The 238,468-nt window shown below is 58.6% G+C and overlaps 16 protein-coding genes and 4 long non-coding RNA genes across 93 annotated transcripts; 9 read left to right on the plus strand and 11 right to left on the minus strand.

Annotated features, from left to right (window-relative positions):
• The first annotated feature begins 5,083 nt into the window (after nucleotides 1-5,083).
• LOC105079841 (ribonuclease inhibitor) lies at nucleotides 5,084-16,186 on the plus strand. 5 transcript variants are annotated; one of them, XM_074371257.1, is made up of 12 exons: nucleotides 5,084-5,239; nucleotides 6,102-6,205; nucleotides 8,118-8,221; nucleotides 11,098-11,203; nucleotides 12,722-12,892; nucleotides 13,118-13,288; nucleotides 13,674-13,844; nucleotides 13,915-14,085; nucleotides 14,240-14,410; nucleotides 14,593-14,763; nucleotides 15,724-15,894; nucleotides 15,970-16,186. In XM_074371257.1, exons 2-12 carry the CDS (start codon nucleotides 6,117-6,119, stop codon nucleotides 16,055-16,057), a joined length of 1,584 nt encoding a protein of 527 aa, XP_074227358.1. In that variant the 5' UTR covers nucleotides 5,084-5,239; nucleotides 6,102-6,116; the 3' UTR covers nucleotides 16,058-16,186. The 5 variants fall into 5 exon arrangements, with proteins under 5 accessions (XP_074227358.1, XP_074227360.1, XP_074227362.1 ...); XM_074371259.1 differs by lacking the exon at nucleotides 6,102-6,205 and having other exon boundaries at nucleotides 5,087-5,239; XM_074371260.1 differs by lacking the exon at nucleotides 5,084-5,239 and having other exon boundaries at nucleotides 6,102-6,200.
• LOC141578788 (uncharacterized) lies at nucleotides 7,518-8,605 on the minus strand. The gene is made up of 2 exons (XR_012509431.1): nucleotides 8,467-8,605; nucleotides 7,518-8,261 (listed from the first exon to the last, which is right to left on the minus strand). It is a non-coding gene; the product is annotated as an uncharacterized LOC141578788 (long non-coding RNA).
• Nucleotides 16,187-17,337: 1,151 nt separating the features above from the next.
• On the minus strand, nucleotides 17,338-21,570 carry LOC105062431 (phosphatidylserine synthase 2-like). The gene is made up of 8 exons (XM_074372977.1): nucleotides 21,548-21,570; nucleotides 21,409-21,473; nucleotides 20,940-20,992; nucleotides 19,081-19,199; nucleotides 18,784-18,898; nucleotides 18,569-18,714; nucleotides 18,287-18,472; nucleotides 17,338-18,104 (listed from the first exon to the last, which is right to left on the minus strand). Exons 1-8 carry the CDS (start codon nucleotides 21,568-21,570, stop codon nucleotides 17,942-17,944), a joined length of 870 nt encoding a protein of 289 aa, XP_074229078.1. The 3' UTR covers nucleotides 17,338-17,941.
• A 707-nt stretch (nucleotides 21,571-22,277) lies between these two features.
• On the plus strand, nucleotides 22,278-31,423 carry PKP3 (plakophilin 3). Of its 2 annotated transcripts, XM_074371247.1 has the most exons (15): nucleotides 22,278-22,433; nucleotides 23,995-24,193; nucleotides 26,410-26,489; nucleotides 26,641-26,768; nucleotides 26,961-27,272; nucleotides 27,361-27,484; nucleotides 27,935-28,139; nucleotides 28,473-28,647; nucleotides 29,140-29,257; nucleotides 29,328-29,498; nucleotides 29,574-29,759; nucleotides 30,154-30,307; nucleotides 30,489-30,681; nucleotides 30,778-30,865; nucleotides 31,048-31,423. In XM_074371247.1, the coding sequence occupies exons 1-15, from the start codon at nucleotides 22,347-22,349 to the stop codon at nucleotides 31,081-31,083; spliced, it is 2,256 nt and encodes a 751-aa protein (XP_074227348.1). In that variant the 5' UTR covers nucleotides 22,278-22,346; the 3' UTR covers nucleotides 31,084-31,423. The 2 variants fall into 2 exon arrangements, with proteins under 2 accessions (XP_074227348.1, XP_074227347.1); XM_074371246.1 differs by having other exon boundaries at nucleotides 26,641-27,272.
• Nucleotides 31,424-32,269: 846 nt separating this feature from the next.
• Nucleotides 32,270-40,947, minus strand: SIGIRR (single Ig and TIR domain containing). 13 transcript variants are annotated; one of them, XM_074371263.1, is made up of 9 exons: nucleotides 40,742-40,933; nucleotides 36,196-36,358; nucleotides 35,092-35,529; nucleotides 34,503-34,636; nucleotides 34,256-34,396; nucleotides 33,696-33,839; nucleotides 33,290-33,606; nucleotides 32,873-33,062; nucleotides 32,270-32,599 (listed from the first exon to the last, which is right to left on the minus strand). In XM_074371263.1, the coding sequence occupies exons 3-9, from the start codon at nucleotides 35,319-35,321 to the stop codon at nucleotides 32,436-32,438; spliced, it is 1,320 nt and encodes a 439-aa protein (XP_074227364.1). In that variant the 5' UTR covers nucleotides 35,322-35,529; nucleotides 36,196-36,358; nucleotides 40,742-40,933; the 3' UTR covers nucleotides 32,270-32,435. The 13 variants fall into 13 exon arrangements, with proteins under 13 accessions (XP_074227364.1, XP_074227369.1, XP_074227368.1 ...); XM_074371268.1 differs by lacking the exon at nucleotides 34,503-34,636 and having other exon boundaries at nucleotides 35,092-35,290; nucleotides 35,465-35,529; nucleotides 40,742-40,922; XM_074371267.1 differs by having other exon boundaries at nucleotides 33,290-33,440; nucleotides 33,504-33,606; nucleotides 35,092-36,358; nucleotides 40,742-40,920.
• A 370-nt stretch (nucleotides 40,948-41,317) lies between these two features.
• On the minus strand, nucleotides 41,318-60,774 carry ANO9 (anoctamin 9). Of its 3 annotated transcripts, none has more exons than XM_074371249.1 (24): nucleotides 60,652-60,768; nucleotides 54,619-54,693; nucleotides 54,386-54,511; nucleotides 54,060-54,205; nucleotides 52,853-52,899; nucleotides 52,683-52,741; nucleotides 52,528-52,601; nucleotides 52,188-52,322; nucleotides 51,900-51,996; nucleotides 51,664-51,724; nucleotides 51,472-51,554; nucleotides 51,227-51,331; nucleotides 50,982-51,137; nucleotides 50,865-50,901; nucleotides 50,561-50,672; nucleotides 44,542-44,599; nucleotides 44,350-44,408; nucleotides 44,059-44,198; nucleotides 43,823-43,975; nucleotides 42,885-43,032; nucleotides 42,217-42,318; nucleotides 42,052-42,145; nucleotides 41,823-41,935; nucleotides 41,318-41,733 (listed from the first exon to the last, which is right to left on the minus strand). In XM_074371249.1, exons 1-24 carry the CDS (start codon nucleotides 60,655-60,657, stop codon nucleotides 41,712-41,714), a joined length of 2,208 nt encoding a protein of 735 aa, XP_074227350.1. In that variant the 5' UTR covers nucleotides 60,658-60,768; the 3' UTR covers nucleotides 41,318-41,711. The 3 variants fall into 3 exon arrangements, with proteins under 3 accessions (XP_074227350.1, XP_074227349.1, XP_074227351.1); XM_074371248.1 differs by having other exon boundaries at nucleotides 44,350-44,447; nucleotides 60,652-60,766; XM_074371250.1 differs by lacking the exons at nucleotides 41,318-41,733; nucleotides 41,823-41,935; nucleotides 42,052-42,145; nucleotides 42,217-42,318 and having other exon boundaries at nucleotides 42,953-43,088; nucleotides 44,350-44,447; nucleotides 60,652-60,774.
• A 12,353-nt stretch (nucleotides 60,775-73,127) lies between these two features.
• Nucleotides 73,128-98,138, plus strand: PTDSS2 (phosphatidylserine synthase 2). 3 transcript variants are annotated; one of them, XM_074371282.1, is made up of 12 exons: nucleotides 73,128-73,531; nucleotides 80,245-80,346; nucleotides 86,261-86,343; nucleotides 90,072-90,139; nucleotides 95,103-95,237; nucleotides 95,550-95,600; nucleotides 96,016-96,129; nucleotides 96,286-96,404; nucleotides 96,582-96,696; nucleotides 96,766-96,911; nucleotides 97,008-97,193; nucleotides 97,376-98,138. In XM_074371282.1, exons 1-12 carry the CDS (start codon nucleotides 73,143-73,145, stop codon nucleotides 97,536-97,538), a joined length of 1,671 nt encoding a protein of 556 aa, XP_074227383.1. In that variant the 5' UTR covers nucleotides 73,128-73,142; the 3' UTR covers nucleotides 97,539-98,138. The 3 variants fall into 3 exon arrangements, with proteins under 3 accessions (XP_074227383.1, XP_074227382.1, XP_074227384.1); XM_074371281.1 differs by having other exon boundaries at nucleotides 96,582-96,911; XM_074371283.1 differs by lacking the exon at nucleotides 95,103-95,237 and having other exon boundaries at nucleotides 96,582-96,911.
• A 1,147-nt stretch (nucleotides 98,139-99,285) lies between these two features.
• On the minus strand, nucleotides 99,286-110,392 carry RNH1 (ribonuclease/angiogenin inhibitor 1). Of its 3 annotated transcripts, XM_074371303.1 has the most exons (12): nucleotides 110,230-110,392; nucleotides 109,264-109,367; nucleotides 107,248-107,351; nucleotides 104,262-104,367; nucleotides 102,573-102,743; nucleotides 102,184-102,354; nucleotides 101,628-101,798; nucleotides 101,387-101,557; nucleotides 101,062-101,232; nucleotides 100,709-100,879; nucleotides 99,578-99,748; nucleotides 99,286-99,502 (listed from the first exon to the last, which is right to left on the minus strand). In XM_074371303.1, the coding sequence occupies exons 2-12, from the start codon at nucleotides 109,350-109,352 to the stop codon at nucleotides 99,415-99,417; spliced, it is 1,584 nt and encodes a 527-aa protein (XP_074227404.1). In that variant the 5' UTR covers nucleotides 109,353-109,367; nucleotides 110,230-110,392; the 3' UTR covers nucleotides 99,286-99,414. The 3 variants fall into 3 exon arrangements, with proteins under 3 accessions (XP_074227404.1, XP_074227403.1, XP_074227402.1); XM_074371302.1 differs by lacking the exons at nucleotides 107,248-107,351; nucleotides 109,264-109,367 and having other exon boundaries at nucleotides 110,230-110,390; XM_074371301.1 differs by lacking the exons at nucleotides 107,248-107,351; nucleotides 109,264-109,367; nucleotides 110,230-110,392 and adding an exon at nucleotides 106,739-106,872.
• On the plus strand, nucleotides 106,864-107,951 carry LOC123612414 (uncharacterized). The gene is made up of 3 exons (XR_006719639.2): nucleotides 106,864-107,002; nucleotides 107,208-107,331; nucleotides 107,761-107,951. It is a non-coding gene; the product is annotated as an uncharacterized LOC123612414 (long non-coding RNA).
• A 121-nt stretch (nucleotides 110,393-110,513) lies between the features above and the next one.
• LOC105069972 (uncharacterized) lies at nucleotides 110,514-136,029 on the plus strand. Of its 17 annotated transcripts, XR_012509446.1 has the most exons (9): nucleotides 110,556-123,870; nucleotides 125,357-125,768; nucleotides 125,874-127,925; nucleotides 128,930-129,054; nucleotides 129,771-129,843; nucleotides 130,097-132,056; nucleotides 133,038-133,092; nucleotides 133,298-133,767; nucleotides 133,883-134,949. It is a non-coding gene; the product is annotated as an uncharacterized LOC105069972 (long non-coding RNA). The 17 variants fall into 17 exon arrangements; XR_012509442.1 differs by having other exon boundaries at nucleotides 110,514-110,648; nucleotides 111,642-123,870; nucleotides 130,097-133,767; XR_012509441.1 differs by having other exon boundaries at nucleotides 110,555-110,935; nucleotides 111,642-123,870; nucleotides 130,097-133,767.
• A 3,525-nt stretch (nucleotides 136,030-139,554) lies between these two features.
• On the minus strand, nucleotides 139,555-144,281 carry HRAS (HRas proto-oncogene, GTPase). Of its 6 annotated transcripts, none has more exons than XM_074371307.1 (6): nucleotides 143,954-144,281; nucleotides 141,073-141,234; nucleotides 140,712-140,890; nucleotides 140,460-140,619; nucleotides 140,286-140,365; nucleotides 139,555-139,969 (listed from the first exon to the last, which is right to left on the minus strand). In XM_074371307.1, exons 2-6 carry the CDS (start codon nucleotides 141,181-141,183, stop codon nucleotides 139,906-139,908), a joined length of 594 nt encoding a protein of 197 aa, XP_074227408.1. In that variant the 5' UTR covers nucleotides 141,184-141,234; nucleotides 143,954-144,281; the 3' UTR covers nucleotides 139,555-139,905. The 6 variants fall into 6 exon arrangements, with proteins under 6 accessions (XP_074227408.1, XP_074227409.1, XP_074227405.1 ...); XM_074371308.1 differs by having other exon boundaries at nucleotides 141,073-141,237; XM_074371304.1 differs by lacking the exon at nucleotides 143,954-144,281 and adding an exon at nucleotides 142,389-142,549.
• Nucleotides 142,659-161,629, plus strand: LRRC56 (leucine rich repeat containing 56). Of its 13 annotated transcripts, none has more exons than XM_074371284.1 (16): nucleotides 142,660-142,858; nucleotides 143,341-143,508; nucleotides 143,971-144,060; nucleotides 144,370-144,514; nucleotides 146,232-146,304; nucleotides 146,760-146,950; nucleotides 149,013-149,100; nucleotides 149,612-149,672; nucleotides 156,616-156,712; nucleotides 156,797-156,997; nucleotides 157,748-157,958; nucleotides 158,381-158,557; nucleotides 158,638-158,702; nucleotides 158,855-158,991; nucleotides 159,220-159,353; nucleotides 160,666-161,629. In XM_074371284.1, the coding sequence occupies exons 6-16, from the start codon at nucleotides 146,774-146,776 to the stop codon at nucleotides 160,974-160,976; spliced, it is 1,659 nt and encodes a 552-aa protein (XP_074227385.1). In that variant the 5' UTR covers nucleotides 142,660-142,858; nucleotides 143,341-143,508; nucleotides 143,971-144,060; nucleotides 144,370-144,514; nucleotides 146,232-146,304; nucleotides 146,760-146,773; the 3' UTR covers nucleotides 160,977-161,629. The 13 variants fall into 13 exon arrangements, with proteins under 13 accessions (XP_074227397.1, XP_074227385.1, XP_074227396.1 ...); XM_074371295.1 differs by having other exon boundaries at nucleotides 157,799-157,958; XM_074371291.1 differs by having other exon boundaries at nucleotides 146,268-146,304.
• LMNTD2 (lamin tail domain containing 2) lies at nucleotides 161,567-166,074 on the minus strand. The gene is made up of 10 exons (XM_074372978.1): nucleotides 165,896-166,074; nucleotides 165,655-165,807; nucleotides 165,162-165,249; nucleotides 164,872-165,027; nucleotides 164,528-164,599; nucleotides 164,351-164,439; nucleotides 162,969-163,209; nucleotides 162,405-162,817; nucleotides 162,129-162,241; nucleotides 161,567-162,036 (listed from the first exon to the last, which is right to left on the minus strand). The coding sequence occupies exons 1-10, from the start codon at nucleotides 166,072-166,074 to the stop codon at nucleotides 161,729-161,731; spliced, it is 1,812 nt and encodes a 603-aa protein (XP_074229079.1). The 3' UTR covers nucleotides 161,567-161,728.
• On the plus strand, nucleotides 162,669-170,770 carry RASSF7 (Ras association domain family member 7). Of its 5 annotated transcripts, XM_074371297.1 has the most exons (8): nucleotides 162,669-162,791; nucleotides 162,924-163,167; nucleotides 165,901-165,965; nucleotides 168,757-168,887; nucleotides 169,073-169,785; nucleotides 169,924-170,052; nucleotides 170,129-170,210; nucleotides 170,293-170,770. In XM_074371297.1, exons 2-8 carry the CDS (start codon nucleotides 162,946-162,948, stop codon nucleotides 170,322-170,324), a joined length of 1,374 nt encoding a protein of 457 aa, XP_074227398.1. In that variant the 5' UTR covers nucleotides 162,669-162,791; nucleotides 162,924-162,945; the 3' UTR covers nucleotides 170,325-170,770. The 5 variants fall into 5 exon arrangements, with proteins under 5 accessions (XP_074227398.1, XP_045373429.1, XP_074227399.1 ...); XM_045517473.2 differs by lacking the exon at nucleotides 162,669-162,791 and having other exon boundaries at nucleotides 162,838-163,167; XM_074371298.1 differs by lacking the exons at nucleotides 162,669-162,791; nucleotides 162,924-163,167; nucleotides 165,901-165,965 and adding an exon at nucleotides 168,044-168,191.
• Nucleotides 170,771-172,463: 1,693 nt separating this feature from the next.
• On the minus strand, nucleotides 172,464-174,008 carry LOC141578791 (uncharacterized). The gene is made up of 2 exons (XR_012509450.1): nucleotides 173,893-174,008; nucleotides 172,464-173,418 (listed from the first exon to the last, which is right to left on the minus strand). It is a non-coding gene; the product is annotated as an uncharacterized LOC141578791 (long non-coding RNA).
• A 4,334-nt stretch (nucleotides 174,009-178,342) lies between these two features.
• Nucleotides 178,343-205,931, plus strand: PHRF1 (PHD and ring finger domains 1). Of its 8 annotated transcripts, none has more exons than XM_074371312.1 (19): nucleotides 178,360-178,498; nucleotides 181,434-181,559; nucleotides 182,048-182,163; nucleotides 182,499-182,594; nucleotides 184,592-184,806; nucleotides 186,537-186,620; nucleotides 187,976-188,094; nucleotides 194,228-194,325; nucleotides 194,528-194,745; nucleotides 195,320-195,449; nucleotides 198,530-198,657; nucleotides 199,683-199,864; nucleotides 200,234-200,353; nucleotides 200,859-201,013; nucleotides 201,555-204,149; nucleotides 204,354-204,511; nucleotides 204,690-204,965; nucleotides 205,078-205,206; nucleotides 205,585-205,931. In XM_074371312.1, exons 3-19 carry the CDS (start codon nucleotides 182,070-182,072, stop codon nucleotides 205,726-205,728), a joined length of 4,941 nt encoding a protein of 1,646 aa, XP_074227413.1. In that variant the 5' UTR covers nucleotides 178,360-178,498; nucleotides 181,434-181,559; nucleotides 182,048-182,069; the 3' UTR covers nucleotides 205,729-205,931. The 8 variants fall into 8 exon arrangements, with proteins under 8 accessions (XP_074227418.1, XP_074227413.1, XP_074227414.1 ...); XM_074371313.1 differs by having other exon boundaries at nucleotides 200,237-200,353; XM_074371314.1 differs by having other exon boundaries at nucleotides 178,361-178,498; nucleotides 194,570-194,745.
• IRF7 (interferon regulatory factor 7) lies at nucleotides 205,846-210,506 on the minus strand. The gene is made up of 9 exons (XM_074371327.1): nucleotides 209,587-210,506; nucleotides 208,999-209,313; nucleotides 208,750-208,912; nucleotides 208,448-208,652; nucleotides 208,075-208,133; nucleotides 207,767-207,971; nucleotides 206,930-207,460; nucleotides 206,725-206,843; nucleotides 205,846-206,654 (listed from the first exon to the last, which is right to left on the minus strand). Exons 2-9 carry the CDS (start codon nucleotides 209,016-209,018, stop codon nucleotides 206,457-206,459), a joined length of 1,500 nt encoding a protein of 499 aa, XP_074227428.1. The 5' UTR covers nucleotides 209,019-209,313; nucleotides 209,587-210,506; the 3' UTR covers nucleotides 205,846-206,456.
• A 258-nt stretch (nucleotides 210,507-210,764) lies between these two features.
• CDHR5 (cadherin related family member 5) lies at nucleotides 210,765-217,091 on the minus strand. Of its 6 annotated transcripts, none has more exons than XM_010956111.3 (15): nucleotides 216,923-217,091; nucleotides 216,671-216,846; nucleotides 216,310-216,360; nucleotides 215,007-215,099; nucleotides 214,761-214,862; nucleotides 214,547-214,657; nucleotides 214,273-214,443; nucleotides 213,620-213,710; nucleotides 213,392-213,489; nucleotides 213,085-213,285; nucleotides 212,867-212,980; nucleotides 212,708-212,792; nucleotides 212,304-212,594; nucleotides 211,590-211,780; nucleotides 210,765-211,290 (listed from the first exon to the last, which is right to left on the minus strand). In XM_010956111.3, exons 1-15 carry the CDS (start codon nucleotides 216,975-216,977, stop codon nucleotides 210,859-210,861), a joined length of 2,262 nt encoding a protein of 753 aa, XP_010954413.2. In that variant the 5' UTR covers nucleotides 216,978-217,091; the 3' UTR covers nucleotides 210,765-210,858. The 6 variants fall into 6 exon arrangements, with proteins under 6 accessions (XP_010954413.2, XP_010954403.2, XP_010954393.2 ...); XM_010956101.3 differs by having other exon boundaries at nucleotides 211,590-211,777; nucleotides 212,304-212,621; XM_010956091.3 differs by having other exon boundaries at nucleotides 212,304-212,621.
• Nucleotides 217,092-218,394: 1,303 nt separating this feature from the next.
• On the minus strand, nucleotides 218,395-228,410 carry SCT (secretin). Of its 2 annotated transcripts, XM_074371328.1 has the most exons (4): nucleotides 219,227-228,392; nucleotides 219,034-219,135; nucleotides 218,830-218,922; nucleotides 218,395-218,626 (listed from the first exon to the last, which is right to left on the minus strand). In XM_074371328.1, the coding sequence occupies exons 1-4, from the start codon at nucleotides 219,760-219,762 to the stop codon at nucleotides 218,512-218,514; spliced, it is 846 nt and encodes a 281-aa protein (XP_074227429.1). In that variant the 5' UTR covers nucleotides 219,763-228,392; the 3' UTR covers nucleotides 218,395-218,511. The 2 variants fall into 2 exon arrangements, with proteins under 2 accessions (XP_074227429.1, XP_074227430.1); XM_074371329.1 differs by lacking the exon at nucleotides 219,034-219,135 and having other exon boundaries at nucleotides 219,227-228,410.
• A 2,311-nt stretch (nucleotides 228,411-230,721) lies between these two features.
• DRD4 (dopamine receptor D4) lies at nucleotides 230,722-236,056 on the plus strand. Its single transcript, XM_074371332.1, has 4 exons — nucleotides 230,722-233,219; nucleotides 234,748-234,860; nucleotides 234,928-235,610; nucleotides 235,711-236,056. Exons 1-4 carry the CDS (start codon nucleotides 232,950-232,952, stop codon nucleotides 235,911-235,913), a joined length of 1,269 nt encoding a protein of 422 aa, XP_074227433.1. The 5' UTR covers nucleotides 230,722-232,949; the 3' UTR covers nucleotides 235,914-236,056.
• The last annotated feature ends 2,412 nt before the right edge of the window (nucleotides 236,057-238,468 follow it).

Here is a 238,468-nt window from a genome sequence, read left to right on the forward strand (position 1 = left end):
AATTCCAGCAGCCCCACGGGAGTGGGGAAACAGAGACTTTATTCTCTTGGAAAGTATGCACAGAACCACGCATGTGCCAGGTCCAAGGGCAGAGGCAGTGATTTCATGGGAACCTGGGCCAGGCCTGCCTGCTGGTTTTGGAAGGTCTCCTGGGGACGTAGGGGATGGCTGCAGCTCACCCAGGGGACATAAAAGCTGGTGGCAGACATTCTGGGAGTGTTCCTCTACATGAGCTTTCCTAAAGGCTGGTATCTTCACTGGATGATTAGCACCAAGACCTAGCCCCATCCAATAACCCATAGGGAAGCCTCAGGCCAAACAACATACTAAGTGGGAACACAGCCCCACCCATCAGCAGATTTCCTGAGCCACAAACACCTCTAGACAAGGCCCTACCCACCAGAGGTTCAGGACTAAGCTCCACCCGGCAGTGGGCAGGCACTGGTTCCTCCTGCCAGGAACCCTGCATAAGCCTCTAATCCAGCCCCATCCACCAGGCGCAGGTACTAGAAATAAGAAAATGACAATCCCAAAGCCTATGGAAGGAATCCACAAACACAGGCCAAACTCTACACTGGGACCAGCTGGACCCTGGCCCTTGGGTGACAAGAGAGGAGTGTACTGCTGGGACGCACAGGACGTCTCCCACAGAGGGCCACCTCTCCAAGGTCAAGAAACGTAACTAACCTACCTAAAAATACAAATAGAAAGATAAACAATATGAGGCGGCAGAGAAATATCTCCCAGGCTAAGGCAGAAGATAAAATCCCAGAAGAAGAAATAAGTGATGAGGAAACAGGCAATTTATCTGAGAAAGAGTTTAGAGTAATGATGGCAAAGAGGTTCAGAGAACTCAAGAGGAGTACAGATGCACAGAGCGAAGTTTTTGGCAAAGAGTTGAAAAATATAAAGAACACTCAAACAGAGTTGAAGAGTAAAATCACTGAAATGAATAACACACTAGAAGGAACCAAGAATAGACTGGATCAATGAAGTAGAAGACAGATTCGTGGAAATCACTACTGCAGAACAGAAAAAAAGAAAAAAGAATGAAAAGAAATGAGGATAGTTTAAGAGAACTCTGAGACAACATGAGGCACACTAATATTCGCATTATAGGGGTCCCAGAAAGAGAAGAGAGAGAGGACCTGAGAAAATTTTTGAAGAAATACTAACCAAAAATTTCCCCAACTTGGGAAAGTAAACAGTCACCCAAGTCCAGGAAGTGCAGAGTTCCACACAGGATCAACCAAAGAGGAACACACCAAGGCACATAGTAATAAAATTGACAAAAATTAAGAATAAGGAGAAAATACTAAAATTAGCAAAAGAAAAGCAACAAAAACGTACAAGGGAACTCCCATAAGATTATCAGTTGATTTTTCAGCAGAAACTCTACAAGCCAGAAGGGAGTGGCACGATGTATTTAAAATGATGAAAGGGGAAAACTTACAACAAAGAACACTCTATCCAGTAAGGCTCTCATTCAGATTTGATGGAGAAATCAAAAGATTTACAGATAAAAAAAAAAAAAGCTAAAAGAATTCAGCATCACCAAACCAGCTTTACAACAAATGTTAAAGGACCTTTTCTAGTCATCAAACCATAAGAAAAGAAAGAAAGAAGAAAGGAAAAAAAAAAGAAGACCTACAAAAGATTGCTTTGGTAATTTGGGGTCTTTTATGATTCCGTGTAACTTTTGGAATTGTTTGTTCTAGTTCTGAAAAAAATGTCATGAGTACTTTGACAGGGTTTGCATTGGCTCTGCAGATTGCTTTGGGTAGTACAGTCATTTTGATAATGTTAGTTCTTCCAATCCAAGAGCACAAGATATGTTTCCATTTCTTTGTATCATCTTCAGTTTCCTTCAATAATGTTTCACAGTTTTCAGAGTACAGGTAACCTCCTTGGTTAAGTTTATTTCTAGGTATTTTGTTGTTTTTGATGCAATGGAAATATTTATGCCAGTTAGAAAATTCTAGGTTTTGAAGTGAAAATAAAAAGTGACTGAAGGTCTGCAAATGGCAAAATAGCCTTCTTTCTTGTGGGTGAGTTATATTCCATCACATATATGTGCTGCATCTTCTTTATCCATTCATCTATTGATGTGAACTTGGGTGCTTCCATATCTTGGCAATTATAAATAATGTTGCTGTTAATAGGGGAGTGTAGTATCTTTTTGAATTAATTCTTATTTTGTAGTTGGCTTTATTCCTTTGATAACTATGTAAGTTTAAAAAGATAAAGCTCTAAATGTTCTTAGAAATAATAGTACAATATGTAATTTTTAAAAAAATATGTGCAGTATATTGTGTGTATGTATTTACATGCAATATGTTGTATACGTACAGTCAAATTGTAACAATTCTACCTAATGAAACTGAAAAATGAAAAAATTAAACAAATCAAAGGCCTAAATCAATAATAATCCATGTTCATGGGTAGGAAGATTCAATATTGTCACGATGTCAGTTCTTCCCAACTTGATCTATAGGTTCAGTGCAATCCTAAACAAAATCCCCACAAGTTTTGTGGATATTAGCTAACTGAATGTTTTCGGGAGAGGAAAAACACCCAGAATAGCCAACATAATATTCAAGGAAAAGGATAAACTTGGAGGACCAATAGTATCCAACTTCAAGGCTTATATAAAGCTACAGCAATCAAGATAGTGTGGTATAAACAAAAGAGTCGACAAAATAGATCAATGGGACAGAACAGAGAGCTCAGAAATTGACCCCCATAAATATGGTCAGCTGATTTTCAACAGAGGAGCAAAGGCAGTACAATGGAACAAACATGGTCTTTTCAACCAATGATGCTGAAACACTGGACATCCACGTAAACAAAATGTATCTAGGCACAGAACTTACACCTTTCAGAAAAATTAACTCAAAATGAATCATAGACCTAAATGTAAAACACAAAACTATAAAACTCCTAGAAGATAGCATAGGAGAAAACCTAGATGACCTTGGGCATGGTGATGACTTACTAGATACAATACCAAAGGCATGATCCATGGAAGAATTAGTTGATGAGCAGAATTTCACTAAAATGAAAAACTTCTGCTCTGTGAAAGACAACGTCAAAAGAATGAGAAGATAAGTCACAGATGGGGAGAAAATATTTGCAAATGGCACAGCTGACCAAGGACTGTTATCCAAAATATAGAAAGAATTCTTAAAACTCAATAGTAAGAAAATGAGTAACCCAACTGAAAAATGGGCAAATGACCTTAATAGACCCCTCCCTCCCCAGAGAAGAGAGACAGAAAGCAAATGAGCACATGAAAAGATGCTCCACATCACACATCATCAGGGAAACGCATGTTATAAAACAGCAAGGTACCACTACACAGCTATCAGAAGAGCCAAAATCCAGAATACTGACAGCACCAAATTCAGCAAGGATCAGGAGCAACAGACTCTCTCCCCCATCTCTGGTGGGAATGCAGACGGTGCAGCGGCTGCAAAACTAAATGCAAGCTCACCATGTCATCAGCAATCACGCTCCTAGGTATTTACCTAAAGGAGTTGAAAACTTATGTCCACACTAAAGCCTGCACACAGATGTTTTTAGCACTTTATTCATGATTGCCAGAACTTGGAAACAACCAAGATGTCCTTCAATAGGTGAATGGATACATAAACTGTGGTACCTCACTACAAAGAAATGAGCTATCAGGCCACAAAGAGACATAGAGGAACCCTAAGTGAAAGAAGCCAATGAGAAAAAGATACAGATTGGATGATTCCCACTGTGTGACATCATGGACGAGGTAAAACTATGGAGGCAGTAAAAAGATCAGTTGTTGCGAGGCGGCGGAGGAGCAGCAAGAGAGGGGCAACAGGCACAGCACACAGGATGCCCTGGGCAGTGAAACTGCTCTGCGCCCCACCATCATGATGAGTACGTGTCCGTGAACATCGTCTAAACCCACAGACGGTACGACACCCAGCGAACCCCTTCGTGAAGCATGGATTCTGGGTGCCGACGACGCACCATCTCACCGTCAGTTGTAACGAATGTCCCATCTGGTGCGGTAATGGGAGGAGGCTGCGTAGGTGGGGGCAGGGGTTCTATGGGAAAAATCTGTACCTTCCTCTCAGCTTTGCTGTTAACCTCAAACTGTTCAAAGAAAAACGGCTTTTTTAAAGAATTAATGACATTAAGAAAGAAAGTTGAATTATCTGACAATACTTCGAGGGAAAGTGGACGAAAAAAATAGAACGTTTACAGAAATAAAAGCCACTGTACGTATTTCAAAAATACGAATAAATGCTGTTCAAACCCCAGTGGGGGTCGGGGGAGTCTGTAGCTCAGCGGTACAGCTTGCTTGGCACGCAAGCTCAGAACCTCCATTACAAAGCAAACGAAAACCAGTCAGAAATACAGAACATGTTATAAAAATGCATACAGAAAAGAGGGAGAAGTGACGTTGAGGGGACAATGGATCGTGGAGCACAGATGAGAGAAGAAAACAAAGAGAAAAAAATATGTAAGTGGCAGGAGAAAACAACATTTTCGAAGGTGCTCCTAACTCCTCCAGACCACAACTCAGGCCCCGCCCCGCCCGCGAGACCCGCCCTGCACGGGAGGCCCCCCAGCCCCGCCCGCTACGTAGCGCCGCGCCCCGCCCCGCCCACGAGGCCCCGCCCAGTCCCGCCCGCGAGACCCGCCCTGCCAGCGAGACCCCCCCCAGCCCCGCCCGCGAAGCCGCGCCCCGCCCGCGAGGCCCTCAGCCCCGGTCTGAAGTCGGCCGCCTCCCTCCCAGTCTACGGGCAGGGACAGGCTGTCGTCGTGTCTACGTCGGTCACCTGCGGTCCGTCAGCGGGTGGCCCAAATAAACGACTGCCTGGCCGTGGTCAGTCCTCACCGGCGCCGGCCTTGGCCGGGCCGCGAGTGGACGTGCGCCCGGCGTTACCGAGGCCACACAGCCCGGGGAGACGCGCGCTCTCCGGGGGCGGGGCGGTGAGGCGGGGCCGCGAGGGCCGAGGCCGCGGCACCGCCCAGCGAACGTTGGCGCGCTCCGAAGACGTCAGCGCCCGAGCCCTCCCCGCGCACGCGCGCACGCCGTCCCGGCCCGGGCTCGCTGGGAGTCCGGCGGGGCGCCGCGTCTGCGCCTGCGCGGTCCCGGACCGTCCGCCAGACTTTCCTCCTCGAATTGAGTAACGGTCGACCTTCCGCCGCTCTGAGGAGCCGACTCCCGGGAAGGGCAGGCGGCCCCGGCAGACAGGTCTGCCCGCGTGGCGCCGCAGGGTGTTGGGCCTTGGGCCGGGCTATCTGCCCGCCGGCAGCTCCGCCCCGTTAGGTCGTCCGAGACCCTGGGGAGCTGGGTGGGCAGCTCCTGTGGGCGGGAGCGGAACGCAAGCGGGACAGAACCTCGCGGGGCCGCGGGGTCAGGGTTGCCCCGGCGGGGGGAGGGGGCTGGAAGGTCCGGAGGGGGTCCGCGTCCCAGCCCTTGCGCCGTTGGGCTGCCACCAGCCCCGGCGCCCACGCAGCTGCGCGGGCGCGCGGTGCCGGCCAAGTTAGTGGCATCTGCCGCCTTGCAGGCTGGCCTTGGGCCGGGACCTTAGAACCAGGCGGGCCCCCCAGAGGATGGCGTACGAGGAAGGTAACCACGTAGGAGAACATGCTGTAAAGCCGGAAAAGGTGAAAACAGCCTACATGTCCGCCCGTAGAGGTGGGCTGAGTGAAGACATTTGGAGAGTGGCTCACAGTGTGGCCAGAAGTTAGCTTGTGCCCGCGCCCGTTGACGTGACACGTATACGCTGTATTCGTGCGTACGTTGTACGCGTAGCTGGTCTTAACTGAGATACAGAGCTCCGTAACGCATGTTTCCTCCTGCTGCTGCAGGGAATTACCACGGACGTATTATTTTACACTTCTGGAGGCGGGAAGTCCAAAATGGGCCTCAGGGGGTTGAAGCCACGCTCTCCACAGGGCCGGCTCGTTCCGCTCCGGCCGGCTCCGGGCGAGAATCTGTCTGGGCCTCTAGACGTTGCCTTCCCCCACCTCCGGAGGGCAACCCCTCCAACCTCTGCGTGCCCTGTGGCGCTTCCTCTCTGACTTCCCCCTTTGCCTCTCTCTCTTATAAGGACCCTCGTGACTACATGGGGCCTATCCGAGTGATCCGGGGCGTTCTCCCCATCTCAAGATCCCTAACGTGGTCATATCTGCAAAGACCCCTTTGCCACGTAAGGTGACTACTGACACCTTTGGGGATTGACACGCGATGGAGCTGGGGGGCCATTGTTCCAGCTACCATTCCCAATATCTCATTTTTATTTTAAAACGAGTGTATTGTGTGTACAGGAGGAATAGGAGCACATACAAGACACAGCCTTTGTCTCTGGAAGATGGGCATTCTAGGGCCTTTCACTTTTTATGTCTTAGGATTTTTCTGCAGAAAGCACATTCTGCTCATTTTATGCAAGCCACGTTAAAGTCGGTTTGGGTTCCAGCGCACCCAGAGTCCCCTCTCTGCCCACCTCCCTTCTGCCTTCCTCCATCCTCGCCAAGTCCAGGCTGCAGTAGCCTCTGCCAGCAGCCCAGCACCACTCTCATCCTCCTGCGTCAAGGTGGGAGAGAGCTGCTCACTGTCTTCCCTTGACGACTTGTCGACTTGCGCTTGCTCTGCAGGAGCTCGTGGCGTGGGGTGGGGTGGTTGTCTGTGCTTAAGGGGCTCACCTCTGGGAGGCCCCTGGGCTCTCGGGATCCCGTGGCCCCACGTTGGTAGCCCTGGTCTCCTTGCCAGCTCCTCGAGCCAAGGACTGGCCCCGCCAAATAGTCTCCCCAGGTTGAGTAGCCCTTCCTTTATTCCCCCCGTGACTGGACTCCCAGGCAACCAGTCAGTTCCCTGAGCCTCCTTTGGTACCGTTAGAGATTGGTTGGTTTCAGTAGCTGACCATTTGGGCCACATGCTCTTTCTTCTCCTCCAGCTTTAAATTCTTGCTCTTTTGTTTCTAACTTACCAGTAGTGAGCCCGTGAAACCTTAGGCCCCCATCCTCAACCCCAGTAAAAGCAGAGCGCTGGGCGCCTGCCCTCACCCCATTCCCACCTCGCTTTGCAGCCCCAGGTGTGCCCTGTGCATTCCTACAAGTGTGAGTAATAAACATTTTTTCCAAGTTTCCTAATGGTCTTTGCTGAAGGGTGTCTTGCAATCATAGTAAGAACCACGAGGGCCAGTCCGGCCTCAGGATTGGTTATGGTTTAGCCAGAAGGGGCACGAAACAGCTATGTTACAGATGATTTAACCACTTCCCTACTGATAGACATTTAGAGCGTCTGGAGGTTTGGACGGTTACACAGTTGCTGCAAAAAAGGCATTTTGAGCGTGTATCCTAAGCTCAGGCATGAATATGTCTTTTGATTGATACACAGAAATGGAGGGGTGTGTCAGTTCTACATAAGCCAAACTGTGCTCCAGAAGCGGAACTCCATGCTTGCTACCTGAAAAGCTGGGTTGGCCTCTTGGTGGGTGTCGAGCCCAAGTACACAACTGAGCCAAAGATCGGGAGAAGGAAGGATTTATTATTACTTGCAGCAAGTAAGGAGAACACGGGGGTTCTTTCCCAAAGCAGTGTCTTCCCACAGAGCCCCAGCTTTATTCGATCGGAGTCAGGAGGGTCGGACGAGGTCAGCGCCATCGTCCCTTAGGGCCCAGGAGGCTTGCTGGTTGAGGCTTCAGGCTGGTCTTTGCCGCTGAAACAGAACTGGGAGTCTTTCTTCTTCTTCTTTTTTTTAATTTACCATCTTAACCATTTTTATTTATTTGTTGTTTTTGTTTGTTTTGCGGGTGGTAATTCGGTTGATTCAGTTCTTGTAATGGAGGTGTACTGGTGACTGAACCCAGGACCTCGTGCGTGCTTAGCACGCACTCTACACGGAGCTGTACCCTCCCCCTCCAGCACTGGGAATCTTTACAGCTGGTATCTTTGCTGTTGTTACTTGGGTTGCCAGGCACTGTTTCCGTAGTCCTGTGTTCACTTAAGATCGTTATACTGAGACCAGTTCAAGGGCAAGCACTGTGGCCAGGCTTAGACCACAAAATTGCTTAGGCCAAAAATGGCCTCTCGTGTCCAGAAAGCCACCCCAGGTTCTCTTTCTCCAGGGACTCCCTGCCCTACCTACCTGCTTACTGGCTCGTCCAGTTCATCACAGCCACTGCAGATAACCGATGGTCACTTCCACCCTCTCCTGTCTGGCGTATCTCAGGTATTTTTATTTCTGTGCTCTGGGAAACTCCCTGACTGGCCTGTTGGCGGGAGGAGGCAGAGGAAGGGAAGACCCGGCGAGTCTTCGTGGGGGCGGCCGGGCCTCCCAGCGCCGGCAGCCCCACCTCCGGTTGGTGCCCCCTCCCCGCGAGCTCGCCTGCCATCTGTTCTGGGCGACACAGTGGTAAATCAAACAGGGACTTGGAATGTTACCCCTGGGCCAAGCGGAAAGCGGCGAAGGCTTACCTGGGAGCTTTGGTTCGGCGCACGGCTCAGAAAAAGGCGCTGCGCCAGGCCGAGGAGGGACGAAGGGCAGGCCGGTCCCTGGGGCTGGTGTCCCGCCGTGGGGGTCGGGTGGGCGAGGGCTACCAGACCTGGGCCTCCGGGCCGCGCCGGGCTCCGCCGCCTAAGCCCCGCCCCCGAGTCCCGCCCCCGCCCCTGGACCCGCCTCGCCCCGCGGCCCCGGCGGAAGCAGCGGCTCGGCCCTCGGGTCTGCGGTGGCGACGCGAGGTGAGGTCCGGGGTCCCGGGCGGAGCGGCAGCGGGCGCGGGCCGGGAAGCGGGGCGCGGCGGCCTCACTTCACTGGCCAGGCGCGCGAACTCGGGTGACCCTGCGGCGTTTCGGGGGCTCCCCGGCCCCTGACCGCCTGGCGGACGGCCCCGGGGCCCAGGAAGGGCGTGGGGGCCGGGGGCGCCGGGAGTCCTCTCGGCGCCGCGTCTGAGCGGCCCGCTTCCCCCGCGAGCGGCCCCGGCCCAACCCCGCGTTGACCCCGGGTCGCCGGACACACGCGGAGCCTCGGGCCGGCGCGGAGGGCGCGGAGGGCGGCTCCGGCCCCGGGCTGCCCCCGGCGCGCCCGCGCTCCCCGCCGCCCCGGGGAAGGCCCAGGCCAGACCGAAGGCGGAACAGACGCGGCTCCGGTCGTGCGGCGCGGCCTCGCGCGGGCGGCCGGTTACCCCGCGTTACTTACGGGCCGTTGTGGAGATGCTGGACGCATGCCATGGGGCCTGGGGAGCAGCCCAGCTGCTGGTCCCGGTTCCCAGTGAGCGCGTGGGCCCGACGTGTGCTTGCTCCCATCCCGACCAGGTGCCCTAGCTGAGGGTGGTGAGGACGGTTGTACACGGCATCTCTGGGGGGATGTGACTCTTTTTCACGGATTCTGAAAGGGATCAGTGACCCCTGGAGGTGAAGAGGCGGCCTCCTGGTCCCAAGGGCCAACCAAAGGGATGCCGTGGGGTCCAGCCAAGCTGGGAGGTCGGGCCAGCTGCTGCGTATCAGTTCCCAGCCTAGAACTGAGTCCCCTAGCGTCACACGGGATTCAGGGAGAGGCAGCAGAGTTGGGACTGGCGCCCCTCAGGGGTCCCTCCGTGCCACCTCCTTCCCCCCTCCCCTCGGGAGGGGTCAGAATCACCAGCTGTGAGCTCCCTGTTCCTGACGCCTCTCAGGCCTGGATGGAGGATTCTGAGTCAGGGTTTGGGTGAGCACACTTTGGGCTGGGTGGGGCAGGTCTGGCTTTGCTCACATGCGCTGGGTTTGTCCCTGTGAGGGTTGCGTCAGGTGGCCAGTTACCGATGCCCTCGCCCCAGTTTCTTAGCAGGCCCACGTGCTGGGACGTGCAGTCGTGAGTCTTGCCTGCCGGTTGACAGGTTGGCACGGGGGGGGGGGGCCTCTGCTCAGCAGGAATGCAACTAGAGCCTTGGCCTGGGCTGGCTCTTCTCCCCACTGTGGGCTCCGAACCAGCCTCGGGGTGGGAGGGGGAGCCCCCCTTCAGCAAGGCCAGGGCCGAGCCAGGCACGGGCACAAACATGAGAGGAGCGTTGTTCTCAGAAAGCTGGGGTTTCGGGGAACCGAGAACCCTCGTGGGCCTGAGTCATCCTGTTTCCAGAGACCTGGAATGACACTGTTCCCAGGTGTGACTCTTCACTGAGCGTTCTGTCACCCCCACCCCCAGTCTCCACTCATGGCACCCCGTGGCTCCCTCTCCTGCTGGCCCCCACCTTCCGGGCCACAGTGAGCCCCGGCCTGGGGCTCCGGTTCCTCTTTTATTCAGGCTCTGTGCTTGTCCCAGGTGAGGTTTCAGGGTCTGTGTGATCTCCCATCCCATACCTGCTGGGCAAAGGCCTCCTGCTTTTCTCAGCCTGCTTGGTGAGCTGGCCTGTCTGGGCTGGTCGCTCACTGACCCAAGGTGGGGCAGAGGACATGCCCTGTCCAGAGTCCCAGCTCCCAGAAGGGGATCATGGAATCGGGCACCCCGGGGAATGCACCGCCCAGAGTGCAGGCCACTGGACCTGGGGCCCCCACCCCACCTGCTCTGTCCTGTCCAGGGCACCTGCAGCTGGTGCCCCTCGGGAACTGTCACCTGACCACAGGCACCTGTGCCACCCACCCAGCTGCCTCAGGGCAGTGAGGCCCCAGGTACTCAAGTGCTGGGGGGACTGCGGCTTTGTGGATGGTCTGCCTGGCCGGCACAGCCCCCCATTTCCAGTGAACAGGCAGGGAGAGTTCCATAGCACTTGACAGATGTGGCCCCTGTGCTCCCTTGACTGGGGTCTCCACGCTGTGGCCAGGCCTGCAGCCAGCCCAGGCAAGTCAGAGGCAGGGCTGCGGGTGGCCAGTGCCAGGGGCTGGGGGAGCAGGGAGCCCAGTGGGCGAAGCTTCCCTCCACCCACCCCGGCTTTTCTGCTGGAGGCCGAGGTGGATAAAGGATCAAGGAGCTGAGGAAGGGGAAGGAAGCAGGCGAGGGAGAGACTGGCTCCTCCACAAAGCTTGGCCGCTTGGGGTCCTGTTTGGACTCCCCTCGCTGTCCCGCCCCCCCCCCCATCTGCTGGGTCTCTGGCCTCTCGAACCTTGAGAGAATTTCTCCCTCTGCATCTTGTCTAGGAGAGACTTCACCTCCCGCCATGAACCTGGACATCCAGTGTGAGGAGCTGAGCGACAGCCGGTGGACGGAGCTCCTGCCGCTGATCCAGCAGTACGAGGTGGTCAGGTAGCAGCCCCCACGTCACTTCACTTACGGAAGCGTGCTGTGACTTCTGTGTGGTTCTTGTGTGGCATAAAATTTACTTTTTAAATTTTTCCTCCAACTATTTTTTGTTGTTTTTGAGGGGGGTAATTAGGTTTACTTATTTATTTTTAGAGGAGGATACAGGGACTGAACCCAGGACCTCGTGAATGCTAAGCGTACGCTCTACCACTTGGGCTGTATCTTACCCTGCCTTTCTCCAACCACTTGAATGCAAACCCATTGCCGGCCCAAGCCCGGTGGGCAGAGCGGCCCAGACCAGGGTCTGCAGCTCGCCCTCTTGCTCCGGGGGTGCGATCGCGTCTGTCGGCTCCCCTCCCGGGGGCACTGCCTGTGCCCTGTCCCCTGCGGGGCCGCAGGCTGGGAAACAGCACAGACCTAGGGGTCCTGAGCGTTCACCGGTGAGAGATGGATGCCTGCCTGCTTGTCGTTTTCCTTTTGAACTTCCTTGAAAGCATTTTAGGTTATGGAAGAGTTGTGAAGACGGTGCGGGTTTCCCTTTGCCCTGCGCCCCCTCCCCCTGACGTCAGGCGCCCTGTCGCCTGGGGTCGGGTCACAGCAAAGAGCCCAACAGGGCGCCTCGCCTCTCATCACCGGCTCTCCCACCTGTGTCCTCTCCTGTTCCCGGGGCGCACGGGAGCCCTCGGGGCACTCATCCTCACGTCTCCCTGGCCCCTCTGTCCGCCCTTGACCTTGGCCACCTGACCCTCGACGTCTTCTCAGAGCTGAGTCACACATTCTGGGGAAGATAACACAGAAGTGATGTTGTGTCCTGCCTGGCATGTCATATCTGGGGTTTATGGTCACAGTGGCACCGAACGGTGACCCCTCGTGGTCACCATGACCACCTGATGGGTGGTGCCTGCCGGTTCTCCACTGCAGTCACTGGTTTTCCTGTTATCGGCAAACACCCTGGGTGAGACACCTGAGACTCTGCTCTCACCCTTTTGTGCTAAAACGGTCGTCCACTGAGCTCCACACCCGTTGGTGGCTCTTGCCAGAATGGCTATTACCCGGCCTTTGCCTAACTGGGATTTTAATGTCCCCGTTCCTTCCACGACTACCAGCCGTCATTCCGTGAGTAAGGGCTGGCTTTCCTCCCACCTGTGTTCACTCGGGTTTTCACTCACGGGGACGGACGGGTCCTGGGTTGTGCTCTGGTACGTTCCCCGCTGGGCCTGCTGAGGCCCTTCAGGTGGGCACTGCCCTCTGAGGTGCCGCGTCCTCTCCCACACGTGCTCGGAGCTGCTGCCTTGTCCAGGTTTGATTTCTCTCCTGGAGGTGGACACCTGCTGACGGGCCCCTCGGTAAGATGTGGAGATCCGCATCCGTACACGTGCCGGTGTCTGAAGTTTTCCAAGATGATCATATGCTTTTCCTGTTTCGTTTTAAGCTGTGTTGGTTGTCACCCACCTTGCCCAGTTCTTGGCCCACTGTCGGGTCACGGCCTGCTGTGTGAAATGACCAGGTGTCCGTCCACAGGCTGGACGACTGTGGCCTCACGGAGGTGCGGTGCAAGGACATCAGTTCCGCCCTCCGGGTCAACTCCTCCCTGACCGAGCTCAGTCTCGGCACCAATGAGCTGGGTGATGGCGGCGTGCACTTGGTGCTCCAGGGGCTGCAGAGCCCCACCTGCAAGATCCAGAAGCTCAGGTGAGGCTGCAGGGTCTGAGCCTGCTCGGCGGTCCGGGGAGGCTCCACTCACACCGCAGCCCTGCCTGTCATCCCTGGGCCCTGGGCCCTGGGCCCTGGGCCCTGAGGCACACCTGAGCCCGGCCCGGCCGCCCTGTGGGCGCCCACACACGCGCCTTGCCCAGGCTCCTAGAGACGGGGGTGGCTTGTATCGCGTGGGGCCCCGCTGACGGCCACGTACTCCAGCCTCCAGAACTGCTCCCTGACGGAGGCCGGCTGCGGGGCCCTGCCCGGCCTGCTGCGCTCCCTGCCCACCCTGCAGGAGCTGCACCTCAGCAACAACCCGCTGGGGGACGCCGGCCTGCAGCTGCTCTGCGAGGGGCTCCTGGACCCCAAGTGCCAACTGGAGAAGCTGCAGTGAGTGTGTGCCCGCTCCCCCTAGGCCCACCCCCAGCCCTGCACCCACCTGTCCCCTGGGAAGCCCCCTCCCCAGCTCATCAGCTTCAGGGAGCTTTGAGGGGGATCTCGGGGACCTGCAGACCTCCTGCTCCCTAACTCCCAGCTGAGGCCGGAGGAGCTGGCAGCTGGCCTATGACCCCGCGCTCAAGCAGGAGTGGCCGTGAGCACACGGGTGGGGTCAGCGGCCGAGGAAGGAAGCTGGGCCAGAAAGGCCTGGCTCAGGACAGGTGTTCTCTCTCCTGGGTCTCCGCCGCCCACTGTCCCGGGTGGGAAGGGAGGCCCTCGGCCTGCCGGCCCGGACGCATTCCTGCGAGTGAGGGGCTGGCCGGCCACCTGTCCCCAGGCTGGAGTACTGCAACCTGACTGCCGCCAGCTGCGAGCCCCTGGCTGCCGTGCTCAGGGCCACGCAGAAGCTGAAGGAGCTGGTGCTGAGCAACAATGACATCGGCGAGGCGGGCATCCGGACGCTGTGCCGGGGCCTGGCGGACTCTGCCTGCCAGCTGGAGACGCTCAAGTAAGGTCTGGGCCGGGGTGGGGGGTTGCGGGCGGGGCTCCCCCGCTCCCGGCACCTCTTGTGTCCCCAGGCTGGAGAACTGTGGCCTCACGGCGGCCAACTGTAAGGACCTGTGTGGCATCCTGGCTGCCCAGGCCTCGCTGAGAGAGCTGGACTTAGGCAGCAACGCGCTGAGTGACGCGGGCGTCACGGACCTGTGTCCCGGGCTGCTGAGCCCCGGCTCCCAGCTCAGGACCCTGTGGTGAGTCGGCCCCCGGGCTGGGCGGGCAGGGCCTGCAGAGCGGCCGGGCGCGGCGGGGGACGTCCGAGAGTGCCGCTGTGCTGACACGGGGCCGGCATCGCCCCGCTGGCCCTGCAGTGACAGCCCAAGCACTTCCCCTCCCCCTCCCCCGCAGGCTCTGGGAATGTGAGGTCACCACCAGCGGCTGCAGAGACCTGTGCCGCGTCCTCAGGGCCAAGGAGACCCTGAAGGAGCTCAGTCTGGCGGGCAACCACCTGGGTGACGAGGGCGCCCAACTGCTGTGTGAGAGCCTGCTGCAGCCCAGCTGCCAGCTGGAGATGCTGTGGTGAGCGTGCGCCCCGCGAGGAGGCTTGTGGCCTGGGGGCCGGAGCTTCCTCGGAGGGAGGGCAGGGACGAGGTGCTGAGGTTGAGCTGCCCAGAAGCCAGGAGGAGCGGGAGGGGGCCCTGGGAGGGGCGCCCCTCGGGCTCAGGTCTGCAGCGACCTCAGTCCCTGTCTGCCTCCCGCAGGGTGAAGTCCTGCAGCCTCACGGCCGCCTGCTGCCCCCACTTCGGCACCGTGCTGGCCCGGAACAAGCGTCTCCTGGAGCTGCAGCTGAGCAGCAACAAGCTGGGTGACGCGGGCGTCCAGGAGCTCTGCCGGGGCCTGCGCCAGCCCGGCTGCGTGCTGCGCGCGCTCTGGTGAGCCAGCGGGCGGAGCGCGAGTGTGCCTGCGCGGGGCGGCAGGGCCCCCTCCCGTGTGGGAGCCCTGTCCCCACGCAGCCTTCTGGGTGTCCTCTTCTCGGCCCCCACCCAGAGCAGCTTCCGCCCCGGCCTGTGCTCGCCTGCCTGCCAGGCCCTCGTCGGCGGGGCCCTGCTCCGTGCTGCCTGGCCTGAGCCGGCTCGTGCTCCCGGCACCGTGCGTGCTGGGTGCTGGCTGCACTGAAGGAGCGTGTCGTGCTCCAGGGTCCACTGCTGGCCTGGCGGGCCGGCCTCCAGGCTCCCTGTTCTGTCTTCCAGCCCAGCTGCTCAGCCTCTCACTTCTGCCGTCACTGTTTTTCCTCTGTTCTGTGTCCTTGCCTGTCTTCCACTGGTGGCTCCCCTGGGACGGTGGTCATCCCGGGCAGCAGGCAAAGGTGGGGCCGAAGAGCCCTAGACAGCCGGCCCTGCAGCTGAGCCCCAGGCGGGACCCTCCTGCATCCTGCCAGGGGACGCTGTCCTGCTTCCAGGGTCTTGGGGACACTCTGAAGTCAGGCGGGGAGAGGAGCTGTGGTCCCTGACACCTGGGTCTGCCCCAGCGAACCCGGCACGGCCCCTCGGCATGGTGGTCTTGTGGCGCTGGGGGCCCCTGGGCCTCGCGCTGCCGCCCCCCCCGCGGGAGCCGGCACCTCTAACCTTCCTTTGGCCCTCGTGCCTCCTGTCCCCAGCCATCCCCTTGGCCTCTGTAGAGCCTCCGCCCCACGCAGCCGGGCTCGGGGGTGAGGAAGCAAGGAGTTGGGGTGCTGAGTCCAGCCTGTGGCCGCTGTGCCCGCAGAGGGGAGCTCTGCGCCTCCAGGCTGAGGTGGGGGGAGAGCTGTGACGCCGGGGCCACGAGCATGGCCCAGGTCACTAGGCCGGTCACTGGTGCCCTCTGCCCCAACCTCTGCCCTGCTCTCCACCCAGGCTGGGGGACTGCGACGTGTCTAACAGCGGCTGTGGCGGGCTCGCGGCGCTCCTGCTGGCTAACCAGAGCCTGCGCGAGCTGGACCTGAGCAACAACTGCATGGGCGACCCTGGCGTCCTGCAGCTGCTGGGCAGCCTGGAGCAGCCCGGCTGTGCCCTGGAGCAGCTGGTGTAAGTGGGCGGCGGGGGCGGGCGGGCACGCGGGTACGCGGGCGGGCACGGCCCACCCTGCCTCTCCTTTCACAGCCTCTACGACATCTACTGGACGGAAGAGGTGGAGGACCGCCTGAGGGCCCTGGAGAGGAGCAAGCCCAGCCTGAGGGTCATCTCCTGAGGCGCCGCCGTGCACGGCCCGCCTCCCCTCTCGGGGTGTCCCAGCTTTAACTGAGAGAAACGCTCAAATCAACTTATCTCTGCGAGAGAATTTTAGGCACTTTATAATCATTAAACACTTTTGTGGCAAGAGGGGTCCTTGTCCGTCCTTGTGGTTCCTGCGAGGTGCTGGTGTCGAGGGAGCAACGTTTTCGCGAGGCTCTTGCTGCCCGATAACCACAAACTGAGCAGCCTTAAGTGAGTTCTGGGCCAGGCCTGGCCGTGGATGTGCCCGAGCTACCTGGGTGCTGGCAGGGTCCTGCTCCCTGCGGTCCTGGAGGCCACCTCCCCCCACAGGCGTTCACGTCCTCAGGGTCTGCGAGGACGGTGTCCTGCCCACACTGAGGGGCACCAGAACGTCCCCCTGCCCTCAGAGGGACAGCAGCCTCTGGTCGTCAGCAGCTCACCTGGGCGCCTGGCATGTGGGCCTGAAACCCGGCTGGGAGCTGCTCCCGGCTCCCGGCTCCCGGCTGCACCTGTAAATGGCCAGCTTCGGAACGCGTTCCTGGTGGAGGCCAGAGCCCCGTGGATGGGAGGGTAGGGTCCTCCTCCGTCTAGCTGGCCTCACCGTGCCACAGGTGGGTAGCAAAGGGGTGACCTGCCCTGACCAGCACAGTCGAGCAGACACTGGGCAGCTTTCAAAGGGTCTGGTCCTTGGGCAATAACTTCTGTTGCTGCAAAAGCCCTTCGAGTTGCCCAGGACCCTGGCTTCTAAACACCCCCACTGGAAGGAAGCAGCTGCCCTCGGGTCTGGGCAGGAGACGCACAAGGTGGGCCTGTGTGCATTTCGCGCCAGAAACCAGCGGGGGTCTCCACCCCATAGGGAGGGAGGGAGGCAGGCTGTGACCCAGAGTGACCACAAACCCAGTGACTTGAACCTCGGGCGGAGCTAGCTGGGCGGACAGGACACCTGGTGTCCCTGCAGTGGGTCTGCCCAGAGCAAAGCTGACGCAGGGACAGCAGCAGGCGGGCCTCTGGGTGGGGCACACTGAGACCCCCGTCACACACCCCCAAAGCGAGGTCAGCTCACGGAAGCCAGAGGCTGAGAAGCCAAGAGACATCGGGGCACCTGGGGTGGGGACGGTGTCCGTGGTGGCACAGGCTACGGCAGAGGTGAGGGCAGCGGGTTAGCAAGAGGCCACCTGCTTCCTTCCAGTGGGGGTGTGTGGAAGCCAGGGTCCTGGGCACCTTGCAGGGCTTGGCGGCGACAGGAAGAGGGCAGCGAGGAGACGCAGAGCGACAGACCTTCACCGTGGCTTTTATTTGTTCTGTTTGCTCGTGGGGATGAGGTCAACTCTGGGGGCACGGAGACCCCACGACCCACCAGGATGCCAGGCCTTGGAGTATCTGACCCCACCCCCAGCCCCGGCCACACACCCTCCAGGTCTGAAGGTCAGGTGAAAGCCCCCAAGTGAAGGATCTGCCCTTTCTCAGCGGCCGCAGGGCGCTCCCGGGTGATCATCCTTTGCACGGGCTGCCAGGGGAGTCGTGGGGCCCGCAGGGGCACCGCGAAGCTGCCGCTCGGGCCGAGCCGCTCAGTGGGTGCCAAGGCCTAGTGCGGACGAGGCTGGCGGGCTGACTGCGCAGAAAGGGGAGGCCGTGGCCCAGGGCGAGCCCCAGAGCCTCAGGAGCCAGGAGCACTCACGCTGCCACGCACGCACGCACGCACGCACGCCCACACGACCGCACGCACAACCCCCCCAACACACACACACACGTGCCTGGCCCCACTGTGCATGTGGGAGAAAAGGAAAAGAAAACCTTGAGGGCTGAGGCCCAGCGGGAATCCCAGCAGATGGAGGGCGGCGGGCCCGGGCTCCACGCGGCTGAGGCGCAGCGTCCGTTCTCAATTTGGAGCCGGCACCCCCTCCCTCGCGGCCTCCTCGGGCCCCAAGGAGTCGTCCGGCCCAGGCGGGTGCCCATGCCCGTCCACACCGCCGTCCACACTGCCGTCGGCCCTGCTCCGCTGCTTCTGCCGCCGGGTCTCCTTGTACCTCAGGGTGATGTCCCTGGTGGCAGCGGGGGCCGCGTCACCACCAGCTGGGCCCTGGAGGTCCCTGCCACTGCCCCGCGGACGCGCCCCCCACGGGTGCCAGCGCGGGCAGGGCAGAGCCGAGCAGCGCAGGGCCTGGCGCCTCGGACCCGACCGGGGAGAGGCCCGGAGGCGCAGGGCCGTGGCGTGCGGGCTCACCGCAGGAAGAAGCGCCAGACGGTCCAGGTGAGGGCGAGCACGGAGCCGAGCGTCCAGCACTGCGAGATGTAGAAGGGCAGGGACAGCGTGAGCGTCTGCGGGTCATACTTGACCACGATGAGCAGCTCCGTGACCGTGATGGCCGCCACCAGCCAGGCCTGCTGGCCCAGCTTCTTGTGGGGCTTCCTGCAGGGGAGGCGTCGGCTGAGGGCGTGCAGGCCAGCTCGGCCCGAGGGGCAGCCCCGGCTCCCCCCGTGCCTCCCCGGCCCCCGCGGCCCTCACGGGTCGTCCATGAAGTCGTAGATCTCCCGCATGGCCACGCCGCCCACGTTGACGAAGAAGACCAGCCGCAGGAGGACCAGGCAGTGCTCGGGGGGCAGCCACAGCACGAACTTCAGGTAGAACGTGTTCAGTTCTGCCAACAAAAACTGGGGGCAGAGGAGGGTGGGGGTGAGCCCGGTGCCCGGGGGCCGCGCGCGGGAGGCCGCCAGCCTTACCACCAGGACGATGCCGCACACGGCCAGCCAGCGGCGCAGACTGGACGCGGGCTTCCACTCGAAGCGCACCCAGCTGTAGGGCGTGAACTGGAAGGCGATCCTCTTCATCTTGCCCCTAGAACCAGGGCTGTCACCTGGGGCGGCACCGCCCCCGCCCCGCCCCGCCCCGCCCCGCCCCGCCCCCAGGCCTCTTCCTGGGCCACTTCCCCCAGGGAGGGCGGCCAGGGCGGGGTGGTCCGGAGAAGGGCCGGCAGGGACGCCGAGGCCCCGTGGGGCAGGGTGGCTCCTGGGACGTACTTGTAGGTTGGGATGTTCCAGAGGCCCTGCCACTTGTATGTCTTCAGGGACAGCCACTCGAGGGTCTTCATGCCGCAGTAGATGCCCAGCCCGTTGCAGACGAGCACGTCCATGATCCACTGGGGGCGGGAGCCGGGGGAGGTGGGTGCCACAGACCCCACTCCATCCTGTCCGGGGCCACCACTCCGCCTCCCGGGCCCATGGGAGAGCCAGTCCCCGCCCTACATGCGAGGCCTCAAATAGAAAGTTTAAAACACTGACATCAAAAAAAGCAGCCATATGCATGCCCAAGATGTCACCGTGCCTCGTGGGTAGAGACTTCTGTGGGCATCAGGCCACCCTCCTCCCAGGTCTCGGTCAGCCAGCCAGCCCTTTGGGCCACAGCATGGGAGTCCTCAGGGAAAGATGTTGGAAAGCTAGGGACACCCAGCCCTGGTGTTGTTCCAGCAAAAGTGATGGCAAGTCCAGGGGTGACCAAGATGGTGAGGGCAGAGGGCTGCTCGGGTGCCACTGGGAGAGGACTGCAGGGAGCGCGAATCCCTCTCAGAAGACTGAAGGTGAACTACTGGGAACAGATCCCCTCTTCGTACCTGGGCAGGAAGTGGCCCAGGCCAAGCCAGGGGACCCTCAGGGGCTCTACCAAATCCCCCATGCCACCACCAGCACTCAGGGCACATTTCTCTACACACACAAACTTCTGGAAACTTCGTTAGCCTGCAGAACCTGTTTCCCCATCCGTAAAATGGGGACAATCGCAGCTCAGCTATGGGAACCCTGGTAGGATTAAGGCCAGAACCTAAGCAAAGCCTTGAGCACCCTGCCTGCACCACGAAGCCCGTGAGTGGTGACTGGTGCGTCCCTGGGGCCCCAGCACAGTCCTCCTGGGGGAGGAAGCATTAGCTTTCACATCTCGAGTGACAAGGAACTCAGCACTTCTCCCCGCCTTCCCTGCATCTGGGGGCCACCATGGGGGACCAGCCGCTGCCTCCTAGCCAGTCCGCTCTCAATCACTTCATTCTCCTCACAGAGGCTGACGTCCTTTGAAACACAAATCTGGCATGTCACTCCCCTACTGAAGCACCCCACACTCGTCCCCCACCCTCTTCCACGTCCCCATCCACTCATGCGCTCCAGCTGCCCTGCTCCCTTTTGGGTCCTCTCTGGGGCCTCTGCAAGGCTCCTCTCTCTGCCCCAGAGGAGTAAGAGGTCCTGGAGTCTCCTGGCAGCCCGGCCAGCCCAACAGCACCACTGCATGTCGGCTGCTGTGTCTGAGTCCCACCCGACCCTAGAAGAGCTCCCGCGAGAAGCTGCGTCTGTCTCGGTCACACAGCTGGCCCAGAGCAGCACGAGCGCCTGGGAAGAGCTCAGAACCACAAGCGGTGGACGGATGGGCTGAGGTGCAGGCAGCGGATTGGGCGAGGGGGAGCTGTATCCCTCCATGACCTTCCCTACTGAAGGTGCACGACGCGGGGTGGGCGGCGCGTGGGGGATGCCTGGCCCCAGGCGTCCGCCCCGGGAGCCGGGGGATCAGGGGCGGTGCCGTGGTGCAAGTCCAGGAAGGCTCAGTGGAGGAGGTTGGCCCTGGGCTGCACTTGGCGGGAGACAAGCCCTCAGGACTTTGGAAGGTTCGCCAGCGTGGGCGCAAGTTTGCCAACAGGAAGCGCCAGGATGCGCAGGGCTGGAGTAGCAAGACCGGCGCCTCCTGGGTCTCCGCGAGCGAGCGCGCTGCACCCCTACACCTAGCACGTCAACTCGTTCTGATCTGCCCCCACCCCTGCAGGCTGGGTGGCCCCGGGCAATCTACTTAGGTTCTCTGTACTCCAGCGCGCTCCTGAATTTTGTTTTATTTTCCTGCTTACATTTTCAAGCTTTTCTCCAGGTCCTCTGGTGCCTAATAGCCGTCCTCCAGCCTCTGAAAGGAAGTGGGGTGGGGTGCCCTCTTGCTACCCCTCAGGCTCCGCCTGCAGATGCCTGGCAGCCCCTCACACCTGCTGAGTGCCCCTTGGCAGTGAGTGGCCCCCAGGTTACCAAAGTCAGCATCAGGGGTCCTCCTTCCATCCTGCCTCCTGCTCTGGCCCTCAGCCCTGAGAGCCATCCCGTCCACCACCTGCTGCTTACCCCCAGCTCCTCCTTCAGAAACTTCTGTAACAACTGCCCGGGGTCCCCACCTCCGGTAGATGCCTCAGCCCAGTCTCTAAGCCTGGTCACTTGGAGGGGTGTAAATGCTAACCTCCCCTCTTGGGCCCCCATAGCCTTTCCTTCTGCCTTCCCAGGGCAGAGTCCAGGCTCCCCCCTTCCACCCACCTCCCAAGGAGGAGCATCACTCACCTTTCCAGGCCCTCAGGTTCCAGGTTCTCAAAACTTGACAGCGCACCAAAGCAGATCCCCAGGCCCTGCGCACACAGACGGACCTACCGCTTGTTTTCTAAGCTCCCTGGGTGAGTCTTCCTCCATCTGCCAGGGATACCCCTCCTCCAGAAAGTCCACCATCAAGCCGGGTACTGAATCCCCCTTGTGCTGTCTCCCCATGCACGGGCTCAAGGGAGAAGAGGACTCTCGTGGAGGAAGGAGCAGGAGGCTGGTCGCAGGGGTCGGACTGGGCTCTGAGCTTAAGGTGGGGACCTGTCCGAGCCATAGCAGGCCCCTCAGGCCCTGCAGCAGTTAGAGAAAGCTCCTGAGCTCTAGAGCACACTGAGCCACCAAGGCCGGAGATCGGAGGTGGGAGGGTCTACGTGTCCTCAGGGAGGCTTCTCACAGCCGGGGGCACCCGTAGCCTCTCCTGCCAAGAGTCCTCAGAACCAGCCCTGGGGACCCTGCAGGCTGTTGAAAACCAGGCCACGGGGTACCTGCCTGGTGCTTCCTCTCCCTCCCGTGGCTCCAACCCCACCAAAGCCCATTCCATCCCTCTGCGGCTCCGTCCTTCCACCCGGGGCCTCTGCACAAGTCCCCTCCAGTCCCCACCTGCAGTCTGCCCTTCAAGGCTGGCTTCCTGGTCATGCAGCCCAGCCTGGCCTCCGCAGGCCCCAGGAGGCCCCGGGTGGACTCCGTGTGAAGGGCGGGTCCTGGCCCATGCCAGGCGTGCACCTTCAGGCACACTCAGCACCGCACAAACTTGTCTCCCGGGATTTTTCCACACAAAACATGTCTCCCTGGGAAGCAACCGGTCTGATGAGCTGGCGGGGTGTGCGGGCGTTCCCACTCCTCCCTCCCAGGGCCCCCACAGTCCCATCCCACACCGAGGCCCCAGCAGCTGTGCTGGGCCCGGGATGGAGCCCAGGACTCCTGGACCTCGACCGGCGGCAGTGGCCTCTGGGATGAGCCCCAGGGCCGGCGGTATCCGGACCACCAGCGGGGTAGGTCTACCACTGGGCACCCCTCCAAGAGGTGACTCCAACTCAGGCTTCCTCCCCAGGCTTCACCCTGACATTTCTGGGGCCCCTCCCCTCCCCCTCCAATCCCCCCTCCCTGACCTCTGATTCCCACCCCTCAGTCTCCTCCCCAGCACTGACCTTACCACTAGGGTTGCCTCCCGACACCCCCTCCCGCCTGCCTCACCCCTAGGCCACTGTCCTCCAGCCATCATCTCTACCCGGGACCATGTCCCCTGCCTTCAGGGGTCCGGGGCCCGGGGCAAGGGCTTCCCATGGGCGAGAGGGCCACTCAGGGTGGGCTCCATGACTTTCGAGGGGGAACCCAGGAGGTACAAGAGGCCACTTGATCCCCACCCCTCCAGCCCTCCTGAGCTCACCCCTTGCCCCACCCAGTCTGCCAGGGGCTTGTCCTGGATCCATGCCAGGCCTACCCCGGAGGCCTTGCAGTAGGCTGGTCCAGCTGAGGGGGCAAGCCCCACCATGCCTGGGCCTCCCCCCATCTCTGACCCTACGCCCCCCACTCCCCACACTGCTCCAACCCCTCCTCGTCCTGCTCTCTCAGACTCCCAGGCTCTTCCCTGCACATACCAGGTCCTGCGCCCCGAGCCAGTGCGGGAGGGCCCTCTGAGTCAGCCCCCGGGGGCAGTCCTGCCTGCCCCTGCTGAGCTGAGCCCTGACTCAGTGTTGGGAACGGTTTCCCACCCCCACACCCTGGGGGGCAGGAGCACAGGAGGGGCTCCAGAGAGGGCCAAGCCAGTCCTTTGGAGGCCTCTGCAGAGGGGGGCGGTGGGGGGTGGTTTCTGGGGTCTACAGGAGGAGATCTGGAAGGTCACGAGCCTGGGGGTGAGCCTCACACTTCCGGGGTCTCTCGGGCACCAAGGACCTGGACAAGGGCCCCCAGAGCCCCCTTCCACCCTAAAGCTCCACTCAATTCCTTTACCTTCAAGCCTGTCCACTACCACTGACTTGAAGCCGCACCACCCCTGCCCCCACCTGCCCCCGTCTAGGCCTCATTCCAGCCTCACGGTTGGGCCGCCTGGTCCGTGGAGTTACCTGGAGCCCCCAGCTCCTCAGGGAGGGGGAGGCCCACCCTCAGATTTCCAGAGGGGGCAGCCATAGGCTCCCCAGGGGCCTCTCTAGGCCCTTCCCTAACACTCAGGACAGCGGGCTCAGAGGACTTGCTATGGCCTTTGCTTGCTGTGAACAAAGGGCCTGGACCCCTCTGCCCGTCTCCTGGGTCGGGCGAAAGGAGGGGAACATGCAGGGCCTGTTCTTCCGCCCAAATTCCAGCAGGCAGCGGCCCCTCCCTCCCACCTGGCCCAGGTGTCCCCGCCCCTAGCTGAGCTCAGGGCTGGGCGGGTGTCTGTCTCTAGGCCAGCCCTGGGCGAGGCCAGCGGGGAGGGGACTTCAGGGACAGGGCCGCACAGAAGAGACGGCGGAGACAGCCCGGGCTGGAGGCGGCTGCCGGGCCCAGGCCAGGTGGACCCAGCCCCGCGCGCCAGCCGCCATGCAGGACGGTAACTTCCTGCTGTCGGCCCTGCAGCCCGAGGCCGGCGTGTGCTCCCTGGCACTGCCCTCCGACCTGCAGCTGGACCGCCGGGGCGCAGACGGGCCAGAGGCTGAGCGGTTGCGGGTGGCCCGGGTCCAGGAGCAGGTCCGCGCTCGCCTCCTGCAGCTGGGCCAGCAGCCACGGCCCAATGGGGCCGCCGAGCCTGAGGGGGCCGCCGAGGCAGCCAGAGGAGGTAGGCGGATACGGGCAGGGTGGGCAGCGGGCGGTGGCGGCCAGAGTGGCCCCAGCGGGTGTGGTGGTGCGAGGGCCAGAGGCCGTGGTGCAGCCGACTCTGGGCTCAGCTCCCTGACTCACCGAGGCCATGCCTTGAGTCACCGCCCCGCCCCAGCGGGCGTGGGAGAAGCCATAGGTGGGGCCTCCCACCTCCCAGCGGGGTCCCCTGGGTCCTCCCTGCAAGCCTGGTCCGGCCTCACCTGCCCCTTGGCCCTGAGTCCCGGCCCCCAGTTGGGGGACAACCGGCGGCGCAGCACATGGCGCGCCAGCCAGGCCCATCTCTGCCGATAAACACGGAACACACACACGTCCAGGCCCCCATGACACGGGCTCACACACGGCCTCAGAGACACGCAGACACACATCAGTCCCACAGAGACACAAACACACTGAGACACGGACACCCAGGCTATAGTGTTCCTCCACCCTCACCCTGCCCCCAGCCCCCATGGGAATGAGCAGACAGAAAGATGAGGGGTGGGGTCTGGGGCTCCTGGCCCAGAGCCACCCGCCTGTCTGGGCCAGGGTCTCCCCAGGGAATTGCAGTGGAGGGACCTGTTGGAGTGACCCACATAATCTCTGTGAGAGCAGCGGCTGGGGGACTGCCCCTCGTGCCAGGCAGCCCCCCGTGTAGGAATCCCAATCCTCCGGTGCATGCATGCGTGTGCGTGCATGTGTGTGATGAATGTGTGAGTACGTGTGAGTGTGTGTGCGTGCATGAGTGTTGAAGGATCCCACGGATGCAGCGAGTTCTGGGCACTGGCTCTAGAAGGGCCATTTCCTCCCTTCCAGGCTGCAGCAACAGGGATCAATGTTAGGTGGTAAGATGAACCTTCCAGGAAGTCACAGGCCAAGACCTCGGGTCTAAGTTGTTCACAAGATGATTGGAGGGCCCCCACAGTCCTGGCCTCCAGCCTCTGGTCAGAGGAAGGAGGGTCAGCCAGGGTCGTCAGGGCAGCCTGGATTCCTGGGTACCCCCCTCCCTAGGCTTCAGCCTTGCTTATGGCCAAGTTGGGTGCCCAGGGGTCATGAGGTAGAGGAGGGAGCAGGGAGGGGTTAATTACCACCCTGGCTACCCTGCCAATTAGGGAAAAGAGGATTATAATTTGGGGGTGGGGGTAAGGTCCCCAGGCACGGGGCGTGCCCCCCCAGGCTCAGCCTCGCTAGCGTCAAAGGGTTAATAGCCCCTGCCCAGAAGCCTCATTAACCAGGGCGGGTCTGGGGAGCATGCTGGGTTGGGGAGTCCCCCTAGACCGATGTGGGGCAGAGGTTGGGGGAGGGGCCAAGGCCCCTCTTCCCTTCACCCCCACCCTGAGTCCCATCAGCCAGGTCACTGTCCCCTGGCCTTTGGGGAGAGGGGACTCTTCCTCCTCCAGGTGTGGCCCCAGCAGGACTCTGGCAGAGGCTAACCACCCCCAGGAACTCCCTCCAGGTTTAAAGACCCAACCCCGGGCATCGCCCAGGCGATGCCACCCCAGCCTGTTGCCACTGCTCTACCTTGGTTTGACCCTTGCCCAGCTCTTCCAGTGCGCCTGACCAAGCACAGCCCACCCACCTGTCCATTCTGCATCTGACACATACTCGTTCAGTTGTCCCTTCACCAGCTCGCCATCCTCCCAGCTTAGTTATCCCTTCACCTAGCAGTCTGTTCATCCACCCACCCATCCTTCCAATGGTCCAACTCGCCCTCCCCCCATCTCTCCACCCTCCACCCACCCACTCGTCCGTCCACTCACCAGGTAGTCAGGCTGGCGCCAGAGCCCTCAGTCTGTGTGTGGCTGGGGGCGGGTGTGGCTCTGCCAGGTGGGTCAAGGGACTGCCCCTCAGGGCACCAGTCCAGGGAGACTTGTGTCCTCGGTGAGTGTGGCATCACTCTGGGGTGACCACAGCACTGGACGGGCTCACAGGAGGTCAGGGTGGCTTCCTGGGGGAGGCAGCCAGGCACTGTACCCTGGCAGGGCTGAGAGCTAATGTAGGAGTCCCTGGCACACTCCCCAGGCAGCCTCAGGGAGGGAGCAAACACGGCTGGCAGGGTACAATGAGGCAATGGCAGAGACACTGGCACCTGGCCCTGGAGTCCACCCAACCTCCCTGCCAGGCCTCAGGGTCAGAGAGGAGTCAGGAGGCCAGCACTTGGCCATCAGCCCAGCCAGGCTCCGCTGTCCCTGTCCACAGGTGGGTCCCGGGCCGGGTACCACACCCTGCAGGCTGGCTTCAGCTCCCGCTCCCAGGGCCTGAGTGGGGACACCACCTCGGTGAGTGACACCCTTTCCAGCCCAAAGGGTCACATGAGGGGGGTTCTGGGGTAGGCTGAGGGCTTCAGGGTCAGGAGGAGGGGACTGGCGCCAGGAGAGCCGCCGCACCCCTCACTGTCCATCCCTCCCCCCCCCCCCCGCCTACCCGCAGACCTTCCGGCCCATCGCCAAACCTACCTACAGCCCTGCTTCCTGGTCCTCCCGTTCAGCCGTGGACCTGAGCTCCAGTCGGAGGCTGAGCTCTGCCCACAATGGGGGCAGTGCCTTTGGGGCTGCCGGGTACGGGGCTGCCCAGCCTGCTGCACCAATGCCCACCCGGCCCGTGTCCTTCCACGAGCGTGGCAGGGTGGGGAGCCGGGTGGATTATGACACCTTGTCCCTGCGCTCCCTGAGGCTGGGGGCCGGGGGCCCGGATGACCGCTACAGTGTGGTGTCCGAGCAGCTGGAGCCGTCCGCTGCCTCCGCGTACAGGTCCTTTGCCTATGAACGCCATGCCAGCTCCAGCTCTGGCCAGGCTGGGGGTCTGGATTGGCCGGAGCCCACCGAGGGACCACCCAGCCGGACCATCCGTGCCCCCGCCATGCGAACCCTGCAGCGATTCCAGAGCAGCCACCGCAGCCGTGCGGGGCCTGGGGGGCCGCCGGGGGCCGTCCTGGAGCCTGTGACCCGGGCGCCATCCGTGCGCAGCCTCAGCCTCAGCCTGGCTGACTCGGGCCACCTGCCGGACATGCGTGCGCTGGACAGCTACGGTAGCCACCGCACACTGCAGAGGCTCAGCAGCGGGTGAGCTGGGCCTGGCTCTGGGAGGGGCTTCTGCCGTGACCCTAGTCCATCCCTGGGTCAGCCTGACACCTGCCGCCTGTCTCTGCAGCTTTGATGACATTGACCTGCCCTCAGCAGTCAAGTACCTCATGGCTTCAGACCCCAACCTGCAGGTGCTGGGAGCGGCCTACATCCAACACAAGTGCTACAGTGACGCGACGGCCAAGAAGCAGGTGACCACCCTGCTGCCCGTGGCCCCCGGCCTGGGGACACCCTGCATTGGCCCCCCTTCGCTCACTGCCCTCCAGTCCCTGACCACCCCTTGCAGATCCCCAAGCTGACTGGGCAGACCTGGTCCTGCTCAGAGCCTCCTCAGCAGAGGACGGGCAGGAGGGAGTGACTTGTGTATGTCTGCACACACCTGCATGTATCCCCACACACCTGCTTACATCCGCACGTCTGCACGTGCCTGTGTGCACTGGGGTAACGTCCACACATCAGTGTACAAGCGCTATACAAGTGCACATGTTCACAGCATCCGTACACGCCTACATACACTGGCACACGTCTACACACCTGCATCATTTACATAAGCCTGCATGCACGTACACACATCCACCTGCATACACCCGTGCGCGTCCACCCTTGCACGCGTGCTGACACCTGCATGCCTGTGCCTGCAGGCCCGCAGCCTTCAGGCCGTGCCCAGGCTGGTGAAGCTCTTCAACCACGCCAACCAGGAGGTGCAGCGCCATGCCACGGGCGCCATGCGCAACCTCGTGTATGACAGCGCGGACAACAAGCTGGCCCTGGTGGAAGAGAACGGCATCTTCGAGCTGCTGCGCACGCTGCGCGAGCAGGACGACGAGCTGCGCAAGAACGTCACAGGTGGCCCTGGGCCCCACCGCCCGGCCACCCCGCGCCGCCCCGCCTGCCTCTTCCCTGGGTCCCCACCGCTGTTTCTGGGGCTTGTCTCTTTGGAGCTGACCTTGCACCCCAGACCCCAGGCCCCGTGTCCCCAAGTGTCCTCTCTGCTCTGTTGCAGCCCCGTGACCCTGCAGGTCACACTCAGGCTCTCCCCATCGAGGCTCTTGGGTGAGGCTGGAAGTGCCAGGCGGGGCCCAGGGAGAGAGAGGTCAGGAGCCTCCTCCCCACCATCCCTGGAAGAGCCAGAGGGGCTGGTGGGCTGCCCCTGACCACGGACTTGGCCCCCTGCCGCAGGGATCCTGTGGAACTTGTCCTCCAGTGACCACCTGAAGGACCGCCTGGCCCGAGACACGTTGGAACAGCTCACAGACCTGGTGCTGAGCCCCCTCTCGGGGGCTGGGGGACCCCCCCTCATCCAGCAGAACGCCTCAGAGGCCGAGATCTTCTACAACGCCACGGGCTTCCTCAGGTGCGCTGGGCGGGGTGGGGGAGGCCCGAGAAGGGGCCTTTGGGTCTGAGGTCTGAATGACATGGCGGAGGTGGCCGCGGGCTGGGAGATGTGGACAGACAAGCGAGGCAGAGTGCTGATGCAGGAGGGGATCAGGCCATCAGGTGTGTCCCCCAGTCAGATGTCGACAGACTCTGGGTTCACAGGCTGAGGTTTCCTTACATCAGGGACTTGGTCTGACATTTATAACCTCTCTCCGCCCCCGGGCACTTTGAGGAGAGGGTTGGGGATGGGCAGGCAGAGGGGTCAGGGCCGCCGTGTCCCCCCCATCCCAGGACTAGGAGCAGGAGGTGCCTGGGGCAGGGCCCAGCTCAGGGGAAGGAGAGGGTTGGTGCTCAGGATCTCAGCCCTTGGTTTTGGGCCCCTGTGGCTGTTTGGGGGGGGGGGGTCCCTGTGGGAGGTGAGCTCTGCCTGGGGTCCCTGTGGCGGTCTCTGATCTGCCTCCACCCACAGGAACCTCAGCTCAGCCTCCCAGGCCACTCGTCAAAAGATGCGTGAGTGCCACGGGCTGGTGGATGCCCTGGTCACCTATATCAACCACGCCCTGGACGTGGGCAAGTGTGAGGACAAGGTGAGGGTCGGCCAGTGCCTGGGGGCCTGAGGGGCTCCAGCCTGCTCTAACTGCTGCCCGCCCTCTGCAGAGCGTGGAGAATGCTGTGTGCGTGCTGAGGAACCTGTCCTACCGCCTGTATGACGAGATGCCGCCATCTGCCCTGCAGCGGCTGGAGGGCCGGGGCCGCCGGGACGTGGTGGGGGCGCCGCCCGGCGAGGTGGTGGGCTGCTTCACTCCGCAGAGCCGGCGGCTCCGAGAGGTGGGAGTGGGCCTGGGTTGGTGGGAGCAGAGGTGCTGGCCTGCCCGCAGCTGACCCTCTGCCCTCTTCTCCCAGCTGCCCCTCATGGCTGATGCGCTCACCTTTGCCGAGGTGTCTAAGGACCCCAAGGGCCTTGAGTGGCTGTGGAGCCCCCAGATCGTGGGGCTGTACAACCGGCTGCTGCAGCGTTGCGAGCTCAACCGGCACACCACCGAGGCGGCCGCTGGGGCACTGCAGAACATCACTGCGGGCGACCGCAGGGTGAGGGCCCCTGCGGACACCCGGCAGGTGTCCTGGGCACCACAGGGCTGTGCCTGGCCTGACCCACACCTGCCCACGGGTCGGGGATACGAGGGGTGAACAGGAGACAGGAGCCCACTCTCCGGGAGTTTACAGTCTGTAAGGGGAGCCAGAACTTCAGAGCGAGGGAGGAAAGGAGGCAGGAGGCAGTGGAGGGTGCCGACCTCCGGGCAGAGCAGGCGGGACGAGAAGGCAGGGGACTCTGAGGGGCAGCAAGAAGCATGAGGTCAGCATCCCAGACAGGCCCAGGGGCCTGTGAGGATTCAAGGTCTGCGCTGGGCTTAAGGGAGGTGCCAGGGAGGTTGGGGCCTTGAGGGCCGGCACCTGTGCTCACCAGCCCCTTTCTCACCTGCAGTGGGCAGGCGTGCTGAGCCGGCTGGCTCTGGAGCAGGAGCGCATCCTGAACCCGCTGCTGGACCGAGTTCGGACCGCTGACCACCACCAGCTGCGCTCACTGACTGGCCTCATCCGAAACCTGTCTCGGAACGCCAGGAACAAGGATGAGATGTGTGAGTCTGGCTGTCCCGGAGCCAGGGTTTTGCCTCACCCTGCCTGGCTGGGCTCACCCCTGGACTTTGCTGCTGCCCATTGGGCAGCTTCTGGGAAGCCAGAGCCGGTGGACAGACAGGCATGGAAGGTGCCGAGGTGGCTGGGGGGGCGGTAGAGCCTGACCTTCCCACCTCCTGGCAGCCACCAAGGTGGTGAGTCACCTGATCGAGAAGCTGCCTGGCAGCGTGGGTGAGAAGTGCCCTCCGGCTGACGTGCTCGTGAACATCATAGCCGTGCTCAACAACCTGGTGGTGGCCAGTCCAGTCGCCGCCCGGGACCTGCTTTACTTCGATGGACTCCGCAAGCTGGTCTTCCTCAAGAAGATGCGGGACAGGTCAGGGCCCAACCTCACACCCGGCCCAGGGTGCCCCAGCCCACCCCATCTCTGGCCATGCCCGTTGCCCTGCTGACCCCTGCCCCCTGCCCCCAGCCCCGACAGTGAGAAGTCCTCGAGGGCGGCCTCCAGCCTCCTGGCCAACCTGTGGCAGTACAGCAAGCTCCACCGAGACTTCCGGGCGGTATGTCCGCAGTCCAGGATGGGCAGGCCCCAAGCGCAGGGTGGGGGCCGGGGACGGCGGGGAGGGACGCGGAAGCCCGTGTGGCACCGGAGACCGGGGAGACCAGGGTTCTGCTTCCAGCACACTGGGGCGGACGGGTGCAGGGCAGCACATCCTGACCCTGGGTTCCCTCTCCACTGCAGAAGGGCTACCGAAAGGAGGACTTCCTGGGCCCGTAGGCAAGGCCTTCCTTGGAGAAGGAGGACGGAACGTGACCCGGCCTCCGAGGGACGGGCTCAGCTCAGGGCTGCTCGCCAGCCAGCTTGAGAAGGTTGATGATGGCCCAGGGGCCTCTCAACGGAGCCCCATCCATGTGCGACTTGAAGGCATGGGCCATGGGGGAGGGGACAGGGGCTTGTGGCTAGGGACTTGGCTTCTGCAGGGCAGGGAGTGGGGCAGGGCTTGAGGCTGATCTGATGCGTGGGGTCGTGGCCAGGTGACTGGCAGAGGTGGGGCTGGCTGTGGCCCAGGAGGGCCTTGGGACAACCAGCGCTGGGAATAAAAGTGGCCGTGAACACAGCAGCCACAGCCCTGCGTGCTTCTTGGGCTGGCCAGACCTGGGGGTTGGATCCAAGGATTCAGCAGTGTCCTCCAGCACAACCATGCCCACCCCTGAGGACACCCGCCCTGAGCCCACACACAGGCGTCTCCGTGTCAGGAGACCCAGGACAGGGAGGAGGGCGTGTCCAGCAGTGGGAGGCCAAAGAGTGGAGGAGACGGGGCAGCAGCAGTGGCAGCCTCAGCCCAAGTGAAGCACTGGTGCAGCAGAGCTGGGGACCTCGCGAGCAGAGCAATGACCGCTCCTGGGACAACTGGAACTGCTGCTGGCTTTGGTGCTGCCCTGCTGGGCTGGGCTCATGTGGCACATGCACCCAACACCTCTCTGCCCTGCCTCACTGGGCCTGGGGGTGCCCCGACAGGACTCATGCTGTCTGTCTGAGGCTTGGGGTCCAGTAGGTGCTGGGCCCCCTCCCCATCTCACCAAGTTAGGCCATTTGGTTGTGAACCTCCCACTGATATTTTTACAACCAAAGGCTTCTTCTGCAAAGTTTAGAATCTGAAGTCTCTAGGGGCCTGCCCCCCCAGGGTCTGTCTGGAGGGGAGTGAGACTGGAGATATCACTCCCCCAAGCAGGGAAACCTGAGGAAGCCACTGCAAAAGATGTGTCTGGCTGGGTCAGGGTAGAGGAGGACGGGGAGAGAGTGGGTTTGTGTGGTTGGCCAGATTTGGTGACCGAGTGGCCATGTGGTGAGAAAAGGGAGGGGTCCAGGGCCCTGGAGGGCCTGAGACAGAAGTGAGGGGTGCTCTGCCCAAGACACTGGACGCCTGCTTCCTGCCCCAGGAGAGGAGAGACCAAGACCCGGGTAAGATTCAAAAGGACTTTATTTGTGGCACAAGACTGGAGTCACTCCCTTTCCCCGAGGTCCCAGGGCCACAGGTAGATGGGGCTCGTGGTCCTGCTAAACTAGGGGAAAAAGCCACCCTGCCCTGCCCCTAGCTGTCCCTGGTGGTCCTGCTGCTCCAGCCCGGACTACACGTCTTCCTCTGACACCAGACAGTAGAAGTCCGTGCGGGCACTGTAGTTTCTGGAGCCGAGATCCGAGATATCCACCTCACTGCCGCGGCCTTCTCCAAGTGAGACCCCACTTGCGTGCGGTGGAGCTGATGGCTCCCCAAAGACAGGTCCTCGTACACCTGGGGAGGGGGTACCGCCAGGCCTGAGGCTGGGCTGCTCACAGCCTGCCTCCTGCCAGTCACTCCCTGCTGCCCCTCCTGCATGGTAGCATTTGAGGTCCCAGAAGTTCCCAGGCAGGCCCTGGGCTCAACCTCCTCCATGGAAAGAGGCAGCCAGAGGTGCTCGGCTGCAGGGGGCAGTCCCCACCTCATGGACACCTTTCCCAGCTCCTCCACCTTATGCAGTCCTCCTCCAACCAAGGCTGAGCTTCCCAGGGTCAGGGGTGGGCATACCCAGGTCCCCCTCGGGGTCAGGGTCCAGCTCTGGGTCCAGGCTCCGACCTTCCGGGACCCGGCTTCCCACAATCAGCATGGGGTCTTTGTCATCCTGCAGCCGGGTCTGGGGGTCTCCCTCCATCGCTCTGTACTGCACCTTCCGCGGCAGTGCCAGCTGTAGCTCTTTCCAAAAATCGGAGGAAGGCATCTGGCGGCCAGGGTGGGGCAATCAGCGTGTGTAAACACAGCGTGTATAAACACATGGGGGTTCCCAACGCTGGAAGCCCCTGGCCTCCTTAGCCCCAGAGTACACCTCGCAGCGCGCATTCACCTGGCTCCAGGGACCTTCAAGCAGGGTCCCTCCTCTGGGCACCTGGCCACAGAACCCCCGCCCATGGGGTTCCATCCACAACCCCCCTCCCCGCCTCTCCGCACCACGGAGCCGGGCCTCCAGAGCAGCAGGGTCACCAGATGGCGGTGCTGGCGCAGCAGGCGAAGCGCGGGGTGCGCCGGGTCTCGCCGCTGGCCCTCGAAGGTGATGAAGATGGGTTTACGCGTGAGCTCCAGCAGTCGGCACAGGCCCTCCCTGCGGGGGAGGGACGTCAGGGGGGGCGCGGCTGGGGCCCACCCAACCCCGCGCGGGACCCACCGGAAGCTGTGGCTGCACCAGGCCCGGCCCAGGAAGGCGTCCGACAGCACCACGACGAGGCGCCGGCAGCGGCTCAGGTTCACCAGGAGGTCGGCGGACGGCTCTGCGGGAACAGGAGCGTAGGCAGGCGCTGGGCGGGGCCCTAGACGGGGCGAGGCCCGGGCCTGGGGTGGGGGCGGGGCGCCTCGGTACCCGCGCGCGGCAGGAGGTCGCGATCATCCAGGAAGAGCTTGTAACCCCGACGCCGCTCCAGCTGCGGCTTCAGGATGAAGTTCACGAACTTCCGGTCCTCGGGGCTGTCGCTGTAGGAGATGTAGGCGTCGTAGAGCTTCCCATCTGCGGGCGGCGGCGGGTCAGCGCGGCCGCTTTCCAGGCCTGGGCCCGCCACCCTCGGGGTCCCCTAATCCTCTCCCAGTGTGCAGCAAGGGCCAGGTCTGCGCCCCAGACGCAGATCCAGCAGATTCCCCGGCCCCAGTCGTGCCTAGACCCCTCCCTCACACGGGATTCCAAGTGGAGCCCAGGAACCGGGATACCGTGTCCCCCTTCCGCCAGCCCTGTGCCTTCCTGGGCTGCATGGAGACACCCGTTTCCTGGACTCCGTGCTCGCCAGAGCCCTCCAGGGATGGATGCCCCCTTGACCCCACCTCCAGAGCTGCTCACGTTTGTTGGGGGCAACCCCCCCCAACCCAGACCTGAGCCCAGGGAGGCCCCGTGGCTGACTCCTCATCCCCGTCCATCTGGGACCCACGCACCGTTCATCTCCACCTCCCCGTACGTGTCTTGGTACCAGAGCAATACATTGAGTCGACACTTCACATACAGCAGAGCTGTCAGGAGCAGGACCAGCAGGACTAGGAGTGAAGCCAGCACCGCAGCCACATGTCCAGCTGGGCCTGGGGACAGAGCTACAGCCTGAGCCTCTGACCACCCCAGCACCCTCCAGGCCTAAAGGCTTCCCAGGCCTCCCTCCTACCCTCTACCCCAGTGAACCCCCCTCACCAGCTCTCCAAAGAGTAAAGGAGGAGGAGCTGACGTTCTGGATGGAGCAGGTGAAGGTCCCAAAGTCCTCCGCACTGGTCAGGTTGACCCCCAGGACACTGGACACAAGCACCTCTGACAAGTTGGCCTTGACCCTGGGGAAACCAGGCCCCACCCCCTCACCTGGGGCCCGAGAGCATCACTGGATGCCCCTTAGCCCCATCTGTCTGGGACTCATCCAAAGAGGCTGCAAATTTGGGCCTCCTAGGCAGTCCTTGGGCCATAAGCTAAGAGAAATGGCCAGAATCAAGGGGGTGTGGATCTGTTTGGAGATAGTTACCCTAATCCTGCATATGGGTCCTGGGGGTCCTCTGACCCCTGCTGGCACTCATGGCCCTGAGTGGACCACAAGGTGTCTAAGGGGCCATCTATTCCTGCAGTCACTGATGGTTAGTCTGCATCCAGAGTGGCAGTCTGCTCGTGTCACATCTGGGCAGTCACTCCCCAGCCCGTGTCCAGGTAGTTGTAGACCAGGGTGTAGGTCAGAGAGGCCACAGGCCATGGGTGTATCCAGCGTGGTTACCTGACCCTGGACACCCTCCTCTCTTACCAGGAGTCCTCATGGAGGGCATGGTGTCTTCCACTGCCCAGCAGCAGCCCATCTTTCAGCCACTGGACTGAGGGCAGGGGGCAGTGGGGCCCAGAGACCACCGAGGCGGTGCAGTTCAGAGTGACCGCACTGCCTAGGGCAGACCCCAGCGCCTGGTGTCCAGATGGGGAGAGGAAGTCAGGGGCCCTGTTGCAGACTCCTGCAGAGAGAGGAACCTGTGCATTAGCCATGCTTGCAGTGCCAGGCTCCCATGGTCCACAGATGGTCTGTGGTCCGGGAAAAAACCAAGCTGGCTAGTGGCACGTGTTGCATGGTGGCCACACCATGTCCATCCACGAGTCCTGTGGGGGACAGGGCCTGGCATTTGGCATACCTTCTTCCCCCAGCAGCAGCTGGTTCTTGTGTGTTCTGCCTGCCCTGGCTCCGAGGGGATGTTAGCTGGAGGGCATTTCCGGAGTCAGAGCTGAGCTGACCCAACCCCACCCCAGCCCAGCAGGGCCCACCTAACTGCTCATCCACCCAGGGCATAAGCCTGGCCCCCACATTTCCCATGTGCACCTGTTGCCCATTGCTGTGAGGCCCAGGCCCTGGCCTTTCTGCTGGGGGAGCTACAGTGAGTGTGGACACTGGTGGTTTAGGGGATTCAGGGGTTGGGCATGCCAGCACGTGTCACCTGGTGTGGGAGTCTGGGGTTCCAGGACCCTCTACTCCAGGCCACAAGCAAGCCTTCTCACCTCCTGGAGATCCAAACTTTCTCATCTTTAGAATGGGGGGATGAGCCCCAGGGGGAGGTCAGAGAAGACTGTCATCGTCTTGGTAGTGTGGTCTCCCACCCATCCCACCCCCAACAGCCCCTACCAGTGCCCGCTCCCAGTATCCCTGGGCTTTACCCCACTAGCCTGGTCTAGAGGCCTTGGGCAGGAGAGGGTTCAAGGCCCATCCTAACGGTGGGGTCAGGACCCTGGGCCATGAGGGTGGGGTGAACAGAGGCCTTTGTACCCCTGGCTTGAGGCCAAGCAGAGAGCCGGGCAACATTGCAGGAGTCAGCCTGAGGGGCAGGAGGTAGGAGTGGAGCCCGAGCCGATCCCTCTCTGACCCATCTACCTGCCATGGTCTGGCCGGGGCCTCCTCGGGGCAGGCTGGGTACTGGGGCCACCCACGGCTCCACGGGGCTCCTTGGCCGAGCAGACTGGTCCCCCAAGGGCTGGGCAAAACTCACTCTCTGTCCTTGTATCAGGTCAGTCAGGGCTCCAGGACGGGTCGGAGGCTGCCGCCATCCCCAGGGAGCAAGTTAAATGAGAACAGGGTCAGTTAACGTGTAACTTTGGCTGCAGAAACACTGCCTCTGCACCAGCTGCCTAATGGAAGCCGGCAGAGCGTCAGGCACCCGCACAGCACCCGGTCCCTTACACGTGGCGGGAGTGGCGCCACCTTGCACAGCCCAGGGGGTTGGTCGGGGCCCTCGGGCTGAACTTCTGCTCCAGGGCCACCATGACGGCCCAGGGTGGGGCAGTGTCCCCAGCACCCCTCATGAGCCTGGGAGTTGGCCTCTTCCCACGTCCCCTGGGACGGGGCCGCCGCACTTAGCTGCCCTGAGGCTGCCAGACTGAGCCACGCTCCCAGCTGGGGCTTTGTTCTGGGCTCAGTCCTGGGTGCGACATGCCCTCGGGAACGCGGCACCTGAGGCTGAGGCTGAGCTGGGCCGAGGCGTCAAGGCAGGAGAGTCAAGTGGGGCCAGGCTGGGCCTGACAGGGCATCCCTCTTTCTGGGTCCTGTGCCGGCGCCCCCACCTGTTTGTCATCTTCAAACCCAGAGACCTTTGTCCACACTGTCTAGTTCTCCAAGGGAAGTCCCCACCCACTCATAGGTGACCCTTCTCCCCTCCGTGGGCTCTGGGGCCACTTCCAGCCAGTCAGCAGCCTCTTGGCACAAAAATCTCTACAGTGAGCTGGGCTGAAAGGCCGGGGCATGAAGCCCCAGCGCAGGGGCCTTCGCGACAGCCTCCTTGGCAGCTGGGCCCCGGCTACCTCTTCCTTGTCACCGAGGTCCACCCTGTTAATCCAGTGGGTATCCATCCACTCCACTCCCTCCCTCCCTGCCAAGTGGACACACTGGGGCCCAGCTCCTTCAACACTCCCTCCCTCCCCACCAGTAGGACCCCTGAGACTTTGCAGGGATGAGTCTCAGCCTGCCTCCCACTCCTGCACGGATGACCCCCTGTGGACCTGGCCCAGCTTCTGCCCCTGGTTTGGAGGGGCTGGAATTTCCTCACTAATTAGTGGAGTGTCAGGCTTGATCCCTTGGGGGCTAGTGCAGAAAGTCCTTCCAGAAGCCCTTTGGAGTGAAGGGCAGGCCTGGGAAGGTCCTTGAAGCAGGAGAACCAGCCACTGAGGGACTGTGGAAGACTGGGCAGCTCACACCCCCTCTCCCAAAAGGAACTTCCTGCAACCCAGCAGGTCCTAGGGCAACTCCTGCAGTGCCTCCTTGGCCTCCCCAAGCTCAGAAGACCTCCCACCCCTGGAAATGCAATCTCAGATCCTCCTGGAAGTTAAGACCAAACTGCATGGCCAGGAGACAGGTGTTCCCCTGCATACCCCTCCCTGTACAGTCTGCCCTGTATACCTCTCCCCTCCACACCTTCCCCTGCAGTCTCCCTTGCACACCCCACACACACCCTGACCTGCACAACCCCCTGCAGCTTCTGTGCTGCACACTCTCCCTGCCATTTCCCCTGCAACAGCCCCTCTGTACAGTCGGCGCCATACACCCACCCCCTGCACCCCACACAGGCCTACAGTAAGCTCCTGGCCCCTGTGTACACGTGCACACGCCCCACACTCACACACACTGGTGGTCTACACACCTGGCACACACAGCACACACTTGCCACAGCTCCCACAGGGCACACAGCCACGAGCATCTGTACACACCTCACACCACACTCACTGCACCTCACACACCCCTCAGCCTCCCATCACCCCTCACTCTCACTGGTGCACGCACATGATGCACACATGTGCCACATGCTTTGCGGGCCTCTCCTTAGCCAGGCCTGATTTTGAGGACAGGCCTCAGGCCAGGAAAGGCACCCAAGGACAAGGACACTGGCTCACGCCGAGAAGCAAGGCCACTGTGGGAGGGCACGAAGTCACCTGGTTCCAGCTCTTTCCTCCTGAGTCGGGGAGGTCGGTCACTGAGGGCACTGACTTGTGCTTTGGAGCAAACTCTTTGCTCAGCTGGGCCCCCGGCCCAGTCCAAAGCACCACGGCTGCCCCGGACGCATTGCCAAGCACGGTGAGGACCTGGCTTTTGTTTGTGTGTTTTATTCAGAACTTTCCCCGTAGCTTCCTGGCTTCGCAGTCACATCCTCTCCTAAACCCAAACCCCACCCAAGCACCCACCCTCCTCTGAGGCGGGCTGGCGGGCAGTTGGTGGTTCTCCCCGTTGGCCCCGCCTGCCCCGCTCTTCCTGTAACTCTGAGTCAAGCGGCTCCTTCCTCTGGGGCCCACCCCAGTCCATCCAGGCACCGTCCTTCCGCAGGCCAGACCTGGAAGGTGGGCAGAGGCTGCACCAGTACTCGGGCCCAGGGTGATATGTCAGGGTCCTGGCAGGCAAACCCTCCCCCCATCAGGGCCGTCCTGCACACACACAAGGAGCTGGGCAGTATGGCCTGCTTTCTGGACACCCCTACGATTCCAACACCCAGGAGAGGGCGGAGTCTCCACGTAGCTCCTGGGCCCAAGTGAGCAACCCTAAGTACCCCTGACCTCTGACCTGTGGGGGTGATGGGGCTTCTGTGGAAACTCTCACCAGCAATGGGGCCTTGGGCTGGGTTCTTTGGCTCCCTCCCTGTCCACCTCCCAGGTGTAGCCCCCAAACAGTGAGCAGCTACAAGGGGGCTGGGGTATCACATGGACCTTAGTTTCAGGCGGGGAAGGGAGAGAAGTGCCGCCTTCCCTAGACAAGGAAGCAAACAGGAGGCCTCAGCAGAGGCGCCCAGCTCTGAGCCCAGTGTGGGGGGATGGGCAGCCAGCATCCCCTGTTGCCACCACCGATTCCCGCGCCCCGACACCAGACTGATGAAGGACTCAGGGCCCAGCGACAGGTAGCTGGTATCGCTGCCCGCAGAAATCAGGCAAGAGTCCCCTCCAGCCCCTGTCCCTGCCCCCACCCACACAGGGCAGGGCCTTCCAGGGGCGCATCCTCAGGGCAGCACCTGCTTCCCCACATCCTTAATCTGACCCCGCCCAAGCCCCCCTGCTCAAAGCCCTGGTGGCCTTCAAGACTCTTAGGTGACAGCGCATCTTGGGCTCAGGGTCTCGCAGAACTGGAGGAAGGCCTGACTGCACCTCTTCCCCACTGATCCTCAGCTTCCTGGACGCCTGTTGGAGCTGGTAGGAGCCCGTCCTGCAAGCTGCCCTGGGGGCGCTGAGGCCGAGTAGGCAGCACAAGCACCTGACGGACAGGTTACTGGCCGCCAGCAGTCAGTGACCTGCCCAGGAGCACCCAGGCAGGAAGCAAAGAGCTCTCGTGTCCCCAACCAGTCTTGCTGCCCCTCAGAGGTCCTGGCAGACGGCCTGCTGCTCTGGATGCCCGTCTGTACCGGCATCTCACAGCCATAGCTGCACGCCCCGCTAGCCGGTAACCGCCACGCGTACCCTCCCTCGTCCCCCAGGCCCACTCCCCAAAGAGAGCATAACCTCCACGTTGCCTCAGGCGCTCTCCAGAACAGCCCTTCCGCGTCCGAGCCCGCCCCCTGCACCGCCCACCACACTCTGTCCCGCGCCGTGCGGTTCCTAGAAAGCCCCGACCCTTCCCACCCTCCGGCCTCGCGCTGGAGCTCCAGTGCCTCCGCCAGCCCCCGCCCAGCGCCGCTCCCTTTCCCCGCCCTGCCGTATGGTCTGCTGCTCCGCACCCCACAGTCTCTGAGAGACTCCCCCTCTTTGGGGGCGGGCAGCCCCTCTGCGCCTTGTGCGTGCCGCATCTCCTGAAGGGAAGAACGTGCACAAACGCCTGGGCCCCACAAGCCGAGAGGCGCCCACGACACCCGGGTCTCCCTCGCCGCACAGCCCGCACCTGCCCTCCGCCTTCCCGGAGGGGTGGACAGGCCTTAGCATCGCCCACCCTCCAGGTGCGGTGAGCGGGCGGGGCGGGCCGCGCGCGGTTGGGGGGCGCGGACGGCCCGCAGGTCGGGGGCGCGCGCAGGCGGCGAGGGCGCGCACGGAAGGCAGAGAGGCGCGCGGACGGCGGTAGCTCCGCCCGGAGGCCGGCGCGCAGCGGCTCCAGCCGGCTTCACTGTCAGCCCCCGGCGCCCTGGGAGGCCTCAGACCTGGGCGCCGACCTTGGGGCGGAGGTGGGCGTCCCCTCGCGCCTCGGCGCTCTCTTCCCTCTCATGGGCGAGGGCCGCGAGGAAGCCACGGCTCACGTCAGGCGGAGCGGGAAAGAGCGGCGCTTGCCCCCACGAGGCTCAAGGGACCGGGACGCGGGCGAGCTCGGGCTTCCGGGCGACGTGGGCAACGAGCCCGGCTCCGGCGCACTTCCTGCGGAACCGCATCCACCGCGGCCCAGAGGCTCCCCGGGGCGAGAGGCACCCTGGCCCCCAGGCTTCAGGCCCGGTCCTGGCTCCCGGAAGCCGGAGACCTCCACTCACCTCCGTGGGTAGGAGCCACGATTGCCACACCTGCTGCCAAGACCCGTGGCCCGCGCGGCCGCGGGGGTGGAGCGGCTCACCTGGGCCAGGCGGCGGCGACAGGCCCAGCGGCAGCTGCAGGTGCGGCCCCGCCCAGCAGCCAGGGCCGAGGGCGGGCCGAATGTCCCGCTTTGCGCCCAAGGCTGGTGCTTTGGACTGTCCCGCGCTCAGTCCTCAGCAGCCGCCGCCGCCGCGCCGGGGGAGGGGGGGGGGGCAGAGGCCAAACCGGCCCAACTAGCCCGGAGGGTCTCGGTGCCCCGGAGACTTCTCGGAAATCCCACCGTCCCCAGGATCACTTTGTGTGGTTCTGCCCCTCCCCCCAAGCTCTACCTCTTCCTCTAGGAAGCCTGCCTTGACTCTTGCCCCTAAACTCCAGGTGCAGTGAGGCTAGGACCTCAGTAAGGCGCCCCTCACCTGGAAGTCCATGGAAACCCAGAGGAGGGCCAGGAGGCCACCACATTCCAGGCCTTTCCCCATCAGGGCCTCAGTTTCCCATCTAGCCCTGAGGGCAGACATAATCCACCAGAGGTCCAGAAATCAACACAAAGATGTTTTATTTTATTATAGAAAGTTCTGATGCTTGAGGGGATCCAGAGGGGTGGGGCAGGATCTGGGGCCCAGAAGTCAGAGGGAGGCTGGGGAAGCTGCGCCAGTTTTCCTGCGCTGTGACTGCATGAGAAGCTCCCCCCAGTTCTGTGGGTGGTGGGGTCGCTCAGAGTTCAAGTCAGGCAGTACCAAGCCTGAGCCTTAACAGGTGGAACAGGCCTCACAGACACTCCAGACATACGTGGGCTCCCAGGACCCCACAAATGCCTGGGCCTTCTTAAAGCACCGCCCCCAGCACACAGCCAGGGGTGGGATGGGGTGGGGTGGCGGCAGCTCCGAGCCTGGGCCCCTGGGCACCACCGCCTCTTGCCCAGCTCTGGGTCCCCTACACGTCCGTACTCCTGGAGCTGCAGGTGGGAGTGGGACAGAACGGGACTTGGGCCAGCCCTACCCCAGGCCTGGGGCCCAGCCCCCCCGGGGCCAGCCTCCACCTTACCGCATCTTCTCTCGGAGTCTCTGGTCCTTCTTCTCCAGGACCTTGTTCTTCACCGACTGAGGGATGTCAGGCACGAACCAGGCAGCAATGAGCTTGATGCATAAGGCCACGTGCTGGGGGCAGGGGCAGGGGCTGAGTGAGGAGGTCTGAACAGGCCGAGCAGGGACTTTAGGGGTTGGGAGCCAAGGAAGGCTGGAGAGAGCTGCTCCCTCGGGCAGTTCTGGCTCACCTCAAAAAGGATCAGGAAGGCCAGGCGGATGGCCAGGAGCACCCAGGACTGCTCAGGGAAGTTGTGGTCTTGAGCATTGCCATAGTCCCGGTACCTGGGGTGGGGAGCACCTGTGGTCAGGGGTCAGGAGTTCAGAGGGCACTCCCAGGGGATGGGGGTCCAAACCTGCACTCAGTCACATTCTCTGAGCCCTCTTTTTCGACAGGGTCCTGGAAGTCCTTGGTGTAGAACACAGGCAGAGTGTAGTTGATGTAGCCTGTGAGACAGCTGGGAGGAGGGAGAGAGGAGCTTGGTGTGGCCCCTTCAGGCTTCTGGGGTGCTTGTTTGGAACTAGTCCCTGCCCAGCAGGGCCCATTAGGGTGGGGCATGGACCCCCTCCTTCATTTCCATACATGGGAGAGGGGCTCCTGGGGGAGGTTGGCAGAACTCACAGGTGCCACCACCTGCTTTCCTTGCCAGGGGCTGCAGAGAGCTTTCTGGGGGAGACCCCAGGAGACCTAGTCTGCAGGTAGAGTGGCCCCCTGCAGGGCTGGAGGAGCAGGTCGAGGACCTGCGCAGACCACAAAGGGTCTGACTTCGAAAGGGGAGCCGTTCCGATAGTATCTGCTTAGAAGACAGCTAGTTCTGGGACATGAATTCCCCACTGGGGTCCCAGTCAGCACTCCTAGGCTCCAGCCAGGATCTGCAGGCTGGTGCCAGGGGGGAGGCCGCCCCAGGCGATGTTGAAAGCATTGAGCCCTTCCCTGGGCTGGCCTGGGCTGTGGTTGGCCGGTTTCCCAGGGGTCCCTGGATAGTGAGGATCGCCCAGGGGCTGGGCAGCAGTGTCCCCTTACTCGACTGCAGGGTGGGCCCCTTGCCGGCACGGGCCATAGCGGTACTTGTACAGCATTCGTGGGATGAACTCAGAAGTGAAGGCGATGACCATCCCATTGGCAATGACTGCCAGCACGCCGATGATCTCCAGCACCTGCAGCCAGGTCCCTAGGCCACCATAGCGGGGTGAGGCCTTGTCCGCCTGCACATGTCCACTCCCAAGGCTAGGGGAATTATGGTCACCGGCCTCATGCCTGTGGTAGCTGTGGGGCCAGGTCCCTGACAAGGAGGGCCCAGGCCAAGACCGACAGAGCACAGCCTTCACTCTGCTGACCCCTCTTCTTGACAGGGACAGGGAGAGGTTCAGGTCTCTGCCCCCATCTTAGGTGTGGGTTGTTAAGCTGCCCCAGGCCTGCTCCACCTCCTAGGTCCCCACCCCAGGGCAGGCCCCCTAAACCTGGGCCCCATATGGGGGCCTCCCTCACTTCTCTTCCGCTCTGCCCACGTCTGGCACCTCATCCCCTTTGTTTATCCTTCACACCTGTCCACCTCAGCAAGGCCAGTCTGGGGGACTGAGGTCATCTGCTCTCAGTCCCTGCCCCCAGCTGCTGGAATCCTGTTTCCCTCAGCTCCCTGCTGTCAGAGTCCAGCCCTTCTGCAGGGCCTCCCCAGGACGGCTGTGGGGCCCTTCAGGTAGATCCAGGCATGAGAGGGAGGGGCCTGCAAGGTGCAAGCCAGCGCCGCCTCTTCCTGGGGCCAGAGCCCACCAGGGGTCCAACCCCCAACCTTGACATACCCTGGGGCAGGGCTGGGGGCTGTCTGTGGGATGAGGGGGCTGGTCTTGCCCCACCACTTAGAGTGATGTCCCAAGGGGCCTGGTGTGGCCCCAGTGCCCCCGCGGCCCCCGCCCCTAGCTGGAGGGCCCTGCTCTTCCGGGCCATCCCAGCAGGCCCCTGACCTATATCCTTGGCCTTGCGTGGCACCAGGCGCCGCTGCAGCCTGACCATCTTGATGGCATCCAGGCGGATCTCCACGAGGTTGCTGAAGAACGCGAGCAGCGGGGCGAGCGGGAAGGCGGCCACAAAGATGGTGGTGAAGCCGTACTGGATCACTGCAAAGGGGTCGGCACCGTGAGCCCCCAGCCTGGCTCCTTGGCTGTCCCCAGCCTTGCCGCCCCCAGGGCCGCCCGCGTACTCATCTCCATGAACTCGTCGAACAGGCTGAAGGTGTTGACCGGGTTCAGCAGGTAGTTTTGCTGCCAGTGCCTCAGCTCCGGGCCCTGGGCCGTGCCACCCAGCTTGGCCCGCATTGAGCGACACTTGTGGGCCAGCCACCTGGGGGCAAAGAGAGTGGGGTGGGGGCGGGGTGGGGGCAGAGAGGGGCTGAGGGCTCTGAGAGACAGGAGAAGGGGAGAAGGGTGGCCAGCGGGATGGGGTCCTGTGGTGAGGGTGGGACCGGTAGTGCCGGGGAAGGAGGGGTCCTCACGGGCCCAGGTACTCCATGCAGTTGCTGAGCGTTTGTTTCAGGCCCATGATGATGGCCATCTGCAGGAACAGGTCCATCATGCAGCCACTGAGATGGCACTGCAGGGAGCAAGGCTGGGAGGTCAGGCGTGGGGTCTGAAGGGGAGCCCAGGAGGGAGGGTGAAGGGCAGGAAGGCATCCAGGACAGACCAACCTCCTCCAGCTTCCACACCCCCAGCAGGCGCACAGACTTCCCAGGGTGACCGTTGATCCTAGGAAGGAAAGCCAGGCTGAGGGCGGGGGCAGGACGGAGGGGGAGCGGGGAGCAGTGGGCAGTGGTGGGGAAGGAGCGACACCAGCCCTGCAGGTGAGCGGAGGCTGGTGCTGGATGCATGGCTTCTGCCCAGACACACCCTGCACATACCCCTGGGCACATGGGACCACCCTGCTGTGCAGGGCTGCTAGGAGGGGCCTCAGTTCTCCCCAGGGTAACTGCACAGAGGGCTACTTTGTGTTTAAATCATCTGCTTTCCATGATAAAAATATACACTATGTTAAACCAAAGGTCGGGCTCGTGCTTAAAGGTGAAATCCTACACTCCTGTTACAGCTCATGACAAGCATCACTCTGGGACAGTATAAATTCGCAAGGGGAAAAATTACTATTTTAGAAAATATGATTATGTATCTGGAAAACCAAAATAAATCAACTGGAGGACTCGGTGGATAAATCAACTGAAAAATGCTCGGAGTGGATACAAAATTGATATCATGCTCAACTCGCTCTCCAAGGTGCAGCAAAACCGCTGGGAACTGTAGCAGGAGGAAGTGTCTGTCACAGCAGCAAAAATGATCAAATAACTGGGGTGAAATTCACAAGAAATCGGGGGGACCCATATGAAAAAAAACCAGAAAAAAGGTAAAGAACAGTAGAACAAGATTTGAATTGAGAAAACTTGCTCTTTGAAAGAAAAACTCAGAATTGTATTTTTGTGGTTGACCGAATGACAGGCCCTCAAAGACATCCACTCCTAGTTCCTGGACCTGTGAATTCACACCGAAGGCGGTGTTAAGGTTGCTAATGAGCTGACCTTAAAGTGGAGAGACCATCCTGGATTCGCCCAGCGTAATCACGAGGCCTAAATGAGGAAGGAGGGCCAGAGAGGTGGCAGCAGGAGAGGGACTCAGCCTGACACTGCTGACTTTGAAGACTGGGGGAGAACAGGCCAGGAACCAAGGAATTCAGGCAGCTTTAAAGTTCACCTAAGAGTAAGAAACATGTAAATAACTATAAAAAAGGAAAAGTGAAAAATAAACTTAATGCTAGCCCTATCTGACAGTGAAGTGTAACACAGTAATAATGAACACAGTAAGGTACTAGGCTGAAATGATCAGAATCCACAGAAAGACCAAAGTATTCAAGAGAGTGATGGAACTTGGTATGTGGCAGAAGGAGAGTGGTAGAGATGAAACAGCCAATAAATGGCTGGGGGACAACCGGCTGTCACTTGTAAAACAGGAAAACAGGCTTCCTTCCTTTGCCCCTTGCAGCAAAACAAATTCCTGTGAATCAAAGGAACTATAAAGGATCAACCTTGAGACATTAAAAAAAATACCACCTCCAGGCTAGCACGGGTAACTGGAGAAACTTTTACCTCCTGACCCGGAGACCCCACACACGGGCAGTGCACGGAAGGAACCAGGCTCTGGCTTCTATATGCTGCGCCACCTGCTGACTATGTGACCCTCAGATGGCTCCTTAACCTCACTGTGCCTTGGTCAACTCTGTAAAATGAGGACAGAGCGTCCCTACTCCATAGGGCTGTTGTGCAAATTAGAGTCGATGAATGTGAGGCACTCAGGAGAGAATGTGTGAGTGTGCAGTGGATGTGAGTTATGATTATAAAGACATAGCCCGTCCTGCCAAGGAAAACGACTCGGTCCTTCGTTCTTCAGTGCGAACGGACAGCTACAAACCTTCAGTCACGAGGAAGGCCAGCTGCGCAAGAAAGAAGGACTACAGTAAAGAAACAGGAAGATGGACCCTCTAGGACACGAAATAATGAGGAAACATGAGAACTTAAGGGAAAAAAGGAACCTCAAGAAAGTCCTGCACCTATGAAAACAAGAAAAGGATGCTGAAAAAAAAAGAGGACAAAAAAAAAAAAAAAAAACCCTTGGAAATTAAGACTCTAATCGTTAAACTTTAAACAAGAAAACAATTCCCAGGGAACTATATTCAATATCTTGTAATAACCTTTAATGGAAAAGAATCTGAAAACAAATGTATGTATATGCATGACTGGGGCATTGTGTTGTACACCAGAAATCGACACATTGTAACTGTATGTACTTCAGTAAAAAAAAAAAAAATTAATAAAATAAAATAATAAACCTCAGCCATTATCTCTTCATTTGAAAAAAGAAGAAGAAAAGAAAACAATAGAAAGGCAAAAATACAAAGTGAAGGAGATCTCCGCAAATGTTGAGTGTAAAGACACAGAGGTGGGATAGAGGAGAGAGAGATGAGAAACACAGAGGACAGGCCCAAGAGGACCGGGAGTTCCACAAAGAGAGACAGAGGAAAACAAAGGTTTTAACCTAAGAAAAAAAAAGGAAGCAAATTTAGTGAGCTTAAATAGGACATGGGTGTTTTTACCGGAAGGTGCCAACAGTCAACCAGGACAGCGCATGAAGAAACACCCACTGGTATTGTTCCCCAGTTTAAAGAGAAGATCCTGAAGCTCCCAGACGTCGGCCAGGAGGAAGCAAAACTCAGGTCTTCCGCACGCTTCCCACCACCCACTTCGCATGTTCAGAGACAATGGAGCGACGCCTGTGAAGCTCTAGACGGGAAAGTTGCTTTGAAGTCAGGTTTCACGTGCGAGGGTAGAATAACGAGACCTTTAGACATACAAGAGCTCAGGAAGTTTGCCTCTCCAATATACCTTCTTAGGTAAATGAAAGCAAAAAATCAAGAAAGAAGCGGGCTTGGCAATCCAGGAAATGATGGTCTTAACCCAGGGGAGTGGCAGGTGGAAGTCTCAGGAAGACAGGCATGCAGGGGGGCAACCAGCCCAGTGTGGGGAGGAGGCTGAGGGCTCCCCAGGAGGGTCTCTGTGAGAAAAGGGACTCTACGCAATGGGCAGTTTGACACCGAGAGGCTGGATGAACTTGATACGAGGGAGACACACGAGGGGAAAAAGGCAACTAGAAGCAGGAAAAATACAGAGCTACGCTATACAACCAAGAAATGGTCAAATAAGAAGCGAGATGAAATGTGACGTGACTTTAAGAAACTGATAGAGTCGAATAAAAGAGAATCCAGTTGACCATGATACAGAAATGCTCAGATGATTTGAACAATTTATAGGAAAAGAAATGCAATGGTCAGTAAATATCTGGAAAGATGCTGGACTCTGATAGTTTTAATAGGGCACCTTTAAACGTGAAAACCCTGTGTGCGTCGGACTGAGATGGAGCGTGCAGTCACACACACCGTGTGGCTTTGTGAGTCATCATAGCATGTTTGGAGCTTGCCTCAGCCACGTCTGTCTGCACTCAAATGCGCGCTCCCAACTTTCAATTAAAACGGCTGACTGCTGGCACCCACTACACGGCCTCACCTCATAGACAGAAGGGAACTGCAGGGGCCTGCTACCCACTCCAGACATCACTCTGGATCTGAGCCCACAGGGCACGCAACCCTGCCCAGGAGCCTGGACAGCCCAGGACTTGGGCACCCCTGGTAGAGCAGGGGCACCCGCTGAATGGGGTGCAGGCCCGGCTGAACCTCTGGGCCTCCTCCCCACCTACCCCAAGGCACACACAGGAAGACAGACACTTCTAGGGGCTGGAGCAACCAAAGATTCAGATCGCCAGGTAGTGCCAGCACCCTGGGACCCTGCACTGGCCCTTGCGCAGCTGGGCTCCCAGCATCCCTCTGCCTCCAGACTCCCTTTCAGGGACCAATAGAGCAGGAGGTCTTGCGGAGACACAGTTCAGAGCAAAGCCACTGGCACACGCCTTTCTCAGTTATAGAAAGTGGCCAAGAATAAAGGACATCAAAAGACAGTCTCTAACACCAGAATCAGAGACCAATCAAAGAAAGAGCATAAAAAAAACCCAGAAGGAACAGAAGCAATGCCAGAGGAGAAGAAAAAAAGGGGGCCACATCCTCAGACAAGAAGAGCCCCAGCATCCAGAAGAGGGGACTGTGGAGAACCTGCAAACGTCCAAAGGAGCACTCGGAAGTTAAGAACACAAGCAGAAGGGATGCGTTCAATGGAAGGGCTGAAAAACAGAGTTGAGAAAAAAATCCCAGGAGCTGGAACAAGAATGGGAGAAATTAAAAAAAGTAAAGAAAATTAGGTGATCGATTCAGAGGTTTCAATTTCCAGGCAAAAAGGATTCTATTGAAGGGAGCAGAGGGAACTGAAGCAGGAGGCTGTCAGACACAAGATGCATGAAAATCACTCAGAACGGAATGACCTGAGGCTCCAGGCCCAGTGGTGCCGGCAATTTCTTTTCCCTTGAGCAACACTGATTCTCCGTGCCAGGCCCGCGGCAGGTGCTGGGAATTCAGCAGAGGACATGCACCACAGTTCCCCCCTGGGGAGCTGCCGTTTCTGTGAGTGACACTGTGAACAAATAAATGCATGGCACGTCCTGGGTGGCGAGGGCGATGGAGGGCAACAGGGCAGGAGCGGGTTACCAGGGTTCTGGGCCAAGCAGCTAGGAGGTGGAGCCGCCGCACGAAGGAGGAAACCTGGGGCCAAGCTTGTGGGCAGGGAAAGGATGGGGTGCCTGCCGGACAGCGGAGTGGAAGTGTCAAGCAGGCAGCTGGATCTATGAGTCTGGACGTGAGTGAGAGGTCCGGGCTGGAGACAGGAGAGGGTCTGTCGGTGTATCTAGATGGTGTGTGGGATGGAGCCTAAAGTCATAAAAACAGACCCTGGGGCACGGTGACATTTAGCGGTCGGGAGAATAGCAAAGGCCAGCGGCGGGGTCTGGGGAAGTGGGAAATTGTGTACCATGGTGAGAGGATTTTTTGAACGAAATGTGACAGCGTGTTTGTGTGGTGGTGGAAATCATCAGTAGAGCAATCAGACTGGCGTGTGGAGGAGAGAGATGTGAAGTGCTGAAGCGTGCCAAGTGGAAACACACACCGAGGCCCACTGCTGAGAAATTTCAGAAGACTGAGGACAGCGAGGGGACGCACAGAGTTGGGACTGTGACAGCATCAGATCTGTGGAACAGAACCCTGGAAGCCAGAGGCAAAACAATCCTCCAGCAGCCTGAGGAAAATGATATCCAACTTAGAATTCTGTCTCCAGCAAGCGCTCAGTCAGGCCCCCAATAAAGAGGAAACTAAGCTTGACTGATTTCCCACGGACCCTTTCTCAGGAAGCCACTGGAAAACTTGAGGCCCTACAGGGCAGATGGTGACAGGCTTCCCAGGATGAAAGGGCCAAGCACAGCCCCGAGGGGAGGGGACAGATGCCAGGAGGGCGTCTCCAAGGACCGCGTGACGTCTTTGAACAAACTGGGAGGAGTGGGTTTCTTCCAAAGTTCTGTAGAGAGTTTGGGACTGATTGGCAATAAGTATGTAACTTACAAAATTTAAGCAAACACAGAGAATACATGGAGCAATTAGTTTCTTCAGAAAAGACGAAAAAAAGTGTGTTGATTGAACCAAAAAGGTTCATTTCTCACTAACTAGAAAGGTGAGGGGAAGTGTGTGCATATGTGTCACGTGGGATGCCCGCTGCAGCATTCTATAAAATTCAAAACTGGAGTTAATCCAAATGTCCACCAACTGAAGTGGTTAAATAAACTCAAGGACCCCCCACAAAAGAACGCTCATGATATGGTTTTAAAAACTAAGCCTCGCCACCCATGCAGACGTGGAAGATGCACATAGAACATTTTCTGTGCAAAGCAGACATAATTATTTACACAACAAAACCGTGCGTGTCAATAGGTATGTGTGTATGTGCACTTAAATGTGTGAAAAATGTCTGGGGAGAACCAGACAACAGTTACACTGTCATCTCTGGGGACATGGATTGGACAGCTGGGGGTTCACTGTGGTCTTCCTTCACACCTATCTGTATTGGGTTTCCACATGTTCTGAGAATGATTTACTTTAAAAGTTAAAAAGACAGGTATTTCCTTTTTTAAGCAGGGGCAGACTGAGTTAGAGCAAGGCAGGTGGGGGCAGGTGGCTCTTACCTGCCCAGGATGAAGGCGATGTAGATGAGAGAGGAGAAGTGGGCAAAGAACTGCAGAGTGAAGAACTTGACGGTGAACTTGCTCTCTCGCTCAGAGAAGGTCCTGGGCTTCTCTGGAATGAGATTTGAGGCTGTCTTTGACAGTCCCATGCCCAGCCTGTCAACTGACAACTCAGGGACACCTGCCACCCTCACCTGCCTCCCAGGCCAAACCCCTGCCCTCTCGTAGGCCCACTTCCCCAACCCCAGGGCGCCAGGACCCCACCCTGAATCCTCCCCCCAGAAGCCAGAGAAGCTCCTCTCACCAAATTCGCAAAGCTTCAGGGCCACATACTTGTTGATCTGTGGGAGGGGAGAGAGAGGGCTCACCTTGGACCTCAGCAGAGCCCCATCGCCGCCTGCACCCTCCCCCCAACCCCTACCTTGGTCATGATGAGGATGGTCACATACTGAACCAGGGCGCCGGTCACCACTACAGCCGTGGTCACCTGCTTCTTCGGGAAGGCCGAGTTGAAGAGTGCAACGGCCAGGACGCGGTAGACCACCAGGGCGTGGGCCATGCCAATCAGGAGGCAGATCTGCCGGGGGGCGGGCAGGAGGGCCGGGGCCTCAGGAGAGCGGCCCCGCCTGGTGCAGCACCCCCACCCCGTGGCCTCTCCAGGGGTACCATCAGCAGAGACACGATGAGGATGATGGTGCTTCGCACGTAGGAGTGCTGCTGCAGCGGGAGCTGGTAGTCAGGGCAGTTAATGAGCTGGAGCGCCATTTCCTCCTGTGGAAGGCCCGGGGCACTCTCAGAAACAGGACAACCTCAGAACGAAGCCCGCTCAGACACGGAACTGCCTCAGACACAGTAGACCGAAGTGTGGGGCCACACAGGGCACTGGACCTGGTCACCCAGCTCAGCCTCACCTGGTCCTCGTCCCACCCGTAGAGGTCCCAGTGCAGGACCACATGGGCCCGCTTCCGCTTCCATAGCTCCAGGAACACCGTGGCTGCAGCCAGGAGAAAGTAGAGGCCTCATGGGTGTGTCCCAGACTGAGTCCAGGGCCCATGTGGCCCTGGAGCTCAGTCCCGCCCCCCCAGGTGTCCCCAGCAACTCACCCCACCCAGCCATGAAGATGGCAAACACCACGGTGCCCTCATTGTCGAAGAGGTGGGTGAGCTGGGGAGAGGGGTGCGTGGAGCTGGGGTGGCCTTCCCCGCCCACCACCCCGCCCCCCGCCCTCGGAAGGGGAGCTAGCTCTAGGAGCCGAGCCTTGGCTTCCTCTTCTCTAGGAGGACCGGCCGCCCCGTCTCCCCGCAGGTAGCAGCCTGAGTGGCCTCCCCGGGCGGCAAACCTTGGCGAAGGTGCAGGTTTCCGAGAGCGGCTGGTACCTGCGGCTGCCGTCACCACGCGGGCACATGTAGATGTTGTGGGCCTCACAGATCTCCTTGCTGGGGGTGCAGGGACGAGGTGACACTTTTCTGTGGCCCCTCGGGGGACCCTACCCACCCGGCCCTCCCCTCCCATGACTCCGCCCCACACCAGCCCCGCCCACACCGGGCCCACCGCTTCCCTGACTCCGCCCCACTCCAGCCCCGCCCACACCCGGTCCCACTCCTTCCCTGCCCTGCCCACCCTTAACCTGATCTGGCTGGCGTCGAACAGGGAAAACCCGCTCAGGAAGATGATGAGGCCCACCACTGCGGCGGGCACCAGCATGCGGGTGTACCAGCAGAGCCAGGCGAAGTACAGGGCCACCTTCTCACCAAAGTAGTCCCTGCGGGCATAGCCGCCCGGTCAGGGCCACTCCCACCAGGGTGACCGTCGGCGCCAACACCTGGGGGGAGCGTGCCACATGTCCGGGCAAGGAGTGTCTGTACTGACCGCATCAGTGTGTCTAAATGGAAGCTCAGACATCTGTCTGCAGGAGGCGCAGGCGTGACTGTGGAGGGCCCAGCCTGTCTGCGGGGCGCCAGTGTTACCTGATATCATCAAGTGGCTGCTCTTGGAACATGTTTCCCCACTGGGCCCACTTCTTCTTTAGGTCTTCCTCTCCCTGGGCACAGGTGACAGACAGTGAGAGCTTCCTGCCTCAGGTCCTGCCCTCAGGTCCTCTCCCTGCAGGCCCACCCCTCACCTTGTGTAAGGGGAACATGGCCTCAAAGACCCCATCCTTCACCAAATCCTGGAACGTGTCTGGCGGTCAGAAGGGAGTGAGGGGTGAGGGAGGACTCTGTCCCATTCTTCCGGTGGGACTGCCCCTCCCGGTGGACTGCTGCATAGCCCATCCGCCCACCCTTTCCTTACCTGCTGCTGCCATCTTGCTGCTCAGAATGAAGTGGACAATTCGGATTCTAGAACACAAGAGGCCCCATGTGACCTTGGTGGACCCGTCCTCTGTCTGGCCAGGTCCCAGACCACCTGCCCTGACTGCCTGACCAGAGTCCAGAATCCAGGACTTGTTTTATTTCCACTAGTCCACTTCCCACCTCCTTAAATCCTCCCAGGGTCCAGCTGTCCCATGGTTCCAGGGTGGAGCTCCCTCAGGGGTGGTCCCTCTCTTCCCAGGGCCCTGATGCTCAGCCTAACACTCTTCCCTCACAGACCCCTCCCAGATCCTGCACCTCCAATCACACCTCCCAGCTGGAGCCCCCACCCACCCAGAGCACACCCTTTATGTGCTTCAATCCTCTTTACAGCCCTGTGAGCCATTTTGCTTATGGGGAGATGGAGGCTCAGAAATACTGAGTAACTTGGCCAAGGCCACACAGCCAGGAAGTGGCACATCCGGGCATCTGACTACAAAGCCATGCTCCTCTGGAACATCATCCTATGAGACACAGCCCCCCAAGGGTTCCAGGGCACCCCCCACAGGCTTCTCCTCCCAGGACACACTGAGGTCCTGCCCAAGACCAGCTAGTTCTCCTAAATAGGAAGCCCCTCCATTGCCTGGTATCCAAATTCCAGGAACCTTCTTTGCTGATCTCTACTGACCAGACCCCAGATTAGTTCAGAGGGCGGGGACTGGGGCCGGGAAGGTGATAGAGGAGGGATGTGGGGAGGGCAGGTGGACTGGCTTGGAGGGCTGCAGGATCCATGGGGAGAAGCAGGTGCTTGGAGAGAGAGGAGGTGTTGGGTGCCTGAGAGGCAGGGGATAATGTCCAGGGAGAGGCATTCAGTCTGGAGAAAGTAAGTCGGGACCCAAATCCAGGGAGTTGACCTCAGAGTCTGGTAGTGATGTCTGGGAGGGTCCTCTCATCCTCTCCAAATCCTGCCCACCCTTTAAGGCTGCCTTCTATTCTCCATCTAGGGGACACAGTCACATGTACCTTCAGACACTCCCAGGAGGTGAGAACTGTCATTTTTCTTTATCACAGACATGGAAACTGAGGCACAGACCCCTGCCCCTGGGGCCTCTGTCCTGAGACCACGCCTGGGAGCCTGGCTGCCTGTCTAGGACAGGCATGTGGTGGGTGGGGGTCCTTCTGGCCCCAGCTGTGGGCCAGCCTCTCACCTGGTGGTGGCTAGGATGAGAGTTGGCTTGGCCAGCTCCACTCTGGGCGCAGGCCCCTCGGGCTCCGTGAGAAGTGTGCAGTACAGGTCAAAGAGCCTGCTGTCAGCTCGGATCCCAAAGAACATCTTCTCCTGGTCCTCCATCACCTGACGGTGTGGCAGCATGGGGCCCTCTACTCCACCTTGGGACCCTCCCCGTCATCCAAGCCCAGTGGCCTGTCGCCTCTAACTCAGGCACAAGGCCACAGACCACTCTCCAGACTCCTCCCCAGGACCCATCCAGCCCCCATGACACCTGCACCCACGTGAGGCCCCCAGCCGGCCCACCTTGTAGTAGAAACCCTTTGTCTTGAGCTCTTCCAGGAACTGCTGCTGCTGGTAGACCTGCCTGGGGTTTCTCTGGGTGCGAAGATTGGCCACAAGGACATAATCCCACTGCTCAGAGGCCTCAGTCTGGAGAAGGAGGTGTGGGGGGTGGGGCTGGGACCAGGGCAGGCCGGGTGCAGGGCATGGGGGAGTGGGTGGCAGCAAGCCCAGGACGTGTCAGAGTGGAGACTCACTTCACAAGTATTGATTTCCATCAGTGGGAAGCTGTCCCCTTCCGTCCCCACCAGGATCCGGAGGCTCTCTTCACCCTTGGGGGAGCAGACAGAGATGGGGCTCATCACTGCAGCAGGGTGCCTCCTGGCCCAGGTGCTCCAGGACCAAAGGGGTTAAAACGTGAAGCTGGGGTGGGGGTGGGAGTTGGTGGGTGGGGACTGAGTGCTTGCACTGAGGCTACAGCCCAAACAACAGGCAGAATTTTATGTGGAAATATATACAGAGCGCTCCCGGGATCCATAAGGAAAGGCAGCCTAAAATGGGCCAGAGGTGGGAGTCTGCCCTTCACAGAGGTGGAGCCCTCAGAAGGCGAAGACAGAGCCATCAGGGAAAGACTGGTCAGGTGACCAAAGGGACACCACCTTCTACCCATTTGGTAGCAGACATTTTACTGGTCAGACAGCTTCAAAAGCCTGGGTGACCTATAAAAATATTGCATCACTATGTAGTACACCTGAAACTAACGCAAGATGGTAAATCAAGTATACGCAAAAAAAAAAAGCCCACGCAAGTCAGCAGGATCCCCATGTGTCGCACAGGCACATGCACCGGTGCGTGAATCTGGGGAACAAAGCTGAACATTCTAGACACCACGGTCTGCCACCATTGGCGAAGTTCCAGGGAGCTCAGAGTAGCATGTTCCATATCAGAATTGTAGAAGTAACCTAAATTCCCATCGACAGGCAGGTGGACAGACACTGCTGTCCCCACACACTACAGGATCGTGAGTGGGCCGCAGCCGCACGCGGGCCCTGGGCCAACGTGACTCGGCAGGCACTGAGTTTCCTAAAAGTATGTCTGGTGCGGACAGTGTAGGAGTGACCGCTGCAGCTATATCCGGGACGGATGACGGCCACTGAAGTCAGCGGGCAGAACCTGGAGGGGGAGGTGGATCTGTGCGCAGCCCCTGAGCCTCCCCGCCTGACTGTTAGTGATTGTGGCAGCTGTGGGAACATCACTCATTCCTCCACACTCCCCTCTGGGAGGTGGAGTGTCATCCTCCCTTGCTGAGCGGTTGAGTGTGAGCTGGACTCAGTGACTAATGGAGAAAGTGTGGAGGGGAAAAGGAGTCACTTTACAGAGGAACCTGGCAGATGCCCCCAACCCAGGTGGTGAAGGTCAAGGTCACGGTGATGTCATTCAGATGTCAGGGGCCCCCTGCCAGAATGTGACATAACGTATGAGATTCCCCACCCGAAACCCACAGCCCTGTCTTGGCGTGAGAAGATATCAGGGGAACTTTCATCAGAGCCCGAGCAGACAGGTCAGATGGCCACGGTCAGGGAGGGACAGGGGGCCATGGAGACGTGAGGGGGAGTGCCGGAGGGCTCCTGCAGGTCGGTGGGGGGGTGCAGGGCACAGGGAACCCGGCACCCACTGTCTCTACAACTCTATAGGAATGCTTACAGACAGAGGGACAGGAGGATGTGGGAAAGCACACAAGCAGGAGAGCGGGGAGGGAGGGTACTGTGATTGGCATCCAGGTCAGGGCGGAGGGGTGGGGGCGGGTCTTGGGGCCTCATTTACTCCCAGTGAGAAACAGCAGGCTCTGAGGGCCCGAGACAAAGTGACCCAGGGCCCCTTCTCTGGAAGAGCCACGCGTCTGAAGGAGGTGGGGGACAAAGGCAAACAGTCAGAGCAGGCCATGTGGGGTGGGGGGAGAGCCCTGGGGCCGAGGTGAGGGGAAAGGGGGTAGCTTTGGAGCCAAGAGCCCAGCAGACGCCTAGGCTGCTTGTCCTCGGGCGAGATCCCACCTCTCCCAGCCTCAGGCAATGATGGTGTCTGCCCCATGGCTGGAGGTGATGCATGAAGCTTCCTGTGGCCCCAGTACAGAGCTGACCAACCTGTGTGCTTGTGAAGAGGGACCCCACCTGTGTCCCAGCTAGCAGCCCCCAGGGAGGCTCAGGGACCCCAGAAGGACGGGGACCCTGCATGGTCCCCAGGGGAAGGATTCGCGGAGCACCCTGAGAACCACGTCCACTGGAGCGCCCGCCTTGCCCTGAGTGGTTTGGACGCCACCAGCCCCACGGTGGCCCCCACTGGCCCTGGGCTTTGTAGTGGCCTCCTGCCAGCCTACCACCCCCTACCACCCCACGGTGGCCCCAGCCCCTCTCCTGGCTCCCAGGGCATCACACCCTACCCCAGTCACCCCAGTTCTCTCTGCCCTGCCCACCATCAGGGCTTTGCCCCTGCTGGTCCCCCCACCTGCTCTGCCTTCTCTGCCCAACCACATTCCTGCCTAGCTCAAGACCGGCCTCCTCCAGAAAGCCTCCCTGGACTGCTCCAGCCAGTCTGCCCTTGAGGGCTGCCGGGTAAAGTCAGGCCACCCAGTCATATGCAATAAGTGGGACATACTTATACTTTAAAAAAAAAATTGTTGTTTATGTGAAAATCAATTTAACTAGATGCCTGTTTTTTATTTTGTTTCGCTAAATCTGCAATGCCACTCCCACCTCCCACCTCCCCCATAAACACCAGAAACTGTGGGGTCCAGGACCAGGCCTGAGTCTGCCCCCTCCGCCGTCTCAATCACAGAAGCCAAGAAATGCATCAAATCCAACCACAGAACAGCAAACTCTAGGTCATTGGACACCAAGTCATGGGGCTAACGTAGACACGGTCTTTGTGGCCTGAAGACGCGGTGTAGCCCCACCTGGGTGCTGAGATTCTGGCCCCAGCAGCTGTGGGGCTCACCAGGCCCACTGTCCCCGCCTCCCTAGAGTGCCACCAGCCCTCCTCCGACAGCACCCCGCTCCTGCTCCGGCTCCAGGCCCCTGCCCTCCCACTGCCCACAGAGGTCTGCACGCAGGATGACTGGGTCTCCTCTGGTCTCCAGCCAGAGGAGGAAGCTGCATTCTTAGACAGGTGCATAGTGGCGGGGGGGCGGGGCCGGCCTGGGCCAAGCGCCTCTGTCTCGGGGAGAAAAGCAGAGTTTCAGGTAGCTGGGGACAGGGCCATGTGCGTCCCCCACAGCCTGATCTGTGCCTTGCCCACCGCAGGGCCTAAGTGCCATGCTGGACAATTTGTGAGCGGGGCTGATCCTCGTTGGCCCTCGGACCTCTTCCTCAGGCCCAGGACCTCCTGCAGGAGGACCCTTTGAGGGTCCCTTGGGGGCAGTCCCACGGAGGCTGAAAGGAGAGGCTCCCACACGTTAGCGCCAGCCTGAAGCTGAAGACATTTGCCGAGGGGACCCCAAGGTGGAAAAGGGCGGCACAGGGAAGCCAGACTGGGCAGGACTTTGGGATCCGGACAGGAGGAGAGAGCCTGAGGAAGAGGACTGGGGAGAGGGAGGCTGGCCCTCAGATGGCCCCAGAAATGGTGCTGCTAGACCTGGTGCAGCTCTGGGGTCCCCCACCATGAACATCACACAGCTCTGGGATGTGACCTGGACCAGAGTCACTGACCCCCAACATTAATTCAGGCCACTGGACAGGGAGACACAGAGATACCCGCCGGGTCCCCTGGTCGTGACCTGGTCACCCCTCGGCAATGGGCCAGCAGTCACAGGGGCAGCCAAACCAGATCCCTGGCCCAGCCCTAGTCAAGCTACCCCACACCCCACAGCCAGATGGGAGCAGGTTCTGAGACTGCTTCCCGCACACTCTGGGCTCACCAGCCCCACCCCCAGGCCAACTGCTACATGCGGGGCCCCTCTCTGGGCCACAGCCACAGCCCCAGTCTCTAGATCAGGCTGTCCACCTGCCCACCTGTCCCCCAGAGAGAGAGAGACCTTCACGGATGGGAGCCAGGCTCATCTGAAGTCGCCCCCACCTTCAGCCAAGCCGACTGCTCAGTGCACCCGAAACAAGGGGTCTGGGACCCCTGTGTCCCATCCATCAGGCCCCACCTCCAGGAAGCCACATGTGCCCATCAGGCTCCCAGACCCAGGGCAGGAGGAGCTACCCCAGCAGACTCGGTGCTGGGGATCCCAGCCCTGCCACATGCAGACCCCCGGCAAGCTCCTGCAGGTGGGCAGGGGGGTGTGGGCTCTGGGCACCCAGCTCTGGGCTCTCTGTTGCCCTCCCTTCACCTTCCAGCCCCAACCCCTACCAGCCACACACCCAGCAGGCCGGGGCCAGAGTCCCAGGGGGCTCACTTACTGGTTCCAGATGAGGAAACTTCTTAAGATGCTGCAGTTCCTGGGAGACCTTCCCAGCCTTGGGGATCTGAGCTGGGGGAGTCCTGCCTCTGTCCGTCCCTCCCCAGTCCAGCTTCCAGGTCACTGGCGGAGGCCATGGAGGCCATCGTGCAGGTGTGACTGCCGCCCAGCTCATGACCAGTCCTGGCCCAGTGTGCTCCGTGGAGCACACACATGGGACATCACCCCAGCTGCATACGGCACACATGGACCTCCCCTCATTGTTCAGGGCCTCCTCCCTCTGAGGGTCAACCCACAGGCCTGGCCCATGCTCTGGGCCCACCTGGCTGGGCCCCAGGAGCACGTTGCAGTTGCAGCGGCCATCCCACCCCCACCAAAGAGCACAAACATGGAGAGGCCCACCCTTGCTTGCTGGGCCCCTGACCCCTTCCTGAGCAAACCCCCTACCTGGCGTTGCCTCCTGAGCTCTGAACCTCGTCGTCTGCCCCTCACCCTCCTTCAGCCCCTCCTGCCCTCCATCCCTTCTGCTGTCCATCTGTCTCAATTGTCATCCTTCCACATGCCTGTCCATTCATCCACCCCAGACACCAATGATGCGGCCGGCTCTGGGTGCAGCCCTCACGGGCCGTGCACGGTGTGAGTGGACATAGGGGCCTGGAGCGGCAGGTGCCTCCTCGGCAGGGAGGCAGCCTAGAGCTTGGCCTTGTAGTGTGGCCAGGCCCTGAGGGGCAGCGTGCAGTTGGTGTCCAGGGACTCGGTACTGAGTACCTTCCAGAGACTCCGTACTCAGCACCTCTAAGGACTTGGCACTCAGCACCTCCCGGGATTTGGTAGTATGCCCAGGGATTCAGTACACAGCACTCCAGCTTTGCAGAAGCACAAAGGGCAAGAAGGCAGCTGCCAGGAGGTGAGACTGGGGGTTGGCAGAAGCCAGATCACAGAGGGCTGCTCAGGCAGCTGGGGGACCTGGACTTGAGCTGGGGCCACAGGGAGCCTGGAAAGGACTTGAGTGGCGGAAGGGCCACCAGGTTCGCTGCTGTCTGCAACAATCCTTTTCTAAGGATTGATTCTCTTGCCTCAGTCAAACCAAGTGCTTCCTCACCCTACTCCCCGACCCCCAGCCACCAGCCCCAGTCTCTCTTCCACCCCAGCACAGGGCTGCATGGGAGGGAGGGGCAGGCCAAGGTGTGCCCACATGCTCGCCTGAGCAGCCAGGGCTCCAGAGCTGGTTCTGGAAGGGCCCAGAGGGCCTTGGGCAGAGGCAGAGTGAGAGGCCACCTGTTTGGCCCACACCCGAGTGCCCTGAGGAGGGTGAGTGGGAGGCTGGTTTCGTTCTCCACCTGAGCACGGGTCTCCTCCCAGGGACGCCCAGGCACAGCCCTGGGTGCAGAGACCTCTCCCCTGGCAGAGGGAAGAAGGGAAGTCTTCCTAGGGTGTTCTCCTGCCTACCAGCCTCCTGCTCTGCCCCCAGAGGCAGAATCCAGCAGCCCTTGGCAGACCCCCGGGGAATAGGGGCCCAGCTGGCCACCCTGGGCCTCCCCAGCCCAAAGTCAGCCCACCCTGGAGGCCACATCCCACTCCCATCAGGGCAGAGCTGCAAGGTCTGGGGTCCCCACCCTTCCGCCCAGCTCAAGGCCCCGGGGGTGGCATGCCTTCTGTATCTAAGCCCCCTCACTCACTAAGAGCCCCGCTGGACAGGAGAAAGCTGCCCTCCTCTGTCCTTCCCCAGTCCCAGCTGGCTGGGAGCTCTGGCCAGGCTCTGACCTGCCTCATTGCAGGGCGGGCTGGAGGGGACCCCCACAGGCACTTTCCAAGTGAGGCAGGCAGAGCTGGCAGGAGGGACCTCAGGCGAGGACCCCTGCCCAGGTGGGTGTGGCCACAGGCGCAGACTCACCTGCATGCTGGTGGCCAAGGTGCAGCGCCGATGGGAACTGGAGTGTGGCTGTGAGACCGCCCAGTGCTCTTACCTGACTTCCGCATGGGACTCACCCCTCCCTCCTTCCTCCTTGTTCTCCTGCTCAGGTTCCTGCGCTGCCAGTGCAGCCAGGGAGGAGCCAGTGGCCCGTGGGCCGGAAGGCACACCCCTCACCCCAGGCCCCATGGCCTAGGACACCTTCCTGTGGACCCCTCCCCCAACCAGAAGCTATCACCCTCAGTTGCAGAAGGGTGGCTCCCCGGCTCCCTGGCTCCCCGGTAACTCGGTGTTAGGTTGGAATCCTCTTCAGAGGGAGGGGGCATCTGCGCATTCTCCATGTCTCCCTCTCCCTGAGGATCTTCACTCTTCCTGACCCCAGGGCACACCCTCCCTAGGGGCCCCTCCAGAGCACCCAACCTCCAACCCTCCCAAGTCCAGTGCTGACTCCCTTAGAGGGGAAACTGGGGCCTGCAGGATTGAGGATGAGCCAGACCCCAGGAGAAAACAGTCTCCTCCCACCCTGAGCCCCGGCTATGTGGAGCTCAGCTCAGGGAGGAGAGCCCTCAGGGCCCTGAGGACAGGCGGCTGTCCCTGGGCCGTATGGAAGTCTGAGAGGGCAGCTCTGCCACACCCTGTGGTCTGAGGGCAGCAGCTGGAGAAGGCTCTGGGCCATGTACCTGACTATCCTCTGGGACAGCTGACTGCCCCCAACAGGGAAGTCGGGTATCTGGGCTCCAAAGTCTGCTGGGAAGCTGAGGACACAGGGCCTGAGCTCAGCAGCAGAGGTGTGTGGAAATCCTGAGCAGCAAGGGGCAGCTGGAGGAGAGCAGGGAGCACCCACAGTGTCACCGCAAGCACATGGACCCACCACATGGTTCAAAATGGCTGCTCAAGCTCCAGGCATCACATCCACATCTGAGCAGGAAGAGCAAAGGATGAAGGAGGGGTGCTTCACCTGCGCGTGGTTAGTCACATGGCCAGTCACCCGGCCGTACCTTATTGCAAGAAGGCCTGGGCAGTGTGATCACTTTTCCTAAGAAGAAGGTGGAAGGACCCCAGGGCCGCTTGGCAACCTCTGTCCCCGGCCAGGGGGCCTCGAATGCTGTGCTAGCTCTCAGGGACAGTCAGCAGGGCTCTGAGCGTGAGTAACCGACCTCAGGATCCGCATTACCGACCAGCGCCTGGACTGTCCATCTCAGCCTGCTCAGGACAGTCTGCATTCACACTTTCATTGCGTTAAAACAACCCACTAGCACCCCAGACTCGAACATCATCGCAAGAGCCTACACGGCTGTTCTCTTTTTCAGTGTCTTTATTCAGCATTCCCATTTTTTTTCTTTTAAAGAGAGGTATTGGGGATTAAACCCAGGACTTCATGCATGCTAGGCACGTGCTCTACCACTGACTATACGCCCCCCACCCCCCAGCAGTCCCAATTTTAATGCCACAGAAACACTGCTTCTTCCCATTCCCACCTTCCAAGGGTGTCAGGGAACCTGAATGATATACAGCAGCCTTGCTTCTCAAGAGCCCGCACGTGGCCCTTGGGGCAAAGGCAGCATGCCCAGCCTGGCCTCACCCCACAGGGGACGTTCCCCTACTTGTAACGAAGGATGGAAAGTAAGAGTGAATCTCATCCAGTCCTCTCTGGAGAGGAAACCCTTTTGGAAAGCAGTTCGGCAATAAGAATCAAAAGCCTTGAAATTGTTTATACTTTGGTCCATTAATTTAACTTTCTGTGAACTGTCCTAAGAAAAAATCCAAAATAATGGAAGTAAGTATAAATATGTCCTTTGAGGCAAAAGTTATAAACCACGCAGATGACCAACCATGGGGAAACGTCTGAGCAAGCATGGCGTAGTCACACGCTGATTAGGCAGCCGTTCAGAATGCTGCCTTCAGAGTCACAGCTCCCTATGAGAACACAGGGAGACGCGTATGTTACACTGTGAGGTGAAAAAACTTAGATTGTAAACACGTGTACATTCTTCATCTCAACTAAGTTAAAGTGCATTAAAATACCAGATGTTTACATTTGCATGTGGATGGTAGAATTGTGATTTTTTTCCTGTGGTTTGCTTTTTTTGAACTTTCTAGAAAACACATCTCTTTCGTAAACTTTATAATCATATTAGTCTGTTATTACGAACTTCGCTTCCCCCAGACTCAGCCGTGCTCTCTGGTTTTGAGAACTCCTGGTGAAGAAGCCATACCCAGCACAGGCACCACGGCTGTTGGTGGAGCTGACCCTGCCCTGCCTGGGCACCCACGTGGGCCTCCTGCTCTTCCCCTGTGAACCCTGGCCCCTGGCCCCTCTCCCTCCTCCTCCCAGTCTGGAGAACCCTGCTCACCTGGTGTCTTCCCTGAGAGCCAAAGTGCAGCACGGTCTCCAGGGCACCTCGGGTCCTTTAAACTGGGGATGGGGGGGCCAGCGGCCACCCCGAGGGAGAGGTCAGAAGGACAAGTTCACCAAGCTTGCCCCAGGTGAAATTCCACAGGCAGGAGCGAGCACTGCTCACCCTCACGTGGGGAATCTGTCCTCCCAACCCCGATGGCCTGAAGTGGCCAGAGACCCTCTGGTGTCCCGCTGAGGACGCTGCTCTGGGGCGTGCAGCCTGGTCAGCTAGGGCTGGGGCCTCCCGAGTCCTCTCCAGGCTGTTTCCAGGCGCTTCTCCAGCTGACACGTCCTCTCTGGGGCTGCAGACCTCCCTGGCCCCAGGTCCTGCAGGGGAGACCCCTCTCCCAGGTTGGGCCTCTGCCTCTCTGGTCTGCAAGCAGCTGGCCATGACTGGCATACCAAGATGGCAGCGGGGTGGGGACCCAGGCCCCTGATGTCCTCACCCTAGGGACACTTCTGTCTCCCTGCTGCCCCCCACCAATGCCTCTGGGCCTTAAATTTCCACCAGTTCCTGTTTTCTGTCTTAGGGAGCAGAGAGCTGATCTTGGCTCTGCGGTCCCCAGTCCTCACCACCCTGAGAAAACTCCCAAGTGGCAGGTGTGGTGGGTGGAGTTCTCTGTAACCCCTCAGCTTTACAGATTTACCACTCCAGTGGAAAATAGCAGTCATTGCTCCTTTACAAGTCCGCAGCTTTTTTTCACTTCCCTGCCAGGGAAGCATTTCTGCCAATACTTACTCTATTTACCACCATAGATGTGTCCTGCAGGCCTAAGGGAACCTTGGGATCAGAGGCCAGGCCACGCCCACATGAACTTCCACCTGGCTCTTTGAGGTGTGGTCTGGGGACTCCAGCTATCCCTGAGCAGGGCCAGATCAGGCCACCTTTAAAGTCCCTGGCCTCACTCTGGCAGCTGAGGAAGGTCAGGGTCTCTGCGCCCTCCCTCAGGTGTGGGGGACCCCGAGGTCCGGCTGTCTGGGGCAGCCCCACACGTCCCCAGGACCACAGTGGACTATGTCCTCAAAGCTGTTCTACGACTCGTCACTCCTGTGTCAACTTTTAAAAATGAAATAGCCAACAGTTTATTTTACCAGCAAATTGAGTTTATCCAGGAATGGCAAAGCAATTGCAGCTCTGGAAACACAAACTATGACCAACTGCAGTTAAGTCTGGAGAGGGACCGTGGCTTCACTGGGAGGGGCTGCTTTGAACTGGAGGGTGGGGGCAGGGAGAGTGCAGGCTGCCCCTCGCGGCTGCGTGGTGGTAGTTCTCACTGGCTGGGCTGTTGCTGGCAGGATGACAGGGGCTTAAGTGTCATCCTGCCCTGGAATGTAAAGTAAGGTACAGGCACGAGAGCGCCCCCTTCAGGGCTCCCCGACTGTTTTAAATCAGGTTTCCCTTTATTAATTTTCACACCTGCCACCTGGCCACTTGAGCCACAAACTATGATGGGTCTCGGAGGTGCCCTGCCCCCTCACGCTTGGGCCTGTCTCCAAGTCTTGCAGTGGGAGGGGTGAGAGAGGCTGAAGCATAGTGGTCTGGACAGGGACTGCATGGAGGTGAGACCTAGCTATCAGGCCCCAGGTGCAGTGCTGCAGGTGGAGGGGTCCCTGCAGAGTGCACAGCTCTGGGGGAGGAGAAGGGGCTGGGCATGTGAGTCTCCAACATTTCTGTGCCTCAGTTCCTTATCTCTAAACCGGAGAGAAAAACAGAACCTGAGGGATGTAAAGATGACAGTAATTACCACCTGCAAAGCTCTTGGGAGCTCTCCTTGGCACGTGGCCAGCGCTCCGGAGTCCAGCCCCTGGCAGAGGGTGCCTGCCCCGCCTCAGGCCTGGCCTTGCCCCTACGTGGCCACACCCCATCTCACCCCCAGTCCCACCCCTCCAGTCCCACTCCTGCCACCTCAGCTGGTCCTGAGCCCAGGGCAGCACCCTCGACCCCAGGGTACATCTCCACCCTGGGCCTCTGCACCACGGGGAGGTGGCCGTGGCCCCACTCGGCCTCAGGAGTTGGGCGCAGTTTGGGGGAAATACCTGTCCCTAGGAAATTATCCCAACGGCACCAAGATGCACCTGGAATGTGAGTCCCGCCCCTGGGTGGGATAAGAGGGGCCCTGAAGGATGGCTCCAGGCCCCAAGGGCAGGAGAGGTGGGAACCAGGCCTGTGGGGTGCTTGCTTGAAACATGGGGTGGGCAGAAGGGGCCTTCTCTGGGCACTTCCTGATCAGGGGTTCAGCATCACAGCCCTGGGCAAAGTGGGTTCCAATGCATCAGTCTGTGTAGACCAGCGCCATGGGGACCACATGTCCCAGTCCCCTAAAACGCAGCCAGGTGATGCCAACCTCATCAAGACTCCCTATGGCTTTCAGGATGGAGACCAATGTCCAGCCCCAGCTTCCTCTCCAGCCTCAATTCCACTCACTGGCACATACACTTACACACACACTTGAGGATGGCCACAGTGAAACTGACTCTGCAGGCACCCTGAGGACCCCAAGTTGATGGGGCCCTGGGATAGGGGTGGGCTCAGGGGCAGGCAGAGGGCATCAGCCAGGCCTGGGAAGTCCTAACAGCACACCTCCTGGGGCCGGCATTTCCTGGCACATCTGTTGGACTGTGGACTATTCAGAGACCACACATTGTGGTCAAGAGCTGAAACTCAGAGTCACATCACAATCAGGCCCCATGCCTGTTGGGAGGGGCTGCAAAGGTGGGGCCAGGAAAATACATATATGTATATTAATAACAGCTTTGTCGCGGTATAATTCACATACCATACAATTTACGGATTTAGAGTGTGCAGCTCAGTAGTATTTAGTATATTCATAGACACATACAACCATCATCACAGTCAATTTTAGAATATTTTCATGGCCCTGCAAAGAAACCCAGTACCCTTTGGCAGTCACTCCCCATTCCCTTCCGAGCCTGTGGGGACCACTAATGTCTCCATGATTTGCCAATTCTGGACATTTCACATAAGTTGATCACATGATATGTAGTCTTTTGTGACTGGTTTATTTCACTTAGCATAATGTTTTCGAGCATAATTTACAACAGTCCATGTTGTAGCATGTGTCAGAACTTCATTCCTTTTTATGGTCAAACAATTTTCCATTGTGCGGATATACCACATTTTGTGCATGCATTCGTCAGTCGGTGGACATTAGGTTGCCTCCCCTTTTGGCTATTATGAATTATGATGCTATGAACATTGTGGAATTAATTAAAGAACCTTTGGCTAAAGTTGGAGTTGGGACAGGCCTCCCGGAGGGGGAAGTCTCTCACGATCACCATGCATCATCAGTTACCCCAAACAGTAAGCGATGTCCCCTACCCCTCTTTCAGGAAGGTGACTCTACGTACAGTCAGTCAGGAAGAAGGAAGTTTCTCTCCACCCCATGACAGTCCAGCCAGCTGGGGACGCAGCAGCCCCGCCCACAGGAAAGCTCCCTGCTTTGGGCTCCCAGCTCCCCCTGTGCGCTCTGGGTATTACAGCTCCTCCCAATACCCCCCTTTCCCCACAAGAGCAAGCTCCCTCGCCTCGTTCTCTGGATGTGCCAGTGGCCCACCGTGATTCAGACATTTCAAACTGAAGTTCCTCTGCTATTCCTGAATAAACTCACTTTTGCTGGTAAAATAAGTGACTATTTATATTACTGAAGGTAGCGTATTTGGTGTCAGAAGCGGGATCTGGAGGTGCACCCCGAGAGACGAAATCAACTGAGGTACTGCAACAAGCCCCAGCACTTACAGCTTCTGTGAGTCACTGCCAGCTTTTGATTCGGTGAGTCTCTTCTCAGATTCGGAGCTCTGTTCTTTTTGTGTCTCGAGCTCTCCCACTTCACTGAGGACAAAGGCTTTGTCCTTGCGGAGGAATGGGTTCGCCCTTGGTGAGCACCTAGCTGTTTTCGGGAGGGCAGGTCAGTGAGGCTCTCTTTTGGGGATTGAGGTTAGTGGGATCTAAGAGTTTGCTTTATTCCTTTTGGAATCTGGGCTGGGACTCTAGCAAACTTCTTGGGTTTTCAGCAGAACTTAGGGAAACAGGATCCTGGTCAGCTAAATGCTCTGGGGGCAGCCCTCCTTTGGGGACTCCAGCTGGCTTCATGTTCAAGATCTATGAACTTCCACAATACACATTTTAAACTAAGTGGGCCAAAGAAACTAAAAGTAATCTAGAATTATAATGCCCATTATGGGAAACTTTCAATCTCCCCAGACTCATTTTTCTTAAGATTAAGTTGGAGGACTGCAGTTCTAATATTAAACAAAATGAATGATACATTTATTTTCATTGGTATCTGGAAGCTTCCAAATATGCACAAAACTCTAAAATTGTCTCTTTGCCAGATAATGCTTCTAAATAGCTGAAACAACTAAAAAACTGGAAAAGAACCAAATGAAGACTTGTGCTCCTTGTGTTCCCCTCCCCCACTTCTTTGCCTTGGGCACCATATTATGTGTCTTCTCCATAGCTTTTCTCAGACTCCACCTCCTTTATTTCAGTCTCCACCCCTTTATTTCAGACTCCACCTCCTTTATGTCAGACTCCACCCCTTTATCTTGGACCCCAACTCTTTATCTCAGACACTACCCCTGACAACATTCTCGTGCTCAGGCCCCACTCCTAATGCCATCTCCATTTCTCCAAATCTACCCTTTTACAATAAAACCCTCCAAGAATCCAAATGCTAAACTCCAAATTACTGTTTCTGTTTTACTTTGTGGGGGAGGGGGTAGGTAATTAGGTTTATTTAGTTAGTTAGTTAGTGGAGATACTGGGAATTGAACCCAGGACCTCATGCATGGCATGCTAGGCATGCACTCTACATTGAGCTATATCCTCCCCCTGCCAATTACTGTTTGTAAGTTAACTAGAGCAAATAACCAGAAAGAAAGATTAAAATAGTAATTGACCTCGATTTAAAAAAAAAGCTGCAAAGGCCTCCTTCCCCAGGTGCACAGGGTTTGGGCAGTGCCATGGGGGTGGTCCTAGGGTGCAGATGGCCTCCCCCGAGAGCGGCCTGCGTCTGCTGTGTGCTCTGCTGTGAGGCCCTAGCAAGGCTGGGAGTGGGTGTGGGCTCTGGGCCAGGACCCCCAGCAGCATCCCGGGAGGCTGAGTGCAGTCTCTCCTGGCTGCCGGGCTCCCCAGCTCCCTGCAGTGAAGGAAGAGCGGCCAGCTGCCCTGACCTCAATTTTTGATAATAGAAAATATACTGCAAAACTCCTAGGAAAAACACTCTGTTTTTGTCTGTCTGTTGAAGCCTTTTTGGCCCTAAGTCCCCCATCCTGTTCAAAAGAGGGAACCTTTGTTTTAAATTCGTGCTCCTTAAGGTGCGCCCGTAAAAGAGAGGGCTCCAAACCTCTCAGGAAACCATGCAGTGCATTCCTTGATCGTATGCAGAAGCTGCTGAAAGACAAACTGACTCAAAAAACAGCTCTCAAAGGATCCTTACAGCATACAAACGCAGCTTGGATCCAACTGTTGAGTTTGTATCTGAGGTGTGATGAAATATAAAACAAAACCATAAGGTCCCTATCTGCCTCTGTCTATATACTCGTGTGTGTGTGTCTACATGTGTGTATATATGTGCTGAAGATGTGTGTTTTTAACCTACCTCCAGATGGTATTGCTAAAATTAATTTGTAAAAGAGCTCTATTTAATTGGCTTATAAACGAACAAGCACTTATGTAAATTCAAACATAACAGAGGGGGGCCTGGGTACTTTTGGAGTTTACGTGATTGGGGATAATGTTGGTGAATTAAAGCTAGTTTGGGGTTGTTGGTTTAATTAAAACAGGCATGTCTTTAGCGTTATCAATGCTGAAAATAGTGTAGGCATACAATTGTGGTTCTACCTGGGTTTGGTGGCCAGATAAGTTCGTGTTACCTTTGTTACCAAATTTGTCAGCAAAAAACAAAAAACAAAACAAAACCAAAAAAAAACTTGGTATGATAACAATTTTTCATGAGTGATCAAAAATGACCCCTGTAGACAAGTGAATTGAATGGGTGTGGGAACAAGGCTTTCTCAGTCTAAAGGTCCATTTCTGATAAGAGATTGTGAAAGGGTTTCCTTATCTTTAAGTAATCTGCTTAGAAAACTAAGATTTGTGTTTTACCAAAATTATTTCCCGTGTTTCCTGTTGTCTTACTCAAGAAAACAGAATCTTTTCAGTAGTAACTTTTGTTCACAACTATGTAACCTTTTCTATTTGACTTAGAAATCTTTTATTGCTATTATGGCCAAAGAGAAATATCATTTCATAATGATCTGTGGTTCTGTTTGGTCAGCTGTCCAAAACTTTGATAATTTTTCACAAACTTCCCCCAAATCAGGTTCTAAATGAAGTTTTTCTGGCCTTGAACCAATTCTGGGCTCTTCCAGAGGGCCCCTGGAGAATCTCGAAGGATTTCTGTCTCACTAGGTAATGTGTTAAACTAGCCAGGCTTTTTGATATGCTGAGTTACACAGGAGGCTTGTCAAATAAGTAGGAACACTAAGTTCTTACCTTATGTCTGAGTAGATGCATGTTAATGTAAGTGTTCCAAAATTGTGTGAAATTTCTGAGATTCTGAGATGTCTTGATATGTTATCAGTCATAATTTTAAGTTGTATGTTACAGAGATAAGCAGACCCCCTTATTAATTCCATTATAATGAACTTTCATGAGGCCTTTAGTAATGAGCATTTTCAAGTCTCTTTGTCTTTCATGGACAGTTATTGCTTTACTCTGATGCTTTTGCAAATGTGTTTCACCTTCAGAGAAATTCATGGAAAGGAGCGACAGGCACTCTGGAATACAGGTTTTGGATAACTCCAAGATCATAAGACTGAACTAGGTAAGAATTTATAAACTTCTAATGGAAAACTGATTGCTTTAACATTTTATTTTCCAGATGTCAAGGATCCCTTTTCTCCTTTGAAAACTATAACTTTTAGCAATTTGATAAAGTGTATCTTCCCAAACAAAGGCTGAAGCATTTATCTCTTTCTCCCTACCTGATTCTGCAAGTTTTGAAATGCTTATTAAATATTCTTGTTTTTCGTGACAATGTTTGTTTTTGCATGGGTTCGCTGGGAGTCTGTTCTCACTGTAACAGGACACCCAAGGCACGTGGCCCTGCTTCTTCTGATCCACAGCCAAGAAAGGGAGACTTACGTCTGCACGGTAGAGACCTAATTACATCCACAAAAAACAACCATCTCTGGTAGAGCACTCTTTTCACAGTGTGCTCCCAGAAGGTGAAAGCAAGTGGCCCAGCCTAAAGCCTGGAGGTTCTGTGCACCGGAAAGGGCAACTCCAAAAGGACTCTCTGTCTAGCCTCACCAGGAGGGCCCCATCAGGTCCTGTTGACTAACCTTTGTGCTGCCAAAGTCTGAGGAGTAGATTCCCGAATCCATGTGTTGCACCCAAAGAAGGCACCAAACCTCAACTGGGCCTGTGTGCCGTCTGGCGAGCTGAAGATGAAGCCCACTAGGACCCAGGGAGATGACGTCTGAGGCTGGCAGCTTCCCCAAGGTGCCGGGCCTGTCTGTCTTTCTTTCAATACCGGCCCTCACCTTGTTTCTTCCCTCCCTTCCATGGAAGGACAACGTCCTCGTCCATATTTCTCAATCCCTGGAGAAAGGGGGAACCTCTCTGATCACTGGATTTGTCCAGGAAAGCAATGGCCCTTTGGTTCACTTTATAAGTAACTTCACCGGGGTTCCAACTGCTGTTGTGTGTCCAAGTTCTTCTGTAGGCTCATTTTATAGAGTCAGGGTGCTAAGCCCACCTAAACTTATTTCTTGCTTCAATTTGACCCTACTCTGGGATGGGAAAAATAAATTGTTTGAATATTTGCATGAAAAGTTCTGTGGAGCTGCCAATGCAAGTAACATCATCTGTAAACTTGCTAACGTGTGTGTTTGTTTGTTTCTAGTTGGTACAAGGTATTTCTTTTTTTTTTTTAACTTTTTTATTGAGTTATAGTCATTTTACAATGTTGTGTCAAATTCCAGTGTAGAGCACAATTTTTCAGTTGCACGTGAACATACATATACTCACTGTAAACTTGCTAACTAACATGTTTATATGTGGGGTAACCTGTGTGTACAACCTACTGTCTGAGCCTTGGCCAGGTAACACCATCACGTCTCTGCAGTGAGGCAGTACTCTCCCGTGTTTGGGGCTTTATGCACAACCCTTGTTATACCTTCTCGTGTGGAAGTTTGGGGAATGGCCTCCGTGCATGGATACCTGGTTGCCTTGATGGCTGGAGAATGCAGGGTTGTGTGCCCTGCCGTGTTCACTGTCCTGTCCTCCCTACTTCACTGGACAGAAGCCTTGCTTTTGTCCATCCCATTGAACCTCCATAGCCACCTTAATTGAGAACTTTCAGGAGGCATACACCATTCTGGCTTTGCCCCGTAGGGATGTTTTCTTCCACGAATTAGAGTGAGCACCAATGAACAGGTGATCAGAAATCTCTCCTCACCCCTAGGAGAGCTAGATGACTCCACAGCCAGTGCAGTTTCAGCTCAGTGCACTCACCTGACTCATTGGCCAAGGTGATTCTGGATTATCATGTAGCCTGTGATTACCTGCTTGCTGAGCAAGGAGGTGTCTGTGCAATAACAAACACCTATTGCTACACGTGGACAGATGCCTCTGGGGAGGAGATACCCAGTTACATAAAATTAGAGCAAGCACATTGGCTGCAGCAAATTGCACCTGACAACCCACTGTCTTTTTATTTATTCAGCTGGATACCTTCAGGGCTGGACTCCTGGCTTAGCACCATTTTGGTAACTGGGTTTACTATGTTGTTTTTAATTCTGCTCTGTACACTGATTCTGCAGTATACTGCACCTACTATTTGTCAAATCTTTGGGAAAATGACATACCTAATGAGATTGTGGCGCTAACTCAGTGCTTTGAAGTAATTTCTAGCACTTACAACCGTTTACCTAAATACGGACTTTTAACAAGAAATTCCTGAGGGTTCTCCCTACTACCTTTATTTGCTACTCAAATGCTGCCTCATGAGGTTTCTGATTTACGTGCTCTGCCTCTGAGATGGGACATGATGACCAGAAAAGGTCCTTCCTGGCACTGAGGGACAAAAACCACTGCATGCTGAGGTCCTGACTACTTGACTGGTGATCCTCCTGAGGTAGGATCTTCATCAAAAGGGGAAAATGTGGAATTAAGGAAGTTACGCCACAGTTGGAGTCAGGACAGCCCTGTAAGGGGAGCTCTCACACCTGCCATGCATCCTCAATTACTGCAAAGAGAAAAAGAGTCCCCTATGCCTCTGACAGGAAGGCGCCTCTACCTACAACCAATCAGGAAGAAGGAAATCCCTCTGCACCCCAGGACAGCCCAGCCAATCCAGGCCTGCAGCGGCCCCGCCCACGGGGAGCCTCCGTACTCTGGGCTGCCGGCTCCTGCAGCTCCCCCTTCTGCCTGTAAAGGCAGGTTCCCTCCCTTGGTCTCTGGATTTGCCTGCGGCCCAGCGCGGTTCGGAGGTCCAGAATTGCCGTTCCTCTGCTATTCCTGAGTGAACCCGCCTTTGCTGGTGAAATAACTGGCGGTTTTATTATCACAGTTGACGACAGCCGTGTACACGTTTTCATTTCTCTGGTGGCTATACCTAGGCGTGGACGTGCTGGGTCACACGGTAACTCCTTTTCAGTTGCTGCCGGACTGTTTTTCAGATGGCTCAGGGCCCTGTCTGTGTTAACAACTTGAGTCAATTTTGAAATCAGCGCGTGTACTCCTTTCTTAAGAACTACCCTCTGGCCACCAAGAGGACCCCATAGGCTGGAGTCCGGAGCCCCCAGTGGAGACTGGGGGGGGGGGGGGACACACCTGAGTCTGGCGGGTCAGGAAAGGCCTGGGCGGGAGGGCCTGGGGCGGGGCTCGCGCAAGCTGCCCGGCTAGAGGAGGGTCTGGGCAGCCCTGCGCTGGGTACTGAGAGACGCCGCGCCTCCCGCCCACGCGCTGGTTACCTAGCAACCAGGCAGCATCCCTCCCAGCAAGCACCGCTTCGAACGCAAGACACTGGAGACTACGAATCCCCGCATGCCCCGCGGTCCGGGCGCGCGGACTACAAGTCCCACAACGCATCGCCTGTCCTCTCCTGGCCGCCCCCCGCCCCTGCGCTCCCGAGACCCTGCGGAGCGAGCGCGCGACCCCTTCCCGACGCTCCCCGCGCCGAGTGCGGCGCGGTCTCGCGGTGACTCGGGAGCGTGGGGGCGAGGCCCGGAGGAGCGGCTGGGCCGGGGCGCCATGCGGCGGGGCGAGCGCGGCGGCGCCGATGGGCAGCGGCCGGGGTCCCCCGTGCCCGTGGGCAAGGCCTCGCTGGAGGAGCCGCCGGACGGCGCGCCCGCGGGCCGAGCGGGCGGGCCGGGCGCGGGCCGCCGCAGCAACGAGTCCGAGGTCTACGACGACGGCACCAACACCTTCTTCTGGTGAGGGACGCGGTTCGCTCCGCTGCCGGGATGAGGGGTGCCCGCGGGACGCGGGGCGGCCCAGCGCCTCCTGTGCGCGCTGCCCCAGAGGGAGGGCTGGAGGTGAGGGGGGCAGGGAACTCGACTCGCGGTCTACAGAATCCTTTAGCAGTTTAACGTATACCCGAGGAGATACTTTTGCTTGGGAAAAGTGATCCTGAGGCTGCAGAATCCCGCCGGCTTAATCTTGTCTCTGCAAAGTGTTCGCCCCACCGAGAAGCACGAGGGAGGAATGAGCGCAAAAAGGGCAGCCAGTGAGACGACAGGAAGCCTCAAAGAGCAGATGGAAGGACCCAGCGAGACTCCAGGGGTGCAGTTCTTCTCTCAAGCTCCCCGTGCTTCCTCCCAGTTGGTGGGCGAAAACCCACCTTTAGCGGGATCCCCATTCTAACAGGGAGACTTCCGTCCTCTAACAGAGGGAATGCCCGGGGGACCCCGGGACCAGCCTCCTCCCAGCCCCAGCCCCTTTTCCTGGGAGGACTTTGCACAGAAGTCACCTCAGAAAGAGTTTTCCTGACCTCCCATCCAAAATTCACTTCTGCCCTCCATGCGTTGCCTTGGAGAGTGCTTGTGCTGCCTGAGGTTATCTTCTGCTCCCCCAGCGCGTGGCGGGAACAGCTCACTGCGTGCCAGGAGCTCAGGGGGCGTTTGTGGAGTAAAGGTGCTTCTTCTCTTTAGTTGTCCTTGGCAGGCCAGCTCTTTGACCCCTGCACAGCTAAGTCCTAGACAAGCCTTGGGGTCAGGCTGTCCTCTAGTCGGCCTCCAGGGGCAGCCCCTCCCTGCCAGGGCCCCTGTTGGAAGACTTCATGATGTTGCTTTAGGCTGAGTTTGGCACTTTTGTGCTTGAAGATCCAGGAACAGCTTGGGACCAACAGGTCCCAGGCGTGGCTCCTCCGCCTGATGGCTTAGTGACCTTGGGCTGCCCTTCGCCTGCCTGAGCTTCCCTTTCCTTGTTAGGGAGACAAACCCCATACACTAGAAAGCCTGCTTCGTGGGAGGAGGCCTGTGGCTGTTCTTTGCGGCTCAGTTCATGTCCGGCTGAAGTTGAGTTGTGTAGTGGGCTCCGGGGACAGGGGGAGAGTCAGTGTGGCTTTGGCCCCCAGGGAGCTCATGGTGCCCAGATGGACGTGTGGTGTCTGGCAGGAATGCCACGCGGTAACAGCTCTGCAGAGTTGTGGGGCTGCCAAAGGAGGTGTGATCTGGAGGTGAGGAGAGCCTGAACGGTTCAGGGAGGCAGTACGGGGCCAGCGGTGTCCTGGTTGTGTCTGACCCGGGAGAGACGGGTTGGGCAGTCCTGTGTCTGCCTGGCTGTGGAGGGAGAGAGAGACAGATGCCCTCCTCAGTGGGGGTGTGGCCCCAGAGCTGGTGGCCCTGCTGGACATCCTGTAAGTGGCTCAGGCCTGTCAGCTGCCCTGCCCCGCCCCCTCAGCCCGCAGCCCTGCTGGCGGCCACTGGAGGCAGGTCCTGGTGCGGCGGCCAGGCTTGCTTCGCTTCTTTCCCGTTCGATACAGGTTTCGGGGTGCTGGTTGCTGTTCTAGGGATACACAGAACTAAACGAGCTTAGATTCTGGCGCACACCTGGACCCCCGAGGGCACGGTGTGTCGTGGTGCTCACAGAATCCCGAGGGCACACCCCTCACCTGGGGCCGTGGAAAGCGTGTGCTGGTTTTTTAGAAGCACAGACAGGTGACGCTCGGGTCCCTGTAGCTGAGCTTACCGCAGGGAGGGCTGATGGGGGCCAGGAAGGCTTCTGAGGGCGACTGGACTGTCAGTTTCAGGTTCCTGCTCGGAGGTCTCCCGGGGGGGTGTCTCCGCCCTCCGCCCCCTGCCCCCCGCCCCTGGGTAGAGGTGGGCTGGTGTGTGGGGCTCTTGCCTGCCTGTGCAGGGGAAGGGGCGTCGCGTTTCCTCAAGGCAGGCAGGTAACCGGATGCCTGCCTGGTGAGAACTGCTTATTTTTCCTGGCAGGGTCTAGCTGCTTACCTTTTTCTGAGTCTCTAGTCGTTGGCTTGCTGTGTTGGGATTTAAAAACTCTTATTTTGTGTTTTAGAGAATCTTAATAATGAATGTTCCAAAAAATTAATATAAAGGCTAAAGTGTATGTATTTGTAGAAATGACTGTGTTCCAAAATCACTCACAATATCTCTTGCCTGGTTGAAAACCTTCTTTTTATGGTTTTCATTTTCAAAGAAACTTGGGCTTCTTGGGGGCCAGTGACAGTGGTTGTGGTGGGCCACGTATGAGGACGTGGAGTTTCTTTGTCATTACCAGCCGCAGAGCGTGGAGTCCAAGGCTGGATTCCCCCAAACCGGGCCTGAGGGAGGGACCAGAGGTGGCATGGACACTGCTCCTCTGCCTGTCGTGGTGTCGTCAGTGGGGACGTCAGGGGAAGCATCCAAGACCACAGACACAGGAGCTGTGGGCAGACATGGCACCTTGTATGGTCCAACAGGCTTTCAGGATGCTCTTGGGGACTCGATGCCCCGAACAGGTGCTTCCAAACATTGCCGCCTGTGGGCGGGAGGAAGGTTACCAGGAGCCAGGGATAGCATGGGTGGTGGTGACATTTTGGCAGTGCTCTTGTCCGCAGGTGTCCGACAGCACGGAGCCTTCGCTGAGCACGCTTAGTGATTCACGGAGCTCTCCTGTCAGCAGCACATCTGCGGTAGCCAGGAGAACGTGTGGGCGGATTTTAGATGCCCCGGGTTCTGGAAGACGCCTTCCCCAGACATTGTGGCTTGGGCTTTGCCCGCTTCACCCACATCTGGGAAGCATGCCTTGTCCGCTGATGCCTTTTTGGTTGGCTGGTCTGAAGGCCAGGGGTTGGTGGCCCCAGTTGCCTCTTGCAGGCCTGTGACAGGCTCCGGTCTTGGCCTTTCCTGGACGAGTCTCATAGCCACACCTGCTTGTCTTCACTGCGTGGCTCGCAGGCTGTTTTCCCGTGTACTCAGCATAATGGGCTTGCTCGTCTCTAGAGGGGCTGGAGGCCGGTCGGGTGTGTCCACGCCCCCCCCTTCCCGGCCCTGTCCACAGAGACCCACCACTGCCCCTCTCGTCCTGGGCCTGGATCCTGCGTTCTCTGTTAGCCACTTGGCCAGAGGGTGCGTCTGTCTTCCTGGGCTCCATGGCAGTGGAGGTGGAACGAGGCTGAGGCCAGGCCCGGCGCCTGGGAGGGGCCGGGAGTCTCCCTGCAGGTCTGAGGTCCCTCACGGCGGCTCTGGTGTTGTTGCTGGGTGGGCCCCTTGTGGCACAGTCTGTGTGCTGGTTGGTGTCTGAGATCCTTACACTTAACTGTCAGGGCCACCGTTTCATGCCTCGTCTCTGCTCCCGCTCTTCCGTCCCTCCTGCCTTGGTTTAGTTCCGCATTTCACCTGACTACGTTCCCGGGTCACAGTGACCGTTCCCGAGCTCTCCCTGTCCAGGACTGCCGCTCTGCCATCAGGTCCGTGCGGCTCCCCCCTGCGCTGGCGGCCCCGTGGGACAGTGTCCATGAGGGTGGCTCCCCCTCTGCCAGGCCTTCCTTCCTGGCTGCCTGGCTTCCTGGTCTGATTTCCCTTCTGTCTGGAGGACTTCCTGCAGCAGCTCTTTTGGAGCGGTCTGCTGGCCCTGGACTCTGCTTCCTCCTCCATCCACAACTGTTTGGTTCATCTGCGTTCCTGAAGGGTATTTTTGCTGGATGTGGGACCCTGGTTTAACGTTTCTCTCAGTGGAGGCCGCTGACCCGCGTGCTCCACCCACCCCTGGCAGGCATGTCTGGAGGCCTGGAGCTGGACGCCCCAGCTCTGAGCAGTGCTGCGCTGTCACGTTGGGCTGGCCTGGGTTCCACGTCCTGTCCCATCTTTCAGCTGGCCTGCTGTCTGTACCTTCTGGGCAGGTCCAGAATCCAGCCACTCCCAGCAGCCCCATCACCTGCACCCCTCCCCCCTTGCCGGGGCCCCTGGGGTTAGCCGCACTCTGCTGTCGGCCCTGCAGTGGCTCTCGCTCTGCCGAGGTTCTTCTGAGCCTCCTGCCACGCTGCCCCCCGTTTCTGGGACTGGCTAGGCCCGCCCGCGCTGCTGGCCTGGCCCTGTCCCTGTCCCCAGGCGTCCACCCTGGGTGAGGGCCTCCCTAGTTCCACGCCCGCCCACTTTGTTTTCCCCACATCCATCCTGTTTCTCTCGCAGTTCAGCTCAGGCAGGCAGGTTTGGGGTTTGTTGGCACGTGCCAGTACTCTGGACCACTTACTGTCTGTGTCACTTGGGACCTCTCGCCCTGGGTCTTGTCACCTCACAGTGAGGGTTTGTGAGGTGATGCAGGTGTGCTCGAGCCGTTCCCAGCGGGGTTCAGACCCCAGGCCCCCGCCGCTGAGCTGTGTGACCTTGACACTGCATTTACCAGCTGTGACCAACCTCGGGGCCAAGGTGATGAAGAGGCCCATGCGTTGTCACTGTCAACCTTGTGATCCGGATGCCCTTGGCCCCTCATGGGTTCTCAGTGACTCCCGTTCTCCCTGCTAACATCTGATGTCCCCTGCAGGGAGGAAAGGGTGGGCGGTGTCCTGGGCCCAGGAGCCAGCTGAGCTCGCCAGTTCCCTCTCTTTTTAGGCTTAGGCAGAGGTTGAGTTTCTGGGTCACCGCGTCCAGGGCACCGTAGGAGTGAAGGTCTGAAATAGGATCTTATGAAGCAGTCTCTGTGTTGTAATTATTCCACAGGCCTTTCGGGCAGTGAAATGTTTACAGAGTTCAGCTGAGGTTTTCCTGAGGGTCCCTATGGCCTAGGACTCAAATGTGAATGTATTTATGTTGAATTGTACTAAAATAGTTAAAATAGAAGTTTTGTTCACTTCTAACAATTTTAAATGCCCAGTATTGTGAAATGTGGTAAAAGAATGCACTGTTTTCTTAGCTTGGGGCTAATTTATCTAAACATGGCTGTCTTTGTTTTTGTTTCCATAAAGAAAATAAAATTTAATTGAAGGGCAGGAAATAACACCTAAATGGGAGATGTTCCTTGTCTTGTGGATGGGGAACTCTTGGTATTATTCGCCTACCAATTCTTCCCGCACTAATTTATAAATTCAGTGCAATTCTAATTAGAATCCTAATAGAATCATTTGTGGCCACTGTCGGACTGATGTCAAAAGTTAAAGTGTGAATAAATATGCGAGAATGAAAAGGCTGGGGAGGTAAGAGGGTTGGGCTGCCAGATGTCAGGTCTTAGGTCTCAGGTCTGCAGCCCCACCCTTGCTTTTTAAAAAATATCACTTGAATTGGGGTAGGATTTCACTGGATGACACACACCCACCTGAGTCCACATCCCTTGAGTTACACACCATGCGCACTGCCAGGGGTGGGGGGAACGTCCCGCCGCTGGGAAGCTGCTGTTCCCTGGCCCCCCTTGTGAGTCATCGCAGACGGCAGGTGTCTTTCAGGGCTGGCTCTGTGGGCGTAGCGTTCACGTCCACACACAGGTCTGAGTGGACACGTCCTCTTTTCCCTTGAGTAAACGCTCTGGGCTGAGGCGGGGTGATGGGGAAGCCTGTGTGACTGTCAGAGCTGTGAGCTGCTCTAGCCCCTGTGCCGTGTGCAGCCCCCTCCCTCGTGACGCCGGAGTGCAGTTGCTCCGTGTCCCTGCCAGCGCTTGAGCCTTCCTGTGCTGCACGCTTGCTTTCACTGTGGCTGGTGAGGCCGCACATCTGTGTGCCGTTGGCCATTTGTTTACCTTTTCCTTTGAAGTGTGTGTGCAGTCTTTTGTCCTTTTTTTTTTTTTTTCGAGATTGTTAGTCTGTTGTTGGGTTGTAAGAGTTCTTTATGTTTCTGGATACAGAGGCCTTTGTCAGACACGTGTACTGTGAATGTCTTCTCACAGTTTGTGGTTTGCTTTTTCATTTCTTTAGTGTATGTTTCATGGTGGGAGACAGGGAGCTAACTCTTGGTGGCAGGTCCTCTGCTCGGCTCGATGCTTCTGTGTGTTTGTTCACTTGATCTTCGTGGTGTCCTTCAGGGGCTGGGGGCATCCTCAGCTAGAAATGGAGGGGTTACAGTGTCTCTCCAAAGACATGCTCTGCTCCTTGGGTGTAGGAACTGGGCCTCTGCCTCCTTTGCAGGCAGCTGTTGAAATGGAGAGGGGCCCAGGCGAGGGTGTGACTCAGGCAGTGTGCAGGCTGGTACTTGGCGCTTGTGGGCCCTGTTTCCAGGTGAGGCCCGCCCACTGGCTGCTGAGAGCCAGCCTCCTTCCTCCCACATCAGGGCTCTGAAAGCTAATACGGAAGGGGCCAGACAGAGGTGAGGAGCCTGCCCTCGCTCCAGCCACGCAGCCGTCTCTCAGCCAGGTCTCCTGGGTGTTCAGCAGCAGTCTGCCCGCCCGTCTTGCTTGGGGCCTCAGAGCCCCTCTCTGCCTCCTGTCCTCCACTGTCCTTGCGGTCTCCCATATGTGCTCATTTCATGCACCAGAGGTCGGTCTCAGCCCGGCCTTACTCCGTGAATAGAGCTGTGTTAACCTGCTGCCTGGTCTCTCCTACAAGAGATGCCAGCTCCAGGCACCTGGGGCGTGCTGGCGTGATGGACAGACTGGACAGGGTGACACAGCACACGCAGAGTGTGTAGCTCATGGTCAGTGAGCTCCCTCCCCTGGTGGCATGTCATGAGTGTGGGGTGGTGCTTTCTGGACCTGATGTGGCCGTGTGCTTGCCTTTCAGGCGGGCCCACACCCTGACGGTGCTTTTCATCCTCACCTGTGTGCTGGGCTACGTGACTCTGCTGGAGGAGACGCCACGGGACACGGCCTACAACACCAAGAGGTACAGGGCTGCCGGAGGTTGGGTGGGGTACTCACTCCCTCAGGCTGGCCAGGGGTCTGGGGACCAGCCTCCACTGCCTGCCCGGAGCATCCTGCCCGTCCCTGGGGCCCCACCAGCACATCTCCCATGTGATCTGCAGGTCATGCTGCATTTGCACATGTGAGACCAGAATGTGCTGCGGCAGCTCCCCCGACGGGGTTCAGGTCAGTTCCCACAGGGACCAGCTTCCCCACACACCCAACACTCAACACTCTAGGCACTGTGAGTGTCCTGCAGGTCAGCCCAGTCTGGACACAGTCCCCCAGACAGCGCCAGACCCCAGGGTTACAGCCGCAGTCCTGCAGGACAGCCCCACCTCCACCCCCAGGACCCCAGTAGCAAGTCCCGGTTGTCCTGTGCTTCTGACTGACTGGCTGTGAGTCAGTTTCCCACCACCCCCTCCTCTTTGATTAATTTGTTAGAGCAGTTTACAGAACTCAGAGAATACGTTACTTACTTACTTTGAAAAGTTTATCCTAAAAACATGTAACCGAGGAACAGCCAGGTGGGAAGGACGTGTGGGACGAGATGTTGGGAAGGGCCTGGAGCGCCGGCCCCGCCCCCCCACGCCCCAGGTGGGCCGCTTTCTAGAACCCACTCAGTTCACCAGCCCCATCCTTCTGGATTTTAGAGAGGCCCCTCGCATAGCAGGGTTGATTAGAATCCTTGGCCGTTGGTGATTGGCCCAGTCTGTGCCCCGCCCCCAGAGGTCTGGGGTAGCACTGAGCTCTGACCTCCCTAATCGTGTGGTTGGTTCTCCTGGCAGCCAGCTCCCATCCAGAGGACACCTTGAGAACCTCAGCTCTCTGGAAATTCCAGCTCTGGCCAGAAACAGATGAAGCCCAAATACATACGTGTTATAAATCACAGTGTCGCAGAGACTGAGTTGGGTGGGATGTACGGGTTTTTGTGAGGCCAGGGAAGGTTCCCACCAGCTGGCACCATCCTTCCACACTCTGTCGATACCAAGGCTCTTGGAAAATTTTAAACTGGCTTTGAGAGTCTGGTGGCCCATCTCGAGCTGGGCAGGAAGAGGGAGGTCTTTCTGTGTTATCTCCAGAAGTAGATGAGCTGATGGGGTGCACCCTTTGCCAGAATCCAACGGATTCTGGGGCCAGTCTCAGAGGTGCAGGAGGAAGATTTGCTGGTTTTAGTACTCGTTTCTGTGGGTTTTCTACACTGGACGGATTTGCTGCTCCCTCTGGTTGCATGAGGCCCCCGTTGCTCTTCCAGTCCTGGGGCCCAGCCCCGCCTGCTCTGGTGGGGCAGGCGGAGGAGGCCAGGCGTGGACAGAGGCCTGGAGGGGCCAGGAGACTGCTGGTCGGTCAGCCTCGGGTGGTGGGACTGGGCTTGCGCGCCGTCGGCCCCTGCCGGGCTTGAGGTGAGCACCGTTTGGTACATCCTGCTGGACACCAGGGGGCTCCCACCAGGCTGTGGTGTGGGGTCTCCATGCTGCAGCGGGTGTGTCCAGGGGAGTAGGCTCAGGCCCCTGAGGACTCCCAGTGACTCACGTCCTGCCCTCACCCATGAGGCGCAGGTGTCCCGCCCGTGCTCCAGCTCCCAGCTCCACGCTCGGTGGGGCTTCCTCCTGCCATTGCCTCCGGCTCCCGTCGGCATTGCTGGGTCTTCCTCTTTATTCTCGTCTGCGGGTGAGTCGTGAAGCCTTGCTGCCCGGGGTCCTGCGCTGCGACCCAGGCCCAGGGGCTGTGGGCTCAGGCTGCCCATGTTGAGGAGGAGGCTTATTGGCTGTGTCCGGGGCCCACCTCCTCGTCCTGTACTGGCCTTCCTCCTGAGCTGTCCCTGCCCGAGAGAGGCCAGGATGGTGAGCACAGAAGGGGCCACCCAGACAGCGACAGGGACGCCTGGACCCTCTCCAGGGGTCCCCTGGGTGAGTTCATTGAACGAGGGGCTGGGGGAAGGCAGGTGGCTAGGAATTTGAGGGCCCCCAGACACATTCTGCTCTAAAGTTCTGTGCTCTGTGGACACAGGGCATCATAGTGCACGGTCTCTGGGGCCCAAAGGGGCTGCCCTCCCTGCCCTATGGTGCTGCTGGTGGTGCCTGGAATCCACCCAGCGCCTCCTGGGAGCCCCTGCCCCACCCTCAACTCCCGAGGCTCTGCTACTGCCTGCAGGGGCGTGCTCTTGTGAGCATTGGTGCATGGCTGTGTGTGTGCAGAGTCCTCCCCCATGCCAGCATGTCTGCCTGAGCTGCGACAGGCGCTCCAGGGGCAGCCCCCCACCCGGGCCCCCAGGGGCTTGGGGAGGCTGCCCGGCAGACTTATTTTTATTATGTCAGAGCTCTCGCTGGAAGGTTTTATACATATAAAACGCTTCCTAAAGATTGTACGTATTTTCAAAAATAATATTTATGTTGTTAAAAATTTAGGAAATTGGTTAGTTTTCTTTAAGCTTCCGATTTCAGCTTGTGTGTCATCATTCTTGTTACAGAACTCACAAGTTCTGTCACTTTGAGGGAGTGGGTTTTCTTCCAAGTCACCTTATTGACATGTGATTTCATGTGGCATGTAGTGCCCACGTCTGTCCCGCCGCCTCTGAGCGCTGCAGTCAGTCTGCTGCCACCCCGGGCACCCCCGCCGGCCACGTGCGGCCCTTCCTGCCTGTCCTGCAGCCTTGCCCAGCACACAGCCCCTGTCTGCCACCTCCCACCCAGCACCCTGCTGTGCCCGCCAGTGGCTGTTCTGGCCTCCTGCTGAGGGTGGCCCCGTTTGGACACACCGCGGTTTGTTGACCCATTTGTCTGTTGGTGACATTGGGGCGTTTGTATTAGTGTACATGTTACATATGTGAGTGTGTGAATGAGTCTACACCTGTGAAGTGTGAATCAATTTTGCACTTTTACACCAGAGAGAGCACAGCTGGGGAAGAGCAGAGTCAGGGCTGACTGCCTGGTCAGGACGGGGCGCCGACTGCATTGGTCAGGATGGGGAGCCAGCACGAGGCACGACAAGACAGTCGACAGGACAGGACAGAGCCTAGAAACAACCCTCACAGACGGGGCCAGGCGCCCGGGACGGAGAAGAGGCAGTTCAGTGCAGAAGGGGGAGTCTTTTCAACAAGGTGGGCCTGGAGTGACCAGACATCCACTTGGAAAGAGAGTCTAGACATAGACTTTACATGTTTCACAGTGATTGATTTGAAATGGATTATAGACTTAAATGAAAAATAGAAAACTGTAAAACTTCTTGAGGAAAACATGGGAGAAAGTCTGGTGACGTTGATTTGGTGATGACTTTTTAGATAGAATACCAAAAGCAGGATCCATGGAAGAGAAGACAGGCGCCCTGTACTCTGCGGGGTTGGGGGGTGTGCAGAGGGTATAACTGTAAATACCTCATTATCCTACTCCGAACACCTTTGGCAAAATACCTTCATTAAAACTGAAAACTTCTGCTCTGCAGAACTTGTTGTTAAGGCAATGAAAAGACAAGCCATAGGCTGGTAGTAAGGAAGTATTTGCTGAACACACATCTGAAGAAGTACTTGCACTGTGCAGCGACCTCCTAAAGCCCACGGTGGGGAAGCCAGCAGCTCAGGGCAAACTGGGCAGGCGATCTGCACGGACACCAGAGGTCACACACGAGGAGGCGCTCACATCACCTGGCAGGGAGGTGCCGCCTGCACCTCAGGAGCCCCGCGGCGTGAACCCAGCAGCACCGCGGGCTGGTGAGGCTGTGGAGCCACAGACGCTCCCCCATCGCTGGTGGGGTGCACATGGGGCTGCCGCTCCGGGAGACAGCTTGGAGTCCCTCGTGGAACCAGACACTCCTGCCATGAGGTCCATCAGTTGTGCTCCTTGGTGTTTACCCAGAGCAGCTGAAACTTCCCCACACAGAAACCTGCACACGGGTGTTCATAGGAGCAACCAAGACGTCCCTCATGGGTGAGTGGGCAGACACACGAGGACACTTGTTCGATGGACTCACTAAGCAGTGAGGGGAATGAGCTGTCGAGCTGTGGAGACATGGATGAAGCTTAAATGCAGGTTGCTGAGTGAGAGAAGCTGTCTGAGAAGGGGACGTGCCGTATGAGTCCAGCTCTGTGATGTGCTGGAAAAGGCAAGCTGTGCGATGATGAAAGGATCAGTGGTTTCCAGGGCAGAGGGAGAATGAGTAGGTGGAGTGTAGGATTTTTTAGGGATTTTTTGAAACTGCTGTGTGTGATATTGTAATGGAGAATACATGCCCTTGTGTCTTTGTCAAAACCGTGGGACTTTAATGTATGCAGATTGAACCACGCTCCTTGGAGAAACGGCCGGTGCCAGGGCCGGGGCAGGGGAGCCCAGGGTGGGCCTGGAGCGTCTCCTTGGCAGCCCTCACAGAGATGTGTGTCCCAGAGGTACAGAAGCTGAATAAAAGAGCTCCCAGCAGCCAAAGCTGGAACAATTTGAGCAACAAAATCAACAGTAATCTCGAATGATAACCCAACGTAGACGTCCATGAGGCCGTGTTGATAGAAGAAACGGTCGAATGTGTGAGTCGGGGAGAAGACAAGTCTCCCACGCAGAGGATGTCCCCTCAGGCTGTGCAGAGGGCCTCCCTTCCGAGGGTGCGGTGTGGCGGGGTGGGGCACCTCGACACCCACCCGAGCATCGAGAATCAGCGGTGGAGTGTCCTGTGAGGGTGTGGCGCGGGCGGCCCCTCACACCTGTGGTCTTCTGCTCAGCCAGCAGCTGGCAGCCTTAACTAGGGACTTCACAGCCCTCTGCCCAGCCTCTCAGACCAGGACAGTCTGAGGATCCGCACAGCCCAGAGGAGCTGAAGGAGACATGATGACTGATTGCCATGGGGGTCTGGAGTGGGGTCCTGGGGCAGAAAAGGGACATGAAGTAAAAACCGAGGAAATCTGAAAGCACTGCCGACTTCGGTGTATCAGCGTCGGTTCACTAACTGACAGAGGTGCCCTCCTGACAGTAGAGGGGCTGGGCTTGGGGAGTGTGGGAAGCTCTATACTGTCTTGGCAACTTTTCTGTTCTAAAATTAAAAGGTTACTTTAATGTGTAATTTAGTCACTTTTCTTTAAAAGTCAGTCCTCCTGGACAACAAGTTTTCCCACAAAATCTTAGATGTTACAGTAGGATGTGCACCTGAGGTCAGGGTCGTGGGCTGACCCGGGAGGGACAGGCCGCTCAGCACCGCGTGGCGTAGGCCTCTCCTTAGTTCCGTCCTTGTGGTGTCTCCATGTGTCACCCCCAGCTCTGAGGCCGTCTCGCAGTGGACCCGACAGTGGCCTCACTGGACAGCTGCCCCTTTCATAGGGCGGGAGGGTATCTAACAACCCTTTCAATGGGTTCTGGGAAGGTGCCTGCCATCCCCCAGGCAGCCCTGTGTGGACCTTCCACACCCACCCACCGCTGGCACTGAGCCCGGGGCGGGGCGCTAGTGAGAGCTGGCTCTGTGTGGCCAGCGCCCAGCCCGTCCCCTGCCATCACAGCAGCCCCGCGGGACCGGGTGCGGCGGCCCCAGTGGGGCGCGCCGTTGGGCCCCCAGCCCTACCACCCTTCCATCGTAGGGCTTCAGTGACGCTGAATCATCAAGTACGGGGTTTCAGGCGGCTTTTGTTGTGTGTTTGTTTTAATGTGAAGCACGTCTTGGTGGTGAGGCCCCTGATGGCGTGAGTAACTCCTGGCCCCCAGTGGAAGGGCCTTCTTCCGAGGGCACTGCTGCCTCTGGGTGGTTGGAGCTGGTCTGGGCTGCTGAGGCCCCCTGGCCTCCCTGCTTCCGTCCCCTCTGCCCCGGGGTCAGGGGCTGTCACCACAGTGGGCGTCCTGGGGGTCCCTCCCACCTCCTGCCTGGGAGGAACCGACAGGGGCTTGGTGCTTACGTACACTGAGGGGCTGTTTGTTCTTTATTTGCAGAGGTATTGTGGCCAGTATTTTGGTTTTCTTATGTTTTGGAGTCACACAAGCTAAAGACGGGCCATTTTCCAGACCTCATCCAGGTAACTCGCCAATTCCCTTTCCGTGTGTGCCCGCGTGGCAGTTCTGTTCTGAGGGTTGCTCTGTGTCTACTGCTGCGTGTGCGTGTCCTGGCCCCCTTTCCTGGCCCCCGGCCAGCCACGCAAGTGGCCGGTGAGGAGGGTGGGCGAGGGGCTTTCAGACCTGTCTCCAGGTCTCTTCCTGTGGCCGCTGGACCTCCTTGGGGCCCTCCTCTGTCCTCCCACTCTTCGCCCTGTCCTGCATCTGTCCTGGCCCTTCTGTCCCGTCTCTGCCCACTCTGCCTCAGTCAGGGCCGTTCTCCTGCAGATGGAGGTACCCCTGGGGCTGTCCAGTGGCATTGGGGTGGGCTCGAGCTGGTGGCTCTGCCGTCAGCTGTGAGGTGCCTACCCTGCTGTTGGGGGCTCCCCAGGTGGCGACTGCAGCAAGGTTTCTGTCTCTGCCCCCCACCCCCACCCTGAAGTTGTGGGGCCTTCTAACCATGCCGGGCGTCCCCTCAGAGCTGGAAGGCATGGCTCAGGCCCCCCAGCATGTCTGGGGTCCCAGCCTCACTGAGGGATTGTCTCTGAGGGCAGGGGGTGGTCGGTCTCCTGAAGGGTCACAACTTAGTGATACGTTTCTTTTCTGTCTCAGTAAAGGTGTGTATTTATTGTAGAACATTTTGAAAATACAATTTTTAAATTTAAATAAAAAGCACTCACAATAACCACTGCTCAGTTTCGGTGTGTCTATATGTGTGTACATACGCAGCTGTGAAAAATTGGCATCACACCATACGTGTGGTTTTATATTGTGCATTTTTCCCTTCAGGTTTAACAAGCATTTTCTCATTCATTTTTTATGCAACAGCTGGAGTTTTGGTGGCTGCTTGTTTAGCCGTCGTTTGAATGTACAGCAACCTACTGAGCCAGTCCGGTGTCATTTTATGTGTAGAGTTTCCAGTTTTATTGTAATAAACCAGGCTGTAGTAGGTTTCCACACATAGACCTGTGTGTACATACGATCATTCATGTGACGAAAGTTCCAGGAGGGGAAGTGGCGAATTAAGGGTGTGAGTGTTTGCGCCTGATGGTTGCCCTCTGGAAAAGGTGTGTGCACCCAGCGGCCGGTGTGCACCTGGGGCTCGTGGGATTGAGCGAGGCGCCGGGGTGTCCTGAGCCGGGCGGGGGCTCGCCATCTGCTCTGTCCTGGTGGTGCCTGGTGGGGACCAGGGTGCTGGGTGAAGCCTGTGTGGTCCCGACTGCAGGGCCTGCTCTACCTGCTCAGTGGTCTAGGCGCATCCAGTCTTGATGGGGGGGGGGGGGGGGCTCCTAGCCAGAGCAGTGGGAGAGTGAGGTGAAGTGTAAGAACCACCAAAACCACAGTGAAAAGCCAGGTTTAAGTGCTGTCAGATCGAGCTGGAAGGAAGAGAAGGGCTGCTGGAAACGCACCCAGTGCTTGTCTGCGGTGATGCACTGTGCTGGGCGGAGCTGTGAGCAGGACTGGCAGGCGGGCCCGGGGGTGCCTCGGGGCTCCAGCTTCAAGTCTTCCTTGTCTGAAAGCTCTCACCAGGGCCCCTCTGGGCCTAGTGGGCATCAAGCCGGCTCCCCTTCGGCAGAGGGCAGCGTGGTGCTTTCTGGGTCTGTTTTCTGAGCTTTGCTCTTCAGTTGCTGTTTCTCTGCTGACCTTGATCAATTAATGAGGGAGCTCGTCCTGGAACATCGTCTTTCGGATGTCTTGTCTCGGTAGCCTGCTGGTTGGCGAGAAACCCTCAGGGTCTCAAATCAGGTTACACTAGAAGTGGCTCTGGGGTCAGTCCCGGGCTGCACGCTGAGGGGCCAGGGAGGAGGGCTTTCTGGCCCCAAAAGGTGGTGCTTTGGGGTCTCCGCCCACACCCCGCCCCCCCGGGCCTGGGCCCTGGTAGCCACGAGGGAAGCTGACACGAGGCCCCAGGTCTGCCTGTCTGGGGGCTGCTTTATTTGGAAGCTTGAATTGGCTATAGGTCCAGATGGGACTGGCCCATCTGTGGCTCCCTCTGAAAGCTGGAGTAAGTATGAATGTTTCCAGTGCTGCTAAGGTGGCCAGATTCGATGTTTAGGAGGAAAATAGGAGTGTTGGGTTGGGGAGGGGTTGGGCTCTGAGTCAGGAAACCAACTTCAGGAGTCTCGGGGGTGGTCCAGGGAGAGATGGCAGCTGTGGAGCAGAGACCCCGGCCGTGGGGCACCTAGGTGTTTGGGGTGGGGTGGGCGGGTCTGGGACCCTGGTGGCTCTGCAGGCCGAGTGTGACGGGGAGTCTGGGGGCCGTACGGGGACGTCAGGCAGTGACGGTGCCATTGCAGATGCGAGACGCGTCTTCGTGGGAGGAGGCTGACTGTCACCAAGTCACCTCCCTGCCACCCGCTACCTGCTGCTGCAGCTCTTGAACCAGGGAGTTTTCTAGGCTTCTCCCATCCTTAAGGGCGCGAAGAATAAGTTTGTCACCTCAGCCGTGTGTCTCCCGTGTCTCAGAATGTTAGTCAGCTTCCCTGAAAACTGGCCACGTCAGTGAATCTCTGTGGCCGCTTCTCCCGGCAGGTAGGTCAGACACAGGCCTGAGGGCCCTGTGTGCCTTCCGTGAGCCGCTGCCCAGGGAGCCACCTGGCGCCTCTCAGCTCACCCGCTGGAGCTGAGGCGCGAGGGCCCGTGGCGGACACGGGCGAATGCAGACTTCCCTGGGGAGGCCATGGCCCAGCCTTGGGTCTCCAGTTTGTGGGCAGGCCCGGTTTGTTCAAGATGAATTAGCTTTTGCAGGTAGGCTGGTGGGTTTCTAGTGGACATAAGCCTAGGGAAATCAGATACCTTAGGCCTTTGTTCACAGGTTTATGAAGAGCCTTGGACGGTTCTAGACCTTCCCCTTCTTGTTCCCTCATCCCCCAGTGGGAAGTTGAGCCTTCTGTGTGAGAGCATGGAAAGCAGATGGTGAGCGAGAAGAGGAATTCTGAGGGACACCTCTTTCTGTCTCCAACTTTGTTGAAATATAGCTGACACATACCGTGTAAGTTTAAGGTATACGGTATGACGATTTGATGCACATATATCGCAAAATTAATACTCCAGTGGGGTTAGTTGTCACCTCACGTAATCCTAGCTGCTTCTGTGGTGAGAACATTTAAGATCTACTCTCTCAGCAACTCTAAGTATAGAGTGCAGCCCTGCTGGTCACCGGAGGGCAGGCTCTTAAGACTGCTGATTGAGGCTTAAGACAGTTTCCTAAAACAAATCGTTATTACCAAATTGGTTTTATCCCGGGAGTTCGGGAATGGTTTAACACTAGAAAATTTGTTAATACCATTCATCACATTAACACTGAGGGAAAAAGTAGATCCTCGTATAAACTTTCATACTCATTTTTGATAGAAGCATAGTGCATTAGAATTAAAAGATTATCTTAACATGGTGGAAGGTGTCCACCAAAACCCTGCGGACTTACTTCACAATGAAAGTAAACACAAGGCAGGAGCGCTTGCCGCCCCTCTCTGTCCTCTGAGCTGCAGGGAGACGAGCAAAGGAGGTGGGAGGCCCAGGGACGGGCACGCAGTCCGGGGAGAATGTGCTCACCTCTGACCGAGATCTTGCTTTGTGAAGTGTCTACCGGGGGCCCGAGAGGGGCCTGGACCGGGGCCCGCGCGTGTCCAGGAGCCGCACGGGGGGACGGGACAGCCAGGTTCCAGCAGGGCTGGCGCCCCTAATGCCTCTGTGTTCTGTGTCTTTGCAGCTTATTGGAGGTTCTGGCTCTGCGTTAGTGTGGTCTACGAGCTGTTCCTCATCTTTATACTCTTCCAGGTAAGCGGCTTTTCTGGGTTATGAACTGTGGGAATTAGGTGAGTGAAAGGTGGCAGAGAAGGCTTTGCATGTCAGCCCCTCCCCGGCTCTGACGGGAGGCAGGGCTGGACCCTGTCCCGGTGGGCAGAGGTTGCGGAGGGAAGGTGGGAACTGTCGCCTTTACCAGTCTCTTCTCGGCGGCATGGGCCTCTGGGCCCGCTGTGCTGTGTGGGTCGGAGGGATGATGCGTTGGGATGCAGGCACCTGGTGGGTAGTCTCTGCTTTGAGTTGCAGGTGCTTCATCTGAGCGCCAGGCCGCGCCCTGGGGGGAGCACCGCTGACCCCTGACACGGGCGCTCTGGGTGTTGGAGGTGGACCTGGGGCCCGTGGCTGCACATTTTGTTTCTGGCTTTGTGGCTTCCCTCCCTCCTGCACACGTTTACAGGTGGTCAGGGTGAAGGGTGGAGACTCACTTCCTCAGTAGATAAACCTTGGATCAGGATTTGTTGCCACTAGTGTCCATTTGAGTAATCCTCCTTGTTCTGCTTAACCCAGGGAACCACATTTGGTGGTGGTCTTCAGTCATCAGTCTCAGCTCTGCCGGTGACGGCAGGGCTGTGTATTGTCACAGAGACATGTGCACGGCGCTGTTCACCTGCGCGGACACCACAGCTGGGCATGGAGCAGTCTTGTCACCCAGCCCCCCTCGGGCGCCCTGGGCAGCTGCATGGCCCCCGGCCCTCCCCCAGCAGCACAGCGTTGTCTCTTGGAGAGTCTCCTGTGGATGGAACTGCGCGGAATTCATCCAGGCTGCGTGCCGCCAACACCCGCTCCTTGTTCTTGCGAGGGGTCCCTGGCAGGTGTGCTGCCATCGTTCCCGGTGTCGGGGACACTGTGTTGTGTCGAGTTTGGGCAAATATGAGTGGGGCTGCTCTGAGCCCTCCTGTACAGGCTTTTGTGTGAACCTGAGCGTTTATTTCTTGAGGGCAAACACACATGTTAGGTGTCTGTTTCGCTTTCCGGGTCACTGCGGGCTGCTCTCCGGGGTGGCGGTGTCCCTGCCGTCGCCAGGATGGTTTGCTTTAGTGAGTGTCTCGTCACGGATGTAAGTGCTTCCAGAGTGGCCAGTGGTTCTGGCTGGCCGGTGCTTCACGAGCCGTGACACGTCCTTTTTGGGGAAGTATTCGTCTTTTGCCCTTCTTAATAATTGGGTGGTTTGTTTTTGTAATGTCTGGTTATGGCAGCTTTTTACATAGTTCTGATGCCAGGTCCTTTATTGACGGGTGATTTAAAATATTTTCTCCAGGCCTGTCGCTGGTCCCTCATTCCTTACCAGTGGCTTTTGTTGTGTCTTTTCTTTTTGTGCTTTGATGTCATGTCTAAGATTTCTTTGACACCAGGTTAAGATTTTTTCTTGTATTCTAAAACCCACATGGTCTTCTATTTTGCATGAGATTGCCCATTCATTGAGATATTTTACATTGAGATTGTCCACTGAGTTTTTTTACATTTTGTCTTGAAGTAATTACAGATTCACAAGAAGTTGTGAAAAGTTGTACGGGTATGTCTCATGTTCCTTCACCCAGTTCCCCAGTATTTTGCATAAATACAGGACAGTATCAAACCAGGAAAGTGGTATGGGTGCCGTCCACAGAGCTTGTCCGTCCAGTTTTACACACATGCACGCACACGCACGTCTGTATGTAGAAGTGCTTAATTTTTTATAGTTTTATTCCAGTGTGTTTAATTAAAATTTTTTAAAATTGTAGTAAAAAAACATAACATACAATTTATAATATTAACCATCCTTAAGTGCACAGCTCAGTGGCATGAAGCACAGCCACACTGTTGTGTGACCAGCACACCATCATCTCCAGAACTTGTTCCTCTCCCCAAACTGACGCTCTGTCCCCATTAAACATGCACTCCCCTCCCCAGCCCCGCCCACCCCCCTCTGTGGATCTGACTCCCCAGGGGACCCCATGTGAGTGGGGTCGCACAGGACCTGTCCTTCCGTGTCTGGTTCATTCCACTGAGCACCATGTCCCCAAGGCCCATCGTGCTGTAGCTGGGCCAGAATGCCCTTCTTACGGCTGAGTAGTGGTCCATCATGTGGATGGGCCACGCTGTGTCCACTCACCATGCTGTGTGGACACTTGGGCCCCCTCCACCTCTCGGCTGCTGTGAGGAGCCCCGCGTGGACGTGGGCAGAAGGATCTGCCCGAGTCCCTGCCCTCCATCGCTGTGAGGACACACCCCGACGAGGCAGCGCCGAGTGAGTCCGTGCTCAGCCTTCAGAGCAGCTGCTGCACTGTCCGCCACGGCGGCTGTGCTCATTCCACATCCCCACCAGCAGCGCCCAAGATTCCAGTTTCTCCATGGTCTGGCCAACACTTCTTATTTTACCTTTTTTTCTCTGTTTTTTTTGGTGTGACGTGGTAAATGGTATCTCGTGTGGTTTGACTTGTGTTTCCCTGGTGCCTGGTGATGCTCAGCATATTTCATGTGCCTGTTGGACATTTGTATGTCTTCTTTGTAGACCAGCTTTTGTTCTGATTGATTTCTCATGGTCCGTATTTTGTTCCTTTATTTAAAATTAACTTTATTGTAAAGCAGATCACGGAACTGTGAAGTTAGTGCAGGGTTCCCACCAGCCCTGCACCCAGCTCTCCTGTGGTGAACGTGGGCTATTGTCCATCACCCCCTTCTTACCTGAGCCCCCCACGCCCCTGCGGGACGCTCTCCATGTGCGGCTCCTTCACCTCCTTCTGTGGTTTTTGGAGTCTACCTTTTGCGCTTCCTCTGTTCAGTTTATTCCTGAGGGTTTCACTCTTTTTGATGCTGTCGTAAGTGAAATGTCGTCATTTCGTGCTGGTCTGCTCATTTCTGGCGTCTGGAAGTGCAGCTTGTTCTGTCTGTGGACCTGTGTCCTGCAGCCTGTCTGCGCCTGCCGGTCCATCCCAACAGCTCTGCTGTCTGGCGGGCCTGACTGCTCCCTGCGCAGGCTTACGTCTGCAGCAGGGAGATTCCTGCCTCTCCCTTCGCAGCCTGGGTGTCTGTCTGTCCTTCTCTGGCCTCCCTGCCCAGCGGCAGCCTCACCACCCCTCGTCTTGGTTGGTTGCCCTGCCCTCCCCAGGCCGCTTGTCCTGGGAGGAGGGCCCCCTCTTCCTCGTTGGTTGAGTGTGTTTATCTTGGGAGGTGTTGGAGTTCGTCCAGTGCTGCTTCTGCGTCCAGTGAGATGTGTGGGTTCTCCCTTTGTTGAGATGACATACTGCGTTGATTCATTTTCTTATTTTGAGCCAGCTTAGCATTCCTGGGATAAATCCCACTTGGGCGTGGTGTATGGCCCTTTTTATATAGTGCTGGATTCAGTTTCCTAGTATTCTGTTGAGGATTTTTGCGTCTGTATTCATAAGACACACTGTGGTTTGCCTGTAATGTCTGGCTTTTTGGTTTTGGTATCCAGGTTGCTGGGGGTTTGTCCGGTGTTTCTCTCATGATCTGACACATGATTCTGACTTGGTGCCAACCCCGACCCCTGGCTGAGGGGTGTCCGTCTCGTCCCCCTCCACGCCGCGCCCTCGGGAGGGAGGTCCCGCTGCACAGCTTGAGGGGAGAGCTTCTGCTTGGGAGACTTGTTTCTTCTCCCCGACTCATGTTTTCCGTCATGTCTTGTACCAGCACGGCCTCACGGACATCTGTGTTGCACTCTGGGTTATAATTCAATACTTGGTTGATTTTGTTGCTCAAATTGCTTTGGCCACTGGGAGATTTCACACACCACGTCGTCGTGGGTTCTTGGTGTTTTGTTTTGTCTTGTGTTTCTGAGCACCTCCTCTCTGGGGAGTCCCTGCCCCAGCCCTGGAATCGGCCGTTTCTCCAAGGAGCCTGGTTCCTTTCTTGGAGGATGGTCTTAGGAACCAGGACCTGGGCCCTCTTGGCCGACAGCAGGGAGACGTGTGGGTCCTGACGGGTGTGTCTGCAGATGTTTTAGAAACAGCCGGTTCAGGGTGCCCCTGCTGCCCAAGCTGCCGGCTGCTAGCCACCGGCCTCCCGCCTCCCTCTCCAGGGAGCCACATCACACGGGGGCCCAAGGGATCAGCCGGCCTCACCGGCCTTTGCTGGAGTGGAGGGTCGTGGTCTGGACCTCTGACTTTCTTGGGTCGTGAGCCTTCAGATGCCCCGATGTAGAGACTTTCTATGCTTGACCAGCTGTTCACCTCCCTGGGGGTTGAGTATCCAGGGGTCTGACCCTGCAGACCCGGCCTCCAGAGCCGAGTCCAAGAGGCCATCCCTCTGACTCGGGAATGTGGCGCTGTTGTCAGCCCCTCAGATCCAGTGTTACCCGGGTCACATGGGGTGATGTCAGTTGCTCGTGGTGTCACCTCCGTGGTGTGACAAGTTGCAGGTCTAAGTGCCATCTGCCCACACACACCATGGATGACTTTGTCAGCCCAGCCTGAGCCTCCTCCCCGCTGCATCCCTCAGCTGGTACTTGGGCAGGATCCTGGGGACAGGGTCCTGATGACGGGTGCCCTGGGGCCCCTCCTCTGGAGGGGGGCCCAGAGGGAAGAGTGGGCGTGGCTGCTCAGAGAGACTCCTCTTCCGCCGGGTGCAACCCCAAAGCCCACTTCATGCCAAGCCCAGAGGAGCACTCAGCTAATGCTGGCGTCTGGGAAAGGCTATCCGGCCATCATGTGAAGAAGTGTGTCCCAGGAAGGCCACTACTCTGTGGGGTCTGGGCCCTGAAGGGTCTTGGGGAAGAGAGGTGGGGAGACTGGTGATCTGAGCCCCCGACGGGATGTGCTCCTGTAACCCCCCTTGGCAAGGTCCCGTGGGGATGTCACCTCGGACTGGGGAAGCCCCTGATCTGCCGGGCCCAAGGTTGGGGGTGGTGCTGAGACTGGGTGCTTCCCCTTGCGGTCGAGGGGTGCTGTCCGCACACCACAGTCCTCAGCCCCTAACACGGGTGCTGGCCTTGCAGACTGTCCAGGACGGCCGCCAGTTTCTGAAGTATGTTGACCCCAGGCTGGGGGTCCCACTGCCAGAGAGGGACTATGGGGGCAACTGCCTCATCTATGACCCAGACAATAAGACCGACCCCTTCCACAATGTCTGGGTGAGTGTCCAGAGGGGTAACTGGGCATCAGGAGCTCCGGAAACCGAGTCGTCTGTGGATTGGATGGGGTGGGGCAGCATGAGCCCCAGCAGGTGCTGGCCCCTCCTTCCTGACCTGGGGCTCTCCTCGGCTCAGCGCCCTCCTGGAGTGGTGTGAGGACCGAGGGTGGGGACGCCCTCCCAGCTGTGGCGGGGTCACCTCCCAGCTCACGATTGGGGCCCAAGCACCAGGATGGGGGCCAAGCATGTGGGGTAGGGGGACCCTGAATGGGATGGGGGGCTGAGCACGAGGCCTATGTCCTTCCCCTCACAGGACAAGCTGGACGGCTTTGTGCCTGCACACTTTATTGGCTGGTACCTGAAGGTAGGCACCTCCTCATTGTGCAGAACACCTGGTTTCGGGTCAGTCATGGAGGACAGGTGGGCTGTCTGGAGGGTCTGTAAGACTACTTGGGCTCAGGGTCCTAACCGGGCCGAGCATCCTGGGCGTGCCACGGTGGCTACTGAAGAGCAAAGCAGAGGGGCAGCCGGGAGGCCTCTCGCCCCCATTCTTGCTGGCCCCCAGCAGCTGAGCCTGAGGGCCGACCTCACATGCCCTCAGCTTGGGGACGCAAGTAGACACACCTGAGAGCTGCCTGAAGGTCTTACATCGGGGTGCTTGGGGACTGGTGCGCCTTTGCTGATGCCTCAGCTGAGGGTGCTGCGGGCTGGGTAGGAGGGAGGCCTGGGAGGGCTGTCTGTGGGGGCCCGTTGCGGGCTGACGCATGGCTGGCCCGCAGACCCTGATGATCCGGGACTGGTGGATGTGCACGATCGTGAGCGTGGTGTTTGAGTTCCTGGAATACAGCCTGGAGCACCAGCTGCCCAACTTCAGCGAGTGCTGGTGGGACCACGTAGGTGCCTGCTGCCCGCCTGCCCACTGAGCCCCGTGTCCCTGACCCGGGCCTGCCACACCATCGCTGGGGGAGGCACATGGCGCAGGCTCCCCTTGGACCGGGCCGGACGGAGTGGGGTCTGTGGCACCCACCTCCCCCGGCTCCCGCCCCCAGTGGATCATGGACGTGCTCGTCTGCAACGGGCTGGGCATCTACTGCGGCATGAAGACCCTCGAGTGGCTGTCCCTGAAGACGTACAAGTGGCAGGGCCTCTGGAACATCCCAACCTACAAGTACGTCCCAGGAGCCACCCTGCCCCACGGGGCCTCGGCGTCCCTGCGGGCCCTTCTCCGGACCACCCCGCCCTGGCCGCCCTCCCTGGGGGAAGTGGCCCAGGAAGAGGCCTGGGGGCGGGGCGGGGCGGGGCGGGGCGGGGGCGGTGCCGCCCCAGGTGACAGCCCTGGTTCTAGGGGCAAGATGAAGAGGATCGCCTTCCAGTTCACGCCCTACAGCTGGGTGCGCTTCGAGTGGAAGCCCGCGTCCAGTCTGCGCCGCTGGCTGGCCGTGTGCGGCATCGTCCTGGTGGTAAGGCTGGCGGCCTCCCGCGCGCGGCCCCCGGGCACCGGGCTCACCCCCACCCTCCTCTGCCCCCAGTTTTTGTTGGCAGAACTGAACACGTTCTACCTGAAGTTCGTGCTGTGGCTGCCCCCCGAGCACTGCCTGGTCCTCCTGCGGCTGGTCTTCTTCGTCAACGTGGGCGGCGTGGCCATGCGGGAGATCTACGACTTCATGGACGACCCGTGAGGGCCGCGGGGGCCGGGGAGGCACGGGGGGAGCCGGTGCTGCCCCTCGGGCCGAGCTGGCCTGCACGCCCTCAGCCGACGCCTCCCCTGCAGGAAGCCCCACAAGAAGCTGGGCCAGCAGGCCTGGCTGGTGGCGGCCATCACGGTCACGGAGCTGCTCATCGTGGTCAAGTATGACCCGCAGACGCTCACGCTGTCCCTGCCCTTCTACATCTCGCAGTGCTGGACGCTCGGCTCCGTGCTCGCCCTCACCTGGACCGTCTGGCGCTTCTTCCTGCGGTGAGCCCGCACGCCACGGCCCTGCGCCTCCGGGCCTCTCCCCGGTCGGGTCCGAGGCGCCAGGCCCTGCGCGGCTCGGCTCTGCCCTGCCCGCGCTGGCACCCGCGGGGGGCGCGTCCGCCGGGCAGTGGCAGGGACCTCCAGGGCCCAGCTGGTGGTGACGCGGCCCCCGCTGCCACCAGGGACATCACCCTGAGGTACAAGGAGACCCGGCGGCAGAAGCAGCGGAGCAGGGCCGACGGCAGTGTGGACGGCGGTGTGGACGGGCATGGGCACCCGCCTGGGCCGGACGACTCCTTGGGGCCCGAGGAGGCCGCGAGGGAGGGGGTGCCGGCTCCAAATTGAGAACGGACGCTGCGCCTCAGCCGCGTGGAGCCCGGGCCCGCCGCCCTCCATCTGCTGGGATTCCCGCTGGGCCTCAGCCCTCAAGGTTTTCTTTTCCTTTTCTCCCACATGCACAGTGGGGCCAGGCACGTGTGTGTGTGTGTTGGGGGGGTTGTGCGTGCGGTCGTGTGGGCGTGCGTGCGTGCGTGGCAGCGTGAGTGCTCCTGGCTCCTGAGGCTCTGGGGCTCGCCCTGGGCCACGGCCTCCCCTTTCTGCGCAGTCAGCCCGCCAGCCTCGTCCGCACTAGGCCTTGGCACCCACTGAGCGGCTCGGCCCGAGCGGCAGCTTCGCGGTGCCCCTGCGGGCCCCACGACTCCCCTGGCAGCCCGTGCAAAGGATGATCACCCGGGAGCGCCCTGCGGCCGCTGAGAAAGGGCAGATCCTTCACTTGGGGGCTTTCACCTGACCTTCAGACCTGGAGGGTGTGTGGCCGGGGCTGGGGGTGGGGTCAGATACTCCAAGGCCTGGCATCCTGGTGGGTCGTGGGGTCTCCGTGCCCCCAGAGTTGACCTCATCCCCACGAGCAAACAGAACAAATAAAAGCCACGGTGAAGGTCTGTCGCTCTGCGTCTCCTCGCTGCCCTCTTCCTGTCGCCGCCAAGCCCTGCAAGGTGCCCAGGACCCTGGCTTCCACACACCCCCACTGGAAGGAAGCAGGTGGCCTCTTGCTAACCCGCTGCCCTCACCTCTGCCGTAGCCTGTGCCACCACGGACACCGTCCCCACCCCAGGTGCCCCGATGTCTCTTGGCTTCTCAGCCTCTGGCTTCCGTGAGCTGACCTCGCTTTGGGGGTGTGTGACGGGGGTCTCAGTGTGCCCCACCCAGAGGCCCGCCTGCTGCTGTCCCTGCGTCAGCTTTGCTCTGGGCAGACCCACTGCAGGGACACCAGGTGTCCTGTCCGCCCAGCTAGCTCCGCCCGAGGTTCAAGTCACTGGGTTTGTGGTCACTCTGGGTCACAGCCTGCCTCCCTCCCTCCCTATGGGGTGGAGACCCCCGCTGGTTTCTGGCACGAAATGCACACAGGCCCACCTTGTGCGTCTCCTGCCCAGACCCGAGGGCAGCTGCTTCCTTCCAGTGGGGGTGTTTAGAAGCCGGGGTCCTGGGCAACTCGAAGGGCTTTTGCAGCAACAGAAGTTATTGCCCAAGGACCAGACCCTTTGAAAGCTGCCCAGTGTCTGCTCGACTGTGCTGGTCAGGGCAGGTCACCCCTTTGCTACCCACCTGTGGCACGGTGAGGCCAGCTAGACGGAGGAGGACCCTACCCTCCCATCCACGGGGCTCTGGCCTCCACCAGGAACGCGTTCCGAAGCTGGCCATTTACAGGTGCAGCCGGGAGCCGGGAGCCGGGAGCAGCTCCCAGCCGGGTTTCAGGCCCACATGCCAGGCGCCCAGGTGAGCTGCTGACGACCAGAGGCTGCTGTCCCTCTGAGGGCAGGGGGACGTTCTGGTGCCCCTCAGTGTGGGCAGGACACCGTCCTCGCAGACCCTGAGGACGTGAACGCCTGTGGGGGGAGGTGGCCTCCAGGACCGCAGGGAGCAGGACCCTGCCAGCACCCAGGTAGCTCGGGCACATCCACGGCCAGGCCTGGCCCAGAACTCACTTAAGGCTGCTCAGTTTGTGGTTACCGGGCAGCAAGAGCCTCGCGAAAACGTTGCTCCCTCGACACCAGCACCTCGCAGGAACCACAAGGACGGACAAGGACCCCTCTTGCCACAAAAGTGTTTAATGATTATAAAGTGCCTAAAATTCTCTCGCAGAGATAAGTTGATTTGAGCGTTTCTCTCAGTTAAAGCTGGGACACCCCGAGAGGGGAGGCGGGCCGTGCACGGCGGCGCCTCAGGAGATGACCCTCAGGCTGGGCTTGCTCCTCTCCAGGGCCCTCAGGCGGTCCTCCACCTCTTCCGTCCAGTAGATGTCGTAGAGGCTGTGAAAGGAGAGGCAGGGTGGGCCGTGCCCGCCCGCGTACCCGCGTGCCCGCCCGCCCCCGCCGCCCACTTACACCAGCTGCTCCAGGGCACAGCCGGGCTGCTCCAGGCTGCCCAGCAGCTGCAGGACGCCAGGGTCGCCCATGCAGTTGTTGCTCAGGTCCAGCTCGCGCAGGCTCTGGTTAGCCAGCAGGAGCGCCGCGAGCCCGCCACAGCCGCTGTTAGACACGTCGCAGTCCCCTAGCCTGGGTGGAGAGCAGGGCAGAGGTTGGGGCAGAGGGCACCAGTGACCGGCCTAGTGACCTGGGCCATGCTCGTGGCCCCGGCGTCACAGCTCTCCCCCCACCTCAGCCTGGAGGCGCAGAGCTCCCCTCTGCGGGCACAGCGGCCACAGGCTGGACTCAGCACCCCAACTCCTTGCTTCCTCACCCCCGAGCCCGGCTGCGTGGGGCGGAGGCTCTACAGAGGCCAAGGGGATGGCTGGGGACAGGAGGCACGAGGGCCAAAGGAAGGTTAGAGGTGCCGGCTCCCGCGGGGGGGGCGGCAGCGCGAGGCCCAGGGGCCCCCAGCGCCACAAGACCACCATGCCGAGGGGCCGTGCCGGGTTCGCTGGGGCAGACCCAGGTGTCAGGGACCACAGCTCCTCTCCCCGCCTGACTTCAGAGTGTCCCCAAGACCCTGGAAGCAGGACAGCGTCCCCTGGCAGGATGCAGGAGGGTCCCGCCTGGGGCTCAGCTGCAGGGCCGGCTGTCTAGGGCTCTTCGGCCCCACCTTCGCCTGCTGCCCGGGATGACCACCGTCCCAGGGGAGCCACCAGTGGAAGACAGGCAAGGACACAGAACAGAGGAAAAACAGTGACGGCAGAAGTGAGAGGCTGAGCAGCTGGGCTGGAAGACAGAACAGGGAGCCTGGAGGCCGGCCCGCCAGGCCAGCAGTGGACCCTGGAGCACGACACGCTCCGTCAGTGCAGCCAGCACCCAGCACGCACGGTGCCGGGAGCACGAGCCGGCTCAGGCCAGGCAGCACGGAGCAGGGCCCCGCCGACGAGGGCCTGGCAGGCAGGCGAGCACAGGCCGGGGCGGAAGCTGCTCTGGGTGGGGGCCGAGAAGAGGACACCCAGAAGGCTGCGTGGGGACAGGGCTCCCACACGGGAGGGGGCCCTGCCGCCCCGCGCAGGCACACTCGCGCTCCGCCCGCTGGCTCACCAGAGCGCGCGCAGCACGCAGCCGGGCTGGCGCAGGCCCCGGCAGAGCTCCTGGACGCCCGCGTCACCCAGCTTGTTGCTGCTCAGCTGCAGCTCCAGGAGACGCTTGTTCCGGGCCAGCACGGTGCCGAAGTGGGGGCAGCAGGCGGCCGTGAGGCTGCAGGACTTCACCCTGCGGGAGGCAGACAGGGACTGAGGTCGCTGCAGACCTGAGCCCGAGGGGCGCCCCTCCCAGGGCCCCCTCCCGCTCCTCCTGGCTTCTGGGCAGCTCAACCTCAGCACCTCGTCCCTGCCCTCCCTCCGAGGAAGCTCCGGCCCCCAGGCCACAAGCCTCCTCGCGGGGCGCACGCTCACCACAGCATCTCCAGCTGGCAGCTGGGCTGCAGCAGGCTCTCACACAGCAGTTGGGCGCCCTCGTCACCCAGGTGGTTGCCCGCCAGACTGAGCTCCTTCAGGGTCTCCTTGGCCCTGAGGACGCGGCACAGGTCTCTGCAGCCGCTGGTGGTGACCTCACATTCCCAGAGCCTGCGGGGGAGGGGGAGGGGAAGTGCTTGGGCTGTCACTGCAGGGCCAGCGGGGCGATGCCGGCCCCGTGTCAGCACAGCGGCACTCTCGGACGTCCCCCGCCGCGCCCGGCCGCTCTGCAGGCCCTGCCCGCCCAGCCCGGGGGCCGACTCACCACAGGGTCCTGAGCTGGGAGCCGGGGCTCAGCAGCCCGGGACACAGGTCCGTGACGCCCGCGTCACTCAGCGCGTTGCTGCCTAAGTCCAGCTCTCTCAGCGAGGCCTGGGCAGCCAGGATGCCACACAGGTCCTTACAGTTGGCCGCCGTGAGGCCACAGTTCTCCAGCCTGGGGACACAAGAGGTGCCGGGAGCGGGGGAGCCCCGCCCGCAACCCCCCACCCCGGCCCAGACCTTACTTGAGCGTCTCCAGCTGGCAGGCAGAGTCCGCCAGGCCCCGGCACAGCGTCCGGATGCCCGCCTCGCCGATGTCATTGTTGCTCAGCACCAGCTCCTTCAGCTTCTGCGTGGCCCTGAGCACGGCAGCCAGGGGCTCGCAGCTGGCGGCAGTCAGGTTGCAGTACTCCAGCCTGGGGACAGGTGGCCGGCCAGCCCCTCACTCGCAGGAATGCGTCCGGGCCGGCAGGCCGAGGGCCTCCCTTCCCACCCGGGACAGTGGGCGGCGGAGACCCAGGAGAGAGAACACCTGTCCTGAGCCGGGCCTTTCTGGCCCAGCTTCCTTCCTCGGCCGCTGACCCCACCCGTGTGCTCACGGCCACTCCTGCTTGAGCGCGGGGTCATAGGCCAGCTGCCAGCTCCTCCGGCCTCAGCTGGGAGTTAGGGAGCAGGAGGTCTGCAGGTCCCCGAGATCCCCCTCAAAGCTCCCTGAAGCTGATGAGCTGGGGAGGGGGCTTCCCAGGGGACAGGTGGGTGCAGGGCTGGGGGTGGGCCTAGGGGGAGCGGGCACACACTCACTGCAGCTTCTCCAGTTGGCACTTGGGGTCCAGGAGCCCCTCGCAGAGCAGCTGCAGGCCGGCATCCCCCAGCGGGTTGTTGCTGAGGTGCAGCTCCTGCAGGGTGGGCAGGGAGCGCAGCAGGCCGGGCAGGGCCCCGCAGCCGGCCTCCGTCAGGGAGCAGTTCTGGAGGCTGGAGTACGTGGCCGTCAGCGGGGCCCCACGCGATACAAGCCACCCCCGTCTCTAGGAGCCTGGGCAAGGCGCGTGTGTGGGCGCCCACAGGGCGGCCGGGCCGGGCTCAGGTGTGCCTCAGGGCCCAGGGCCCAGGGCCCAGGGATGACAGGCAGGGCTGCGGTGTGAGTGGAGCCTCCCCAGACCGCCGAGCAGGCTCAGACCCTGCAGCCTCACCTGAGCTTCTGGATCTTGCAGGTGGGGCTCTGCAGCCCCTGGAGCACCAAGTGCACGCCGCCATCACCCAGCTCATTGGTGCCGAGGCTGAGCTCGGTCAGGGAGGAGTTGACCCGGAGGGCGGAACTGATGTCCTTGCACCGCACCTCCGTGAGGCCACAGTCGTCCAGCCTGTGGACGGACACCTGGTCATTTCACACAGCAGGCTGTGACCCGACAGTGGGCCAAGAACTGGGCAAGGTGGGTGACAACCAACACAGCTTAAAACGAAACAGGAAAAGCATATGATCATCTTGGAAAACTTCAGACACCGGCACGTGTACGGATGCGGATCTCCACATCTTACCGAGGGGCCCGTCAGCAGGTGTCCACCTCCAGGAGAGAAATCAAACCTGGACAAGGCAGCAGCTCCGAGCACGTGTGGGAGAGGACGCGGCACCTCAGAGGGCAGTGCCCACCTGAAGGGCCTCAGCAGGCCCAGCGGGGAACGTACCAGAGCACAACCCAGGACCCGTCCGTCCCCGTGAGTGAAAACCCGAGTGAACACAGGTGGGAGGAAAGCCAGCCCTTACTCACGGAATGACGGCTGGTAGTCGTGGAAGGAACGGGGACATTAAAATCCCAGTTAGGCAAAGGCCGGGTAATAGCCATTCTGGCAAGAGCCACCAACGGGTGTGGAGCTCAGTGGACGACCGTTTTAGCACAAAAGGGTGAGAGCAGAGTCTCAGGTGTCTCACCCAGGGTGTTTGCCGATAACAGGAAAACCAGTGACTGCAGTGGAGAACCGGCAGGCACCACCCATCAGGTGGTCATGGTGACCACGGGGGGTCACCGTTCGGTGCCACTGTGACCATAAACCCCAGATATGACATGCCAGGCAGGACACAACATCACTTCTGTGTTATCGTCCCCAGAATGTGTGACTCAGCTCTGAGAAGACGTCGAGGGTCAGGTGGCCAAGGTCAAGGGCGGACGGAGGGGCCAGGGAGACGTGAGGATGAGTGCCCCAAGGGCTCCCGTGCGCCCCGGGAACAGGAGAGGACACAGGTGGGAGAGCCGGTGATGAGAGGCGAGGCGCCCTGTTGGGCTCTTTGCTGTGACCCGGCCCCAGGCGACAGGGCGCCTGACGTCAGGGGGAGGGGGCGCAGGGCACAGGGAAACCCGCACCGTCTTCACAACTCTTCCATAACCTAAAATGCTTTCAAGGAAGTTCAAAAGGAAAACGACAAGCAGGCAGGCATCCATCTCTCACCGGTGAACGCTCAGGACCCCTAGGTCTGTGCTGTTTCCCAGCCTGCGGCCCCGCAGGGGACAGGGCACAGGCAGTGCCCCCGGGAGGGGAGCCGACAGACGCGATCGCACCCCCGGAGCAAGAGGGCGAGCTGCAGACCCTGGTCTGGGCCGCTCTGCCCACCGGGCTTGGGCCGGCAATGGGTTTGCATTCAAGTGGTTGGAGAAAGGCAGGGTAAGATACAGCCCAAGTGGTAGAGCGTACGCTTAGCATTCACGAGGTCCTGGGTTCAGTCCCTGTATCCTCCTCTAAAAATAAATAAGTAAACCTAATTACCCCCCTCAAAAACAACAAAAAATAGTTGGAGGAAAAATTTAAAAAGTAAATTTTATGCCACACAAGAACCACACAGAAGTCACAGCACGCTTCCGTAAGTGAAGTGACGTGGGGGCTGCTACCTGACCACCTCGTACTGCTGGATCAGCGGCAGGAGCTCCGTCCACCGGCTGTCGCTCAGCTCCTCACACTGGATGTCCAGGTTCATGGCGGGAGGTGAAGTCTCTCCTAGACAAGATGCAGAGGGAGAAATTCTCTCAAGGTTCGAGAGGCCAGAGACCCAGCAGATGGGGGGGGGGGGGCGGGACAGCGAGGGGAGTCCAAACAGGACCCCAAGCGGCCAAGCTTTGTGGAGGAGCCAGTCTCTCCCTCGCCTGCTTCCTTCCCCTTCCTCAGCTCCTTGATCCTTTATCCACCTCGGCCTCCAGCAGAAAAGCCGGGGTGGGTGGAGGGAAGCTTCGCCCACTGGGCTCCCTGCTCCCCCAGCCCCTGGCACTGGCCACCCGCAGCCCTGCCTCTGACTTGCCTGGGCTGGCTGCAGGCCTGGCCACAGCGTGGAGACCCCAGTCAAGGGAGCACAGGGGCCACATCTGTCAAGTGCTATGGAACTCTCCCTGCCTGTTCACTGGAAATGGGGGGCTGTGCCGGCCAGGCAGACCATCCACAAAGCCGCAGTCCCCCCAGCACTTGAGTACCTGGGGCCTCACTGCCCTGAGGCAGCTGGGTGGGTGGCACAGGTGCCTGTGGTCAGGTGACAGTTCCCGAGGGCTACCAGCTGCAGGTGCCCTGGACAGGACAGAGCAGGTGGGGTGGGGGCCCCAGGTCCAGTGGCCTGCACTCTGGGCGGTGCATTCCCCGGGGTGCCCGATTCCATGATCCCCTTCTGGGAGCTGGGACTCTGGACAGGGCATGTCCTCTGCCCCACCTTGGGTCAGTGAGCGACCAGCCCAGACAGGCCAGCTCACCAAGCAGGCTGAGAAAAGCAGGAGGCCTTTGCCCAGCAGGTATGGGATGGGAGATCACACAGACCCTGAAACCTCACCTGGGACAAGCACAGAGCCTGAATAAAAGAGGAACCGGAGCCCCAGGCCGGGGCTCACTGTGGCCCGGAAGGTGGGGGCCAGCAGGAGAGGGAGCCATGGGCTGCCATGGGTGGAGACTGGGGGTGGGGGTGACAGAACGCTCAGTGAAGAGTCACACCTGGGAACAGTGTCATTCCAGGTCTCTGGAAACAGGATGACTCAGGCCCACGAGGGTTCTCGGTTCCCCGAAACCCCAGCTTTCTGAGAACAACGCTCCTCTCATGTTTGTGCCCGTGCCTGGCTCGGCCCTGGCCTTGCTGAAGGGGGGCTCCCCCTCCCACCCCGAGGCTGGTTCGGAGCCCACAGTGGGGAGAAGAGCCAGCCCAGGCCAAGGCTCTAGTTGCATTCCTGCTGAGCAGAGGCCCCCCCCCCCCCCGTGCCAACCTGTCAACCGGCAGGCAAGACTCACGACTGCACGTCCCAGCACGTGGGCCTGCTAAGAAACTGGGGCGAGGGCATCGGTAACTGGCCACCTGACGCAACCCTCACAGGGACAAACCCAGCGCATGTGAGCAAAGCCAGACCTGCCCCACCCAGCCCAAAGTGTGCTCACCCAAACCCTGACTCAGAATCCTCCATCCAGGCCTGAGAGGCGTCAGGAACAGGGAGCTCACAGCTGGTGATTCTGACCCCTCCCGAGGGGAGGGGGGAAGGAGGTGGCACGGAGGGACCCCTGAGGGGCGCCAGTCCCAACTCTGCTGCCTCTCCCTGAATCCCGTGTGACGCTAGGGGACTCAGTTCTAGGCTGGGAACTGATACACAGCAGCTGGCCCGACCTCCCAGCTTGGCTGGACCCCACGGCATCCCTTTGGTTGGCCCTTGGGACCAGGAGGCCGCCTCTTCACCTCCAGGGGTCACTGATCCCTTTCAGAATCCGTGAAAAAGAGTCACATCCCCCCAGAGATGCCGTGTACAACCGTCCTCACCACCCTCAGCTAGGGCACCTGGTCGGGATGGGAGCAAGCACACGTCGGGCCCACGCGCTCACTGGGAACCGGGACCAGCAGCTGGGCTGCTCCCCAGGCCCCATGGCATGGGTCCAGCATCTCCACAACGGCCCGTAAGTAACGCGGGGTAACCGGCCGCCCGCGCGAGGCCGCGCCGCACGACCGGAGCCGCGTCTGTTCCGCCTTCGGTCTGGCCTGGGCCTTCCCCGGGGCGGCGGGGAGCGCGGGCGCGCCGGGGGCAGCCCGGGGCCGGAGCCGCCCTCCGCGCCCTCCGCGCCGGCCCGAGGCTCCGCGTGTGTCCGGCGACCCGGGGTCAACGCGGGGTTGGGCCGGGGCCGCTCGCGGGGGAAGCGGGCCGCTCAGACGCGGCGCCGAGAGGACTCCCGGCGCCCCCGGCCCCCACGCCCTTCCTGGGCCCCGGGGCCGTCCGCCAGGCGGTCAGGGGCCGGGGAGCCCCCGAAACGCCGCAGGGTCACCCGAGTTCGCGCGCCTGGCCAGTGAAGTGAGGCCGCCGCGCCCCGCTTCCCGGCCCGCGCCCGCTGCCGCTCCGCCCGGGACCCCGGACCTCACCTCGCGTCGCCACCGCAGACCCGAGGGCCGAGCCGCTGCTTCCGCCGGGGCCGCGGGGCGAGGCGGGTCCAGGGGCGGGGGCGGGACTCGGGGGCGGGGCTTAGGCGGCGGAGCCCGGCGCGGCCCGGAGGCCCAGGTCTGGTAGCCCTCGCCCACCCGACCCCCACGGCGGGACACCAGCCCCAGGGACCGGCCTGCCCTTCATCCCTCCTCGGCCTGGCGCAGCGCCTTTTTCTGAGCCGTGCGCCGAACCAAAGCTCCCAGGTAAGCCTTCGCCGCTTTCCGCTTGGCCCAGGGGTAACATTCCAAGTCCCTGTTTGATTTACCACTGTGTCGCCCAGAACAGATGGCAGGCGAGCTCGCGGGGAGGGGGCACCAACCGGAGGTGGGGCTGCCGGCGCTGGGAGGCCCGGCCGCCCCCACGAAGACTCGCCGGGTCTTCCCTTCCTCTGCCTCCTCCCGCCAACAGGCCAGTCAGGGAGTTTCCCAGAGCACAGAAATAAAAATACCTGAGACACGCCAGACAGGAGAGGGTGGAAGTGACCATCGGTTATCTGCAGTGGCTGTGATGAACTGGACGAGCCAGTAAGCAGGTAGGTAGGGCAGGGAGTCCCTGGAGAAAGAGAACCTGGGGTGGCTTTCTGGACACGAGAGGCCATTTTTGGCCTAAGCAATTTTGTGGTCTAAGCCTGGCCACAGTGCTTGCCCTTGAACTGGTCTCAGTATAACGATCTTAAGTGAACACAGGACTACGGAAACAGTGCCTGGCAACCCAAGTAACAACAGCAAAGATACCAGCTGTAAAGATTCCCAGTGCTGGAGGGGGAGGGTACAGCTCCGTGTAGAGTGCGTGCTAAGCACGCACGAGGTCCTGGGTTCAGTCACCAGTACACCTCCATTACAAGAACTGAATCAACCGAATTACCACCCGCAAAACAAACAAAAACAACAAATAAATAAAAATGGTTAAGATGGTAAATTAAAAAAAAGAAGAAGAAGAAAGACTCCCAGTTCTGTTTCAGCGGCAAAGACCAGCCTGAAGCCTCAACCAGCAAGCCTCCTGGGCCCTAAGGGACGATGGCGCTGACCTCGTCCGACCCTCCTGACTCCGATCGAATAAAGCTGGGGCTCTGTGGGAAGACACTGCTTTGGGAAAGAACCCCCGTGTTCTCCTTACTTGCTGCAAGTAATAATAAATCCTTCCTTCTCCCGATCTTTGGCTCAGTTGTGTACTTGGGCTCGACACCCACCAAGAGGCCAACCCAGCTTTTCAGGTAGCAAGCATGGAGTTCCGCTTCTGGAGCACAGTTTGGCTTATGTAGAACTGACACACCCCTCCATTTCTGTGTATCAATCAAAAGACATATTCATGCCTGAGCTTAGGATACACGCTCAAAATGCCTTTTTTGCAGCAACTGTGTAACCGTCCAAACCTCCAGACGCTCTAAATGTCTATCAGTAGGGAAGTGGTTAAATCATCTGTAACATAGCTGTTTCGTGCCCCTTCTGGCTAAACCATAACCAATCCTGAGGCCGGACTGGCCCTCGTGGTTCTTACTATGATTGCAAGACACCCTTCAGCAAAGACCATTAGGAAACTTGGAAAAAATGTTTATTACTCACACTTGTAGGAATGCACAGGGCACACCTGGGGCTGCAAAGCGAGGTGGGAATGGGGTGAGGGCAGGCGCCCAGCGCTCTGCTTTTACTGGGGTTGAGGATGGGGGCCTAAGGTTTCACGGGCTCACTACTGGTAAGTTAGAAACAAAAGAGCAAGAATTTAAAGCTGGAGGAGAAGAAAGAGCATGTGGCCCAAATGGTCAGCTACTGAAACCAACCAATCTCTAACGGTACCAAAGGAGGATCAGGGAACTGACTGGTTGCCTGGGAGTCCAGTCACGGGGGGAATAAAGGAAGGGCTACTCAACCTGGGGAGACTATTTGGCGGGGCCAGTCCTTGGCTCGAGGAGCTGGCAAGGAGACCAGGGCTACCAACGTGGGGCCACGGGATCCCGAGAGCCCAGGGGCCTCCCAGAGGTGAGCCCCTTAAGCACAGACAACCACCCCACCCCACGCCACGAGCTCCTGCAGAGCAAGCGCAAGTCGACAAGTCGTCAAGGGAAGACAGTGAGCAGCTCTCTCCCACCTTGACGCAGGAGGATGAGAGTGGTGCTGGGCTGCTGGCAGAGGCTACTGCAGCCTGGACTTGGCGAGGATGGAGGAAGGCAGAAGGGAGGTGGGCAGAGAGGGGACTCTGGGTGCGCTGGAACCCAAACCGACTTTAACGTGGCTTGCATAAAATGAGCAGAATGTGCTTTCTGCAGAAAAATCCTAAGACATAAAAAGTGAAAGGCCCTAGAATGCCCATCTTCCAGAGACAAAGGCTGTGTCTTGTATGTGCTCCTATTCCTCCTGTACACACAATACACTCGTTTTAAAATAAAAATGAGATATTGGGAATGGTATCTGGAACAATGGCCCCCCAGCTCCATCGCGTGTCAATCCCCAAAGGTGTCAGTAGTCACCTTACGTGGCAAAGGGGTCTTTGCAGATATGACCACGTTAGGGATCCTGAGATGGGGAGAACGCCCCGGATCACTCGGATAGGCCCCATGTAGTCACGAGGGTCCTTATAAGAGAGAGAGGCAAAGGGGGAAGTCAGAGAGGAAGCGCCACAGGGCACGCAGAGGTTGGAGGGGTTGCCCTCCGGAGGTGGGGGAAGGCAACGTCTAGAGGCCCAGACAGATTCTCGCCCGGAGCCGGCCGGAGCGGAACGAGCCGGCCCTGTGGAGAGCGTGGCTTCAACCCCCTGAGGCCCATTTTGGACTTCCCGCCTCCAGAAGTGTAAAATAATACGTCCGTGGTAATTCCCTGCAGCAGCAGGAGGAAACATGCGTTACGGAGCTCTGTATCTCAGTTAAGACCAGCTACGCGTACAACGTACGCACGAATACAGCGTATACGTGTCACGTCAACGGGCGCGGGCACAAGCTAACTTCTGGCCACACTGTGAGCCACTCTCCAAATGTCTTCACTCAGCCCACCTCTACGGGCGGACATGTAGGCTGTTTTCACCTTTTCCGGCTTTACAGCATGTTCTCCTACGTGGTTACCTTCCTCGTACGCCATCCTCTGGGGGGCCCGCCTGGTTCTAAGGTCCCGGCCCAAGGCCAGCCTGCAAGGCGGCAGATGCCACTAACTTGGCCGGCACCGCGCGCCCGCGCAGCTGCGTGGGCGCCGGGGCTGGTGGCAGCCCAACGGCGCAAGGGCTGGGACGCGGACCCCCTCCGGACCTTCCAGCCCCCTCCCCCCGCCGGGGCAACCCTGACCCCGCGGCCCCGCGAGGTTCTGTCCCGCTTGCGTTCCGCTCCCGCCCACAGGAGCTGCCCACCCAGCTCCCCAGGGTCTCGGACGACCTAACGGGGCGGAGCTGCCGGCGGGCAGATAGCCCGGCCCAAGGCCCAACACCCTGCGGCGCCACGCGGGCAGACCTGTCTGCCGGGGCCGCCTGCCCTTCCCGGGAGTCGGCTCCTCAGAGCGGCGGAAGGTCGACCGTTACTCAATTCGAGGAGGAAAGTCTGGCGGACGGTCCGGGACCGCGCAGGCGCAGACGCGGCGCCCCGCCGGACTCCCAGCGAGCCCGGGCCGGGACGGCGGGCGCGCGTGCGCGGGGCGGGCTCGGGCGCTGACGTCTTCGGAGCGCGCCAACGTTCGCTGGGCGGTGCCGCGGCCTCGGCCCTCGCGGCCCCGCCTCACCGCCCCGCCCCCGGAGAGCGCGCGTCTCCCCGGGCTGTGTGGCCTCGGTAACGCCGGGCGCACGTCCACTCGCGGCCCGGCCAAGGCCGGCGCCGGTGAGGACTGACCACGGCCAGGCAGTCGTTTATTTGGGCCACCCGCTGACGGACCGCAGGTGACCGACGTAGACACGACGACAGCCTGTCCCTGCCCGTAGACTGGGAGGGAGGCGGCCGACTTCAGACCGGGGCTGAGGGCCTCGCGGGCGGGGCGCGGCCTCGCGGGCGGGGCGGTTCCCGGCTCTCCCACGTTGCTCGTGAGCTTAAGGGTGGCCCTGAGGCTCCCTCTTGCGCGCCGCCGGTCTGGGACTGGTAGTCTGACGCGGGCCGACCTCACATGCCTGACCTGGAGAGGATGCCGCCCCGCACGGTCCCGGCCGTGACATTAACATGCGGGCCGGAGGTCGGTTCTTTGACTCCCAGCAAAGTGTGGGCGTCGGGGTTCCACCATCGCCGACTAGTACAGATGGACAGCATGCCTAGGTTCAGATGCAGAGTCAGACAAAGTTTCGTAAGAAAATGGCAACTTTGTTCATAAGGCGACGTTGTTATCTGCGGGTGATGTTTCATGCATCCCACTTCGTGGATGAATGTTAATAGTTCGGTGTCCCACCCACTTCATTCTTTCCCGAATATGTATTGAGTATCTCCTGTGTGCCCCGCTGCGTTGTGGGTGCTGAGGATTCAGCAGTGAGCAGAACAGATAGAAATCTCTGACGGTCTGAAGCACGGGAAGGGAAGGCCAGGCCTGGGAGGGTTACCTGGGGACCCGAAGCTTGTGAGGGCGTGGCCAGGTGTCCACAGGCTGAATGAAACAAGTGATGCTTGGCTGAAGGACATAACAGTGCCAGCTGAGTAAAACTGAGGAGGAAAAGGAAGGTCTGGAAGTAGCAGTAAGGAGCACGGAGGACAGGTAGACTTCAGGAGAGCTGGCAGCCCCTCTTGAGAGGGCAGTACTGGAAGCCCTGGCCCAGGAGGCCGGTTCCTGCTGGAGCAAAAGAGAGAGAGTGATACTCAAGAAAAACCTGACTTTTCTGAGAACTATTTATTTAAGTGCTGAAATTTTATCTTATTAATTTTGATAGAAATTTCTCTTTCTTGTTCTCTAGACGTAGTATGCTGACCTTCATTAACATTATAAAATTAGTTTCAACAAACTGTGGAAGAGAGCCTTCTGTAGGCCTGCCCCAGTCACTGCCTCGGAGGAGGGAGGGCTGAGCCAGGCTGAGACCTGCCACCCGGAGTCCTAGTGGGGCAACGCCTAAGGTGACGGAGGTCACACATGCCCACTGAGGTCTCCCCCGTCTTCTGATTGTCTTTGGAGGAGGTGGCTGAGCTCGGGTAACAGGGCGGGCCTGGAACTGGCTGGCCCCGGCCCTGTGGTGACCGAGGAGGATCCTGTAAGCCTCTAAGCTTGCTCATGTGTAATCCTGGACCTCTGCAGCCCCGCTCCCAGGCGGTGAGGAGCCCATGATGTGATGCAGGTACGTGCTCAGTTCACATGGGCTCTAAGTAATGTTTATGCCAAGTGCACTGCAGAAACTAGGTTCTTTTGACTTGGAATCTGGCTTTAAGGTTTAGAATTCATCACAGGACACCAGAAGGACTCTAGTAGCCTGACTCCTGGACCGACTCCCTTACCCACCACAAGAATTGCATTTTTAGGAAAGCTGCTAAAATGTTGTACATTCATTTCACTCTTTTCAGTGCAGGTGTGTGTCAGTGTGTTCATGTCTCCCCAAACTTCACTTGTGGTAGCCCAGCTGCCAGTGAGACGGGGTTTGGAGGTGGGACCCCTTGGAGGTGATTGGGGTGAGGTGAGGTCACGAAGGCCCCTGTGGGAGTAGATGCCAGAGAGTTTGCCCCCCTTCCCCGCGGTGGGATGGCATCCCCTGCAGCCAAGAGAAGAGACCTCAGAGTGGAACTTACTGGGCTGCGCTAGGATCTCGGACACCAGCCTCCTGACAGCAAGGTGAACGTCTGCTGTTTAATCCCGTCTGCAGTACTCGTTACCGACTGTACGGTGTGTGCCAGCCCGTGCTGGTGCCAGTATATGCATGTGCATGTGTGTGTGAGCGCAGGTGTTTGCAGGTGTGTGCACACTCTGTACTGTTTCTGCTCTGCGTTCGGGTCTGTTTGCAGACCCCTGCCAGGTGCCTTGCCACCCACGGAGATTGTGCAGGACACTCGGCCACACCTGGGACTGTGTCACCATCCACCAGGACAGAAGGGCACACACAGGTGGGGCAGAAGGATGCTGTATTGCTTGTTCTCTTTTCTCATCATTCAGTTGATTCCTTTTTCTTTTACCCATTTTCTGCTTGCTGATTTTGCATGAAGAGGGCCACGAAGGTGGAACCTAGCAGTGGGAAAGCGAGACACCAATCCACCGCAGGCTCTCCCGCCACTGGGACATCCTCATGCAGCCCTGCAGGCCCCCGGGCGTCCCTCCACAGCCGTGTCCCTCCACAGCCTCAGCCCTGCCTTTCTGGGGGCCAGGGCTCCGGGAGCCCTTGGTTCTCTCTGCAGAAGCGCCGGGTGCAGGTGCCTGGGTCTGACAGTCGTCCCTTTCGCCTCCCTCGTCCCAAGGCTTAAACTCCGGGAAATCCTTCTCCACCCAGGGTCATAGAGATATTTTTATTCTAAACTTTTTTTTTTAATAGTTGAAACATTTCTCCTTAATTTTATTCCTCTGCTTTCCCATCCCCACCCAAGTGAGCCACTATCCTGAATTCTTTACTTTTCAAAAAAATTTTTACTGGACTGCAGTTGATTTACAATGTTGTGCTTGTTTCAGGTGTACAGCGAAGTGCTTCAGTTGTAACTGAGTAACTTTTCGTTACAGGTTATTACAAGATATTGAATACAACTCCCTTTGCTGTATAGTGTGCTGGTTGTTTATTTGATTTATATTTGGTAGTGTGTATCTGTTAATCCCAAATTCCTGATTTATCCCTCCCTCCCCCTTCTCCTTTGGTAACCGTAAGTTTGTTTTCTATGTCTGTGAGTCTGTTTCTGTTTTGAATGTAAGTTCATTTCTACTATATTTTAGATTCCTTATTTAAATGATATCATATAGTATTTTTCTTTCTCTGTCTGGCTTACTTCACTTAGTATGATAATCTCCAGGTCCATCGATGTTGCTGCAAATGGCATTATTTTATCATTTTTATGGCTGAGTAGTATTCCATGCATATACACCACAACTTCTTTAACCATTGATCTGTTGGTGGACATTTATGTTGCTTCTATGTCTTGGCTATGGTAAATACTGCTGCTGTGAACACTGGGGTGCATGTGTCTTTTCAAATCAGAGTTCTCATCTTTTCCAGATACGTGCCCAGGAGTGGGATTGCTGGATTGTATGGTAATTCTATTTTCAGTTTTATAAAGGAACCTCCAAACTATTCTCCATAGTGGCTGCACCGATTTACATTCCCACCAACAGTGTCGGAGGGTTCCCTTTTCTCCACACCCTCTCCAGCATTTATTTGTAGACTTTTGAGGATGGCCATTCTGACTGGTATGACTGTAGTTTTGATTTGCATTTCTCTAATAATTAGTGATATTGAGCATCTTTTCATGTGCCTGTTGGCTTTCTGGATTTCTTCTTTGGAGAAATGTCTGTTTAGATCTTCTGCCCATTTTTGGATTTGGTTGTTTGTTTTTTTCTTGTTGTTATTGACTATATGAGCTCTTTGTAAATTTTGGAAATTAAGCGCTTGTCAGTTGCATCCTTTGCAGATATTTCCTTCCACTCGGTAGGTTGTCTTTTTGTTTTGTTTATGGTTTCCTTTGCTGTGCAAAAGGTTGTAAGTTTGATTAGGTCCCACTTGTTCACTTTTGCTTTTATTTTTATTGCCTTGGGAGACTGACCTAGGAGAACATTCATACGACTTATCTCTGAGAAGGTTTTGCCTGTGTTCTCTTCTAGGAGTTTTATGGTGTCTTGCCTTATGTTTAAGTCTCTAAGCCATTTTGAGTTGATTCTTGTGTGTGGTATAAAGGAATGATCTAACTTCACTGATTACTTACGGCTGTCCAGTTTTCCCAACACCACTTGCAGAAGAGACTTTCTTTTCTCTACTGTATATTCTTGTCTTCTTTGTCAAAGATTAATTGACCATAGGTGTGTCGGTTTGTCTCTGGGCTCTCTATTCTGTTCCGTTGATCCATGTGTCTGTTTTTGTGCCAATACCACACTCTTTTGATTACTGTAGCTCTGTAGTATTGTCTGAAGTGTAGGAGGGTTATTCCTCCAGCTTTGTTCTTTTTCTTCAGTATTGCTTTGGCAATTCTGAGTCTTCTAGGGTTCCATATAAGTTTTAGGATTATTTGTTCTGGTTCTGTGAAACATGTCCTGGGTAATTTGATAGGGATCACATTACATCTGTAGATTGCTTTGGGCAATATTGCCATTTTAACAATATTCATTCTTCCGATCCAAGAGCGTGGGATATCTTTACAATTCCTCAAATCATCTTTCTTTTCCGTTATTCACGTTTTATAGTCTCAGTGTGTAAGTCTCTCACCTCCTTGGTTAGGTTTATTCCTGGGTATTTTATTTTCTTGATGTGATTTTAAACAGGATTCTTGTTTCACTTTCTCTTTCTGATATTTCATTATTAGTGTAAAAGAGTGCAGCAGGCTCTGTGTGTTAGTCCTTCCTGCTCCCTCGCTGACTTCGTTGGTCGGCTCTAGTAGTTCTTTGTGTGGAGCATTTAGGATTTTCTTTATATGGTATCATGTCGTCGCTTATAGTGACTACCTCTTCCCTCCCAATTTGGGTACCTCTTCTTTCTTTTTCTTGTCGACTGCTGTGGCTAAAACTTCCAGTACTACGTTGAATAGAAGTAGTGAGAGTGGGCATCTTTGTCTTGTTCCAGAATTTAGCAGGAAGGCTTTCTCGGCTTTTCACTGTTCAGTATTATGTTGGCTGTGGGTTTGTCATAAATGACTTTTATTATGTTGAAGTATGTTCCCTCTGTACCCACTCTGCTGAGAGTTTGTATCATGAATGGATGCTGAATTTTATCAAATGCTTTTCCTGCGTCTGTTGACATGATCATGTGATATTTGTCTATTCTTTTGCCGATGTGGTGTATCACCTTGATTGATGTGCGTCTGTTGAACCATCCTTGTGATCCTGGAATGAATCCAGTTTGATCTTGGTGTGTGGTCCTTTTTCTGTGTTGCTGGATTTGTCTTCTAAATATATTTTAAAATACGTTTTTTACAGTTAGGATTTCAGCCCACCTATATTGGGTTATTATATGCGTGGCCTGAAGCAGAGATACACGATGGTAATCCCTAGGGCCGCCACTGAAATATTTCACAGAGATGTTATCTTATTAACAATGCGAGTAAAATGGGATGCCTAGGGTTAATTACATAGGATTGCATAAACTGATGAATATAGTTATCATTTTTTGGTTTTGTCTGAAATGTTACTGACTTTTAATCTATGCTTTCTAATAGAACTGTTTACCAAATGTTTGTCTCCTTATCAGTGTTGAAATTTACTGTTTTACTTCCAGCCACACCATTGCCCCCAGTGTTGGGGATAGAAGGAGAATTGTCTAGGGGAGCTTTCACAGAGTAAAACTACTCTTGATGTGTCACATTTCTTGATCTAAGTCTCCCATCCAAGTACTAACCAGGCCCGACCCAGCTTAGCTTCCGAGAGCAGACAAGATCGGGCGCGTTCAGAGTGGTGTGGCCGTAGACTTTCTTGATCTAAGTCTGTTGCTAAAAGCACATGTACTACTTCTGTGTCACAACTGGGTGTAAGTGATAGAATGTATGGCCTATTAAAAAAAAATGGGATACGTAAAACAGTTCACACAACCCAAAAGAAAGCAGAAGAGGGTAAACACAGAAACAAGAAACAGAGGCACAAGTGAAAACAAATAATAAAATGATAGACTTAAAAGCAAACATGTCAGGAATTACATTAAGTGCAGCGGGGCTGAGCACACTCAGTGGCGGAGTGTCAGATGCTTCTGAAAACTGCGTGTTGTTGCCTTACAGTAGTGACAGTTTATCTCTATGCGCGTAAAATTCTCGAAATATAGAGACTGTCGGAATACTTAAAAGAAAAACCAACCATATACTGTCTACAAGCAACTCATTTTAAGTGTGAGTTTAAAAATAAAAGGATGGAAGGGGATACAGTATGTGAACAGTAACTAAGAAAACTGCAGAGTCTGTGTTAATACCAGACAAAGTCAACTTCAGAGCAAAGAAGATCGCCAGAGGCAAAGAGGGACGTTACACAACCACAAAGGGCCAACATATCAAGAAGACACAATAATACTAAATGTGTGTGCACCTGACACTGCAGCCGCACAATACAGGAAGCAAAAACTGACAATTTAAAGGAGAACTCGACAGACTCACAATTAGGGTTGGACATGTCAATGCTCCTCTCTTGTAATTGATGAAAAGGGGAGAGAACATAAACAAAGATCCAGAACAGAACAACACCGTTGACCACACACGTGCACACACCTATCCATGTACACATACACACGTACCCAGCATCCACTCTTGGAGTGCACATGACACATTCACCAAGCTGTGCCTGTCTTAGGTCATGATTCAAACTTCAGCAGATTTAAAAGAATTGTAATCATGTGATAGGACGTAATGACACAAAGCTAGAAATCTCTAACAGGAAGATACCATGAAATTCTCCAAACACTTAGAAGTGAACCCGTTCACTCCTAAATGTTCATAGGTCAAAGAGGAAGTCCCGGGGAAATCAGAATATATTTTGAACTAAATAAAATTTCAAAATTTACGGGATGCAGATAAGGCAGTGCTTACAGGGAAATTAGCAGCACTAAATGCCTACATTACAAATGGCAGTAGGTCTCCAGTCAATTAACCAAGCGTCCAACTTAAGGAAACACAATGAAGATGGAAATAAAGTACAATAAAATAAAATAAACCCACAGCAAGCAGAAGGAAAGAAAGAGTACAAATAAGAATAGATATCAACAAAATTGACAACAGCAGGGAAAAATCAGGGAAACCAAAAGCTGGTTCTTTGAAAATAGTACTACACTGATAAATCTCTAGCAATACAGAAAGCGTAAAAGACAGGATATACTTTACCAATATCACCATAAGCCTCAAAGACATGAAAAGGATGAAAAGGATAACCCACGAACAACTACACACACAGCTTTGAGAACTTAGATGAAATGGGCCAATTCTTGAGAAATGACAAAATGATAAAACTCACTCAAGATGAACTAGATAACCGGCACTGTCCTTAGGGTGTGTGTCCTCTCCACACCACCAAAGAGTTCATTCTCACAGGCCCTGACCAGGTGTCCCACAAATGCAGCTGAATTCTGACTGTCTGCCTGGAGATTGCACCAGAGTCCACAGGTCAAGGGCTCAGTCCCACGGGACGGCCCCCACTTCAGGTGCCAAGCCAGGTTGCCACCTGTGCTTGTGACCAACAGACGACAAGGAGCAGGTTCCCACGACCCCCTTCTCTGGTTCGATTGATTTGCTAGGGCAGTTCACAGAATCCAGGATACCAGTTTACTTACTAGATTGCTGGTTTATTACAAAGGATATTAAAGGGTACAGATGAACAGCCAGAGGAGAGATACACAGGGCTAGGTTTGGAAGGGTTGCAAATACAGGAGCTTCTGTCCCTGCGGAGTTTGGAGCCCAGCACGTGGACCCGTTCTGGTTCGCCAACCTGGAAGCTCTCTGAACGCCCCCCTTTATGGGTTTTCATGGAGGCTCCACCCCTCTAATCATGGGTGGTTCCCCTGGCCACCATACCCCCATCCTTGGGGGATTTCCTAGAGTCACCTCATTAACACAGACTCCGCGTGGTCGTGGGAGGCTTGTTATGGATATCAAGACACCCGTCTCACTTCCTGGCTCCGAGGGGATTTCAGGAACTGAGGCCAAAAGACCCAATGTCGTAAAAAGATGCTCCCGTTGCTCTTAGGAAATTCAAAGAGTTTTGGGATGAAGTCCAAAATACGTATGTATGATAAATCACAATATCACAGTCCCATAACCACTTTGAAAATTGAATTTGTAGTTACACCTACTGAAAAAGAAATCCCCAGGCCAAGATTGTGTCAATGGCATATTCTACCAAACATCTAAAGAAGAAATGGCACCAATACTGTTCAGTCTCTTCCAGAAAAATAGAACAGGAGCTAATGTGTCCCAACTCACCTTTTAAGGAAAGCATTGTCCTGATTCCCACACCTGGGAATACCAAAAAGAAAAACCTACAGACAACATCCCTCATGAGTAACTGCGGGGTCCTGCACATGTCGAATCGAATTCTGCGATACACAAAAAGAAGAATGCACCACAACTAAGGGGGTGTATCCTGAGAATGCAGAGTGGGTCATGACTTGAACTCTATCATCACAACCCCTCACGTTCATTGTTTAAGGAAAATGATCACACATCATATCAACTGATGCAGAAAAAGTATTTGACAAAATCGAACACCCATTCATGACACGAACTCTCAGTAGAGTAAGATCGGGGGGAACTTAGCCAGATAAGGGTCATGCAAAGAAGCCTACAGCTTACGTCACAGGTAATGACAGAAGTGGAGGCTCTAGCCCTGAAATCAGGAACAAAACAAAGAAGTGTACTCTCACCATCTTGAGTCAACATCATACTGGACGTCCTGGCCACTCCAGTGAAAAGGAAATGGAAATACATAGACTGGAAAGAAAGAAATAAAACTGTCTTCATTCACAGACGACGTGATTATCTGTAGAGAAAATTCCAGAGACTGTGTGAGGAAAGCTGGTGCACAACTGCACGAGTTGCATGCAAGATCACAACAGAAAGATCGAAACTGGAAACCAGGAATTTTAAACATAAAACATAGAATAGCTCCCAAAGTACCGAATCCTAGGTGCATATCTGCAGAAAACATGCAGTGGATTTCTCTGTGTTGAAAACTATGAAATTCTGAAGGTAGATTTTTTTTTTAAGTTTTTGCATTTCTTTTTTTAAGTGATTCCTTTTGGGAGGGGAAGTAATGAGGTTTATTTATTTATTTTAATTTTAAAAAATTTAATGGCGGTACTGGGAATTGAACCTAGGACCACACACATGCTAGTCATGCACTCTACCACTGAGCTATACCTTCCCCCCAACAAGGAAGAAATTTTAAGACAAATAAACGGAGAGACATACTATGTTCATGGGTGGAAAGCCTCAACATGGTACAGGTGTCAGTTCTCCTTAAATTGATCTATAGATTAACTGCAATTCCCATCAAAATCCCAGCAAGACTTTTTGTAGATACAGACAAGCCGATTCTAAAATTTATGTGTGAAGGTGAAAGGATTAGAATTGCTGCAACAATTACGAAAAAGAAGCATAAAGTGTAGAGTCCTCTTACCCACTTGGAACACTGGCTCCGCAGTCGCAGTGACGAACGCAGCGCAGTGTTGCTGAAGGCTGGGCACGCAGTCGATGGAACAGACAGAGCCCAGAAATCGGTCCTCACGCACACGGCTGCTGATCTGACAAGGCACAGAGGGAGAGGAAGGGTGTCTTTTCAACAAATAGTGTGGGAACAACTGGATAATCACCAGCAAAAAAAAGGAATCTTGATCTAAACCCATAACTTACATAAAGATGAACTCAAACAATGGGCCATAGGTCTAAATGTAAAATATGAAAGTATGAAATTTTGAGATTAAAACACAGGCCAAAACCTTGCTAACCTGGAGTTAGGTAAAGAGTTTATTGATTTGACATGAAAAGCAAATTCCATCAAAGGAAAAATTTGTACACTAATGTGAGTAGAGCTGTCGAGAGGGCCAGCTGTTTGGAAAGCAGTCTGGTGGCAGCTGGTAAAACTGAAGTGTAGGATCTTTGCCCAAGAACCTTCTCTCTTGGGAATCGGGCCTCCCCGCAGAAAGGAGCTTCGTCGTGAGGATGCAGTGATGCTGGTGCAGCTTCGCCTGTGGGCCAAGGGGATAGCCACACGGAGAGGGCGGCTGGACACCCACCAGCACCGCCACAGCCCCAGGGAGGCTGAACCCTGGCACTGCTCAGTCAGCACTCAGCGTGCACTCCCGACATTGGGAGCGGCGGGGAGACTGCCCCGGGGAGGCGGAGGGTGAGTGCTAACCCCCATGAAGTGCGGAGCCCTGCTGTGAACCAGCAACCACCTGCGTGTGCACAGGCCGAGCACAGCGGCCTCCGGGGAATCACACGCAGCTGCAGAGACGTGTCGGGAAGATTACACACCATTTGCACGGGCTCTCTTGGAGGGGGCTGATGCTGCTGCGTGCAGGGGTAGGAGAAGGCTCCCTTCAGAGCCACTAAATGGAAAGGAAGAGGCATAGTTTTAAAACCCCAGGGAAGGTCACATTTACGTGAGTCTGAAATTCCCACGTGTGGGTAGGCACTTGCAAGGGAATTAATGGAAAAGAAAAGATTGGCCTGTGGAGGTGCAGGTCAGGTGGTCCAGAGTTCAGCAGAGCACAGAGAGTGGAGGCCAGGCTCGGAGGACCCTGCGGGAGGGGGTGGGGAGCCCACTCCTCCTGGCGGGGTCAGTGCCCGCTGGTGCCTGCCAGGTGGGGTCAGCTCCCACAAGGACCTTTGTTCTGCCCAAAGGCCCTGAAGGACTTTAAGAGAAACAGGATCTCCTAGAGTAAAACCTTCTCCGTTTCCACTGGAAGTGGGTCTGGGGAGGCTGTACCATTTCGCTGAGGAACTATGGAGGCACCTCGCTCTGTACTGAGCGCACAACAGTTGGCGGTTAATAAGTGTTAAAGGAGTGAGGGCACCACCTCGCTCTGTACTGAGCACACAACAGTTGGCGGTTAATGAGTGTTAAAGGAGTGAGGGCACCTAGGAATGTCGAGGTGTCCAGGGAGGTGCGGGGAAGCTACAGGAAGGCGCCCTGTGGCTAAGGGTTCATGAGAGGCAGCCTGTGGACAGGGCACGGGGATGGCTACCAGCACCTTGGAGGAGAGGTCTGGAGAGCAGCCTGGTGAGCACTTCTCAAGAGCCAGCCGAGCAAGCACTTGGGCAAAGGCTCATTTTAAACCCAGGCACCGGTCCTGCGGGCAGGGTGCCCCGTCCTGGGCAGGGCCTGACTGCCAGGCTGCTGGAGGGCCAGCTCTGCTCCTGGATCCCGGGAGGGAGGGCAGGTCGCAGGCAGCTCTTCTGCCCTCGTTTTCCTGAAGGGCCACGTTTGGAGACGTGGCTTTTCCCGAGGAGGCTGTCAGTGGGAGGAAGCCTCCTTTTGAGCTCACAGCTCAGCTGGACCCACTGCTGCCTCGGGACTGCTGGCCTCCGTGTCGGGGCTCTGCTGTGGACCTGGGCTTTCTGCACGCAGGACTCATCTGATGGGATGAGACACTCTCTTTCCTTCTGTTCCGCTGCGTTAAAAAAGGCCATGTGGCCAGTGAGTCCGGCCGGTGGCCAGCACTGAAGGACCAGGAGTTTGTGTGTCCAGGATCCCCCCCCAAATGGGAGACCTGGGCACCTGTTTGCCAAAAAGACTTGCTTTAAAGAGGTCTAGGACGCAGTCTTTAGAATGCAAGCACCTCTTTTATTGCTCAGATTTTATGGTAGCTCGTTGCCACAACGCTTTGTCAGCCAGTGGCAAGTTAATGCACTTGTGTCCGCGCTCTGGTATGCTCATGCGTAAATTCCATTTTTCCGGGGCGTGGCCGTGGACCGTTGTGTGTCTTCGTTTGGTTTCCGCGTGTTCCTTGCAGCACCGAGGAGCCCATCAACGCGTGTGTTTGCTGAGCCCGCTCCCTCCTACAGGAGGTTTTGTTGACACCTTGAGATTGTCTACAGTCAGTCATGACCTGTGCAAGCACCGAGTTTTATTTGTTCCTTCCCAATCGATCTGTGTTTCCTGGCCTTGCGGAAGTGGCCGGAACTGGCAGGGCTGCCCTGAAGAGAGCGGAGAGAAGACTCCCCAACTCCGACCCCAGGGAAAGGCCCATGTGTCCAGTCAGGCGGGGTGCTGGCCGTGGGGAGAGCAGGGACCCGGGGCACACGGGGTCCAAAGCTGGTGGGGCGTGGCATCGAGCATCACGCCCCACAAGGGTTTGGTTCTTCCCTGCAGTGATAACGGATCCATGGATAAGAGATGACGATGAAGTTTGCGGGGCACCACAGGGTCAGGTGACGCTGCCTTGCCCGCCAGAGGGAGGGACCGAGGCTCAGTTCAGTAGCTCATGGATTCAAGACAGATGGAAAGAGGCAGAGAGAAGGATGGAAACAGAGACTTGAGAGAAGGAGACGAGACAGAAAGGCAGACAGAGACGCAGCAGTGGAGGGAGCCTTCCTCTGAGACTCTCCCTTTGGAGTGAGCCCTGGGGTGGGAGCCCTGCTGGCCAAGCTTCTGGACGTGGGAGCAAGTGCCGGCTGCCTGGAGTCCTCGCCGGGCCTCCGCACATCCCCAGCCCCATTCCTGGCTCCCCAGGGGTCCGTTAGGTGACGCAGGGCACCATGCTCACCTCGGAATTCAGGGATCAAGGAGGGGGTTCTTTTGGTTTTAATGGGCACTTTTGACTTTTCGGTGTCAGCAAATCGGAAGGGATGCGTGGTCACTGCATGTGCACAGTGACCTCTGATGCATCCTCGCTTCTCTCACGCCTGGTTTTAGGGGATGAAAAGCAGCCCCCGTCTCTCAGTACCCACCCCCGGGTCGAGATCCACTGTCTCAGGAAAGCGGTCGGACGATCAGCGCCAAGCAGGCCGGGATCCCGGGCTGGTCCTGCGGAGGACGGCGCCTGTGGGCAGGCACTCGCCACCGAGCGGGCAGACCCTCGGGGTGTGAGGACCCAACACAGAGCATCTCTGGGGACTAGGGGACGGAGATCTGGGCACCTCTGAGCAGAGCAGCCAGTGGAGGGAGCCCCTGGACTCTAGACCTTCCGGGAGCGGACCCCTCCTCACCCACCCCTGCCCCTCCCCTACTCCCAAACGCCCTCACCCTGCCCACCTGCACCCCCTCCTCTCAGCCTAGCCCTGCAGTCCTCAGGGTCCTGTCCTGTAGTTGATAAATAACCTAAGTTGCGAAGGCTCCCCAACCCCCCTCACTCTCCCCCGAATTCCACAGTGTCCAGGTGCCCAGCGGACATCATACCTGAACGTCCGCATGTGGTGGGGACCAGCAACCACAGCCGGCTTTCTGCTGGTGACCAGGTGCACACCGTGCTCCAAATGAGCTCAGCAGAAATGAACCCTGAGAACCCGCCACCAGGCAGCGAAGCGGCGAGGAGTTCTGGACCCGCAAGTCCCCTGACTCCCCCGCTCACCTCCCGAGCCTCAGCTCCTGGCCTCCACAGTCAGGTGAGGACACCTGTGTGCTGACCTGCGTGCAGGAGAGCGCGAGCACGGCTTCCATCCTGTGCTTCTCAGGAGCTGTCCCTGCACCACGGCCTGTGGACAGGCTTGTGGGCGCGGGGCCTTTGGGGAGGACCAGCTCCTGGGCCGACACCCGCTGTGTTCTCCTGATCCTCTGCTGTCTGGCCCTCCTGCCTCCCGCCTCCCAAGTCCATGACTGACCCACTGATGTCAGGGTCTCTTGCTGCTCTGGTGAAACACATTCAGACACCAGGTTCTTCTGAAATACACTGTGGCCGCGTCCCACGTGCTTGTCAGTGTTGTCATTTCTGAGTGTTTCTAATTTCCAGTTAGGTTTCTTCTTTGATCGCTGAACCATCTAGAGGAGAGTCTTTGTTTCCAAATGACTGCATTTCTTTCATCACAAGGGTTTACTGAGGGCGTCTCATGGGGAGTCACTGTGTTCTGGGTGCTGGCCATGCACCAGAGAGCACTCTGGTTCCATTTGTGGACTTTGGGTACACACGCATTTTCAACATGTTCTAAAGTTTTGATTCTGCAGTTTTCCTCTTGAATATCAGAAAACACACCCATGCATTTTCATAACCCTTTGTTAAGGTCACAGGCCCATGAAGCAGGGTGCCTCCTTGTTACAACAGCCCTGCTGCCCAGCACCACAAGGCCACCTCCTCCAGGAAGCCCTCTCGAGTGCCTTCAGACTACACATGGGGCTGGACGAGGATGCCACCTACCCCTACCCCCTTCCCAGGGAAGGGTCCGAACCAACAGTGCCTTCCTTCACCCAGTCCATCTACTTCCTGAGTTGGGCTGGCCAGGCTTTGAGACACCTTGGGAGAACCAACTCGCTGGCCTTCCCTGCCAAAGCCTGGCATGACAGCAGATGTGTGCATTGAGCCCCTCACTCCACCCCTTGAAGGACTGTGGGGTTCACATAAGAGGAGCTACTCCCCTGGTCCCTGGGCAGCCTGGCCACAAGGCCCCACGGCTCTCCGGTCTTCAGAGGCCTCAAGCTGAGCTGGGAGCCCAGCAGGGGTTTGAGCTGCAGGTCTGAGCCGCAGGCCTCTGTGTCCACGTGCAGAACAATGAGGGGCCCAGCGGAGTGCAGGGGCCGCCCTGGGACCGGCACAGCCCTTCGGCCTGGGAGCACCAGGGGTCACAGAGTGGGGCCGACCGATCGCAGGCTCAGGCTCCCTGCTCCTCTCTCAACCTCTGCCCTCCCACTGCCCCCAGGCAGGCCCTGCACCCCCAGGACGTTAGCCTCACCAAGCCTGCCGCTGAGGCCTGCAGGGAGAGGCCGTGGTGCACGTCTGGGCACATCCTGGACGCGGCCCCTGTGGGGGAAGGGGCTCGACTCCCTGGAGTTTTCGAGGACTTTTTCATAGTTGATTCTGACCTTAATGGACTGTTATCAGAAAGCATTCCCTCATGATACTGATTCTCTAGTGTTCGTTGAGATTTGCTTTCTCCCCAGGATACAGTCGGTCTTCCTGCCGGCGGCACATGTGCCTGAAAAGCCTGCACGACCTATAACGAGCAGGCAGAGCATCCGTGTGTGAGCGCCACCCAGCCCATCAACATTCGTGGGGACGTCTGTGAACCGTGCACCTCTGTACCCCTCGCTGGTTCCGATGCGCGGGACGGGGGTGCGTCGCACCCCACTCAGGCTCTGCCGGTTTGCGTGTCGGTCCTTTGAGTCCTGTCGCTTCCCAGGGCCGGCGCGCCCCTGACGGCCAGGTCCCCAGGGCTGCTGCCCCACGCCTGCCTCCGGCTTCCCTGGCCAGCACCCCTCCGGCACCGCTGCCCGTCCAACACTGAGGCGGCCTTGTCACAGCTGCTGCAGGCAGAGCTCACTCACTTGCACTTAAAACCACGATTTGGAGCCGGTAAGTCTGGTCCCTTCAGTTACTACAGCTACTGATGTGCTTGGGTTTCTTTTCGCTGTCTTTCTTTGCATCATGTTCGCCTGGCTTTTCTTTTTATTGAGGCAGGAACACGTGAGAGCTCCCCTCCTACCGTCTTGTGAGCACAGCCCCGTGCTGTTAGCCACGGGCACCTCTGGAACGGACCTTCCTGCACACCTGAACTGTTTGCACCTGGTGGACTACAAGCCCCGCCCCGGGGACCCACCGTTCTACCCTCTGCTGTTGAGCCTTTTTCAATGATGCCCTGAAACTCCAGGAAGCTTGGCTGTCGTGCTGCCCCTCCCCTCTTAGCTCTGCCCCTCTGCAGCTCCTGGACCTTCTCCTTGGGGGCTTTTGTCCCCTCAGGCAGTCCTGCTGAAACGGGGATGCCTCCCCTCAGCCTTAAAGACCTGTGGTCAGTCCAGGGAGGCAGCTTCTCAGCAGAACCCAGGTGGGGCTGGAGCCTGGAGGTCCCAGGCCTGGGAGTCCTCTGGGCCCGCGTCTGGGGAAGCCCCCACCCTCTCCAGCCTTCATCTCCGTGTCTGAACTATGTCAGCATCAGATGCCGACCAGGGGCCCAAGAAGGAGCCCCTCCACCAGCCAATGAGGGTCCCAGGGAGAGGCTGCTCTGGCAACTGTGAGGACCCCCATGAGCCGTGAGGTGGGCGGGCTGCTCGTCTGCCGCTCGGCCCGAGGGCACCTGAGCATCTGGAGTGTCTGCAGTCCCTCTGTGCAGCCTGGCCCAGCTCTGGTCTCCTATCACTGTCCTGTCACTGCGGCTTGACCCCGCAGGCCACCGCGGTCTTCGTGGACGCTGCCTGCCGGACCCTGGGGAGAGGCTCAGTCCCTGAGTTGGCTGGAGGAGGCGGTCTGCGGCCGAGGCCACTGTCACCTAGAACTGGCAGGGGCAGGGCCTGAGCGCCTGAGTTGAGCTCAAGTATTCCCTGCCCCAGACGCACCAGGATGATTTCCAGGCATGCATCTTAAACTCAAGGTCCTTCGGGACTTCTGCTACGTGTCCAAGAGCTATCCAGGGCCCAGAGACCAGACCAGACGCCACAGTGCCCACGTGAACTTCAGGAAACAGTGGGAATCAGTAAGGTTCCCGGCGAGGAGTGCTCAACAGAAAACTGGAGTGGGACAGTGGGGGCCCTGAGTCTCAGGGGGCCAGGGAGGGGCAAGAACCTGATCTTGTCCCCAGCCTGCTGACTCCTGTACCACCGTCCACGTCCATGCCGGGAGGGGGTGAGGACCCAGGCCGGTACCCCAACTGGACGTGAGATTGCCCTGTTGGGATGAGCCTCTCCCCGCATCACGACACAGGGGAGCCCAGGGAAAATGTGGTGCCAGCCATCTCGGGACCGTGACCCGCCGATGTGAACGTTCATGGGGACAGAAAGTCAGCAAGATCATCTGGGAAGAGCCTGGGAAAGTGCTGAGGGAGAGAGCTCCCCCAACCAGCCCCCAAGACGCGCCTGCTGTGGCATTGCAGCAGGAAGGAAGGCAGACCTTTGTGAGGAGACAGAATCCTGGAGGGCGTAGGAAGGGGCGGATGCAGCCCCAGAGCAGCCAGGTCTCTGCGAGGGGGGGCCCTAATCAACGGCAAGGGAAACGTGAACGGCGGGAGGTTGTTTGCTCTGCTGGCTGTCTTCAACGGGAGCAGTTTCTACAGCTCAGGTTTTTACAAGGCCAAAAAAAAGGGAAGTGGCGTGAAGAGACAGTTCACAATGGAAAGGAAGCAGCGATGAAGCGTCCTTGCTTGCCTGGCTCCCAGCAGACATGCAGAGTGTAACCGAGAGCAATGTCACCAGGCACCTCCCTCCTCGGCCCCAGTCAGGGCCGTGGCCGCTCGTGAAGGCCAGGAAATCTCAGAGAGTCTGGCTGGGGGTCCGTGGCCGCCTTAGACACGCTCAGTAAGAGCTCGGTTGCACACAGGTGACCAACAGCATGCTTGCATTTGGGAACAAAGTGCGTTAACATCCCTCCATGGGATCTTCCAAATTTGCCAAAGCAGAAAAACATGAGTGCCCATCCAAAAGAATTTGGACATAAGCCATGATGAGTCCTTAAAAGCCAGGTGACACGGCCATTCAACAGGACACACGTCCGAGGTGGGAGAGGAAGGTTTCTCAGCTACTGGTGAGTGAGTAACGCCCAGTGAAACCGTGGGGAGGACCCGTGCACACCTGTGGAACACAAAGCACCTGTGAGGGTGGGAGTCCTGAAGCCATGACGATGGGCTGAGGGCTGCTGGGAGAGGGACCGGCCTCCTGTGGACACTCGTGGTGACAGGCCCTCCCCCTGCGGTGCTAGACCTTCCAGCCAAAGGGCTCAGAACTGACCAATCGCTGACTGGAGCCTCATAGTGCCTTAGAATGGCAGGGACCCCACAGTTCCACTCGCGGCCTGGCACCCACTCTGCTTCGTGACTCATGGTATCTGACCTACTTTGACCCTCGCCTGCCCTTCTACAACCCACCTGCTTAGACATCTTGGCTGTTGTAGGAGGAGGGAGAGGGCGCTGCAGGAAGAGGGGAAGGCTTACGTGGAAGATGGAGGAAGAGAAGAGATTGATATGGGAGGAAAGATGGATGCAGGAGATGGAGGAGGAGGAGAAGGGCAGGACCAGGAGGAGGACCTGGAGATGGAGGTGGCAGATGGAAGAGGCAGATGGAGGAGGTGGGGGGGGGGGGACAGTCCAGGCCAGCCCAGACATCCTGTGTAGGGACAGGGTGTGGTCCCCATATGGGTTGCACTCAAGTGGGCCCCTGGTACTGTCCATGGACCCAGGGAACCTCGGAGATCTGGATGAGGCCAGTGTGGGAAATGGCTGTACTCATTAAGTCAAACCTCGAAGGCTTAGGCCTGATGTCAGTGTCCTGCCAGCACCACTACGCTCGGGGGTGAGGAGCGAAAGAAGGCCGGTCCAGGTCGGGGGACTGGCTGGTCCTACAGGGACAGGTGCAGGCCGGGCTTCCGTGTCCTTCCTCAGCATCCCCTGTGTGGTGACAGGACCCTCCAACTGGGCCCTTGACCTCGGGGTTATTAGTGGAGACCTTGTCCTGGATCCATCCTGGGTGGGAGTGGCAATGACCCTCCACTTCTGCCCGCTGCCCGGTACCCACTCTGCTTCGTGTCTGTAGGCATTTCACGCCCTCGTGGTCTCTGACCTGCTATGACGTTCACCTGCCCTGGTTCCACCCATCGGACGCGACCCCTGCTCCCATCCTGGATGGCGCTGCTGGTCCAGGAGCGAGAAGTCCTAAAGGTGACCGTGACCTGCCCCTCCTTCCTTATGAAACCCTGATGGACAGACACCATTCAGGGCTGACTTGGACCTCCCTGGGCTCTCGCCTCAACGAGGCTGATCCCTAACACTGTCCCTGAGCCAGGCTCTCGCAGCCGCCTCCTAGCTCTGTGGGTGAGGCCTGTGATGGAGGTGCCATGTCCCCTGTGAGGAGTCCCAGAAAGAGCATCAGTATATTATGCAGAAGAGGAGGAGGGAGCAGAGGATGCAGGAAGGGGTGGAGGATGAGTGAGACGTGGAGGAGCAGGAGGAGGAGATAGATGGAGGCCGGGGGAGGGGACCTGGACACAGGAGGACAGACATGGGAGTGGGGAGGGAGGAGGCAAGGTGATGGGGAGGAGGAGAGACTGGAGGAGATGGATGGAGGGGAAAAAGGGGGAGGCGAGGTGGACGGAGCTGCAGGGGAGGAGCAGATGGAGGAGGAGGGGAGGCAGGGGAAGATCATGGCGGTTCCAATGCAGGGAAGGAGGACAGGGACTCGGGGGCCAGGGGGCTGGAGGAGGACGGTGGAGAGGCCGGAGGAGGGATGAAGGCTGGACAAGTGGTAGACTAGTCAGTCAGAGGGGAGGATGGAGCTGAGGGAGAGATGGGGTGGAGGAGGGAGAGGAGGACGTAGGAGGGCGGGGAGGACGAGGGCAGGGCCTAGGGAGCCCTCCAGAGCCACTGTTCACCTCCAGGCCCTGTGCTGTGTGAGCTGGATTCCAGACGTGTCCCGTCCGACCTGCCCGACATTCAGGGACACCTGGCCAGGTGAGGGCATTTTCCCTGTCGCCTCCCCTAGTGCAGCGCCGGCCCCCAGTTCTCTAGATGTGTCACCCGCCCCCATTCCCCAGGCGTGGCCCTGAACGACCGCGCCTTCTGTGTGTCCTCTGGGGACTCACGTGGCTGGTCCCTGAATGGGCACAATGAGGCCTTTGCCCTCCGCCGCGGTCAGAGCTGTGGGCGGGAGATGGTCTCTCAGCACAGACACTGCCTGAGTTCAAACTTGTCATCCTTTCCCCAGACCAGCCCCTCTTGCTCAGCCAGTCCCTGAGCTGATTTCACAGCCACCGCCAGTTAAGAGTGAGGTCGAATGGAGCAGACACGAGCACCGTGGCCTGGGGACCCCCGTTCCGGAACCCTGAACCCCCACGTTGGGTGTCCCTGGGGGCCCATAGGCCCAGGAAGAGCTCAGTGGGCAGGAGCCAAGGTGTGTCCATCCTGGGAGCCCCTGGGGTCGTTCTAATCCACGCAGTTTCTCAGCTGGCACCTCCAGGGTCTCCTGGGGCTGAGCCGGTGGGGACTCTGGCTAAGAGAGCTGCTTTTCTTAGATCCGCACATCATCAAATGTAGCTGTTAAGGTTTACTTTTCAGTGGTTTTCAGAGTGTTGATGGAGCTCTGCAACTGTCACCGCCGTTTCCACAGTTCACTGCCCCAAGGAAGAGCCTCTATCCACTGGCAGAGAGGCCCCCAGCCAGCACCCCCGGCCCCTGGCGCCCACTGACCCACTTCCTGTCTCTGCACATTTCACGTCGAGGGACTTGTCCGTGGTCCGTGCGTCCAGTTTCCTTCCGTCAGCCTGATGTCCCTGCATGTCCGGTCCCCACTCTATGGGTGACTGTGCCCCTGCAGGGACAGACCACATTTTGTTCTTCCATCCGTCCGTCCAGGGACCCTGGATTGTTGCCAGCTTTTCGCTGTGTGTTTCCCTGTGCACGTGTCTGTACAGGTGTCTGAGTGCCTGTCTTCACCTCTTTGGGGACACACCTAACATGGACTTGTTGGGTCATAAGGTGACTCCACCTTTACCTTTTGGAGAAACTACCAAACTGTCCTCCACGGCAGCTGCACCACGTTACAATCCTGCCGGCAACACAGGAGGCCCCAGTGTCTCCCCGTGGTTAGTAGCCACTCCAGTGGGCGAGACGCCCTGTCTCCCTGTGGTTCTCCTGACGGCCACTGACGTCGAGCGTCTGTGCCTGTGTGCCTTGTTCTCTGCAGTCGGGTGGACTTAGGAGAGATGTCTGTCCGAGCCCTTTGTTCGTTTTCTCCAAGGGCTGTCTTCTGATGGCTGAGTGCTGAGTTGTTACACACACTGTGTACTAGACCCCTTATCAGGTAGGTGGTCTGCAAACGTTTTTATGCACAGTGAGGGTGGTCTTTTCACTTTCTTGATGGTGTCATTTGAGGCACAGAAGTTTTTAATTTTGATAAAGACCAGCTGATTCTCTTTTTCCTTTTGATGCCCATGCTTTTGATGCCTGGGCCGGATGGGACCCCCACTCACCCTGCTGCATCCCTGGACCGACCGGCAACCGCCTCTCCTTGTCTCAGTGCTCCAGCTCAGCAGTTGGCCTGGGCTTCCAGCCCACTCCTCGCTCCTGGCTCCTCACAGCCTCCCCCACCCCCCGGGGCAGAGCTTCAAGGCTGCAGGGAGTGGTCTGTGAGCGGAGGGGAGCGTGAGCCTCGACCCACCTGCCCTGGATGTCGGCCACCCCAGCAACATCTTCCTCTCCGACCAGACAGACCGCCGAGCTGCCTCCACGGCACCAACTCCACGCTGTTGGCTCTCTGGCACTCTTCAACGCAGTGGCGTCTTTGGATTTTGTTGTTTTGCAGCATCGGACATGGAGAAGCTGGAGACCATCCTGGTGTCAGAATGGGCAGAAATAACAGCCAGATACGCACAGGTGAGGCCCTTCCGGGGTCAGACCCAGGAGAAGTAGGTACGTCCCCGGTGGGAAGCAGCAGCCCAGGTGGGGCTTCCAGGCAGCAGGAGCAGGTGAGGGAGGCCGGTTTGGTGCTGGGTGACTTTCAGAAGGTGCTGGGCTTCCTGGGCTGCAGGGAGGGAGGAGCCACCCTGCCCCTCCTCCTCCACACCTGGGGCTCCAGGCTTGCCCTCACCACGAGGCCCCCCAGTGGACCCATGGGAAGATGCTGACCTCTGGCTCCACAGAGTCACCGACCATCCAAGTTTGTTGTGGTGAGTCATCTGGACAGCCCTCCAGCTCATCTTGGGGACGATTTCCATTGGCAGAAACAAGTCTCTGGAGGCAGGACCCATCTCCCCAGCTCAGGGCCTTGGGCCCTGGTGGCCACCGCGGGTCAGAGTCTGCACCAGGCTTGAGCTGAGGGAACTGGGGGACGTGGCAGGGGCAGAGCTGGGCGCTGGTGCAGGCCTGGGCCTCAGCCATATGGTCTCCACGCCTGCCTGGGGGAGGGGCCAGGGCATCTGGTCAGCAGTGGCTCTACAGCAGGTGGCCACAGGGTGATGGCATCTGGACACAGGTCTCCGAGGGCTCCAGGGGCCCAGGCGTGCACCCTTGGGGGACAGGCACGAGGGGCAGTGACAGGTGCGCCTCAGGCGCTGGAGGGACTGCCAGGGGTGCTGGGCAGGTAGGACCCGGCCTCAGAAGCTCAGGGAGGGTGAGGGAGGCAGGTGGAGTTTACAGCCGAAGATGACCTGCCCCAGGGTCTGGTGCGGGGAGGAGATTTGGGGGAGGAGGCCAGGCCCGGTGGGGGACAGCAGGGACCAGATGACCCTTGTGTGTACCTAGTCGGAGCTGGCCTGCAGCGGGGCTGAACTGCTGGGGGAGGGCAGCCCGGAACAGGGCAAGGCCTCGGGGAGCAACTCACCTGAGACACCTGGGCTCTCAGGCAGAGGAGGGGGAGGGGAGGGGCAAAGTGGGGTGACCTGCATCAGCAGGAGGGGCACCTCTTGAGGGGGCTGCTGTGGGACCGCAGCCCCTCCCGAGCCAGCTCCAGGCGTCTCAGCTCCCTCAGAGGATGCCACCTCCAGCCGGGCTGTGTCAGCCCTCTGCCCGGCCACCAACACCTTCCTGGGGTCAGCCGTTCCCGTGGAGTCTCTGGGGATGAGACCTTGGGGTTGATGGGGGTGGGCCCGGGCCTTTGGGGCAGCTGGCCTGGTGCAGGTCCTCGCGGCTCTGCGTCTCCTGCCTTCCAGGGAGGAGCAGCTGCCCAGCCTCAGCATCCGAGGCCCCAGCACCCACAAGGCGAGGGTGAGCGCCCATCCTCACTGCCCAGGCAGGAGTTGGGAGGCAGGAGGCGGTTGTGGGCGGCGCTGTCTGCACCCCTGACTGCAGAGCTGTCAAGAGGCGTCCTTGAGCTGTGCGGGGCCTTTCCTGGCTCCTTGAGTTCACTCACAGCAGGGCCACGCTGGGAGAGCTGGCAGCCTGGCTAACACCACCAGGTCCCATTTTGCAGCAAAAAGCCCAGGCAGCAGCCAGGCCTCCGTCGGCTCCAGGAGATGCTCTCCAAAGCCCCGTGCCTCGGAGAGGAGAGGGCCCGGAGCCGGCCGGCGCCGAGAGCAGCAAGGCAGGCGCGGGCCATGCGTCCTGAGGTGGCCGCCCCTCGGCCCGCACCGTCCTCTCACCGGGAGACGCCTCACTGAGAGGCCCCTGCACACCCCCGAAGCTGGGTGCCCCCGTCACAACCTTGGCCCAAGGAGTGCGGCTGTGTCACTGGAGCTCCGAGGCCAGGCCCAGGCGACTCAGCGCCACCTGCCCTCGGGGCCCGGAGCCACCACCCGAAACGTCCACCACCCTAGGGCCACCATGCTGCTGGCCTCGCAGAGACAGGAGCCCAGGGTGTGAGGACGAGTGTGAGGGGCCCCGCCGCCCCCGGCACCTGCAAACCTGGCCAGAGAGTCTGGGAGGTCTCCTGTGATGGGCCAGGTGGGCGTTGTGTTCGACCTGTTATCCTAGAAGGCAGCCCATCGGGTATGTAGACAAGAGGGTGGGGCTCTGTTCCAACAGGTAACTCCATTTTAAACTGCTGGCTGTTTTGCAGGATGGGGGACTCGTTTAATGGCTTCGGAGAATCACAACACCATAACTGGGGAAGGCCGTGGACACTGGGGAAGAGGCCAGTCGAGTGAGAGAGGAGACACTCAGGAAAGAAAAAACTGACAACCAGAACTGTATGTCACTTTAAACCTTTCACTCTGCAAAAGGCCCTGTTAAGAGAATGAAAAAGAGCTACAGACTGCGAGAAAATCTTGGCCAATCATGTACCTAATAAAGCTCTTATGCAGAATAGAAACAAAAACTCTAAAACCCAATAATAAAACACATGAGCCCATTAAAAATGGTCACAAGATATGAACAGACAATTCAACAAAGAAGACACACACACACACACACACATAATGCAGATACACGGTGTGTGTGTGTACACAGCAGACAAACACAGGAAAAATGCTTATTCTGGAAACAACACGGTGCCACCTCACAGCTGCTAGAAAGGCTGAGACCCGGAGCAGTGGCAGCACCAAATGCGGAGAGGATGTGGAGCAACAGGAACTCCCATCCATCACTGTTTGGGATGCAAATGGTGCAGCTGCTTTGGAAGACAGGTGGTTTCTTAGAAGACTAACCATCTGTTACCATGAGATACATTAATCATGAGTTACCATGAGTATCTTCCCAGATAACTGAAAATGTGTAGCCACGTAAAACCAGGATGCAGTATTCACTGCTTCATGCATGATCACTAAAAACCAGAAGCCACCAAGATGGTGTCCAACTGGAGAATGGACAGACTGTGGAATTCCCTAACATGGACTACAGGTCAGTGATGCTACTGGTTCACTCAACAGCTTGGATGAATTGTAGCCACATTCTGCTGAGTGAAGAATCCAGACCCGCGTAGGACTCCGCTCACATGACGCCCTGGAAGAGGCACGGCCGCGGGGAGGGTGAGAGTCAGCGGGCCCCAGGGCTGTTGGAGCGGGGCCCAGCTGGACCAAGGCTGTGCCCGCTCCACACGAGATGGAAACCACGGAGCTGTACGTCCCAAGACTGAACTGTTAGGTAGGCAAACTAAAAAAGGAGAAAATAAAACCTCATCAAACTGGACACCTGGCACATTTGCATTTCGGTGAATGTAGACTTTACTCCAGAAAAATGTTAACACTGAGGCACCTGGAAGATTCCCCGGCTCTTTTGGCTTATTTCCGAATCATGCCTGTTGTGTCATCAGGGTGTGTAGACAAAATACCATGAACAGCATCCTCTGGAAACTGTCCTCTGGTCCCCTCTGTCCCATGTGCTGGCGGCCTACTCCGTGTACAACACCGTGAGCATCCCCGTCAGGTCACAGGCACACACGGTCACAGAGACGGGGCAGGGGGGCTCGCTGATCTCAAACTGGGAGGGAAAGGCAGGGGTGCAGACTGCGCTCTGCACAAAATCGGCACCTCCTCCCGGGCTTCACGAGCCCAAGCTTGGCGGAGCTGCCAGGTGGCTGCCTCGGTGCCAGTGTCTCAGGGCGAGCGCACGCCTGGCCGAATGAGCACTGCTGCAGTCAGGAAACTTGACTCTGCTCCTGCAGAAGCCGCATCACCACTCAGAACCTTAGCGGGGGTGCAGGTTCCCAGTGACCCACAGTCCCATGTGACCCACCGAGAGGCAGCTCCCAATGGCTGCTCCTGCCCCACCCACTCTTTCCAGAACATCCCCTCAAGGGACACCAGCTGAGATGGCCCACGGGACGCCCACAGCAGGCTCCTGGGCCAGCTCCCTGGCCACGTGCCCTCCCAGGCACCCACGTGTGTGCTGGTCAGGCCTCCACCTGCCCGGACAGCAGGACCTCTAGCCCAGATCCCACTCACTGCCCTCCAAGCCTCATCTGAGAAAGGGGACCCAAGGATGGTGCCCAGAGCCCCGTGGTGCTGGTGCCTGGGATGGGCTGGGCTGGGGCTCTCCTGGTGTGTCTCCTGGGCTGCGTGAGTGCAGCTGAGCCGGAACCTGTCCAGGAGCTGAGGCGTGAGTGGGGTGGGGGTGAGGAGGCCTCGGGGGTCCCTCCATGCAGGTCTGGCTTTTGCAGGAGGTGGGCTACTGCCAGGGCAGGAACCAGGTCGTGGCCGTCCTGTTCATGTTCTTGAGTGAGGAGGATGCCTTCTGGGCATTGGCCCAGCTGATGACGGACCAGAAGCACACTCCATGCATGGTAGGTGACTGCTGTGGACCGCTGGATGTGACTCAGGGCCAGGACAGTCTCCCTGCAGAGTTCAGCCAGCAGTGGGGCTGGCAGGGACCCTGCCCCATCCATGTCACCATCAGCGAAGGGCACGGCTCCCCACGCTGCCCTCGGGGTCTTGCAGGCGTGGCCCTGAGTCCGGTCCTCGTCCAGATACCTCTCACACCCCTGCTGGTCCTTCTGCCTTCTGTCTGTCCCCGAACCCATCCACCCTCCAAGCCCAGGTGGCTGAGTACCCCTCCTGCACCCCTAGCCTGCTCCCCAAGCCCAGAGGCCATGCACCCTATCCCACCCCGTGGGCAGCACACCTTGCCCCTCAGTGCTGGGACCCCCATCCCTGTGCTGTGGCCACTGTGGGGAGGGGGCCTGCCAGGGCCGAACATCTGCTAGGCCCTCAGTACAGGGTGAGCGGCAGCCAAGCTGAGACTCTGGGAGCAGGTCCTCTGCCCCAGACACCAAAGGCAGGCCTGCTGTCTGGGCAGACCATGTCCAGCCCGGGCTCGGGAGGGCCGTGGGCAAGGCGGGGTCACTGCGGGGAGAGGCTTGGGCTCCTGAGGCACCCACAGTTCTCACCTCACTGGGAGGGACTCTGACATGTGGGGGCCGGGGGGCTCTCAGGCTTCTTTATCCCGGGATCCCCAAAACTGCTGAGATTCCAGGCTCATCACGAGCACATTCTTGGCAGAGCCCTCCCCAAGCTGAAGCGGCACATGGTGAGTAGCAGCGTCCCCCCAGAGATGTGGTCCCCCTGGCAGGGTGGGGGGCCCACCCCTGCAGGTTTCACTTTCCTTCTCCTTGGGGGGCCAGGCGGCCCACAGAAGGGAGGCTTCGGCTGACCAGGCAGGCCCTGAGCAGTCGAGTCCCCCATCAGGACAAGGAACAGATGTCCACTGGCATCCACACCACCAAGTGGTTCCTCCAGTGCTTCACTGACCGGGTAAGGCTGCCCAGGGAGGCTGAGCCCATCCCCAGACAAGCCAGGCCCCTCCTGAGGGCCTTTCTGGGGGCACCCTCGTCCAGCAGCCGCAACCCCCAGGATGGGTCCACCCAGATAAGGAGCTACAGAACCCTGTGTGATGCAGCCTGGGTGGGGCAGGGACTGTAGGGACCAGAGGCAGGAGGGTGTCCTTACCTGTGCTGACACCTCCACTGTGCCCTGCTCAGGAGCCTGCTGTCCCCACAGACCCTCCCCCTGAAGCTCTGGGACACTTACATCCTGGACAGTGAGCATGTGCTCATGGCCATGACCCACACTGTCCTCACAGTGCACAAAAGTGAGTCATCCAAGTGTGGAGACCAAGGCCACGCAGGCGGGTGAGAGGGCAGGCCGGCAGGCAAGCTGGGCAGGGCATCCTCTGGAGAGGCAGCAGGACGGGGCCGCCTTTTGCCATGGCCCTGCCTGAGGCTTCCCTGCGCACAGCTAGAGCCCCAGTGGTGGTGCACAGCAGGACCCAGCCACTGCCCACAGCAGGTACTCCAGGGTCGGGGGCTGAGACTGCCCACCAGGGCCCCTGCTGGCCTGATGGCACCCCCACCCCTAGAATGCTTCCTGAAGCTGCCCCTGGAGGGCCTGTGGGAATTTCTGCAGGACACGCTGTCCCAGCCCTGGGCCCTGGAGGACAACGTGGTGCTTAGGCAGCTGCAGGCCTCGATGGCCGAGCTGCGCAGGATGAAGTGTGACCTGCCCCCACAGGTGGGCTCAGCAGGGGTCTCCTCCCGACTCACCCTCTAGACCCCGGGCCTTCCTCCCCATCCCTGTCCATCTCCTCTTCTGTTCCAAGATTCGGCCACTAGGCCAGGGCTGGGCAGAGGGCAGGCCCTGCAGATGCTAGAGGTCAGCAGCCTGGAGGTGGCGCTGTGTCAGGATAGGGCGGCCACACAGGGCCCCATGGGCCGCACCTCCACAGGCCAGGAGGACACGCTGACAAATGTGCCCACTTGCAGTGACACCCAAGGGGTTCCCCACGAGGCCCCTGGGCCTGGAGCAAGCGTCCCCGGCATCCAGGCCTCTCACCTCTCCTAGCATGGACACGCTCCCCGGAGAGGACCAGCCGGCCCTCCCTGGCCTACCTGCCCAGCACGAGCAGCCTGAACCCTCACCCGGCCAGGTCATTCCAAAGGCCAAGGAGCAGCCGCACGAGGGGGCCACGTTCACAGGCTTGCCTCTGGCCACCTGGGAGGCTTCCAGTCTGGCCTGCCTGTCCCCAGCCCAGGACAGCCCTCAGGATTGGCTGCAGCCATGGCGATGGACTTCCCTCCCCAACCTCCCAGTGAACCACAAGGCTAAGGGCAAGCCGCCCCCAGACATCAGCTGTGAGCCAGAACGCTGGGTCCCTTGCCATTCAGCCCCTTCTGAGGCCACCCCCAGGGCCACACAGGCCTGGCCCTGCAACCCCATTGAGGCCCCCGACAAAGGCTCCACCCAGCCCTCTGCAGATGCAGCCACAGGGCTCAGGACAAACCCCTGCCCCGCGAAACCTGTGGCCAGTGCCCCTCCCAGGACAGCGAGCAGCACGGCCAAGGCAGAGCCAGCACAGCGCCCCAGGAGCAGCCCCAGGGCCCCACACGTCTCCACTACCCCGACTTCCGAGTCCACAGGGAAGCTGGACGCTCAGAGGCCTCCAGAAGGAGCGGTGATTCCCGAAGTCTCGGGGAGCTAGCTATGCACCCTGCCTCTTCATGCTGCCCTTCCTGGAGGACACTGCCACCCTCACAGGGCACAAGCCCCTGACCCAGTGGGGACTGGCCTGACCACAGGCCCCAAGAGGGCAGGGACACCATGACCCCTACCACAGCCAGGACGAGGAGTGGAGGAACAAAGTGCCCCGAATTCTGTCCCAAGGCAAAGCGAGCCCTCTCGGAGCTGCATCTGGCCCCCTGGGGCCTGGACGTGCCCCACAAGGCCACCTCGGTGACGTGAGGGAGCTCTGGGAGCCACAGGCCACCCCACCGAGGGGTGGCAGGGGTGGGCGGAAAAGCCCCACCCTTGCACACATAAGGAGGCAGGAACAATCAGATGCCAGGCCCCAAGCAGCCTCCTGACCCCACGTGGCAGAGCTGTGAGGCCGAGCAGAAGATGCTGGGGCCCTGCTCCAGGTCGGGCTGAACCCGACAGGCTGGGACCCCTTCTGTCAAAATTAGTAACTGCCTTTCAGGGTCCCAAACAGCCAGAAAATACGACCCCACCCGGAGTCAGAAGGAACCCCCCCCCCCACTCCCAGAACCAATCCTGAAGAAGGCTGCCTTCCAAGGGGAAGGATCGTGCCTTTGGTCTCAATTTCCCCTTTGCTGGTTAAAGGTCAATAAAGTTGTTTTGTGTGTTACGTGCTAGACTCGCGTGTTCTTGTAGCACCAGAGGTCTCTGCGTGACCCACCCGGTGCCCCCAGAAGCAGAGGGACCACTGGCCAGGGAAGCTGATGTTCCTGCCTGCCTCCTGGGAGGCCACGCACCTCAGCCTCCTAGCCTCAGCTGAACGCCAGGGTCAAGACCATCAAATAATTTACTGTGATCGGCCTGCGCCCAGCGGGTCAGGACAGGGCTGGAGGAGAGGAGCCGCTGGGGTGCCGGTAGCGTCAGTTCACGACAGTCTGTACAAATGTCCCAGGAGGCCTGTGGTCACTGTGTCCACCGACCTGGGCTGGCCGGGCTCCAGCGGCACTTCCTTCCTTCCCTTCTTCCGTCCCCTGCGTGGGCCTCCTCCCGGCATCCGGCACCTCCACTGGCAGGGACTGTGCCGGGCGGGGCCGGGGACCAGCCAGATGTCGGAGGATGGGCTGTCAGGACAGCAGGCACTTGCAACTCATGCAGCCCGGGCCGCCCTCATCAGGCGGGCTCAGCTTGCGCACCTTGTGCTGCCGGATCTCTCGCACCAGCGTGTAGAAGGCGTCCTCCACCCCCTGGGAAGGAGGGATAGGCTCAGAGGGGCACTGCCTTAGCCTCAAGCAGAATCCAGGTCCCTTCCCCTCCCCTCCCACAAACAGGGCCCCGGGGGCCACCCCATCAGGTGGCCTGTCCCTCAGCAGCTCCCCTGAGGGATTAGGGCCGAAAGGGACCCAGGGGGTGCTCTCGGGGCACAGGGGCCAGGCTCCAAGGTCACAGCTCCAGCCTGGCTCAGGGCAGCTCTCTCCAGGGACCTCCACCTCCCCCTGGAGTCTGTTGGCCCAGCCCCCGGCCCTGGCCTCCCTCACTGCCCTGCCATCCGGGAAGACTTACAGCGCCAGGGGCTGCTGGGTCCCGGGGGTCCCGGAGGGTCCCAGGGGGTCCCGGAGCTGGAGCCTGAACCAGAGTCTGCCCTGTGTGGAGGGAGAGGGGCAGTGAGCTCTGCTCTGGGGCCGGGGTGGGGCGGGGCGGGGCCCTGGCTGGCTGGGGGGCGGGGAGCTGGCTTACCTGGCGAGTCTTGGCTGAAGTCTCAATGTAGGGGATGCCGTAGCTGCGGGCGAGGTCCTGGGCTTGCCGAGCCTCCACGGTGCGGGCGGCCAGGTCACACTTGTTCCCCACCAGCACCATGGGCACGTCGTCCGAGTCCTTCACCCGCTTGATCTGCTCCCTGCAAAGGTAAAGGTGTGAGCCAGCAGGCGGGGTGCAGGCACAGCTGCATCCAAAGCAGGCAGAGAGAGGTCCAGCCGGTGGGCAGCTCACCTGTACTGGTGGATGTCCTCAAAGGACTTGGTGTTGTTGATGGCGAACACACAGAGGAAGCCCTCCCCGGTGCGCATGTATTGGTCCCGCATAGCGCTGTACTCCTCCTGGCCTGCTGTGTCCAGGATGTCCAGCAGGCATGTCTCCCCATCAATGACTACTTGCTTCCGGTAGGAGTCCTAGGGGAGGACACTGTTTAGAGACCACCAGCCCTGCTGGGATGGGATGTTCACACCACTAGCCCCTCTGTTGCTCCTCTTATGCCACTCCAGGTCCTACAACCAGGGAATTCTCCCTGTAGAGCAGGTGGAAGACAAGCCCCCATCAGGATCCACCTGGGGAGGTTGCCAGCCCGGCTCACCTCTATGGTGGGGTCGTACTCGTCCACGAAGTGGTTCTGAATGAGCTGGATGGTCAGCGCGCTCTTCCCCACGCCTCCGGCGCCCACCACTACGAGCTTATATTCCGTCATCGCTCCTCAAGGGACCACGGCACTCGGCACTGCAGTGGTCTCCTGTCCCACCTGCTGAGAAAGCTGCACTCAGCCACAGCCAGACTACCCAGGGCCAGCCCACTGAGCTCCCAAGCCTGCCTGCCCTCTGGGTCCGTACATCCAGGTAACAGGGGTGGTAGCCCGAATGGTGACCCAACCGCTCACGTGTGGCACCCCCAGCTTAGAGTGGAAGAGGGTCCTGCCTCCAGCCACACTTAAGGACTGTGTGAGAGAAGCAGGGAGCCACCCCTGCAGGGCTGACAAGCATGTACCCGAATTAGAAGCTGCTGGGTAGGCAAAAAACCTGAACTGGAGGTGCTGCGGGCTGAGGTTACCAGCAACCCCCCACAAGAACAGGTCCTGCCACAGCAGCGGGCACAGGAGCATGCCTAGACAGGTCAGTGGCAGCCAACACTGGGCTCTGGCCCCGCCAGGCAGGCTGGTCCACTTGACAAGTATTCACTGAGCGCCTACTGGGTGCAGGGCGCGGTTACAGGCACAGGGTGACAGCAGGCAGAAAGAACGCCTGCCCCATTGGGCTCAGGCTATGCTCCAAGGAAAAGACCCACATACTTATAATAAACAGAAACCTTGGTGCCCTGTTGCCCCAACATTTGAGAACGTGAGACATTGAGGAGGCCGGGCGGGGGGCCAGGGCTCCAGGAAGCATAAGCTGATCAAGGGGAAAACACCCAAAGGAGGTGTGGGAACAGGGGCACAGGTGAAAAAGAAAAAGGGGCCTCGGGCAAGGCCCCCAGCTGGGGTGTCCCAATTTGTGATGTTTAAAGAGGGGGTGCCCTTGTGGGGACAGTGGGCAGTGATTTCCTAAACCCCAGGTCTGCCTGCTGTGTGTGATGGCCGCCAGGTGCCCGCGCTCTTCGGAGGGGTCCCTGCGGCCTGGCGGGCGGGCGACCCCGCCTAGCGCCATGGTCATGGGCGGGCCTCGGCTCGCGGGCACCCAGCGCACAGCCTGAGGGCACTAGCCGGGCCCCGGAAGACAGGGCCCGGGACACGGAGCCCGAGGGGATGGCCAGGGCGAGGCAGAGCGGACCCGGGGCCGCCCGCAGCCCCAGCCGCAGGGCCCCGCCCGCCGCCGCCCGCGGCTCACCTGCGCCCCCGCGCGCCCGCGCGCACAGAGAGGATCGCAGGCCCCCCGCCCGGTCCCCGGCCCCCGCCGCACTCACCGCTCACGGGCGCGTTTGCCCCCGGGGCCGGGGCGAGGGGGGCGGCGCGGGCCGGGGCCAGGGCGCACGGCTCGCCCGGCGCATGGGCTCCGTCCGCGGCGGGTGCGGCTCCGGCTGCGGGCGGCGAACACTCGACCGGGCCCGAGCACGCCCCGCCCCGCCCCGCGCCCATCCGTCAGCCAGACGAGCCTGCTATTGGCCGCGCGCGCCGGGACCCGCCCCACAGCGCCTTAGCCCCGCCCCAACCCTCTCAGATTGGTTGAGCGGCCCGTCCGTCAGAGGCCGCGGCCGGGCGGGGCTTCCGGGAGCCGTTCAGAGGGCGATGCCGGCCCGGGTGGCCCTCGTGGGCCGCGGCCTGCGGGACTGGATCGGCCAGGTACACGGTCTGGGGGAGACAGCTTCCCTGGGGACGGCCCGGACTTTCCCGGAAAGAGGCAGGACTCGCGGGGAGATAGAGACCCCGCTGTAAAGTGAGTCCGCGGCGGTTGTGGACTGGGGCGGGGTCGCAGGGGTCAGACTAGAGCTCCTGCACTGCACGGGGTCTTGCGCCGGGCCCCTCCGCACCTCGACGGCGCTCACAGTTGCGCCCACGCCTCCCTGCGCCTTCGGGGGGCATACCACCAAAGGGGGCCCGGAGGAGAGGTGACTCGGAACGGAGGAGACAGCACTTCCAAGCCTCAGGGAGGGTGGGGTCCGCGGGGTCAGCACCATGGACATCCCCTGGACCTGGGGCTGGAGAAAAGCGGAGGGGTCGCCAGGACGAGGGTCCGGCGCTTGTGACTCCTGTTCCCAGGACGCCTAGCAGCTTCGGCTGGGTCCTCGGGGGCGGCTCAGTCTTGCATCTTGGGCCTGGCAGGGCAGGGGCTGGGAGGGGACGTCTGAGCTCGCGGAGCATCGAGTCCGGCTCAGTCTTTTTACCCAGCGGGGTGCGTCTTGCTTCTCACTCACTTAGCGTGCAGCCTCGCCCGGAGCTCCGAGGAAGGCCCCTCTCCCGCATCCCCTCATCGCCAGCATCCCCCACCTTGGGCAGGCCCTGCAGACTACCCGCCCACGGAGCTCCTCACCAAACCCTGAGATCCCAGCCCTCCCGCAGCGCACCGTGAGGCCCAAACAACAAACGGTACCCTCCCAATTCAACCCAAAAGTTACCATGGGGGTTGAACTGAAGTCTCCCCCACCCCAAGCACAAACATGCACATCGTGTCCTTTCAAGGCTCTCAGAAAGGCATGTTTTTAACATTTAAAAATTTGTCAAAGTAACGCATAAACACATCCTCCTTATTTACCAGAAAAGACTGTTCATTACCCTCTTCCATTCCATACCTCTTCCAAGACATTCGGCCCCCTCCCGCGCCGGCTCTGTGCTGTTCCCCTGAGTTCACCCCATTGCAGGCCTTGGCCTTGGAGGGCCCCTGGGGGCCACCCCCCGCCCCCACGGTGGCGGCGACCCCCCTTGCCGAGGCTGTGTCGGGCTGGCACGGCCTGAGTCGCGCCTGACGCGCGTAGACGCGAAGTAAAGGCGGAAAGTGAAAACGGGTGGAGGCCACCCTCACCGGCGCGCTTACTCTGGACTCCCTTCCAGGTGTCCAGGTCGGCATTTCCCTCGTCCTCAGACGGTCTTTTCCCAGGGCGCTTCCTTCGGTCGAGGCATCGGCCACACTTGCAGGCGGAGGTAAATCCCGCAGGGCCTCCGGGACCCTGCACCGGTGCCTCCCACCTTAGAAAGGTGGGCGCGTGTCTCCAGCCCAGACCTCCTTTGAGGAGGCCGACACCTGGCCCCGCTGCGCCCCCCTGGGTCGACGGCGTCCCACTTCCCCAGCTTCCCTCCGGGTGGAGGGGCGCCCACACGCCCGCACCCCCAGGTGGGCTGGCTACCGCCCCGCCTGCCTGCCAGCCGGCCCTAGCAACCGTTGCTGAGGGGCGTGGCTCGGCCGCGCGGCGCCGGGAGGACGCTGCTGCTCAAGAATATTTGCGTATTCAGCCGAGGCCCCGCCCCCGTTGCCTTGGCGCCCAGGGCTCTCAACCCCGCCGCCGGAAGAACCGCCCCGAGTCGAAGAGAGTGCCCGGCGGAGGAGGGCGCCCAGGGCCGAGCCCCCGGGGCCGGAGCACCGGGGCCGAGCCCTCAGGTGAGAACTGAGTTTGCCTTTGGGTCCAGGGCCACAGGCCTCGCTACCTACCCAGTGCCAGGGGGTAAACAGGCCGAGGACGAAGCAGCAAAGCCAGTGGGGTCCCAGTGATGCCCCAGATGTCAGATCAGGTCCCCTGGGGACCCTGCCCACAACCCCTGGCTGTGCGCTGAGGCGCTCCCAGTCACCTGCTCAGAGACCCAGACTCTGGGGGGTTCTGTGGTGGGGACCTAGGAGTGGAGCCGGCCATGCCCTCAGAAGGGATGGCAGGTGGAGAGGACCCAGAGAGCTGATGGTCCAGGCTGGGAAATGGCCTGAGCTATGAAGAGGGAATGGCCCCCAGGTTTCCACCTCAGGGGCTCACAGAGTGGTAGGGCAGGATGGCATCAGGTCCATGAACAGTGTGGTCCAGGCCCGCGAATGGATGTGAGGGGACAGTGTCTAGATGGGAGCTGCAGCCCTGCTCCTTGGACCTCAAGACCTTGGGGCTAGACTGGACCTGTGCTCTGGGCCTAATCGCAGACAAGATCTCAGGTCAGCTGTTCTCAGGCACAGAGGAAAGAGGGTGGCGTACCGGCTCCCCAGGGCCACGGCCTGGCTAGCCCATACCTTCCCCATAGCCCACAGCTCGCAGCATCTCCCCAGGGGGCCCGATGGTGGGGCCCTCCTCCAAGGTTTGGGGCCTTTCACCAGTGAGAGAAAGGCAGGCAGGAGAAGAACTTTTGGGAAAAAATCCTGGCCACAAACTCCATGAGGTGTTAACCTCCATGGGTCCTTGGTGTACGGGTCACTTTCCACATAGGGGCACTCCCAAGGCCCAGTACTGCCTCACATCCTCTCTGTCAGAGCCTAGTGGAGAGCTGCCCCGGCCGAGGGGGGCGTCTCTAGACTTGATGGACAGGAATAGTGCTGAGTGTCCACAGGGGCTGGTAGATAAGAACTGGCCAGAGGCTACACCTGCCACATTCACTGATTTTTCAGGGGTTATTTTAGAGCCCATTCTGCACACCATGGGCAGGGCAGGACATGGCACAGGGCACACGCACGCACTCGGGGCAAGACACGCACTCAACTGAATAAGTTGTGAAACACAGAGGGCTGTGGGAGGGGCCAGTCTTAAGAAGTAAATCCAGGAAGGGCAGGAGGAAGCTCAGGAGTAGGGGGGTCGGCGAGGCCCTGACCTGAGGTGGAGGCAGGGAGGATGTTCCAGCAGGCCTCTGGCTCTGCCCCCAGAGATGATTCCAGGGTCTGGGGCCAGGCCCAGGCATCTGGGTCTCTGAGGAGGGGTGCCAGGGGAGCCTAGTGCAGATAGTCCTGGACACAGCGGACAGCCTGCCCTGGGGCCTGGGGGGCGATGCTCAGGAGGGATGGGGTGCCAGGGAGGCCTGTGCACGGGAGATGGTCCAGAGTGACAGGCTGGGGACCTCTTTTGGAGAAGTTGCAGTCAGAGATGGAAGGAAGTGAGGATTTGAATGAAGACAAGGCATTTGCTCTGGAGGGACCCCAACATCGGTCACCCACATGGCTGTCTTCCTCGTCAGCCGGGTCAGGGGCCCCATCAGGATGACCAAAAGGACCTAGGACCAGGCCCTAGGCCAGCAGCCCCTACAGCCTCTGCACCTGCTTGCTGCTGGGCCCTGTGACCTTGGCCCAGCCTGTCCCAGGTCCCTTAGGCACAGTGGCCCAGCCAGGAGGCCAGCCTGACTCTCTCTAACAGGTGCCGCCTGGGACCACATGCTGCTCTCTTGCCCAGGTGTTTGACCCCAGTGAGAAAAGGCAGCTGCCTCCAGGTGAGGGGGCTCGCTGGGCACAGGGGTGGGATGGCAAAAGGCCTGAGACCCCCGGACTCAGAGCCCATCCAGTAGAGAAAGGCACAGCACAAGGCCTGAGGCAGAGGCTTACTGCTGGTCTCAGCGGGCAAACAAGCAAACAGGACCTGGAGGCGGCCCCCTGGGCTCACAGCCTACATGGGCCTCAGAGGGGGAGGCTGGCACCAGCACCCCTCGCGTGGACCTGGAAGGATGAGCAAAAACCCATGGAGAGTGGCCTGCCCAGGCTCAGGGAGGGGGCTGCGAGGCCCTCAGGCAGGCTGTTACTAAGTGGTGAGGGCAGAGCCTTCCCGGGGCCCAGAGGGGATCTGGGGGCTGGCTGTGCAGACACATGTCCAGGCTGTGCAGGGTCTCTGCTGTGCTGCATGTCAGAGCAAGAGCAGAGGCTCACAGCTGTGCCCTCTGCCTTCGTCCAGCACATTGGATGTGAATGGACCAGGCCTGGGACAGAGGCCCTGGGCCTCGGCCAAGCACAGCCAGGATCCGAGTGCGGGAGCTGAGTTGGCAGGGCCTGCACAACCCCTGCCCCCAGAGCCAGGACCCAGGTGGCCATGGCAGGGACCACGGCAAGCAGCTGCTGGAGGAGTACCTGTCACCTGCCCGACTGGTGAGTGTAGGGGCTGGGGGCTGGGGCTCAGGCGTGGGCCTGCGTGGCCGATGTCCCGGGGCTGCTGTCCGGCCAGCCCTCCGTCCCCAGCCCTCATGGCCTAGCCTGGCTGACAGATGCCCTCACCCCCTCTGCCCCCTGCCCCTGCTCCATGCTCAGGGCCAGTCCTGGGTGTTTGGTGGCGCAGACCTCTCCCAGGCACTCAGGCCACAGAAGGGCCTGAGCCAGGCCCTTCCACAGGTTTGCTGAGCACACACTGTGCGCGGAGCTCCAGGGGTCCCTCCTTGAACCATTCCGTGACCCAGAGAGTTCTCACGGGAGACAGGGTGATAGACCTTCAAAGTGTGTGGCCCACAGAGTGGATGAAGAACCCGGGCGGGAGTCCACTGGGCGGGCAGGTCAGGTAGGGCATCCTGCCATCCCGCTGACCGTGTCTGGGGCAGCTGTTGAAGCCTCTCTCCCAAACCTGGGCCTCAGGGCTGCTGCCGCTCCCCCACCCTCACCTTGAGACCCAGCAGGTTCTGCAGAGACCTCTTGTCTGCAGGTTCCCACCCAGTGACCCCAGCGTGCGACCCCACACCTCCCAGCCATCTCACCCCTTCCCTACTGGCTGAGCCCCTTGCCACCACTGGCCACGCGGAGGGTCGGGCAACCCCTACCACGGGGCCCTCCGGCCTGCACCCACGCTAGCGCCGGGGTGAGATGCATACAGGGAGGGGCCTCTTGGAGACTCCAGGTGACTCACCCAAACACTTGGCTGAAGGTAGTGGCCCGACATCCCCACCCACCTTCCTGACCAACACGGAGAAGCATCCTCACTGTCTGGTCACTGCAGGTGGGCGAGTCATTCCTGCTGGCCCCCCTCCCCGTGCCCCTGGCGGCCCCGTGTGTGCAGCCCTCCAGCCAGGCCTACAGTGTATGCACCTCCCCAGGCCCCTGTGCTGGGAACACACCCTGACTGCAGCCACTCTGTCAGCCCTGGGCCCTCCCCCTTCTCCCCAGCTCTTTGCTGGAGAGCGCCCGATGGCCACGGTCAGCCTCAGGCCAGGCCATGGCACTCTGGCTGTCAGCAGTCCAGAGCCACACATGCTTTCTAATGTGTGTGAGTCTGGGGCACGCCACGCCAAGAACCACACCTGTGGTTGTTTCTGAAAGCATTTCTCCCCTCCCAGAGCCTCGCGCTTGTGGCGGGCACTCAGCAGCCTGGCTTCTCCTGGAGGCTGTCTTCCTGGGTCATTCTAACTTCAAGCCCTGGTAGTTTTACTGATTTGAGCGAAGAAACCATTTTATTGTTCAAGCCCACAAGTTCCACAGGTCCTGGGCCCTCTCCATCCCCTCTGAACTCTGTCTCCTATAGCACCTCATCAACACACCACCGCGGCCAGCTCACTGCCACATCTTGCTTAGGACTTCTCCACCCAGTGCCACAAGTTCACTGTGTGCTTTTTCTGCCATCCAGGTTACTAAGGAGACCCTTCTACCAAAATTCCGTCGTCACAGGACAGGGGGTCTCCATCTTTCTGGCTCCAGTAACACTCACGTCACTCCCCACTCCTGACCCCAGTCCCCAGTCCAAGGTCACATTCATTCTTCTTGTTGTGGTACCTGTTGGAATTGCGTCTAGGTCCCGAGTTCTGTATGAGTCAGCTATTGCTGCAGTGATGTTAATGACCAACGACCCCTAGACTTATGGGTTCACAGCACAAGTGTACTTGTCCCTGGGGTTGAGGCAGGCTGGGGCACAGCCATGCTCAGCAGAGCTGGGCTCCAAGCTGTGAACTGCACTGGGTCTGTTCCGTGGGGCGCATTTGTACACTGGCACCCTCAGGGCAGGCCCTTAGCTGGCAGTGGCCCCACTGGGCATACACGATTGTGACCTCTGCTCCCACCACATCACGCATATCCCCCAGCCAGAGCTAGTCCTGGCCAGGGTCAGTGTGGGCGAGGCAAGGGAGTGTCTGCCACCTGCTCCAGTCTTGTGGCCCAAAACAGGGGTATCCCTGTGGGTGGGGGGGGTGACCACTGTCCAGTCCCAGAACTGACTGCCCCCCGACATCCGCAGCACGCCTTGGCTCAGGCAGATGACCTTGGGCTGGTGAGCAGGCTGGAACTGCGTGTCAACACCCGCGAGAACAGCCTGGGGAACTTTGGTGAGAGCCCCGCCCTGCCTGCACCCACCACCATCCAGGCCAGACCGCGCAGGTCCCCCGCCAGGCCCTGGTCTTTGGACCACTGCAGCCCTCCTCCAGGGACTGAGGACTCTGTCTCAGTGCCCTGTACTCCACGGGAGGCAGTGACTAAGAACCCTCCTTGGTTGCACAGGATGATGGCTGGGGGCTCCCAGGCTCTAGACCCCAGTGTGTGAGCTGATGGAGGCTGTGGTCTGGGGTGCCAGCAGTGCTTGTGGCCCCGCCGTGGGAGGTGGCCTGGGAGCAGGACCCAAGCTCTGGCCACACCTACACCAGCCAGTCTCCCCTCTCCCCTGGAGTCCAGTGGCCTCTTGGCCTTGGGCGTGGCCCTGTCCTCTTGGGGCACCTTCTTCCCCTGCCCTGCATGACATAAGCCTGTGTCCCCAAGGCTGCACTGGGCTTTGGGGCAGTCATCGGACAGCAGGGGCTAGGGGCAGGCCTGCACTGACCTCTCCTTCCTGTGGCCCCACAGGGGTACACCTGCCCAACCTCAGCCAACTGAAGTTGAATGGCAGCTGCCTCGGCTCCCTGCGGTGAGTGCCCTCAGGGCCCCTGGAGCGCATCCTGCCAGCCTGGGTGGGGTCTCCCTGGGCAGCCTGCCGGCTCCAGCTCCCAGCCCTAACGCCCACCCTTCCAGCCCGGCTCTGCCACATCACCCACCCCCGGTCAGCTGGATGCAGCTGCTGAGGGTGACGCACGCCACTTGAGGCCTATGGTCAGGGTTGGGCTGGTCGCACCAGGCTGTGTGGCTGACAAGGTCTCCAAGGAGCACCCAGAAGGCACCCACTGGCCTTCAGCAAAGGGTCCCCAACCAGCGAGCTTGCACGGCTCAACACCAGCGGGTTCCAGGCATCCCTGCTCCCCTCACCACAGCCCAGGGTGGACCCCACACTAGGTGGCCAGGAGCTTAGGGTCCCCGTCAGCAAGAAGAGGGATGGGCGAGGCCAGACCGCGGGGCCCGTGTGAACATAGCAGCATTTCAATACTTAACCTAGAAGATGAAAGTCAAAACTCAGGACAGCTTAAGGCTTTTGTTTACTTGATCGGGCTGGAAGAACAAATCTGAGGTCACACCAGCTTGTTCTGGGTGTTTGAACAACATGGGTTTCAGGAAGACACTGCTGGTTTTATGCAGCCAGGCCAGCCATCCGAAGGCAGTGGGAGTCCAGTCCCAAGTCTAGAAAGTTCTCCAGGTGTTTTAAATGGGCTATGAGGGTCCAATCATTTGCAGGTGAGATGGTAAAGGTAGTTTTTAAGCATCCTCACTTGATTTTCCTTATTTATACTGCTGTTTATCAAATAATAAGCTTCAAAAAGAATTTAATAAAACCTGGAAAACCTGGAAATGGAAGAGGCTGTGTGGCCCCAGCGGGAGGCGCAGAGTGGGGCAGGGATGAGGCAGGCGACACCGGCTCCCAGGGAACCCCGCATCCTGCAAGTAATCTGGCACTCGGAACCGTCTTTAGTACGTGATTCAGCAATATTCTGACAGATATCAGTGCTTTATTTAATTGAACAGAGACAAAAAATCATGTTTGTTTCGTTATGAAGGCTTACAAATTAGCTCAAAGAACAATAAAAATATACAGAAAGATCATAAAACAAGGATGAAAACTACAGAGAGGAGCGGAAGGCTTTATAAAGGTAACATGACGCACCGTCCATGACAAAACAAAATGTTTAATTCCAAGAAGACAGAAAGAAACCCAATTCCAAGAAAAAATTAGATCAGAAATTGTATGAAAGGTATTCTGTTCCTTGAAAACAACAGTGAAACATATAAGGAGTGTTTAAATTTTCTGTTATTGAATCCTGAAACTTGGCCAAACGATGGTTGCAGATCTCCAGGGATTGAAAGTGAATAAATATTTGTAAAAGGAACCTGATTAAACATGATTAAATATGACAGTTCAATAAAGTCACATTACAGCTTAGGTGATGACAATGATACTGAAGACATTAAAATCTCAGGCAGTGTTATACGGGCTGGAACGTAATTTTAAGGTAATGGCTGTCAGTTCTTCAGAGTCTAGGAGAGAATTCAGCACCTGAAAGTGTCGCTGCCGTTAAGACTGTGTCCCACGTGAATGGGGCTGGTTCCCAGAGGGCTGCTCATCCATCCACTGGGAGAAAGGCACCGATGGCCCTGGTGTCCCCGCCAAGCCAGCCTCGGACCGGACAGCCTTGACTCAGGACAATCGTGTGGGGAAAACCACACTAACCATCTGGGAAACGCAACAGCTCATTTGGAAATTAACGTACTTGAAGGGGCAGCTTTCACTACAGCACGGCCGTGTGCGTGTCCCCAGGTGCTGGTTTTCAGCTGGGTTCTATCCTCTCCCTGTTCATGCCTGGGAGTTCTTTGTAGAGCCGGGGTGCGTTTTAGACCCCATAGGCCTCTGCACCCCGCCTTCCCCCGCTAACTCTAACCAGGGTGCTTTTCACTAAAACAGTGATCCCTCGTTTGCACTGTTCCAGTCCATCCGTTCTGGCTGGTGCTTTGGGTGTTTTTTTAGGACGTTGGTCTACACCCCCAAGGTCTTGGAGATACTCTGCTTTTTCGTCTGTCTGCTTATGGTCTCACTGTTTACTTTTGGGTCTTTAATCCAGCTTCTCTGTGAGGTTGCTGCCACACAGAGAACAGGTTGTGGTAGCAGACTGAGGCCCCGTTGTGTTTTCCACTATGTGGTGAGGCGGTGTTCCCGACCTCCACCGGCAGTCCACCGGCGTCCTCCGGGCCATTCTCCAGGCCCATGCGGGTACGCCTGCGTGTTCCCCGCTCTCCGTCTGCAGCCTGCACTGGTGCAGCTCTGCGCTAATGTGTGAGTATCTGACACCTCATCTTGGTTTTCCTTTTTCCACACTGACTCAGCTATTTCTGAGCACTTGCATTTGAGTTTTACAATCAGTTTTTTTTGGATTTCACACACCCTACTCCTTCTGGGATTTTTTTTTAATTAAAAAAGATTCATATGCTAATTTGGGTTAATTTTTAAGTTACATACATCCACAAATATGGTATAGCTCTCCATTCTGTGTTCTTTTATGTTTTGAATAGAGCCTTTAGACTCCCTCTGTAAGGTTCGTTATCAGAATGCTGTCAGCTGCAAGGCACAGAAACCTGTGTCCAGCTGGCCCCAGCAGCAAGAGGTTATTCCTCCCTTTTGTGGGTACACACCTGGGCCAAGCCCATTCTAACCACGGAGGATACATCAGTGACCAGAACAGGTGAGAACCCCGTCTCCGGGACAGTCAAGGGCAAGTCCCCTCGCGTGCTCGGCATGGCTACAGCCATGTTGGCAGGCCAAGGAGTGTGTCAGTCCTCTAGAGTTGCTGAACAAAGCACCACGAGCCAAGCGGCTTGAACTGACTCTTCAGTTCTGGAGGCCGCAAGGCAGGATCTGGGGTCGGAAGCGCCGGTTCCCTCTGAGGCTGAGGGAGGTCCTGTTTCATTCCCCTCTCCTTGGGCGGTGCTGGCCACGTTTGGGGTTCCTTGCCTGGCAGACTCATCACCCCAGGCTCTGCCTCCACACTCATGTGACCTTCTCCCCATGTCCAAATTCTCTGTTTATAAGCTCACCAGTCGTACTGGGTGGTGTGACTGCATCTCACATAATTACGTCTGCAGAGGCTAAATTAACTCCCATCTGTTTGTAGTATCTCTGTAATCACGGATGGAGCTCTGTCTCTGTTGTGTTTTCCGGTTGAGTATTGCCAATGAAGAGAAGCATTCTGTTGGTTTAGAATAGATGTGTTAAATCAGGAAGACACCACTGACCTCTATAACTGGGTCTGTCACCTCTGACAGCTCTGTCCCTTTACTGTGTATTTGTGATATCGCCAAGCTCGCAGTAATTCAGGTAATCGGTCGATTCCATTGGGGTTTCTGTGCTGACGGCCGTACCATCAGCAAGCAGTGGGCACTGCCATTCGCTCTGGCCCCCCCGCTGCTTTCTGCCTTACTGCCTGGCCAGGGCCTGTTGGCCAGCCCGCCGTTAACCAGCAGCAGTGACAGTGGCAGGCAGGCTTGGTTTGTCCTGACCTTGGTGGGCACGTGTCTGAGTCTCTGTGCATCTACTGACAGGATCATAAAATGACACTTCTCCTTTGGCCTATTAACCAACTAGACTCCAGTGACAGATTCTGTGATGGTCATTCACCCTTCCATTCCTGCACTGACATACCTGCTGGTGATGAAGTATTTAAAAATCACTGTAACTTTAAAATAATATTTGCTCAGCAGTTTTCACCTGTTTTCTTGGGTAACAGCCCTTGAATTCCCTCGTTTGCACTTCTCTGGTTCTGGAATCGAGGACCGACTCAAAAGGGACCCTCCCTCTCACTGTTCTTCTCAACTGCTGGGTTGTCTGACGCTCCCTGCACAAGAAATGACTGTAAGAGACAGAAGCCGTCTATTCCATGATCAAACTTCCTTTTAAAACTGGCCCAGACCTGTGGGCTTGGCGGCGTGGGGAGCGTTAATCTCCGTTTGATTTCTTTAGTGGCTATTAGCCCAGTCGAAGTTTTCTCTTTGGTGCCCAGCTTGCCTGGGTTTTCCAGACTGTGGGCACATAGTTTGTTCATAGTGGTCTTTTATCGTCTTAAATCTCTGCTGTGGCCGTAAGTGTTCCCTTTCTTAAATTCCATGTATTTATTCATATCGTCTCTCTTTTTATCCCTGAGCAGTCTTGCCAGAGGATCCTCTGTCAATTTTGTAAAGAGTCGCTCTGGGCTCTTTGATTTTTCCAGTTCCTACTGCTTTCATCCTGATCTTCGTCAAGTCTTTCCTTCTAGCTCTTTTTGTTATTTACTGTTGTTCTTTTTCTGGCCCCCTGAGCTGAATGCTGAGCTTAATTGTTCTAATCCTTCCAGTTTTTCGGTAAATATATTCAAAATCTAACTTTCTGTGTACAGCCTCAGGCAGGGTCCCAGAGATTGCATGTGCTTTGTTTTTTTCATTAGTTCTATGTATCTGGTAACTTTTTTACCCAATCTGCGATGATGCAAAATCTACTGATCATCTGCACCTTTATTCTTCTACCATCATTGGGTCCCCGTTTTCCAAGGGCACAAAGCCACCCAGAGGAAGCCTGGGGCTCCCGGCCAGGCAGCCAGGTCCAGGCCAGCTCTCAGGCGGAACCACAGGCCACAGGCAGGACGAGGGACGGGACTCTCGAAGACATGGAATCAAACAAGAGGGCCGTCAGGGAAATGAAGACAAGCTTGAAAGAAACAGCACAGGAAACCCCATCTGAGACACTGTGGGCAAGACGGGGGTGAAAACACGAGTAGAACCCCGTGGCTGCGAATGGGGTTTGAAAGAATCCCGGAGGGGGCAGACAGATGGAGGCACGTGCCTAGTCTCTGCAGAAGCAAGTGGAAGCGACAGGTCAGAACCAATGTCTAAAACGTAAAGAAAACTTGTCGGACATAAAAGCAGCCTTTCATCTACGGATCGAAAGGAAACTGAAACTGAACCGCCAACACTGAAACATACCCTAATAAAGGCACTGGGCTCCAAGATAAAGACAAAATTGGGGGGCAGCCAAGTAAAGAGATCAGGTCTTCCCTCAAGCAGAAAAAAATGAAGTTCCCCTCAGACTTGCACACAGACATACTCAAGGCCAGAAGACAGTGGAGTGACGTCTACATGCCCAGTGGGAAGAAGGCGTGAGCCGAAGGTTTCCCACCAGCCGGCATCCCGGAAAGCGTCAGAGACGGGGAAGACAGTTGATTCGCCCCTCTTAAGGAAATCACTGGACACAAATTTCAGCCACTTAAGAGGTGATTGGAAAATCCCTTTAAGGCAGTAGACGGGGCTACACCTGGAATCTCTGTAACTAAAGGACAAAGGCTAAGGCAAAGGTAGAGATTGCAGAGCAGAACAAAACCTGGAAATGCAGAGCGCAGGTTAAGTGGTGGATGAGACATAACTGAAGGGGAATTTGCGAACCAGATGAATGGAAGGATTCACCAGGCCATGCAGAAATGTGAAGCTGCCAGGAACACCTGAGAGGTGAGGGCCCCTCCGCATGGACCAGGGAGGAGGCAGAGCCCTCCAAGCAGGAGGAAGGGAAAGTGCCAAGTCCACAGGTGCCAAAGTGTGGGTGTGATTCAGGGTCTCTGGGGGGTCAGCGCGGCTGCAGCCGGGCGGCAGAGGCAGGGTGGCCAGCACAGCAGAACCCATTTGGGGCCATGTGGGGTCCCTCACCACCCCCACCGACTGGTACCCCCAGGGAAGCCACCTCACCCCCTCATCGCTGTCCCCAGTTGCTCAGCGCTTCCAAGCAACATTTCAGACCCTCACTCCCAATCTGAGTGCCCGAGAAGCTGTCAACAGTATAATTAGAAATATTGCGGCACGTGTAGCATGACAGGGACATGTCAAAGCAAACCCAAAGACCCCTGGGAGGAAAAAGACAGTGCCAGGAGGGGAGTGCCGTCCGAGAGCCTTCAGTGAGAGTTCCAAGACGTGGAAGGGGATGTGGCTCCTCTGCCTCTTCAAACAAGAACAGCAGGCTATGAACAAAGGTCAGAGAGCAAGAAGGGCTCTGAGGAGTTAAACGTGTGAAGGCCAACAAGAAAGTTACTAGCAGCGTTGGAAGACAGGGAACTCTCCCAGAAAGCAGGGGAAAGGCCAAGATGGAAGTGGGAGGGAGAAGGGACGAGAGCAGGTCCTTCCCAGAGAACGTGGGATTGGCCACGCTCCCGGTGTGAGCACAGAGACCTCGAGGAGAGGAAACACAAAAGCCAAGCCCTTAGGCGCATCCCAGGAGCCAGTGGACAAAACACAAAAGCCAAGCCCTCAGGCCCATCCCAGGAGCCAGTGGACAAAACACAAAAGCCAAGCCCTCAGGCGCATCCCAGGAGCCAGTGGACAGGACATGCTGTGGTGGTCAAGTGTCCTGACAGGAGAGAAGGGACGCCCAGGCTGAGAGGACCTTGCAGTGTCGGGCCTGGGGGCCCAGAGGGGTCGGGGGCAGGAGGTCTGCTGTTTTAGGGTGGGAAAGCCCCGGCCTGCCCCAGGGAAGTGGCAGAGACTAGTCTGGGGCACCGGCAGCTGGCGGGGGAGAGCCTGCAGGCACAGCTGGGCAGGGGGAGGGCCGGGGGAGAGGGGAAGGAAGGACACCCTGGCTGACCGCCCCCCCCAGGAAGGGGACGCCTCACCCACCCCCACAGAAGCAGGCAGTAGCTCTCTGGCACCAGGGCAGCTCCCCACAGCTGTGGCCGGCCCCAGCCCCCCAGGGGGTGGACAAGATAAAGGAACTTCTGCCCCTGCCGAAGGCCAGGCGGCTGCAGCAAGGAGGGAAGGCAGGGAGTGGGAACTCTGCCACAGGCCAGTCGCAGAGCCCCTGGGCCTGGAGACAGCCGATGTGGGTGGTGGTTGGGCTCAGACGTGGCACAAGGCCTTCATGTCCACAGATGCCCGTCCCTCCACCCAGGACGGCACTGACCAGCCAACCCTGCCCTCTGCAGAGACCTGGGCACCTCCCTGGGCCGCCTGCAGGTGCTGTGGCTGGCTCGCTGTGGCCTGGCCGACCTGGACGGTGTCAGCTCCTTCCCGGCCCTCAAGGTGGGTCTGCGGCACCGTGGGCTGGGGGGCGGTACCAGGCCAGGCCCTGCCCCCTGCCTGGCTGAGGACCCCGTCCTGCCCCAGGAACTCTACGTTTCCTACAACGACATCTCGGACCTGAGCCCGCTGTGCCTGCTCGAGCAGCTGGAGGTGCTGGACCTGGAGGGCAACTGCGTGGAGGACCCGGGGCAGCTGTGCTATCTGCAGCTGTGCCCGAGGCTGGCCACGCTCACCCTGGAGGGCAACCCCGTGTGCCTGCGGCCGGGCCCAGGCTCCTCCAACGAGGTGTGCGCACACAGGATGGGGCAGGGCTCTGCGGCTCCAGCCCGTGGCCCTCCCGTGGACCCCCGTGGACCCGGGGACCTCTTTGCCCATCTGACCCCGCGGCACACCCCCAGGGCACGCCCTCCTGCACCCTGTGGCTCACTTACTGTGAGCTCATTCTCCCGTGTTGCTGGAGGCCCGGCAGCTGCCAGGACGGGACTGCAAAGGGAATGCCAGGCCCCTGAGGTCTGTGCACGTGCCACGTGGAAGCACATGTATTCTCTACGGTCTCCACACAGAGTTGTGTACACAAATACATACTCTCATACACACACTCTGCAGACCCCGTCAGAGCCCCCCATCCCCTGCAGAAATGCACTGATATGTCGAGGGCCTGTTCACAGCCCGCACCGCTGCATGCACCCCTGCACTGCTCACACACGCCTGGAGATAACACATCCTGCCCAGCTGCTCCCCGGTGCCAGTGCAGAGTGGCCGCCCACTGGGCCAGAGCTCAGAGAGCTCAGGGCGGCTCCACAGTCCAGAGGGCACCCCTGGACCCTGGCAGTGAGCCTGGAGAGTGCGGTCATCTATGGGTGGGAGCCCAGGGTTGCTGCGGTCCCTGGTGTCCCAAAGTGACCCAGGCCAGCCTGACAGCCTGTCCAGAGTGGGGCAGCATCAGCAGCCCCCAGCTCCCCTGCCCACAGCGGGTCTGGGGGAGGCAACTGCAGGATGATGCTAGCCTGGTGGCCCCCCTGCCCGACACTACAGGCACCCCAGGGCTACGACTACCGGGCAGAGGTGAGGCAGCTTATCCCCCAGCTGCAGGTCTTGGACGAGGTGCCAGCCGTGCACCCAGGCCTGCCGACCTCGTGGAAACTGGACCAGGACTGGCTCATGGTGAAGGAGGCCATCAAGGAGGGCAGCGCCCTGGACAGCCTGCTTCCCAGGCTGGTTGCGGCCACCATCCACCTGGCCTCCGGTGAGGGCTGCCCCACCCTGCCTAAAGACCTCACCTCTGAGGCTCAGAGGAGGTCCCTACTCCCTGACACCCCCAGCAGGAGAGGTCTCCACCCTCAGCCACTACCCCCTCCCCCCCGCCACAGGCCTCTCAGAGACAGCTGCACCTTCTGTCCCTTCTGAGCTTTAGCCCCTCATTCTCAGAGCCCTGCATACCTGCCCTGGGGCCAGGACAGCCTCCCCATTAGCCGCACCTGGTGGGTGCCTCCCCCACCATCCAAAGAGGGAAAGGAAGGCTGAACCTGCCGCTCCATGGCACTGGGCTTAGGGCACACAGATGCTGGGTGGCAGGGTCCCTGCTCTGTGGACAGAGGTCAGTTGGGGGCTCCCAGGCTGGCCAGCTGGTGTGGGCCTTGGTGACCTTTGATTTTCACCCTTGGGCAGATCATCCCTACGGATCCCCCAGTCGAAGACTCGGCCCTGACCCGTGCCTGCCTGAGATCCAGCCCCGGGCCCCGAGGCCCTGGCCCCTCTCCCTGCTGGTCCCTGGGGGTCCCCTGCCTGAAGACCTTCTTCCCAAGAGCCAGGCCCCAGAGGACCATGCCAGCAACCTTACCCACGGTATCTGACCCACCTGGGCCCAGAGCTGACCCTGGAGCCCCTCGGCCCCAAGCCAGGACTAGCCACACCCTCTTCTCCAGGCACCGGCCGAGTCCTCTGCGGGAACCCCAGCAAAGGCCTGCAGGAACGCCGGCACCAGGGCCAGGTACACCCTGCCTCCGCAGTGGGCCAGCATCCTGGGCCTGGGCTCCCAGCTCCTCACACCCTCTACAGCCGAATAAGGCCTTCTACCTCCAAGCCGCTGCCCACCAGCCTCCTCAAAGGCAGTGCCCCTAAACCAGCCCTTTCCCTTCCCAGGCCTGGGTGCACCCAGAGAAGCTGCCCCCATACAGACCAGAAGGCCTAGCCACCAGGGCTTCCAGCCCAGCACCTGACCCTGCAGACAGTTGTGACCTCCTGGCCAGGCTTCAGGCTTTGAGGGAGCTGTGCATGCGGTGGGTGCTCCTCACCATCCCCACCCCAGCCCCACTACCTCGTGTGTCCTGTCTGGTCGGGGCTCATGGCTGGAACCTGCTTTGGCTAAGTGGTCCCTGGTCCCCCAGGTGGCTGGAGGGGCTGGTCATGGGAGCCTAAGACTGAGGGACCATCCCAGAGTCACACTCACTTGGAATTGGCTCCAAAGGAGGGCAGGGCTGCAGCCTTTCCCCCTCCCCGCACCCCAGACCTCTCCCCCATAGGTGCCTGGAGTCCCAGAAGGCAGTGGCCACAGTTCCTGGGGGCCCACAGAGGGGCCCTGAAGAACAAGAGGACAAGGCTGGGCCCAAGACTCCCCCTCGCCCCTCAAGCCTGGGCACAGGTACCCAGAGTGACCTCACACCCTTCAGACCAGCTGCACTAACTCAGTGCCTCGCTAGCCAGGCTCTGACACAGGTGTTACAGGGAGGGCCTCTCTTGGGGGTAGAGGCACACAGCCAAGGGATTCCAATCCCAAGTCCTCCTTCTCTGAGCCATGGGACCACAAGGCCACTACTAGGCCACCAGGGCTGGGTCACAGAGAGGGAGGGAGAGGGCTCTCCGGAGAAGGGCAGTGTAAGCAGAGGCCAGAGGGGCCCAGACTGAAAGAGGGTGCCGCGAGGGCCCAGGACAGGCCCGCCGGGAAGTTCTTGGGTGGGACAGAAGGCCAGCAAAGGGAAGGGGGCCGCCAGGTGGGCAGGAGACCAAGGCGGAGGGGCCACCCTTCTCCTGCAGACGGGGTCTGTGCCCGGCTTGGAGCACAGAATTAAGCCAGGTGAGGCTGTCCCTCAGGGACCCTGGCTTCAGAGTGACCACGGCTGAGTGGAGCAAGCCCAGGGGCTGTGAGGCAGAGAGGCCCCGCACCCAGTGGGGCCCAGGGAAGCTTCCTGGGGGAAGGGTCTGCCCTGACTGTCAGAACAGCTGGGTTGGCAAACCTGGGGAGGTCTTTGTAAGCAGGGGCGGCAGGAGTGTAGGCTGAAGGGTTGGCCGAATGACCATCCTGTGGAGGGGGGCGTCAGGGGGCCAGGATGGAGCAGGGACAGGCCCAAGCTCTGCACATCCATGTGCTGGCTGGTGCCTTGGGGCCGGGCTGGAGAAAGGGGGCCCCGAGAACAGCTGGTTGAGAGGGGTCCACAGCCAGCTACCCTGTGGAGGGTGGAGGGTGAGCCAACAGGCAGCCAGGAGGAGGCGTGGCTGAAGTAGTGACAGCCATTGAGGGACGAGGGGCACCAGGGCCTCCTACTGCAGTCCAGGTCCAGGTGGGCACTGGGTGACCATGGCCATACCCACCTAGCCTGCCCTCAGGTGGGTACCAGGGCCTCACTCTCTATAGGAGACGTTTGGGAACTGGCCCAGGGCCACCAGCCCATGAGCTCACCCTTGGGGATGGGGCCCAATGACCCAAAGCCAGAGCCCAACCTTGTGGCCTCTGCCTCTCCAGAGGTGGGTCCAGCTCAAGCAAAGGTCAGAAGTCACAGGGCTGAGGGCCACAACTTCCCTGGGGAGCACAGGAAGTGGGGCAAGGGTGCTGCCTTGGGAGGGGGAGTGAAGGCCTAAGGGAGGAGCCACAGCAGACACTGCAGCCCTCTGGCCACCCCTATTATGATTCCCCGGGGCCTCTTGTCTGACATGCTGTCTCTTTCCTTGTTTTCCAGAGCCTTCCAGGACTGTAGGGTACAACCTGATCCCCTCTCCCCCCAAGTCCCTCATGTCACCTGACAGGGGCAGCAGCTCCTTGGGGTCCACAGATCTGCAGTTCCGGGGGCGTCGGCTCAGAGCCCTGGGTAGCTTGGGGCCTGGACGGAGTGGGGGGCTTGGCCTGGGTCGGGGGCTGGCTGCAGTGAGTGCTCTGAGAGCCCTGGAGGTGGCCTCAGGCTCCAGCCCTTCAGCCAAAGGACGTCCAGGCCCTAAGCCAGCACCAGATCCAGCAGCCAGACCCCCAGCCTCCAGTGCGTGTCACACCTGAACCTCATCACCCCGGCCCAATCCCACCCCCACTGGAAACTCCCACCTACTGCCAGGCTGGCCTGGGGGCTGGTCAAGAGGTCCCACTGTGGTCATGGGAGCACCCACTTGAACTCTAGCCTCACAGCTTGCAGAGCATCTGGGGAAGTGTGCTGGAGGGGGTGGGGAGTGGACCTAGCACAGGAGAGGATCCTCTTGGAGTGAAGTCAGGAGTTGGGACTGCCAGGGGGTGGGCAGAGGGAGAGCCCAGGACAGGACAGCCCAATGCCCTACTGCTGGCCCAGCTACCCACTCCTTCCGTGTGGCCTGGCCTTCCTAAGAGGAACAGGCCTAGAAGAGGGAAGGTTGGGCCCAGACCGAGATGGTTGGAGCTGGGCCCTGTCCATTTCCTGGCCAGCCCTCCAGCTGCCCCAGGGCTCTGAGCCACGCTCAGGCTGCTGTGGTCCTGAGTGGAGGCGCTTGCCCCAGGCAAACCAGGGTGCAGCCAGATCTCCCATCCTGGTGGACTTGTGGGTTCTCCCGCGGGGATGGGGTAGCCAGTTCCCTCCTCTTGGGGCAGGACACCCGGAAACCAAGGGAATCGTTTTCGACTCAGGTACAGAAATGTAGTTTACTTGGGAGGCGGTGTTGATTCAATAAATTATGCAGCCAGCATCGCCGGCCTTCGGCGCTTTCTTCCCGGACCACCCTGCCCTGCAGTCACGGAGACGGCTGGGGGGAGCCAGTCGCCTGGACGGCCGCTCCCCACCGGCCTTACACCGGCCAGCCGGCGTCCGCGATGATGGGTGGGCAGCTGAGGAAGCGGAAGCCGAACCTGCTCTCGGCGGTGCTCTGCACCGACAGCGCCACCATGGGACAGCCGCGGTCCACGCTCTTCCGGCACACCTGGGGGGGCGGAGCCTGAGAGGCGTCCTGGGCGGGGGCGGGGCCTGTAGGACGAGGGAGGGGCCGGGGCCTGTAGGACGAGGGAGGGGCCGGGGCTGCCGGGACCCCCGCGTCCGCACTCACCCGGACCTTGCATTCCTTCCTAGCCTGACCGTCATCGAGGCCCGGCTTCGCCTCTGCGCAGGACAGTGATGGGGTGGGGTCGTCGCCGGCGCCCCCTCCTCGCTGTCCGCCCCCTCTCCACGTCCCTAACCCCCGGCGCCCTCACCGAGGATGGCGGGCAGGAGCTCTAGGTGGGTCTCGGCGCCCTCAGGTCGCACTGACACCTGCCGCTGGCAGAAGAGCTTGCTGGTGCTCAAGCTTGGCAGCTGGACCCGGGTCCTGGGGAGGGGAGAAGGGGTGGTGAGGGACAGAGACCACCCGCGGGAAAGGGTGGGCCTGGAGGGGCGGGACTTGGGGAGGTGGGGGGCCCGGAGAGGTCAGGAACGGGCCTAGCAGTGGGGTGGGGTCTTTGCTGATCGGGGCCTGTGGGGGAGGCACGGACCGAGGAACCCAAGGTCCCCACACCGACTTCTGGCGCCCGGCCCGGGCCTCCCGCGCCCGGCCCTTTCGCGGGGGTCGAGGCTGGAGCCGTTGCCCGACGAAGTCGGCACCAGGCCTGGCCTCCAAGAGCGGAAAACGGTCGATGGACAAGTCGGTGTTGTCGGCGAAGACCTTCGAGACGGGGGGCCCGCAGTGCGGAGCCTGGTGCTCGCTGAGGACCTGCGGGGCCATGAGGGCATGGTGGTCACCCCTACCCCGCAAGGCCAACCCTGTCCTCGCGGGATCCGCACTGACCTCGCCTTGGAGGTTCAGAAGGAGGGTCACGCAGCCCCGGCTGGAGTGGAAGCGGACGGGCTCCCGGCCGAAGGAGGAGGACGGCTGTTGCTTGGTGCTGCCGGGCGCCTCGCCCCACACCTGGGAAGGGCGCGGGCGGCGGGTGAGGGGCGGCGGGGGCCGGGGCGGGGCCGCGAAGGGCGTGAGGAGCCGAACGCACCGTGACGTGGTGCTGTGGCGCCAGCAGGGTGCCAGGCGGGAAGCGGTACATGCACACAGGGAAGTCGCGCACCAGCTGCCGCAGCACGAAGCCGCTCAGGTCGGCAGTCTCCTCCAGCGACTGGTTGAGGATGCGCACGAACCTCTGGCGGCGGCTCACGGCCACGATCTTCAGGCAGGAGCCGGTGGGGCTGGGGCAGCAGCACCGTGCAGAGAAGTTTGGCCACTCCAGCCCTGGTCCCGCTAGGAGACCCGCTTCCCAGCGCCTGGAGGTGGGCGGGGTCCCCTTCTCACCTGAGACAGCGCCCGGTCTCCTGGGGGTGGGGATCCTCACTGGACTCCAGCACCTGGACTGTCTTGCCCTGCTGGCCCCAGTGGGTTTTCCGGAGATCTGCAGAGAGAAGGCCTGTCCGGGAGGGGGAGGGGGACCGCCCCAATGGAGCATCCACTGGGGACATCTCCTGTGAGGCCACACCTGGCCTGCAGCACCCTGAGGGTCCAGGCGGCAGAAGAGCAGTGCTGGGGGGTCAGATCCTGGGCAGGAGGGATAGCTGGACCATGGTGGCTGACGGAAGCAGAGACGTAGCTTGCTGTACTTGTTGGTGGGGGGGGGGGATGGATTTGAGCCAGAGCACCAAGGCAATGGCAGGAGCCCTCCAAGACCACCCTAACCCCTAGGGATGGGGCTGGAGAGGCCCTCGACTGCCTGGCACCTGGCTACTATGAAGGCCTGGAGGCTGGGGGATGTCCTTTATAGCTTTGGGCAGAAATCACAGGCCTGGGGAGGGGGGAGCCACCAGAGGAGACCCATCCCACTTCACCTTCAGATATTGCCTGACTGTCCTCGCAGAGGCTCCATGCCTGTGCTTCCATCTGCTCAGAAGTGCAGCCTGGTGCCTGGGGATGGTCGCCTGTCACTTTCTGCACGCAATTACACGCAGCCAGCTGGCAGCTACTGGATTCGGAGCCAGTGCTCCCTGAACTGCTGGTGCCAACCAAGGGCAGGGAGCTCCACTGTACACTCTTGAGACGCTGTTCCCTGCGCCGACAGCACAGCTCCGAGCTCCGCTGGTCAGATAGTGTGGCTGGTGGGAGCTGTGGGGGCGGTGGGGCCCAAGGGCGCCTGTGGGCCAAGATCAGCTCGCTGTCCACGGCTCTGGCTCCTGGACACCAGCCCACCCCCACCCAACCTCCCCAAGGTGGGCAGAGCACACCAAGCTGTGGTCCCTATCCTGAGGACCTTGCATGGGGAAAGGGCTCATGGCTGGACAGAGATGGCCCCAGAGCCTTTTCTCTTCATCCCTAACCCATCATACAGCTCAGAGAATGATGCTTGGAAGGTTTAAGTGACCTGTCCAGGGACACTAAAGGGTAGAACTGGGATTGTGCCAAAGCAACACCTGCCAAAGCAAGCCCTCTCCTTGCCCCTGGGGGGTCCCCACACAGTGCAGTTACTTTTGATCTGAGTTGGACTCGATGTTGGTGAAGAGGTTGGGGTACTGGTGAGCGATGCTGTTCCAGTCCACATCCTCCAGCCGGAAACTCTGGCCAAAAAGCAACAGATATGTGGCACTGCCCCCCCTGCCCCCACAGGATGGCAGAGCCATGAACACACTTGGAGGGCTTGCTTACCTCCCCAGCAGTGGGGGCCTGATCGCTCTCAGAGAGGTCGCTGGGGTCCATCAGGGTCTCTGCAGTCACCACCTGCAAAAGGGGACAGGAGGCCACTGAGCAGGGGCTTGGGGGAAAGGGCACCCCTCCACCCAGCACAACTCTCCACTTTGACCTCACTAGCACCTGAGGCACACAATTGCCAAGTGTCAGGTGGGTGGGACCACAGGGCTTGTAGTTCCTCCCACTCCCAGACCAGCCAGGGCCCCCCAGCAGCACCAGTCTGAAGGAGACATGCCGGCTGTCCCAGGGAAAACCAAGGAGGGCGGGCTGAGTAGGGCAGGGCCCCAGGGGCACAGGCTCACCTCCACACTGCCCGTTGAAGATCTCAGTATGCGGCCCACCCAGGAGGAGCGGGCCAGCTGCAGGAGGCAGGACTTCCGGAGGGCCTGCAACTCGGCCTCCATCTGCTGCAGCGTGTTTCGCATCTGCAGCAGCCGCTCCTCCAGGCGTGCCTTCTCCTGCTCCAGGACAGCCCGTCGGTGGGCGGGGCCTTCTCCAGACCCTGGCCCCCAAGGCTACCCCTGCCTGGCCCCAGACCCTCACCCCAGCTTGGGTCCCATGCCCAAGCCCTGGATTCCCCTACAGCCCTTACCAGCTGGGCCTGTTCCTTCTGCCCTTTCAACTGCAGAGTCAGCTTTTGGACCTGATTTTGCAGGAACTTTTCCTGACTGCGTGAGCTCCTGGGGGAAGGGGCAATCTCAGCGGCCACCCCCCGCCCCCCCAGCAGCCAAGGAGGAGAGAAGGAGGAACTCCTCCTCACTGTCATTAGGGTTCTGAGGGCACAGACTGTGACTGGGTCAAGCTGTCAGACTCTGAAGAGGTCTGAGTCGGAGGTGGAGTCTAGGTTGGGTTTAGTACCCACCGAAATGCTCAGAGTTCGGGTCTAGGTGGGTTTACAGTATAGTGACTTCTTCAGGATTAGGTTGGGGATTACGGTCAGGTAAGGACTGGGGCTAGAGTCCAGGTCTGGGCTGGGGTCAGGCTGGAGTGGGGCTCAGCAGTTGAGGTTGGAGTCAGACATAAACCAGGAGTTGGGCCAGGGCAGGGACTGGGTGGGGCCGGAGGACTAGGGCTTCACTGCTGACCTCTCAGGTGGAAGCCCAGCCACCTCCCGCAGGATATGGTAGTGCCGGCCATTCCGGGGGTTCTGGATGGCCCACCGCAGGGCCTGGATCTCCAGCTCCCGCTGCCCCCACAGCAGCCGCAGAGTGTGCGGGTCCAGGGACTCCGGGGCCAACCTGGAATGCCAGCGCCCCTTCCTCTTGATCGGACCCTGCTCTCTGGCTGGCCTGGCCCGAGTGGCTGACCACCCCCTCCCCTCCTTACTGCAGGTTGATGGAGAAGACCACCCTACACTTGGTGTCCTGAGGGTGCGCAGGAGCCACCGGGTCAGCAGGTGCACCAGCTGGAGGCCCTATGTGGCCACTGACAGGTTCTCGGTCCACCAGGACTGGGAGAGCCTCCTTCTCGGCTCCTTCAGCCTCCTGACAAGACTCGGGGGCCATTCTTGATGTTCTTGGGGGAGCTGAGAGGAGGGGTGGTGGGGCTGTCTGCCCTGCGTCCTGTGTGTGGGCACCCCTGCAGGGCTCTCCTTACACATGTGTGTGTACGACAGCCCCAAAGGGTGCCGCTGGCTCACAGGGCATCACCCTCCAAGAAGGGGTGTGCGTGTGTGTGTGTGTGCGTGCGCGCGTGTGCGCCCCACGGGACAGCAAACTGCCAGTTACGTGGGTGTCCACATCTGCATGTTTCTGACCAGGCCAGGACAGCAGGTCACCCCCCACCAGGCTCCATGTCACCTGGGTATTCACACATTCCCTGTTGTCTCCTCCCTGTCACCCTGGCCCTCTAGGGCCCAAGCTCCTACCCCTCGGCCTAGAGCAAGGGCCCCCAGAGGTGCTAGTCCTCTGCCAGTCAGACCCAGGGTCCTCCCACAACATTCACCTGAGGCCTGAAATCCAAGCAGGCTTGGGGAGAGAAAGGCTCCGCAGTGTTGCCATGGATACTAGCACTCAGAGGGGAGGGGCTGTTTGTTACCAGGAGCTTCCTGGGCGACACCAGACCAGGGCCCCAAGTGAACCCTGGGCCCACCTCCTGGTCCAGCCTGAAGGAGCAGCTGTGAGAGGTCGAGCTACTGCCCAGCTAACCTCAGCAGGCCCAGAGGACACAGAGTGACTAACACGGCCTGCCATGGTCACCCACTCAGCACAACACCCCCAACCAACCCTGGGGGAGGCTCCCACAGTCCCTCTCCAGCCTGGTATGGCAGTCGGTGGCTATTATCGGCATTGCTGCCCTGTGAGTGTGTCCACAAGTCAGTGGATGGCACTCCAGGGCACGTGGACCTCACTGGGGCCTGAGCTGACTGAGGGGGTGGGGTGGGGAGGAGGAACCAGGGGAGATCCCAGAGAACCTGGGAGAGGGCCCTGCTGAGTGCTACCCAACAATGGGCCCCCATTTACTTAGGCCCAAGACAGAAGCCTCACCTTCTCCCCTGCCTCCATCACCTAAGCCACTGCAGGGGACCCTGGGGACACATATAATGATGATCATGGTTCCCTCCGCCCAGGTCAAAAGTAAGGCACCGGACATGATCCACAAGACCCATGCCCTCCTGCTTAGCCCCACCCCACCCCATCTTCATTCATTCACCATTCATTTGTTCAGGCTTTCAGCCTCTGCTCTTGTCGGGCTTGTGGTGGAAAGATGCCCTTGTGGCCCAGTGTGATTGGGGCAGACAGGCTCTGAAGGCCTTTGCTGCTCTTCCACACAGGTAGCATAGAAACTGTGAGAGACTCTGGCGGTGGTGCTGACTTGGGTTCTCCCGATGGAACAGCCGGACTGGCCGGCGGGGCAGAGGGGTGTGTCCACACTCGGGCAGGCATTGGGCCCCACTGGGGGCAGGAATTGGTGGGAGAAAGGAGCCTCACACAAAAGAGCCCAGGGCCTTTGTCCCAGGCAACCTCAGGTCGGCCCCTTCCCCCAAAAGAACTGTCAGTCTGGCCGCAGCCAGAGTGGCCGGTGGCCAACCAGCTCCACTCCCTCCAGCTATGAGCCCCGCCCCCCGACCCCTGTGCGTCCGACCTGGGTCTAACAGGGGGTGGGGAGGCTGTGGCCCCGCTGCTCCTCTGGACGCTGGCCAGCGCCTCCTGTCTAGGCGAGAGACTCATCAGACTTGGCGGCATCTGCGGAAGTCGGCCCGGGAGCGCGGCGCCAGACACCTGCCCCACGCTCTGCCTGGGACCTTGGGCCTGGACGAGCTTCCGCGTTGTTTGCGTGATTGGGGCGTGCGTGGACCCGGGCTCTTGCCGCCCCTCCTGGCTGCCGAGCCCCGCCCACACCTGGGAGCCTCCGGGGGCGGGGCGGGCGGGGAGCCAATAGGGAGGGCCAGGGGCGAGACTCAGAGAAGGTGGCTAATGGGTGCTGGCGAGGGGCGGGCCATGCGCGCCGAGGAGCCAATGGGTGCTTGCGGGGCGGGGCACACGGGCTGTGGGCCAATGGGGCGGCGGGCCGGGGCGCTCCCGCCGCACTGGAGGCGGCAGGTTGCGGCGGCGCCGGGCTCCCGGCAGCGGCCGGCTGGTTCCTGAGTTCCGGCGCCCCTCGAGCGCCTAGGTGAGCCTAGGTGAGCCGCGCCGGGCCCCAGAGCCTCTAGAACGCAAGGCGCAGCCCGGGACGGCAACTCCGACGGCAGGGCGCAAGCCGGGCCGGCGCCGAGGCCGCGCCGCACCTGCACCGCCGCGGGCCGGGACGGCGGCCTCGCGAACGAGCCCGGGGACGGGCGGGAGTGGGGAGGGGCCGCCCGCGCCGGGTGCGGTCTGTCCCAAGGGCCGAGGTCTGCGCGCGGGCGCCCCGCGGGAGGGGCTGTGCCTTACGAGCCAGGTGACCAGGTCTGGTTAATAACTCGCCCTGTTCCGGGAGTGGGGCGGGGCGAGAGCAGGCTTGGGAGTAGGGAAGCCTCTGAGCCCTGCGCGAGGGCACACTGCTTCGCCGCTTTTGGGGGACGCGCGGGTCTTTACTACCCCACCCCCAGGAATGTGCGGCCTGCGGGTGGGGCTGGGCACCGGACGCTGAGGGGCAGCAGTCCTGAGCCAGTTCTGGGGGTGAGAAGCAGTCCTGGAAGAGGAAAAGAGCCAGGCTGTGTTGGGGCCAGGCAGGGCCTGACCCTGTGGCCTTCGCCCTCCCTGCAGGACAGGGATGCTCTCAGGGCTGGCAGCCATGGAGCTGAAGGTGTGGGTGGACGGCATCCAGCGCGTGGTCTGTGGAGTTTCAGAGCAGACCACCTGCCAGGAAGTGGTCATCGCGCTAGCCCAAGCAATAGGTGAGGCCCTGAGTCCCAGATGGGCCCAGCAGGTGCACTGGGGGTGGGGCCTGACCCTCTGGCCCTTCTTCCCCCAAGGAGGCTGGGGCTGGCGCTCATCCCTCTTGCCCCCCGACCCCAGCTGCTCAAGCCAGGTGGACAGAGGGTAGGGGATATGGGCTGACTGACACCTCCTCCTACCCTAGGCCAGACAGGCCGCTTTGTGCTGGTGCAGCGCCTCAGAGAGAAGGAACGGCAGCTGCTACCCCAGGAGTGCCCAGTGGGTGCCCAGGCTACCTGTGGACAGTTTGCCAGCGATGTCCAGTTTGTCCTGAGGCGCACAGGGCCCAGCCTTGCTGGGAGGCCCTCCTCAGACAACTGCCCGCCCCCTGAGCGCTGCCCAATCCGAGCCAGTCTCCCCCCGAAACCTCGACCAGCACTGGACCGTGAACCCCGCAAAGCGCTGACCTTCAGCCTGGGGTGCCCTGGCCTGGCCCCCGGCCCTGTGGCACCCGAGCCTGTGGCCCCCGTAGAATCACTGCCAGGTTGCTGCACAGATCTACAGGGCTTGGAGCAAAGGGTGCGGAGGAATGCAGCAGAGCTGGGCCAGGAGGCCTTCTGGGAGCAGGAGCTGCGGCGTGAGGAAGCCCGCGAGCGTGAGGGGCAGGCACGCCTGCAGGCGCTGAGTGTAGCCACTGCCGAGCATGCCGCCCGCCTGCAGGCCCTGGATGCCCAGGCCCGTGCCCTGGAGGCTGAGTTGCAACTGGTGGCAGAGACCCCTGGGCCCCCCTCACCCACGGTGTCTGCCTCGGAACGCCTGCGTCAGGACCTAGCAGCCCAGGAGCGGCAGAGAGTGGAGGTGCAGGGCAGCCTTGTCCTGGTGGGCCGGGCACTGGAGGCCGCCGAGCATGCGCTGCAGGTGAGCCCACTGGACCCCACACCCCTGCCAGTTTCCCTGATACATGGCTGGACTTGGATGTCAGTCTCTGGGGGATGTGGGAGGGCACAAGGCTGTGGAGCTCCCTGGGCAAGTCCCTGAGGGTCCCATATGCCCCAGGCCCAGGCCCAGGAACTGGAGGAGCTGAACCGGGAGCTCCGTCAGTGTGACCTGCAGCAGTTCATCCAGCAGACAGGGGCTGCACTGCCACCGCCCCCACGGCCGGACGGGGTTCCCCTCAGCACGCAGGTCAGAGCAGTACTGGAGGGAGGCCAGGTCGGTGGGGAGCCTGGCCCAGCTCCAAGCTGACTTGCTCTCCCCACAGGATCTTCTGCCTCCAGCCAGAGAAGAGCCCCTCACAGGACCCCCCCGGAGTCCTGCCCTAGTGTCCAGTCTGAGCCCAGAGAGTATGTCTGTCCCCCCATCTCTGGGTGGGATGAGGCCCTCCTGTGGCCCTCTCAGCCCTCTCAGCCTGTGTCCTCCCCACAGTTGCCCCCATGAGGCAGAACTCCTGGAGGTAGCAGCTCTTGCCCCAGACTGGACATCCACTGCCAGCCCAGCCCTGGATTCTGATGAGCGAAGGCAGCCAAGGCCAGCCCAGCCTGGACGACAGAAGAAGAGTCCGTGGTCGCAGAGGACTCCTTCCCCCATGTGGTGGGAAGCCCCGGTACCCTGGGTCTGAGACAGGACATCTCAGAGCCCTAGGATTTCTGCCACAGGGGGCAGGGGGAGACTGAGGACTCTCACCCTAGTCCTTGTCAAATCTGCCAAGACCCTCAGAGAAGCACGGGACACGGCCAGCTCAGAACTCACTAGGCCCCAAAGGCCACAGCTCCTTTTTGGAGACAGGAGGTGCACAGAACCCGTGTGAGTACATGCTTACCTGTGGGAGGTATCCTTCCCCACATGTGTGTGTGTGATGTCTCCCTACCCCAACACTAAAACCTCAGTAAACTGCCCCACATGGCTTGAGTGTGTCCTGAGGCTGCACTGGGCAGAGTCTCTGGGGTCTAGAACTTAAGACTCTTCCAGGGACACTGGGGAGTACCCTGAGCTGCCTGGGGCTGGCCACAGCCAGGGGTCCTGAGATAGGGGTCTCCCAGGGACCCGTGGTCAGTGGGTCCAAGGCTGGGGCTCCCAGGGTGTCGCATTTCAGGCTGCTGTGTCCATCCACACAGAGGAGAGGGGCAGCTTTCCTCTTTTGGGGGTGGGGCTCTCCTTGGCAGCATGAGCCTGCGGTTGAAGTTGGGATGGTCTGGGGGCTGAAGCAGCCACAGCAATGACCTGGGATTCTGTCTGGACCCCTTTCCTGCCTGGCTTCCCCTCCCTGGCCTGCTCCCCACCAGCGGCGGCAACTGCTGCTCCCTCTAGGGTGGCTCCTAGATTTGAGGACTCAAGGACATGCCAGACCCGTCCATCAGGTTTCCTGAGTTTGAGAGCTTGCGGGGGCAGGCCCCAGAGTCCTGGGGCTGCCAAGCTCAGGGAGCTTTGCTGGCCCCTTGAGGGTGTGGCCACCTCCGTTCCGACACCCCACCTCCATTCCCCAGGTGGGCACGAAGCCTGTGCTGCCTGCCTGCAGTCTTGGAATTGGGGCAGGGCGAGGTCCACATCATTTCTGGTCCTCGGTGGGCCACAGGCTCTCTGCTCTGAGAGCTGTGGCTGGACTGGAGATCTCTGTGATGACAGAACCTGGGGGGCTCTGAGGCTGGGTTGCAGCATGCATATTGAGGAACAAAGTGTAGGGCACCCTAAATCATCAGAATCTTCGTGCTTAGTTTGGGGGTGGGCAACTTTGGGATGAACTCAACCTCCTCCTGGAGTGGCCCCTGTGCTGGGCCTGGTGTTCCCCACTTCCTTTGGGGTGGCCCAGAGGGAACACAAAGTCCTGAGCTCAAGGAGCAAGGAAACCACAAAGAGTACACAGCTCATGGGTGTAAACAGGACTGGGTACCAACTGCCTAAGATGGAGCAGGGACAGGAGTGGCTGCACAGGCCAGTGGCAAAAGGAATCTAGTGTCAGAGGAATCCTCCCCAGCTTCCTCTGCAAAGCCCCCAGCCCAGTTCTGTGCCTGTCCACACTCCTGTGCCAACCCGCTGCCCAGCTCACAGCAGCCTGTACCCAAGGGCTGGGAACGGCCTGACCCGTGGCTCCAGATAGGGCCAAACACAGGTCACACGGGGTATAGCCTCGAGTGTAAAGACTGATGGGGCCTCGCCCTGGGTGGGAGAGTGGGGACTGGAAGCAATCACTGCCAGGTCCGAAGGGACCTGTAGCCCCAACCTGTGCTCAGCAGGGTTGGATGTACCTCTGGGCACCAGCCCCGAGTCTCAGCAGGGGGTTATCTCCCAAGCTGAGCACAGGCCATCAGTGGCTGGGCCAGATGCCATCCAGGGACCACCCTCCCACGCCCTTCCCAGTGTCATGCACACCCTGTCCCCAACCCCCCCCAAAGGGAAGTTGGCACACCCTGGTCTCTTGCATGTTTTCAGGGAACACCTCTTCCTTCCAAAGCCAATGCCAGGGACCTGTCCACCTCAGAGGGGATCCTCAGGCCACCACTGTGTTCTGGGGTGGGGAAAGGGGCAGAACTTTCTTCCCCTATGACTGTTCCAGGTGAACAAAACCCAACACCTCCCAAAGTTGCCAGAAGTGCATCAGATCACGGAGCAAATCTGAAAAGTTTACTTCTGAGTTTTAAACTGTGCTTTGAAAACTATGTGAGATGTGCTGAGGAGTGGAGAGGCCCAGCTCCCCCAGGCCAGGGCAGGGCCAGCCAAGCCAGGCCAGGGCCAGCCAAGCCAGGCCAGCTCCCTGGAGCTGAGGCAGCACCCAGCCAGGGGGATGTCGAGGGCCACCATCCTCACTGTCGCTCCACAGGGCCAGGCTGTCGGTGGGCTGACCTCAGAGTGTCTGCTCACCCCCAGCGTGGAAGTGCCCTCAAGGGCTGGCTGAGAACAGCAGGGTTCACTGAGGATCTCGCAACATAAGTCATCAACCGGTGGCAGCAAGTCCGCTCCACTGGTTCTCACCCCCAAGGCCACCCACAGCTCCCTGCGAAGCCGGCTCGGTGTGACACGCAGCACACCACATCGACCATTAGGACAGGGTCCCTCCGAAGGGGAGTCTAAGTCCACTTGAGGCCCTGACTAAGCCCCCCCTCCCCACCAGGCTGCTCCACCCTCCACCCTCCACCCCCACGCCTGGGAGAGGAGATGAGGCCTGCCGAGGCGTCCTGGCATCTGCCCGCCCAGAGGCCGCTCTGGGCCTGCTCCACGACCAGATTTTCACAGTGAACTTGAGAATACACAACAGTGAAGGCGGGCCTGGGGAACCTCCACTTCTGGGAGGGGCACATCATTGGGCAGCACAAATGGGCCTTCAGAGTCCTGACTCCAAGAGTGGCCTTGCTGAAGGGGCAGAAGTGCACAAAAAAGCCAAATCTGCTACTGTCCTCCTCAAGAACGTTCCCAGAGGTGTCCCTCAAGAGGGTGGTTCTGGAGGTTCCGGTCCTGATGTCCCAGGGTCTGACCACAACACCCGTGCCTGCCCAGGGCTGCCTTCAGCTTGGCGGACATCCGGCAGGCCGTCCCAGGAGCCCTGCATATCCTGGCACCCTGAGATACACAGGGAAAAAAAGAGTTCCCTCCAAGAGAGCATCTGGGCCTACCCGAGCCCCCTCATGGGAGCAGCGAAGTCCTCTGACTGTCCCCCATTTCCCCCTCCCACCCCACTGCTGGGTGCAGACCGGCAAGCCCAGTCCATAGGGAAGCCCTGGCCTCCCACCCACCTAGGTGAGCACCCTCGACCCTGTATGGCCGTCCCCTGCCGGACAGAGAAGGGTCACTGAGGGGCCAGGGCGGTCGCGCTGCCCAGGGACAGATCAGCCGCTGTCACACGCACAGTGGGTCCGGAGCAGCGCAATGTGCAGTGGGCAGTGGCTGCCCTGCGCCTGGAGGGACCGCCGGCAGGGCGGAGGGGTCGTCCCCCACCCCAGACCCCTTCCTCTCCTCCAAACTGGCTGTCCGAGCCCGCTGCCCTTGCTCGGCCCGAGGTCCCGCCCGCCAGCCTGGGACCCCCTCGCGCGTCACCTGCGACCCTGGCGCGGGGCCGTCGCCGGCTCTCGGCCCAACTTCGGTGGCGGCCGCGGCCCCCTCGCGCCCCCCGTCATCCTCGCGCCCCGCGCCCCGCGCCCGGCCCGTATGCAAATACAGAACTCCCGCAGCCAATGGCAGGCCGAGCCGGGCCCGCCCTGCCGCGCCGCAGCCAGTGGGCGCGAGCCGGGGACTGGTCGCCACGCCCACCGCCGCGCGGCCCCTCGCGGGCGCGGCCGGCGCGTTCTTTTCCGCACGTCGGCCTCGGGGCGGGGCCGCCACCTGCCGGGCGGGGCCTGCGGGCGCCGCGCTGCCGCCTGGCCCCGAAGCCGCTCCCCCGCCGGCAGAAGCGGGTGGTACGACCCTGGGCGCTACCCCGAGGGCCCCCGCGGTGGAACAGCCCAGCCGCCTCCTCGCAGCCGGATCCCGCCGGGCTCCCGGGCACGTAGCCCGGGCATCGCCCTCGAGATCACCTGCTGCCCGCACCCCCTACACCCACTCCGGGGCGGTCCGGCTGGCGGCAGGGGGCTCACACAGGCCGACCCAGGGGACTCCTGGTCACTCCTGTGGGACCTGTCGCCATTAAAGGCTCTAGTGCGAGTCCAGAGGGTCGACCGCACCGGGCACAGGGCCCTGGGCGGCTCGTCTGCATCCTTCGCCCCATCCTATTCGGGCATTGAAAAGGGGTAAATCAAGGGAACAGACTGTTTCAGATTTGGAGTTACCAACTTCTGGTGGCGCCCCCTTCTCTTCACACTCTTCTCCTGGCCTCCGGAGGCCGAATTATGGGTCACTGGGACCCCTAATTGGGCAGAGAAGTGCCTGATCCCCTTTGTTCCTGGCACAGAGGTTCTCATAAGACGCTTGTGTCCCTCTCCTCAAATAAGCAAGCGCTCCCCTCTTCCCCAACCTCCCACAAATCAGCCAGAGTCTCTGGCATCTGCCTCAGAGCCTGGTCTTCCCTGGAGGACCCCATTCTCCTGGCTCCAGGCAGCTCCAAAGGACACTTCTGCCCCCACTGTCAGACTGGTCCTTGGCCCAGGGGCAGCACCTTCTCAGCCTCAGCCACCCTGGAGGTTCTCCTGTAGCCCTCCTGCCCTTCAACTCACCGCCCTACTCCTTGTCCCCACTGCATCCCACTTAAGCCTGGGCTGGAGCCCACCAGCTGCCCTAAAACCAGCCTGATCCTCCTGCACCCTTTCCACCATCTCAGTCATTTCATTTCTTCCTTCAGAACTGTTGCCCAGGTGGCTAAGTGCTGAGGCTCCAGGGATGCATCTGGCCCTGCCTGGGACCTCAGGAGCATGAAGCCTAAATGTAGAAATTCAAGTGCAGTGTGTTGTGGGGTTTGGTCCTATGGATGGGGAGGGAGCACAAAGGAACAAGGAGCTGGAACAGTTCTATTGGGGTCAGATGTTGAGGGGTTTGCAAAGCCTGGACTGTGTGGGTCTTGAAGGAACACTTAGGAATCTGTGGGATCCCTGAGGAGGCCCACACCTTCAGGACAGGGCATGACTGGAGATTCACAGACAGGGCAGAGGTCTGGAGAGAAGAAGTCTAGGATTCAGGGACAAGGACAGGCCAGAAGTCAGGGTGACTCCAAGTTCCTATCTTGTCCTGCTGGTATGACCCCCAATAGTGCCCCCCAGTCCTGCTGGTTCTGACTTCACCCCTTATCACTCTCTGTAGTAGGCTGAATGGTGGTCCCAGACAAATTTATGTTATATCCCAATGCCTAGACCCTGTGAATGTTGCTTTACATAGAAAAAGGGTCTTTTCAGCTGTAATTAAGTTACAGATCTTGATGAGATCATCCTGGATTATCTGAGTGGGTCCCGATCCAATGATGAGTGTGCTTATAAGAGACAGAGGCAAGAGACAGATACAGAGGGAGGAAGGTCATGTGGAAACCAAGGCAGAGATTGCGGTGAGGCTGCCGCAAGCCAGGGAAGCCTGGAACCAAAAACCAAAAGCAGCAAGAAAGGATTCTCTCTCTAGATTTCAGAGTGAGCAGAGTGCATGGGAATAGGGCTCAGAGGTACAGTGTGTGCTTGGTGTGCAAGAGGTCCTGGGTTCTAACCCCAGGGCCTCTGTGGCAGAGGGAGGGAAGACACAGCTATCAGCCTAGATTTTGGACTTCTGGCCTTCAGGAATGTCAGAGAACAAATGTGTTGTTTTAAGCCACCCAGTCTGTGGTCATTTGTTATGGCGGCCCCAGGACACTGATATACCAACCTTCCTAAGTTACGGAATGCAGACCTGTGCATTTGCACAGGCCTGATGACAGGGGAAAGGGCTGGCCAAGGGAGCTCCTTGTGCAGCTCCACCCTTCCATACACACATGGGAAGGGGCATGCACACAGTGTCTGGGCCAGCACACACCTGGGACCCAATGAGGGCTTCAGGGTACAGGTCTGTGAGGGGCATGTGGGCAGAGCACACATGCGTGTCCTTGCCTGGCACTAGCATGAGAAGCGGCAGTGAGTGGCCAGCCATTGTGCCTGGGGGCGACAACACTGAAGGTGGAGTACACAAGGAAGGTGCATACATGCACGTGGGAGGTGAGTTGTTTGTTGGGTGGGTGGATAGAGGGTGTCAGGTGGGAGGTACAGATATGTGCCTATGCTCCCAAGAGGTAGCAGCTTTGCTGAGTTTAGGACCAGACCAGTGGTTCTGGCAGTTCCCTGGGGACATATCTCGGTCTGCGCAAAGGATGGCATGGCTGGGTAGGTTGTGCACTGCGGACATGTTTGCAGCTCATCACGGATACACGTTTCTCATGACAATTTTCCAGCAACCCTGAGGAGCAGCTGCAGATGAAGGTGGGAGGGGCTGGTTCCTCTCCAAGGGTGCTCCAAGTTGGCCATAAGCTGCTTGTCCCAGACCTTCTCAGGAGCTTCAGTGGAGTGATGCCAACCCACCCCCATTTGGGACTCTCCACTGTACAGGGTCCTTACATCTCGTGGTCTCTGGCAGGAAGGCATGTGCGTGTAGAAGGGCCGGCACAGGCCAGCCACTCCCCCCACCCCCAACAGAGAAGATTTTTCTCCAGGCTCCCTCACTTCTCTGGCACCATCCACACCCATGCTTCCTTTCTGCAAAGTCCTTTCTAGAACTTGTAAGCATGGGGATTATTTCTCCTGTTGCAAACAGAAAAAACAAAACCACCCTCTCTTGGTGGGATACTTCTTAGTGGCCTCCACTTTTGTTTCCCACTCGGTGCTGCTGTCTGATTATTCTCCTCCCATTCTCTTTAAACTCTCTCCAGCTCCCCCACCCCCAGCGCTGCTCTGCGCCTGACCCCCATCTCCCTCCACTCAGAGGTTCTCCTGGATGCGCCTTCTCCTTCTGGCTTCCAGAAACCCTCTCCTGGTTTCCCCCTTTTATCTGGCATCTCATATCTAACCCCTCAGCAAATTCGCTTCAGTTCTGCCTTCAGAATCTACCAGGAGCAGATAGCTTCCCACACAAGCGCTGCCCCAACCTGAGCCCGCACCACGGTGGCCCCTGACTCACCTAAGTGGCTTCCTGACTGGTCCCCCAGGTCTGCCCCAGCAGCTCCAGTCTGTTCACACGCTGCCGCCCCTGGGGACTCTATAGGCCAGCACCTGTCATCCCTGCTCATTACCCTCCAGTGCCCCCGGAGCCTCTGGCCGCTCCCCGCCTGGGCCCACCCTCGTGGGCCTCCCTTGTGGGTTCCCGGTTGCTTCTCCGAGATCTCCCCACGGCTGCCCCTCTCTGCTCTCACGTCTTGGCCATGTCCATCCTCACCAGCCACCACTGGCCAGTCCTCTCTGCTCCCGCCGCGGATCCTGCTCTGCTTTATCTTTTCATCAGAGCACGAATCAGCTTCTCACACACCACGCGGCGTAGTGATTCGCAGCGTTCATTGTTTACTGTGTCTGGACCGGACTGGACACGGGTCTGGGGGCTCGTCCTCGCTGCGCCCAGCGCCGGGGAGAGCCCGCGCAGAGGGCTCCATCAGTTTGGCCAGAGTGTACGGACGGCGCGAAGCCGCTGGTCCCGAGAGCGCCACCACAGCGGCCAGGCCGGACTGTAGGCGGCTCGCGCTCTGGGTCTGGCGGATGGAGAGGTGGGCGGTGGAGATGGGGGCGGGTCACCGAGTGGGGGCGGGGCCCGGGCTGTAGGCGGGACCCTGGGTGTGCAAGACGGCAGCTCCCATTCGCTCCGGGCGGCCGGCGAGGGTCGGACTATGCCATCTTCCTGACGGGGGAGGACAGCCCGGCACAGCCCCCTAGCGGGGGCTTAGATACCTAAAGTTCTCCCAGGAAACTGGTCCCCTTGGAAAATGCTAACGCTCTAAACTGTATTTCCAAGTCTTGAGATCCCCGACTGCAGGGAGTGGCTCCTTCCTCCACCTCAGGCCCTTTTTCCCCGCCCGGGTCCCAGTGGTTTCTGCCAACGGGAGGGGCGGGAGGGCCCCGGAAGCCGGCTCCATGCACTTCCGGGTCGAGGAGCGCGCGGCGGCGGCGGCGGCGGCAGCGGCGGCGGAGGCGGCGGCGGCGGCCGGGCCTAGTCGTGGCTCTCGCTCGGGCGGCGGCGGCGAGCGTCCAGGAGCGGCCAGCGGGGCTCGAGGTTCCGGGTATGTACGAGGGCTGCGGCCTCCCGGGGTCCCTGCCGCTCCCCGTCCGGAGCGCCGGCCCGGGCGCCGCGCGCTTTGTCTGCGGCCTGCTCGGCGGTGCGAGGCCTGCGCCGCGCTGGCCCCGGGCGGGCGGCAGCAGCAAGGTGCCCGGGCGGGCGCGGGGGACCTCGCGCAGAGGCTGGGAGTCCCCGAGCCTGCAGGCGGGTTTCGGGGGTGGCCGCCTTCCTGTTCCTGGTCGCGGGCATCTCGCCGCCTGGTCCTGTGACACCCGCCTCTGCGCTGTCGCTTTCCCCGCGCTGAGCGTGACCCTTTGCCAACTCGTTTCCGGCTCCTGGTCGTCATGCTTTTATCGGCTTCGTCTGTGTTTTGACAGGCCCTTGTGGTTTACAGGGTGGTTTCCCGTTCCTTAACTCACGTAGTCTTCACAGCAGTCTCTCGGGAGTAGGTATTGGCCTTCCTGTTTTACAGCTAAATAGATTGGAGCCCAGAGAGGTTAAGTAACTTGCCAACGTCACACAGCTACTGAGCGCAGAGCCAGGGCACTGTGTTAACCCAAGCCTTGATTCCTGGTCCTTTTTTTTTTTTTTTTTAACGAGACTTGTAGCACTGTCAACGTTGGAGTTTATATATTCTTGTTTTTTCAGCATCAGAGTAGTAGTCGGCCTGGTGAGCCACATTTTGGCCAGTGGTTGGCTGGACAGAACCTGAAGCTGAAGTGAGATTTGACCTGGGACTTGGCACACCTTCCCTCTCCCTGGACCACTCGGCATTTTTTCTTACGGGAAGAATGTTGAGTCAGAATGACAGCAGCTGGTTCTTTCTTTGCACCTGGCTGGTGGCGAGGCCCTGGCTGGGCCAGCCTGGCTTTCGTTTTCTCAGCAGCCCTCCAGCATGGACTCCTGGTGTCCATCCCAGCCCTGCAAAGACATTTATGGCCCTAGCTTATTGACTTCCACTGCAGATTACAGTTTTGAGGTCTTGTAGCCTCTGTGGAGACGATGAATGAAAAATGACAGTTGGCCTGGTGTGAGGTGTGGGACCAGGCAGGCTTATTCAGGGCCTGGCAGTGGGCACTCAGGTTGTGGTCCTGGCACAGTTGCCAGTCACCACACCAGGAACCTTTTGGTTCCTTAGCAATGGCTGGAATTGCAGGTGTTTTGGGTGTTGGAATTTGGAAAGAGAAATAACTCTTTCTGGCATAAAATTTCCCTCTAACTCCCCCAAATCGGGAGGCGGAGCGGGAAAACCACAGAGCACTGCCAGCGCTGACAAAGGTGGCCAGCAACCGAGAAGGGCAATGGGCTTTACTGACCATTGGTTTGGAACATCTGAGCAGAGGTGGCAGGCATGTCTGAGCTGGGGCTGCTGGTGGGGCCAAGAGGTCCTAAGTGGGGGTCCCCATTAACACTTGCTCTGACGAGAAAGGGGGTGCTGGGGGTTGCTCACTGTGGTTTCCTCCTCAGTATTTGTACAAGTGCTTGCTCTGGAAGGTACCTTTGGAGGCCCCCGGGCGCCGACAGAAGTTACTCTTGTGTGACTACACGGGAAGGGATGCTGCTCCCCCCACATGACTGAAGCTTGCCTGCTGCCTGGGGGAGGGTGTGAGGAGGCCTTTGGAGATTTTCTCACCATCTATGATGGGGGTGTACATGGCTCTCGGGACTAGACCCCCCAGCTGTGGGGACACGGGGAGTTGAGCCTCATTCCTGAGCTGTATTTCTGGCAAGCCCAGTGTGCCAGAGCCAGCGGGCCTCACTGACCTCTGCTGGCAGTGCTGTGATGCAGGCCCTGCCTCTCACTGCCCCTCACAGGCAGACCTAGGTCTCAGTCACCCAGGAAGAAGCTGGGGCTGTTTGTACTTTTGACCTTGTGTGTGTGAACTGTCCCTAGCAGGTTACGTGTTCTGAAGTTTTCCCTGTTAGCTTCATGGGTGTGAGCACTTATCTCCCTCAGTAGGTTGTGTTTCTCCAGGGCAGGAACCATGCTGCACACCAGTAGGGGCAGAGCGGGTGTTAGAGCAGGTGTCCCAGAATGACGCTGTCAAGTCCAGTCACAGCTGCAGCCAGAGGATGACAGGTCCTCTTACATGCAGTGGTGCTGCAGCCATTGTGCTCACGGGAAAGGCGTCATCCTCCTAGACAGATGGTGGCACCATCATGTCCATTAGTCTGTGTTTCTCTAGCAGGAGTTGTGGCCAGGACGCAGGTGTGGGGCAGGTAGGGCCCCTGCTGTGTCGCTGATCCGTCAGGTGTTGGGGGTGCAGACCCTTAGCGGGTCTGTGGGCTGACTGTGGTGGATTTTCTTAATCTTAGGGTACTAGGAAGAAGAAAAGTGGGAGCTTTAGGAGGTCAGTAATTCCACAAAACCTCCTTAGTTTACTTTTTCCAGATAGAAGTTGCCCTCACCATTTAGAAAACATCTTCCTAGAATCCAGGCTTTGTATGGGAAGCGAGGCCCTCTGGGGTCTGAATCTGGCCTCGGCACCACCAGGAGACTGTCCCTTGGGGGAACCTGTACAATCTCTGCTGATTGCCAGGTGCACGGGAAGCGTGTATGGCCCACGGGAGAGGAGCCTGCCTGTGGAATGAGCCTTTCCTGGTTTCTGGGCACACCACTGTCAGCTCAGCCCCCTACCCCTGGTTCTTGCTTTGCCCCTCTGCCTTCTGGTCTCTCCTGTGACCCCTTTCCTTTGACCACGGAGACCAGACTTGGTCGGAAGCACACTCTGACAAGGAGAGGTGTTTCTTCCCTGTGTTGTTGTTGAGAAGGGTTTCCTCTCAGGGTCACCTGGAAAGTGAGGTGAGCAGCACTGATGGGAAAGGAACCCTGATTAGGAGACCAAAGTCGGAGGCCCTGGTGTGGGAGGGTGTTTGTGTCTCACTACAGTCTACATCTGTGAGGGCATTTGTCCAGGTTCTCTGCGTTGTCCTTGCAGTGGCCTTGTGGCACAGACAGGACAAGTGTCCCCACTTGGAGATCAGGAGCCTAGGAGCAGGTGCACACGGCAGCTGAGAGCCAGACCTCTGCTCACCGTGGGCCTGTGCGGCTCCTGGGCAGTCAGGTGACTCTTCCATGCCCCGTGGACACTGGGGCGAGGTCGGGGGGCCTCCCAGCGGTAGTCAGGTGCACGAAGGCTGGCTGACTGGCCTTGGCTGAGGGGGGTGTGCTAGGGGATGCGGGGAGAGGGCTCTGCTGGTCACCTGGGACCTTCTGATGACCCCCTCTGTTGAGGTCCTGCTTTGCCTCAGCTCGTGATAGGCCGTTTCACTGGCGCCTGGCAAGGGGGTACCCAGGGAGAGTTGAGGTGTGGCAGGTGCCTGATTGAGCAAGAATACCGCCAGTCTGAGGCTAAATTAGCTTCGTTGTAAGTTGAGATCTGGCTCTGAATGTGGCTCTGTCGATAGGAGCCGTCTGCATGTGTCCATGTACAGTTCTGTGTGCACTATGTCTCCCTGTCCTGGGGTGGATGCATGTCACCAGGCATGCCGTGTGTACAGAGTGACTGTCGCCTGGGACGGTGCAGAATGATTTGACTCTGGTTTCTTTCAGAGCTGAACTCCAATGTCCAGCAATGGATGACGACAACCTGGACGAACTTGTTGGCCGAAGCCGAGGGCCAGATGGACACCGGAGACTCAGTCCTGCTGGCCCGGCCAGTGATGCTGGTGAGCCCCTCCGCCTCTTGCACCCAGAGCTGGGGGAGAGCAGGGTCACCTCACGTCTTCTCCAGGTTGGCTCTCAGAGAAGCCCAGTTCCTTTTGGGGGGTTATCTACACGTGTTGATTTTCAGCTTTCAATCTGTGAAAGATTACTTATCCTTTGCTTTTAAAGTGCGGAAGTGGTGCTTTTTTTTTTGTCTTTACGTTGAATGCAATCACTACAAATGTAAATTGAGCCAAAGGCTGCTGCTTTTCCCTGTGACCACGTACGTTTGCTGGGAACCCTGTTGGTAGGTGCCCTCTGAACTGCCCCTGGGCCGTGTTTTTCTCTGCTGATCTAGAAGGAAGCAGTGAGGACCGCAGTGGAAGCTCCGAGGACGACACGGGCAGTGAGCACAGTGACGAAGACGAGGAGGGGGACCTGGAGGACGGATCTGGTGAGAACGCTGCCCTGGGTCTCTTCACTGTGGCAGGGTTGCTGTTTACCTGGCGTCCTCGGGAAGTGGTTGTCTTAAACCACACTGGCCAGCTGAGGGCTCTGAAAGGCTGGGTCTTGCCTGCTGGTCCCCTGCAGCAGGCCTTCTCTTCAACTGGAAGGTGGCTCGCTGGGTGGTAGTCCTTACTCTGGAGTTCAGCTGATGACACAGTGGGAGGCCTCCTTTCTGGTGGCGGCAGGAGGGTAAACGCCTAAGAATATGGAGCAGCAAGAAGGGGCGTCCAGGGAGAGCACAGCCAGACTGGCCTGGCAGGACAGGACCGGGTTAGCATGAGCTGAGGTTTGTGAGGCCCGAGGACCACTTGCCCTGGACTCTCGCTTGTGTTGCTGTGTGCTGAGTTTCTGACTTCAGATGTTATCTGTTCAGGCCTTGTGGTGAAAGGTGAGAGCTTAGGGCCTGACCTGCAGCCCCATCCCAGCTCCCCAGGCGGCATGAGCTAGGACCTGTGGCCTGCTTGGCGTGCGGCCCTCCATGCTCAGCCTTGTCCTCTGGGTGCCGGGCCCCAGCTCGCGCCCATCTCTTTCCAGCGTGCGCACCCTTGTCTGGTCGGGACCTGTCTCCAGCAGCCTCGAGACAAGTGAGGGGTGGGTGGCTCTGGGTCTTGTGCACCTGCCTGTGTCTTTATCCGCCTCGCCTTTGTGGTCACTGCTCCTTGGAGACATCAGAGACATCCTCTGTGAGCCAGGACCCTGCAGATGGCCAGCTTCCTGCCTTCCCTTCGGTTCCTGAGCCTTCTGGAACTCCAGAGGAAGAACCAGGCCACCTGGCCGCAACCTGCTGTGGCCTTTAGCCAGGCAGGAAGTTGAACAGGGTCAGCTCTCGTCACTTTGCCATGCTCCACAACTCTGTGACACGAGTTTTGTTCGCGTCCTTGCTGGGAAGTGGGCTGTCACAGACACAGTGGCCGAGGGCAGCACGCATGTTCTCAGTTTTGTGGGTCAGCCCTGTAGGCACCTGGTCGTCCGCTGGGGTCTTGCCTCATGGACATCGAGGGTCATGGGGCCACAGTCCCATCAGAGGCCCAGGCTTCTCCCCCAGGGTCTCTGCTTGTTGGCTGAGTTCAGATCCTCGTGAGTGTGGGGCTGAATCCTGTTTTCAGGCTGGCTGTTGGGTGGAAGGCCCTCCTCACTCGGAGCCTGGAGGCCACCCCCTCTGGGGACCGTTCACATCAGCTGTTTTCTCTCTTGCATGCCAGCAGGGGCTCATCTGTCTGGCTTCTTTCTCTGCAACCAGCCAGAGAAAAAACTGCTTTTAAAGAGCTCAGCTGATAATGTTGAGCTGACTGGGATAATTTTCCTCTGCTGTATAGCTTCAGGGTCATAAGGTCCTTGCCCACTCTCAAACGGATCAGGTGGGACTGAGTCTTGGGGGCATGTGAGAGCCCTGCCTGCCACACTGGAGTCTGCTCTCTGCATCCGTGTGAGCGCGTATCTTTACTTTAGTAGGGTTGTGGTGGGGAGAAAACTAATGGAGAAAAAATGTCTCCTTACTTTCCTGCTGGTCAAGCCCCAGTCTCAAAGCCTTTCAGAAATTGGTGAGACCTGTTGTGGCCAGATTGCCTAGTCAGCGGTCTTTGCTGTCTGCATCCCAGCAGGAAGGGAAAAGAAAAACCTAAGTTGGGGGGTTCTTCCTGAAGGCGTCCAGCTCTCTGACACTGTGCCCGCAGAAGGGTGCTGAGAGTGCGTGCTGGGAGAGGCTTCAGCAGTTCAGCCTCCTATCTGGTGGCGGCTGGCGTCACCCCCCAGGCTCTGCTGCTTGGGGAGGGGAGGGGTTGCTGGTGTGGCTGCTCAGCCTGGGTTGCGTCCTCTTAGCTGGAAGCAGTTCAGGTGAGATGCCCGCTGAGGTCTGTCCCTCAGGGTGGACTTGGAACCCCACATTCCTGGGTGCGGCTGCAGCTTCCAGCGCTCCATCCACCAGTCGTAATCTCCTCTCTCAAGGCTCGGAAGGCTCCGAAGAAGACGGTGATGACGTGGACACGTTCACGACCGTCACGGACACTCAGGGGAAGCTGGAAGCCGACTGTGCGTTTAATTCTGATGATGATTCCGAGAGCTGCCCGATTTGCCTCAACACTTTCAGGGACCAGGCTGTGGGGACACCTGAGAACTGCACCCATTACTTCTGCCTCGACTGCATCTTGGAGTGGTCCAAGGTGAGCAGGCGGCTTCTCTCCAGGGTCTTCCTCCCTCTGGGATGGCCTCTGTGGCCCAGCCTGTGGGCACCTCTTGCTGGACTCCTCAGCAGCAGCAGTTGGAGCCAGGGGGTGGGGTCCCGGCTCAGTCTTTGCTCCGTTTCACGCTCTGGCTCTCAGGCTTGTTGGTGAAGCTGGCTGAGGGGCCGTGTGCTCGTGGAGCAGGGTGAGGAGGTGCTCCCTTGGGGACCTGGCTGCAGAAGTCCTGAGTGAACTAGGGTCAGCCTGCCCTGGCAGAGTTGGCCCTGGTGCTCATGTGCCGAGGTGTCATCCGTTGACACGGGGACCTGAGTCCTGCAACCAATAAAACGTGAGGGGGACTCCCCAGCCAGCCGCCAGCACAGCTGTGTCCACCAGCCGCTGGCCTCTCTCTCCACGCATTTCTCTGCCCCCTTGCTTCTCGGTCCTGGTCTGAGGTGGTGGAGCCACAGCCTTGGTTAGTTCAGGCTTAGACGTCTTGGGTTTTTGTTTTTGGTTTTGTTTTTTTGTTTGTTTGTTTTTTTGGCAAGTAAAGTGTTCCTTTAAATTGAGCAATAAGACAGGGTGTTTGCTGTTAATCTTCTAGTCAACATTGTATCGGAATAATCGGAGAAGATAAAGGCTTAAACATTTGATTGGAAAAAGCGTTATTTGCACGTAATAATTTTATCAGCGTAGGTGTTTTCTGAATGAACTGTTGGAATGGTAAGTTTAGCGAGATTGCTGGATGCGAGTTTAACAAACATTAAAAATTACAGTGCACTTAGAAATAAGACATAAAAAGATATACAAGACATTTAAAGAGCTTTTCTTAAATGCCTGAGACTGAATGAAGAAACACCACTTTCTGGAGGGAGTCTTATTCCAGAGATAGCAGTGGCCAGGCAAGTCTAGCAAAACCCTCACTGGGATGTTCGGGGCACTTGGTGGCTTGTGAGGTTCACACCAAGCTAATTGGGAACAAGGGAACAAGGGAGAGGCCCCTTACTGGATGGTCTAAGTTTCATACGATAGTGAATGCGCTGGAGTCGGTCTCAGAATGGGAGCTAGACCCTAGGCATGTGGCGGAGAGCCTGATGGGGATGGGCGTGCACAGCGGACGGCGGGGACGGGCTGCTCTCTGAGTGTGTGAGCCAGGTCAGGGGGCCCGGCCCACGCCCCACACAGTCCCCGTGGACTCAAGGTGGGACGTCAGCTGCACTCTTGAGACCTTCAGAAGGAAAGGCAGGTGGCCCTGTCGGAGGATGGGCAGCAGCTGTCACGGTGCATGCACCAAGAAAAGACTTGAGCCCGACCCTGCCTCCTTGGCACCACCACGAGTGGCCCTGCCTGGCCCCTGGGAGGCTCAGAAGAAAGGCGAGTGCCTGTGCGTGGGGGTGGGAGCCCCGACTTCTCCAAGGGTGGGGATGTGCTATGTCCAGCCCTGAGGCTGTTGTGCTGTTCCCCTGTGAGCTGGCGGAGTGAGCCTGGAGGACAGGCCCGCGTGCACACAGCATTCCTTGTGCCTCCCAGACCAGAATGTGTGCCCAGTTGCCCCGGGACCTGCCTGGCTGCCAGGAGCAGGTGCAGCCCAGCCCTGCCTAGGCCTTCAGTAAATACTGATTTGTAGTGTGAAAGGAATTTTTGACTTTTAAGTGAATTCTTTGTTTTGAGACAATATTAATAATGGAAATGATTCTATAAGATTCTCATATGATTTTTATTTCTTACAGAATGCCAACTCCTGTCCAGTTGATCGAACTACATTTAAAAGTATTTGTATTCGAGCTCAGTTTGGCGGTAAAATTTTGAAGAAGGTGAGTGTAGGTGCTGCAGTGGCACCCCGCACCCCCCACCCCTACCCCCGAGTACCACCCTGGCCCCATCTCGTGAGAAAACATGCTTGCAGACAGCGATTGGCTTTCCTGAAGCGAGTGAGCACTGGCTTTTTAGAAACCCATTGAGATGCCGTTTGCAGCTTCCTCTCCACTCCTGCTCGCCTTCCTGCGCTCGGAGCTGCTTCCCTCTTGAGCCGCAGCAGGAGGTGGTGTCAGGGTGGGGCTGGGCCTGGGAGAGGAGACCAGCTCCCCAGGGCCAGATTTCTGAGGGCTCGCGGCAGAAGTAGGAAGGCCGGGGAGGAGAAGGAAGGGGCCTGGTTCTTAATGAGAGAAGAGGCCTGCATACATCTGCTCTCGGTGAGAAGTGTGCTGGACACTCTTAGAAGTTGCACCTCACATCTCGCTGCGTCTTGTAGCCATAGCGGCTTGGGGCCCTGGCTCCTGGTGTGCAGACCTCTCCTGAAACTGGTGTCCTCCTAGCCATGCTCCAGGTCTATGCTGGTGACAGCAGCTTTGGTCTTGCTGACTTGGGCCTCCGGCCGCCTGTCCCGGCTGCTCTGCTCTCCTGCCCGGAGGCCTCTGTGGTGTGCGGCCTCGTCCAGTAGGCAGGCCGTGTCTACTCAGGCACCTGCTGGTGAAGCATGTGACCCTGAACGCTTCTCCTCCACCAAGAGGCCACTCACACACAAGTTCCTCCAGCTGGAGAACTGCGTGGTTCCAAGTCCAGCAGAGTCCAGGAGGCCAAGGAGGTCCCGAGTGTCCGCCTGGCGATAGGACAGAGGCAGAGTGTCACCTGCCATGAGCTTAGCGGAGGAAGTGTGGAGTGGAGGCCGTGGGCCTCAAGTGGGCTTGGGGGTGGCCCAGGCTCGGGGGGGCACATGCTGGCGAGCGTAATGGAGCTGGTTCAGGTCCCCAACACCCCTGTGAGGTGGGCTCTGTGCTTGGCGTGACGGTCACATCTGTAGCACCTTCAGCGTCGTTCTTAAGGAGCCGCGTGTTTGTGTCTCAGCCAGGTTATGTGACAGTTGCTGTCTTAACGCTGCTCCCTGTCCCCCGCCCGCCTTGTCTGTCTGGCGCTGCCAGTGCTCGGTGTCAACGCTGGGACCCTTCTGTGGGTCGTGCTTTGTTTTCTGTTGGATCCCTTTTTTTCTCAGGGCTGAGCTCCAGCGACAGTTAGAAAACGCAGTGATCACTGTGTGTGTGTCGGTCCACACCTCTGGGCCCAGAGCCCGTGCGGCTCTTGACCTGCTCTGGGTCAGCTGCAAGTGGTGATCTGAGCGACTTTGGGATTCGGGTCCCATGGCCCTGTGGTCAGCAGTGCTGTTCCGGTTCAGATTCCAGTGGAGAATGCCGGAGCTGGGGAGGACGAGGAGGAAGACCCGACCTTCTGTGAGGTGTGCGGACGGAGTGACCGGGAGGACCGCCTGCTCCTGTGTGACGGCTGTGACGCCGGGTAAGCCTGCGGCCCATGTCCCGTCAGCTCGCGAGTTCCTGAGCCAGCCTCCAAGGCCCCGTCCTTAAAGCAGCCTGCTCCAGGGTGTCCTGGGGCTGCACCACTGTGCTCAGTGACACGAAGTCCCCCAGAGGGGACAGCGGGGCCCTGGCACCCAGTGGTGTGCCCTTCAGCCCTCCGCACAGTGGCTGCAGTATGCTGCTTTGATTACTGCCACCTGTGCCCTCCCCGTCCCCGGATAATACCCTGAGATCATCTACAGAGATGCAACTAATACCTCAAGTGAGAAAGAAAAGGGGGCACATGAGAAGGGGCGGTGTGGGCGGGACCATGGGGGAACCACCCTTTCTTCGAGGCCAGGGCTCCAGGTGAAGCTTCCAGCCAGTGACACCCATGCACCCTGGGCCCTGGCGGCAGGGAGACTTTCACTCTCATCTCTCGACACTGGTCGGTCCCTGCTTCTAGTCAGACCCTCTCCTTGCCCTGGAGGTGGGGCACCTGTGGAGTGCTTGCATGTCCCAGTGTGGATGGTCAGCCCCACCAGGGCCCCCCAACCTCCCCTCTCCCCCTCCACCTCTCTCAACCTCCCCACACCTCTCGGCACCTCCCCACAACCCTGCACTGCCTTGCAGCCGCACACTCAGTCTCTGGCTCACACTCGTCTTCCTGTGGCAGCAGGCCAGCCTCCCCAGCATCTTGGCAGCATCTCCCACCTTCCTCCCCAGCTCCACCCCTGGGCTCACACATCGGAGATGAGGGTCTTCCTCGTTCCTCCGGAGTCTCAGATGGTACCCACCCTTTATGACAATTTCCTGAATGCTCGACCTCGGTGATCTTGCCTCTTGCGACTCCCAGAAGGTGGCCGTGTCTGAGTGGTGGTCCACAGCACGTTGTCACCCTGGGTCTGGACGGCAGAAATGGTGCCTTGGGTGTCCCGCAGGCTGTGCAGGCGCTGCACTGCTGTGGCATCACACTCCGTGCCCGGGTGGGGACACAGGGCTCCTGTATGGCTGCACCCCAAGCTCTGCTCCCACACAAATGCACCTTTTCTCCTGGGGCTGCGACAGCTCGGGGCCTGTGAAGGAAGGGCTGGGAATAGCTGGACGCTGCCCAAGAGGCCACACATGGTGGGAAAGTGAGACCAGGCCCTGGCTGCCACACCCTTCACCTGGCTGGCCCCCGCCACCGGCCTGCCTGCTCTGCCCGGCTTACCCATGCTGGACAACGAGCCCAGTGCCTGGTGGCCACGTGGACGAAGCTGATGGAACTTCCGCTCACAAAGCGCTGCTCTCCCCAAGCTTCTGAATGGAGCCCGCGGTTGTTCTTTTTATTTTTTAAGTAGGTTTTATTTTTTAGAGCAATTTTAGGTTCATAACAAAATTGAGTGGAACAGAACGTGGTTTTTTTTTTAGTTGAGGTCCAGTTGGTTTACAATTCTGCTTTCAGATGTGCAACACAGGGATTCAAACTTCTTGTGGGTCGTACGCCACTGAACGTTACAGACTGTCAGCTCCATTTCCCTCTGCTGCACAGCACACCTGTGTGTCTTTGTTTATACAGAGTGCTTTGTACCTCTTCATCCCTCACCCTGGCCCCTCCCCCGCCGAGCTGGTAACCACTGGTTTCTTTTCTGTCAGTGAGTCTGTGGGTGTTTTTTTATACCTTCCGTTTGTTTTATTTTTTTAGATTCTGCATGTAAGTGATAACATAAAGTATTTGTTTTTCTTTTCTGACATTTCATTTAGCATAATACCTTCCAGGCCCATCCATGTTTTTGGAAGTGGCAGAATTTCATTCTTTTTTTATGGCTGAGTAGTAGTCCTCTGTGTGTATGTGTGTGTTTGTGTAAAATCACATCTTTATCCACTTGATCAACTTGTCTGTTGATGGGCACTTTGTGTTGCTTCCGTATCTTGGTAATTGTAAGTAATGCTGCCGTGAACATTTGAGGTGCACGTACCTTTTCAAATTAGTGTTTCATTTTCTTTGGTTAAATACCCAGAAGTGGACTTGCTGGATTATGTGGCAGCTCTGTTCTTAATTTTTTGAGGATTCCCCCTGCCATTTTCCACAGCGGCCGCACCAGCTTACATTCCCAGTGCCGGATCCCCTCCCTCGCTTGTTGTCTGTTTTATATACATTAACCCCAAACTCCTAACTTATCCCTCCACCCCTTTCTCCTTTGGTAACCGTAAGTTTGTTTTCTATGTCTGAGAGACTATTTCTGTTTTGTAAATGAGTTCATTTGTACCTTTTTTTTTTTTTTAAGATTCCATATATAAGTAATATGTGATATTATTAGTCTTTCAGTGTCTGACTTACTTCACTTAGTATGATAACCTCTGGGCCCCCTCCATGTTGCTGCAAATGGCATTATTTTATTATTTTTTGTGGCTGAGTAGTATTCTACTATATAAATATACCACATCTTTTTTATCCCAGTCATCAGTCGTGGACATTTAGGTTGCCTCCATGTATTGGCTATTGTAAATAGTTCTGCTATGAACATTGGGGTGCATGTGTCTTTTCAAATTAGAGTTTCCTCCAGGTATATACCTAGGAGTGGGATTGCTGGATCCTATGGTAAGTCTATTTCTAGTCTTTTGAGGAATCTCCATACTGTTCTCCATAGTGGCTACACCAAACTGCACTCCCACCAACCTCGTAGGAGGATTCCCTTTTCTCCACAGGCTCTCCAGCATTTGTCATTTGTGGACTTTTGAATCATGACCATTCTGACTGGTGTGAGGTGATACCTTATTGCAGTTTTGGTTTGCATTTCTCTTATAATTAGTGACATTGAGCATTTTTTCATGTGCCTGTTGGCCATCTGTATGCCTTCTTTGGAGAAAGATCTGTTTAGGTCTTCTGCCCATTTTTTGATTGGGTTTTTGTGTTTCGTTTTGTTTTGTTTTTTTTGAGTTGTATGAGTTGTTTGTGCATTGTGGAAATTAAGCCCTTGTCAGTCTCATCGTTTGCAAATATTTTCTTCCAGTCTGTAGGTTGTCCTTTTGTTTTATTCATGGTTTCCCTTTGTTGTGCAAAAGCTTTTAAGTTTAATTAGGTCCCATTTGTTCATTTTTGATTTTATTTTCCTTACTTTAAAAGACGGATCCAAAAAGATAACTGCTGCGATTTATGTCAGTGTTTTGCCCATGTTTCCCTCTAGGAGTTTTATAGTACCCAGTCTTACGTTTAGGTCTGTAACCCATTCTGAGTTTATTTTTCTACATGGTGTTAGAGAGTGTTCTAGTTTCATCCTTTTACATGAAGCTGCCCGGTTTTCCCAGCATCGCTTGTTGAAGAGACTGTCTTTTCTCCATTGTGCATTCCTGCTGCCTGTCATAGATTGACCACAAGTGCGCGGGTCTTTTTCTGGGCTCTATTCTGTTCCATTGACCCATTTGTCTGTTTTTGTGCTGGTACCGTGCTGGGGCGGGTGTTTGTTTTGGGGGGTTTTGGGGGTCTTTTGGGCTTTTACCATGGCAGAAGGCGTTTTTGAGTTCCAGATTTTCTAAACACTTTTAAGAGGCTATTGAAAATGACACACAACAACTGTATCTCAGAAATCAAGGTTCGTAAGCAGGAGCACTGAGGGCCCTCCAGTGGCAGTCAGGGAGCCCCCTGCCCCTCGCAGTTACAGGTGTGTGATGTAACACGAGTTTCACGGGAGGGCGGCAGGCTGTAGTCGTTAGTTTGGGGATCTGCCTGTGCCGTGTAGGCATCAGCTCGGCACCCAGGTGCCCTTTCGTTTTCCACATGTGCACACCCAGTTGGTTGTCCAGCTGCTGCTTGGTCAGTACGGGGCAAGCAAGGGCACCTCTCCCTCGGCCTCCAAAGCCCCTTCCTGCCCCACCTCGTACCCCAGCCTCAGCAACACCCCACCCACGTAGTCCTCCTCTGGGCAGGCCCCTCTGGATTACAGGCAGGCCTCATCCTCCGATGGCGCCCCAGGCCAGGGCCCCGGTGGGTCGGCCTAACCGTATCTGGATGTTACGGTGTCGACGGAGTTGACAGTGGAGGTGCTTGGGTTAACTTGGTGAGCGGTTAGATGTGTAAAGCAGTAGAGTGCTGGGTTGGTTTGCTGCAGTTGGCTGGCTGTCCGGTCAGCTGCCTGCTTGCCCAGCCTGCCTTTTCCTGTCTTTCTCCACAGCTGCTGCCACCAGCTCCCACTCGGTGTCCAGAACAAAGAATCAGTACCATGCTGTTTTGATGACTGTAGCTTTGTGGTGTAATCTGAAGTCAGGGAGCGTGATTTGCCAACTCCATTCTTTTTCAAGACTGGTTGGTCTGAGCCTACAGTTCTTGATTACATTAATCCTTTGCATCAAGATCCATTTAAATTCTAGTAACTTATAACAGTGACCCTTGGGGGGTTTTACAACTTCGTTAAAATTCCTTTACTGTAAAGTACATTTATAAATTTAATGATATCTTTTCTTTTTGTGTGCTTGAATTCAGTGGAGAAAAGAACTCAAGTACACAAACTCCTGCTGGATCTGGAGCGTTAAAACTTGATAAATGCAGTGATCCATATGCTTTTAGACATCCTCACTGGTACATTCGCAGTTAGCTGAATTTTCATATAGTTGTCTTTCAGTTAAGATCACAAGTCTAAGATCACTCACGTAAATGAGTGAATTTCAAAGCTCTCTTGTGGTGCCTGAATACGCTAGATTGTTTGACCGTCACATGAAACACAGAGTATTTGTGATTTACGTAAAGGTAGTTATTCCCGAGCGAGGCACCTGGGACCTCCCTTGCCACCCAGCTGTGCCATCCCTGTTGGAAGTGGTCATCTCGGTGCTTGTGTAAGCATGGGGTCCGCCCTGGTGGCGGTCGTGCGGCTCTCCCTTGTCCCATGGCCTCAACCACAGCCAGCCTTCTCTCTGGAGTGACTTGTGGCTGCAGTGGCTAGGCAGTCACCTGTCACACCTGCAGGCCTCTGCTCAAGGCCCTGAAACTTGGTGGCAAGAACAGGGCGGAACCATATTGGATCCTTGGAATGCTCTGTAAGAATCTACCACTCAGTTCTTGATTTCCTTCCCGAGACCATGTGGGGCGGGGGAACCTTCTCAGGCTGGAATCTACTGGGGCTTCGGGGCCCCACAGTACTCTGTGTCCCAGGGAGGGTGGCCTCCCCACTCGTCCCCCTGGTCTCATGTGAGTTCCCAGCGTCAGGTTGTGGTGGGCTTCTTGCTGTCAGCCGGTGGCTTCCTGGACCCTCACATGCTTCATTGCTGTGAGTGGCACACAGTTTCGAAGTGGAGTTGGACCTGGGCTCGGGTGTGTGGCGCGGGTCAACGTTGGTTCCACCTGGCTCGGCACTGTCTGGGGCCTCAGGGTGAGGTTTGGAGAATTCTGGCTCAGGCAGCCCAGCCCAGCGTGCCTTCCCAAACTGCTACCCTTGAAGACAAGTTAGAAGCAGCTGAAGGGCAGGCGTGGTGAGGCAGCCTTTCCATGCTTGCAGCCAACAAAATGCCCTCCGGCAGCTCCTCAGGCTGGACTGTGGGGCACCAACGCCTGAAACTTGGCAGGGGGCTGGACGGACCAGCTGACGACCTTCGGCCTCGGAGGCCAGCCTCCCCGGGATGTCGGCCCTACCCATGCGCCCGTCTTCTGCAGACCCCACGCCCAACGAGCCGCTCGGGTCCAGCTGTCCTTCCTCAGCTCCGTCCCTCCAGATAGTATGTCTCCCATGGAGGGGTTGGGGGCCGTTAGGGCCCCTTTGGAGGGCGGAGAGGCCCAGAGGTCTGCAGTGGGCCTGTCCTCCCAGAACGCTGGCGGGTAGGGCTGCGGGCAGGTTAGAAGAGCAGTGTCTCGAGCTCCAAGTGCCTGGACTTCTTAGCTGGCTGGCTCCCCTGTGTCCTCTCGAGTCAGCCCAGGCAGGCCCTTCCCAGCTGCAGATGTGGTGCCTTCTCCTTGTGCCTCCCTCTTCCAAGGACGTGGATCAGGGATCCCTGCCACAACCTCACTGAACCTTAATCGCCCCTCAAAGGTCCCATTTCCAAGTGCAGTCACATGGGGGTAGGGCTCCAACACGTGGGTTTGGGGGACACAGTCCACTGCAGGGTGCGCTGTGGTCCTGGGGCTGGTTGGGACAGTGAGGCTGGGGACACTCTTGTTCCCCTAGGTACCACATGGAATGTCTGGACCCCCCTCTTCAGGAGGTGCCAGTGAACGAGTGGTTCTGTCCAGAATGTGCTGTCCTCGGAGCTGCCCCTGCCACTGGTAATGCTCTGGCCCTGCCCGCAGGGGCGGCGCCCATCCATGGGGAGAGCATATGGGGCTTGACAGCAGGGCAGCTCCCTGTTGCACTCCTGGCCGGGCCAGGGGGCACAGCTGCTTGAGGCTGGACTGGGGTTGGTTGACTGGGGCTTCAGGGTCTGGAGGCCCGGGCTCCAGGGAGGTGACCCCGCATCCTGGTACTCAGCACTTGGCGGAGTGCACGTCAGCCTGGGTGTCTCCTTCCAAGATGTGGATCCTGTGAGCGAGGAGGAGGTCTCCCTGCTCTTGGCCGACGTGGTGCCCACTACCAGCCGGCTTCGGCCCCAGGCAGGGAGGACCCGAGCCATCGCCAGGACGCGGCAGAGTGAGAGAGTCCGAGCCACTGTGAACCGGAACCGGATCTCCACGGCCCGGGGGGTCCAGGTAGGTGCTCACGCTCTCAGCGGCGGGACACTGTCGGCAGTGTGGGGTTTGTGTCTGTAGGCCCTGCGTTCTGGCCCACATGCAGAGAACAAAGCCCAGCAGGCCTGAGGCAGCAGGAGCAGAGAGCTTGCCCCAAGGGTACCGGGCTGGGCCAGTGGCTGGGGGCCCGGCCCGCAGGTGCGCCATGAAAGCTGCCCGGGAGGCTTGGGCCCCAGGACCCGGTCACAGATGCCACACCCATCACACGGGTTCTCAGGGCAGATGCCTGCAGTCCTCCTGACTTCCTGTCCCCTCCATCCCCTGGTATCCCCGAGACCCAGCCACACCCCTCGTCCCTGCCGCCCCCACTGGCTCTGCGCCTCCACTGTCAGCTCCTTGAGGTGCACCCAGCCCTCTTTGTTGCCCATTCTTGCCTGACCTGCACCTTGGGAAGCCTCCCAAAACCCCACTTCCCTCCGGGCCCCTGGAAGCCCCCAGCAATCTGTCTGTTTTCTGCTGCCGCCGGCTAAGGGTATCCAGCTTCTGGGGCAACCAGGGGCTCCCTCACTGACCAGCACCTCCCTCTGCCGTATAGCACGTCCCAAGGTACCTCATGTCTTCCCTGCTGGATGAGACCATCGAAGCCGTGGCCGCTGGCCTGAGCACTGCTGTATACCAGTGCCCCATGACGCCGCGAGCCCCTGCCCGTCGGAGGAGGAAAGCAGGTACATGGGGTGGGGGCTTGGCTGCAGGCAGCTCCCCGAAGGCCAGCATGGTCACTTCTGTCTCTGCACCTGGTTTTCCAGGGTAGCCAGACCTCCACAGGGCAGCCCCTCCAGCCGCGGGGCCCGAGGCTGGTTCCTCCTCTGAACACCCCGTGGGCAGTGCTGTTTGTTCAGCCACAGCCTCTGCACGTGCGTCGAGTCACAGCCTCGCGTAGCTGGACAGGAGTGTCCCAGAGGGCTTGGTGGGGAAGTGGCGCTGTCACTTCTCTGAGCCTGGTGGCTCACAGTGAAGCCCTGTGCCTGGGCTTTCCTGGGTGGGAACAGCTGGAATGGTCAGTTCAGTGTCCTGTGTTGTTTTGGTGCTGTTGGAGTTTCTAGTTCTCTCTGTGTTAGTTTTGGTCCCGGTAGGTTTTGTCTTTCTCTAGTAGTGTGGTCCCTCCCGGGGAGAGGCTTTTAGCCCTCGTAACCCCGCTGACGACCTCTAGCTCTGCTCCGCCGTTGTTTGTTGGTTGGCGTTCAGCTCCAGAGAAGAGCTTTCCTCTCCCCTTGGATTGTCTGTTTAAGGCGGCAGACTTAGTGGATCGCTGTTTCAGTCCGTGGGTTACACTCTGGGGTTTTCTAAAAACTGACTTGTTGAGATGGCACTGGTGCCCGTGGCCTTCCTGGTGGCTTGCTGTCCCTGTAGCGTCAGGAGCTAGTTTTTGTCTGTCTTCGAACTTGGCTCTTACGAGGTTCTGCGTGTGTGCTCTCGTTTGTGTCTCAGCAGTGACTTTGGCGTCTGTGCTTGATTTCAGTGTATCGCTGAGGAAGATGCCTGTTGCAGGAACACACCTCGGTGTATCCGTTTACCCATGAGAGGGGTTTGGGTTCCTCTGTGTAGAGGTGCTGCGAACGGTCTTGTGGCTGCTCTTCCCTGCAGGCGGACGTTTCGTTTCTCGTGGCCGCAGAGCAGCAAGGACTGGCTGCACCATCAGTAGACGTGTGTCTGAGGTCACAGACCACGTCATGACCCGGTAGCACAATGAGAGTTGTGGGGCCTCGTCCTTGCCACGCTGGGGTGTGCGGGGTGCCTCATGAAAGTCTCCAGGAGTGTGCGGACCTGTCTTCCTGTGCCTCGTGTGTCCTCCTGTGGACTCAGGCCCTTCCTCCCAGTGGGGGCTGGAATTCAGAGGCTAGACCTGAGGTCTGTTGAAGGTTGGTCCGTGTTTCTGGCCCTTTCAGTACACAGAGCTGGAAACTGCATCCTAAGATCATACTGATGCTCAACTTGAAATTCAGGATGATAGAGGTTGTCTCCTTATGTCTTAGGCCTGAGTCTCCTTTTTTCAGGTCAAGAATCACGCTTCTCAGTCCTGACAGCACCTAGGCTGTGCAGAGAGCCATCTCAGAATAAGAGCCTGAAGGCGCTGCGGCTCCTGGGGGAGACAGGGTCGGCTCTCCCTTTGTCTGAGCGGCTCGCGGTGAACACTCCTGGGTCTGGTTATTGCGTGTCCTCTGCTGTGGATTTCTTAAGCTGCTTACAGCCGTGTGTCAGGCCTGTGACGCACAGGGAGAAAGGAGCAGTGCCCATGTAGCCATCTCGTCGCTGGCCCGGTGACTCCCGGCCAGCGTTGGCTCGTCCATCTGCCTCCGCCACCTTCTGTGTTATTAGGAAGCCGATCCTCATTTTACCTACAAGCGTTTTGCAGTGTATTTCTGAAAGAGGGAGTCTTCCTTTTAAGTTCATCACAATCCCATTGTTACACCTGAGAAACAAGCAGAAATTCCATAACACTGTGAAATGGCCAGTCAGGTTCAAAAGTTCTAATTGTGTCATAAATGTGATGGAATTTTTAAAAGTAGCTTATTTGAATCCAGAGCCAGACGAGATCTGTGTTGCCCTGGTGGCTGCCTGTCCAGTGTCTCTGGGTCCTCTTGAATGTGGGAAATCGGGTCTTCTGTCCAGCGCTTCCCTCCTGGGCAGTTCTTGCCCGCACACTAGCAGACAGCAGCACCCCTTGCCTGTCACAGCCGGGTGGTTAGAGCTTCAAGGCTCACTCAGGCGCAGGTGGGGGTTTTGTTTGCTTACAAGTTGCTGGCCGGTGTTGGGGGTCCTCCAGCAGGCAGTTCCTCCAGGCTCCCTGTTCGCAATCAGGCAGCCATGGGGCTTGGGGTTCAGCTCCATGAACTCACTGGGAAGGGAAGGAGAGGCTTCCCTCCTGTACCGGCTGCTTCCAGGAGTGGGGTTTTCATGGACAGCACGAGTTAACTAGCACCTTCGTCTGTTTCCTGCGCTTCCCAGTTCTCGGAACCTCCGGCCTGCTCAGAGTGCCCCTCAGGGGAGATCAGGTGGGGCTTGTGGCTTCATCTTGCACCTGTGGCTGAGACCTGTTGGGTGTGCTTTCATAGCACACATCACGAGGGCCAGTCTCTCTTCTTGGAACCCCTCTTCTGTGCCAAGGCTTCTGAGGGCCCCAGGGGCGTCGGGGCATCCTAAAATTAGGGAGCCACGTGGCTGACGTGGCTCATCCCCAGTAAGCCTCGAGCGCCTCAAGGTGGCTGAGGAGGACAGGGCGCTGGTGGTTTTGCAGTTGAACCTTCAGGATCTGTTTTACTAGAAATGTACCATGAAGTCACTCGTTTCCAGGCCTCTGGGAGATCTCTCCTCTGTGGTGAGACCACCAAGTAGATACAGAGCTGGGGTCCTTTATTTCCTTTTACTCTTGATTCTCAGGGTTTGTGTTTTCTAATTTAATTTTGTTTCATAGTTATGTAGAATACCTGCGGGTTCTAACAGGTTTACAAATCAGAGTAGACTCAGACTCACTCTGTCCTCGCTCTGCACTGCCTTCTCCCCTCCGTCCTCTGTGGGTTTATTTTCCGTGTAAAGACCCCAGGCCACACCTGAGACTAACATGATGCTGTCTGTCAGCTGTTCTTCAATTTAAAACTTGTGACCAAATTAAAATGAAAAGATAATCACACCCGAAACTGGGATGGATAGTTATTGTAGGCTGGGTCCTGGGGGGAGGGGGCACGCAGGGATGGGGCGGGGGTCCGTGCACACAGTGACGCGTGTGCTCGCAATGTGCTCCTTGTAGGAAGACGGAAGAAAGCGTCGGGAAGAAGGAAGACCCAGCCCAGGTCATCTGTGAAGAGCAAGAACTCGGGGACGAGGTTGAAGAAACGCCAGGGTCGTGGGAAGAAGAGAAAAGGGAAAAAGATCAAGGTAGCATTTGATGGGGGTTCACACTTGGCAAACTTTAAATCCTTTGTGTAGGTGCATAGTAAGAGTCACAGAAATAGCCTCTTCTCTGTGTTTACTTGGAGATTCCCAGATAAAAACACGTTTCTGCAGTGTGGGTTGGAGATGGGACTGACAGGACATGTCCAGGACCGCATGGAGCCGGCTGTCCTGAGGGACTAGGTGCCATTCCTGGGACCGCAGGGGTATGCAGAGGGGCCACCCCTCGTCAGGGCTCCAGACTGATTGTTCCCTGCCAGGGGCGGGGCGGGGGGCCAGGTATGAGCTGGGGAGGGGGAGTTGAGAGAGGCCAGCAGCAGGAGTCCTCCGGCAGGGCCTATGCCCTGGTGTGAGCAGCAGGGTCCAGGCTGTGTCTGGTGAGGTGGCTCGAGTGCGACATGCGTGGACACTGTCCCCTTCAGGCCATTCCCGCCCTCAGATTGGTCTGCTGGCGAGCCTTCAGGGCCCCTCTCCCATGCACATGGCGGCCTGTGTGACATGGGCTTTTCTGAAGTACTTTTCCTCAACCCTGCTCTTGGACTGGCTCTTTAAAACATTTTAACACGACAGACAGGTAGAGCTGGGTTCGCGCTGTCGTCCACGTGTCTGCTATGTCTTTATGCGAGTTCACAGTGGAGCTCGCTCCCGCTGCCCAGTCGGCGTCGGCTCACGTGTACTTGTGTGAGAACACATTTCAGCTTTAAGTGGAGTGCGTGGACATCTGGTCAGCCTGTTTGTTCAGATGGCCATCCCCGCCGTCTCCCTGCCGCTGGGCCTGAGCCTGGCCTGGTTGTGTTCCCACAGTCACCAGAAGGACGGGGTGTTTTCCTCTTTGTGATTTTCGCTCAGAGCCGAGACCAGAGGTGACAGCCCTGCAGTCGTGCGAGGTGTGGGACTCTGTTGGGGAGAGGCCCGTCCGTGCAGCCCTTGGGCTGATCAGTGGTTGAAATCTGGACCCGTAGACTCCAGACTGGTTGACCACTGTCTCTTTCTCTGTCCTATGAGTTCAGTGTGAAGCCACAGCTCGTACCCGCCTCGCGCGGACACTGGGCCTCCGGAGGCCAGCCCATGGAGCCTGCGTCCCCTCGGTGTACAAGCCCGCGGACCCCTCTCTGGGGCTGATGCGTGCGGACATCGGGGTAGCCTCTCTCTCCCTGTTTGGAGACCCCTATGAGCTGGACCCCTTTGACAGGTGACTGTGGCGGGTGGGGCTCGGGGGGGCCTCCTTTCTGGGGGTTGTGTACACCCGCAGAATGCGTGTTTGTGGAATTTCTGCCTTAGTCGTTCCCAGACTCCGTTAGGTGGTGAATAGGAAGGACATTGTGCCTTCTTGTCCCCTAATTTGGAGAAGGGTCTGCCCCCACCCCATCCCTGCTCAGAGGTTCGGGCCACCCCAACACAGAGCCGCCGCGGGGTCCTGGTTCAGTGTTGCCTCTTGAGTGCTGCCACGTGGGACCATGCTTGGCCCACCCTGCCAGGTGCTGTGGAGAGGGCTGGGGTGTCTCCCTGGGCCTCAGGGTGCAGGCTCACCCATTCCCTTTGGCCTCTGTCCTCCGTCCAGCAGTGAAGAGGTGCCTGCAACCCCTGCTTCCCCTCTGAGTGCCAAGAGGAGGGTTCTGTCCCAGTCAGCCCTGCGCTCTCACCAGCCTGTGGCCAGGCCTGTCTCCATGGGGCTCTCCAGGTGTGTCTTGTGGGGACAGGATGGCCGGGGGTGGCGGTGCCAAGGTAGGGCCACCGGCCAATGAGGACCATCTGGTCTCCGTATTGGTAACCTTTGTGGCCTCTTCCGTGGCTCCTGGATGAGGAGGTGCTGCAACCCGTCCCTAGCCAAGGGCACGGGGATGAAGGGGAGGCCGTGGCCCCCAGAGGCTGCCTCCACATCCCACCTCTGCCTCAGAGCCCACCAGCAGGGCTGGTAGGGAGTCAAGCTTCTCTTCTATTTAATTCTCAAAAAAGGAACCAGCAAAACCAGTAGAGCTGTTGCTCACCAGCTTCTGCTGGTGGCGTCCCGTGGGGGAAAGCATCAGATCAGATGCTTTCGTCAGAGAGACACGACACCCTCTACCCTTTCGTCAGAGCTGCTGGCTGGGGCCCACTCCTTCCCTTGGGGGCCCCTGCCTGCTGCCAGGCTGGGTCTGGGGTGCAGAGGCGCTGATGGCAGGGCCTGCCCCGGGTCTGCCCTGCAGGAGGAGCGCTCCTGCCCCGGTGCCCCAGCCAGAAGTCCACGAGGACGCCGTGCCTGACCTGCTGGGCAGCATCCTGTCGGGCCAGAGCCTCCTGATGATGAACAGCGCCGACATCATCATCCACCGGGACGGTTCCCTCAGCGCCAAGAGGGCAGGTGAGGCAGCTCTGCCAGCGCCGACCCCCAACCCCGAGTCTGCGACCCACAGGTTCCAGTTGTGGGCAAGGGTGCTGAGCTTCTGAAGATGCGTTTCCGTCACTGAGTTTCCAAGCTGATGACGTACAGATGGCTGGAGTTTCCCTGCAGCCCGCAGGCCCTCCTGCCGTCACACAGCTGCCTCGAACCTCACGGCCACGGGAGCCAGCCCTGGGCCTCTGCACAAGTCGGCATTGGCGGGTTTCAGGGCGGCCTGGCTGTGCAGGCACAGTCGGTGATAGGCCAGGGTGCTGCCCCTTTTCAAGTGTGCATTACAGGCTCAGGCCATTTTTGATCCAAATAGCGTAAAAGTAGCAGATGAAGCAGAAGAGAACAGTGGGCAGCACCACAGGGGCCTCAGGCCCTGCCGGAGGGCAGCCAGGCAGCACTGAGTAGAAGGGATTTAAAGTGCATGGTTTCAGAGAAAGGCACTCTGGCAAAGGTTGAACTTTTTAAAGACGTGGATGGGAACTGATGGCTGTTTGGCTTTTTGTCTTTATAGCTCCAGTTTCTTTTCAGAGAAACTCAGTTGGTCCACCTGGAGAGGGAGAAGACACCGGGTCTGGGCCCTGTCTGCAGCCCAGAGTGACTCACTCAGGAAGCAAGCCACAGAGCTTAGGGTCCAGGTGTCCGGGCAAGGCCACCCCAGGCACACCCCCGGCTTCACCTGGCCCTGCCTGTGTTCCTGCGCCTGCATCGGGGGCCCCTGTGAGACTAGAGTCCTTGGTGACCCCTCAGGCGGGCCAGGCCCAGAACTTGTCCAGCGTGAGCAGACCCGGCTTAAAACAGAGTGACGACTCACGATTGAACGGCGACGCCAGGCGCTCTATGCCTCTGAGATCAGTGTCGTCGAAGGCCTCGGGTGGTCGCTCTGACTCGCCCCCTGGAAGCGTGGTGCCGGCACAGGCCCCGAGACCCGCTCCCAGGAGAGCTGACATCGCCAGGCTGCCCAGGATACCAAAGATCAGGAGAGATGAGAGCTGCGGCCGGCGGGAGGACAAGGTCCCCACGGGCGGGCAGCATGTCGACATCCCCAGCTCCTGCATCAGCCGGCTCACGGGCCGGGAGGGCCCCGGGCAGCCCAGCTGCGGTGCCCGGGTGGAGGGCGAGCCCAGCAGCAGGGGCACGCAGGAGCCCAGCACACCTTCCGGGGGTGGCCCCCAGCCCCCCGCTCTGCCTGGCCCCTCCAGGGGGAAGGGTGTCGGCTCGACCTTTGAGAGCTTCAGGATCAATATTCCTGGGAACACAGCCCACTCCAGCAGACTCCCCAGCCCTGGCTTCTGTAACACCTTCCGGCCTGTGGATAGCAAGGCGCAGAGGAGAGAGAGCCCCTCGCCCCTCTTCGCCGTCAGGAAGACGAAGCAGCTCAAGAGCGAGATCTACGATCCTTTCAACCCCACGGGCTCCGACTCCAGCTCCGCCGGCAGCAGCCCCGAGCGCCTGGGCTCCAGCCTCCTTCCCTCTGAGATCACCCGGACCATTTCGGTGGACAGTCCGAGGGCCCCAGCTCGGCTGCCCGTGCGTTGCGTCACCTCCTACACAGTGCAGACTGGCTTTGGGAAGGAGCCCCAGCCCCCCCAGGGGCCCTCTGGGCAGCCTGAGCTCCAGGACAAGGAGGAGCCCACTGAGGGCCAAGGCGCTGCCACACAGGTGCAGGGGGCGTCCCCGCCCGAGCCCTGGGGGGACGAGGACCGGCCACCCCGCAGCTCCTTCTTTGGCTCTGAGGGGCGGACAGTGACCTGTGTGACTGTGGCGGAGCCGGACGTGCCACCCAGCCCCAACGCCTTGCACACAACCACCCACAGGGTCGTGGAGCTGCGGTCCCCCACCCGCTCCCGCTCCACGTCCAGCTCCCGCAGCAGGAAGAAAACCCAGAGGCAGCAGGCCGCCAGCAGGGAGCATGGGAGGGCCCGCTCCGGTTCCCGTTCGTCCCACTCTGGGGACAGGAGCTCTCGGTCGGCATCGCCACCAGCGGGTGAGGACCCGGCTAAGAGGCACCGACCCAAGGTCCGGAGCCGGAGGTCTTCCAGTGACCGCTCCAGCAGCCATGAGCGAGCCAAGCGGAAGAAGGCCAAGGACAAGAGCCGAGAGAGGAGGAGGGGCACCTGGGGCCGAGGCCGGCGCAGGTCCCGCTCCGGCAGCCCCGGCAGCTCCTCCTACGAGCACCGCGAAGGCAGGAGGAAGAAGAGGCGGAGGTCCGGGTCCAGGTCTCGGGGGAGGGAGTGCTCGCCCCCCAGCAGCCTGGAGAGGTCCCGTAGGCCCAGGCACCCCAGGGAAAGGAGGGACCGGCCCCGAGAGAGGCGTGGCTCCCGGGAGAGGAGGAAGCGCAGGTCCAGGTCACCGAGCCTGGAGCACAGGTCCCGGGAGCACCGGCGGCCTCGTTCCCGTGAGAAGCGCCCACGGCCCCGCCCCCGCTCCCCGGAGAGGAAGCTGGCCCCGAAAGAGGCTTCTCCGGTGCCCCCTGTCCCAGAGGAGCCCAGGCCAGACAGGGAGCACTTGGCCAGGCCCCCGGCCTCAGCAGGAGCAGACGCCTTGCCGGAGGGGGTCGAGACGGACAAGGGCCCCCCAAAGGCCGCCCCAGTCCCAGAGGCGCTAGCCGAGTGTCCACTCGAGGACCTGGATTACGGCGACTCTGTCGAGGCGGGCCACCTCTTTGAGGACTTTTCAAGTGAAGCCATCTTCATGCAGCTTGATGACATGAGCTCTCCGCCCTCCCCTGAGAGCACGGACTCCTCCCCAGAGCGAGGCCTCCTGCCCAAGCCTGCTGTGCCTCCAACCAGCCAGCAGCATGACGCCAGCCTGGCCATGGCCACGGCCGCCATCAGGAGGGAGGTGTCGCTGATCCACAGTGAAGATGCCACACAGCTCCTGCCCCAGACAGAAGGCCCCCAAGAGAAGCACTTGCTCCCGCAGGACATGGCTGAGGCCACCACAGTGCCCAGCACCCTGGGTGGCCAGGCCGTGGGTGGGGCACCCGTGGTGAAGGAGGAAGGTCCTTCTCAGAACCCCTTGCTACGGGCTAAGGCTCTGGTGAAGAGAGTCACCTGGAACCTCCAGGAGGCAGAGAGCAGTGCCCCAGCCGAGGACAGAGGCCTGCGTGAGTAGGCACTTCCCGGGGTGGGGGGTTGGCGTGTGGTCTTCTCCGTGGGTGGCTCACGGGCCTCCTTCACACAGAGGGATGGCTGCGGCCTGACCAGTGGTCCTTGCTGCTGGGATGCTTTTCTGGAACTTTCTAGCCAGGAAGCAGCCTTCTGGCCTGGGGTGGCCACAGAACACTCACCCCTGCTGTTTTGGCCCTCAGGGATGCCGCTCCACAGACCACAGAAGCCCCGGGAAGGGGTCCGGGAAACCGAGGACGTGGGCCCCATGGCTGCGTTCCAGCAGGCACCTTTCTCTGAGTCCCTTCCCCCTGGTTACGTGCTTCCGGACTCTGGCTTTCCCGATGCCAACCCCTCTCAGGTGGGCGCCTAGACTGGAGGGACGTGGCCTCGTGCCCAGGCCATGCTGGCTGGGCCAGGTCGGGGCTGAAGACCTCATAGTGCCACCCCCTTTCTGCCATGGCTCTGACTGGGGAGTAGGGTGGTGAGCGCGGTGCCGGGAGCTCTACAGAGGCTGAGTGGGATTTGTTCTTGCCCAGGTATATGGCCCTAACCTGCCTCCCGCCCTGGCTCTGCCTCTGAGCATCCCGCCCTACGCACCAGTCAGCCAGCCCACGGTCCAGTTCATCCTGCAGGGGAGCCTTCCCCTGGAGGGCTGTGGGGTGGCCCAGAGCCCAGCCCCTGTACCCGCCATCCTGACCACAGCCTCAGAGCCACCTGGCCACGCGGCCGCCACTGCCACCACCACTGCCAACAACTCTGAGGAGAGGACAGCTGCTCCCAGGCCAGCCTCAGAGAAGGCCAAGAATGAGGAGGTGAGTCCTGCCCCCCTCCCTCCAGGGGCAGGATGATGGGAAGCCTTGTGCCTCTGGCCAGAGGGCCCTCTAGGCCTCTGGGTGGGTGTCACATGCATGTTCTCACTCCCAGTACATGAAGAAGCTGCACGTGCAGGAACGGGCCGTGGAGGAGGTGAAGCTGGCCATCAAACCCTTCTACCAGAAGAGGGAGGTGACAAAGGACGAGTACAAGGACATCCTTCGCAAGGCCGTGCAGAAGGTGGGCTTGGCAGTCGCCACCTGGGGGGCCGAGACCCTGCCTGCTGACACTCTCGGGGGTCCGTGAGCATGGAGAAGGGTGCCCCAGGCCAGCCCGTCTCCCTGTAGCCGCACCACATAGGTGGTCATGGGGGCTCACGGCAGTGGCCTCATGACTTGTTAAATAGACCGAGTAGCATGAGGTGTGGGAAAGCAAGACTCCGAGAGATGACCCGTTCTCCAGCCCAGGGTGGGGTTCGTGGTCATGATGTGCTGGCCCGGCTCTATGGAACCCTCAGGCTGCCCATTGTCCCTCACGTGGTCCCCAGGGCCCAGTCACTGTGGTCACTGAACATGTGGGGTGTGAAAGGACATCTGTGTAACTGGCCCCCCCCCCCAGATCTGCCATAGCAAGAGCGGGGAGATCAACCCGGTGAAGGTGGGCAACCTGGTGAAGGCCTACGTGGACAAGTACCGGCGCATGCGCAGACACCGGAGGGCCGAGGCCAGCGAGGAGCCGCCTGCCCCGGGCCCCGAGGGCTAAGGCCTGCCCAGCGCCGTCCTGGCTGGAGTGGAGGAAGCAGAAAATTCTGGGGACACCCAGAACTGTTTTCAGGGTTCCTGTGATCACACGTGGTCTGTGCACCTGTCCTGTTCACAGTTTAAAACTAGACTTTTTTTATTTGTACATTATAGATACACACTGTTCCCACTGTGTTCTAATTTATCAAAAATGGATTATCTTTAGAGATGTCTCAGTTGGCTCAGTACTTGAAAGGTGAACTTTGTGACCAAGGAAGGTCCTGGGCCAGAGGTGTGGGGAGGTTTCCTCGACCCCCTCACAGGCAGCCTCCCCCAGGCAAGCCATCTGTGCTCCTGGCCCTTGTCCAGGGAGCCCTTATACCATCTCTGTTATGCTCTGTAAAGAGTTGCTGAAGCCTATACTCAGCTCCACTGAGGCAGAGTGGTGTTGGCAGATTTCAAAGGCCAGGGACAGCCCCTAGGTGCAGCACAGAGGCCCTGCTCCCGACGGAGGGGCCCCAGTTGCCACCTGGCAGGGAGAGCAGAGTGTCTGTGTCCTGAGGGACAGTTGGGATCTTTGCGTAGTTTGTTGGCTCTAAAGTGGGGCCTGCGTTTCTTCACTGTGAAAAGAGTGGGGTGCTCCCTCCTTGGGCCCCCAGGAAGTGGGGTGAGCTTGAGTCCACGGTGCCTTTGCTGAGCCCCAGCCCCAAGCCCACCTCTGGTCAGGACACAATGCTGGCTCTTGGGTTTCTACTGGACCCCGAAGGGGCCGGGGTCCGCCCTAGGCGGGCTGCCCCACTCCATCAGGAAGTGCTCCAGGAAGTGCTCTAGGTCGTCATAGAGGCTGTCAGAACTGGACAGGCAGAGGCCGAGGCTGCCGCTGTCCAGGGAGGACACGCCTTCACGCTGCACGCCCTCCAGGTATGCCCGGCACAGCCATGGCTCCAGCTGTGGGGAGGGCGCTGTCAGGCCCGGTGGGGCTGTGTGCAGCCCCACCCTGGGGACCCCTGCACCTCACCTTCACGAGGACCAGGTTCTTCTCCTTGGGCCTCACCACCGACAGGTCCTGGCCAAAGCCCAGGTAGATCGTGTAGTGTGGGGAGCCTTGGCGCCGGCGGGCACGGAACTCCCCCAGCTCTGCAGGACAGGACCGGGCTCTGGTGAGCAGGGGGCAGGGGGGCAGGCTGGGAGGACCTCAGCCCCAGGGCAGGTGCTTCACTGACCTTGAAAGAAGGTGCCGAAGTCAAAGATGGGGGTGTTGCAGTCTCGGGGCAGCAGGCGGGCTGGGGTGGAGGGGCTGGCAGAGCCCAGGGGCCCACCCACTTCCCAGTAGACCTTGCATTTCCCCTGGCGCCGGGCCCACAGCCACGGCCCCCGGAGCTCCAGCTGCAGGCCAGGGGCCACGTGCTGCAGCAGCTTCTCTGTGTAGTGCAGCTGCTTCTGGTCGGGCAACTCAGCAGGGCTGGGGAAGGCCACACGCTGGGGCTCTGCAGCCTCAGCAGCCAGGCTGGGGGAGCCATACAGGAGCACACAGCCTGGGCGCCCCACCACCTCCTGCAGCACTGTTCGGCCCTTGTACATGATGGTCAAGTCCAGGGCCCCCAGGCTGGGCTCTTCGTGCAGACAGACCTGGGAGCACCTGGGACCAGCCGGGTGCTCACCTGCCATTGGGGTGCAGGCACCAGAGGAGGGTGTCGTGCCAAGCTCCACGTCTGGGAGCTGTCTGGGCTCTGGGACCAGGGGGGGCCCTGCAGCTAGAGAGAAAGGCCTAAGCTGGCACCTGGTCTCCCAGCTCCTCCCTCTTCCACAGGTCTCTGGCTCCTTTTCCCCATAATCTTGGCCTAGGGCAGTAGCCACAGGCCGGTGGCCACTCCCACTCCCTGGGAGGAGCTCTGGGCCTGACCTGAGGAGGATCAGCTATACTGGCCCACCTGTAGCCCGCACCATCCCTGCTGGGCCTCCCTCTCCCCCAGGCCCTGCCTCCTCTCTCCCCTGCCTGCCTCTCCCCTTGGCACAGAAGTCTGCAGGACAGAGCACCCCCCTCCAACACAGCCCCTTACCAGGAGCCTCTCGGGGGATCGGATCCGCCCCCAATACAGCTTTCAACAGATGGTCCTCCAGGGAGCTCTCCTGCAAAGCCTGGAGCAAGAGGTCCCCAGCGTGCTCACTTGGGTTTGCAGTGCAGGGCTCAGGGCTTAGCCAGGCCGGTTCATGCCCTGGCCTCTCACCAGTATGTGCTGCCTGGCATGGCCCAGGAAGCCCATCCTGCAGGGGAAGACAATGCCAGCTTAAATAAGCAGCCCCCAGCCCCAGCAAGAGCTGGCAGCCCTTGCTTGACCCAAGGTCCAGGAGGGCAGAATAGCCTTACCCTTGTGAGTGGGGCATCTTCAAGGGCTTTGTCCTCCCCCTGGTTAATGCCTGGGTCTTCTGAAGAAGAAAGGTTTGGAGAAACACTGGGACCTGACTCTGGAGTGGACTCCTGAGTGTGAACCCCTGGGCAGCTCCTCACAGCTGGAACGTGCACCTCTCCTTCACTAGTCCCAGTAAGCTCATCAGCTTCCTCCCAGTGATCCCCTGAGCAGTCCCCAGCAACCTGGCTCCAGCCTCTCCCACGCCAGTCTCTAAAACCAGAAATCTGATGCAGCACTGCTCCCAGGACAGAGCAAAGTCCCAAGGCCCTCCGAAGCACATTCCACTGCGCCCAGCCCATCCTCCTGCAGCCCTCCTGGGGCTTTCCTCACCTCTGCACCCCAGCTCAGGGCTGATCATGTACACCTTATGCGGGTCGGTAGGGTCAGCTGAGTTGTCTTGCAACATCACGAAGCGCCCAGTGCTGCGCAGGGCGCAGCGGAAGTTGGTTTTCCAGGAGGCTCGGAGCGCACCCTCGTTGGATGACCTGGCACCGCTGCTGCAGGGCGGCCACCTGCCGCGGGCCACGGCCCAGGCCTGGGGATTGAGAGGGAGTGGAGGACGTGGCCTGGATCCATGGATCTGGGACTGCCCTACCCCTACCCCCGGGTCCCCGGCGGGATTGCGGTCCCACCTTAAAGATGCGCGAATCTGCTTCACCCAGGTCCTTTCGCGCGAAGTGCTTCCAGGGCACGCGGAAGCGCGTTCGGGCAGCGTCCAGCCACCGTAGCCCCTCATAGCGGCCGCTGCTGACCTCGGCCAGAAGCCAGTCTCCGAAGAGCACGCGCGGGGCCCCACTGCAGACAGGGCAGCCGGGTTATCAGGGCGCGCGCAGGCCGCCGGGTGCGTGGGGTCTGCGCCGGGCAGGGCGGGGAGCTCTCACCTGTCCTGAGCCACGGCCATTGCTCCCTCTGCAGGGGCTGGGCGGGGAGGGGCCGGCGCACCCTCCGCGGCGAGTGTTGTCACGGGCGCAGAGTCAGGTACTACCGCAGGTGAGAAGAAGGTTGCGAGTGTGGCCAGATGTCACCGGTGTTGAGGATTACAGATGGGAATTGAGGGCTGATGGCCACGACGTTGCTCGAGTGTGAGTCCTGGCCAAAGCGGTGATAGGTGTGACTACAGATACGGCGAGCGCGCGCACGAGGGGCCACAGGTGTCGAGCCGGCGGCCGGGTAGGCCCTGCGGGGGCGCGACGGAACTGCCGCAGGAAAACGAAACCTCACGTTGCAGGAAAACAAAACCTAACCCACTGGGCCGCGGGGCTGGCAGACGCCCCTCTCCCTTCCCCTCTCGCCCACCCCGCAGGTCCTCAGCGACCGTGACCCCCGCATCCAGTTCCCCCAATTCTGGATCCGTGCCCCGCCGCCGTCACCCGCGCTGCCTGCCCCCTCCCGGCCACTGCTCCACGGAGCGAACGCGTGGTCCGACGCGGCCGTCACTGCCCCTCTGCTTCCGCGTGAGTCCCGAGTACCTGGCGCTGAAACGACCGGAGCACGAAATCGCATCTCCGAACACGCCAAAGCAAGCGCTTTTATGCTGGCGAGGCCGGGGGCGGGGCCGGGGGCGGGGCCGGGGGGGGGCCGGGCTGCGCGGAGCTCCAGGTGCAGCAGAGGAAGTCACGTGCTCCGGCGGGCGGGGGCGGGGCCGCAGGGGGTCCTGGCGGCCCGCCTGCACAGCCGCTGCCGGGTCCAGCCGATGCTCTCCCTCACCCGGCGCTCTGGGGGACTGGGGCTCCCGCACCCGACGTGGTGGGACAGGCAGTGGGATAAGCTGGGGCTCCAGGAAGGAAACCCGCACTTCGCTGAGCAGACAAGTGGGTGATGAGGGTGCGGGGGAGGAGCGGCAGCTGTGTTCTTTGGGTTCTTACCAGTGAGAACTGCTCAGGCAAGGTACTCAAATACGGTCGAGATTAAAATATTTGGAAAGGAATTCGTAATGCCTTTTCATGAGGAAAAACGCCAGTGACCCTTGAGGGAGGGTGGTAGTCGGGGCGGAAGTCCTGCCTGAAGTCCGCTCGTGCGGAAGCCAGCGGAGGGGGCTCTGTCCCCAGTCCCTGGCCCTGGGTCCCCCCACTGCCTGCCTCGACCCTGTGCCGCACACCCGCCACCCCTGTGCCCGTGGCCTGAAGGCCACTGTCGCACTGGGTGGGCCACACCCCCACCCCCAACACCGCGGGTCACAGTCCAGGCACCTGGATTAGTGGGGCGCCACGGGGTGCTTACTGCCCACACTGTAGCCCACAGGCGTACGGCTGTGACCCACCGGAAGGTCCCCAGGACCTTGCTCTCCCAGATGAGTGTTCCCGAGGGTGGCCCCTGGCCAGGTGGCTCCTCATCCTCCCCCACGGGAAGAATCTCCGTGGTGGGTCTGGAGGTCAAGGTCCCCCCTCCTCGGCGGTGGTTAGACCAAGAGAGGAACTTCCTGGCCACCACCAGCTGCTACCAAGCCTGGGAAGCCCCGTGGCCCCGCGGGCACAGCAGGTGGTTTACGGGAAACAGCGCCGGGCGCTTTCGGCCGGCCGGACGCGACTCCGCCCCCGCTGCGCACCCGGCGTGTTCCCGGAGGACTCGCTGCCCGGCGCTGAGCGAATGGGCCTCGTCGCGACCACCCCCACCGGCAGCCGCTCGGGGAAGGCCCTACACACCGCCGCAGATCTAAAAATGTCACTTTATTCTGCGCAATGAGGGGACGGGGAGAAGGGCCAGGCTGACTCGGGTCCAGAGGGGGAGGCGGGGAGGCCACGCTAGAAGTAGATGGAGTCAGCGCCTGGCGGGTCCTCCGTACCCCTGCCCGGTCCTGCGTCCGAGCCCGCGTCGCCGCTGCCCTCGCTGCCTGAGTCGCCCGCGCCGTCTGCTTCCGAGGCGGGCTCGTTGAGGACCACCACGTCAGCCTCTGCCCCGATGTCCTCGCCAAACCACACGGCCTTGTAGCCACCTTCAGGGCGCCGCTCCTTGGTCAGGATGGACCTGACGGCTGCAGGGTCTTCCCCATCCCGGGCCGCTGCTGGGGACTCGGGGACATGATGGAGGGTGGCAGGGCTGGGGGACGTGGGCCCCGGGGTCACAGGCTCTGGGGTTGGGGGCCGGCCGGGTCTGGGTGAGGGGCTAGGGGCCGGTGCCCAGTTAGCCTCCTCGCTGACGAAAGCCTGGTTGTCAAAGCCTTGGGGCTGGGGCTCCTGGGGCAGAGGGAGCCAGAGGTCAACCAAGCCTGCCCTGGCTTGGCCCAGTCCTCCCCTCCCCAGAGACAGGACACTAGTCCCTCCCTGTGCTCTGCCTCTCTCTGCCCCCTTCCCATCCTTTGGACTCCACCGCATCACTCCTCTCCTGGACTGACTCCTGGTTTCCATCCCGCAGCCTCTCCACTGCCCCCCAATCTGTTGCTCCGTCCTCTTGATGCCTATCTCGGCCTGCCTGTTCACTCTCCTCTGTCTCTCAGTTGGCCCTCTCCAGTCCTGTTCCCAACCCAGGGCCTCACCAGAGCTTTGCCAGAGCAGCACTTGAGTCGGTGGCCGTAGAGCTTGTGGACCAGGACCATGAGGGCGATCAGAGCCAGAAGGAGCAGCGCCCCCAGCACCCCACCCAGCGCCGCCATCTCCACTGCTGAGAAGCGCTGGTCCCCACTTGGCTTGTTTGTAGTGCTGCCTCCTCCTGCCCCAGACGTCCCTGCTGACACCACCACTGCCCCTTTACTGCCACACCCCAGGCACGCCCGTGCCAACCTGTGGCAAGCTCGGGACCCCCTGAGAACAAGCAGGCCTGGTTCTGGGGAGTGGCACTTTTGATCCCCCACAAAGGAGCTGTGTGTTCCCCAGGAGCCCGATAGGCCAGGCTCCTGAAGGGGGCGGGGAGAAGGGGGTCAGAGGCCACCAGTTCCAGGTGGAAGGCAGGGGGTCCAGTATCACAGGAAGGGGTATGAGGGCCATGTGGGGCCATTGGGGTGAACGGCCCCAGAATTGAGGGGTTCACTGGATCCCAAATCTGGCCTCTGTCCCGCCCTCCACACGCCTTCCCTAGTTCACGTCCTGGGCTCCCCCAGGACCTGTCTGTCCCCCAGACCACAGCAGACCTCTCCTTGAGGTTTCATGGTCTGTATGGTCACACCAGGCCGACCTGGGGCGGACCCTGCCCTACACTGGCCACCTAGAGTCAGGTGGCATAAGGGTGACTCTAGGGCAAATAGAGGTGCTACCTGAGGACCAGGGGGTCCTGCTGGGCCCAGGGGACGTCAGCGGAGAGGTTCCTGGTTTCGAGGTCTGTGCTGAGCCCCCACTGGGTGAGGCTGGTGTTGGGGAGGGGCTGGTTCCCGCACTGGAGGGCCCCCCAGGCATGGAGGAGGCAGATGGCCTCAGAGTTGTGCCTGAGGAGGGGTACGGGCCAGGACCCCCTCCAGAGCTGGTCGTGGAGGGCCCCTGAGAGGGTGCAGGGGGCCCGGGGACTTCCAAAGTGGTGCTGCTTGAGGGTCTGGTCGTTCCGGCCATCTCTGGGGATGTGGGGGAGTCGGGGGGGCCTGGAGCCAGGGACAGGGCTCGGGCTTGCCACTGTCCCCAGCCAGAAGCCCTCCCTGCGCCAACCTGGGACCCCCGGGAGGCCTACCTGTGGGGGCGGGCTCCTGTTCTGAGACTTGAATCTCCACGACTGTAGTCGCTGTGCCTGAGGTCACTGTGTTCTTGGCCTCAACCTGGGCAGAAGAGGGCTTGTCCCTCTTGGGCCCCACCTTAACCCCCGCCCCTGGAGATACTGCCCACCCCTCACCTCTGCATAGAAGACGCCGGTGTGCACCAGCAAGGCGTTGGTCAGCACTGCCTCCCCGTCCATTCGGAAGTTGGAGTTGTTGGTGATTTGATACGTGATGGCCGAGTTGAGGTCCTGGACACGGCCCCAGTGAGTCCTGGGTCCAAGCTGCTTCCCAAACTCCCCGAAGCCACCCCCAGAGGAAGGCCAGGCAGACCCAGGGACACGACGGTGCCTACTGGAAACTCAGGGTCCTGGGCCCGGATCCTCAGAGGCTGGGAAGGGGCAGCTGCATCCTTGACGGCCACGCCCACCCCAGAACCACGCGCCACGGTGCCGCGGTACAGGCTCTCGGGGAAGCGGGGCAGGCTCCCGTTGGCATCTCGGGCCTCCACCATGACCTGGGTCACGGAGTACCGGCCGTGGTCTGCCTGCTCACCCTGGGGGTGGGGGAGGCAGCAGTGACCAGCAGGTCCTTCCAGGGGAGCCCTGCAGCCTGCGGCCCAAGAAGGGCCCCTGGAGACCTGGCCTTATGCAGGCACTCACCTTGACCACCAGAAGGAAGGTCTTGGGGCTGGGGACACTCTTGCTCATGGTGAGGTTGCCTGTGCTGGCATCAATGGAGAATGTGCCGTCCTCGTGTCCTGGGAGGATGGAGAGATGCTTGGGCCCCGGTACCCTCCGGAGGCCTGAAGTCCCAGGGCCCCAGCTGGCTCTGCCCACGTGGCCAGCCCCCTAGAGGGGAGAGAAGCTGGGGGGCTGGTGCTCACTCACCCTTCATGAAGCTGTAGACAATGGGCTGGCTGATGGCCCAGTCCCCGTCCACGGCGTAGATGGGCCCGGGCTGCAGGACAAGGGCGCCTGGCTGCGGGATTGGGGAGGGGAGGGAATGCCGTGGAGCTGGTGCCGTGGCCTCGGGCCCCTCCCGCACCCCTCCAGGAGGTCTGGAGTAGCCCTGATGGGCAGCCAGGGACACAGTCCAGTTGTCCGGCCCCACTGCCCACCACACCTTCGGACCAATTGCTAATGAGCCAGTTTGCCCAAAGTCATTTGATTGATCTGAATGACATGTGTCTACTTAAGAGGCAGCCATGTGGGATGGACAAAGCTCACATAGAGGTCTGGGCCCCTCGCACAGGGCAGGGGCCCTGGTGGCTGAACCAGACCCCACTCCTCAGGAGCCCCCTGATATCCAGCCCAGCTCCCTACCCATTCACGCGGTGTCCAGGGAGCACTGTCTGGCTCTGCCTGAGGACAGCTGGGCCCATTCCCTCACTTGAATTTCAGAGGCTCTGTGCCCTCCTCACCACCGTGGGTTTGGGTGAGATTGGTTTAGGAAGGAACATTCACATGTGCTTGAAAATCACAACCAAATCTGGCCCCGTGGCAGCCAGGCCCCACGCCCTGCCTCTCTCTGTCCCCGGTACCAGTTTGTGGCCTGTGGGCACAGTCCCCTGGTACTGGGCTTGGATGCAGACGTAAGCGTCCGAGTAGGTGCAGGGCAGGAACCAGGGGGGCCGCAGGTCAGCAGGCTGCACTTCCAGGACCAAGGTGGCTGTGGCCGTGTGGCTGGGCTCCACATTCTCTTCCTGTGTGTCCTGCAAACAGCGCAGCCCTGCGGGTCAGGCCAGGGAGTCCAGGCAGGAGCAGCTTGCATAGGCACTTGAGCGTCTGGGACTCGGGCGGGAGTGGCCTGCTCACCCGCACCAGCAGCTGGAAGGTCATGTTCCGACACTTTTCGAAGTCCAGGGGCTGGTCCAGCCGCAGGGCTGGGCGGTTTGTACCCATCAGGGAGAAGAAGTCACTGGCACCCTAGGGCGGTGGGGGGACTCAGCCCGGAACCCTGGGAGGACGAGCATAGGTGGGGATGCCCAGAGGGAGGGGCCAGCCAAGGGCAGGGGTGAGGGGCACTGACCAGAGTCACTTCCTGGAGGGTATAGAACAAGATGTCATCTTTGTCAAGGTCCTGGGCCTCCAGTTCTGTCTCAGGGATGATGGTGGTATTCACTTTAGTGTCCTGGGGGCAGGGAGGTGGGAGATTGGTCTCGTCACGCCCCTGACCCCCATGGACCAACTCCCTCTGACCACCACCCTCTACCCTCTGGCTCCCACCCCGGGTTCTGATGCCCCAGGTGGCACCAGCCCTGTCCATCCCACTCACCTCAGGCACCTTCCAGACCCTGGCCACATACGGGAACTGGGGCGTGTTATCATTGACATCCAGCACAGACACAAACACCCTCAGCTGGGTCACCTGGAGGAGGGGACAGGGTCCCCGACCCAGCGGGGTGCACTCGTTCTAGGTGAGGGGTGCCGTTTCCAAGACAGCCCCCTGCCCTGGGGCTCCTGCTTCAGCAGGAATTACAGACTAGGAACAAAAAGCCAGTTAGAAAGCACAAAGGAGCGGATGCCCTGGGGAGAGTAACGCAGACGCTGGGGATGCAACCAGGGAGCCCCACAGGAGAGAACAGCAAAGCAATTGAACTTCCTCAAGCGTAAATCTCACAGAAAGCCAGGAGACCTATAGATTGAAAGAGACGTGAGAGAAACAGTGACATCAGGTGCACCAGGGGGATCCTGCTTGGATCTTGATTCACACAGGAAACTGAAAGACTCCTCCGGAACTGGGAAGCGCAGACAACAGATGTCGTTGTTCATGCTAAGGAGTCAGTCCCTGCCTTTTTCGGGGCTGACAGCGCTAACCCAGTGACAGTTAAGAAGCGTCCTTATCTCTGAGAGTCTCATCCCGAGCTATCTGTGGGTGCTGTGCTGTGATGTCGGGTGGGGCACCCACAGGGCTCAGAAGGAACTGCTGAGCTGGCTGGGGTTGGGGGGAGGTGCTAGAGTTGCAGCAGAACAAGGGGGTGGGCGCCTCTCCCAGCAGGTGGGGGACGGTGAGAGGGAGCGGGTGGGGGCCAGGGCTCAGTGCCGCCCTGCATCTGTCTGAGTTATCTGGGCAGAGACTGGTGCTTGCTTTGCCAGGTAGGGTCATCTCCTGCTGTCTGGGGAGTGGACTGGGGTAGGCAGGGCCAAAAGGGGAGCAAAGAACCAGCTGGAAGGTGCTGGTGGACGAAGCCTGAGGTGGGGAGGTGGGGAGGCAGAGCCAACAGATTTGCTGGAGGACGGATGTGGGGAGGGGGAGGGGAGACTGAGCTGGCAGGGCAAGGCGCCTGCGGGGCAGAGGGCCTTGGGTCTCGAGCCGGGGGTGTCTGTGGGGAGTGTGATGTCCATCCGGGGCCGAGTTTATGCGTCTGCAGCTCAAGGCAGAGTCTGGCCCAGAGGAAGTGTGGGCGTTGCCAGCAAACTGGTGACACTTAAAAACTGCACTGCTGGATGAGGTCACCAGGGAGTGACCGTGGACCAGGCAGAGCAGAGCACAGAGGTCCAAGCGGGAACACTCTGACATCACAGGTGAGGGTGGGGACACGGGGAGATGCCAGGAGGGGGTCGGGGGTGGGACTCACCGTGGTGTCACCGCTTTTGCATTCCAGTTGTGCCTGCAGCATTGAGTTCTCCTGTAGGTGCGGGTGGGGGTTGGGAATCACCTGGCCAGCCAGCCCCATTTCACAGGTGAGGAGACTGAGGCCAAGAGCAGCATGTACTTGCCCTGGGTCCCCATCATCCATGCTGAGTCCAGAGGGCATCTGGCCCGGGGCAGCTTCGTCCCCTGAGGCCCCACCCTCTCTGGGCCAGCCTTCAGCCTGAGAGGCCCCCTGGGCAAACTGAGCCCCAGATATCCCCAGAGAGCCCTTCTCCATGGAGGAGTGTCAGCCCCTCCTGCTGCCCCCTCCCTGGGCACAACCAACCCAGGGCTGCTGTCTGCACCTCATAGTCAGGGGTCACGTTGAGAAACAGCTGAGTCCCCTGGATTCGAAATGCGAAGCGGGTGGACGAGGGTCCGAGGGTCACTTGCTGGCCCTCGGGGACGTAGATGTCAAGCAGGGGCTCACTGGAATTCGTGTTCTCCTTGACTTCGAAGACGGTCTTGTCCACCGAGCAGACTGGAAATCGGAGAAGAAGGGTCAGGCCTTCAGCCTCCTGCCCACCACCAAGCCCCCCTGCCGCTGCCCCCAGTACCCTGGGCCTGGGCTGTGGCCATGAGCAGCGGGAGCAGCAGGGCCCAAGTCCGCATCTTGGCAGCGGACGGCCTGAAGGAGGGTCTGAGACTGCCTGGTGTCCAGGACCCTCTGAGCAGCCGTGGCACTGGCGCAGTCTTTGCCTGGGCGACCTTCGCCCCTGCCAGGCACCGCCCCACTTTATGATCCTTTACGACCGGAGGACTGGCCTCCACCAAGGGGGATCCCGCTGGCCGTCCCCGGCCAGGCCCAGCCAACAGCCAGGAGGAGGGGACCTGGTGGTTCCCTGGCAGGAGCTGGGCCACATGCAGGGGCTGACAGGGGCTCAACCCAACGAGCCAAGACACGAGGCACTTTGAGAGCTGCGGGGGCACCAAGGTTCTGGGCGGTATAGGCTGGTGTGGGCTGGGGTGGGGCTGGAGCTGGGGTGGGCTTCTGTGTTTGCTGTACCTGCTCCCAACCCAGGCTGTCCCTCTGCCGGCTCCTCTGCCAGAATCACAGTGGGCACAGCTCCCAAGGCAGCCAGTGAGGGTCAGACCAGAAGTGCCCCCTCCAGGCCCACCTCCTCTCCCTGAGCCAACCCTCCAGGTCTGGAAGGGAAAAGCCATTTGTGTCCTCAGGACTCCCTGCCTGTCCCAGTAACCAGCTGGCCTCAGCCAGGTGGGCCAGGCAGGCAAGGTGATGGAGATGGCAGGGCTTTAGGGGGCTGGGAGGTCCTGGGGGGCCCTGGGTCCCAACAGAGAGGGGTCCTGGCAAGGGTCCTTGGCCCAGGCCCCCAACCACCCTTCCTCCGTCTTTCCTCGGCCCCCAAGCCCGTTATCTGGCAGAGGCTGCTAGGCGGGGTTGGGAGGGAGGGAAGGGGCTGCTGTGATGAGGGGTGGAGTCCTCCGCCTTCCCACCTCCCACTGCAGCGCAGGGCCTGAAAACACTGTCCCCGACACCCCTGGTGTCTGCTGGTGACCGCGCAGCCCTGCCTGTGCCAGTGGTCCTGCAAGGGCTCCAGGAGCTCCAGCACCTCTTGGGGCCTCATCCCAGCACCTCTTGGGGCCTCATCCCCGCCCCTGCTCCACAGACTCCTGGTGGGGGGAGTCAAGCCGCTCTTCCGAGACCACGTGGCCCAGACCTGCAGCCAGGATTCCTGCAGCCAGGATTCCTGCTCAGGTCCTTTCCCTGGGGGCGCCTACCTCCCCACATCATAACCACGCGGCCCCGGGACAGCAGCTGGGGATGTCTGAGCCCCCCAGCCCCTGAATCTTTGCTGAGTGGATGACAGGGCGCCCCGAGGACGCCCAGGGAGTTAAAGAAGCTGGAAGGTGAGACTCCCCACTGGCTTCCCAGGGTTAAAGGGCAGCTGGGTGTGGGCACAGCCCTAGAATCCAGTGGATGGTCCCTGCTTCCTGCCAACAGCCCTGCCCTGCAGTGGCTTTCTCCATGGCACCCAGATGGCACACAGAGCGGACTTCCAGGCCAGGGTCTGCATTCCTCCTTTATTGGTGCCACGTGCAGCCCTTCCACAACCTCCTCCCCCGACTCCCTCCCGGTCCAGGCTCCTCTTGTCCATGGAGGGGAGGATCCATCTTCCTCAGGGCCTCATCTAGGTCCCTCAGCAGCGGGGATGGCCGGCTCTGACATCATGACCCCAGCCCTCAGTCCAGGAAGCAGCTGGGGAGACCAGACCCGGTCCACGGGGGCCCTCAGGGACATCCTGCAGAGATAGCAAGGTTAGGTGGGGGCCGAGGGCTTGATGCTGGAGATCGCTGGCCACCTGGTGAAACCAGGCCTCCTCTGGTCCCCAGCGGAGACGGTTTCACCTTCCCAGGCCCCTGGCCCAGTGCCGCCCAGACCCAGGGTGCCCCAGGGATGGCCTGGGGCGGGAGGTCTTAACGCGGGGATGGGGACAGTGCTCACCAGGCCTGCAGGGAGGGCCTGTCCACCCACAGCAGGCAGAGGTGGCTCTCAGAGGACTTGGTCCAGGTGGTGCTGCTCTCTGTGTCCTGCTCGCTGCCCCCCACCCCAGATCAAAATTAGTCCTGGAGCTGGGGAGTGGTCACTGCTAATGTGGGCGCCCCACCGCGGGTCTCCCCGGCCCGCGGGGGGCGCCCGGCCCCTCACCTGCGCTTCCCTACCAGGCCCTGCAGAAGCCGCTGCAGCTGCGCGCTCTCACGCAGGCGGCTGAGCTCGCTCGTGAACGTCCCGTCCGAGTGTCTCGGGGCCCTGAGGAGGGGACGGGGCCGCGGACGGGTCAGGGCCGGGCCTTGGTGGGGGCCGGAGGAGCGGGCCTGGGCACCCAGGACCGCGGGCTCACCTGGGGGGCGCGGGGCGCGCCGTGCAGCCTCCGAGTAACAGCAGCAGCAGCAGCAGCAGCAGCAGCAGCAGGGCCCGCGTGGCCATGGTGGGCGCGCCGAGGCGGGGGCTGAGAGGCGGCCGGGCCGCGGCCCCTTTATAGGAGCGCCGGGCCAGGGGCTGGGGGCGAGGGGGTCGGCGCCGCGCCGGCTCCGCGCCGCCCGAGCCGCGCCCCATCGATCGCGCGGGAAGGTCAGGGCCGCCCCCCCAGCTGTTGCCCCGGCCGGCCGCCCGCCCCCACCGCCGCGGTGGCGCCCCTCGGGCGGGCCCGCGGGGCGGGGGCGGTGACTGAGACCCGCAGGGGAGCAGCCTGTGCGGAGGCCGGGCTTGGCCGCCCGGGGCCCGGGAGGGGCAGGCGCGAGGGGCCGGGCCGGGGCGAGGGCCGGGCGACCCGAAGCCGAAGCCGCAGGCCGAGTGACCCTTTCCCCCTGGCCGGGCGTGGGGCGGCGGGAGGAGCGGCGGGCAGGGGGGCTGGCGGGCCGCAGGGCGCCTGGGCATCTCTTTGCTTTTTCCCAGGCAGGAGAGACCTGCGCGCACTTCACGCTGGGGTAGGAGGTGGACGGACGTGCAGACGGAGGGTAGAGAAGGGGCGGGCAGCGGGAGTCGCTGGGTTGAGGAGCCTCAGGCCTTTCACACCAGCACCCACCAAGTCCTGAGTCGTAACTGACAGCGCTAGTAAACGGAGCTACAGGCTGGTTGTTCATGGGTCAAACTTCACATGCATTTTAAAAATAATCAGTAGACTTTTTTTTTTTAAGAGCAGTTTTAGGTTTACAGAAAAATTGAGCTGTAAGTACAGGGTATTCACACACACACACACACACACACACACACCCAGCCTCCTCTCCCCAACACCATGTCTTCATTTTGGACATTTGTGACAATTGATGAACCAACAGTAATGCATTATTAACTAAACCCAAAATTTACATTACGGTGCATCCTGGTATTGCACAGTCTATGGGTTTTGGCAAATGTACAAGTATCCACATTGCAGACAGGGTCACACAACGTTTCACTGCCCAGAAAACCCCAGGTGTTCCTCCTGCTCACCCTCCCCCCCCAACCCCTGATCTGTTTACAGTCGCCATAGTGTGCCTTTTGCAGAATGTTGTCCAGCTGGAATCATCCAGTCTGCATCCTTTTCAGATCTACTTTTTTCACTTAGTCATGTGCATTTAAGGTTCCTCCATGTCCTTTCATGGCCTGACAGCGCATTTCTTTTTAGCGCTGAATAATACTCCATGGTCTGAATGTGCCACAGTTTATTCCTCCATTCACCTGCTAAAGGACATCTTGGTTGCTTCCAAGTTTTGACAATTATGAATAAAGCTGCTATAAACATCCACGTGCAGGTTTTTGTGTGGACATAAATTCTGAACTCCCTTGGGTAAATATCAAGGAGCAAGATTGTTCAGTCGTGTGGTAAGACCATGTTTCACTTTGTAAGAAACCGCCAGACTGTCTTCCAAAGTAGCTGCACATTTTGCATCCACACCAGTCCAGGTGCAGTGGCATCTCACTGTTGTCTTCTTTACACATATTTTTAAACAGCTACTGTGGCCTCGTCTTGCACAAATTTGGCAAATTTAAACCCCTAAACTTTAACAGCACTGACCAATTAATTACATTCATGAGAACACTCCAAACTCCAATTACTAATTTAACCAGTCAGATTTCTTGGAACTTCAAACACTTAAGTGACCAGGCAGATCTTCATAAGAAAAATCTTACTATTAAAAAAAAATTAACATGCAGTGCAATGGACTTCTAAAAAATTTACATATGGTGAAATTAACATACAGTTAAAAAAATGAATTTTGACACAGGTATAGATTTGTGTAACTACCACCCCAATCAGGATACAGAACAACTCCACGACCAGAGAATCCCCTCCTGCTGCCCTGGGTGGTCACATGCACTGCCCTGAGTGACTTGGGTCACACCTGCTTGAGGTCACAGGAGCACAGAGGGACAGATTGAGAGTGAGATGGGTTCCAAGTGGGGGGCTGAGGCCAAGGAGAGGCGGGCTGTGTCCTGCACACACTGTGGCCGCTCACCCTCACGCTGGTCGCCCTGAAATGTGGCAGGTAAGAGCCCCACGCCCTGCCAGGCGACTGGAACCAGGAAAGAGATGCCTGAAGACCTGGGACACATGCAGCTCAAACCTTGCCTGGCTGGACACTGCTTTGAAACGCACAATGCGAGCCACACAAAATGCCACATCCCACCCACAGATTCAGGAGGAGCTGCAGGGGTTCTCAGGACTCAGGGCCCAGCTGGGTCCTCGTCACAAATGCACAGAGGGAAGTCAGCTTCTGTGAGCAGCTATGCAAGGCCTCAAATGGGACCTCACTCTGTGTGTGTGTGTGTGGGGGGGATTCCTCCTAATAGCCAGTTTCTGGGTCCAGGAGTCGCAGAGAGAATAAGCAGCTTTATTTTTCCAGAGTAGAAGGTAGGAGGGAGCATATTGGAAGCATGTTAATTTACCTCACGGAGACATACTTTGACTAAATAAGCAAAGCACAGAAAATATTCTCTACCCTTCCACTGAGATTTAAATGTCAAGTTCAAGTAAACTGTATCTACTCTCAGTTCTACCTTAGGAGGTTGTAGGAGGACATTGAAAGGAATGATTTCTCTCAAATCTACAACTGCTCCGCTCTTCCCTGCAAAATCCAGTGTGACATAGGCTACATCTGGCTGGATGCTTTCAGGAAGTGAGCCAGGGACCCACAGTCCTACAGTGTAAGCTTACTGTGGCCACCATGAACATCCCCTTTATTATCCTTGAGAATTAAACCCATGCAGACGTAGACCCGGCAGTCGGACGGGCTCCCGTGCGTCACTGCTCGGCTTCAGTCGTGGACCAGTGTTCTCCACCCCATCAACTGTCTCTCTTTTTTTCCAGCTAATTTTGGAGCAGATCTCAGAAATGTTACCATTTCATCTGCAAGGATTTCAGTATCGATCCCAAAAAGGCAAGGACTGTCAGGGGGAAGGGTACAGCTCAGTGGTGGACTGTGTGCTTAGCATGCACAAGGTCCTGGTTCAATCCCCAGTACTGCCATTAAAACTTTTTTTAATAAAATAATTAAATAAACCTAATTATCTCCCCCACCAAAACAAAACAAAACAAAACAAAGATGAAGGCTGTCAGTTGTCGACTCCCCCACAAAGATCACCAAGGAAACCTGCTGATCAAACGAAGCTGAGTTACCGAGGCTGAGCAAGGATGAACGTGAGCCCACAGGCCTGGGGATGGTTCGAATGGGGGTTGGGAGAAGGCTGTTATAGGGACTTGGGTTCAGGGCTCGGCTGCCTGAGGAAGGGTCTTTCAGAGCAGGGAACTGGCAGGGACTGAGGAAAGGCTGTGAGCAGCTTAGGGCTGGGAACACAGGGAGACAGCAGTCAGTATTAATCTGGTGAAACTCATCAGTGTTCTCCTACTTTGTGGGTGAAAGATGTCTCCCAGGTGTCACCTCCTGAAGCATCACTGTTTCACGTAGATCTGGAATTTATCTAGTACATGACGTGAGGTGGTGACTCCGTTTCTTTTTTTCTCTGTGGCTGTCGCCGATGTCCAGCGTTGGTTACTGAACAGACCGTACCTCCTCCACTGCCCTAAAGTCACTGTCACTGTGAATCAGCTGTCTGTGTACATACAGGTCTCCTTCTGGCCTCCCTGTAATAAGCCTTTGGCCCACCTGCCGTTCCTTGTACTGTCTTAGCTGTAATGCCTCAATTCCTTCACTCTCCTAATGACGCTATTTTATTCTTAATATCTAACTAATCAAATCCGTTCACCCTGTTTTTCTTCAAGAGTGTCTTTGTTGTTTCTGACCCTCTGCATTTCCATGTAAATTGTAGAATCTGCTTGTCAAGGTCGACAGGAAGATGCCGTTAGGAGATTGATGGAAACTGCATCAAGTTGCTAGCCCACTTCTAGAACTGTATCAAGCTGTGCCTTTGAACTGCATTTCCCCGATGATGAGTGACATGCGGCATCTTTCATGTGCTTCTTGGTCATTGGTGATCTTCTTTGGAAAAATATCTGTTCAGTCCTTTGCCCATTTTTAAGTTGGGTTGTTTGTCTTGTTGTTGAGTTGCAAAAGTTCTTTATATGTAATGGATATTAGACTCTTACCAGATTGATATTTAAATATTTTACATATATTTCACTCTCCTGATAGTGTCCCTTGATGCACAAATGACTTTAATTTTTATGAAACCCAATCATCTATTTATTGATTTTATTTGTGCTTTCAGTGTTATATTTAAGAAAGCACTGCCAACTCCAAGGTCATGAAGATTTGCCCCTAAATTTCCTTCTAAGAGTTTGATAGTTTTAGATCATGTATGTAGGTCTTTGATCCATTTTGAGTTATTTTTTTAAAATATTTTATTTTATATTATTTTTTCCCATTCTTTTTAATTGAAGTATAGTCAGTTTACAATGTTGTGTCAGTTCTGATATACAGCATAATGCTTCACTCATACCATTCTTTTTAATTGAAGTATAGTCAGTTTACAATGTTGTGTCAGTTCTGATATACAGCATAATGCTTCACTCATACACATACATGCATCTGTTTGTTTTCGTATTCTTTTTCATCATAGGTCACTACAAGATGTTGAATATAGTTCCCTGCGCTATACAGAATAAACATGTTGTTTAGCTATTTTACATATAATAGTTAGTACTTGCAAATCTTGAACTCCCAATTTATCCCTTCCCACCCCCTTTCCCCCCATAAGTTTGTTCTCTATGTCTGAGTCCATTTCTGTTTCATAAATAGGCTCATTGGTGTCTTTTTTTCAGATTCTACATAGAAGTGATATCATATCTTATTTTTCTTTCTTTTTCTGGCTTACTTCACTTAGAATGACAATCTCCAGGTCCATCCATATTGCTGCAAATGGCATTATTTTATTCTTTTTTATATGGCTGAGTAGTATTCCATTGTATAAATATACCACAACTTCTTTATCCAGGCACCTGTTGATGGACATTTAGGTTGCTTCTATGTCTTGGCTATTGTATATAGTGCTGCTATGAACATTGGGGTGCAGGTGTCTTTTCAAATTGTATTTTTCTCCAGATATATGTCCAGGAGTGGGATCACTGGATCATAGGGTAAGTCTGTTTTTAGTTTTTTAAGGAACTTCCATACTGTCCTCCATAGTGGCTGCATCAATTTACATTCCACCAACAGTGTAGGAGGGTTCCCTGTTCCTTCTTTGACTTAATTTTTGTATGTGGTATGAGGTAAGGGTTCAACTTCATTGTTTTGCTGGTGGATACCCAGTTGTCCCAACACCATATGTTGAAAAAACTCTCCCTTCCCCATTAAATAGTCCTGACAGCCTTGCTGAAAATCAGTTGATCACAGATGGGTGGGTTTATATCTGAGTCCGCAGTTCTATTCCATTGATCTTTGTGTCTGTCCTTAATGCCAGTACCATACTGCCTTGATTCCTGTAGCTTTAGAGTAAGTTTTGAAACTGGCAGCTGCGCCAAATTTTTCTTTTTCAAGATTGCTTTGGTTATTTGGGGTTCCTTGAAATTCCATATGAATTTTAGGATTGGTTTTTCCGTTTCTTAAAAAGTCTATTGGGTTTTGATAGGGAGCACATCAAATTTGGGGATTCTGTGGCGAGAAAAACTATCTTAACAATATTAAGTGTTTCAATCCACAAAGATTAGATTTACTTATTTATGCCTTCTTTAATCTTTTCCAGTAAATGTTTTGTGGTTTTCAGTGTACAGGTCTTTTCACCTTCTTGGTTAAATTTATTACTAAGTATTTTATTCTTTTTGATGCTATTGCAAATGAATTATTTTCTTAATTTCATTTTTGGATTGTTTGTTGCTAGGGTATAGAAATATAACTGGTTCTTTTATGTCAATTTTATATCTTACAGCATTACCAAATTTGTTCATTCACTCTAACAGATTTTGTTTTTGTTTGTTTGTTTTTTGGGATTTTCCATACGTAAGATCATGCCATCTGCAAATAAGAATAATTTTATTTTTTCTTTTTCAATTTTGGATCCCTTTTACTTCTTTTTCTTGCCTAATTGCTCTGGCTAGCACTTCCAGCGCATGTTGAGTAGAAGCAGCAGTGGTGGGTCTCTTTGTCTTTTTCCTGATCTCAGGGGGAAAGCTTTCAGTCTCTCATAATGGAATATTACGTTAGTTGTGTGTTTTTTATAGATGACCTTTATCGTATTGCAGAAGTGTCTTTCTATTCCCAATTTACTGAGTCTTTTTATCATAAAAGGGTGTTGGATTTTACCAAATGTTTTCTCTACATCAATCGAGATGATTAAATTTTCCTCCATTCTATTAATGTGATGTATTACATTGATTGGGTTTTGCCTGTTGAATCACTCTTGCATTCCTGGGATAAATCCCCACTTGGTCATAGTGTATAATCCTTTAAAAAGGCTGCTGGATTTGGTTTGATCATATTTTGTGGAAGGGTTTTGTATATATATTTATAAGGGATAGTTGTCTGGAGGCTTCTTGCAGTATCATTACTGTTGAGTTTCAAGTTCTTTATCTGTTTTGTATACAAATCACTTCCTAGAAATGTGATCTGTTGGTATTTTCCTCCATTGTGTGCCTGGAAGTTTTTAATTTTAATGAAGTCCATTTTATTGTTTCACTTGTAGATCACGCTTTTGGTGTCACATCTAAAAACTCTGCCTAATCCCTGGTCACAAAGATTTTCACCCCATCTTCTCTTCAAAAATTTTTATAGTTTTAGGTTTTACATTTAAATCTATGATTTATTTTGTGTTAGTTTCACCTGAAGCATTAGATCAAGAATTTTGGTGGGTTTTTACTTGTTTTTTGTTGGTTATGTTGGTGTGAGTCTCCTTGTGTGATTTCTATTCTCTTTCCTAGACCTTTGGGTCTGTCTGTCTGTCCAGCAGTCCCACATGGTCTTGATCACTGTAGCTACATAGAAATTCTAAACACCGAGCCACATGCCTCCTCCAATTTTATTCCTCTCTTTCACAGTCATTTTGGGTAATTCTGTTTCTTTTGTTTTTTCACCTAATGTTAAAATCAACTTGTCTATATCTATGAGGAATCCCACTGGAATTTTGACTGCAGATGCATTAAATCTATAGATCAGTCTGGGAAGAATTGGAATCTTTGCTTTGCAGAATCTTCCAGTTCATGAACTAGGTATGTCCCAGCATCTATTTAGGTTATTTATTTAGCCCCTGATTGTCAGCCCTGACGCCAAGCCCCTGGTGGCCGCAAGTCTAAACGTACTTTACACAAATCTTCAAAATACAAAAGCAAAAACTGACGTCGAGGAATAGAACTGAATTAGAGAAATATGAAAGCCCACAATTATACTCGGAGAGGTCAGCATTCTTTTCTCAGTAATTAACAGAACAGGTGGAAAACCAGCAAGGAGAGAGACCTGGAGACACTGACACAGCTCCCCACCCAGCAAGAGCAGATTGCATTCTCTCCAAGTGTATGCGGAACCTTTACCAAGACAGATTATATTCTGGGTCATAAAATCAACCTTAACACATTTAAAAGAACTGAGGTTCTACAAAGCATTTTTTTCACCATAATGGAAAGAAACTAGAAATAAACAATAGAAAGAAAAACAGGAAAATCTCCAAGCATTTGGAAATTAAACAACCTAGTTGTAAGCAATCTGTGGGCTGCAGAAGAACTCTCAGGGAAAGCACTGGAGATAACTGAGAACACCTACATGTGTGGGATGCATCTTAGAGGGAAATTTATAGCATTAAATACTTACGTTAGAAAAGAACTATCTAGAACAAATGGCCTTAAGAAGCTTGAAAAAGAACAAATTAGGCACAAAGCAAGCAGAAGGAAGGAAACAAAGAGTTGAAATCAGTAAAATTGGAAACACCACGACCACCGCCAACAAAAAGCTATAGAAAAAAATCAAAGAAACCAAAAGCTGGCTCTTTGAAAAGATCAGTAAAATCAATTAAACTCTAGCAAGACGGACCAAGAAAATAAAAAAGAAAGATACACTCTACAAATCTAAGGGATAAAAGAAGTGTCACCAGAGATCTTACAGGAATAAAAAGGATAATAAAGAACATTATAATCAATTCTAGGTCCTTAAATTTGAAAACTAACACCAATAGGCCAGTTTCCTGGAAGACAGACCACCACATTCACTCAAGAAGAAACAGCCTGAACAGTCCTATGTGCATGAAGGGACTGACTTCTTAGTTGAAACCCATCAAAGGAAACTCCAGGCCCATAGGTCTTCACCCGCAAATTATTCCAACACTGAAGGGAGAATTAATATCAATTCTATCCAGTCGTCCCTTGGTGCCCACAGGGGATTGGTTCCAGGAACCCCCACGGACATCAAACTCTGGGGATGCTCACGGCCCTTATATAAAAACTTGTAGTGTTTGCATTTAACCTCGCACATCCTCTTACAAACTTCAGATCTTACAATAGCTGACACAATATTACTGCTACATAAACAAGAGCGGCTGCAATGGAAATGCTATGTAAACAGCTGCCAGCACACAGCAAATCCAAGTTTTGCTCTTTGAAATTTTCTGGAGTTAAAAAAATGTGTTTTTTTGTTCCACAGTTTGTTGAATCCACAGATGTACAGCTGAGGGTACGGAGGGCTGACTATAATCTAGCATGGAAAATGGAGTTGAAGGGAGTACTTGCCGGTTCACTTTAGGAAGTCAGCATTGCCCTGGTACCAGAACCAGGCAGAAACAGGCAGAAAAGGCAAGAAGCACAGACCAGTGTCTTTCATGAATATAGGCACAAAAATCCTTGACAACAATTACCAAAGTGGATCTAGCAATATACAAAAAGGACAGTACATCATGACCAAGTAAGATTTATGTCACAAATGAAAGGCTGGTTCACCATTCAAAACTCAGTCAATGCCCTTCACCACATCAACAGACTAAAATAAGAAAACTATGTAATCACCTCAATAGATGCAGTAACAGTATTTGACAGAATTCAACATCTGTTCATGTTAAAAACTCTCAGGAAACTAAAAATGGAAGAGAACTTCTTTAATAAGGAACCCAGAACCACAGCTAACAGCATACTTAATGGTGAAAGACTGAACATTTTCCCCATAAGATTGAGAGCAGTCAAACATGACTGCTTTTGCCATTTCTGAACAACACTGTATTCAAGTCCCAGTCAGGAAAATAAGAGGAAAGAAGAAAGAAGGAAGGAAAGAAAGAGAGGGAGAGAGAGAGAGACAAACAAGAAGGTCCTGCTGTGGAGCACAGGGAAGTATGTTCAATATCTTGTAATAACCTGAAATGGAAAAGAGTTTGAAAATAGTGTGTATGCACATACGCACATGCATATAACCTGAATCGCTCGGCTGCACACCTGAACTAGCACAACACTGTGCATCAGCTATAGTGCAGTTTCTTAAAAGAAAAGAAAGGAAGGGAGGGAGGAAGGGAGAGTCATCCAGTGCTGCGCCCAGCGCACCACGGGACCGTGTCTGAGGACGGGTGACGCAAGACTTACGAAACAAAGAGACAAAGTAAAGAGCAAAGATGGGACCAGGGGACTCAAGGTCTCGTGGATCTAGAGCCCCGAAAGCCTGGTCGACATCATATTTATTAGGAGTACACAGCTCAGAAAAAAAATGCGATCAAAGAGGTGGGGCTTTAGATATTCCATGCCATAAGCACTAAGTTCTGCTTGCTGGTTAGCTGATTCATTTCAGGCCCATCCCTTCCAGGAACAGCCACCCCGGGTGTGCAAAATTTCTGAGTCTATCCTGTCACTGCCTCTGGGACATCTCAAGATAGCAAATACTTCCCCTGGGTTCAACAGCAGCAGTTTCATGCCAGAACAAAGTTCTGTTAGTGGACAATCTGGCTTTCCAAGACTGTCCATTGTTTTTCCCTGAGGAAATATCTGCCCTCCTTCGTGCCCTTATGGTCAATGTCAGGATTGCTCCTCACAAGTTTTCTTCAGCATAATACGTGCTATAGGTCTTATACTGCACAAAACATTAGAACAAAGCAAGCACGTGCATTTTAAGCAAGCAAGTGTCAATATAGTCGTTTGAGCTCATGGAAGTTTAGGAGTGGCTTCTTTTCTAGCTGCTTGTTGTCCAGCAGCTTGTTTCCCAGCAATCCAGATAAGAAGGAAAAAATAAAATTATCGCTATTCATGAACAAGATCATTGTCTATGTAGAAATTCTGAAGCTATAAAAATTCCTTGACTTAATAGTGAGTTCAGAACATTAAAGGACACAAGGTCAATATACAAAACTCAGAGCCTAAACATGAGCAGAGAACAACTGGAAACCAAAGGTTTCAAAAGCACAACTTACAATTGTGCCAGAAAACACAAAATGCTTGGGTATAAATCTTACAAAGTACGTGCGGGATCTGTGTGCTGAAAGCTACAAAATACCAAGGAAAGAAATCAAAGAATATCTAAATAAATGGAAAGCTATACTATGTTCATGGACTGGAAGACTCAACATTTGTTAAGATGTCAGTTTCCCCCAAATAGCTGTATAGATTCGGCACAATCCCAGCCAGACTCCCAGCAGGACTTTCTCGTAGCTGTCTGCAAGCTGATTCTAAAACTCACACACACAGACAAAGGAAGCACAATGGCCAACATTCTGCAAAAGAACAAATTTAGAGGGTCCACACGACCTGATTTCATGACTTGCTCTAAAGCCACAGAAATCAAGACTGCATGTTTCTGTCAAAGTCAAAGACATGCAGACAATGGAACTGAGTAGACAGTCAAGAAATAGCCCCACACCGATATGAGCAAGTGATTTTGGACGAAAGTTCAAGGGCAATTCCATGCAGAGAAGGCAGTCTTTTTAACAAGTGGTGCTGGGACAATTAGACATCTATAGGCAAGAAAAATCAATCTATTAATCAATCAATCACCTCAGCTGATTCCTTACACACACAAAAATTAACTCAAATACAGTTAGGAGAATGAACAGACAAGCTACAGTCTGGGAGGAAATACTTTCAAGTTACATACCTGACGCACACACCTCATTTTAGTGTGCAATGACATGTCATTGTGGGTTTCATTGTCATGTTCCTGATCACTAAGGATGTTGAGCACTTTCTCATATGCGAATCGACCATTAGGATACCCTCTTTAGTAATGTGCCTGATTCAAGAACTTTGCTTTTGCTAATACGGGATTGTCTATCTTGTTGATCTCACAGAGCTCTTCATATATTCTGGATTGGCATTCTTTATCAGAGATCTATATTGCCTACATCCTTTCCCAGTCTGGTTTGCCTTCTCATTCTTTTTTGTTTGTTTGTTTGTTTAACTAGTTTCTTTTTTTTTCTTTCTTTTTTTTAATTTGAGGTAACTCCAAATTGCTTTTATTTATTTATTTATTTATTTATTTATTTATTTATTTATTTATTTAGAGAGGGGGAGGTAGTTAGGTTTACTTATTTATTTGTTTTGGGAGGAGGTACTAGGGATTGAACTCAGGACCCTGTGTATGCTAAGCACATGCTCTACCACTTGAGCTATACCCTCCCCTACTGCCTTTTCACTCTTAATGGTGGCATGTCTGGGGACCGGGAGAGAGATTCCAAGCAGATTGGAGGCTAGGCTGGACTCATCACTTGGCACCCAACCCAAGATTACAGAGGCACCCCTGCCTTGGACTTCCATCCTGTGAGAGAAGCTTCCTGCCCTCGTCACCAGTGTTGAGTTCTCTCGCTGCCTGCCCCTTTACTAATGCACATGAAAGGGACTGAGGGGCTGAATGCGCCCCGGACCTAGGGGCCTGTCCACAGCACGTCCTGCACACACCTTTCTTTCATCAGACCTCATGTGATATTGCCGCTTGTAAGTATCATTACAACATCTATCCTTTCTCGTAATTTTTTTTTGGAGGGGAGGTAATTAGGGTTAGCTATTTATTTTTTGGAGGAGGTACTGGGGATGGAACCTGGGACCCTGTGCGTGCTGAGGATGCGTGCTGCCACTGAGCTGCACCCTCCCCTGATCCTTTCTCTTTACTGCACACACCGTCCTTGTTTTCTCTTTGCTGGACACGCTGTCAGGCCATCTGATTGTCCCCTGTGTCCCTGGTGTCTTTGAAATCAGGATCCTTGTTTCCTGCAACACCTCTGTGTTTCAGGTCCATCCTGAGTTTTCTGGCCCCCCCCACGGTGGAGGGAGTCACCAAGGAAAATGAGGGGCTAGGGTGTGAATTAGATGGTCCCACTGAGGGGTGCAGCTACATGGCCCACTTCTTGGCCCCTTCGGTGACCAGACTCCGGGCTGTGAATGAAAATCCTTGCTGTACGTTTTCCTTGTATGTTCTTTCTGTGCACTTTTATAACCTGAGAGAGGACGGTCTGGGCTGACCGCTCTGCCAGCTCCCAGTGTCCCGTGGATCTGTCCGACCATGCATCTTTACCTGCGCGGGTCTGGGGCCCTGAGCCCCGAGCCCCTTATGCCCCCACAGTCACATGTTGGCAGGTGGGGGTGACGGGCCCCTGGGGGCCCCAAGCTCAGCCCTGGGAGGGCGGGAGCACCACACCCAGTGCCCCAGGGAGGCCCCAGGTCTCGTGAGTCTGTGGGAGACGGGGGTGCAGGGCAAGAGGCTTCTCATTGGGGCATTTTCTTTTCTCCGCGAGGGTAAAACACATCTAAAGAGCACAGATAAACTCCCTGTGGGCTTATGACTGCCTTTCCTCCGGCCACGGCCTTTCTGGCTCTGTGAGGGGAGCACCACCTTCCAGGTTTAGAGGGGCGCACAGCCGACTCAGGGCCTCAGGCTCGCAGGCGATGGAGCCAGGATTCGGGTGGGCCGCTCAGCTGCTGGCGGGGACAGAGGCTCAGGCAATGGCCAAGGGTGGAGAGTGACTGAGTGTGGTCCCCATGGGTGGAGAGGCTGCTTTGAAGGACGGGGTGCAGGGCCGAGGGCTGGGATCTGCAGTCACTGCAGGGGATGTGAATGGGCCCGAGAGGTCGGGCCAGGTTGGGTGCTGAGGGTGAAGGGGTGAAAGGGCACCCAGCTAGCGCCACTGGCCATCGCGGAGCCCGGAGGGAGCCTGCAGGAGGGCCTAGGGCTCGGGTCGCTTGGCGCCTGGCGGAACTGGCCTGAGAAGCATGTTCTCCCCACGCCACGTGAACGGAGTAGCGTGAGAAACAGCCTCACCCCGCCTCGAGGGTCTCCAGGAGTGTCCTTGAGGAGGAGGCGCCCAGCTTGGGCCCACGCAGGGACCCGGGTTCTCTGGGGCCGGGTGGGATGGCACTGGCGTGCGTGCCCGAGTGTCTCAGCGGGGTGGTCCGGCCGACCTTCCCTCCCTGTCGCATTATCGGGGAGCCGACCCGCGCGACCCGCGTCCCCAGCCGACCCTTCTCTGCACGGAGCATTGCTGGGCCCGCCCATGCCAAGCACCTCGCTTAGCTCGGATCTCTTTGGGCCACTGGGTTTGTCCACCTGCCCTTCTCTCAGGGCGCATAAGTCCAAGACGGGCAAAGGCTGGGCGCACCTTAGCAAGCCCCGGGGTCCACCGAGCCGGGCGGGGCCGGACGGGACTAAGGCCGGGCTGGGCGTGCCCGAGGGGCGGGGCTCCGGGTTCCCGACCTGGGCACTGTCCGCAGTGCTGAGCGCCCGCCGGGGCGCGCGGGGCGGTGCGCCATGGGGAACCGCAGCTACGCGGACGCGGCCGGGCTGCTCGCGGGGCGCGGGCCGGGCACGGGCGGCGGCGTGGAGAACCCGGGGGCCGCGGCTGCGCTGGCGGGGGGCGTGCTGCTCATCGGCGCGGTGCTGGCGGGGAACACGCTCGTGTGCGTGAGCGTGGCGGCCGAGCGCGCCCTGCAGACGCCCACCAACTACTTCATCGTGAGCCTGGCGGCCGCCGACCTCCTACTCGCCCTGCTCGTGCTGCCTCTCTTCGTCTACTCCGAGGTGAGCCCGCGTCACGACCGCACGCTCACCCCTTACCTGCTCCCTGTCCCCTGTCCCAGTCCGCACCGAGGACCCGGCGCGACCCTGACGCTTGGCCTCTCAGGAACCTTGAGCTGGGCACTGCGCCTGGTCTCAGGACAACCGGAGCCTCCGTTCTCTCCGAAGCCCGCTCCCCTCTCCCATCTCGCTGTCCGTCTGTCCACTTTGCTGTCTGTCCGCCCTCCCTCTTCTGACCCCTCTTCTCCCTCCCTGTCTTGGTGTCCACTACGCAAGAGATGCTTCTGTCCTTCAAGCCAGAGACCCCAGAAACAGATGACTTTGGCAGTCCAGCCATCCATCCACCCTCCTCAGCTGGGCTCCACTCCCTCAGGGGAGCCAGCTGGACAGACGAGCAGATTCAGGCTCACCCCCATCCCGGCTCCCCTGGGGCACAAAGACACACACATCACTGCACGAGGTCACAGCCAAGCACGACCAAACACATGCACACCAGCAAGCCTCACAGGAGGAGACCCTCACTCACGCAGGCTCGTCCCACAGAGGAAAGGATGCTCAGCTGCCGGCGGCTGCAGGGCAGTGAGCGAGCACAGGTGGAAGGAGGGGACACCTGGGCCTGACAGCGGGACTGAGGAGAGGGGCAGGCGTGGGGCCCAGGAGCCTCCACCCCCAGGTCAGGTTGGGCCCCTGGACGGTCCTGCGTGGTGCCAGCCCTGTGTGCTGCAGTCAGGGCAGAGAAAAGCTGCTTAGAGCTGAGTTGGGGACACAGTGTCCTGGGCTGTGGGGGAGGGGAGGCTAGTTTTTTCCTATGGTCGCCACGGTGAGTCTGGGCAGGGCTGGGGCAGAGGCTAGCAGGACAAGGACACGCATGACCTGCCACTCCCCACAGACAGACGTCACAGTGACGGCTCTTAAGCTCCTAATCGTCCCAAATCAGCAGGAGGGGATTTAGAAGGGGAGTGGCTGTCTGCTCCTTTGCCCTTGGTGGGAGTGCTAGGTGCCACATGGCAGACTTTATATCTCGTAAGTCATTTGTCCTCAGGATAAACACGTGGGTGCATTCATCACCCCTATTTTACGGATGGGGGGACAGAAGTGAAATGACTTCTCCAGAGTCCCAGAGCAGTGACAGTTTCAGTAGACAGGCGACTCTTAGCTGTCCGCTGAGGGGAGAAGGGGTGCTGGGCTCCCGCTCCAGGTGGAGGGTCCCCACCCGCACAGGGAAGGGGACAGTACCCTGAGCCCCACACCATCAGAGACGACAGTCCTCAGGTGGCTACGCCCCCAGGATCCCCCTGCCCCCAAGGCCTTTCTCAGTTCTGACAGAAAGGAAGGGTAGTCCTCTTGGTGCCCATCTGGTGGGGGGTAGCATGCCTCTGGCTGTCTCCCCTTCCCCTCACCCCTGGATGTTCAGCCCTGTTCTTCTCCCCCAGAACAGTGGGGCTCAGAAAGACAGCTCAGGCAGCGTGGCTGGGGGGACATCAGCGGTCTCGATCTATTGTCTCTGAGGGGGCCCCCACCTGCGGCCCAGGTCCAGGGTGGCGTGTGGTTGCTGAGTCCCGGCCTCTGCGACGCGCTCATGGCCATGGACGTCATGCTGTGCACTGCCTCCATCTTCAACCTGTGCGCCATCAGCGTGGACAGGTAGGCCACCACCCACTGGCCCATCCCCCGCCTCCCCATCCGCCCGCCTTCACCGTGCTCCCTGCAGGTTCGTGGCCGTGGCGGTGCCCCTGCACTACAACCGCCAGAGCCACGGGGGCCGCCAGCTGCTGCTCATCGGTGCCACGTGGGTGCTGTCGGCGGCTGTGGCGGCGCCCGTGCTGTGCGGCCTCAACGACGCGCAGGGCCGCGATCCCGCCGTGTGCCGCCTGGAGAACCGCGACTACGTGGTCTACTCATCCGTGTGCTCCTTCTTCCTGCCCTGCCCGCTCATGCTGCTGCTCTACTGGGCCACGTTCCGCGGCCTCCGGCGCTGGGAGGTGGCCCGCCGCGCCAAGCTGCACGACCGTGCTCCCCGCCGGCCCAGCGGCCCCGGCCCGCCGACCCAGGATGCCCCCGCACCCTCTGACGCTGTCCCACCCCCGGACGCCATTCCAGTCCCCGACACCATCCCCTCTCCCGATGCCATCCCACCCACCGACTCCATCCCGCCCCCGGAGTCCATCCAGCCCCCCGACAGTGTCCCGGCCCCCGATTCTGATTCCATCCGGGTCCCCAATGACGCCAAACAGGTCCCTGGCGTTACCACACCCCCTGGCACCATCCTGCCCCCTGTCTCCATCCCCACCCCTGGCTCCACCCCGGCCGAGCCCCAGCCGCAGGCCTACAGGAGACGAGCCAAGATCACGGGCCGGGAGCGTAAGGCTATGAGAGTCCTGCCCGTGGTGGTCGGTGGGTACCGGTCCCAGGGCTGTGGGCGGAGGGGCAGACGGCAGAGCCCAGGGCCAGCAGCACTGGGACTCGCTCAAGGCTCCCCCAACCCCTCCCCCAGGGGCCTTCCTGGTGTGTTGGACGCCCTTCTTTGTCGTGCACATCACGCGGGCGCTATGTCCTACGTGCGCCGTGTCCCCGCGGCTGGTCAGCGCGGTCACCTGGCTGGGCTACGTCAACAGCGCCCTCAATCCCGTCATCTACACCATCTTCAACGCCGAGTTCCGCAACGTCTTTCGCAAGACTCTGCGCCTCTGCTGCTGAGCAGACGCCCACCCGCCACAGTTCCCCTGCCAGGACCCAGCCTTGCCTGGGGCTTTATAGGCGGAGTTAAACAGATCCCAAACACCAGCCGGGATGGCTTCTGGCAGCAGGGCGGGGCAGTGAGGCAGGGAGGAGGAGCCTTTACCCCTGGTGGAGCCCAAGCCTGCACTGACCACCCCCCATGGCCAGTTAACCCTCCCTCTCTCCCTTCCTCCCTCCCTCTCTCCTTCCTTCCTTCCTTCCTTCCCAGAAAGCCCAGAAAACAGACCCCACAGAGCCAGGTCCTGGCTCTGGCCCTGGGGTGGGTGGGGAGGCTCCGCCCAAGGAGAAGTCTGGGGCACAGGGGAAGCCCTTGCCTGGAAAGGCTGTCCCCAGCTCATACCCTTCCCTTACGAGCTCCCTCCCCTATACATCCTGCCCGCTGCTGCCCACCCCGACCCTGACGGCTGTTCCCAAGCCAGCAGCCTCCTCCCCGCATCCCAGTGGCCCCACTCCACTGTCCCTGCAAGACACAGCTGAGCTGGCCCTGCCCACTGCTTTGGCAGCTGCCTTAAGGTCAGAATACAGCTCACTGTCAGCTGCTGACCTGACCCTAGAGGCCCAAAGCCTGGAGGCGGCCTGGGGTGCGGGGTGGTCTCATGGAGGCAGCCTCCCTCCAGGAGGGCTCGGGTGAGAGCAGGGGCGCCGCCCCTCCCCCACCCACAGTGTGGCCCCTTCAACCAGAAACAAACCAGCCCGCCGGGGGCGCAAGAAGCACGGGAGATGCGAAGCCGCTGCGCCCCAGGGCTGTGGCTGAGCATTCCTGTCCAGGACACTGCCTGTGACCAAGACAGTCACTGCCAGGTGCTAAGTTCCCTCTAAACATGAGAAATGGGCTGTGAGGTGCATGGCATGGGGCCTCACCGTGTTAAAATATTTCTGGAGGGGCCACCCCTCCCCATCTCTGGGTGATGACCCTCTCCTGCTCAGGGTCTCAGCTGCTGCCTCCTCCGAGAAGCCTCTCCTGACCACCCCCCAGGACCAGCCTGTCCCTGGGAGAGGCTTGTCCTCAGGGAACTAAGAACTGGGGGCTGATGCTGATGAGGGGTGCCGTGTCCTTGTGCCCCCCAGCGTCTGACACAAGGTGGGAGTGGGGGGAACCTGGCAGGACCCCAGCTCTGGTCGCCACTTCAGCTTCCAGCACCTTCTGGCCTGTGAAGCAGGACTGCTGCAGCGGACACCTGGGTCCCCCCAGGAGGGGCCCAGGTGGCATGACCTCCCCTGGGCCAGACGCCTGCCCCGGAGCTGGGCTTTGGTCCCTCCGGGAACCTCAGACCTGAAGTACAGACCAGGGAGGCGGCCACTGGGCTGACAGCAGGGTCAGGGCTGGAGAAAGGGGCCCTGACTGTGGCCCCTGCTGTCCATTTCCGTTGCTCATGCCACATGAGCCTGAGGGCCTTCTGTGGTCACTTCCGGTGGTCAGAGCTGGCTTCTGCTGCCTCCAAGAGGGTCTCAAGCAGCACATACTTGCCAGCTGGCCATGGGGACCTGCTGCTCTGCCCACCCCACCCGGGGGTCCACATGCTCCTCCTATCTCTTGTATGCCAGGGGAGCTGCTAAGAGGGCTGGGCTAGGGGGTGCACCTCATCTCAGGAGCAGAGCTGAGGATGGGATGGGACCTGCTCATGGTCCCGCAGTGTCCCGGCCACCTAGTGGGAAGACTCCTGTGACCCCCAAGAGGGGGACAGGTGGACATGGGGGACAGGTGCAGATCCACGGAGCCTGGCTGACCTGGAGGCCCCAGTAGGCCCCAGACTGTCCCTACACACTGGAACAGGCCCACTGTTCTGAGGGTCACCCCAGCCTGCAGCTCCGGGAGCCTCAGCTCAGAGGACCTGCACTCCCACCGGCTGACAGAGCCGGCCCGCTCTGCCCCTCCTGCTGCTTCTGGCAGGAGACGCGGAACTGCGATGATGCTGATGCACCCTTGGCGCCCGGACAGCGATTTCCAGGAGCCACCTGATGTCCAGGGTGACGTGGAGACAGCTTCACAAGCTCCAAAATGATATACTTTGGAAAACCAGGCCCAAAATGTGCGGCCCGCCCCCCAAGGTTCTATTTTAAAGAAAATGTGAGGAGGAAGCGGCCCCATGGTCCCAGGAACCATGCCCCGCCAACAGCTTCCCTGCAGAGCCTGGTCCCAGGGAGGCTGCTGCCCAGAGCTGCCGCGGGCTGGGACCAGGATGTCTCCCCGTAGGCCACGCGTCCGCCAAGTCGCCGCTCTGGCATTTCCAGGTTTGGGGGGCCCTTCTCGGGACAAAGCCCTTCACCAACCCCTCTGCCGAGGCTGCCACGGCCCCGCTCCCCGCGTCCTCACCTTCCCGCCCCCTCTGCTCTGCAGACCATCCCCCCACACCCTGCAGGGCTGGGCCCCTGCAGGCTGGAAAGGCAGGAAGAGGAAACCAGCACAGGGGCGTCACAAGCACTTGTTACATGAATGAAACCCAAGTAAACCCGCTTCATCCACAGAGGCCGCCTGGAACGAGGCATGGGGGCTCCTGGAGAGCCAGGCTCGG

The sequence above is a fragment of the Camelus bactrianus genome, chromosome 10, assembly GCF_048773025.1.
Source record: "Camelus bactrianus isolate YW-2024 breed Bactrian camel chromosome 10, ASM4877302v1, whole genome shotgun sequence".
NCBI lineage: Eukaryota > Metazoa > Chordata > Mammalia > Artiodactyla > Camelidae > Camelus > Camelus bactrianus.

Bases quoted from the DNA above. Each gene is read 5' to 3' on its own strand.
- PHRF1 (XM_074371317.1), top strand. From the start codon at position 178,353: ATGCACTTCCGGGTCGAGGAGCGCGCGGCGGCGGCGGCGGCGGCAGCG. The intron at 182,595-184,591 runs GTGAGAACGCTG...TCCTCTCTCAAG, and splicing joins GGACCTGGAGGACGGATCTG to GCTCGGAAGGCTCCGAAGAA. The intron at 205,207-205,584 runs GTGGGCTTGGCA...CCCCCCCCCCAG, and splicing joins TTCGCAAGGCCGTGCAGAAG to ATCTGCCATAGCAAGAGCGG.
- CDHR5 (XM_010956091.3), bottom strand. From the start codon at position 216,977: ATGCGGACTTGGGCCCTGCTGCTCCCGCTGCTCATGGCCACAGCCCAG. The intron at 216,361-216,670 runs GTGCAGACAGCA...CCGCACCTACAG, and splicing joins ACGTGACCCCTGACTATGAG to GAGAACTCAATGCTGCAGGC. The intron at 214,658-214,760 runs GTCAGTGCCCCT...CCACCGCCCTAG, and splicing joins CCCTCCAGGAAGTGACTCTG to GGTGCCAGTGACTTCTTCTC.
- LRRC56 (XM_074371284.1), top strand. From the start codon at position 146,774: ATGGACCAGGCCTGGGACAGAGGCCCTGGGCCTCGGCCAAGCACAGCC. The intron at 158,992-159,219 runs GTGGGTGCTCCT...CCCGCACCCCAG, and splicing joins TTGAGGGAGCTGTGCATGCG to ACCTCTCCCCCATAGGTGCC. The intron at 159,354-160,665 runs GTACCCAGAGTG...CTTGTTTTCCAG, and splicing joins CCCCTCAAGCCTGGGCACAG to AGCCTTCCAGGACTGTAGGG.
- PTDSS2 (XM_074371281.1), top strand. From the start codon at position 73,143: ATGCCCCGCGGTCCGGGCGCGCGGACTACAAGTCCCACAACGCATCGC. The intron at 80,347-86,260 runs GTACAGGGCTGC...CTTTATTTGCAG, and splicing joins ACGGCCTACAACACCAAGAG to AGGTATTGTGGCCAGTATTT. The intron at 86,344-90,071 runs GTAACTCGCCAA...GTGTCTTTGCAG, and splicing joins ATTTTCCAGACCTCATCCAG to CTTATTGGAGGTTCTGGCTC.
- PKP3 (XM_074371246.1), top strand. From the start codon at position 22,347: ATGGAGCCCAGGACTCCTGGACCTCGACCGGCGGCAGTGGCCTCTGGG. The intron at 29,499-29,573 runs GTGGGAGTGGGC...CTCTTCTCCCAG, and splicing joins AGAGCCGGCGGCTCCGAGAG to CTGCCCCTCATGGCTGATGC. The intron at 30,866-31,047 runs GTATGTCCGCAG...TCTCCACTGCAG, and splicing joins TCCACCGAGACTTCCGGGCG to AAGGGCTACCGAAAGGAGGA.
- SCT (XM_074371328.1), bottom strand. From the start codon at position 219,762: ATGCCCAGGCGCCCTGCGGCCCGCCAGCCCCCCTGCCCGCCGCTCCTC. The intron at 219,136-219,226 runs GTGAGCCCGCGG...TCCCCTCCTCAG, and splicing joins GCGCGCCCCGCGCCCCCCAG to GGCCCCGAGACACTCGGACG. The intron at 218,627-218,829 runs GTGAGCACTGTC...CTATCTCTGCAG, and splicing joins AGGCCCTCCCTGCAGGCCTG to GATGTCCCTGAGGGCCCCCG.
- DRD4 (XM_074371332.1), top strand. From the start codon at position 232,950: ATGGGGAACCGCAGCTACGCGGACGCGGCCGGGCTGCTCGCGGGGCGC. The intron at 233,220-234,747 runs GTGAGCCCGCGT...CCTGCGGCCCAG, and splicing joins CTCTCTTCGTCTACTCCGAG to GTCCAGGGTGGCGTGTGGTT. The intron at 234,861-234,927 runs GTAGGCCACCAC...TGCTCCCTGCAG, and splicing joins TGCGCCATCAGCGTGGACAG to GTTCGTGGCCGTGGCGGTGC.
- IRF7 (XM_074371327.1), bottom strand. From the start codon at position 209,018: ATGGCCGTGGCTCAGGACAG. The intron at 208,913-208,998 runs GTGAGAGCTCCC...CCCTGTCTGCAG, and splicing joins ATGGCCGTGGCTCAGGACAG to TGGGGCCCCGCGCGTGCTCT. The intron at 208,134-208,447 runs GTGAGGAAAGCC...TTTCTTCTTCAG, and splicing joins CCCTGAGCTGGGGTGCAGAG to AAGACCCAGGCATTAACCAG.
- SIGIRR (XM_074371263.1), bottom strand. From the start codon at position 35,321: ATGGCTAATGCACAGGTTCCTCTCTCTGCAGGAGTCTGCAACAGGGCC. The intron at 34,397-34,502 runs GTGAGGGGGGTT...CTCTGTCCCCAG, and splicing joins CTTTACTCTTTGGAGAGCTG to GCCCAGCTGGACATGTGGCT. The intron at 33,840-34,255 runs GTGCGTGGGTCC...CGCCGCCCGCAG, and splicing joins CGGGGAGGTGGAGATGAACG to ATGGGAAGCTCTACGACGCC.
- RNH1 (XM_074371303.1), bottom strand. From the start codon at position 109,352: ATGGGGCCTATCCGAGTGATCCGGGGCGTTCTCCCCATCTCAGGATCC. The intron at 102,355-102,572 runs GTGAGGCTGCAG...CACGTACTCCAG, and splicing joins TGCAAGATCCAGAAGCTCAG to CCTCCAGAACTGCTCCCTGA. The intron at 99,503-99,577 runs GTAAGTGGGCGG...CTCCTTTCACAG, and splicing joins TGTGCCCTGGAGCAGCTGGT to CCTCTACGACATCTACTGGA.
- HRAS (XM_074371307.1), bottom strand. From the start codon at position 141,183: ATGACGGAATATAAGCTCGTAGTGGTGGGCGCCGGAGGCGTGGGGAAG. The intron at 140,891-141,072 runs GTGAGCCGGGCT...GTCCTCCCCTAG, and splicing joins AGTACGACCCCACCATAGAG to GACTCCTACCGGAAGCAAGT. The intron at 140,620-140,711 runs GTGAGCTGCCCA...TTACCTTTGCAG, and splicing joins GAGGACATCCACCAGTACAG to GGAGCAGATCAAGCGGGTGA.
- LOC105079841 (XM_074371257.1), top strand. From the start codon at position 6,117: ATGGGGCCTATCCGAGTGATCCGGGGCGTTCTCCCCATCTCAAGATCC. The intron at 13,289-13,673 runs GTGAGTGTGTGC...ACCTGTCCCCAG, and splicing joins TGCCAACTGGAGAAGCTGCA to GCTGGAGTACTGCAACCTGA. The intron at 15,895-15,969 runs GTAAGTGGGCGG...CTCCTTTCACAG, and splicing joins TGTGCCCTGGAGCAGCTGGT to CCTCTACGACATCTACTGGA.
- ANO9 (XM_074371248.1), bottom strand. The intron at 54,512-54,618 runs GTGAGTCTCCAC...CTCCTTCTCCAG, and splicing joins TGGAAATCAATACTTGTGAA to ACTGAGGCCTCTGAGCAGTG. The intron at 42,146-42,216 runs GTTTGGACCCCC...TCCCCACCCCAG, and splicing joins GAGAATGTGACTGAGTGCAG to GTACCGGGACTATGGCAATG.
- LOC105062431 (XM_074372977.1), bottom strand. From the start codon at position 21,570: ATGGTGGACTTTCTGGAGGAGGG. The intron at 18,899-19,080 runs GTACGTCCCAGG...CCCTGGTTCTAG, and splicing joins TGGAACATCCCAACCTACAA to GGGCAAGATGAAGAGGATCG. The intron at 18,105-18,286 runs GTGAGCCCGCAC...CGCTGCCACCAG, and splicing joins GTCTGGCGCTTCTTCCTGCG to GGACATCACCCTGAGGTACA.
- LMNTD2 (XM_074372978.1), bottom strand. From the start codon at position 166,074: ATGGCCCCCGAGTCTTGTCAGGAGGCTGAAGGAGCCGAGAAGGAGGCT. The intron at 164,600-164,871 runs GTGAGCCTGTGC...CCCCTTTTGCAG, and splicing joins CTTCAACGGGCAGTGTGGAG to GTGGTGACTGCAGAGACCCT. The intron at 162,818-162,968 runs GTGCGCGACTTC...CGCCCTTCCCAG, and splicing joins GCTTCGTGCTGCGGCAGCTG to GTGTGGGGCGAGGCGCCCGG.
- RASSF7 (XM_074371297.1), top strand. From the start codon at position 162,946: ATGCACACAGGGAAGTCGCGCACCAGCTGCCGCAGCACGAAGCCGCTC. The intron at 163,168-165,900 runs GTGGGCGGGGTC...TCCTTACTGCAG, and splicing joins CCGCTTCCCAGCGCCTGGAG to GTTGATGGAGAAGACCACCC. The intron at 170,211-170,292 runs GTATGTCTGTCC...TCCTCCCCACAG, and splicing joins GTCCAGTCTGAGCCCAGAGA to TTGCCCCCATGAGGCAGAAC.